Here is a 288358-nt window from a genome sequence, read left to right on the forward strand (position 1 = left end):
TGTCATACATATTTTTCTGAACACTTAAAACAAAGCTGTAGACGTCACAGCCTTTAATCCTGAAAGATTAAATATGTCTACTTCCTAAGAATACACATTATCACAGAACCATTGCCAGAATCAGAGTTTTACCATTGGCACAGTACAGTTGTTGTTTGTGAATCTCATCCTAATCGCACCAATTGTATTGGAAATGTGCTCGACAGCAGTTTTAGCTTTTTTTTTTTTAGCATGGAGTCCAGTGCAGGGTCATTAAATGCATTTGGTTTCCTTCAGAACGCAATAGTTCCTCTGCTTTTGTCTTTCCCAGTATTGGCATCTTTTGAAGAACACAGTCGTTTTGTATGAAAAGGCAGGATGAATAAGAAGGATGAAATCACTGGTAGAAGGGGTTGGTGGAAGAGAAAGAAAGGCAAACAGTACCAAAGGCGTTGAAGAAAAGCCTTTGAATGAGAGATTGATTTGCAAATGAGCATGTGATAATATGCATATCTAAATAATTGTTTACATCAAAATAGTAGTCCTGGAAGGTCTGCATCTATGATACACGTGCTCAAAGCCTGATTATATTGAACTCTTACTGCAGGATGTGTGCTGGGCCCTTTACACATGCAAAATAGAAGTCAGCTAAAATACCTTCACTTTGAGATGCAAATAAATTAGCTGGAACTCTATAACACTTGCCGCAGGGAAGGGGTGGCGCGGCTTCCCCAACCACCTCTAGCTACACCTCGGCAGCACCGTGATCACCCCACCGTGACCCCCTTGGTGAGAAGGTGCGTTAGCACTACAGGGAGTTCACTGGTGGCCTCGAGGTTAGGATTTTCTGCCCTTCCCTGGCTTTCCCTAGTGGCTCGAAGTAAAGAATCTGCCTGTCAGTGCAGGAGATGCGGGTTCGTTCCCCGGTTGGGAAAATCCCCTAAAGGAGAAAATGGCAAACCACTCTCTAGGTTTTCTTGCTTGGGAAATCCCGTGCACAGAGGAGCTGGCAGGCTGCAGTTGAGACACCTGAGCACGAAGCATGTGCTCACCCTCTAGGGCTCAGGTTTGACCTTTGGTTGGGGAGCTGGGATTCTGCAAGCCATGCAGTGTGGTCCAAAAAAAAAGCACCATTCCAGTAAATTGGGGGTTGGAACACGTTCTGTCGGCAATGGACTGGGTTTTTATTTCCCTCTATTCCATATTAACTGCAACGAACATCACTTTGGATAAACTGTAAAATATATCATGTGCGTGCTTGCTAAGTTGTTCAGTCCTGTCTGACTCTTTGTGACCTTGTGAACTGTACCCCTCCAGGCTCCTCCGTCCATGGGATTCTCCAGATAAGAATACTGGAGTGAGTTGCTCTGTCCTCCTCCAGGGCATCTTCCCGACCCAGGGATGGAATCTGTGTCTCTTACGTCTCCCGTATTGTCTAACCTGTTTTTATCACTACCTCCACCTGGGAAGCATACATGCCCGGAAGTGAAATCCCTCCTGAAAAGGAGTGAACCTTTCTGAAAGCTTTGGACATATATACTGCCAAACTGATTTCCAAAATATTGTAGCAAAACACACCCCAGCAAGCAGAGATTTCCTTTTCGGCAGCTTCCTTACTGGTACCAGAGATAAATTTTTCTAACCTGGTAAGTGAAAAAATAACATCTCAATGTTTTGCTTTGTGCTGAACTGCTTTTGATGAAAGATAAATATGGATGGATAGGTAGGTAGATAACTAAAATTTAAACTAAAAAGATGAACAATCTCTACAATTGAGATCAATTAAAAAAAGAATATGCCACAGAGTCAACATATAAATAAAAATAAAGCCCCAAAGGAGAGTTTCAACAGTGCTGTGAGCAGTAACAGCATTACTGGAATGCTATTCAAGAACGATTTAAGATAAACAGCTTCTCGTGTCCACATCTTAAGGAAAAATAGAAAACGTGTTTTCTCTGGATTAGTGTGAGTTGTAAATAATACATGCAATACAGCTGGCACCTAACAGGAGATCAGCATGGGATTATGTACTTTTAAAAAGTCACATTATTTTAAAGAGACACACTTCAAGGGTATCCGATGTATTAGCAAACATGGAGAGTACAATAAAGGAATTCAGGAAGCAAGAGTCTTGAAAACTACTCATAACCCTTTGACACCCACAAGGCTGAGCAGGCTTGCTCCTCCTATGTGGAATCACAGAATCTATTTATGCTGCAACAAGATTTCCCGTGAGATGTTTGCAAAAGTAACCACAGTCTTCAACCCAGTTGATGCAGTTGACTGCCCACATATCACATCTAAATCCATCTAGCAAAAATCTAGAAAATCATACAACAGTCCACTAGGATCATACCAACTGTCTGAGGCGACATTTGGCAGAACAGACCACAGGGAAAGAAAAGGCAAGATAGATTTACAAGGAGACACACTTAGCGAAAATGCTTCCCAGGGGGCTCAGAGATAGAGAACCCACCTGCCAGCACAGGAGACGGGGGTTCGATCCCTGGATTGGGAAGACCCCCTGGAGAAGGAAATGGCAATCCCCTCCAGTATTCTTGCCTGGAGAATCCCTTGGACAGAGGAGCCTGGTGGGCTGCAGTCCATGAGGCCCACAGAAGAACCCAACACGGCTTAGTGACTAAATAGCAACAGCAACACTGACTGAAGCAAATCAGTATGTATGTAAAATTTTAGTTCTATAAATGTGTCTATCCTGAGGCAATTTTAAATTTAAAAAAGTGTTTTACACCCAATTGCAGTTTTGACTTTTCATTTTGAAATAATGATAGGATCACAAGAAGTGGCAAGAGAAAAAAAAATGCAGGGAAAGTCAGCTGTACCCTGTGCCCAGCCTTCTCTGGTGGTAAACGCTATGGTACAGCATCCGGTCTCCCCAACAGTCCAGTGATTCAGACTCTGAGCTTCCTCTGTGGGTGACGTGGATTTGATCCTGGTGGGAAACTAAGATTGCCCATGGCTCACAGAGCAGCTTAGCAAAAAAAAAAAAAGGAAGAAGAAGGAGGAGGAATGTTGTAGGATAGTATCAAAGCCAGGAAACTGTTGCTGAGAGGATCCAGGGAGCTTATTCAGATTTCACTAATTTTGCGAGCACTCATGTGTCTGGGTTAGTGTTGCAGAACCCGCCTGCCAATGCAGGAGATGTAAGGGACGCAGGTTTGATCCCTGGGTCAGGAAGATCCCTGGAGAAGGAAATGGCAACCTACTCCAGTTTTCTTGCCTGGAGAATCCCTATGGACAGAGGAGCCTGGCGGGCTACAGTCCATGGGGTCGCAAATAGTGGGGCATGACGGAAGCGACTGAGCGTGCAGACACACGTGTATGTCGTGTACGTGTTTGTGTATGTGTGCGAGCCGTCCCATGCAATTTTATCACGTGTGCCGTCACGTAACCAGCAGCATAATTAAGATACTGAGCTGTTCCATCACCCCAGGCGGCCTTGTGTTGCCTTTTCCTGTCTCCCCAACTCCCACCCTCGGCCCTGGCAACCACTAATCGGTTTTCCCTGCCTGTAAGGTTGTTATTTCAGGAATGTTACATAACTGAAACTGTACGATATAGAACCTTTGTGGTTGGCTTTTTCCTGCTCGAGGTCCATTCAGGTTGTGGTGAGTCAGGAGTCCATTCGCTGTCATTGCTGAATAGTGTTCCATGACACGGATGTACTACAGGTTGTTTAACCAGTCACCTATTGAACATCTGAGTTGTTTCCAGTTTGAGGTTATCGTGAATAAAGCTGCTGTGAACGTTTGTGTACAGGTTTTGCATGAATATAAGGTTTTGTTTCTCGGAGTAAATGCCGAAGAGTGCAGTTGCTGAGTCATACGGTAAACACTTGTTTCGTTTTTTAGGAAACTGAAAAACTGTTTTCTAGACAGGCTGCACCATTTTATATTCCCACTAGCAATGTATGAGAGACCCAATAATTCCATATCCTTGCCAGCATTTTGTGTTATCACGAATTTTTTACTCATTCTGATAGGTGTGTTCTGGTATCTCGTGATGGCTTTCATGTGCATTTCCATCATGGCTAATGATGCTGAACACTTCTTTGCGTGCTTTGTCATTTGTATATGCTTTGCAATGAAATGTCTGTTAATCTTTCTTTTTCTAAATTGAAGTATAGTTGATTTACAGTATCAGTTTCAGGTAGGCAACAGTGATTCAGTATTTTCACAGCGTGTATTCCCTTTAAAGTTGTTATAAAATATTGGCAATATCCCCTGCTCTGTACACTATATCCTCGTACCTTATTTTATAGAGAGCAATTTATACCTCTCTGTCTCTCTTTTTAAATCTGCAGCCTAGCCAGTTGCTTGGTTTGATTTTATATACACTTATGTATTTGGCCATGCGGCATGCAGAAGTCGTAGTTCCTCACCGGGAACTAAGACGCCCTTCTGCGGGAGCAGGGACTGCTAGCCCTGGACTGCCGGGGGAACCCCGGAGTGAGCCTGCTGATCTCCTGCACCTGCTCTGCCCCTCTTCTCTCCCTCTGCCCACTAGATTGTTCTTTATACCTGTGAGTCTCTTTCTGTTTTGTTTTTTTGTTGGCTCTGTTTTTCAGTTCTGCTTACATCATAACTTACAGTATTTATCTTTCTCTGTCTGACATTTCTCCAAGCATAATATCCTGAAGGTCCATTGATGTTGTTACCAATGGCAAACTTTCATTCTTTTTATGGCTGTAATATTCCATTGGCTATATATACCACATCTTCCTTATCTATTTATTTGCTGATGGACACCTACGTTGATTACATATAGTGGCTATTATTAGTAATGGATTAAAAAACCAACAACAAGCCTGCTGTGAACATGGCGGGGCGTGCATGTTTTGAACTAGTGTCTTTGGTTTCTTTGGCTACACGCCCGAGGGTGGGACTGCTGGATGCTATGGTCGTTCTAGTTTTATTTTTTTGAGGACCCTCCATTTCGTATTCCACAGTGGCTGCACCAACTTACATTCCCACCAACAGGGTGCTAGGGTCCCCTTTTCCCAACATCCTCTCCAACATTTGTTATTTCTAGACTTTTTAATGGCAGCCGTTCTGACAGGTGTGAGGCGATATCTCATTGCGGTTTTGGTTTGCGTCTCTCTGATTGGCACCGTTGGCCGTCTTTGCAGGTGCTCTTAGCCGTCTGCATACCTCCTTCAGAAAAGTGTCGAATTCAGGCCTCCTGCCCATTTGTTTTAGTCAAGGTGTTTGGCTTTATTAAAACCGAGTTGTATAAGCTGCTTGTGTAGTTTGGATATCGACCCTTTATCAGTCGTATAATTTGCAAGTATTTTCTCCCGTTCAACAGGCTTCCCTTTTGTTTTGTCAAAGAAGATCCTGAGCTTATTTCATGCAAAATGGAATTTTTGTGGCATCTCAGTGACTATAGGTGGCTTCCTAGATCATAGTGTTTGACCAGGATTCAGAGGTTAGCTCTGGGCTCAGAACGGAGTGCTGTTTGCCCCCACTCAGGAGGGGGACCGGTGACATTAGACAAGCAACCGCCTGTCCCTCAGCTGGGGTGATCCTCTCATTACACTGACGAGGAACTGGGGGCCCCTGGAGCGCGACAGAGTGAGCGGCTGGGTTTGGTGGGGGGCGGTGCACACTGCTGGCTTGTAGGATCTCGGGTCCCCAACCAGGGATTGAACCCAGGCCCCAGGCAATAAAAGTGCCGAGTCCTAAGCAGTGGACGGCCAGGGAGTTGCCTGAATTTTTTAAATGATCGTCAACATGAAACATTTTATGCCTTCACTATTTTCATGATTGAGTTCACTGAAGTAAAAGAAATGGAATAATACGCTGTCAGTCGCCCTAAGAAGTGTCCCAGCCTTTGAACTTGTGATTTTTTCTCAGGGAGACCTTTTTTCCCTAGATTTGGGCCAGACCTCCAATACTGTGGTTCCCTCTTCTTCCTTGTGGATTCAGGGAGGAGAGAAAGGTTTATCTGCTTCCTTTCCTACCCCACACCCACAGAGATGCTCCTTGGCCTCAGATCATAGAACACAAGTCAACCTTTTTCTTTATTACTTACCCTGGTAGAAGAAGCTGCCCACACCACTCACCCTGGGCCAAACAGGGACGGAGCCTCCACCCCAACCCAATGCAGCCAGAGGCCCCTGAAGAAATCTGAAGCAACTGCTAAAGTAGTGCGACTGTGTTTAAAATGCCCAAGGAACATGCACTCTAAATAGTGCATAGAGTCATATATAACTTTTTTTTTAATTTCTTCATTTGTTTGGTAACTTTTGGTTTTTCATCTGCTGGGTTTCTCTGAAGAACACAACAGTGTTTAGGCACAAGCCACTTTCATGGTTATCTTGGTGTCTACATCACTCTTCATGTTTCCACCATGGCTCGGGAACCCCCCTGAAACACTGGATCGGGGAGATACACTGGAATTATGCAAGGGCAGCAGAAAGAACCGATCTTGCCAATAGTTGAGCCAAGTAAAGAATATGAGTCGAGGGTAGGTGACAGGAAGATTATTATTTTTGACTGAAATGTTGTCAAGAACAAAAATGAAGATGTCAGACTCCAGGGGATGGATGGTCCTCTCTGGTTTACACACACACACACAAACACACTCACACAGCTGGGCTCAGTGACACCATATAACAGTAGTAGACTTGGGCTCAGTGACACCATATAACAGTAATAGACTTGAGCACAAACACAGTTGCACTAGCTGCCATGGCTGGTGGGCCTTCCCAGGAACAACAGTCAACCCCCACTCACCTGAGTGTGGGGAGGGTCCTGTGTCCACCTGTGGGCAACCTAGGGGTTGACGGACAAAATGTGATTCCTAACAATTCCATTTGCACACCCCTTGAGGGTGAAGGGTTGAACTAAGTGGAATTATGGGAGCAATTGTCTCCATTTAATCGTCTTCAGTGATCGTCTCCTGTGGTCATTCACCAATTCATTCACCTACTCAGTAGCTGTATCCCGTGCACACGTCTTTGTACCATTGCTGTTGTGAGCACTGACTTTATAAGGATGAATGGGACAAACTGGGCCCCAGGCCACCGAAAGCTTACAGTCTAGAGAGTGGCTGACCCATGGAAATACCATGAAATCCACATGCAAGGCAAATATGTAATTTTGAATTTTCTAGTAAGCACAGTTTTAAAAAGCAAAAAGAAACATGAAAAATGGATAATAAGATTAAGACATTAATGAGGAGATACTTTCTTTTCCTTCTCTTACACTGTGTCTTAGGTGTCTGCAGCATATATTCCAGCTATGGCATGTCTCAGTTTGGACCTGGCAGGTTTCTAGTTTTCAGTAGCTACACACAGCTCATGGCTACTATCTGAGATGGTACGGCTCTAGGAAACACAGTTCTAGGTGCAACAGTTTACACAGTATTCAGAGACTCATTTATTTTTTAAAAGATATTTTATATACATATCTGCAGGAGAATGGATAAACAAATTGTAGTATATATGTCATATATATTACATATATATGTACAATATATACAATATTCATATATTATATGGTGGTTTAGTTGCTAAGTCGTGTCCAACTCTTAGTGACCCCATGGACTATATCCTGTCAATCTTCTCTGTTCATGGGATTTTCCAGGCAAGAATACTGGAGTGGGTTGCCTTTTCCTTCTCAAGGCAGTGAAAATGAATGAAACAGAGCTACACATATCAAGCCAATGGTTGACTCAATGTTGAATAGGAAGTTGCAGTAGAATGCAGGTAGTATTATTCTATTTATAAAATGCTTCAAATGTACAATATTAAGTAACATATTGTATTAATACATATTATATATGTATTAAAATATAATATAAAGAAATGCCTGGGAATGGTTAGTTCCAAATTAAGGATAAGCCAAATTCAAAAAGAAAGAAAGGAATACATAGAAGGCTCCTATAGCGATTCAGTCACTCAGTCGAGTCCAGCTCTTTGAGACCCCAGAGACTGCAGCACACCAGGCCTCCCTGTCCATCGCCAACTCCCAGAGTTTATTCAAACTCATGTCCATTGAGTTGGTGATGCCATCCAGCCATCTCATCCTCTGTCATAGTCTACATCAAAAAACCTTAAAAAAAAAAAAAAAAAAAGCCAGACTTGAGCCTGCAGCTCTTTCTACCCATCAGCTAAGAAAGGAATGACACTTTCAAGAATCCTTCACTTAAGAGAGCTGGAGTAGACAGTGTTGGAAATGGATAGCTGGCATTTTCTCTAACCCTGGCCACAGGCAGCAAAGAGAGGGAGGCCACATGGTGTTCTGAGATACAAGACAGGTCATCAAACCACCTTGTGAAGAGCCAGGTCTGATTACTTGGCCTCCGTTGTTCCCTTTCCTGCCACATGGAACATAAACTCCAACCTGATGAGGTCTTGGGCATGACACTGACCTTCACCTTAGCCCTGATGCGAACATTGAGGGATCCCTTATGGAAAAGTCTACTATAATTGCAAGGCTTACCTGCTTTAGAAGATGGTCAAACGTCACAGACTTAGACCATTCATTCTGAGATGAGAATTTAGTACCTGTGGCCATCAGCTGTGAAACATACTGGCCGAGTCTATCCTCAGATAGAGACGAAAGGATAGGATCGCCATGGTCCACCCTGATGGTCAAGGTCACTGACATGAGTTGGGTATGGGTATGTGGATCTGCATTTTCTTCTATCAATTCACATGAGAGGAAATGAAGGCAAAAGCATTTGTCACTTAAGAAATTTTTTTATTTCTTTGGATGAATTACAGTTATTTATTTCATTTTTCCAAAACATTCGCCATTACTTTCAAGCTGAACTATGAAGTGAGTCAAGTTTGACTTTTGTTTCCTCATTCTTGGTTCCCTCCCCTTGCTTTTTTACCTTCTTGTGATGGTGAAATTAGTTAGGACACAAGGCCATCTGTCATAAAAGACAGGATCCAAAATAATATTGCCCTAGGTAAGATACTCTTAGGTAAGAGGTTTATTTCTCTGACACAGAAAAGTCTAAGCTAGTAGAGCCTCAAATGCTTACCTAGTTACTTTGCAGTCTTCAACATGTGTTTTTTTTTTATTTGGCTACACCCCCTAGACTGAACCCACACATCCTACACTGGAAGGCAGAGTCTTAACCACTGGACCACCAGGGAAATCCCCAACTTGCAGTTTTTTTAATCTCATGATCCAACCTAGATACTCCTGGTCCTGCTAACTCACTCAGTCAAAAGCGTGACTTGAACATTACACACATCACTTCTGCTCAAGCTCCATTGGCCAGAATTTAGTCCTGTGCACACACTAAGAGGCAAAGGGTAAGGGGAGGGTTAGTTTAAAGCCTAGGACAGTCATTTGGGTTCAAAATGGAGACCCAAGTGACTTAGAAAAGGTTACGTTTGTTCACTGTGTGATAAGTTGGTGATTAATTTGAGACTGTGCTATGGAGGAGAGCTGGGAGACCTGAGCGCGCTAAGAAGACACTGACAGACTCAGTGGTGGCAGGAGCGACCCTCTGTCTGGGAAGGAGAAGACATAAGTAAAGGGGGGAAATTGGGGAGCTTACAAAAAGGGGGCTTGTGGCATACCCTTTCTCCTTTCAACTCAGACCTTCCTGACCACTGGTAAGATTACTATGTGCAGGGGGATCCTGGGAGTCTCTGCGAAATTGACATCAGGAGCGAGTCAATTATGTTGTTTAGTCAAAATGTGATACTCCTCAGCTCAAATTCTACACTCTAAGCAAAGTCGAAAGTTCTTACCTTGGCCGCAAAGCCCGTTGTTCATCTGGCCCCCACCCAGATCCTCCCACTCCATCTCCCATGACCTCATCCCATCTTGACTGTGGCTCTCTTGGGTGTTTCTGCAGGACGTAGAGCATGTTTCTGCCTCAGGGACTTTGCACTTGCTGTTCTTCAGTCTAGATGGCTCTTCCCCCAATTATGTTCTAGGCTGGTTCTCCCCGACTCCTTTCAAGTCTCTGCTCAAATGTCACCTCAAATCTCTGACCACTCTCTTTAAAATGATGCTACTCAAAGTTGGGCAACACTGTGGAGCTGCTTTTTTGTTTTGTTTTGTTTTTACTCGTTATGAGTTGAGCACAGAAGTTTTGGGGGTCTTCCTCCAGAATGCTGACACTCTTACAACATCCAAGACTCTGATCAGAGGATTTGTCTCACTATTCAGGGTTTAGAGGAGGAGCTCAGGTGTGGCTGAATTCAGGTGCTGAGTCACTTATGGTTGTACCAAATGCTAGTAGAACTTCATGATATTGTGAGGTTAGCTTGTCAAGTGTAGGACTTCCCTGGTGGCTCAGATGGTAAAGAATCCACCTGCATGAGGGAGACCTGGGTTTGATCTCTAGGTCAGGAAGATCCCCTGGAGGAGGAAATGGAAACCCACTACAGTATTCTTGCTTGGAGAATCCCATGGATGGAGGAGCCTGGTGGGCTACAGTCCATGGGGTTGCACAGAGTCGGACGCCACGAGTGACTAACAATTTCATTTTCACTGTCAACTGTAACTCAAAATATTTAAAAAAATTGTAGAAAATGTAAGCATGCACTTATCTTTTATATTACATAATCACTTTAAATTCTTCATCAAGCCTCTTTTAGAGTTTAATATTATTGGTTATACTAGGGAAGAAAGCTTTGTATTAATTAGTTTTCTCATGCTTGGACATTTTCACTTCCTTCTAAAAATAATCTCAGTGATTTGTTACTAAATGACAAATTAAAAGGAACCTTGACAGGATACTCTGTAAATAGTTCTCTTCTAATTGGAGGTGTGATTAATTCTTGTTCTAAATAGATGAAAAATCAAGTTTGGTATATTTTTACATTTTTATGAATAGCATTCTAAAAATTATTAAAACATCTTGATGTGCTACATTCTATTTTTTAAAATTAATTATTTTTTAATTGACCTTGGCATGTGACATGTGGGATCCCACTTCCCCAGGGACTGACCCCAACCCCCCTAATGTGAGCATGGAGTGAGTGTAAACCACTGGATCACCAGGGAAGTTTTGATGTACTGCAGAAAAGAAAGTTGTCATAAGCCATAGACAAATCTGGTAAAGATCATTTTGAGTTAGATTTGCAAATCTTGCATCTTTTCCCGCCTTGGGAACATGTTACGTATCAACATCAACATGTGATAAAGAGGCATTTGGAAGAAAACCTCTCATTGTTGGAGGTCTCTGGTACCCTAAATTCAGTCATTCTAATTGCTTCAACTCTAGGTCAGAAGTGAGGGGAAATTTTGTTGATGTGTGTTGATGGTTGTATGTAGAAATGATAATGTGGAGACTGGCTAGCAATCATAGTTGTCCTGTAGTAGAGAGAATCATCGTCTCCCAAAGATGTCCACGTGTCCTAACCCTAGAACCTGTGAAATGGACTTTGCAAATATGATGAAGTCAAGGATATTGGTGTGGGAGTTACTCCAGTCTATTTCCATATTGGTAGATCTCAACCTTGGCTGCAAGTTAGAATTACCTAGTGAGTGGTTGCAACTCCTGATTCATGGCCACACCCAACAATTAAATCAGTATTTTTAAAGTTCCTCAGGTGATTCCAATGTGCAGTCAGGCTTGCACGACACTGGTCTGGAGCATGGCTTCTCAAACATTAACTTTCACACCATTACCTGGGGGTCTTATTAGATGCAAATTCCAATTCAGTAGGTCTGGGGCAAGCCTGAGGTTCTCTAGTTCTAACAAGCTCCCGGGTAAAGCTGATGCTGCTGGCCCAGGGACCACACTTTGAGTAGCAAGGTTCAAGATAATAAGTGTAAAGGTGCAACTCAGTTCAGTTCAGTCACTCAGTCGTGTCCCACTCTTCGTGACCCCATGAATTGCAGCATGCCAGGCCTCCCTGTCCATCTAGTGAACAATTATAAGGAAAATAGGCAAGACTTTAGAGAAAGCTCTTCAGACACATTGTTATTACATTGTGATAAAATATATAGAAATTAAAATGTATCATTTTAACCATAGTTAATGTTCAGTGCAGGGCTTTCCTGGTGGCTGAATGGTAAAGAATCCACCTATCAATGCAGGAGATGTGGGTTCAATCCCTGGGTTGGGAAGCTCCCTTGGAGAAGGAAATGGCAACCCACTCCAGTGTTCTTGGCTGGGAAATTCCAAAGACAGAGGAACCTGATGGGCTTCAGTCCCTGGGTTTGCAAAAGAGTCGATAAAACTGAGCAACTAAGCAACTAAGCAACAAAACAACCAGTGCCAGCAAGCACATTGTTTTTGCAACTATCACTACCATCCATCTTCACATCATTTCATCTTCCCCAGCTGAAACTCTGTACCCATTCAACGCTAGTTTTCCATTCCTTCCCTTCCCTCAGCCCCTGGCAACCACCATGATGCTTTCTCTCCCCCTGGATTTGACTCTGGGAATCTCTGTAAGTGGAATCTTTCAATATTTGTCTCCTTGCCACTGGCTTATCTTACTTGATACATTGTCCTCAAGGCTAATCCATGTTGTGGGATGTGTCAGAATTTCTGTCCTGAAATTCCATTGTCTGTATCAGTTTCAGTTCAGTCACTCAGTCATGTCTGACTCTTTGCGACCCCATGCATCGCAGCACGCCAGGCCTCCCTGTCCATCACCAACTCCCAGAGTTCACTCAAACTCATGTCCATCGAGTCGGTGATGCCATCCAAGCATCTCATCCTCTGTCATCCCCTTCTCCTGCCTTCAATCTTTCCCAGCATCAGGATCTTTCCTAAGGAGTCAGTTCGCATCAGGTGGCCAAAGTATTGGAGTTTCAGCTTCAGCAGACATAATTTTTTTTTAGTAAATCTATTTCTGTAGGAATGAATGGGATCACTAGTTCTGACTACAGAAGAGCACACCCAGAGTGCTTCAGTAAAAAGGAATCCATTAGGTCAGGCAAAGGTCACCGTCCTAAATGGGCTTCCCTTTAAATATGAAAACCACCCATTGCCGGGGACCCTGACTGACCATTCTTTTCCCAGTTAATATTAACTGGGAAATTCCTAGTTTGAGAAGGAATTATTAATGACCTAGCTATGGTAGTGGGCTTGCATGGTGGCTCAGTGGTAAAGAATCTGCCTACCAGTGCAGTTCAATCCCTGATCTGGGAAGATCCCCTGGAGAAGGAAATGGCAAACCATTCCAGTATTCCTGCTTGGGAAATACTTGGAGGAGGCTGGTGGGCTACAGTCCATGGGATCTCAAAGAGTCGGACACGACTTAGTGACTAAACTAAAACAACAACAAGCATGGCAGAAAGAAGGCAACCATCCGCCCATGATGACGAGACTTCCGGATCAGGAGTGGCTTCTGGACCAGATCCAGAAGGCTGATGTCACCCCCGAGCATCGGCTCCCAGGCTGAGGCTGTCTCAGTCTCAAAGTGACAGAGACGCTTTAGGGGGAACGCCCAGTGACAACTGCACAGCAGCAGCTGACCTCTACGGCTCTGGTAACCATTTTTCCTGGTAGAAGCACTGCCTTTCTAAAAAAAGGATTAAAAAAAAAAAAAGAAAAACCCAAAGGAAATAAACAGTGACTACTTCTCTGGACTGAAATGGAAAGGTTGACACCCAAGAAGAAAACAATGTAAAAAATATTCCAAAGGAAACACTCTGTCTCCATTTAGAAATGTGAGATTTTACTTCAAGAAAACCAATAAGAACGAAACTGACCAAGTGGGGAGGTTCGTTTCATGAGTCTCAAATATCAGGAAGCTCTCCGTGAAGGCCTGATCCTCACATAAATCTGACTGTGATCTCTGTTATCTTTGTTTCATGCCTTCCTTGGAGCATAAACTTTTGACCTGTTGTTCATTTTCTGTTTAATTCTCATTTGTAAACATGGGCTTCTCTACTGACTGGGGTGGAAGGGATTTGTGCTTTTGATTCCAGAAACAGCCTGGTATTAGTGGAAAGATCTTAGTGGCCTTAGAATTCAAGAATCCTCCCCTGCCACTTACAAGTTTGGGGCAAGTTATTTATTTATACTGTCTCAGCTTCACTGATCTCGTTGGTAAAATGAAGCTATGGCTACCTGCCACATCAGATTGTTATGAGGATTACATGAGATGGTGTTTGTAAAAGTGTCTGATTATAGGAGGTACTCAGTGAATATTGGTACCCACATCCTCTCTGTATTTATACTCCAGCCACAGTTAAATAGGAGGAGCCAGGACTTCCCTGGGGGTCCAGTGGTTAAGAATCCACCTGCCAAAGCAGGGGACATAGGTTTGATCCCTGGTCCAGGAAGATCCCACATGCTGCAAGGCAGCTAAGCTCCTGGACCACGCTCCTGAGCTTGCGTGCCTAGAGCCTGTGCTCCACAGTAAGAGAAGTCACTGCAATGAAAAGCCACACACCCCAACCAGGGAGTAGTCCCTGCTCTCCGCAGCTAGAGAAATCCCACCCAGCAGCGAAGAGCCAGTGCAGCCAGTATTAAACAAGCAATAAATTAAAAAAAAAAGGATTCAGTGGTGGCAAAACTAGATAACCACCTCCCCTTAAAGAGCGTACAGTCTAGAGGGGCGGCAGGTCTTAATCAAACAGCCGCAAATGTCCAGTTGATTCTGGGTCAAGCCCTGTAACAAGGAAAGGTACAGAATGCTATGAGGGTCATGAGAGGTGTGGATGGGACTCTCAGGAAGGACTTCTCTTGGAAGGGACGACTGGCCTGGGATCTGAAGAACAAACAGTCTTTGGCCAGAGGAAGAGATGGAACAAGGTTCCAGGCAGAGGCTTCCGGATGGGGGAGAAGGGTGGATTGCAGTGAGGGAGAGGGCTTGAGAGAACCCTAGGACAGCCAGCAGCCAGGGACACCCTGGGCAGGCGTGGGGGAGGCGCCGGACCAGGGGGAGGGCTGTGGGCCACACCCATGGGTTTGTCTTTATTCTGAGGCTAAAGGAAGTCGTGAGTGTGGGCAGGTCACTGCTGAAGGCTACCATTTCATTTTTAGAAAGCTCCCTCCCTGGTCCAGGAGGCAGATGACGGCAGACTGGGGTGGTGGTGGTGGAGACACAAACATGGAGATGAAATGGAGAGTGGGGGGGGGGGGCGTGTAAAACCCCAGGCATCACATTTGCCATGTGTTTATAGAATAAATCAATGACTCGGAGGCCTTTTTAATGTGCACGACTGATGGCTAGCCCAGATGACAATCTGAAACACACGCAAAGTGATAGGTGTGTATAACTTGGCGGTAAAAAAGAACAGAGCTCACGCTCTAACACTGACGTACTTTGAAAACATTACGCTAAGTGCACGAGCCAGTCACAAAGACCACGCAGTATATGATCCCGCTCTCATGAAACGTTAAGAATAGGCAGAAGCCGTAGAGACAGAGTGAATTAGTCACTGCGGGGGCTGAAGGAAATGGGAAAATTAGGGGGTGCAGCTAACAGGTGTGGGGCTTACTGATTTTTAATACTTATTTGTCTGGCTGTGTCAGGTCTTAGCTGCGGCAGGCACGTGGGATCTTGAGCTGTGGCGTTTGGACTCCTGGTTTCGGCATGTGGGATCTAGTTCCCTGGCCAGAGACTGACGGGGAGCCCCTGCATCGGGGGGCTTCCCTGGTGGCTCAGCTGGTAAAGAATCCGCCTGCAGTGCGGGAGACCTGGGTTTGATCTCTGGGTTGGGAAGATCCCCTGGAGAAGGGAAAGGCTACCCATTCCAGTGTTCTGGCCTGGAGACTTCCATGGACAGTGTAGTCCGTGGGGTCGCAAAGAGTCAGACAGGACTGAACGAGTTTCACTCACTTCACCTGCATTGGGAGCACGGAGTCTTAGCCACTGGACTGCCAGGAAGCCCCAGGGGCTTATATTTGAAGTGATGAAAATGCTCCAGAACCAAATGTGGAGATGATTGAACAGCTCTATGAATGTGCTCAGAGGTTAAAGCGTCTGCCTGGAAAGCGGGAGACCCTGGTTCGATCCCTGGGTCGGGAAGATCCCCTGGAGAAGGAAATGGCAACCCACTCCAGTACTCTTGCCTGGAGAATCCCATGAAGGGAGAGGCCTGGTAGGCTGCAGTCCATGGGGTCGCAAAGAGTTGGACACGACTGAGTGACTTTACTCACTTACTCACATGAATGTGCTAAAAACCATTAAGCTGCTCACTCTTTTATTGTTCATTTCTGTGGCTGCGGTGGGTCTTAGCTGGGGCCTGTGGGATCTCTGTTGAGGCACGCGGACTCTCTAGCTGTGTCTCGAGGGTTCAGTGGTGGTGGCACACAGGCTTAGACGCTGCATGCCATGCGGGGGCCTCGGTTTCCTGACCAGGGCTGGAGCCCGTTGTTCCCGCACTGCAAGGTGGATTGTTAAGCACTGGAGCACCAGAGGAGTCCCAAGTTGTACACTTCAAACGAGTGAATTATATAAAATTATATTCAATGATCTTTAAATTATATCTCAATAAATCTGTTACGAAAAATACTCATATATACATGTGTATTTTAAATTTTTATTTCTGTGTGTATTTTGGCTGTGCTGGGTCTTTGTTGCTGCCCCCGTTTTCCTCTGCTGCAGCGAGTGGGGCCCACTCCAGCTGCGGTGCGGTGCGTCTCTCACTGCCGTGGCTCCTCCCGTTGCAAAGCACACACTCGAGGGCACTCCGGCTTCAGCAGATGCAGCGTGAGGGCCCAGGAGTTGGGGTTCCCGGGCTCCAGAGCACGGGCCCAGGAGCTGTGGGATTAGTTGCTCTGCGGCACATGGGATCTTCCCGGATCAGGGATCAAGCCTACGTCTCCTTCACTGGCAGGTGGATTCTTCACCCCTGAGTCCCCAGGGGAAGCCCCAAACACACTTATGTTTATTTTATATATTTTATATCTAGGGCTTCCCCAGTGACACAGTGGTGAAGACCCCGCTTGCGATGCAGGAGACCCAGTTTCGATCCCTGGGTCGGGAAGATCCTCTGCAGAAGGAAATGACAGCTCACTCCAGGATGCTTGCTTGAAAAATCCCATGGACAGAGGAAACTGCTGGGCTACAATCTATGGGGTCACCAACAGTCAGACATGACTGAGCGCATGTGCACGCATGCACACACACACGTTCTTATATTTACAGGGGTGAGAAGCGCACAGTTGTAAACACGGCCACCCATGGCCAGAAGAATCCAATGGGCCTGACCTCCCAGGGGTCCACACTGGCATTTTTGGACCCAGCATCCTTGGCCCCGCTCTTGACCCTGACTTCTGACTCCTTTCAGAGCAAATGAGATAGTACTGTCTGCAGACTTCAAGGGAAGAAAGAGAGAGGGCGTTTGTTTTTTTAGCTACGTCATTGCTATATATTTCACTCTGTGGATCTGGAGTGAAGAACCATCACATGACATCAGCTGCCACTGAACAGCGAGTGACTCAGGGAGGACAGAAACTTCTACTCATCCTCCAGGTCTCTATTTAGATGTCACCTCCTCTAAGAAGCCTTCTGTGATTTCTCTGTGAGTCAGAGGCCCCTCCAGCCTTCCTACCTGCCTTTTTTTTCTTACAGGCACTAACACTCCTGGGCCAGGGTTGCTTGTTTCCTTACCTAAGTCCCCACTTTGTCACATCCTTCAGGGCAAGCGTGGGGCTGGGTCACTAGTTGTTCTCCCCAGTTCTGCAGGCTTCTGCATATGACGAGTCTCTACTGAGTGAAGGAAGCAAACACTGCCCTGGATCTGTTCACAAGGGAGACAAAATCCCTCCTTTCCAAAAACGGCTCATGAAATCTTAGATCAGAAAAGATTTTGCAGCTGCCATGGCCAAAACAGAGATTGGTCTCAGGGAGGTGCTGGGGAGCCAGACCCTTCACAGAGCAGAGAGAACAGGAATCAGCACGTGCAGATGACATCATGCTTCCCCAAAGCAACAATCGCTTTTGAATTGCTCATGCTTTGGGAATCTCCCTTCCCAAACAACTCCAGGTGGTAACAGCCGTGACACTTGACCTATCTGCTTCTCCCTGTGGGGGAAAAGCAATAATCCACCAATGCTGATACCAAGCTGTTTCCCTTTTTTTTTCTTTCATACTTTTCCTACCTATACCTCCGGATTTCTGGGACTTTGGGTTTAAATTCTCCTCGTGTGTGTGCGCGCGCGTGAGTGTGTGCGCACTCATTGGCTCAGTTGTGTCTGACTCTTGGCAATCCCATGGACTGTAGCCCGCCAGGCTCCTCTGTCTATGAAATTTTCCTGGCAAGAATACTGGAGTGGGTTGCCATTTCCTTCTCCAGGGGAGCTTCCTGACCCAGGGATTGAACACACATCACCTGCATTGCAGTCAGATTCTTTACCAATGAGCCACCAGGGAAGCTGTCTTGAGTGGGTCCCCATAAATCCTTACCTAGGAAAATGAACACATGCGAACCTATTTTGGTTTCTTTAAAGCTGCAAGAGTTCCAGGCTCCCACCATGTGCAACACAGTGTCATTCGACATTATTTTTGTTTTGTTTTCTCCCTGCTTACAAGAACACATTTTATTTTAATTGAAGCATAATTGATGTCATCATTTGGCATTATTAATAGCTAAAAATGTATTTGCAAGTCACTGAAGCACCTTTTACTCACCTCCTCTTTAAAAGGGCAAAGTGACTGCGCTGGGGCCTTTGGAACGGTTGTCTGGTTGGCTGGCTTGGCTCTGTTACACCCTCCCCTGGGGCTACTCTTTCCCTCTGTGTACAATTGGGGGGGTGTTGTTTGAGTGTTTTGAGGTGGCTTCTGTTTCTCCAAGGCTGCATTCTATTTTTGCTTGCTGACTCCTTTCTTAAAAAGGTGAAAATCTTAGTTGTAGTGTTTAGTCTCCCTTTCCAGGGTGAGGACAGAATTGTACCTGAAGTGTCCACCACCCTAGTGTTTAACCCAAACAGCTGTTAGTGTGAGTGGCTTTCTAGGTGAGATAGAGCTCTTCTTGTGCCCAGGTTGACAAGCCCTTCAGTCCAGGCTGGTCTCTCGCTTCTGGAACAAAGGGCAGCGGCACCAGGTGACGTGAGGGCCTCTGAGGAATGCTTGTTCCTAGAAGTTCTCCTCGGCTTGACTGTAGCTGCTCCCTGAAATTTCCATTCCATTGAGACAAACATGGACTTCTATTCAGAATGAAGGTACCATCGAAAGGGCTACCACATGGGACTACAACGGTCATTTCTCTCTCCCTGCTGACATCTAGGGGGAGAGGGTGCAGGGAATCGTGGGGCAGAGAGACCTATCTCGTCACTGTCACTGAGGTCCTTTCTTAAAGCTTGCAGGTCTTCAGAACAGGACCTGAGGTTTCCCAGCATCTCAGGGAGGAAGAACAAGCCTGGGAGTGGGAGTTACTGGGAGGGAGTAAAGAAGTAGCCCCCGTGGATTTTGGATCAAAGATTTTGAGGTGTTTTTTTTTTTAAGTTGCTTTTGCTTTTTGTTGTTCTTATTGTTTGCTTTTTTTTGGCTACAGTGTGTGACCTGTAGGATCTTAGTTCCCTGACCAGGGTTTGGGCCCACGCCCCCTGCAGTGGAGACATGGAGCCCTTACCACTGGACCTCCAGGGAAGTCCCAAGACTGAGTTTTGAAAGGGACCTCAGGGATCATCTTGTCACACATACCCAGCTGACAGATGAGGAAACCGTTGAGGCAGTCTGAGCGTGGGTTGGAAGAGAATTTCCAGACACAGCCTTTCAGAAGGGAGTGAGTTTATTAAGAGCAAAGAGCAGAGATAATGTGGGCCCTGCAAGCGCAGCGGGCTGGCCTCCTTACAGACCAGGGCAAGCTGATGCTCTTTGTGAGTTAGTAGCCAATTTTGGGGAGAAGGAAATGGCAACCCACTCCAGTATTCTTGCCTGGAGAACTCCGTGGACAGAGGAGCCTGGTGGGCTGCCGTCTATGGGGTCTCACACGACTGACGTGGCTTAGCAGCAGCAGCAGCAGCAGCCAATTTTTATAGCCTCAAGACAAAATTCCTGCTGGAAGGCTGGCATTAGGTGATTGGTTAGGGTGCTATAGGGTGACTACTGGGGTGGAGATTTTTGCCTAATTTGGGTCAGGAAGCCTGCTGGCGATGATCAGAGGGGCTTTTGGCAATGGTTACAAAGGGGCTCATTCAACTTTGGAGGTGACCTTGTTTCTGGGCTCCGCTTGTGTGGTCTCAGTGCAAGGCCTCACACCTGCGGCCTTGGGGGCACGACTCAACAGAAACCAAGTCCAAAAGAGGGCCCATGACCTGATGGAGGCTAGCAGCAGGCACAGGCCTCTTCAGCCCCTGTCTCCTGATTCCTAGTCTGAGGGTGGTTCCACCTTACATACTGTTCACCTTGTTCCACAGTGGATTAGGATTTGCTGGAGAAGGACTGAAGGGAAGAGGGGAAGGGGTGAGGCTCTGAGGGTCTCTACCAGGGGTAGAACCAGGTTTTATGGAGCCTGAGGTTTAAATTAAAAATACAAAATCAGGCAGAAGGCCTTGGAAGGACCCTGAAGTTTCACTACCATTAGCTTCTTGGTGAACCTGCTACTGGGGGTCCCACCATGGATTCAAACAGGTCAGTTCCTCCCACCTCTGTTTTACACGACACGGTGTGACAGTTAACAGCAGCAACAAAAACACCCGTGTGAAAAAGTTTGACAGTCACTGTGCTGTTTCTCAGCATTGCTCAGGATGAGCCACGGTAGCAGGAACAGTCACCTGCCAGCATTTCATTGTCAACATTTTTGAGAAATTAAATTGAGTGAGTCGTGGGCATATGTTTGTATTGGATATGCCTGCTGGGACTCAGGGAAGCACACGACCTTTGACTCACAAGATGGAATTTGAGTAACTCTTGATCAGGGGCCCCATAATCAGAGGGCTTGCTTGTTTAGATTTTAAAACTTGTGGATTTAAAAATTACTTTCAAATGAAGTGTACCTTCAAAAACCAGTTGTTGTTGGTTTTTTTTTTTTTTTTTTGGTGTGTTTTATGTATTTATTTGGCTGCATTGGCAGGAAGCATGATCTTCATCATGCCATGTGAGATCTTTTGTTACAGCACACAGACTCTCTAGTTGTGGCACACGGGTAGTTGTGGCACTCAGGCTGAGTTGCTCAGCGGCATGTGGGATCTTGGTTCCCTGACCAGGGACCGAACCCAAGTCCTCTGAATTGCAAGACGGATTCCTAACCATTGGACCACCAGGGACATCCCATGGTGGGTGTTTCAAATACTGGCATTTATTTCCACTAGTGGGTGAGTGAAGGTGTGTCAGCTAGAATTCTCGGTGCATTCTCCGCCAAGGTGAGGAGCATCTTGGGACTGTCCTCATCCTAACGAAAAAGAGGGAGATTAGAGCAACGAGCTTTATGCACCTTCACATCCTTGGTAATCTAGAGGAAAGAGCTGTCCCAAGAACAGTGTGGATCTTCTGGGTTAGTTCCATCCCTAGTCTGCAGACTGCTCTTGGATTCTAAAAGTGCTGTAAGATATCAGGGTCCACCCTGGACCCTACTGAGAGCTTACTGGACGCTAAGAAGGCGACAAGAAAAAGGCGGAAAAGGCATTGCCTCTGTGATGAGGGTTCTCCCCTCTCTCCTGCAGACCCAGGGACAGGTCTTCTTTGCTTGGAAGCTCCCGGGGACTGCAGACAGCAGTGGCTGTTGGAAGACTCTGAGTTTCGGAGAAAGTGAAAGAGAAGTGAAAGTGTTAGACGTTCAGTCATGTCCGACTCTGGGACCCCATGGACTGTAGCCCGCCAGGCTCCTCTGTCCATGGGATTCTCCAGGGAAGAATATGGCAGTGGGTTGCCATTCCCTTCTCCAGCGGATCTTCCCAACCCATGGATCAAACCCAGGTCTCCTGCACTGCAGGCAGATTCTTTACTGTCTGAGCCTCCAGGGAAGCCTTTATAGAGGCAGGAGCCACAGGAAGAGGGACTTGTTCCCAGGGCATAACCAGCTGTGTCAGTGTGTTCTTACAAGCTGATCTCCAGGGACTGCATAACTCATTTGAGGAATTTATGGAACTCTGTACCGGCAGGTGAGGGTCAGCCCTGGAAACATAAGAGAGGGGATTTTTCTGTCATTTCAGATTTAAATTCTACAGTCCTGGTCAAATTTTGTTCCAAAGGGAAATAGGTAACATAGCAAAGCAAACAAACAAACACATAAAACCAAGAAAACAAAGGGACAAAACTCCCAAAACACACTCTCCACGATTTGTCTTATTCTAATCGCACTTCCTGGGTGGCTCGGGTGTAAAGAGTCTGCCTGCAGTGTAGGAGATGCAGGTTCGATCCCTGGCTCAGGAAGATCCCCTGGAGGAAGAAATGGCAACCCACTCCAGAATTCTTGCCTGGAAAATCCCATGGACAGAGGAGCCTGGCTGACTAAAATCCATGAAGTTGCAAAAGAGTCAGACACGACTTAGTAACTGAAAAACAAGACAAATCCACCTTCTTGGGTGCAATAAAGCCAATCTACTGACACCCGATTACGGTGAAGGCAAGTGCAGCATTTACCGCAGGGCTCCAAGTAAGGAGTTCAGGGCAGCTGGTCCCGAAAACACCTCAACTCCATGATGAATTTCAGGAAAACATTTTTAAAGGCCCGGTGAAAAGGGTTGCAGCGTGTGTGACCAGCTCATGCACAATTCTCTGATTGGCTGATTGTGGGGTAACAGGGTGGAGTCACGGGGTTTATTTATTTATTTATTTATTTATTTTTGAGTCACAGGGTTTAACATCATCAGTCCTTAGGCTTCGGTAGGCCTGGGGGCTACCAATTCATGGTCATTAAGTAGTTAACAGCCTTCCCTCTGGTGGAGGTTTTAGCCTCTATATAACATCTCAGGAAATGTACATCCAATAGGGTTGTCTAGATGCTTCAGGGAGACGCTAAAACAGAGAGTGTGGCAGAGGACTCTGTCCTGGCAAGAACCATAGGGTCCTACTTGCTTCCAGGACGAATTGGAAGTATCATGGAACAAACACATGTTGAACGTACAGCAGACACCCTGCCAACTCTCTGTACAGTAGGAAAAAGAAGATGTGTTGTGTATTACTCCCATTTGTGGTGTCTTTGAATAAAGGTATGTAATATGTTTCAATGCTTTGTATACCCACCTTTTAAGAAGAAGGGAAGGATGGATTAACGAACTTTATTGTGGTAAACATTTCACAATATATATGTGCATCAAATCATAAAATTGTACACCCAAAGCTTACACAATGTTATGTGTGTAATGAGCTTATTTTTTTGTTTTTGTTTCCACATATAAGAGAAATCATTTGGGGAATTCTCTGGTGGTCCAGGAGTTGGGACTGGACACATTCACTGCTGAAGCCTGGGTTTGGTCAGAGGACTAAGACTACGCAAGCTGTGTGGCGTGGCCAAAAAAAAAAAGAGAGCAATTTTGTATTTGTCTTTTTCTGTCTAGCTTATTTCACATAGCACAATGGTCCCCCCGTGTAGTCTTGCAAATAGCAAGATTTCGTTTTTTATGGTGGAAATATACATTGCTATGTATATAAATATATACCTCAGAATCTCTTTATCCACTCATCCATCAATGGGCCCAGATTGTTTCCACGTCTCAGCTATTGTAAATAATGCTGCAATGAACACAGAGGTGCACATATCCTTTCAAATTAGTGTTTCTGCTTTCTTTGGATAAATACTCAGAAGCTGGATCATAGGATAGTTCTACTTTCAATTTTTGAGGAACCTCCATAGTGTTTTCCATAGTGGTTGCACCAATATACGTTCCCACCAAAAATGTGCAAGTTTTCCCAGTTCTCCGCATTCTACCCAGAATTTGTTATTTCCTATCTTTTTGATCACAATCATTCTGACGGATGTGAAGTGATATCTCATTGTGGTTTTGACTGGAATTTTCCTGATGATTAATAATATTGAACATCTTTTTCTATACCTGTTGACCACCTGTATGTCTTCTTTAGAAAAATGTCTATTCAGATCTTCTGGCAATTTAAAAAAATCAGATAGTTTTGCTACTGAATTGTGTAAGTTCTTTATGTATTTTGGATATTGGCCCCTTATCAGATATATGATTTGCAATTATCTTCTATCCAGGGGGTTAGCTTTTCATTTTGTTGATGTTTTCCTTTGCTGTGAAGATTCTTCTTAGTTTGACGTTGTCCCCCCTACTTATTTTTGCTTTTGTTTCTTTCGTTTTTGCTGTCAGATTTAAAAAGTCATCACCAAGGCCTATGTTAAGCAGTTTACTGCCTCTGTTTTTGTCTAGAAGTTTTATGGTTTCAGGTCTTACATTTGAGTCTTTAATCCATTTTGAGTTAATTTTTGTGTATGGTGTAAGATAGTGTTCCAGTTTCATTCTCTTGCATGTGGTTGTCCAATTTTTCCAGCACCATTTACGGAAGAGACTGTCCTTTCTCTCATTGTATACTCTTGGCTCCTTTGTGGTAAGTTAATTGACCAAATATGCGTGGGCTTATTTCTGGGCTCTCTATTCTGTTTTGTTGTCCTATGTGTCTGTTTTTATGCCAGTATTACATTGTTTTAATTACTATAGCTTTGGTAATACAGTTTGAAATCAAGGAACACACATAGATGTTATTTATAGGGACATACTCTTTCTTACTTTGCCTTTTCATGTAACTACACCTTGGAGATGTTCCTAACAGCCCAGCAAGATCTCCTTGATTATTACACATTGTATGGATGTAACCTCTGTTAATGGAGATTGAGGTCACCTCCTGTCTTTTGCAGTGAAAAGCCTGCTGCAGTGAATATCTATGCATATTTACCTTTGTGTAAATGCTGAAATAAAACTCTAAGATAAATTCCTAGATATGAGTTCTTATGGCACAAGGTATGTTTAAAATGTTGATATGTATTTCTGAAGTCCCTTCCAAAGAAATTGTATAATCTGCACCCCACCAACTATGTATGAAAGCCCATCTCCTTATAAAACTGCCAATGCAGTGCAATACCAGACTATTTTTTTAATCTTTGCCAGTGTGATAAGTGAACATTTTTTTCTCACTATTTGAGGGTTTTTTTTTACATTTAATCTGCTTTTCTTTCATTTGGAGGAATAATAATCACTCATGTTGGCTGCCAGTTTAGGAAAATAAAAGGGCACCACTCCTACAAAGCATAGATGGCTATGACTTAATGGAAAACTTGAATACCATTCTTCTTATTGTTCTAATAACAGCATCAAAGACTTACTCATGTTCTATTACTAACAGAACAAACCTTCTCTTGTACAGGAGGCACACTGTTTCTAGAATGAAGTAAAGGACAAATCACAACCCAATGAATAATAGGAGCCAGAGAAACATAAGATGTTTAGAAGTCCTTAAAATAGTTGGTGTGTTGTGACTGATCAGATACTTCTGCAAGTTGATCTGATAAGTGCATAAATATTCGAAGACAGCAAATGCTTAGATGAGAAGCCGCAGAAGAAAATACTATACAACTGTTTGAGAATAGAACTCTGCAGACCATTCATTCATTCTACAAGAAGGAATAGACACTTGGGATACCAGTGGAATATTATGGATCAAGAGACACCAAAAGAATAAGATCCAGTATGGGGGTCTTGATGGGCTCACAGTGCAGTAGGGGATGAGGAAGACAACCAAATAAAATATAATGGGTGGAGCTTTCTCTAGACTGTAGGTGTAAAGTGCTTTGGCTGCTCTGGGGGAGACTAGGGCATGGCTTTCCCAGAGGAAGTCGCTTTGGAATTGGAGATCCAGCAGATGAGGGCATTTCAAGCAGAGGAAACATGTGCTATTCAGAATTCAGTGAATCAGAAGCAGCTTGCAACAGGTGGAGCTTAGGTCTCTGAGGACGGGGCACGAAGGTAGAAAGGGAACTGTGTTTTCACGTCACAATGGTCAATGATGAAAAATACATTCAAACTTCTTACAATTACATAAAAACATGGATGGCTATGTATGCTAACAATGACGCTAAGGTAGCTTCAAAAATTATCAATTAAATGTCTACATTAACTATAGTAAGTTTAATTAGTGTTCTATCATTAATATACCATATTAACTATTGATATATCATATAATGACTATATTTCCACAGAGATAATAGGTTAGTGGTGAGCCTGGATCAGAACCCAGGCCTGCTGACTTCATAGCCCAAGCTTTTCTGGCCATTATAAAGGAGTAAATCTGCATCTGGGTTTATAGATCAGTCCCTTGAGAATGTATTAAACATGGATTGCTGTTTGGGTACATTGACCAAATCAAGTTTCTGGTCCCACAACACTCAGGACCTGATATTGAGCTGAGAAAGCTCTTCAAAGTTCCTTGACCCTATGAGGTCTCACCAGGGCTGCTGGCTGGCCACTGATCTCTACTCCTTTTTTTCTTTTTTTTCTTTAAGGTAAAAAGTCATTTATTTTATTACTTACTTGACACACAGTTGATTTACAATATACTATTAGTTTCAGGTGTGTGGCATATAGATTCAGTATTTTTGCAGATTATATTCCATTATAACCTATTATAAAATAATGGGTACAATTCCTTGTGCTATACAGTAAATCCTTGTTGCTTATCTATTTTACATATAGTATTTTTTAATCTGTTAATACTGTACCCTTAATTTTCCCCTGACATCCCTATTTCTGAACTTTAACTTCAACATTTGCAACCTGATAACATCACAAAATAATCTGTCAGAGGGAACAGCTAATATATTTCCATTTTTTCCCTGGAGGCTCAGTGGAAAGAATCTGCCTGCTAGTGCAGGAGATGCAGGTCAGTCCCTGGGTTGGAAAGATCTCTGGGAGAAGGCAGCTCACTCCATTATTCTTGCTGAGAAAAATCTCATAGACAGAGGAGTCTGGCGGGCTACAGACCCTGTGGTTGCAAAGTCTGATACTAAACAACAGCAATAAAAGATTACTAAAATCTCCTCCCTGAAGAAAGCATGTAGCCTAGTCGCATACATTTACAAACTCATGAATATGAAAAAAAGAAGACCAGTGAATTTTTATAATAGACCCAGGAATAATACCTGCCCTACAACCTCTTGCATGTTAAGCACAAGTAGTAACAAATTAACTGAGATATATTGTTAACTGACACTTAACATTGCTTTTGCAAACCCAATAAAAAATATTGGTCAGAAAAAAAAAGTCACTTAGTAGTAAAAGAAGTGGAACGCATACAAGTCCCAAGGCATCTGGAAAATTAGTTGTGCAGGAACAGCAGAATATATCATCTGTAGCTGTTGTTTAAAGCAGACTATTTGAAGCTTCTAATTTCACTTATTGCAAAGACAGGCTCCCCATAAAAGGTACCTTCTTTTCATGTTTAAAATTCTGGAGCCAGTCTAGACTGACTGTGAACAATTCTCCTTCCAAGGAATTCATCTTAACTGCCAAGCACGGGTTACAATAGCACCTAGTGTGGCCTGAAATGCCACCTTTCCATTGGCATTAAATGCTTTAGCTTAAATGACCAGAGCTTAGCAAAGAACTGAATGCAGGCAGTATCACCTCTCTTTAAGCATATCTTTTATCCTTTAGCTCTTATAGAAAAGAATTCTAGGAAATGAACTTTTAGTAAAATTGAGTATGTTCTTTTGGCAACCTCCCCAGCCTTGTTACCTACATCGTGGAAATGCACAGGAATGTTGCCAAGAAAAGGAAAAAAGAAAGAGAGTGAGAGAAACAAGAAGGAATTGTGAACTACAAAAGATGAAAAGCGTTGTCATCCTCTTTTAGAAATGATTGTTTAATAACTTCCCCCAGCAGCTCACAGGTAAAGGTGTTGATTACTGATTGGAAGCTGCTTCTAAACAAAACTGGAACACCTATTCAGTCCCATCTTGGGATGCCGAGCAAGTGTGGGCTGAAGCCAGTGGGATCAGGGCCCCCATCCTGGACAAAGAAGCCATCACTCAAAGGACTCACGGAAGGCACATTTCAACATCAACTTCTGCTGGATCCATGAGACACTTTTGATCATTGCCCTGACAAGGCACCCTGAAATTTGGCACAGTTCTTTCAGAGAGGTCAAGAGAAGGAGCTTACAGGTGAATGACTGCCTTTATCAGGAACATCAACAGACACCCGCTGAGTCTCATTCCTCGCAACCAGGAAGATGCAGAAGACTTATATGGGGGAAGTGCAATAGGACAAGGTCTGGCCGTGTCCTTTCTGGTGGGTTCCAGGTGAGATGAGAATTTTCCAAGAATTTCTCTCAATTAGGATGAAACTCCTTTACCTCCCGGCAAGCCAAATGTAGGTTTTCATGAAGTCTACCCCAACCACATTATTTAAAATTGCATCTCATTCTCCTACTTCTAATTCTTAACCTTGTTCTTTTTCTCCCCTAGGTGATGCTCTTTTTTTTTTTTTTTTAATTGAAGTATAGTTGATTTACAGTACTATATTAGTTTCAGGTGTACAACATAGTGATTCAAAATTTTTATAGATTAAACTTCACTTAAAGTTATTACATAATGGTTGACTACATCCCTTGTGCTGTGCAATATATCCTTGTAGTTTATCTGATACGGACTAGTTTGTACCTCTTAATCACCTTCTCTTAGCTTGCCCATCCCTCTTCCTTCTCCACTAGTTTGTTTTTTATATCTGTGAATCTGTTTTGTAAGTGATAATGTACGTTATTTGTCTTTGTCTGACATTTCCTTTTAGCATAAGACCCTCTAGGTCTATCCATGTTGTTGCAAATAGTAGGATTTCATGCTTTTTCAATTGCTGAGTTGTATTCCATTGTGTATATATATATGTATATACATATATGCTTTTCCTTTATCTAGTAATCTGTTGATGGACACTTAGGGTGCTTCCATGTCTTGGCTATTATAAATAATGCTGCTTTGAACATTGGGGTGCATGTATTTTTCTTAAATTAGTGTTGTTTTTCAGATAAATACACAGGACTGTAATTGCTGGACCATATGGTGACTCAGATGATAAGGACTCTACCTGCGAGGCAGGAGATCCAGGTTCAATCTCTGGTTTGGGAAAATCCCTGGAGAAGGGAATGGCAACCCACTCCAGTACTCTTGCCTGGAGAATCCATGGACAGAGGAGCCTGGTGGGCTGCAGTCCACGGGGTCGCAAAGAGTCGGACACGACTGAGCAGTACTAACATGGCAATTCTATTTGTAGTTTTTTTTTTTTTTTTCAGGAATCTCCATACTGTTTTCCATAGGAGCTGTCCCAATTTATATTTGCACCAGTATATACAGGGGTTCCCTTTTCTTCACATCCTTGCCAACATTTCTTACCTGTGGTCTTTTGTTGACAGCCATTCCGACAGGTGTGAGGTGACACTTCACTGTGGTTTTAATTTGCACCTCCCTGATGATTAGTGATGGTGAAGATCTTTTCATGTGCCTGTTGGCCATCTGTATGTCTTCTTTGGAAAAATGTCTCTTCAGGTATTCGTCCATTTTTAATCAGGTTGTTTGTTTTATTGATATTGAGTTATACGAGCGCTTTATATATTAACCCCTTTCGGTCACATCATATGCAAACATTTGCTCCCATTCAGTACACTGTCTTCATCTTGTCAATGGCTTCCTTTGCTGTGCAAAAGCTTTTACATTTAATTAGGTTACATTTGTTTAATTTTGCTTTTGTTTCCTGCCTTAGACCAAATCAAGATCCTCACAAATATATTGGAGTGGGTAACCTTTCCCTTCTCCAGGGGATCTTCCCAACCCAGGGATCGAACCTGTGTCTCCTGCATTGCAGACAGATTCTTTACCAGCTGAGCCACAAGGAAGCCATTCCCTGATGGCTCAGAGGTTAAAGTGTCTGCCTGGAATGAGGGAGACCCGGGTTCGAATCCTGGGTCAGGAAGATCTCCTGGAGAAGGAAATGCCAACCCACTCCAGTACTCTTGCCTGGAGAATCCCATGGAGGGAGAAGCCTGGTAGGCTGCTAGTCCATGGGGTCACAAAGAGTCAGACACGACTGAGCGACTTCACTCACTTAGACCAAATAATATGTTGCCACAATTTATGTCAAAGAGTATTCTGTTAATGTTTTTCCCAAGGAGTTTTAAGTGTCTGATTTTTGTTTTTTTTATTATTTAATTTTTTAGTATACAAATCTTAAGTGCTCAGGTCAATAAACTTATCTCTCTCTCTCTCTCTCTCTATATATATATATATATATATACACATACACACACACCGTTAATAGTATAACTACCACCTGATCAAGAACTTTCACAGCACCCTAGAAGGCGTCCTCAGTGGCCCCCCTCCCAGCCACTCCTGCTCTATTTTTTCAAAGCATTTGTCACCTTTTATGGTACAATTTGCCTGATTGGTTCATTGATGTACCCAAGCCACTAGAACCATGCCTAGCACATAGTAGGCACTCAGTAAACATTTGTTAAGTGAATAAATCTTTGAAACAACACCCATCATGTTGCATTGTCCACACTTTCCCATCCCTACCTCCTACCCCCTCCCTGGGGCCTATAAAAGAAGCAACCTAGCTTGAAATCTTCAGGGTCTACTTGTTGTTTAGACACTGTTATGTTCAACTCTCAGAGAAGGCAATGGCACCCCACTCCAGCACTCTTGCCTGGAAAATCTCATGGATGGAGGAGCCTGGTGGGCTACCGTCCATGGGGTCGCTAGGAGTCGGACACGACTTCACTTTCACTTTCACTTTCCACTTTCATGCATTGGAGAAGGAAATGGCAACCCACTCCAGTGTTCTTGCCTGGAAAATGCCATGGATGGCGGAGCCTGGTGGGCTGCCGTCTATGGGGTCACACAGAGTCGGACACAACTGAAGCAACTTAGCAGCAGCAGCGTTCAACTCTTTTTTCGACCCTGTGGACCCCTCAGGGAACTGGGCAGAGATACTGTGAGGACACGTGCCGTCCACAGGTCACCTGCCGTGTGTGTGCACGCATGCTCAGTCGTGTCCGACTCTTTGTGACCCAAGGGAGGGGAACCCACCAGGCTCCTCTGTCCATGGGATTCTCCAGGCAAGAATACTGGTGTGGGTTGCCATTCCTTCTCCAGGGGATCTTTCTGACCCAGGGATCAAACTTGCATCATCTGCACTGCAGGTGGATTCTTTACTGCTGAAGCACCTGGGAAGCCTCGACACAGGGAAGTTAAATGCAACTATGGGAAGGGTGTTTATCAGATCTGGGTGTGGGACTGGAGCGATGTGTCTTAGTATAGTTCCTCTCTTATACAATGTTTTCCTGGGCAAATTGAGCTCTTGCTGGGATGTCTGCAAGGAGGAAGGGATCCCTCTGTTTGTCTGGAGTCATCTCTTGATTCCTACGATTACTGGTGTTTGCCTTTCTCAGCAGCCTCTCTCTCCTCCAACTCTCTTGTTCTTACTAATACCATCACCCAGTCTGGAGAACTTGGCTCATCTTTCGTGCTGCAGGTTCCAGCCCCTCTGCACCCTGGCTGTTTCTCCTCCCTCCTGTCCTGGGAGGCTCCTCCTCCTTTTCACCTCCACTGGCAGCTCCTTCAGGCCCGCTTTATGATACGAGGTACCAAGTCACACCCTAATTCTCAGTCTTATTTTTCCAAACTATCCCTGTTACTTCCCATAAAACACACCCTGATCGTGTCACTGCGGTGGCCATAAACTTTCAATCACTTGTAGGTGCTGCCAAAAGCAAGCCCCCAACTCTTTGTTGCCATTCAGCCCCTAAGTTGTGTCCAACTCTTTGTGACTCCATGAACTAGGCTTCCCTGTCCTTCACCATCTCCCAGAGTTTGCTCAAACTCATGTCCATTGAGTCAATGAGGCCAGCCAACCATTCCATCCTCTGCAGTCCCCTTCTCCTGCCTTCAATCTTTCCCGGAATCAGGGTCTTTTCCAATCAGTCAGTTCTTCGCATTAGGTGGCCAAACTATTGGAGCTTCAGCTTCAGCATCAGTCCTTCCAATGAATATTCAGGGTTGATTTCCTTTAGGATGGACTGGTTTGATCTCCTTGCTGTTTCCAAGGAACTCTCAAGAGTCTTCTCCAGCACCATAGTTCAAAGGCATCAATTCTTCGGTGTTCAGCCTTTTTTTATGGCTCAACTCTCACATCTGTACATGAATACTGGGAAAACCATAGCTTTGACTATATGGACATTTGTCAGAAAAGTGATGTTTCTGCTTTTTAATATGCTATCTAGGATTGTCATAGCTTCTCTTCCAAGGAGCAGGCATCTTTTAATTTCATGGCTGCAGTCACCATCCGCACTGATTTTGGAGCCCAAGAAAATAAAGTTTGTCACTGTTTCCATTGTTTCCCCATCTAATTGCCATGAAGTGATGGGACCGGATGCCATGATCTTAGTTTTTTGAACGTTGAGTTTTAAGCCAGATTTTTTTCCCCATTGTCCTCTTTTACCTTCATCAAGAAGCTCTTTAGTTTCTCTTTGCTTTCTGCCATTAGAGTGGTATTATCTGCATAACTGAGGTTATGGATATTTTTCCTGGCAATCTTGATTCCAGCTTGTGATTCACCCAGCCCAGTATTTCGTACGATGTACTCAGTTCTTTAGCTTGCATTCAATCGTGGCCTGCGTCCAGGCTCCAACCCCCTCCCTAGTTTTGTTTTACCACTGCACTGCCAGTCTGGTCTACCCCATTGTCACTAACAGTCACTGTTTTCTGGCTTCTGGACCTTAGTTCTATTGCTGAGGTCAGAAAATCAGCACTGAAAAAGAGATCATTTGAGATCATCTGTTGCAGACTCATTCTAGGGATGAGAGATTAGATGACTGACCAGCACCACTGAGTCAAACATCAACTGTAGTTAATGAAAAAGAAGCAAAAGGCAGTCTAGTGTTTAACAAGATCAGTAGAGTCTTTCATCTGCTGAAGATCAAGTTGGTGGCCCACTTTTGGAACACCCTCCCCATGCAGCCCTGATTCCTGAATGTGTGGATCTTTGAGTCCCCACTCAAGCCTGCCACTTCAGTGACATAGTCCTTAAGCTCCCGGTTGGGAGTCTGAACTCTTGGCCTCTCTGATCTGCAGATAGCTAGTTACCGGTGTCTGAGTCCTATTTCCTCTATTATACTTTCAGCAGACTCTTTGATTCAGCTTCGGATTTCCTCCCTGCTTATCCCAGAGACTTGCCATAGCAGGTGAGCGGTAACATCCTGCCGAACCGAGTTTCTGATGTAAGGGAGGGGTGATTCAAGCGCCCACACACCAGCCAGCAATCATGCACGTGAGTCTAAAAGTTCCAGTTGACACCAAACCATTTGTATGCTGCACTCCGGTCGTTTTGACTCCAAACCAGTCAAGTTTTTTGGCGCCGTCTCTTCCCCCACCCTCCGCGCGGCGAGCCGCGACGCGCATTCGGTCACCAGTCCTGCAACGTGACTTGGCATCGAGAGGGTACAGCTCCCCTTACCGAGGGAGCTCAGGTCCAGGTCGAGCTGCGGCCTCGCCAGCTTTCCGGGATGGCGCGGTCACCGACCCCAGGCGGCGGCCGAGCTAGCCGAGGGCAGCGGGAAAGTGACGCGGGGCGGACGGGGCGGGGTGGCAAGCGCGTCCCCAGGGAGGCGGGGGTTGTCCGGGGAGGCGAGAGCGGCCCGGGCGAGGCGGGGGACGCGCTCGGACCGCGGCCAGGGTGCCCACCTGCCGCCGGAGCGCACAGGGCTGAGGACTGGACGCGGGCCGCGTCGGCCCGTCTCGGGGCTCGGCGTCCGGCTCCTCTCCGCCCCCGGGAGGGACCGAGGGAGGGCCGACGGCCGGGCCCGCCCCCGACCCAGCTGAGGCTGCTAAAGGGAGACCAGAGGCACCACCCCGGAGCGGAGAAACCAGTTTGGCCGGTCCGGCCGAGCGGAGGAAAAAGGGCGGCCGCGGAGGAAGGGGGCGCGGACGCGGGGCGGGGGAAGGCGGGGAGCCATTGGAGAGCGGCGAGAGCCCGAGGAGCCGCCGCCAACTGGACACGCTTCCCGGGGCCCCGGCCAGCCCCGTGCGCCATGAAGCGCTAGCGCGGCGGCCAGCGCTGGGGCCGGCGGGCGGCGGCGGGCAGGTGCGCACCGAGCGCGCGGGGAGGCGCGCACCCGGCGGATGCCCCAGCCGGGGCCCAGCGAGCGCCAGGTGAGGAGGGGCGCGGCGGCCGGACCCCCGATGTGCCCCGCAGGTCCCCTGCCGTCCCGCGGGGCGACGAGCCCCGGGGAACCGGGAGGCGGGGGCAGCAGCTGTCGGCGCCCGCGGGCTCCGGAGCCCACACGGGTGGGATCTGGGTAGAGGTGCCGGGAGCCTTCACGGGCCTCAGGGATGGGAAGACACAGCTGGCGGGGCAGGCGGCTCCGCGGGGGCGGCCCTGAGCTCTTCAGCGGTGCGCCAGGCGTTCGGGTTCTGCGCTCGTTTGCTGCGCTCTGGTCCCGGCTTAAGCGCCGAAGATCCTACCTGGCCGGGCTTGTGGCTCCTTGAGGGGCGCCGCTGGCTTCCCTGCGACGTCTGTCGTCCCTCGGGTAGCCCCCGTTGACAGGGTTCTGCTGGGGGCCCCGTTGGGAGCCGATGCCCACGCGTCCGGAAAAGACATCCAGGGCTGAACGTACCGGTCGCGCCTTCGAGGAGGGATGGGGAGTGAGCTCGCCGCCACCGCGCCTACTGCGGGACCGGCGCCCTGCAGACGGCTTCCGAGAGCCTTAATGTTGTTTGGGAGGTGATGGGGAGGAGGGATCCTGTTTTCTGCCGGGGACTCTAGGGGCCTATCCGCCAGCTCCCATGGCACCGCCAACAGCCCAGCTCCTTCCCTCTCCAGCTTGGTGCCCGGCGCTGTCACCTCGCTGTCTGACTGCGGAATGGCACTTGCGGGGAAGGGGTGTTGCAGAGAAGGGCGAGAGTTTTACCCGCGCCTCTTGCCCACCCCGCCCCACGTTGGGGAAGCGTTGTCACTGTCCCCTCAGCTTCTCCAAGGGAGTGCGCGCACCTGGGCCCCGCCGGAGAGGGGTGGGGAGGCTTGGGACGCTGATCGGTGACAGCTTTGGGGGAGCACGAGGTGCCTGGGGGATGCAGAACGCAGGAGGCGGGTTGACAGGTTCGGGGAAAGGGAACCTGAGCTCCTTTTCCGCTGAGCGAGCCCGGCTCAACCCCACCCTGCTCCCTCGGCCTGCCGCCGCGGCCCCCGGCGCTCTCCAAGTCCTTCTTGGGTAGCTCCGGACGCTGCCAGTTTCCCCTCCCGGAAACTGCCCGCCCTGTGGGCCTAATAACAGATTTCCCCCATCTTCCTGGTCGCGTTGCCTGCAAGCCTCTTGCTTCCATTCCTCGAGAATGAAATGAGACAACGCAGGCGACGCACTGAAAGACCACCCGGCACCGCAGGTTACAGAGGACGGTTAACCGCTGTTAGAAACGAGCTTAAAAGGGTGTGTGATCGAGTCTCCAGTGATGGTAAACACGAGGCAGATAAAAAGAGAAAACAGCGCAAAGTATGAAGGAGAAGTTCTAATTTTCATGTCTGGGGAGTACTTTTATGTTAGACCTTAAAATGCCATTCATTAATTCCGGGCCTGTTGTTGAAGGTTTTATTAAAACCTGTTATAAATGCATGTACGGTGCAAAAGCTGATGAATGGTTATTAGCTGATACTGATTACTTTCTGGGGGAGACGTCTGCCTGCCTGCAATTACTCCTCTAAATCCTCTTAATAATATTCATTAGGTAGTGGAGGCTTCCTTGTTCTAATTTTAGTTAAGAAATCTTAACCTTTGTTCACCTGCCATTTTCTAGTGACCGTGCTTGGATAATTTTTAGGGATTCTTTGGTCTGGCATAGGGCACCAGACAAGACTCGGACGGCTTAATACTAGTGAACAGGAACACCCTGTGTGAAAGCAGCTTTGGCCACTTTAGTTTTCCTTCTTTTTTTTTTTTAAGGAAAATGCATATCAGTGTGCACTTCCTGTGGCTCAGTAGTGAAGAATCCCCCTACAATGAGGGAGATTTGATTCCTGGTGGGTGGGAACGTCCCCTGGAAAAGGAAATGGCAACCCATTCCAGTATTCTTGCCTGGGAAATCCCAGGGATGGAGGAGCTCGGTGGGCTGCAGCCCATGGGGTCACAAAAGAGTCAGACAGGACATGAGCCATTAAACAACAACGCTCTTGTTAGTGATACTCGTTAGTGATAGAGCTCAGAGGGGTTCTTTTTATTTTTGTGATTAATTGAGGCTTTAAAACAGTTTGGTAAAAAGTTGCAGGTGTAAGTAGTGTGCAGGTGTAAAGCAAGTTCAGGACTGGTTCTATTTTGCCGGGTGTCTCTCCGGTCTTGGCACTAACAGCTCTGACCACATCCAGCTGTGGAAAGTTTCTTTCCCCATCTGCAGGCTCGTCCCTCACTGCTTCCTTCCTCTTTTCCCTTCTGACCTCCCTCCTCTTCCCCTTTTTCCTGGAGCAAGGAGTTGTGGACAACATATGGATTTAGATTCCCACAGATTTCAATTCCTTTACTTTAAATTGTATTTAATGTTTACAGTTTATTCTTATCTTTATTTTTGAAATTGTGTCACTTTATGTGAATTCCTGAATTTTCTGGAAAAAAAATGCTTTCCAACCTCCTTGGGTTGCGGAAGATTAAATAAGAAAACAAATAAACCTTGCTTATGCATAGTAGGTGTCTGTTGTTTTCTTAGTTTTCTTTATTAAATGGATTTAAAACAATAGTCTGATGCCCAGGTATTTAGTGTGTTTTTTGTATTTTATTGCCTTACTGAAGCTTGAATCCATTGTTGGACTCCAGGTGATTCTTACAGCTCACCTGAGATTGCAATCTCCTAGTTACCTTTGCTCTTTAGTTTCAATCATTGTGTAAAAAAAAAAAAAAAAAAAAAGAGCCTGTTCGCTTATGAATGCAGAGGAACTTGCTTTTTAGATACCAGAACAAGTTTTATGGGGTCTGTTCATGTTTTGTCTCTAAAGAGGTACCTTTAAAGTTTCTCAGGCAGTTAATTTTAGACTTTACTTCTATACCTCCCTCTAGGTCAGTCTCCTGGGGAGTTTTTTTGTGTGTATAGGTGGTGTCTTTAGGTGTCTTGTGAGTTTTCAGGCCTGTTTGTTGGCGTTGTTCAATTAGATTAATTGTATTCATGCCTGTAGGTGTTGTTTTGTTACCTACTAAGATAAGTAAAAATTAATTTGCTACCAGAGGAGTTTTAAGAGTTTTAAGCCCCTGGTGGCTCAGTAATAAAGAATCTACCTGCCAAGGTTCGATCCCTGGGTCAGGAAGATCCCCTGGAGAAGATGTCCCACTCCAGCCTGGTGTGCTGCAGCCCATGGGGTCGCAAAGAATCGAACACAGCTGAGCGACTGAACAACAGTTCTTGCCTGGGAAATCCTGTGGACAGAGGAGCCTGGCGGGCTACAGTCCACGGGGTCACAAAAGAGTCGGACACCACTTAGTGACTGAACAGCAACAGTGAAAATTAATTTGCTACCAGAAGAGTTTTTATAACGTGAAAAGAAGATAGGTCCTCCCAAATCCCCATCCTTGTGCCCAGGTAAAAATCATATCCACTATGAGATCTTCAGAGATCCCATGTTGCTGAAGAGCTGGCATTACAGAAGAAGTCTAGAAAGCACACATACACACACACATAATTAATGGTTTATATATAAAATAGTTTTGTATCTCATCTTTATTAGAAAATGAATTTTTTCTTGTCTGATCATTAAGGAACACATTAATACTTTTCCTAATTGTTAAAAATTTGTTTAGGCATGTGTGACTCTTTGGCAACCCCATGGATAATTGCACTTTAAATTGTCACCAAAACCAGGCACAGTGGGAACCATGTCTGTTAAATGGTCCCATGGACGTTGAGCCCATAGGCAGCAGTGAGGGGCTGGTGCAAGTGCGCTGGGATACTGTGATCTGGCTTGGAATCCTGGCCTCGTGGCTCCCTACTTGTATAACCCGCGGCCAGTTGTTACCTTGATTGCGCTAGCTTCAGTGTACTCATCTGTAAGATGGAAGGGGAATAGTACCTCCTCAGAGTGTCACGTGATGAGTTCCAGCTGAGAGAATTTAAAAGGGCTTAGCACAGACCTTAGTCAAACATAGTCAGTGTTACTACCGTGGTGCTGCTGATAGCTGCTTAGTCACTCAGTCACGTCTGACTCTTTGCGACCCCATGGCCTGTAGCCTCACCAGGCTCCTCTGTCCATGGGATTCTCCAGCCGAGAAGACTGGAGTGGGTTGCCATGCCCTCCTCCAGGGGATCTTCCCGACCCAGGGATCCCTCATTGCAGGCGGATTCTTTACCGTCTGAGCCACCAGGGAAGCCTGCATGCTGTTGATACCGGTCAGATCGGTAAATACTCAGGGCTCAGCCACCTTTGCCTTTCTCCTAGACAGTTCGGGAAATGGGCATCACTCCACACTCACTTAGCAAACGTAGGTGTGTATTTGCACCAGGCAGTGGCAAGAGAAAGTCCTCTAGAGCAAGGGCGAGGTTCTGAACTTCTAGACCCAGGGCTTGGGTTCTGGAGTCCAGGTGTCTAAGGACCAGGGGGCACGGTGACCTAGGGGTATTCATACCCAGTCACAGTCTGGAGGGGTGGCCGCCCCCACCTGGGTGTGCTCTCCTCCTGCAGAGTTGGGGGCGGCCCTTGGGACACAGCTGGTCTCCTTCGCCCCCACTTCCTGACTGCTTTCATCTCCCTCACCTCTGTACTCTTGTTCTTATTTAAATTTTTTGGTCGCACCCCATGACCTGTGGGACTTTAGTTCCCTATCTGGGGATCGAACCTGCACCCCCTGCATTGGAAGGTCGAGTCCTAAGTGCTGAATTATGGAGAAAGCCCTGTATTCTTGCTTAAACAAAAAAACCGAAACTTCTCTGTTCCAAACTTGGGTTCTTTTGAAAGGATCAGTGCTTTCTGTTGGTTTCTGAGTTGTGGCCCCTGGTGAGCATCACTAGTGGCAGAGACCACTGATACAATCCCATTTACCTATCTATCCACCACCCACCTGTCCATCCCATCCATTCATTTAAAAAATGGCTTGAGCATGCTCTCCCAGCACTGGACTGGCGATGTGGAAGCTGTGAGGTTCCTGGAGGGCCTGATTTGTGTTTTTGTCTTTTCCTCTTTGGTAAGGCAATGGCAACCCACTCCAGTACTCTTGCCTGGAAAATCCCATGGTCGCTAAGAGTCGGACTGAGTGACTTCCCTTTCAGTTTTCAGTTTCATGCATTGGAGAAGGAAATGGCAACCCACTCCAGTGTCCTTGCCTGGAGAATCCCAGGGGCGGGGGAGCCTGGTGGGCTGCCATCTATGGGGTCGCACAGAATCAGACACAACTGAAGCGACTTAGCGGCAGCAGCAGCAGCAAGACAGTAGAGCGGATGTTTTCTCTCTTCCTGCTCTGGACTTTGCCCCTGTGCATGGGGAGGTGGTTGCCTTAGACCATGGAGGGTGGCCTGGGCCTCTCCCAGCTCTGAAGCTCTATGTTCATTATCAGTCTTCAAGTCCAGTGAATTTACACTTTATAAGGGAGAGCTGGGCCTGGAGGCTCTGGCGGATCAGCAGTAGGAAGCTGGCTGTCAGTCTGGGGAGAGGACTCCTGGGGCTGGGGGCCCCGGGTATCAGAGGTCACCCTTGCTCCAGGGCCGCCCTTCGGTAGTGACGACCACCTTCCCTTGTGTGCCTGAGAAGCCTGGTGCTTCTATCGAGTACCTGTGCAGCCTGACCTTTGGCCAGCAGCTACAGTCCTTATTTACAGGGCTGTCACTTATGGCTCTGTCTCTCTGCTGAGTGGCTTTTGTTCACCAGAGTTGAAGTTTGTTTGATTTAGAGCAAGGAAGCATTGGAAACCAGTTTTCTAACCTTTACTCAGATGGGGCCCAGTTGGAATATCCTCATCGGAACGACTCGGGCGCTGAGCATGATTGGCTCACGGCCCCTGACCGCCTATTTCTGCCGTTTGGGGAGGCTCCCGTGGTGGGTGCATTACTTATCTTATGGTGTGATGTGAAACTGTCAGTTGCTCAGTCGTGTCCGACTCTTTGCGACCCTGTGGACTGTAGCCCACCAGGCTCCTCTGTCCGTGGAATTCTCCAGGCCAGAATACTGGAGTGGGTTGCCATGCCCTCCCCTAGGGGATCTTCCTGATCCAGGGATCAAACCCCGGTCTCCTGCATTGCAGGCGGACTCTTTACCATCTGAGGCACCAGGGAAGCCCATGGTGTGCTGTGATTCGTGTACAAACCTTTACCATATCATCTTGTGATGCAATGAACTACTCAGACCACTCTCTGAGATTGGTATATGATCTGTGGATCCAGAAGAAACATTTACTATTCTCTAAGAAAACAGATAACCATTGAACGTGGGTGGTTGAAACAGGCACTCATGGGGGAGGTGGGTCGGGTGTGTATATTTCACCCTGGAACAGAGCAGCCTAGCCACCAAGGTGGAAATCACACGTGTGGGCCCCTAAGCCAGGCACCGGCAGGTGCTCTTTAAGCCTTCAGAACTCTTGATAAAACAGTGAAATTAAGTGTGTGTGGGGTCATCAGCTGCTGAGACGGTGAGAATGAAGTGAAAATCTACCCTCCGTTTTGGGTACCAGAACAACACTGGGAGGAGAGGAGGTTCCTCATGATGTCATCCTAGTGCAATAGTTTATTTCATGGGAGTTTTGTTTTAATCACTGTGAAATATTTATAACATTTTTCATTTTAGCCATTTGAAAGTGTGAATTCCGTGGCATTAAGCGTATTCACAATATCTTGCGGCTCTCACCACTGTCCACATCCAGAAGTTTTTCACCGTCCCATTTGGAAACTCTGTACCTATTAAACAGTCACTCCCGTCTCGCCCTCACTGTATCTTCTAATAACCTCTGTCCTGCACGGTCCCCGTGATGTTGGCCGTTCTGAGGTCCCTCGGCCACGTCACACAGCACGAGACCCTTTATGACGCTGACTCCGCTCAGCACGATGTTCTCAGGGTTCGTCCACGTCACAGCATGAGTCAGAGCTGCCTTTCACTTCCTTTTCAAGGCTGAGTGATATTCCCCGGTGTGTGTATACCACATTTGGTTTATCCACTTGTCTGATGTGGGGCCTTTGGGTTGTGTCCACCGTTGGCTGTTGTGAACATGGGCATATCTGTTTCCTCCTGGGAGCTGTTGAGATGTGATTCAGTTTTGTGAGATTTGTCATTCATAGAACATAGAACCTGGCTAAGATGACCAGAGACGTGGAGAATTTCGTGTCACATTTTCCTCCAAAGCATCTTGGAGATGAGGCTGTGGGAACTGCGAGGAGGCGGGTGGCGTGGAAGACTCGTGGCGGCAGCCACATTTCTCCTTTGACCTGCGGCTGCTCTCACACAGCTGGTGGCCCTTTAGAATTTCATCACCCTCTGACCTGCGGTGTGGGTGACACCATGCTGTATACCAGGGTGGGCTTAAAAGCTCAGAAGGCCTGGTTCCACCATCTGAAGATTTCTGCAGGCCACAGCTGCCCTCCAGGGAGACTATTTCCTAGTAGAGGTAAAAATCCTTAACTTTCCTCCAGAACTGACTTGACTTAAAGAAAAAAAAATTTTTTTTTGGTGGATGGAGGGAGGTTAGAATGACAGAAAAACTTATATGTAATGTTTGAAAATGGCATGCTTAAAAATCAGATTGTTTTCTACCTTAGGGTAGAACCCATGGATTTCAAAATAGGTTTCAAGGCAAGAGATCACTCACAGGGTGGCAGAATTGTCAGTTGTTGCATCTGTGTACTAATGTGCTTATTCATGGAGCAGGATCAATACCAGAACGCTTTCGATCATGATTAGATGTCTGTTAGGCTAAAAACATCTTAATTGCAACAATAGACTCTTACATGACCTTTTGCTCATTGGGTGTCTTGAAAATTAGCCGAGATAAGGATTTGCATATTTTAAAAGCAAGACTTTTTTTTTAAAGTAAAACTTACACACATTTCACACTGACTCCAATGTCACTATCCCTGGATATCATTCCATCTTCCTATCCTGTGCCAGTCCCAACCACAGAAAGGATATTAATCTGTTGGAGCTTTGCTACTTTATCTAGTTCAACTCAGTTGAGATTTAGAATATTTTTTAAAAATCATTCTTAGCCTTCCCCTCTTGCATAGAGAAATACGGTGAAAATTCTCAAAGGTCACATAAATAGCATCCAGTGTGACCTGGATCCTTGGGATCATTCAGAGCAACACTTGGAAAAAAAAAAAATAGCTGAAGAAAGTTTGCTCAGGCCCTGTATTCTTAGTTGCTACTGGTCTCATTTCTTGAGTTCTAGCAGGTGGCTCAGTGGTAAAGAACCCGCCTGCCAGTGCAGGAGACAGGGGTTTGGATCCCTGGGTTGGAAAGATCCCTTAGGAAAGGAAATGGCAACCCACTCCAGTATGCTTGCCTGAGAAATCCCATGGACAGAGGAGCCTGGCGGGCTACAGTCCATGGGCTTGCCAGAGGCAGACATAACTGAGCAAGCTTCTTGAATGGCTTCTCTTAGGGAATTTCCTGTCTCCTCAGTCATTCCACAGCATGGACACTCCTCCTTAGCCTTACAAAGTCTAAGAGAGCTGGCCAACAGCTACCTACAAACCACATCGTTTGTGCCAGGCAATCAGCGTCGGTCAATTAATCAAGGAGGTGAAGAACCTACCCTTGAGGAGCTCACATTCTATCGAGATGACCACAGTGGATAATAAAGATAGTGAACAGGTAAATTACAGGCTTCCCTGGTGGCTCAGATGGTAAAGAATCTGCCTGCAATGCAGGAGACCTGGGTTCCATCCCTGGCTTGGGAAGATCCCCTGGAGGAGGAAATGGCAACCCATTCCGATATTCTTGCCCGGAGAATCCCATGGACAGAGGAGCCTGGCAGGCTACAGTCCAAGGGGTTGCAAAGAGTCGGACACGACTGAGCGACTAGCGACAGCACACAGGTAGATTACGAGGTGTGTGTGAAGATCAGTTCTGCTGCTGCTGCTGCTAAGTCGCTTCAGTTGTGTCCGACTCTGTGCAACCCCATAGACGGCAGCCCACCAGGCTCACCCGTCCCTGGGATTCTCCAGGCAAGAATACTGGAGTGGGTTGCCATACCCTCCTCCCGGGGGATCTTCCTGACCCAGGAATTGAGCAGAGTTTTTACCCCTAGCTCCACCTGGAAAGGAAGATGGTCTTTATCCCACGGTGGGGCGCAGGGCATGGAGACCTCTCCTGCAAGAGAAAACAGGTGAAACTGCTGGTAAGGCCCTGATCCCTGCTCTCACCGCTCCCAAACTTACCACGCATTGTCTAATGGGGAAGGCAAGCTTCTTCTCACCCACACACACAGGCTGGCCACCCCTATCTCCACACACGTGGGTTATCTTTTTTCAAACAGTTTTATTGAGATATAATTCCTGTACTGTCCAATTTACCCTTTTACAGTGTACAATTCTATGGGTTTTAGTCTATTTACAGAGTTGTACCACCATCACTACAGTCTTTTTTTTTTTTTTTTTTAATATCTGAATACTTTTTTGGCCTCACTGGTCTTAGGTGTGGCATTCAGAGTCTTTGATCATCATCGCAGCTTGCAGACTCTTAGTCATGGTGTTTGGGCTCTAGTTCCTTGAACAGGGATCAAACCTGGGCCCCCTGCATTGGGAGCACAGAATGTTAGCCACTAGACCACCAAGGAGGTCCCATCACAGTCTATTCTGGAAGCTTTTTATAACCTCAAATAATGGAGTCTGGTCGCCTTTAGCTGTTACTCTTATTCCTGCTCCCCTTAGCTCTTGGCAACCTCTGCTTTCTGAATCTATGTATTTGCCAATCTGGACCTTTTCTCTAAATGGAAGCATACAACATATGTTCTTTTGTGAGCTGACTTATTTCACTTACCATAATGTTTCTGTGGTGTCTTGTTGAGCGTAATCATCCACGTTGTAGCATTTAGCCGTGTTTAAGTCCTTAATTGCTGAGTACACAAGTTACTTTTGCATGTGACATGTTCTTGAAAGGGTCACAGGGAATGGAAATGTGTGTTAGTCACAAATAGATCGATTAACATTGTTAGAAAAGGAATTGTTTGTGCCCAGAGAGCTAAATATTTCTCTGTGAAGGTGTGTGTGTGTGCGTGCGCATTAATTTATTCTTTCATAGCTAACTACAAAGTACATGGAATTTGTGACTGACTCTAAAAACTGGTGGCTTTTGGGTGGCCTTATCATTTTCTTTCATTTAAAAAAGTCAACATTTACTTATTAAACGCCCACTACACTCCAGACCACATGGCAGGTGCTGGTGGCTGATGCCAGGACGAACAAAACAGGGACCTTCCCCTGCGGTGCTCACAGGGTTGCTGGAGGAGGGGTGGTGGGAGTCAATACTGAACCGAAGAGATATGAGATGCACTGACATTAGGATCTGTGATAAGCACTTACAGGAAAATAAGACAAGAATAATGAGGGCTGACTTCAAGATGGTCCCAGAGGAACCCAAATGGTCCTGGAAGGATGGATGGATAAATACACAGTGGTACATCCATATGATGGAATGCTATTCAGTCTTAAAACGGAAGGAAATTCTGACGCACACCACAACATGAATGAACCTTGAAGAATTATGCTGAATGAAATAAGTCAGACACAAAAGGACACCTACTGTATGATTCCCCTTCTGTGAGGTACACAGAAGAGTCAAATCCATAGAGGCAGAAAGGAGAACAGTGGTTCCCAGAGGTGGAGGGAGGGGAATGGGAATTACTGTTCAAGAGGACAGAGTCTTGGTTGGGGGGGATGAGAAAGTTCCCAAGGTGGGTGGCGGTGATGGTTGTACCATGGGAAAGTACTGAACGTCACCAAAGCGTACTCTTGCAAATGGCTAAAATGGTCGATTTTAGCTTGTATATATTTTACCACAACAAAAGATTTAGCCCAGGAAGATGTCTTGAAGGAGATTATTCTTAAGTTGAGACCTGAAGGATGAGAAGGCATCAGATAAAGGTTTCCTGGTCCAGCTCATGGCAAGAGCATGTGCAAAGACCCTGCGGTGAGAGCTTCCTGCCGTGTCCTGGGACCTGTGAGAAGGCCAGGATAGCTGGTGGGGGGGGTTGGATGGTTGGGACCGGGAAGCATGGGGTGAGGTGGGCAGGGACCAAGCTGGTTGGAAGACATCGATGTGTTTGTAAGCTGTGGAGTGACATGATTTGATTTTGAGTTTCAGCTGAAAACTCAGACTATGCTGGGGAGAATGGGCGGGAGGAGCCAAGAGCAGAAGCAAGGAGACCGGTTGGGAGGCTGCTGCCAGGGGCTGAGAGAGAGAGATGAGAGGTGGGGGGCTTGGGCCCAGATGACGGTGGAGAGGTGAAGCAGGGGGCGGAAGCTGCCGTTTGACTGTGGAGTCTCTGCCTGGGTGACGGATCAGATTCCAGGATCTCCTGGACGGGAAGGAGCAGTTGATTCTCAGGTTTCTGACATAATGGATGGAAGATGAGGATGTCAGAGACAGAGGAGCAGGACGGAAGATTACGAATTTAGTGTTGGTCGTGTTCACTTCCACCCAGGAGTGGCCAGAGGTCAAGCTCTGATAAATTCAGGGATTTTGCCTGGACACATGCAGCCATGGGAATCTGCATTGTGGAGACTGGTTTAACGGACTCCATAGGGACATTGGAAACCTTACGAAGCTGAGCACGTCCCTGATGGATCAGTGGTAAAGAATCCACCTGCGGTGCCGGAGACATAGGAGATGCAGGGTTGATTCCTGCTCTGGGATGTTGATTCCTGGAAGATCCCCTTGGGGGAGGAAGTGGCATCCCACGCCAATATTCTTGCCTGGAAAAATCCCACGGACAGAGCAGCCTGGTAGGCTGCAGCCCCAAGGGTCACAGAGTCAGACACGGCTGAGCACAAGCATGGATGGGGAGGGATGCTGGAAACCTTACGAAACCAATGCTTTACAACCTTAGGGCCATCCTTTTAATTTTTATTGTTTTTTTGTGAAATAGTACATTCAACTATTTTTTAAGCAATAAAGCATTTAAATTTGAGCAGAGGAAGCACTTGTGGAAATGCTCTAGTGTTGCCTTATGGACGAGAATGACAGTGGAACGGTGGTACAGTGTTGTCTAGTTGGCAGGACCACCATACACAGGTCAAATGTTTGTATCAGACATGGGAAAGGGGCAGTTGGTATATTTAACGGGAACTCGCTAAAGTTTGGGAATTTCTCATGGACAGTGTGGCATTTATTTTTTTAATTACGGAAATTTATTGCAGTTTAGTTGATGTACGATATTGTGTTCATTTCAACAGTAGGGTATTTAAATTGGCTTATGTGGCCTTGTCTAAAAACCAAATTGTGCTTTTAAATATGTGTATGGGGTGTGTGGGGCTTCCCTGGTAGCTTAGCTGGTAATGAATCCACCTGCAGGAGACCCTGGTTCAATTCCTGGGTCAGGAAGATCCCCTGGAGAAGGGATAAGCTACCCACTCCAGTATTCTTGGGCTTCCCTGGTGGCCCAGACAGTAAAGAATCAGCTTGTAGTGCGGAGACCTGGGTTCAGTCCCCCGGGTTGGGAAGAACCCCTGCAGGAGGGAACAGCAACCCACTCCAGTATTCTTGCCTGGAGAATCCCCACGGACAGAGGAGCCTGGTGGGCTACAGTCCATGAGATCACAAAAAGTTGGACACAACTGAGGGACTAAGCACAGCCTAGCACATAGAGTGTATGACAAAGTGGTGCTGCCTTTGTTGACAGAGTTCTCTGCTTGCACAAGTAGCATTTACCCACTCAGTCCTGTGCTGTCTCTGTTTCTTGTTGTTTAGTTGCTAAGTCGTGTCCTACTCTTGTGACCCCATGGACTGTAGCCCACCAGGCTCCTCTGTCCCTGGGATTTCCCAGTGCGAGAATACTTGAGTGGATTGCCATTTCCTTCTCCAGGGGAGGTTCCCAATCCAGGGATCAAATCTGCATCTCCTGCCTTGGCTGGCAGATTTTCTACCGCTGGGCCACCTGGGAAGCCCTGACTGTATTTACTGGCCTCTCTTTTTCCAAGTGAAGGAATTGTAGGTGGCTTGAAGTCTCAGAACTAGTAACTGACAAAAGCAGAAATTGAGCTGATTGAGGATTTCAAGACACCCAAGGTGAGGGTTCCCTTCAGGACCTTGCAGTTAATGGTTGGAAAAGCAGTACAAAGAATTTTGAAATACAGAAGCAAATAAAAATACACAGGGTACCCAATTAACTTTGAATCTTAACTAGACAACAAATACATTTTTTAACATAAGTATGTCCCTCCCATGCAATATTTGAGACATACTTAGACTAAAAAATGATTTATCTAAAATTCAAATTTGACTGTGCATCCTGTTGTGTTTTATTTGGCAACACTACTCAGAATAAAAATTTAGGAACACAGAGATGTTTGGAATTTAAGGACTATGTATATATTCAAGCTCCCTTTGACAACTCCTGGAGCTTCTGTGCATTTTTAAAAAATCTGGAGTTGGGCATGAGAAGAGACTTGATTTTTTTTCCCCTTAGTCTCTTGAAATGTCTGTGTTGTGTTACTTTCCTAAATTTTAGTGAATATTCCTTATTTGTAATTAGCAGCAGCCTGGTATTGGGGAACAAGCTCTGAGTTCAGGAGCTGGCAGATCTGAGTCCCTGACCAGTTAGTTCTTTGACCTTGACTGGAAATAACAGTGTTTTAGATCACTTCATAGTTTTAAAACCTTCTCAGTTGGGAGTTACTAGGACAGGTATTCCTTCCATAGCACAGAAGAGAAACTCAAGGGAAAGTAAGGTTTGGATGGGTGGCCAAAACTGGGCTAAGACACTCTTCTCAGCTTTTAGTTCAGTGATCAGCCCATTGTTTTTTTAAGATCCCATTTCTTTGTGATTCAAATCACGGCTCTGATGTTTTATAGGCTTCCCAGTGGCGCTAGTGGTAAAGAAACCCCTGCCAATGCAGGAGACTTAAGAGATGTGGGTTCAATCCCTGGGTTGGCAAAATCCCCTGGAGGAGGGCATGGTAACCCACACCATTATTCTTGCCTTCAGAATCCCATGGACAGGGGAGTCTGACAGGATGTGGTCCATAGGGTCACAAAGAGTCGGACAAGGATGTCTTCTTGATCTGATTCCATGATTCTGAGTGATCTCATCTGTCATAAGATTCCAGTTTTGAAAGTTTACGTGGTGGAAACAATGTCAAGCATGGTAGGTTAAGAACACGATGAAACACACGCTTCATTGGCAGCCATGGAATCTGGCAACCAGATTTCCAGGAATTATGATATTGTGGGTGGAATTGGGGAAGAATTAGGGTCCAATATTCTGAAAGGGCAAGCTCACTTTCTTCCAGGATGAAGCATTGTCTTAATAACGAGACTCATTCAGATTTTTGAAATCCTTGAACTTAAAGTGTAGCAGTCTCAGTGGATATCACTAATACCTAGATCTGGATGGAGCATATTCTATTTTGAAGGGAGTTTGTCCTTTGTTTTTCTTGGAATTTTCTGTGTGCAGTCTGTGCTAACCACAGTTCCTTCCACATGGAAGGAGCTCAGCAAATGTGTGGTGACTGAATGAATAGAACACCCCATCCTTGATGACCAGCTTGGATGGCCGTTAATTTCACTCTCCATACTGACTTCAGGGAACCATGACTGTGTTAGCAATAGTCCTTGCCCTTCAGATATTTAATATTTAATAGAGGAATCAGACAAAACCACATCTAACTAAAGTACAAGGCAGTATGGTCTTCACACAAAGAAGAAAAGAAACGTGCTTTTCTTTTCATCTCTTTTTAAGAAACATGTTTTTCTGGTGGCAGAGATGCCTGGTGGGTTCTGTTTTGTTCATTACATATTAGCTTTTATCAGCTATTTTTTTTTTGTCTACACAGTGAATACTACATGTCCCTTTAGAAAGTTTATAAAATTCCAGATGAGGTTTTTTTTATCTTAAATGGTTTTTCCTTCTATTTTGAGACATTTTAAATCTTCAGAAAGATTAAATAATACCCACATTTGTATACTTCACCACGGAGGCTAGACCATTTTTAAATGAAGAGATACCTTTTTAAAAGTTGAAAATCAGTAAAGTTGTGAAATCAACAAGTCACTAAAAACCAGTTTGGGAGAAGAAGCTCATGGCAAAGACTGAGCTGGAATAAGAAGACAACGTGCCGCCCAGTCTCAGTTTTAGCTGGGACTTCATGCCCCCTCTTATCCGATGAAGTTACGTCTTCTTACATATGGGCTCCTTTGCGTGTGTCTTAAGGAAATAAGTGAGCATAATGTGGCTTTTATTGCACTTGGCACAAAACTCGGGGAATGTAAAGGCTGGCGACCATTGCAAGAGCTACAGTACGTTTTATTTGCTAGTAAAATTTAGTTTGCCACGTTGTCGTAGGCATTGTGCAAGGATTTCCAGTCCAGAGCACTCCTAGAATTTAATGTTAATGTGTTAATTTATTGTTTTCAAACTTGTATCCTTGAATACTTCAGATCTTTTAAATATTCTAACATCCTGTTGGGCAGTCCTTGTATACTTTAGAATTTGTCTGACAAGCTCTGAGTTGTTGGAGAACATTTTTCTGCCTGAGCATTTTCAAAAGTCAATGTTCCCTATCTGGCTTTATTTTAACCCCGCTTACTAGACAAAGATGATAGTATCTTTTCTTTGCATTCAAGCAAATCTTGATTTTTAAAAAAGTTTAACATTTTTGGGGAGTTCCTAGTTTTCTTGAACTTTAGACACATTTCTGAAATGTAGGAGCTTAGATTAGAAGATATCCAGGGCTTCGCTGGGGGTCCAGTGGTTAAGAATCTGCCTGCCAGTGCAGGGGTCATGGGTTCGATCCCTGGTCCCAGAAGATCCCACACGCCTCCGGGCAGCTGTGTGCCCTAGAGCCCTGCTCTGCCATGTGAGGAGCCCCTCCCATGAGCAGCCCACACATCGCAGCTAGAGAGTAACCCTTGCTCACCGCAACCAGAGAGAGCCCGTGTGCAGCAACAGAGACCCAGCACAGCCAAAAGTAAATAGATAAATACTACGAATAAAAGTATCCCGCAGAATTACTAGCTCTAACATTCCTATATTAAATTTGCTAGATCCTTCCCTCTGCCTCTGCCCAAGCGCTGCTTAAAAGGTGCTCCTGAGATGCTTCTGTCTTCGTTTCCTGGCCCGTTGCAGGTGCCATCTTTAGACTAACTCGGGGCATGCTGTATTTGCACATGTCCTTAGTGATGTTAAAATGGCAGGGTTATTCGTATTTAATAATCCTGGTATTGTGATACACTTTTTTAAAAGCATGGCCTGTTATTTAAGGAGGAAAGCATTTGTTGCAAAAGGAAAAAGGATGATAGTGAAATATTTGATCGTTAAAACACTTCCCATATAAAGGGAACGTTTTCATTCCTAGTGTTGCTCGTGTAGTTGCTTCTCCTGACCACCTGATAACAAACAGCGCCCCCGTTTTACCTGCAATTCGGTAGGTGCAGCGCCCTCCCTGTGTCTCGGGGTCTTGCCATACTGCGTCCTTCACCTGTGACGTTCTTCCCCGCCCCGCCTCCTCCTGCTGACCAGGGGTTACCTCCTCCTGGATGACTTCCTGCTTCTCCATGCTCCCTGGTCAGAGTGAGCGGCCCCTCCTTTGCGCTGGTTCCTCTCTGTATATTCTGGTGCCAGCTGGGATCACGCCATTTCAGAGAGAGGCCAACTGTTTATTTCACACGCCAGCGCGGCTTGATGTGCAGTAGTTGTCTGGATACTGGTTTTCAGAGTATGGTCCCGGAGGCAGCAGCATCAACACAAGTGAGGGCCCCATCCAGTTTACTGAGTCAGAAGCTCAGGAACGAGACCCAGCATTCTGTGGCTGAACAAAACTTCCAGATGGTTCTGGTACCTTCCACAGTTACTTCTTCAGTGTATTAAGTTGGATATTTTTGCAGTGATCCAGGAGGTAGTGGACAACAGGGAAGCCTGGCGTGCTGCAGTCCATGGGGTCACAAAGTATCTGAACCACGACAACAACTGGGGTGGAAAGACCCCACTGTGGACTGATAGAACGAACTGCATGGCTTTCATTCTTTCAGAAAGATGCCAGATGAGACGATCCAAGTTCTTAGGCCCTATTACTTAGCAAAACAGTCACAAACAAAAAGAGATATTTTAAGATTTTGGTACCAGCTTTTGTTACATATTGCCATCCTTTGCAAATGCTGCATAATACTAGGGATTATTTTTAATTAACTCCTGTTCGGGAAAAATGGACGTTTGTGATATCTTGGTCTGGGTTAGAGATCTTTTTTACTAATGGTACTTGGAAACTTCTAGATCATTCTGTAACTCTGAGCTAGAAGATATTTGCATCCAAGGGAAGACAACTAATGCCTATATTCACTCACCATTCTGGTTTGGGTTTATATTATTGTCAAAAGATGATAATGAGTTTCCAGGATCTTGAAAGTATCTTGGGGTTAGTATAACGACATTTGTTTCCTGGTAGGTGGAGCAAAGTGAAAGAAAGTGAAAGTGAAGTCCCTCAGTCGTGTCCGACTCTTTGCGACCCCGTGGACTGTAGCCCACCAGGCTCCTCCGTCCATGGGGTTCTCCAGGCAAGAATACTGGAGCGGGTTGCCATTTCCTTCTCCAGGGGATCTTACCAACCCAGGAATCGAACCCATGTCTCCCGCATTGCAGGCAGACGCTTTAACCTCTGAGCCACCGGGGAACTTGGCCTGGTTGTATTCAATTTTATGTGCTTGTCCACAAAGTCAGAACGTGAGGAAGTTGATGTCATTTGTAGAGCCCTTATTCTGAGTTGGCTGTGAACTTGTTGAGACAGAAATGAGCACCAGGTTTCTTAAAACATTTTGCAGAAATTTCCCCAACCTAATCAGCCACCTGTGATTTGGGTCACAGGAGGACATTTCTGGTTGTCACAACTTAGGGGTTGCTACTGACATTTAGTGATTGAGGCTGGAAGTGTTGCTTATCCTCTGACAGCCCCCACCATGAAGACCTCTCCCACCCAAAACGTCAGTAATACTAAGGCTGAGAAATCCTCCTCTGAACGGTGCACAGGAGCAGTCATAAAACCCTGGGGTTCCTCAGGAGTCAGTCCCAGCCTCGTTTCCCTCCGTGGGGTGATTGCCTCTGGTTCTGTGGCTTTGTTCGTTAGTGTTAGTCACTCAGTCGTGTCTGAATACTTGTGACCCTGTGTAGCCCACCAGGCTCCTCTGTCCATGGAATTCACCAGGCAAAAATACTGGAATGGGTTGCCATTCCCTTCTCCAATAACTAACTAAATACTATTAATTTAATGTGCCGATTTCTGCTGACCTTCCATTACAGCCACCTTTTTCTCTCTGCCAGCCTGCTCTCTCTACTTGAGCATCTTCAGAGCCCACCCCCCTCACTCCTCACACACAGCACCTCCAGCTCTGAACCCCAATCAGTTTAGACGACGCTTCTCTACCTCAACTTGGACTTGATCTGTGACGCTTTCTCTCCCACACTCCACCATCTTGACCTCCACTTCCTGTCCATCTCCAGATCTGTTACTTCTACTGCCAGAAGGCCTTGAATCTGCCCACTTCTGTCCTTTGCCATCCTCTCAGTTCCACCCCCCACTCTCCTTTTTCCTGGACCACCTCAGGGGTCTCCTGACGGGTGTCTCCATCTCCACTCTGCCCCTTCTGACCCAGGGCAGCCATTTATCCCGAAGCATGTCCACACCTGGCTGCAAAACCTGTCTGCAGCTCAGCATTGCAGTTTCAAGAACATTTCCCTTCTTAAAGGGCTCACCAGGCCCGGCTCCCCGCACCACCAGGTCTATTCTTGTCCTCTTTCAGTTCCTGGAGCACACCGAAGCCCTTCTGTCTCCACACCTACACATTTGTTGCTTTCTCACCGGGAAAGCTCCTGCAAATGACTCCTCTCTATGTTACTGAAAGTGAGGTCTGGCTGCCTGCCACTCAGAGCCATTAACGAGGCCAGGTTGGTGGAAAGGGAAGTTTGCTTTATTTTGAATGCTGGCAACTAGGGTTGGGGGTGGGGGTCTTCCCTGGTGAAATCTGCCTGCAATACAAGAGACCCAGATTCGATCCTTGGATCAGGAAGATCCCTTGGAGAGGGAAATGGCAACCCACTCTAGTATTCTTGCCTGGAGAATTCCATGGACAGAGGAGCCGGGTGGGCTACAGTCCGTGGGGTCGCAAAGAGCTGGACATGACTGAGCAACTAACACACACACAACCAGCAAGGGAGGGTGGTTGTCCATCCAAAGGCCTACTCTACCCCATTCCCCCCTGCCCGAAAATCAGTGGGCAAGAGCTTTTATGGACAGAGGGAGGGGTCTACATGCAGAAACAGTGCAGTCAGTTCTGACCGTCGTCTTGAGATTGGTCATCGCTCGTCTGACCAGCATCATCTTGATTGCTCTGGGTACAGTTAACCTTACGTTCCAGCATCAGCTTGTTTCCATTTTTTTGAGGCCAATTCTTGGAACGATGGTAGTTTATGTACAGCTACAGTCTAGTCATCATAGTTAACTTCTCCACCTGGCATTTCAGTATCTACAAGACAGCTCACAGGATATGGCTCGGAATATTATCTGTAGCCCTTGAGGAGGAACTAAAGGTCCCTGACTGTGTTTAATGGGCACATGATTATTATTTGGCCTGCTTTGACCATTTTCCTTTGTTTATGCATTTTTTCACGTCTCTGATGAAGCTTGTTCTTGGGCTAGCATTTTTCCACACACAAAAAGGCAAGCTGAAAACATGGGGGGTGGGCAACGGCCGTGGGGTCCTGCTCCGTTTCACTTATCTCTTGCTTTTTGGCTGAGTGTCGTTTCTTCAGAGTGTCCTCTGACCATCCGGATGAAATAGGCTCTCCTGAGGGATGCCCTCTGCTCTTTCTCTTGAGAGGGAGACCCTTTGCGTGTGTGGTGATTGGTATGCTGCCCTGTGAGCCTGGAATCTTCTGTCCCACTCGCTACAGCTCAGCAGCAGGCAGAATGGCTGAAGCTTATGGTTTGATGACTCTTGGTGGAAGGTTAGTGGGAGCAGGTGTTGCCTGAGTGGGGAATGAATGGAGACCAGTCTGCAGGGGTGAGGGGAGGGGTCTGAAACTCAAGGCTGTGGGGGCACAGAGGAGGGAGTTATCAAACAGTAACTCAGTTTAGAAGGGTTCAGGAAGGTTCCCAAGAAGAGGTTGCATTGGAGGGCGTCTTGAAGAATGATTAGGGTTCCTCAGAAGAATGACTTGGGAAATATTAATAATGAAATTCTGATTGGGGTGGGGGGGTGATGCTGGGAATTAAATGGACTTTAAAGACAATCTGCTGCCTGATGGTGCCCACCCATGGCTGAGAAGGACCTTCCAGAAGGTGGCTGCTTCTACAATGTAGACCAATGGCTTCTCAAACATAGATGTGCTTGTGAATCTCCAGGGGGTTCCTGTCCATAAGTGGCTTTGGGGTTTGATCGGTGGCAAAGTTCCATAATTCTCATGAGCCCCTTGATCTTGAGGATGGGGGGGGACCAGACATATTGATGAAAGAATAACAGCTCTGGCATCAGAGCCCTTTGATAAACGGTAGAAAAGATGACTTTTGTGTTTTCTCTAATACTTAATTTTCTGTTAGGTTTTCCTGTGAATTGTGTCAAGAAGTATTTTAAGATTCATTTTCAGCAGCATCTACCAGGTGTATTTGATATTTTTAAAGTTCTTATTTTACATGGGCCTGCCTATACGATGAAAAGAAGTGGAAACAAAGTTGTTTTGAGACAGATGCGGCCATCCTGTTTTATGACTGTCATCCTTTTCAAAGGACCCCAATAAATACAGTAGTAATTCTGTTAGATAGGACTTCACTTTGATATTGTTGTCTCCATGATTGCATTCCTCCAGAAGCATTTTCCCCCCCACTCTCCACTCGAATCTGACCATTATCTATTTTATGACTTCTCTGTAGAGCATTCTTAGCCCGGACAGTCTGTTCTCTGCCACTAGTCATACTTCTGGGCAATTCCCCCCTCCTCCCCTATCAACCTGTGTATCTTCAGAAAAGACAAACTAGTATTAATCTAAGCCAGTCATCCTTCAAGGGGTAAACTGCTTTCCTTAAAGAACCACGTTGTAGTCCAGACGCAAATGGATTTCATGTTCTCTGTAGCTTTCATTACGATGTATAAACCAGAGGTGACTGTGGAGTGTCTGTGGGAGGGAGGGTACAGCCCATTCTTGGTTTTGCAATGCCTGAGACTGTCAAACCTGGCTACAAACTAGAATCACTTGAGGAGCATAAAATATATTGATGCTGGAGATTCTGATCACCCAACTGAGGTTTCCCTGGGGTCATTCTAATGCAAAGTCAAGGCAGAGAACTGTTAAGAAGGTGGATGCTATAAGAGTCTGCTGTTTACACGATGTCTTTTAGCATATCAAAAATTTACTCAGGCTTACAGAAATGTCTAGATATAAACACAGAGGGAAGTGATTGAAATAAACAAGGGGAGTAACTCAAGGACGTCAGACTGGATTCTGTAAGGCATCTGCTGTGAATGGCCTTGATTGAATCCCTTAACCTCATAGCTCACATCTGTGTAGTGATTTGCTGATTACCAAGCCCCTTCACGTGCTGGACACTAGACTCACAGTAATTCTAAAGGGAGGGCAGAGCCCCTTTGCCCCCTTTGCCCCCTTTGCCCTTTCTTTGAGGGAGCACGATGCTTTATTGTTTCCAGGGTCAGTGTTCTTCTGGCCTGGAGCCCCTCCCAGGTAGGTACTGGGCTGCGTCAGGTACCAGGCTGCATCAGGTACGACTTCTTCAAGATTGCAGTCCACCCTCTGGGGCATGCCACCTTCTCCTGCACTTTGCATTTTGAACTATGATAATCTCTGTGATAGTTTCTCTCCTCTTGAGGAGATGGTCATCATATCTTATTCATCCACGTAGATGAATGTCCATAGCCCAGTAGACATACAGTAACTACTGGAAATTTAGTTCATCCATTAATCGCTACTTTACTGATGGGGACACTGGAGTTGAGCGAGACTCAATACAGGTCTGGCACTGTCCCTTCCCCTAACCTTTCTGAGCTCCAGATTCTTCTTGTAAAAATGAAGAGTTTGGACATTTTCTTTAACCATCCTCGTGACTCTAAAACAGGTGTTTCTATTTTAAGATCTTAACTGCTTGATAGTGGTGTAAAAACTCAACAAAGCTCTCCAGATGCATATGAAAGTCTGAAGGATGAAGAGTGAAGAATATGATCAAGGTACCTCATCTGCTGGCAAGAACGGAAATTGGTATTAACATTTCAGCCTAGGCCAGGAATGCAGTCCTAATCCTTGTTCATCGACACAATCTGCTTTCTCTGGAGGCTAAGAAAGTCGACTCTCCCAGGTCTTGGCCCTTTTCTTTTTCTGAAGTTCCCCACATGATTTTGGAATCGGTTGAAATCAAGGCCTGCCTCTTGGTGTGTGGGAGATTGCTCACATCTGGCCAGCAGTGGTTATGTGAATAGTCTGTAAGTCTGTCTTCTGAATTTTAGCCACCTGGCTGGCCCCAGAGCAGCCTGTTTGCACAGCCAGCGTTGGCCAGGCCGTACAAATCACACTCTCAATCCTGAGACAAGGAAGTTGTCTGTCCAAACCATGATGGAATCAGGGACGCGCCTGCAGAAACTGGACTCTTGGCCACTGAGAGATCATCATCTCCTAATCAGTTAGGGTGAAGGAGGAGGGCGGGTGTGCTGGAACAGGAAAGGTGAAACCACATCTTTCTCTTAGGATAAAAGCGTTCACAGGAAAAACAAGTTGTTCACATCTTGCGTGTAATATCACTGCTGTCAAGCAACCCCTTTGGCTAAAACCAGTGAACAGATGAGGGTTACAAAATGTGAAGCCTGGGCAAGCATTTCTGAAAGTTTAAATGAAATAATTTCTCACGCCAATGTAGAGGTAAATGGCCAATGTAACTGTTGACGCCTGCTCCCACCCATACACAGCTTCTGAGAAGTTTTGCTTCACCCAGTGCTGCCCTGAATTGGAAGCCAGCCTATCATATTTTTGCAGGATGATAAGATCTGACTCTCTTAATTGTTATATTCCCGAAGCTGTTAATATATGTCAACATACAACAGGATGTTCGTTGCAGCTGCACATGATGACCTGGGAGCTGAGCCAGAGGGAGCCATTTACAGAGTGAATCTTGTAAAACCCTCAGCTTTGTTTTGAGTTAAGGCAAATTTAGACATTTTCATTTTAAAAGGACTTTTGAAAGAAACTGACAAGTTGAATATTTAGTAACCTTTCAAGGATTTACTCAAGTGAGTAAGAGAAAAAAAAATCTTGTTTGTTTTTTGTTTTAACCTGTTTTACATAGACTGATAAACTTGTGATTTTGAGATTCATTGCAATCAAGCATGGCGATCAGAAATGTGGACTTCAAGATCACTTGATTTTTTTCAGCTTTTGAACTCTAGCCTTTAAGTTCCACAGTGACTTACAATGGGCTTCCCAGAAAGATAATGTTTGGTATTATTTCTAAGAATTTTCTTCTCTTTCATCGCACAACGTAAGTTAAGAATTGGTAGTTAATCATCCCCAAAAGAATAAGATATAAACATCTTGTCTGGTGCTGTGAACATAAATTGAACATTGGACCATAGTTGATATCAACTTTGATGTTAAAAATTAATTGTAAGTTTTATTTTTGTCTCTTCTGGGATAACCCCCAGCTCCATCCACTAGTGCGTCTATGTCTCATCTCCCAAAGCTGGTCTGAGTGAAGTTGTGTCTCTCTGGTCTGATCTCATTTTAATTAGAGACCTCACACTTATTCCATGAGAGCTGTCTTGACCAAGTTTTGACTAAATTTGGGACCCGGCTAACACATCTCAGGATTCTCGTTAAGTGTAATTTGTGGCTTACGTTTCTGGGCATCCTCTCGCCTCATGTGTGGGCTGGACCTGGTGATATGCTTCTAATGCATAGAATGTGGTAAAAGGGGTGGGATGTCATGTCCAAGGTCAGGGTGCAAAAAGGCCCCCCTTGGATTTGCCCTGAGCAAAGCCAGCTGCCAGGTTGTGAGCAGCCCTCGGGAGAGACACACGGCAGAGAACTTCAGGTAGCCTCCGTTCAGTAGCCCCCGAGGAACCAAATCCCACCAACAGCCCTTTGAGTGAGCTTAGAGCCCTCCTGGGTGAGCCCAGAGGACCACATCCTGGCTGACACCTGGACAGTAGCCTGTGAGAGGCCATGAGCCATTACGGAGTTCCTGGGCTACGGACACTGAGCTAATACTTGTGCTTTTAACTGCTTGATCTAGGGGACTGTTATGGCGACTGAACTGAACTGAATGTAGCAATTGATTATTAATACAAGGAAAAAGATTTCAGGTGCAATTTAAGCGTCCCCTGCCTGCAGGGAGTTCACCATTTATCTAGTAAGCTCTTCAGTTGCCAAACTGCAGGTAAACCAAGATGCCAAGTCGTCATCTTTGTTGTTTTCTGATGAAGGGCTCCAATGAGAATGGTTTCCAGGCTTCAGTTTTTGTCCCACGAATTTGTTTGCTTTCCAATTTTATTAACCTTCAAAAGGTATGAGAGAATGTGAAGTGTAAAAATAATTATCCTGCCCCCGTCCACCCCAGTCCCCCGTTCCCCTCCTCCAAGGTAACAGCCGTTATGAATTGATTGGCGTACCTTCTAGAGCTGGTCTTGGTCTTTGCATTTACGGATGTGAACATCCATATTTCTTTTTTCCCCCAACACAAATGGCAGTGGGATTTGACTTTCAACTTCTTGAGATGGGAGTATGGTCGGTACACAGCAGATTGAAAACTTATGTAATTTCTGCCAATGGTTTCTGCTCTTAATAGATAAGAAGTTAACTTGAGGAAACAGTTGAGGACCTTTGAGAGAAAGGAAGATAACATATTGCAGAATGATGGCAGAGAGTGATAGGGGGGCCTAGAGAAGCCATCTGGTTGGTCTTCTTGCCTGTGGGTAGCATGCTTAGTCGCTCAGTCATATCCGACTCTTTGTGACCCACCCTGGACGGTAGCTTGCCAGGCTCCTCTGTCCAGGGGATTTTCCAGGCAAGAATACTGGAGTGGGTTACCATTTCCTCCTCCAGGGCATCTTCCCGACCCAGGGATCGAACCCACATCTCTTGTGTCTCCTGCATTGCAGGCGGATGGATTCTTTTGCTGCTGAGCTACCCTGTGGTTAGCATAGTAAATATTTAACACAGCCAGGTAAGCTGCTTTTGAGTGACTTCCACAGGGAGGCATCTTGTTGATCTGTGGGAAAAGGAGCAGTGAAAATAACTCTCCATATCAGAAAATAAATAAAAAATAAATACAAACAAAAAATAAATATCAGGAAAAAATCAGTTGTTCCAGCCTTTTCTCCCCTTATCTTCTAGCTATTTTCTTCCCAAGAGCCCTTTATGTTATGAAAAGTTAGATAGTGTAAGTGTGTGTATGTGATTTGCTTCTGGTCATCTTTAGTGAACTAAGATGACCCTGGGTTAGATGCAAAGTGAGTCTTTTTATTTGTTTATTTTAATTGGAGACTAATTACTTTACAATACTGTGGTGGTTTTTGCCATACATTGACATGAATCAGCCATGGGTGTACATGTGTTCCCCATCATGAACCCCCCTCCCTCCTCCCTCCCCATCCCATCCCTCAGGGCCATCCCAGTGCACCAGCCCTGAGCACCCTGTCTCATGCATCAAACCTGGACTGGTGATCTGTTTCACATATGATAATATACATGTAATGAGGCTTCTGAAGAGTTAATGAAGAAGGTGGCGGGGTTGCTCCTGCTGTTTTATGCCTCCTTCTTGCTGTCACCCCGTGGTGGTGGTCGTGGTGGCTGGTGGAGGAGGAGGAGGAGCCTTGGTAACTGTGTTGGTGGTGCTCCATGCTGCCAGGACAGAGGTAACGCCTTCCTGGCTGGCCCTGAGCCAGTGACCACACACCTTAACCTGATCACATCTCCATTTCCGTTCTGCAAGGTGAAGGTGATTATACTGTAACTTTCAAGAATGGCAGAAGCCTAATTAACTTGGTATTGGAAGACTAACCAACGCCTTAGAAGAAAGGCGCCTTAAGAATTGGAGGTAGTGTTGTCATTCCAGTCTTTCCCTTTAAAATTCTAGACGGCCTGCCAAACAAGTTGCGATGGAGGCAAAAGAACAGTTGAGCAGGAGTTCGGTTGAATACAGATGTGTTCCCCTAATGTGTAGCACTGACTGAATGGAATTGAATCAAGTGTGCTCACCTGGTTTGTTATGCTGATTCATAAGATTGGCCAATTCTTTGCATTAATTGTTCAGAGCACCATAGAAGAATGTGGCCTTAAAGAATTTGGTGATGCATGATTCCTTTGATTGGGATCCAACGTGTTGTCTATTTTTGTCTTGACATTGTTACTAGATACTCATTTTCAATGAATGCTTAATTATCTCACTGCTCCCTGACAGAAGCTGTTTTTCTAGGTAGAAGAACCAGTTAAGGTTTGTTCTAGGCCCCTCACCTGGACCCTGATGATAGATATGGAGTGAGAATTCCTCCCTCCCTCCTTCTCTCCATCCATCTCCACCTCTTTTTTCTCCCTTCCTTCCTTCTCTTCCCCTCTCTTTCTTTCTTTTTCTCTTCCCTTTTTTCATTCCATCTCACCAAATGCTATGTACAAGCCACTAGCTAGAAGTTCTGGATACCACAGGCAGAACAAGAGATATACTCCCTAGCTACATGGAGCTTCCTTTCTTGTGTGGAGAGACAAAGAATAAGGATCTTAAGAAGTGGAATGTCAGCTATCAGTGACAAATGCAAAGGAAAAAATAAATTGGCATGAGAGCAATAAAGAGTTAGGATGGAAGAGGCGAGGGCTTCCTGTTCACCAGGTGACCTTGCATCCACTCAGCAAATATCCAAACCGCTCTGACCGGCAAGGCCTTCACAGCCTTACCTGGGTCACCCTCTCCAGCCCCTTGCAACCATCTTCTTCCTACACCTGCCTTCACTTCCATAACTAAACTAATCCTGAGTCCTCTGGGCTGTAGAATCTTCTTGCCCACGGTTTCCTCTCCTGAAACTTCTCGCTTCTCCTAGCCCGATCACAGACCAACTTGACCTTCAGCTTGACTTTCAAGGTCCAGCTCAGTCCTCTTCTCTCCTCTCTGTCCTCCCCAGAAGCCCCTGCTCTCCAGGTGGAACTGTAACTGACCGCTCTTTCCCATGGATTCCCCTCCTCGCATCTGTCACAGTGAATTACCTTCTGGTAAAGTGTGTTTTCGCCCCTCTTACTGCATGGGCTGTAAGCTTGTGAGGGCAAGGCCTGTATTTTATGTCTCTGTATACTCTTCATACTTAGATATGCTTCACACGCTATATGTACGTTACATCTTTATATGGCTCTATCTTTATATACTTTGTATATAACTAATAACTTATTTATTGCATTAATTTGGGGGCTAATAAAGGAAATGATCATCCCATAGACACAGGAACTTGGCAGGCTAACGTCCATGGGGTTGCAAAGAGTCAGACACCACTGAGCACACATTCACACACACACACAGGAAATGGTGTAGTTTTGTATTTCAGGAGGCGTGTTGCTTATGGTTAATCTTTACTCTCTTTGTAAAGCACTGACATAAGGAACAGAATTTTAAGTGTGACATCAGAGAGCCCACGAAGGTTCTTTCTGATCTTGGGGCTCTAGGATCTGGCTTATTTATCTCAAAGCCAGAGGTCTCCCTTCCCAGCTATTTATCATGAATTTCTGGGCCCCAGGCTGTGTTCCCTTTCGAATGTGGTTTTTCTGGTTGTTCCAAGCGAAATACTCCGTGTGCCTCTTAACATTACTGGAAAACTAATTTATCTTGTTTGATGACACTCATGTCTTGGGAAACTGGGTATGTTCTGATCAGCTCATTGGTTTCCATCATCAGAGACTGCAGTAAAATTTAGTTTTGAGGCCAGTACTCCAGGGCACACTGCTCTGTGTGTGGCCCAAGTGACTCACGAGGCCCTGACAGCTCACCACTTATTAAGAAGGAAACTGCACAATGGACTTTTAAAGTGCGCATGCCTGAAAAGGACTTCTCAGCCTGATCTTGGAAGTTTAAGTAATGGAAAGCTGGTTATCTCAGATCTCTTGGGAACTGTAAAGAGGCAAACTGGAGAGTCAGAATATGCTACAGAAGGAATTATCTCACGATATGAGATGATCAAATTCCACTGCCTAGAGTGAGCTGTGTCATGCTCGGCGAAACCACCTTCTGAGTGGGTGAAGGATGACTGACTTATCCTTTAAAGGAGGGAATTGACTCCAATAGTAATAGTTCTGTTTTGATTCGATGAGGTAGTTGTGAAAAAAAGATTTACCATCTTAATACTCCCATCCGTTGTATCAGCACTGAATCCACATTTCCTGCTGGTAAAAATGAAAATTCATCTTCTTAGTGGAGGGGAGACACTGACCCGCATCTGCGGTCCCTTCTCTCTCTCTCACGTGTCCAGATGTTGTCGCCTGTAGGTACGCTGCAGGGAGCGGGACCCCTTCCAGGGCCTGAGAGTGGGCTCTTGCCGAACACTCAGGGGTGAACTGTCCCAGGAGACACGCATGCTGACCAAGCAAGAGGCTCTATTGGGAAGGGGTGCGCGGGCGGAGAGCAGCAGGGTAAGGGAGCCTGGGCAGACTGCTGTGCCACGCGGCTCACAGTCCCGGGCTTTGTGCTGCGGGGTTAGTTTCCGGGTTGTCTCTGGCCAATCACTGTGACTCAGGGGCCATCCTGATGGTGCGTGCACCACTCAGCCAAGATGGATTCTGGCGAGAAGGATTCTGGGAGGTTGGCAGGACATGTGGACTGAAGTCTCCTTTTGACCTTTCCCCAGTTTTTCTGGCTGGTGGTAGCTTGTTAGTTCTGCGTTCCTTACCGGGACCTCCTGTTTTAAGAGAATTTGTGCGAGTGGTTACTCTGGAGCCTGGCCAGGGCGGGGGGTTTCAGTCAGCGGTTCCTCCAGTAGGTATATTGCCATGCACTTGCAGTGTGCTATGGGAGGCAGACTGTCCCTCACACCTGGCGTCCCCGCTGGTGGTGGTTTAGTTGCTGAGTCGTGTCCAACTCTTGTAACCATAGAGGAGCCCAGCAGGCTCCTCTGTCCATGGGATTCTCCAGGCAAGGATACTGGAGTGGGGTGGCATTTCCTTCTCCAGGCCATCTTCCTGTCCCCAGGGATTGAACCTGCATCTCTGGTGTCTCCTGCATTGCAGGCAGCTTCTTTACCACCGAGTCGTCGGGGAACCCCATCCTGTCTTATTTCCAGACAACAATTTTATAATGTAATTCCTGTAGGCAGTGTGGGTGAATAGTGTACTGGGGAGGACCACTGGGCTAAAGTGCTTCTGCCTGAGAACAAAGACAGCAAGTTCCAGACGTGCTGCTTTCCAGCATTCTGGAACCAGTCTGACTCGATGCCTATCTAGGTTCTACCACATAAGGGCTGTGAGATCCTGGCTGAGTTCTTGACCTCAGTGTCTTCATCTATAAAATTGGAATGACAGGACCAACCTCATTGGGTCTTTGTGAGCTCTGTATGCATTTATACATGTGAGTGTTTGGACCAGTGGCACCAAGAGTTAGTTCAATAAATGCTGGCTAGTGTTATCATTAATACATTACTAAATCAGAATTACAAATAATCTATTCTGGGAGAGTTCTTGCCACTTGTTGTGCATCTGGAATGCTGTAGACGTCAGACTATGAGTCAGTTTCCTTCTTTTACTCCCACCTTGACCGTCTCTTCCAAGATCCTGTCTGACTTTTCCCACTTGAGATAATCCATGTAATAACTGCCTCTTGCTTTACCCCCGCACCTCCAAGGAGCCTTACACCATTTCTTGCTGGTTGTTTCTGGTTTTAACTAAGCCAGGAATTGGTAAATGAATGGCCTTCCACTCATGTGGCTTGTTGTAGGAAGTCTCATGGGCATCTCTGGAAAGGCTTTAGAGCTGGGGTCCCCAACCTCCTGGCTCTCATGACTGATGATCTGAGGTGGAGCTCAGGTAATAATGAGAGAGGTAAAGTGCACAGTAAATGTAATGTGCTTAAATTATCCTGAAATCATCCCCCTCTCCTCGTCCAGTCCATGGAAAAACCATCTTCCAAGAAACTGGACCCTGGTGCCCACACGGTTGGGGACCTCTGCCCTAGATAACTGGTCTTAACGTGAGGAAGGATTCTAGTCACAGAGTGTGAAGGAGAAGACTGATTCGATCTCAGTCTCCGTATCCCAGCAGGACAGATCCCAACAAGCTCAGCGCTGAGGAGGAGGGAGTTGCCTGTTGCTGTTTAGTTGCTCAGTTGTGTCCGACTCTTGCAACCCTATGGACTGTAGCCCGCCAGGCTCCTCTGTCTGCGGGATTTCCCAGATAAGACTGGAGTGGGTTGCCATTTCCTCCTCCAGGGGATCTTTCGAACCCGCGTCTCCTGCATCGGCAGGCGGATTCTTTACTGCTCAGCCTCCAGGGAAGCCTGGAATTGCACAGAGGCTGGAGAAAGCAGGGCTGGGGATGTGGGTTTGGCCGCCATCTCCTGGGCTGGTCAGTGCTTTTGAGCAATAAATTAATTGATACCAGCTCCTGTTGCTTTGTGACATGCCTGGGCCTGGAGAATGGGGAGCAAAGAGGCTACATGTGGGCTGCCTGGTATGCTTTCCAAAGCCCCCCTCCCTTGGCGTCAGGACCAGAACGCTTGGTGACCTGGGAGGACCCAGTTCTTCACTGGGAATTCACCCACCAGATTCTCCAGCAGGTTTACAGGGTGGGCTCCTGGCCATTGCCTCTCTACTCAGGCTGGTCAGTTACATCCTGGTCAGTTTCCCAGCTAAGAAAATAACAACCTCTCTGCATTTTTGTTTGCAGAAATTATCACCAACCTCTGGCTTCTTGGGCTTTTTAAGTGGCAAACAGTGATGACTGTTATGATTAATGCAAGGGTTAAAACTTTCTGCTGGGCGTGTGTTTCATTTTATAACCTAACTCATTCTCTCCATGCATCAATTTCCAGTTCTGTCCTTGGCTTGGGGTTTGTTACCAACTTGGCAGGCAATGCCTCTTGCCTTTTATTTTTAGAACTTAGAGTAAGGATTAGCAATGTAATATTAAGAATCTGGTGAATTGAATTAGGTAAAATATGCAACAGAGAAAAAGCTGTAAAAGCTTGACTTTTTTGACACATAAGTAGTAAAAACGGCCTTGTAGAATTTTAATCTAGGGTGTGTTATCGGCCCTAATTCCCTTGGCCAGTGACTCGGAGGATTTCAAAATGGCTTTGGGCAATACGTGTGATTCTAGGATCCTTCTTAGTGACTTGGGAAAAAAGTTTCCTTGTCTCTTCTTATGGAAATGATATGGGTATTTATAGCTTGAATATATATTACTAAGAACAGCCGATTGTCTAAGTTTTTACTCTGTGATTAAAAAAAAATCAATTTAGAGCTGTATGTGTGTGTGTTTTCATGAATGAAGGCGCAAACCAGTTGTGTGCTGGTTTCCTACAATAAATCCAAGTTTCTGGCAAGCTCTGGATCCCGTCCTGCCTAATCTCTCAGACTAGTGTGTCTCATCAAGCTTCCTGTGATGATGAAAATGTCCTTTATCTCGTCACTAGACACACATAGCTATTGGGCACTTGAAATGTGGCCCGTGCAGCTGACTGAGGAACTGGCTTTTAAATAATTCGGTTTGAGTTAATAGCGCGTAAATACCCTCACATGTCTGTGTGGGACCTCGCCCTGGGCTTGGACAGTTCCTATCAGAAATGGCCTGTAACTCAGGCAGCAGCTGGCTTTCTGAGGAGCTTCCTTAGGGGCGGGATGAACCAAAAATCAGAGGGGACAGGTGCCACTGTCCCCTCCGCAACCCCTCGAGCAGAGTGTCTTTGCTGGAAGTAAGCCTCCATGGAAAGTGCTTTTCTACCCTTAGTCCTCTGAGCTTTAATACTGAAATCCCTCCTAAGGCTCCACACTGCTCTGACGATAAGCTCTAGGCTTCTAATGACTTTTATTTGCTCGCCTCTCACTTTCTTGCCCATCACTTTCCCCATCATCCAGTGATTTCTCATCACATGGATAGACTTCCGTTCCAACCCCGGGCTGTGTGCATTCTTACCTCGAGAGCTTTGCAGACACTGTGCCCTCTGCCTGGAATGCCCTTTCCCTCTCCTTCACCTGGCTCACTCCCCCCTATCCTGTGGGTTTCAGATTGGATGTCAGTTCCCATAGCATCTCCTCTGGGAAAAGCATTCCAGAGCCCGCCTCGGACAGGTTGGTGTCCCTCCTGGTATGCATCCTAAGTGGACCCCCGTCATACCACCTACCGCACTTGACTGAAGTCACTTATTTTCCTGTAAGTCTCTCTCTTTAGACTGTGTGTGCATGCTAAATCACTTCAGTCATGTCCAACTCTTTGCGACCCCATGGACTGTAGCCCACCAGACTCCTCTGTCCCTGGGGATTCTCCAGGAAACCGTACTGGAGTGGGTTGCCACGCCCTCCTCCAGGGGATCTTCCTGACCCAGGGATCGAACACAAGTCTCTTGCGTTCCCTGCATTGGCAGGTGGGTTCTTTACCACAGCCACCTCCCGGGAAGCCCTCGCTTACACTAAAGCTTTGCGAAGTGTGGTCCCTGGGCCAACCATATGAGCATCACCCACACATTGGCTAGAAGTGCAGGTTCTCAGCTCCCAGCCTAGATCTCCTAAATTAAAAATTCCAAAGACTGGGCCTAGTAAGCCCTCCAGGGGAGCCTGATGCCACTTCAAGTTACCAAGCCACTGAGCTAAACCATAAGCTTCCTGAAGGTTGGAATCTATGACTTCCTATTCGACACTGTGTCCCTTAGCACACTACATGGCTTGAAGGAGTGGATGTTCAAGAAACACCTTCAAACATGGTACTTTGGTTATGCTTTAGGCTGCTTATCCTGTAAGGAAGTTTTTACCTGAAACTAATTTAAATCTCTTCTCCTTTTGCCAGAGGAGATGAAGAACTGAGTACTTTTTCTGGAAAAAAAAAAAAAGTACATTCTATATATACATTCTAATATATTCAATGTATATTGAATATACATTCTAATATATTCAATGTATATGTATATTATTTTTCATATTCTTTTCCATTATGACTTCTCATAGGATATTGAATATAGTTCCCTGTGCTATATGGTGGGAGCCTGTTTCCATTCTATATATAGTAGTTTACATCTGCTGACCCCAAACTTTCGATCCATCTCTCCCTCATACCTATACTTGTTATTTTTTGTTTTCGATACTTGAGTACTTGAAAGAGAAAGTTAACTAGGATAGCGTCAGAGAAAGAGCCTTTAAATTCTTTAAATGTATTTCTTTGATCAACTAAAACTTATACATTGAGTACCTATTGTATAATAAATTGCTAAATTGAAAGAAATAAAATCAATAGAGTTTATTCCAGTTGGTCCTTGAAAATGTTTGAATTTGATTTAAAAAAGAAAAAAGGCATGTGTGTCTGTGCTCACTCAGTCGTGTCTGACTGTTTGCAACCCTATGGACTACAGCCCACCAGGTTCCTCTCTCCATGGGATTTTTCAGCAAGAATACTGGAGTGGGTTGCCATTTTCCTTCTCCAGGGAATCTTCCTGACCCAAGGATTGAACCTGTATCTCTGCGTCTCCTGCATTGGCAGGTGGATTCTTTACCATTGTGCCACCTGGAAAGCCCCCATACCACACTTGATCTTAGCCAAAAGGTTGAGAAATGAAAAAAGTATATGAAAATTTAAATGCTGACATGTTACTACCAGTTCCTGATACAGCCGGTGGCAACAGAGCTCCATCTTTAGAGATTTTCTGGACAACTATTCCAACCTTAGAATTTATCCTAAGGATATAACTGGATAAGTGTGCTGTGACTTTGTAGAGGATGTAAGAGAATATAGAAAGATTCTCTGCTTTTAAGGCCTGAAAATGATTAGGGTATTTATGATGATGACCACTTCTGCCCACTGTTCAAAAAGTTAAAAGTTAGACAGTCACTCTGGGAGCTTGCCTGTGTAAACAGGTGAGTCCATGCGGCTGACCAGGGAGGGAGCCCAGCCTGGGATCCATAGTGAAGAAATCAATCATTAAACAGGCAAATCATCAAGGATTAACTTGATGAAGCAGTTGACGTGAAATTGCCAAAACCATAGGAAATTTTACCAAGGATTTTTATCTTGGTAGGAAAAACAAAAATGAGAGGAGTCAGCCTGTGTTCTAATCTTTCCCTTCCCCAAAGAAGGTATGATTATATAATGCATGAGTTTTACTACTGAAGTAGGATGGTATCAGAGGAACAGTCTAATAAAGCAGTTCTGCTGGGAGTGTAGTAAGTGAATAAAAGAATACATTCAGCTTGGGGAATCTCCAACGTACAATTACACATTGTTGATAAACAACCCGAGACTATTTTGGGCTGGCGGGTATAGCCTGTCTCTGGCTGGCAAGATACACACCGTATATGGTGGCAGAGGTGGCAGATGTCAAGACAGCTTCTGTTTCTGAAAATAACACTTTCTCATTCTGAAAAATCCCCCTTTTATCCATGATGCAGAGATCCAGGCCGGAGGAAGTATTGCCGAGATTATTTTGAGTTCCAGAGTCTGGTTTCTGTGACATCTTTTTCCTTTCCTTGGGAGAGCTGAAAAAGCAGGTAATGGATACGCCCTAGGCTGCTTTGTTGTGAAAGGCTGGGAGAGTAAAATATTTAATGTCTCCCTCACTACTAGGGTGACATTTTCCTGCGGCCCGAGCTCGGCAGGTTACGAGCTAGGCATTCCCCTCCCCATTAATGATTCAACAAATGAAGGTGAATTTGAGCCTCAGCCTGGGCTGTAGTAACTGCTCAGCTGTTCCTGAACTGACACTTTCGTCACACGTTTCTTCTAGTGTTTACTCCTCTTGCATAAAAATTAGGACAGCTAGTGTTTATTGCACCCTCCCTGTGGGTCTATTCCTGGAATTCGTACTAAATATTTGCTCATTTCAGCCTCACGGCAACTCCCAGAGGCAGACACTATTATATGGCCCATTTGACAGATGAGGAAACAGAACTGCAGTATTACTTGAAGAGCTCTTCTGAGGTCTGGCGGCTGCAGGAGGTGTGTCTCCGGAGCCCATGCCCTTTGCCACGCATGTGGTGGGGATGCTGGGTCATGGCACCGGGACGTGACCTTAGCAACTGAAGAAATGGGACTTGGTTCCATTGTCAGCCCTGTGGCAACCAGCTGTGGACCTTCAGTGCTCCCTGTCACCTTTCTCAGCCTCTTTGTGTGTCCTGGAAGTGGGGGTGGTGCTGATATTCTACTCAGTTATGGGGGAGAAAAAAATTTATAAAGGATGGGACAGTGGTCAAGAGTCTGCCTGCCGGTACAGGAGACCCAAGAGATGTGGGTTCCATCCTTGGGTGGGGAAGATCCCCTGCAGAAGGAAACAGCAACCCGCTCCAGTACTCTTGCCTGGAAAATTCCATGAACAGAGGAGCCTGGTGGGCTACAGTCCACGGGGTCTCAGGGAGTCAGACATGACTGAGCAACTGAGTACACAGTATTTGAGCTAAAAGTGATTCTTAAAAAAAGTTGTGCGGGAGGGAGGGAAGGGGTATACTGGGGGACTGTGACCGATAAATACTCGCTACTAAATATAAAACAGATAAGTAATAAGGATCTATTGTATCACACAGGGAACTCTCTTCATTATTCTGTAATGACCTATATGGAAAAAAAAAAATCCAAAAAAGAGTGGATATATGTACATGTATAACTGATACACTTTGCTATAGAGCAGAAACTAACACAACATTGTAAATCAACCATACTCTAATAAAAAATTTTTTAAAGTTATAATGCACTGCTGCTGCTGCTGCTGCTAAGTCGCTTCAGTCGTGTCCGACTGTGTGACCCCATAGACGGCAGCCCACCAGGCTCCCCCGTCCCTGGGATTCTCTAGGCAAGAACACTGGAGTGGGTTGCCATTTCCTTCTCCAATGCATGAAAGTGAAAAGTGAAAGGGAAGTTGCTCAGTCGTATCCGACTGTTTGTGACCCCGTGGACTGCAGCCTACCAGGCTCCTCTGCCCATGGGATTTTCCAGGCAAGAGCACTGGAGTGGGGTGCCATCACCTTCTCCGTGTAATGCACTAAAGCAAAGTAAATGCTAAATGTTCTTAGTGATCCAAAGAGCACATGTGCCAACCTAGAAAGAGTTCTCCATGACATTTCACTTTATGCAATATTTAGTGAAATTCACTTTTCACTTTAGGAAATGTGAAATATTCAGGTTGGCTTAAAAATACCCTCCTTTTGGCCATGAAAAGGCTTATTTCATGAGTTACTTAATATCTGAGTTCTCATGACTGCACTAAGGATGTGGTCCCTTCGGAGCCTATGTAATGAGTTAGGACACGGTGCGCTGCATATGATGGTGACTTAATGGTAATACATTAATTTTAAGGCTTTTTGTTTTGTTTTGTTTCTTTACTTTTAATTGAAGATTGTAAACATGTAGAAAAATAGTCTTATAATCAACCCTCTTCTGGTCTGTGGTCTTTCATCTATACCTCTGTTTCCTCCCTCCCCCATATTATTTCAGAATAAACTAGTCAGTGTATCTTTCCATCAAATCTGTTTTGAAATTTGTTTGTTTCACTTTTTCCTATCATGGTTGTTTGCTGCTCAGACTTTGAGAAAAGCAAACATCTGCATTAAACGTAAGTAGTTAGATTACTAGCTACAACTCTTCCCTAGATGATGCCAGAGTGATAGTTTTGTTTGTTTCAATGCAGTCCACTTTTAGGGGGTCTTGGAGTTATTATCCTCTAGAAAATACATAATGCCTTAAATGATCATAGTTTTCTGAAAGCTTACCCCAGTGTCCAGGGACAAGGTGATGAGGGAAAGGATACAGGATTTGAATTCACATAAGACCTGGTTCTGGTCCCCTGCTTGCTACGAGCTCTGAGAGTGTGGATATAACTGAATTGTAAGCTTGATTCTTTATGTATAAAGTTCATTCATTTGGTAGTTCTTCTAGTCAAAGGTCCACTGTGTGTCAGACCCTGTTCTGGATCATGGCAATATCACAGAGAATAAAACAAAAATAATTTACTTTTCAGTGACGTTGTATAGTTCAAGGGCATTAATGGTACGTGAAAATTTGTTGCACACTCGCAAGTAAAATATGGTTATTATTACCTTTATTTTCTTGCACTGCTTTTCACTTGAAAACTTCAGTTCACAAGTATTCTAGGTTTATAGTAGTTTTTAATAAACTTACGTTTTGTTGAGGAGAAAAATATAATTCATTCTCTCATAGCTGGAATGTTTTGCTTAGTTTGTTACGAATGGTTACTTGAGTCTGAGCTACTGTGTACTCCGCTAAGGAGCTTCACAGGGATGTGTGAGGTAGGCCTTGCCTTGACTGTACAAATGAGGAGACTTGGTGAGGCCATTTTCCCCAAGGTCCCAGGAGCATAAGAGGTGGAACCGGGATATTAGCTGTGTCGGTCTCTTCGTCTTCAGACTGAAGCCCTTAACCATCCCTTGATCCTGCCTCACTTGGGAGATAAGAGAAAGAGGGCTTGGTCCTGAGCCTTTGGAATTTACTTCTCCATGTGAGACAAAAGCAACCACAGCACAGGGCGGAATGCAAAGGAAGGGTTGGGCAGACAGCAAGTTGTTCCTAAATAAAAAAGCCACTGCCTCAGGATTTGAGGATCTGCAAAAGCGATGGAAGTGCTCTGTTGCTTTGGTGAGTGTGTGTGCCTGTGTGCTGGGAGGAGGAAGCCGCGGTGGTGTTGGGGTGGGTGGGCCTGATGGGTGAGGCCAGAGCAGAGAGCCACACAGCCTTTCTCATTTCTAGTCCGATGTGAAACTGATCATTTCCGGAACGGAGCGCGACAAAAACCTTCGGTCCACAGCTTTTGAAGACAGCCCGAACGATGGCCCAGATTCCCCCATTGGACGTAGGATAGCTGTTTCTTGAGAGTCACTGGTGCAGATTTCAGAACGTATTGGATGGTCATTGCATTTTTGTATTTGATCTCAATGGCAACATTTTAAACTCTAGAAATGATTCCTCTTACTGATAGCCTAAGTGTTTAAACTGTGGCAAGCATTCATAAAGGTAGATCCTCATGTGGTATGTGCAGACATACGCAGAATTAGCCGTATCAGGGCCGGGCAACATTGTTTTCTGTGTGTGGTGTGTAGACTTTGGAAATCTAACACGCAGTCACCATCGCCAGATATCTGAGGTTGGAAAAAGCAGAGGAGGAGAGGGCGTGGCCTCTGAGTCTGATTGTAGCCGGCCCAGAACCCATGACCGGACCTGCTAGGCAGGTCCGGCTGAGGAGTGTTTGGAGGTGGCCTGTTTTGTGGCCAACAACCAACTCTGGGTCTTGAGCGTAGCTTGGTTTTTTGATGACAGAAGATGTGTGTCACAGCTCAAATATTAAGGACTGGCTGATTGTAAACCCAGAGCACAGGCTTTTAGAGTGCTTTAAAAACATGCTTTGAAAAGATCTTAATTTGTTCCAGATAGCTAAAGTTCAACTCTACATAGTATTGCAGGGCTTTTGTGTAGTTTTCTCTTGGATTGTGGACCACATGCACATACTCATTCCTGACTTGGCTATGGAGGTGGATGGATTATTTAAGCCTCTCATTTACTGATTGATTGATTGGTGCTCGTCTCTTCATTCTGACACTGTTTTTTTCCTTTTCTTTTAAAGAGCTCTGGGCAGGCAGGAGGATCATTGGGTTGAAATGTTAAGTTCAGGACAGTGAGATTTGCTACTTGCTGGGTGTTTATCCCCGGCATTGGTTGATGATGGACAGATGAGGATCTACTCTGGAGAGTGGAGGTGGGGGTGGGAGGTGATGGGGAGAGTGCTCTGGACATCTCGGTCAGAGCCGGCTTGCTCCCTAGACCTAGAGGGGACGCTGGCCGTGAGCCTTGTTTCCTAATAGAGGAACGATCCTCCCGCCTCAACTCAGAGCTCCAGAGCAGGCCTGCACCTAGACCAGGGGAAGTCACACATTAACTATTACAAACCTTTATAGCGTTTGTAGCAGTTATGATAAAAGTTGTGAATAGCATATCGATAACAATAGGCTGAGGAAGTCAAGTTTCTGTTCATTAGGGCAAGTCCTGGCAGGAGGTGGGGGCTGAACTCTAGGCCCTCAGAGCAGGGGGCATGGGAAAGAGCAAAAAATCCTCAAATGTATTTACTTTTTATTTCACTTCAGCGTTTTAAAAAGGAAATGTTCTCTCTGTATTACAATGCCTTTCTGTCGGGGGGTGAGGCTGGAGTGGGGTCAGTCAGTCTCTCAGTAGTGTCAACTCTTTGTGACCTCTTGAACCGCAGCACGCCAGGCCTCCCTGCCCATCACCAACTCCCGGAGTTCACTCAGACTCACGTCCATCTAGTTGGTGGTGCCATCCAGCCATCTCATCCTCTGTCACCCCTTCTCCTCCCGCCTTCAGTCTTTCCCAGCATCAAGGTCTTTTCCAGTGAGTCGGTTCTCCGCATCAGGTGGCCAAAGCGTAAAAAGGCAGAAAGGGAGGGGCAGGTATTGCTAAATCCAGTGCCAGCCTGGCGACTGTGTGCTCACGCTCCCAGAAGGCACACAGAGACTTTAAAGAGAAATAAGTATTGATCGAGAGGGGAAAGGAAAGCTCCAGAATGAATTGGCATTTTTGCTGGGGCCATGTTTTTTAGGAGATGGAGTGGAGAGCTTATTTAATTGGTACTTTTTAAAACCTTGGAGCATTTTGAGGCTGTTTTAATAAATGTTGGATGTCTCTATGGGTTGGTGTTTTCTCTTATGCAAATCAGAATAGCTGTTTGTGCAAGGCCTGCGTTAGTCATTTCTGTTTGAGGCGGCTGCCCTTGTTTACATTAAATACCAGTCGTGGCGCATGCACTCAGTTGCTCTGCGGCTGAAGAATCTTCCCAGATCAGGGATGGAAGCCATGTCCCCTGCACTGGCATGCAGATTCTTTACCACTGAGCCACGAGGGAAGCTCCCAGAATCCCACATTTACTGAAGAAAAACTATTTTTTTAAAAGTTTACTTCTATATTATTGGGGGCTTCCCTGGTAGCTCAGAGGTTGAAGCGTCTGCCTACAACGCGGGAGACCCGGGTTCGATCCCTGGGTCGGGAAGATCCCCTGGAGAAGGAAATGGCAATCCACTCCAGTATTCTTGCCTGGAGAATCCCGTGGACGGAGAAGGCCATGGGGTCGCAAAGGCAGACACGACTGAGCGACCTCACCTCACCTTACCTTACCTTACCCTGGTAGCTCAGCTGGCAAAGAATACTCCTGTAATTCAGGAGACCCAGGTTCAATTCCTGGGTCAGGAAGATCTGCTGGAGAAGAGAACAGCTTCTTTACCACCAAGCCACCAGGGAGGCCCCCAGAATCCCACATTTATTGTAGAAAAAGTATTGTTAAGTTTACTTCTATATTATTAAAATTGAGCAGGAACTACAATAGAAAGATCTTTGAGGAGTATTTCATCACTGACATCCATTCATGGCAATAATAAAGTAATAAAAATTATGACTTTTTAGTTGGTTTTGCTACTGTTTTTGATCTTCTACAGGGAATATACTTCCTTATTACCTGAAAGCTGGGCCAACTAACCCATCCCCTTTGCAGGTCTCTGTGGTTTCAGCCTGCCCCTGACTAGCTGTGGGAACTTGGATGAGTCATATTAAACGATTCTACACCCAATTCTAATATGTGTGTGCTTTCCCACACCACCAAGCAATTCTCTGACCCCAGCTGGCTGTCCTGAAGTTTGGCATAATTCTGACACTATCTGCCTGGAGAGAGCCTCAGATCCCGTGGGTTACAGGCTCAGCCCTGCAAGGTGGCTCTCCCTCCAATTCAGACACCAGAGGCAACTTCAGGTTGCCACCTGTGTTTCTGACCTTCCAGCTGTAGATGGGAGGTTCCAACGACCTCCTTGTGGGGTTCAGTTAATTTGCTAACACAGCTCACAGGACTGGAATGATTTACTTATTCTAGATGACTGGTTTATTACAAAGGCTGTAACTCAGGAACAGCCAGATGGAAGAGAGGCGCAGGGCAAGGCAGGAGGCGCGCCATCCTCCCCGCGTGTCCACCTGCCCCCAACCCAGAAGCTCTTCAGACCGCCTCCTTTAGAACTTTTACGGGACTTCATCTTACGGCGTGATGGGCTGAATCGCCGCTGCACCAGGAGGCCTGGCACGCTGTGATTCACGGGGTCGCAAAGAGTCGGACACGACTGAGCAACTTCCCTTTCCCTTTTCACTTTCATGCACTGGAGAAGGAACTGGCAACCCACTCCAGTGTTCTTGCCTGGAGCATCCCAGGAATGGCAGAGCCTGGTGGGCTGCCGTCTGTGGGGTCGCACAGAGTCGGACACGACTGAAGCGACTTAGCAGCAGCAGCAGCATACCAGGAATAGACAAGGACCAAAGAGCTACTACTTCTTGTTTAAGTCACGACATCACACAGGATGCTGCCAGTGGGCACTCTGGGGAAACCAGTGTAGGAGCCTGGGCAGGCGGCGGGAACCAGGCAGCTCCAAGACCTGCTTCCCTCCAGGTGAACGGGGGCGGGGGGGGCAAAAGGCAGTTCACGTAAAGGCGGAGACCTGGGTTCTAGGTGACCCTGAGGAATTCCCTGCCAAGGGTGGACCCTGCTTGCTCGAAATGACCTCTGTTTTATGCGCCTCCCGGTGCTCAGCGTCCACAGCAGTCGAACCCTGAGTGGAGATATCGGAGGATGGCGAGGGCATGCTGACTGGACACGCTCCCATCCTAGCTCCAGCACAAAGTTAACTGTGTGTCTCGTAGTTATGTGTCGCCTCAGCTGTAAATTGGATTAATTATCTCTTCTCCAGCTTAACCCCATGGTAATGTTATTAGGTACAATTAAGGCATTGAGTGTTGTGACTAAGAGCATAGGCTTTCAACAAGGATTCTGATCCCACGTACTGCCTGTATGCCCTTGGGCAGGGAACTTAAGATCTCTGTCAGTTTTCTCATCTGTAAAATGGGGCTAACAATTGGACCCTGAGCAAATGAAATAAAATAGTACTTGCCAAGCATTCAGCTCATTGCCTGATACATAGTTTGGTTTCGGTCACTCAGTCGTGTCTGACTCTTTTGCGACCCCGTGGACTGAAGCCCACCAGGCTTCTCTGTCCGTGGGATTTTCCAGGCAAGATTACTGGAGTGGGTTGTCATTTCCTCCTCCAAGGGATCTTCCTAACCCAGGCATCGGACCCACATTTCCTGCATTGCAGGTGGATTTTTTTTTTTTTTAACCACTGAGCCACTGGGGAGGCCCTTATAGAATGTGTAGTGAGCTCTTTTTAGACACTCAACACCATCATCTCAGGAAAACAGATGCTCTATATTATAAGACCCTGATGCTGGGAAAGATTGAGGGCAGGAGGAGAAGGGGGCAACAGAGGATGAGATGATTGGATACCATCACCGACTCAATGGACATGAGTTTGAGGAAATTCTGGGAGACTGTGAAAGACAGGGAAGCCTGTCCATGATGCAGTTAATGGGGTCACAAAGAGTCGGACATGATTTAGTGACTGAACAACAACAATATTATAAATATTCTCATAAATCCTTAAACCTATTGAATATGTAGAAATTTAGATACTTCTGTTAGTTGACCTGTCCAAAAATCTGAAAGCCAGAACAGATAGTATAGCTGACTGTCTGCAGGAAACTCTGGAGATTGTTTAGACCAAATGAGTGTCTGGGGGACATATGAAATATTAACCACATGTTTGCAGGACAATCCTCATCCCAAGCTTTGGGTGTGAATTCAGCTGTTTGGGTAGAGTTTGTAATCTAAGATGAGTCTTCTAAGCTGACTTTAAATATAGTAGAGGAGACACTGATTCAATATCAGGTGTGGCCTTCATCCCTTAGATTTCTGGGACCCAGAATTTATGAAGACGTTAACATTCAAATGGACCAAGAAGTAAGACTCTATGACCAAGTGCAGACATTCATGAAACCATGACAATGTCTAGAAAAGATAGCAAATATGTGCACTGATCATCCTTGCTGTGTCAGTCATACATACCGTGTACTTAAACCTTGAAACATCTTTACATATGAATATTTGGAAAATTTATAACATCTTTATATTAGAAAAAAGTACCAGGAGGGAGTTTGTATTTTCAGTTGAAGCTTCTTGGAAGAAAAGCTATGACAAACCTAAACAGTATATTAAGCAGAGACATCACTTTGCCAACAAAAGTCTGTATAATCAAAGCTATGGTTTTTCCAGTAGTCATGTATGGATGTGAGAGTTGGAACATAAAGAAGGCTGAGCACTGAAGAATTGATGCTTTTGAATTGTGGTGTTGGAGAAGGCTCTTGAGAGTCCCTTGGACTGCAAGGAGATCCAACCAGTCCATCCTAAAGGAGATCAGTCCTGGGTGTTCATTAGAAGGACCGATGCTGAAGCTCCACTACTTTGGCCACCTGATGCAAAGAGCCGACTCACTGGAAAAGACCCTGATACTAGGAAAGATTGAGGGCAGGAGGAGAAGGGGACCACAGAGGCTGAGATGGTTGGATGGCATCCCCGACTCAATGGACATGTGTTTGGGCAAACTCTGGGAGACAGTGAAGGCCAGGGAAGCCTGGCAGGCTGCAGTCCATGGGGTCGCAAAGAGTCCGACACTACTGAGCGAGTGAACAACAACAGACTTTTCAGATGCAGATTATAGTGGGATGAGGAACAACTAACATTTGAAACCATCTTGTCACTGGACTTCTGCCCAGGGCTCTTGAGGTCTATTCTGTTTGTTGCAGGTAGCCTGGAAGTTAAGTGAGGGCTGGTGGTTTGGAGTCTCCATCTGCACAGAGTACAGGTCAGCCAGGGCTCTAAGGAAAAGAAGGACCTAGACTAGATGTCACGGCATCCCGTAATCCTTCAGTCCATGGGGTCGCAAAGAGTCAGACAGGACTGAGTGACTAACACATGCACCCACACGGTCCTTAGGAGGGAATTGGGATTTCACGTTGACTAATGCACTGGGAAGGTGATTACGATTATGATATGAAAGATAAAAAGGTAGGTTTCATCTCTCCTGCCCTGACATGCCAAGCATCCCTTTTTTGGTCTCAGACTGCCTCTGGATGAAAGCAGTCTCCTTTCACACTGCCACTTTTGGCTTTGCAATCATTTGCAAAGAAGTAGGATTGATAGTAAGAAAAAAAGGTATGGGTGGGTGCTCTGACACATCTTTTCTCTGCCTTTGACCAGCTCTGAGACAGATCTTGAGAGATTTGAGGGCAAAACATCTGATTGAAATCTCATTTATGACCCTGGAGCAGTTACCTAACCTCTATAAAAGCCTGCAAAATGAGGATAACACCTGCTTTTTAGTTATGTCGTGAGGCTTTCAGGAATTGAGCCCAGCACCTAAGTGACTGCTGAATGGTCTTCAGTTGTAAGGGTGGGGGGTGGTATCAATTGTTGAGTTATTGTTCACTTGGCTGTGCTGGGTCTTTACTGCTGCTCGGGTTTTTCTCCCGCTGTGGCGAGCGGGGGGCCACTCTGTCTGCGGGCGCGTGGGCTTCTCACCGCGGCGGCCTGTCTGTGGGCGCGTGGGCTGCTCACCGTGGCGGCCTCTCTTGCTGCGGAGCGTGGGCTCCAGGCCGCATGCGCTTCAGCAGGCGTGACTCCTGGGCTCTAGACGCAGGCTCAGCAGTTGTGGCACACGGGTTTAGTTGTCCCACGGCATGTAGGATCTTCCCGGACCAGGGATGGAACCTGTGTATCCTGCACTGGCAGGCAGATTCTAAACCGCTGAGCCACCAGGGAAGTCCTTGATTGTTGATTATTCTAGAAAAATAAACACACACATTGGGTTTCTTTTTCCAGAGCAAAAATTCTTTTCCAAAATATACGTGTATGTATTATTTATAGAGATTCTGTAATAGGACACAATTCTGATTTCTGTCTTTCCTCCAATTTAGTATTGTATTTAAGGCATTTCCTGTGTTTCTAGGGCTGTCATTTTTATTGCAACTCTAAATTCATAACTTATAAAACTGTTATACTGGTGGACATTCAGGTGGTTTCTATTCGGCTTTATATAGCTGACAACAACAATCTAAAATTTTTCTGTGAATAGTTATTTTACTTGTTGAATTGTTTTTGTTGGAAATTTCTATGAATGAGCTTATTGGGTAATATAAGTATATTTCGTGTATTGGTACAGGAAAGTGAAAGCGTTATTCGCTCAGTAGTGTCCGACTCTGCGACCCCATGGACTGCAGCATGCCAGGCCTCCCTGTCTATTGCCGACTGCCAGAGTTTACTCAAACTCTTGTCTATTGAGTTGGTGATGCCATCCAGCCATCTCATCCTCTGTCATCCCCTTCTCCTCCTGTTTTCCATTGGAATGTATCAGTTTCATTGCCAGCAGCAGTGGTTGTGCGTGTGTGCGTATGTCTACAGGTGTGTGAGAGAGAGAGCTTTACAACTGTCCAGCATTAGAATATTATTAACTTAATAGGCATAAAAAAATGGTGTCTTACCATTTCATCAGTATGCCCTTTGATTACTTGCAAGAGTAATCTTTTCCTGTGTGCTTGTTCCCATTTACTTATCACATCTGACCTTTTCCTACCCTTTTATTCAAACAAGCAGTTCCTCTTGAATCTGAATGGGGAATACAGATCATCTCTTTTCAAATTTTTTACGATTTATGTTCAGTTTTGCAAAATGATGTGGATTCTTATATCCTTCTGTAGTGGAATCTTTTTGTTAATTGCATCCATCCATCAATAGGCTAGTGATTTTTCAAATATTAAAATGAATTCAACTCAACAGATTAACTTTTTACTTTACCTTGGAGGTTTGGCTTCCAGGCAACTGTCAGTTGTAAAGCCCCAGTGATTTTATATCATTCAAACATGAACATAATTGAAAAACCTAATATAGAAGCAATAGTAATGAAGTAAAAAGGGACCATTGTCTCTAATAAGTAAGGACGAAGCTTGAATGTAAAAATAACCATGCTTTTCTCCTGGTAACTTTCAGTATGTGTTATAAAAACACGTTGTGGATTGAAGCTGAATCTCCAAAGTAAACATATGGGGAATTCTGGCATTGTTTTCCTATGAGAATCCATTCTAGTTTTTATTTTACTTTTTTCTTCTTAGTTTTCCAGACAAAAGAATGGCAGCCCCACCCGATCTTAATTTGAAACACATTTTTCTAGTTGCCACCACCCTAAGTTAGGCATGTGTTCCTTCTTGCTGCAGCTACATCCAGTCACCGAGTGTTACTGCTAAATGTGTCTGCAGAGGTCATCGGACCGAACTGCTTGGGTTTACAGGTGACAGAACTGTGCCTGGGAGATGCTCAGTGTCCGGTGTGACCTCAGGATGGTCTCCGTGCTCAGCTGTCACCTTTCCAGCCACCCACACCCTCTCTGCTATCAGATTCATCCTCTTGAAGCACTGGGCAGATCGGCTATCTCTCCTTGTAGATACACTCAGTGCTTGCTTCCAGTCGCTGGAATGAAGTCCGAGTCAGGCCCTCTTAGGCCGGGGGTGGGGGTGGACTCCAATCAGCCGTTCACAAGCCCGGCGCCCTAAATCTTTCAGCCGGGTGAGTATCTTATACTTCCCTGTGACTGGGTCTTCACTCCAGCTGTTCTTTCTTTCTGAAAATCTCTCTTCCATCCTGAGTACCTGATCCGCTCTGTGAATCCCACACACGCTGCCCAGCTCAAGACAGCTAGGAAATGATTATTGATTCCAGTATACTTAAACATGATGTAAAGGGAGAAGCTTTTAAATTTTTGCAACTCTTTGGTGTAGGAGAAACCTGTCTGTAGGCGCCAAAGTTGGCTTTGTTTTCTCAAGTTCTCCGTATCCTTTGCTTACACTTTTCCTGTGACTTAGGAGGCGCTAAGTTGGTTTGTAGACAAGGAGAGCAGTTGCCGCTTGCAGCTGGGAAGTGGGCTCTGATGCTTCCTGGTGTGCGTGCGTGCTCAGTCATGTCTGATTCTTTGCAACCCCATGGACCATAGCCCGCCAGGCTCCTTGGTCCACGGGATTCTCCAGGCAAGAATACTGCAGTGGGTTGCTGTGCCCTCCTCCAAGGGATCTCCTCAACCCAGGGATTGAACCCCGAGTCTCCTGAATTGCAGGTGGGTTCTTTACCACTAAGCCAACGGGGAAGCCCGATACTTCCTGGATGGATCTTCGAGTCCAGCCTGAAGCCTCCATGCGTGTTCTGCACCACGCCCAGCACAACGCTGGGGATGCGCTGAGAGGGTGAATCAGGTCGGAGCTAAATAACCTCGGGAAGATTCCTTAAGCACCTTAGTTTTCTCTTTGGTAAAACGGCAATGGTAGCGCCCGACCACCCGTCTCAAAATAATTCCATGTCGACTGTGTGCGATGATGTGTACGCAAAAACTTGGGAGTGAAGGGCAAGGGGCAGCCTCACATTAACAGGAAGTAGCCGCCATTACTAGGATGTCTTAGGGAGCCCGTGACAGAGCTGGGGTGGCGGTGTCACCAAGAAATCCTTTTAAGTTTTACCAGGGAACTGACAAAACTGCCCTTCTCTGAGAGGGCAAAATTTTGAGATTTCCTCTGCACCCTTTCTAATGTAGTCATCCCCGGTGCATGATATGAAGTGGGAGTCAGTCTTCCTTTGAGACAAAGGGCTCTGCGGTGGTCTTTCCGAGGAACAGAGGGTGAGGCTGTGGACCCGGCGAAGCCTTTTGTATCATGAGTAAAGACCTGACTGAGCTGTCCCCACAACGGCGATATGAATGGGCCCTTAGTTGTTGGCGCTTTTCAGGCGGCGCTAGCGGTAAAGAACCCGCCTGCCAGTGCAGGAGGCACAACACCCGCGGGTTCAGTCCCTGAGTTGGGAAGATGCCCTGGAGGAGACGGCAGCCCTCCCCAGTATTCTTGCCTGGAAAATTCCATAGGCAGAGGAGCCTGGCGGGCTATGGCATGGTCCTCAAAGGATGTGCGGACTGAGCACAATTTTATGTTAGTTGTCCCAGGTGTCTAGGTTTTCTAGGCTTCAGTTTGGAAGAAAATAAAAAAAATATAACCTTGTTTATCCTAGGAACGATAATCGTGTTATTTCTAGAACGGTGTAAAGTTTGAATTTAATCTAGATCTTAGATAGGTTTTATTACTCTTGGTTGGTGAGATTATTCTTGTCTAATTACAACGGTCATCAAGCTTGTCAGATTTTGCTCTCAAGAGAATTGAACAGATTCCAGATAAGGCGTGTGGCCTGTGTCTGGACTGACTCAGGTGATAAAGATTGCTGCTGCCTCTTTAATGGGGCTCCTCTTGGAATACATGGAAACAATAGAAGCCACATTAGGTATCTTACCATAGGGTTCTGATTATTTGTGATTTAACGGTACGTGTATTAGTTTTCTATTACTATGTAACATGACTCCAAGACAGCAGCTGAAACTTACCTCATGATTTTTGTGGATCAGGAATGTGAGCGCTGCTGAACTGTGCCCTCTGTTTCAGCGTCTCTCTGCTGTTTAGTCACTAAGTCGTGTCTGATCTTTGCATCCTTGTGGACTGTGGCCTGACAGGCTCCTCTGTCCGTGGATTTTCCAAGAACACTGGAGTAGGTCCCCTGAAGAAGGGGACCTTCCTGCAGGGGACCTTCCTGACCCAGGAATCGAACCCTCAGCTCCCGCATTGTAGGTGGATTCTTTACCGCTGAACCACCGGGGAGTCCCCATATCATGGTACTATCTCATGTTAAATATTTTGTAATATTTTCTGTAATAAAAAATATCTGTATCTAATAATAATCTGCTTTATCTGTAAGAATAATAATAATAATAAATAGGCAAATGAAATAAAAAATCCATGTCAGAAGTACCCTTTCTTGCTGAGGACTTTCAGTTCAGTTCAGTCGCTCAGTTGTGTCTGACTCTTTGTGACCCCATGAATCACAGCACGCCGGGCCTCCGTGTCCATCACCAACTCCTGGAGTTCACTCAGACTCACGTCCATCAAGTCCTTGATGCCATCCAGCCATCTCATCCTCTGTTGTCCCCTTCTCCTGCCCCCAATCCCTCCCAGCATCAGAGTCTTTTCCAATGAGTCAACTCTTCACATGAGGTGGCCAAAGTACTGGAGTTTCAGCTTTAGCATAATTCCTTCCAAAGAAATCCCAGGGCTGATCTCCTTCAGAATGGACTGGTTGGATCTCCTTGCAGGCCAAGGGACTCTCAAGAGTCTTCTCCAACACCACAGTTCAAAAGCATCAATTCTTCTGCGTTCAGCCTTCTTCACAGTCCAACTCTCACATCCATACATGACCACTGGAAAAACCATACCCTTGACTAGACGGACCTTAGTCGGCAAAGTAATGTCTCTCCTTTTGAATATGCTATCTAGGTTGGTCATAAATTTTCTTCCAAGGAGTAAGCGTCTTTTAATTTCATGGCTGCAGTCACCATCTGCAGTGATTTTGGAGCCCCCCAAAATAAGTCTGATACTGTTTCTACTGTTTCCCCATCTATTTCCCATGAAGTGATGGGACCAGATGCCATGATCTTCGTTTTCTGATTGTTGAGCTTTAAGCCAACTTTTTCACTCTCCTCTTTCACTTTCTTCAAGACGCTGAGGACTTTACGGAGCCATAAAAAAGATGAAGAACAAACATGAGTGCTGTGAGTCTCCCTTCCTGGTTTAAGCTGGGTCACTGCAGACACGAATCCGTTTATACCACAAAGATATCATTGACCAGGGACTATCGGCCTCCCCAGCCTCTGAGTGTGTCTGTACAGGTCAGACCCTGGCCGTGTCAGGACACTCCTTGTTCCTCCTTTCCCTTCATTTGAATCTAGGAACCTTATGATCACAGCAAAAGTTTGTGCTTTCATTACTTCTGACCTCAGAGTTTTATTGCAAGGGCAGAAAGGTATTTCTTTGCACCTGAGTCCCCTTTTTCTCTCTCCTTTAGCACCCCGTCCACTACAGAAGGAGCAGAGAATTTCAGGCATGCAGTCACTTGACAAGTATTTCATAGCCAAGTATTCCAAGATGACAAATGATAGATGTTAGGGATCCAAGTCTGGAAATCCTGCCATTTACTCCTATCTTCTGGGGTTTATGACCAAGAGGACTGAGCACTGCAGAGGGCAGGACGGAGAATGAAACATCTTCTCCCCTTTCTGGAGAATAAACCATCTTCCCTTCCTTTCCAAAAGGTTAATCCACCCAAGTGGTAAACTGGTGAACAGCAGAGCCACGACTTGAATCCAGACCTATGTTCTTCTCAACGAAATTGTGCTGCTTCTCAGCCTGAGCAGGAACTAAAGATCCTGTTTTCCTAAGATCATGTGACCAGAAAAATCCGTGAATGCTGTATTACGTTGACAAGTTTTCAAAAATCCTGATAAAATTTTTGCTGCCTTGCTCCAACATTTATTCACCTTTCCATCTGATGCCATGATTATAAGCACATGGATTAATGATGAAATGCGGCATTGGACTGGGTATGAGAAGGCACAGAACCACTCACAGCTTCCTCACAGGAAGCCAGAGATGACGGTGTGTTGTTCCCTCAGTATTTGGAATTGTGTGTCCTTTCCAGTTACACACCGTGCTGCAGTTGAAAGGGTACCGTTAACAATCAATAGGGCAACTGTATGGTTTAGGAATGTTCTCCCACCACTGCCCCTGGTTGTTTATTTCACACCTTCAAAAAACATGCATGAGGTGTCCAGGTCAGTTATAATTGTATCTGGCTGTGGGCATTTGTTGTTGACCACTTGTTTTGTTGTTCTCCTATTATCTTGTGTTTTAGTTCAGGGGTCAGCAGACTTTGTGTGTGTAAAGGGCCAGATAGTAAATATTTTTACCATTCATGTCTATCACAGCTATTCAACTCTGTTATTGTGTAAAACTGGCCATAAACAGTACATGAAGGAATGAGCAAGGATGTGTTCTAATAAAACTTTATTTACAAAAACAGACGATTGGCCAAGTCTGGCCCTCAGGCTGTCACATGCTGACTCCTATCTAGACTGTAAGCTCTCAACGGCAGAGACAGAAGTGCCTCCTGTGCGGTTTTTGGAGAGGATGCTCTCCTTGACCGCCATCTTGCAGTGTCCCCACGGGGCCTTTCCTCTGTGCATACACAGGAAGACAGAGCTCTTAGGTGGTTTTTCCTCTTCTGTCTGATTGGAGCCCCACCCATATAATGTTATTTAACCTCAGTCACTTCTTTAAAGGGCTTCCCAGGTAGCTCAGTGGGTTAAGAATCCACCTGCAATTCAGGAGTTAAAGAAGACTTGGGTTTGATCCCTGGGCAGGAAGATCCCCTGGAGGAGGGCATGGCAACCCACTCCAGTATTCTTGCCTGGAGAATCCCATTGACAGAGGAGCCTGGCAGGCTACAGTCCACGGGGTTGCAAAGAGTGGGAAATGACTGAAGCGCCTAAGCAGAGCACCTCTTTAAAGGCCCTGTCTTCAAGTGCAGTTACATTAAGAGTTAGGGCTAATCTTTCAGTTTGGCAGAGGCAGTTCAGTCCATAATCCATGAGAAGGGTCTAAGCAGGAGAAAGGCATGACTGATGGATATGTGGAAGCTGATGGTGGCAAGTCCTGTTAGATTCCACCTGCGACATTTAAGGAGCAAGATTGTGGTGTCCTGCATTATGGTGGTGGCTGCGGGGATGAAGAGGAGGGAGTGGGTTGGAGGTGTGTGTTTGGGGAGAAATGTCTCAGGGCTGTCACACATAATTTACTTATCTGTATCCCTTGGTAGGAGACATAAGAGACATGGGTTTTCAAACCCTGGGTCAGGAAGATCCCCTGGAGGAGGGCATGGCAACCCACTCCAGTGTTCTTGCCTGGAGAATCCCATGGACAAGAGCCTGGTGGGCTACAGTCCTTAGGGTTGCAAAGGTCAAACATGACTGAGTGCCTAACACTTTCACTTTTATCCCTCAGTAACCTGGGTGGCGGTTCAGTTCCCAGCGCCTAAGGTCGCAGTGTGTGCCTAGCAGATGCTCAGTGAAGGCTGAATAAATTCAGAGGTGTCTGTGATGGGCTGGAGTGGTGGGGAGAGACATAAAGTTTCCAAATCTGTATTTTACGTAGTGCCTGCCTGACAAGGATTATGATTTAGACCTGGAAAGCTGCTTGATGTCACCAACAGCTTCAAGGAAATGATTTCTAACTTATTTTTCTTCAGTAGTCTAAGACAACAGAGCTTAACTGTTCTTTGAGTGTCTGCATATCACACACACACACACACACACACACACACTCTCACAGCAGAGAGCTTCCTGCTCAGCTTAGAGCTCGCCGCCCAGCCTTCCAAGGCAGCCACACAGATCTGGCCTGGAGTGAATGTTGGGTGGTGAGTGGGTGGGTTGTGCAATGGCTTATTTTCTTTGGATCACATGGCTTGCGGTTATCAAGTCTATTCCTTTTTGTCTGTCTCCTTCAAACTCAAAGGACTGGACCCAATCTTAACATGGGAGATAAACACACAGGCACTTGGCAGTAATGATGACAAAATGGTCACTTACGAAGTGATTCTATAGAAGGCGCTTATGCCACTAACCTGGATACTTAAACATGCTTAGAATGGCAAATGCATGTTGTGTGTGTTTACTATTAATAATATGGGCTTCCCATATTACTGGTTCAGTGGTTCAGACGGTAAAGAATCCACCTGCATTGCAGGAGACCTGGGTTCGATCCCCGGGTCGGGAAGATCCCCTGGAGAAGGGAATAGCTACCCACTCCAATATTCTTGCCTGGAGAATTCCATGGACAGAGGAGTCTGGTGGGCTACAGTCCATGAGTCACAAAGAGTCAGACACCACTGAACGACTAGCACACTTTCACGCTCTTACTATTAATACAATAAGGAGGCTTTCTCTGTGGTGCTTTCCGACCTTTGCATAGTGTGTGCCCTTGCAGTGGAGAGATGAGACCCTGATTCTGCCACTTACCAGCTGAGCCCCAGCCTCCTTATCCGAAAGATGGGTAGATAATATCTACCTCACGGCATTGTCCTGCTTGATATAAACTAGGCATCCAGTACATGGTCACCACTTTTCTATTTTTGTTCTGAAAGATTTCCGATGAAAGTCTGCCCTTAAGAGTCTGAGAATTTTTTAAGGTGTGTGTGTGTGTTAGGCACGCAGTTGTGTCCAACTCTTTGTGACCCCATGACCTGTAGCCCACCAGGCTCCTCTGTCCATGGAATTCTCCAGGCAAGAATACTGGAGTGGGTAGCTATTCCCTTCTCAAAAGAGATTCCCGACCCAGGGATCAAACCCAGGTCTCCTGCATTGTAGGCAGATTCTTTACCGTCTGAGCCACTAGGGAAGCCCTAAGGAGTGTATTAAATTTAAATACTAGCTAAACCATAAACCTGCAAGTAAGGCCAATTATGCAAGTGTAAAATCCCAAGAAACAGCCATTTACTAACCCATAGAAAATTAGGAAAGAGGGAAAATATTTTACTTGGCAGTTAAAGGTTTTAACTCTGAATCTGCCTGCCCTTAAGTCTATTCATGTTTTGCAGTTGTCTAGTAATTTACTCGGTGTCCCTGGTGGCTCAGTGGTAAAGAACCTGCCGGAAAATGAAGGAGTTGTGGGTTCAATCCCTACATCGGGAAGATCCCTGGAGAAGGGAGTGGTAACCCACTCCAGTATTCTTGCCTGGAGAATACTGGAGGAGCCAGATGGGCTATAGTCTGTGGGATCGAAGAAGAGTCAGACACAACTTAACAACAGCAATAATCGTTGGATATCCATGTTGCTTCTGGGTTTTATTTTAAACAATGTTGGACAAAATCCTCACTTAAATATTTGAACATTTCTTAGTTGTACACTTATTATAAAAATCTAGATATTTAAGATGCTAGATTTGGTAAAAAGCCTGCAGCCAGCTAAATAGTTCCACTCAAGGCAACTAACCGTGATAAAAATATCTAACAAACTATAACATGAAAGTAGAATACAAAAGATGTCTCCTTGGAAAGCAATTGTTCTTGCTTCCAAATTTCAGTAAATATTTTACAAGTTGTCCAGTGTTGTAAAGGTTTGGTTTTCTCCTCTGTAGACTACAAATAACAATAATACCTTCACTGTGCTGATGTGGAAAGTTTCAAGGAGCCAGTGTTTAGAAAGCATTTCATTCAGAGTCCCTCATGCAGTTAACACTAAATAAATGTGAGCTGCCACTATTAATGATGTCGAGTACATGTAGGTATGATGCTTATGTATCAGTAAATAATGCCAGAAAGTCTTAGTGTAAATATATTCCTAATATAAATAGAACTGAGGTCGCACTTGGCACTTGTGTGGTGTCACTTTATGTGGTGGTGTATACACAAACACAAATTCTAAATATAAGGAGTGGGTGGTGACAGTTAGGAAAATAGGCTAGAATGTGTTTTCAAGAAGCCATTAGGAAAATTTGAGGACTAAGCTGGTATTTAAAATACATCACGCAGTAAAAGCTCAGAATATTAATGTTAATGGCAACCAGATATTGCAGGACAGTGGTCTTCAAACTTTGAAAGCAGGGCACACTTCCCAAGAGAAATTCAATTCCATTAAGACCCACAATGCAAATAAACATATGTATGTGTCAGCTTTGTAAAAGTGTTTAACCAAACAGTACTCTTTCTATGCCTGCTGTACTCTGATATTTTAAAATCTGTTTCATTTTATTTTAATGTTGGTTGTGAACCGATTAATCTTGCTGGGTAGAGACACACAATTTAAAATCTTAAAGCTTGTATACCCTTATAAAAAGTTGGCAGCTACATTATTGTTGTTGTAAATTCTTACCCAAGCATTTAATCAATAATGAATGGTTTTGTTCTTATTTGCATGATAAGTTGAACTTTGGGGGTCCTTCATCAGTCATATTTTCATGTGGGTAAATAACGTTCTGTCAAAAGTGTCATAAGCAAATGCAGGAAGAATTCAACCAAAAACTAGGCACGGGTCCTATTTCACTCTGGTTTCCCTTTCTTTTAAACCAGGTAGTTCCAATTTGCCAGCAGAATGAGTACAGAAAGAGACTCAGAAACGACGTTTGACGAGGATTCTCAGCCTAATGATGAAGTGGTCCCCTACAGTGATGATGAAACGGAAGATGAGCTTGACGACCAGGAACCGGTGGTGGAACCACAGCAGAATCGGGTTAACAAAGAAGCGGAGGAAACCCGGGAGCCGTTCAAAAAAGGTAACATGCTGGAATCAGGAGACCAGGCACCTGTCTTCATGTGGGCAGTAGCAACAGGTGCAAAGGACAGATGCTCCGGGAGGCATCTTCTTTCTCTTAGCTTCGGATGAAACTTGATGGGCTGGGACAGGTACACACTGTCCTCGGTGTGGTAGGGCTGGTGGACCATAGCTGTCAAGTTCTGCAGAGCAAACAGAAGGTTCTTGCTACATGTCTCTATTTTTAGAAAGGAGCTGAGTGGGGAGGAATTTGCTGGTTGCCACACCCAGGAACCTTGGAGTCACCATAACGTTTGTTCAGTCCTTTGTGAATATAAAATGGTTTTGACTTTTTAGTAACAGGGGGAGAATGTGTAGGTCTCTGTCACGAGGGCCTGTGATGCAGCAGAGAGTGCTCCCTGCCCCGAATCAGGGCCGCTTCAAGGCCGGCTCTGGACCACGGATTGGCAGACATTTTCCGCCAAGGGACAGGTAGTAGCTATTTCAGGCTTTGTGACTCATAGGGTCTCTGTCGCAACTTACTCAGCACCGCTGATGTTTCTTGAAAATGGCCATAGACAGCTTGTCGTTTGGGGTTATAGAACATAGCTGACTTTTATGGTTGTGCTTTTTTTCTCCCGTGACTTTTCTATTTCATTTCCTACAAATACATGCAGTCTTTTCTTCTAGCTCTTCCACTACAGGAGGAAGCTGATCCTTTGGTCTTTATAGCCCAGGTTTGCTTCATAGTCCAAGCTGAAAATGTTTTTCTTCCCCGGTCCTTTCAATTCCAGCGACATAACTGGTTTCCCATTCACAGAAATTGCCAGGAAGTTGTTCTGTTTCTGCCTCTCCCGCTGCACCTCGTTCCAGCCTCAGTCAGAATAACCTCTGGTTTTGTCTGGTCATTGCCGACCCCGCTTCCAGGCCTGCCAGAAGCCTGCTTCCCTCATCTGTCCCTGCCCCCAGTCTCTCCCTCCAGGATTCTGCTGCCTGTTAAGCTGATTTGTCTGTTTGTTTTCCAAAGAGATTTCACCTGTAGAAAAACAGATAAAGCACGAAATCCCCCTGATGTAATGATTCCTCCTGCTCTGCTCAGACGGTGCCCGTCTTCTGCTCTTCCGTGTGGGGAGGTCCTGATGGGGAGGTGATGTCTGCGTGTGCCCACGAGGGCCACCTTCCACCACAGGCTCTGAGACCTAGGGAGGCCGTCAGCTGAACTACGTCGTTTCCCCGTCCTCAGCTTTCTGTATCAAACCCTGAGCAGGGTCAGGTCTTCCTGTGGATATCTGGCTGTAATTTTAAGCTATTGAGTATCAGCGCCTCCTGAGAAGGCACTGAAATCACTGTAATTGGGCTTCGTTGAAATGGAATCACTGCCAGTCTGATGAGGAATGTGGCTTCTGCCATAACAGGTCCAGACTGGATACTGTTCGAATGGGGATAAGGCTGGAGTCGCCGGAGGAGTTAGCAAGGGGAGTTCTAGTTGACTGCCCCAATAGTAAATAACGTGTTTCTTCCTCATTCCTTCTTCCGCTGTACTTTTCAAGTTTTAGATAGCCATCATGGATTCGACCCTATGTGGGTATCTGATGAGCTGGTTGAGAATGTGCTTGGTGCGTGTAGGGGTGAACTTTGCTGTTGGGCTTGCTGCCACGTTATCAGCTGTGTGGTCCAGGACAAGGAAACGGACAGGGTTGGGTGCCTGTGGAATTGTCCGAGGGGCACGTAGTGGGTGGAAACACTCACCTCTGTTTTTTTCCAGCTCTGCCTTCACATTCTACTGCCCAGGGTTCTTTGCTGGTCATGCGGCTCCCAGGTCATATTTCTCATAGATTGCTGCCTTCAGAACACAGGCATTGCAGGGAGCTCAGACTTGATCTTGGCTCTTCAGAGTCTTTTCCAAGGATAGGGAAACTTGGTGATTCTTAAAATCCCTTTCAAATGACTTTCAAAATATCATTATTGTTATTATGACCTAGTGACCGAGAGACCACTAGTTCTCGACCAGGGATGGGACCCAGGCCCCAGTGATGCCAAGTCCTAACCACTGGATGGCCAGTGGAATTCTCCCCAAGTATTACTATTCTGACCCCTCTGTATGCCCTTCCCAGACACACAGAGGACACTCAGCAAGCGCTTGACCCCTATCCTTTCATTCCTGCTTCTACCCTGCACCCCAGCAACCAGTCTGCATCCTCTCCTGCATCCCCCTTCTCTCCCTTCTTCCTCTGCGTCCTTCTTTCCCCTCTTAATTTCCCCCCCATATCCCTACTTGGGCATTTTCCCAGTCATTCTGACTTCCTTTTTAACTGTCATCTGTCTGTCTTGACATTTTTACATGAAGGGCAGTTTTCTTTAACGAGCTCACTTCTTAAGAACACAGAGCGTGAGTCACCCTGTGAAGTACCCTCCAGCTGAGTGCCACCAGGGACCCCGGCCTCTTCCAGCAGAGCAGTGTCTAAGAGTGCCAGAACCACGTACATTTTTCTTAACCACATTTTAGTGCAGAAAGCTGGTTCTCTTTTTTTTAAAGATGCTTAGCCCCACTTTGGTAAGCAAGTGTATTGAGAGACCCATTGCAAGTACTATTCAGTGGAAGGACATTTCTTATCTGCTGCTAGAATCAAGATCAGATGTAAGCCTGCTGTCAGAATATGCCTTGAGAGAAGAAAAACCTGCAGATTTGACTAATGTTCGTGTACCCTTGGCTTCCTTTGTGCAGCTGTTGACAAAACTAAGGAGGAATGTTTCCATGTGATGGGATGGACATTCTTTTGTGAACACACAAGAATGGTATGTCCCAAGTATGTTCTGGGAAGCACTGTTTCTACCAGATATTTCTGGACACAGAGAGTCTTTGGTCCCTGAGACTGGAAACCCAGAATTCTTTATTCTCTTAAAGTTTAAGGTTATCCATTAGCATATAAAAATCCCGGAAAGCTTTGACTCTAAAGAAACCAGTTTAATTTTATTCAGTCACAGGTTCCTGAAATTCCTTGACTCCAGGCGGTTTGTTGGTTTGTTTGTGAATGTAGCTTACCCCTCCACCCTCTTGGTAGCCCCAGGTCAACTCCTTGGGTAGTTCTGTGTCAGTCAGGAACCAGCGTAGAGGTGGAAGTCCTTGGGAATGAACACGTGCTCTGCCTTAGCACACTGCCTTGCTCTTCGGAGCCTGGGGATGGGACGAGAAAGCCGTCTCCTGCCTCCTCGGCGGCGTTGCTTGGTGAGTTAACCCTCCCCTCTTCTCGCACTGGCTGGCTTACAAACGCACGTAACCGTGTCCCTTTCCTGCAGCAAACTCTTACCTGGATCCTGCTTTCTGCCTCGGGCAGCTGTCCTGTCTCCTGATCTCCTGACGGAGCTTCTGGAAACCCATTTCTCTACCATCCCAGCCGTCTGTTCCCCCAGTCCTTCCCCTCTGGGGGCCGCCCCAGCTCCCTAAGGATGACGCTTTCAGCAAGATCACCAAGAACCCCAGTGCCCGGTCCAGTGGGCTTTTTGTCGCCCATCCTCTTCCCATATCCGTTTGCCCTGAAGCACTTGACCTTCTTGACAGCCTCTCCTTCGGGAAACGGGCCTCCCTGGCGGTCGGCGCTTTTTGATCCTGACACTCCTGTTCCCCCTCTCTTCTGGCTACTCCACATCCCACCTTCAAGGTGCTCCCCACCCCAGGCACGCTTTCTTCTCTGTCTACAGGCCTGCCTGTGGCAAGCTCGTTCGCTTCCCTTACTGCATCTCTGCTCGTGACTCGGGGAGGCGGTGAGCGTGCTGGTACAGGAGGCTGCTGGGTGCGGGCTGTGAGGAGTTCAGCCTTGGCTTCATCACTTTCTAGCTCTGTGACCTTGAGGGAAGGACTTCTTTGTCTGTGCCTCAATGTCTCCATCCGTAAAATGGACTTAACATGAGTACCAGCCTCATCAGGTGGTTGGTTGTGAGGATTAAATCAGAAACTAAGCGTGAAGGAATGAGGACGTTGTCAGCCAGGCCGTAAATGCTTCGTCCGCACTGGCGGTTATCACCCACCCGTCATCTCTCATCTTTCCACCATTAGATCACCTTCTTGACCCTTCTGCTTCCCTTTGGGGTATTCAGATTCTCCTAGACCACCCCCAGGCTGAAGCCGCTGGGCCATTCTTTTTAACAGATCCTTCCATCTCCAAATCGAAGCACACTGAATGGATGGAGAGATGTTTGGGCCAAAGAACAGTTAATTTTTCAGCAATGAGTTTGCCCACATATGTAAAGAAAATTTTGGTGATTTAGTGTGTTCCCTACCTCTGCCATCTTAGAAACCCCTCCTGCTGGTACAACCTTCTCCAGCCTTCTCTGTTTTTGCAGACCTGTGGCCATTCTGCTGACCCCACCCCCAGGCTTTCCTGTGAACCTCACTGGCTTCTCAGATAACACTTTAGACTGAGTCTTGGGTAGTTCAGCTCACCTGCAGGAGGGCAAGACACAGTGTCTTCAAACAGAGAAGACGGAGAGCTGTATTGATGGAAAAGTCCCTCCGTCCACAACTAAAATGACAGGGAGAAAGCTAAATGTTGCAAAAAGAGTCTCGATCATGTAGTGACTTCGTCTTTTAGTGGATCAACGTGTGGTTCCTCTCCAGGAGCTGTGACGACGAAAGAGCCTGCTTTGGACGGGAGTCAGGGAGCGCTTCCTAGTGGAAAGGCATGCCTAAGCTGCCAAGAGAAAGATGAGGAGGAGTTAACTAGGGGTGGGGAGAGGAAGGAGGCTGCCCAGTGGGGGCCACGTCCAGACACCGTGGCAGGAGGTAGCGGGGCACGCCTGTGGCACGTGGAGGAGCTGGAATTCAGCCTGGGGGAGCAAGGGCCTTATGGGGAGAGGACTGGTGCACCTCACGCCCCCTCCTTTTCAGCATGCATCACAGTGTGACTTGGAGACCACTGGTTTTTATTTTACACGGCTTGTACAGTGCCCTCCTTCCAGCGAATCTGCAAGTGCTCCAAGGACCCAGGTCCAACCTGTCTGGTTTGTTCTGAGCTGGTGTTGGGGCAGCAGGCTTGGGGGGCATTTGTGACTGACAGCAGGAGAGGCTTCAGAGAGGTATGAATAGGGAACCAGGGGAGGCCTCCCCTGGTTAAGGAAGGCTTCCTGGAGGTGAGGACACCTGTGCTGTGTCCTGAGTAAAGGCGGGCGGCAAGTTGACCCCCACGGTCTCAGGGGAAGGGCGTGCCAGGTAGAGGCAGTGGGAAGGAGGGCTCCCAGGGGCTGAGAGTTCAGGAAGCCTCCAGCCATTTTGGAGCTTGATGATGGGTGGGGTGGTGGCTGTGCTGAAGAGTTTGGATGCTTTGCTGAGGGCGTCGGGAGCCTCGCCAGCAATTTAGGCTGAAAACGGCGGGCTCTTTCTGCTACTGCCGCTCTGCTGCTGTTTCCTCCTCTCAGTCCCGTCTCCATCCCTGCGGAAGACTGCCCTGCCCTGGGATCCGATTCCACCTGCTTCCCCTGGTGGCTCAGGCCCATGTGACGGGGCCCTATCTTCTCTCCAACCGAGAAGGCTACGTGCAGCTTGCAGCCTTAGTCACATGTTTGATTTGGAATGGAATGCAACATGTATTTGTGCGTGTATGTGGACTTATTCAAAGATACTTTTAAGATTTACTCATTGTTGAATGTAGGTGTGTTTCTTCCCCATGACTGCATAGATTTCCATCTTTTCCTGTCTTCTCCTCTCTTGATTTATTCCCATTCACCATCCCATTGCCTTTAGGGATAATATTTTTTTTATTGAGTTTTTTTTTTTTTTGCAGCACCGCATGGCTTGCAGGATCTAATTTCCCCAACCAGGGATTGAACCTGGGTGGCAAAAACTTTGAGTCCTAACCACTGAACTGCCAGGGAATGCCCTTGAATAATATTTTCAAAAAATTAAACATAATGGCATCCTGACCATAAGAAAATCGAGCAACTTACATATATTGATTTAAATCTATTTATTATTAACCTATTATAAACATATTTATTGTCATCCTATAAAGGGAAAGAATTGAATTACAAATGATTTTTCCCCAAAGAGAATAGGCTTGATGAAAGGGTTGCACTGTTGCACATAGGATTGATAAAAAGGGTACAGAAGAGAATGAACTCCCCACCCTGCCTGTTCTGTCTCTGCTTTTGCCCATTTCTCCTGTGTCCTCTGGAGACATACAGACACCACTTTCTGCAAGGAATACTTACAAACGTGAGACCTTACATACCCATAGATACATATACACATAGGCACCCATGTGCAAGTGTGTGTGCATGCCTGCATCCCTACTGTGCACTCATTCTGTGTGTCACATGCCTGCACGGTCAGGGTAATTGGACGACCTCCCCTGTCATGATGTACATAAAAAGCTACCTCATTCTTGTTTGTGGGCGACACAGACTTTCATTGTGTGGATATTTAACCAGCTGCTCATAGTGGCATTTAGGCTGTTCCTAATCTCCCTGATAAACAGGGCTGCATTGAATAGCCCTGAGATATGTTATTTCTTCATCCAAGACTGTACACATACTCAGTGAGCATGTCTGTGTTGAAGTTTGATAGATGTGGCCAACTTGTTCTCTGCAGAGACCACCTAAGAGGGCCTGTTTATTTTGCCTTTGTGGGATAAAAATGGGTACCTCACTGAAGAATTGTCCTTGTTTTTTGATGAACTTGGGTATCTTTTCATATTTTTAAGAGCCATTGAATTTCTCTTTGTATGAATGATCTATTTGTCCTTCACCCATTTCCCTCTTGGGTTGCTTTTTGTTTGTTATCTGATGCTAAACTTTTGATCATTTAACTCTGCTGGTTTGCTGTAGTCTGTACCAACCAATTCAGCTTTTTGGTTGCAGAGTTGTCCATAATCAAGAGTTCAGAATGAGGGGTCAGGTAAAACTGACTTTCTCTGCCAGATGGTGATGGTCAAAGGACTTGGTGACCATAACACCCAACACCTGTAGCCATACTTACCTGTGTTAAATACATGTTTTCCAGGTAATCTTGAGCTGGTGGCTGGTGGTAAATGCATTGATGGTTTTATTAGGCACAGCCCTTGCGAATTAATTTCCTTCTTGCTTTTAACTAAAGGGTCATCAGGTGAAGGTGAATTTTTTTTGTTGGTTAGTATATTACTTCTCTTTTCTTGGTCAATATTTCCATTCTAGAAAATGGTACAAGATTTCTACTTTTTCTATAAATTAGCCTTGGGGGTCCAAGTGTCCAGTAAGGTTCTCTGTTTTAACTGGGTACTTAGTAAATGTTTGATCCCAAACATAAATATTTCCAAGTGCTATTTTGCCACCTTTCTTAAAGGCATGTGCTTAACACAACACTTCTCAAACCATATTAATAGATGTTCTGTGATATTTTTTAAAAATGTGCCCCTGGTCACATTAATTTTGAAAAGATTGAATTAAATAAAATTAAGTTCTTTACTATAGGACTTCTCAGAGACTTTAACACAGCAATGCGTCCATTGAATGTCCAAGAGGAGGCAGTTGGATACTGTGTTTCACAAATATATTTGACCATAGAAACCGTTTTCACTTTCTTCATGGTCTCTCACTGAACTGCTCCTCAAGCAATTAGCATGAAACTCAGGAAAGTATCAGGAGAAGGAATCGGGTTACTTTGCTGACTGAAATTAGGCCAAGTTTGTCTGAATTGGGCCAAATGAGGAACCCTGTTAGAAATAGTTTGATTACTTGACAGCAATCCGATTTCTGAAATTAACTACAGATGCTGCTGTAGTTAAGCTCAGGGTGCAGCAGACGAAGACACCAGTACTTTCTCCAAGCTCTCCAAGGTCTCACTCACAGAGTAAAATGAAGAGACCAAGGTCATTTCTGATAGACCTCCACTGCCCTACTTGAGGTCCGGGCTGGAGGTGAGGGTGTCGTGTGGAGACAGAGGAACTGTTGGCTAGAGGACTTAATTATGAAGCAAATTTAAGGAGCCACAAGGAGAGCGAAGAATCCAGCGCATGAACAGGGCGGCTTATTCTTTCCTCTTGAGCATTTCTGACTTTGGTTTTTATCCCTTCTCATTGGTCATTTCTCCCTTTTTAAGGAATCTTAATTATTTTTCTTTTCAACCTTCCTGAATTCTCAAACAGCAGTTCTCAGAGGTGTTCTAGAACACTGATGACCAGGGCTATGTCACGAGTCATCTGAGAGCCAAATGAAACCCTTAACAATTTGCAGATTACAGTAAAATAAAACGAGGAGGGCATGGCACCCGACTCCAGTCTTCTTGCCTGGAGAATCCCATGGACAGAGGAGCCTGGTGGGCTACAGTCCATGGGGTCGCAAAGAGTCGGACATGACTGAAGCGACGGCACACACACACACTTTTTATAAACCAAGTAAATGAATTTGAAGAAATAATTTAACTTAATTTAGCTGTGACCTTGTGGGGCTCTGGGGTTTTTGTTCAGGCCATGTTTAAATGAGGATTTCTCTTTTAGAATCAAGTGTTCTGTGAATAGTGGTCAATTTATAATAGTGGTCATTGGCTTGCTGAGGCTGCCCTAACAAATTAGTACGAACTGGGCGACTTGAATGCAGAAGTGTGTTATGTCACAGTCCTGGAGGCTAGAAGTCTGAGATCGGTCTGTGGTGGTGCGTTGATTCCTCCTGAGGGCTGTGGGGGAAGGGTCTGTTCCAGGCCTTGCTCATTGGCTTGACTGTCTCCCCTCCGTGGCATCTCTGAGTCCTGGCTTCCTTCTGTTCTAAGGACAGCGGTCATGTTGGACTAGGGTCCTCTCCAATGACCCCACTTTAACTTGCATCTGAGTGAATCTTGTTTCCAAATAAGGTCATACTCTGAGGTACGGGATGGGGTTAGAGCTTTAATGTGTGAGTCTAGGAAAGACATAATTCAGCCCACAGCAACAGGCTAATTTTCTCTTTCTTTTTTGAAGACTGTACATGGCAAGTCAAAGCCAATGACCGACGCTTCCATGAACAACCTCAGTTTATGAACACAGTATTCTTTTGCATTAAGGAGAGCAAATATGCGGTAAGTTGATTTTAATTAGTTAGCTTTATTAAAAGCCAGTTTTTTTTTCCCCAATAGCCATGATGCTTACTTGCTTTGTGTGACACCTGCCTTCCAGGTAACCCCTGGCCTGGGGCCACTGACAGTCATTGTTAGTTCTCTAGAATGTCATTTTTTAAATTGAAGTACAGTTGATTTACAATGTTGTATCAATGTCTGCTGTACAGCAGAGTGATTCAGTTTATATATATATGTATGTATATTTCTTTAAAAAATTCTTTTCCATTCTGGTTTATCCCAGGACATTGAATAAGACTTCACTGTTGATACATCCTGTATATAGTAGCTTTCATCTGCTACCTCCACACTCCCAGTCCACTCCCCCTGGCAGTCACAGATCTGTTCTCTATGTCTGTGAGTCTGTTTCTGTTTCCCAGATAAGTCCACTTGTGTCTTATTTTAGATTTCCTAGAGTGTCCTTTTTTCTCATTGCATTAAGATGAACTCCCTTAAGGGGTATGGGGCAGTGTGAAACAAAACAAAGTTGATTGAAATTTTTCCTCTGAATATACAAAGCTCTTTTTAAAAAATTTTATCAAAGAGCATACAGTAATATCACAGATGCCTCGCTTTTTGACAGTAATAAGAATTTGAAAGGAATCTTGGTAACTTATCTCTCCATCTTTGGCCTATGATGGATTCAGAGACTTTGAAGATATTTTCGCCCCCAAAATGCTTATTACCATTGAAATATAAAGAACATGAGCTAAGTCTGGGCTGAAATGTTGTCTGTTAGATTCCTGGCACTGCTCCACAGAATACCACCAACTGGGTGGTGTAAGACAACAGAAATTTATTCTCTTACAATTTGAAAAGGCCCGAAGTCTAAAATCAAGGTGTCAGTGGGCTGATTCCTTCTGGGGGATCCGCGGGAGAGGCTGCTGCAGACTTCTCCTTGGTCTCTGGCTAACCGATCTTGGTGATCCTTAGCAACACCCCACTCCAGTGTCTGTCTCCCTGTATGTTTCTCTGTCTGTGCCCAATTTTCCTCTACAAAGGCCAACAGGCCTAATCATTGCATTAGGCCTTAATCCACCTTAATCCATCGTGACCTCACTGTAACTTGATCACCTTGGCAAAAACCATATTTCTGATATTTGGTTGGCCAAAAAGTTCATTTGGATTTTTCTGTCCCATCTGATGGGAAAACCCAAACGACCTTTTTGGCCAACCCAGTAAGATGACCATCTCAGGTCACAGGGTCAGAACTTGAGTGTCTCTTTGGGGGGCACACAATTCAACCCACACCGGTGTCTTTGACTCTTATACACCCTCCATTGTTCTTAAAGAATGTTCCTTTTCCACCCATGTTGACACATCTCATTTTCTCATCTTTGCCCTATTTTCTAAGAGGCTCTAAGGATCAAGAGACCCACCAGCAGAATCTGTTTGGTCGCAGTGAGAGTTGCCAAAGAGACCTTTGAGGTGAAATCTCTGTGTCTTGTGACTCTCTGACATAAGCCTCCAAGGGTTTCGAGGCCCAGTTAGAAGTAAAAACTTAGAGAAAATCTCAGTATCTTTCAAACAAATTATAGCCTTCTGTGCCTGTAGGCACAGGGCTGATTTTTGTGTCTGGGCTTCCCTGGTAGGTCAGCTGGTAAAGAATCTGCCTGCAATGCAGGAGACCCCGGTTCAATTCCTGGGTCAGGGAAGATCCCCTGGAGAAGGGATAGACTACCCACTCCAGTATTCATGGGCTTCCCTGGGGGCTCAGCTGGTAAGGAATCTGCCTGCAATGTGGGAGACCTGGGTTTGATCCCTGGGTTGGGAAGATCCCCTGGAGGAGAGTGTGGCAACCCACTCCAATATTCTGGCCTGGAGAATTCCACGGACTGTATAGTCCATGGGGTCACAAAGAGTCAGATACAACTGAGCGACTTTCACTTTCACTTCATATATTGTGTATTATGGTAAGCGTGGGACCGTTTAGAATGATTTTTTCATTTTTCCCAACAGAATAATGCAATTAAAACATACAAATACAATGCGTTGACCTTTCTACCACTGAATTTGTTTGAGCAGTTTAAGAGAGCGGCCAATTTCTATTTCCTGGTCCTTCTCATCTTACAGGTAATAATACCCTTTCGTATCTTAAATCTGTTTTGAGTTATGATGACTCAGTAACATTCAGGTTGTTAGTGTTTAAATTGTACATAAAATACAAACAATCTTGAAAGTTTTCTATATGGTCATCTGAGTTCTGGATGTAAGAGAGTGTGACTAATACCCAGAATCAGTTCACGAACAGTGTTACATGAACACTGAACCTGAGCAGATGCAGATGTTATTTTAATTCTATATTTTAAAAAGTTCAGTTTCATACTTATGTCAGTGAAAACATACTGATGTCATTGTTAAAATGATTTTCCTGAAGTGAGTCAAATTCAAATGTTCAGTTTGTGAAACAGTTGTACCTTAAAATTCTATGCTTGGCTTTTATTTTTTATTTAGTTGCCAAAAGGTTATTGATTTTTATTAGGATTTTGGTCACAATTCTCATAATTATTTTTCTGACCTGGTTTTACACTGGAAAGGCCTATTTTTTTTTTTTTTCCTACTTGGGTCAAGAAGTCCACTTAATCTGGAGAGCATTACTTCTATCTATCTAGGAACTGCTTTACGATCAAAGAAACTATATACCCTCTAGTTGCCAGAGTTTCCACCTTTAGCACTTGATGTGCCAGTTACAAAGGATGGCATCTCCACTTGGTTTCATCAGATTCTTTATGTCAAGCATTTGATTTGGAGAATAGTCTCACCTGCTGGGATTCGCCCAGTGTAGTTTTGTGAAACTGTAACCTGTGTGTCTGAGTGGAGATGGCGGACGCACGGTTGGAGGGAAGACTCAGGAGGGAGAGCTAGACCCTGAACAGGTTTAGTGGAATCTGAGACCTGCTGACTTGATCATAAGGCGTGGTCTTATTGAGCGGGGCCTTAGAGACAGGCTCGTGTAGAGAGAAACATGCCAAGTTTACAGTGCTGCTGCATGACGAGTGGGCCGCTTTCCCTTCCTTCCTTCCAAAAGGAAAAGGGGCGTTCTGCCTTGCTATAGTCACAGTAATGTGGGAAATGAACCGCCTCCCCCATCTCCCCACACCTTGAGTATCTTTCCTGAAGGCACAGCGGTGCGGGTGCTGGTAACAGCCTTAGCCCTTTCCTTGCACCGTTCCTTCACGTAATTCTTGTAGTCTGCAAGATTAGTATTGGGTTGGCCGAAAAGATCGTGTGGGTTTTTCTGTAATGTGTTTCTGTCTCTAGGCTCTGTTCCAGGAAGCCAGAAGCTAGAGAGAGAGGCAGGAGAAGGGTTAGCTGGGTGCTTCGGCACCTTTCCATGCCTGCTGTACAGGATGCCAGCTGGATGATGGTGGGGATTAGGTTTAACATTAGCAGTTGCCTGCCTGTAGCTCTGCTGTGTCTTCCCAAGCACATATGTCTGCCATTTTTCAATCTCTTTCAGGCAATCCCTCAAATCTCGACCCTGGCGTGGTACACCACACTGGTGCCCTTGCTTGTGGTGCTGGGTGTCACGGCCATCAAAGACCTTGTGGATGATGTGGTAAGGATTTCTCATGCAACCTCCTCCTCACCACTGCAAGCGTATTTTCTAGTGGCATTCATACTGGCCGTTTTGAGATGATGAAAATAACCTTTTCTCATCCCTCCTCTCAAGGCGCGCCATAAAATGGACAAGGAAATCAACAATAGGACGTGTGAAGTCATTAAGGATGGCAGGTACCGTGCCTTTCTGAACGTGTTTTTTCATCCAAGGATGTAATATACAAATACGTCCAGAAGCAACCTTAGAGATAACTAGAAACTTGGAAGTCTAATGGCGCATGAACCTCTTCCTTGGAAAGGCCTCTCTCCACTTCCTGAGATGAGGCTGTCCCCAGCTTGGAGTCCAGGCAGTTAGTTGCCTGCTGGAGGTCTGAGTCCTCAGTCCTCCTGGGTTTCCTTCAGCCTGGAGTGTGCGACTCCACCTCTGCTCTCCCCCAGCAATTTGCCTGAACGTCCTGAAACCCTTCAGGAATCCCCAGCTATAGCTGGGCTTTCAGAGCATTTTGTTTTCATCTTTCTTGTTATGAGCTGAGTTTTATTAGAATTAGTTGTGTTGAAATCTCATCATCTGCAGTATCTCTGAGGTCTACCATACTATATTTTAAATTTTTTTAAATGTTCATTTGTTAGACAGTCAAATGGGTATTTCCGGGAGAATTTAATACCAAACGAAGCAATCTTTTTATTTTATCAATATTCTTATGAGGTTTATTAGAAAAGTGATACACTCGTTAAAAAGATAAGTTTAAACACTAGAGAGGAGACAAGTTAAGAACTAGCGTTGGGGACTTCCCTGGTGGTCCCGTGGCTGACTCTGGGCTCCTAATGCAGGGGACCCAGGTTCGATCCCTGGTTGGGGAAACAGATCCCAGATGCTGCAACTAAGAGTCTGCATGCGCCAACTAAAGATCCTGCATGCTGTAACTAAGAATCAAAGATCCCGAGTGCTGCAGCTAAGACCCCATGCAGCCAAATGTGTATAAAAACCAAAGTATCGTGAGCATTCCAGATGGCTATGTGGGGTCCATAATGCTTCCCTCTCCTGGGATCAGCAGGCGATGGGTAACTGAGAGGCTGGGAACACAGGACATGAGCAAAAACAGAGGTGGCACGTGTCTCCTTCCTGCACATTTAAGGCGCCCCCACTGAGCCCCGATCACGCAACGCAGGATGGAAAGGAATGCATCAAAGTTAGCGCTGCCTTTGTTTCTTCCTCCAGAGGAGAAGACGATCCTCATGACCCCTTAATCATCAGCTGGCTGACCTTCTGGCTGACCTTCCCCTGGGATATACCTTCCCCAGAATTTTTGGCTCCCAGACAACATAATCCAAATCCCCTGCCAGTAACTTGAAGAGTGCCACTGAACTATCATTCTTTTCTACATTCAGGTTCAAAGTTGCCAAGTGGAAAGACATTCAAGTCGGAGATGTCATTCGCCTGAAAAAAAATGACTTCATCCCAGTAAGTGGGCTCAAGCTCTGCTCTCTCATTCCTTACCCTTCCATCTGACCTGGCATTCGATTCAGCCTCGGGCATGGGGGTCTCTGTGTTACTGGTGTGTTTTGTTTCAAACAGGCTGACATCCTGCTGCTGTCGAGCTCCGAACCTAACAGCCTCTGCTACGTGGAAACGGCCGAACTGGATGGGTGAGTGGGTCTTAGGCAGGCAGGTTGGGAAGCTCATCTTTGGAAGGCTGACCATTGTTACGTGAAACTTGTGCACTTGGACAGGAAGCCCTGAGGTCCAGCCTTACCTCTACCCGCTGGATGCCCAGCAATCTCTCCTTGTAGGAGACCAGCCTCTTGTTGTCTTTGTCTTTTTCCCTAATGAGTACTCGTAGGACAAGCAAGAAGACGGCAGTGGTCTGACTCCCTAGTAGACCAACTTCTCTTTACCTTATTCTGTATTTGCGAGCCTATCTTCAGGGAAAGTAAAGTTCTGATTACAGAATGTGTGCCTGAGCCCTTTACCAGCTGCTGAGCAGTGTCAGACTGACAAACGGTTGCTAGTAACTATTTTGGGGGAAAAAAAATAGATTTTTAAAGTCTTTGCCGGTAGACAGTTTTCTCCCTTTGTTGGTTTTTGTTACTATGCCACCACTTAAAAGGATTTTTTGGACCATTTTGACCAGTTTTCAGTATATTTATGGAATACCTACTGGGTTGCATTAGTTTTGGTAGGTCATTTAATCTTTTTTTTTCTTTTAATTAAAAAAATCAGTATTCTTTCTTATTATTGAGCTGCACTGGGTCCTAGCTGCAGCATGTAAGATCCAATTCCCCAACCAGGGACTGAACCCAGCCCCCTGCATTAAAGATGTGGAGTCCCAGCCCCTGGACCACCAGGGAAGTTCCTCATTTAATCTTTTCAGCAACCCTATGAGATGTGTGTTATCACCTTGACGTACCCCAGTGAGGAAACTGAGGCCCTGGAGGTGAGGTAGCCCACCCAAGATCACACAGCGGGTGGCAGAGTTGGGGCGTTGCCCCCTCTGCTCACTCCCCAGGCTGCTGCCTGTGTTCCTCTCTTGGCATTAGCCCCTTTCTCACACCCACGATGAGCATAAGCTTCTATGGAGACTGAGATCATCCGAGTCAAAGCGAGGTCTGTAAGTCAGTCGGTTGATCGTTCAACCTAAACTGTAAAACAGCTCTTATTCCCACAAGTGAGAGATCCTGAAGTTTTGCAAAGATAGAAACTCCTAGCATGCCCTGTTGGAGCAAACAGAATGGAAAGTTGAGAACTGCTGGTCCACTTCGTAGTTGATGGGAATCCCCAGTCCGTCTTTGTGGGGCTTGAAATAAATGACTCACCGCAGGAAGCTTGGCTTGCTCCCCAGAGTATATGTGCCCAGCCTGGCCCTGGGGGTCCTCTTGCCTGTGTTTTGCCTTCCACTGTGTGTGTGTGTGTGGGTGGGTGGGTGAACATGCTCAGTACTGGGGGTAAGGTGATCACCTCCTTCCTTAGATAGAATTCATCTTTCTTTCTTTCTTTTTTTTTTTTTTTTAAGAATTCATCTTTCAAAGGATCTGGTTATTCACTCTGGGCAATATTAAGCTGATAGAGTCTTGACCCTTTCTGTAATAAATATGTATCCTAGAGTTATCTTAGTGTGATTAAATGTTAGAAAGAAAGTTTAAAATAGCAGTTTGGTAGTCTTGGCTGGTAAGAATTAAATTAGTAAGGAGAGAGACAGGAAGCTTCTGGGTGCCTTGGGCCTACCCAGGTTGCCTCATAGTAACAAACAGTAAAAGGGGGCCAACGTTTCCTGGGTCAGGAGTTTTTCTCTAGTTCAGGGGATAACTTCATCCAAAGCTGAAGTTCTAAGGAGAACAGAGAGTTTGAAAACAGAAAAGGCTGATTATTTAGCTTTCACTTCCTGGTATACCTAATGTTACTTCGTACAGTGTTCTTTATACTCCTTTTCCAACTCTGAAATTTGTTCATGTAATTCTTTTTTCCTTTCCCTTTAGAGAAACCAACTTAAAGTTCAAAATGGCACTTGAAATCACACACCAATATCTCCAAGAAGAAAGCTCACTGGCAGCATTTGATGGTTTGTGCAAACATGTCTTTTTGTTGTTGTTTAGTCGCTAAGCTGTGTCTGACCCTTTGCAACCCCGTGGACTGTAGCCTACCAGGCTCCCCTGTCCATGCGATTCTCCAGGCAACAATACGGGCGTGGGTTGCCGTTTCCTTCTCCAGGGGATTTTCCCGACCCAGGATCAAGCGTGTGTCTCCTACATTGGCAGGGGGGTTCTTTACCACTAAGCTCCCAGGAAAGCCCTAACATGTCTTACTTTGTATTAAATTTTCGTTGCTTGGTTCAGTCTATATTAATTAAAACCAGAAAATCTTTCATATGTGAGTACTTATGTCAATCATCTCTCTTTTAAAAGGTTTTATTGAATGTGAGGAACCGAATAACCGACTAGATAAGTTTACAGGAACACTATTTTGGAAAAACACAAGTTTTCCTTTGGATGCTGATAAAATTTTATTACGTGGTTGTGTCATCAGGAACACCGATTTCTGCCATGGATTGGTCATTTTTGCAGGTACTTTTGAAGTCTCTTGGGAAATTGATCTGTAGGCTCATTAAAGATGTAAATGAGGAAACTGATTGTCCTTTCTCTATTGAAACCCAAGAGAGTTATTTTACTGAAATGCTAGTGAATTGATTTTCCCAATTGTTGATCAGATTGAATTTTCCATTTCTAGGTGCTGACTCTAAAATAATGAAGAATAGTGGGAAAACCAGATTTAAAAGAACTAAAATTGATTACTTGATGAACTACATGGTTTATACGGTATTTATTTTCTGTTTTGGTAGATTGCTATCTTTTGCTCTAGTTTTCTTGTATGTTTCTCTAATGCAAAGAAATTTTACCTCTGTGGGCCAAGTAGAAAAATTCACAAGGTTGGGGAGAAGAGATTCCCTCATCTTTTCTCAGAAATGCCACATTTCTAATAGGAGACTCTCTCTGGGAATGTGAATTCCAGTTGTAGGGTACCCTGAGTTGATACCTGAGTTGATCACCCTATAGAGTCATCAGTTGGGAAACTAGGGAGTCTTAGATAAATTCATAGCACTATGCCCCTGAAGTCAATGTAGGATTGATTTTACTGCTGTTAATTTCCCACAGGGATAGCTCTCTTAAAAGCAAACCTTTATCCCCCAAAATATACTGTGTAAGTCCAAATATAAGGCAAGTTTATGTGTAAGGTGAGTCAAAGATCTATCTCCAAGACCACTCCCAGTATTGATGATTCATGAGGAAGACTTGAATTCAGTCTATAATTGTTCTCATAGTTAGGACTTACTATGATAAGTATTGCTTATTACAAAGCAAGATAGCAAAGGAAGAAGGTTCATGGGGCAAAGTGCAGAGAAAACCAAGGATGAGCTTCCAAGAGTCCTCTCCCAGTGGGTTCACTCACAACAGACTCACAGAATCCTCCCAGCGACAATCTGTGTCAGCCCATGTGAAATGTTGGCTCTCCAGGAAAGTTCATGAGAGACGCATTGCCTGGGTTTTATTGGGGTCTGGCCATGTAGGCACTGTCTGCCTGGTGTGTACCAAAATTCCAGACTCCCTAAAGGAATCTGGGTAGTCAGTATAAACCATATTGTTTTACACAAACAGCTGGGCACAATGAGTCATTCTTATCAGAGAATAAGAAATAAGGAACCAGGAAGCCCTTCCAAAATCTGTTTCCTGTTGCCAGCCAACAGCCCACTGTGTAAACAGGCCTCTAAGGATGGCAGTCTTAAACCTGCTGTGTCTACTCTTCTGCACATAGAGTGGCCCTAAACGTTAGACAGTCCTCCAACTTGCCAGTAAGGGTTTGTTTTCAAGTATTTAGTTTTGGTGTGTTCACGAGAGAGGTGACGTCCCTACTCCAGCATCTTATCTGGTCCCGTTTAATTTGAACAACAAAACATTTTAGGGACTTATAATACTTCCAATACTTTATATGGTCAAAAGCATATAATAGTAATGTGTTAATTTAAGAAAAAATTCTTTTCTCCCTGCTCTCACATTTCATGAACTCTTCATTTGAACTTTTCTGGCTCATCCTCCATGTCACTGTCTTGCTTATGGCTGGAGCCCTCCCAAGGACTTTGTCATCTCTCCTCTGTGCCAAGTTCTTTTGAAATACAGCACTTTTGGAACCCGTGTCCAGAAATTTAAATTTGCCTTGGAAGTTTTCTTCCTCCTCACAGATACCCAGTGTTTGCCGTTACCTTAAATACCCAGTTGACTGTTGACTTTTTTATTCATTCCTTAGGTATATACTCAGTTTTCACAATAGAATACTTACTGTATTGCTTCTTAAAGGATCTTAAATGTTAAGTGATCATTAAACCTTCAGGAATAATTACCCAAACTTGCATAAAATTTCCTTGCCTTTTTTTAAAAAATCATTTCCATTGAACATTTTCTATAAGAATCCCAATTTTGCCTTCTTTGAAATTGTTCATGCTAAAGTAAGGTTATCTTCCCCAAACATTATGTTATTGCTCAAAGGAAAAGTTGTTGAGATAATGTTCCATATTATGAGAATGTTTAAGGATTTGAATATAAAACACCACCTTCTCTTCTGAAAGATAATTTTAGGAATAAAACCTTACCTTGTATATGGTAGGTAGGATAAATTAATCAACCACAGAAATGAATAGGCTTTCAAAGCATTCTGTCTGTTTATTTATTTACCTTTTGGCCTTGCCACCTGGGGCATATGGGAGCTTAGTTCCCTGAGCAGGGGTCGAACTTGTGCCCCCTGCAGTGGAAGCACAGAATCTTAACCACTGGACCACCAGAAAAGTCCCCCAAGGTATCGTTATGGCATTGTCTCTATTTTAAGTGAGTTTGTTGTTGCTGTTCAAGTCACTAAGTTGTGTCCAACTCTTGGCAACCCCATGGACTCTGTTCTCCCCTGTCTGCTCATATTCATGTCCGTTGAGTCAGTGATACTATCTAACCATTTCATCCTCTGCCATCCCCTTCTCTTGCTTTCAATCTTTGCAGCATCAGCATCTTTTGTGTTGCTTTTACAGCGTACTGAATTATCATACACATGTAAAGTATTGAGTAAGGTAAATTAGAGTCTACACAGTGCATGGGATTGGGAATGTGTCCTTAGCGTTAAACCTAACTACTGTGTGTCTTGCAGATCTTTGTGGTTCTCATCTTGCTTTCTGCGGGTCTTGCCATCGGCCATGCTTACTGGGAAGCTCAAGTTGGCAATTTTTCCTGGTACCTCTATGATGGAGAAGACTCTACACCCTCCTACCGTGGATTTCTAAATTTCTGGGGCTACATCATTGTTCTCAACACCCTGGTGCCCATCTCTCTCTATGTCAGGTAAGGCTGACTTCTCTTTGGCCTTCTGCTTTAAGAGAAGAACTTGGTACACCTTGCCAATTCAGCACCTTCAATTTTAGCAATACTTGTTTTAAAGGTCATAAGGAACAAATAAGAAAAGAGCTTTCACTTCAGAATTGAGGGTGATCTGGGCAGAGGAAATTCACACTGCATGTCTGTTCCGTACTAGGCACAGCATCCTGTATCTTGACCTCTTGACAGATAAAGCTACTGGAGTTCAGAGGTCAAACTCCACTCCTGCAGTCACTTTCTTGGCAGGATTCCTTCTGACTGGGTTCCAAAGCTCAAGCTCAAGCATCAGCAAGAGCTGGAAGATTTAGATGTTATGGAATAACTTAGTTGTTTTCCATTTCAGGAGCCATCCTAACCTCTTTTCTGTAACTTCTGTATCACTACCTGGTATATCTCCAGCTTGTAAAACTCAATGGGCTTCCTGAACGCTGCCTCCCACATTTCGCCTCTCAAAATGTTCTCTTTCTCGTCTCAACCCCAACTGTGATAAAAGAGTAATAAGAGAGGGTCATATGTCTGATAGATGGTCATCACCTTGTTTTCTGATACTTTTTCCTTTTTTGCTTTTTTAATATCAAGTTTCACTGTCTCTGCTTAGTTGAACTTTAAACCACTGGGAGAAAAATTGTGCCTTGAAAGATACCCAGCAGCCAGCGTCTGCTCTTGGTTCCAATAAGTAATAGCCCAGAGGCATATAAGACTACATGCACACCTGTAATTAGAAGTGTTTGTTTTATTTTAATTTTATTACACGTACATTTGTTTTAGTTTTAATTTTATTAGCTGTAGTTACTATCGCTCTTTTCATGTGAAGTAAAGCCCTGGGGAGCCATGTGTTTGCAGTTACTTTGAAAAAAACAGATGATTTTACCTTTGTTAGGGAGACTACTATACAGACTGTTTTGTCTGTATTTGTACATACGTATTAGGGCCTTTCTGGTGGCTCAGATGGTGAAGAATCTGCCTGCAGCGCAGGCGACCTGGTTTCGATCCCTGGGTCGAGAAGATCCCCTGGAGAAGGGAAAGGCAACCCACTCCAGTGTTCTTAAATGTAAAAGTGTTAGTTGCTCAGTCCTGTCTGACTCTGTGACCCCATGGACTGTACCCCACCAGGCTCCTCTGTCCATGGAATTCTCTAGACAAGAATACTGGAGTGAGTTGCCATTCCCTTCTCCAGGGGATCTTCCCGACCCAGGGATCAAACCTGGGTCTCCCGCATTGCAGGCATATTCTTTACCATCTAAGCCACCAGGGAAGCCCCCAATATTGTTACCTGGAGAATTCCATGATCAGAGGAGCCTGGCAGGCCATGGGGCCACGAAAAGTTGGACATGACTGAGCGACTGACACTTTCACACATGTATATTACACGTAAACTGTATATGGAGTTTTAGGTTTTAAAAAGTCATGTCATGTGATTAATATGATTTTTTTGTTGGTTTGTTTCTCTTGGAAGCGAAGGTCTTTTTGAAGCATACGTCAGTCAGGTCATTTCAGATAGTATCTCTGTTCTGCTTTTAGCCCCACAGTAGCTTTCTGTCTCATTCAGAATAGACTGACCACAGTCACACTGCGCCCACAGGCCCACGGGACCCACTGCGCTGCCCTGCATATCCAGTCATGACCTCCCGCACCTCCACCCACTCCCCAGGCTGCCTCACCTCGAGCCTCCGTGAACGTCTCAGTGGTATCAGCACCTGCCCCAGGGCCTTTGCACTTGCTCTGACCTCTCCCTGGAATATCCTTTCCCTTCCATATCTACATGGTTGCTCTTTCATTTCCTTGAGAGCTCTGCTCAAAGCTCACCTTATACCCCTGGCTATTCCTGACCCTCTCTGTCTTCAACATCACTTCCTCTGCCTGTCGGTCTCTGCCTCTCTTTACGGTGCTTTGATTTTCTACAGACGATTCTCACCATCTAATATAGTATATGTTTACTTGAGGGCAGGGATTTTTGTCTCTTTTGTTTATTGACATATCCCCCGTACCTAGGATGATGTCTGGTAATACTAGGCACTCATGAAGCATATAAGGGAGCAGAAAAGAAGGGAGTTATTTTTCCATCTGTTTAGTTCCATCCTTTACAGACATCCTTTGCCCACTGAACAGTGGCTGGATATGTAAGCACCTTCCTTAAAACTGAGATAGATTTAATCAGTTATAGTTTTCAAGTAGGAATGATCCTTTTAGAGTACTGTATTTTGGACATTCTATAATCTTATAAGAATTTAGGAATATATAAAAAATGAGCTTCTTTGGTGGCTCAGATGCTAAAGAATCTGCCTGCAATTCAGGAGACCGAGGTGTGATCCCTGGGTTGGGAATATCCCCTGAAGACGGACATGGCAACCCACTCCGGTATTCTTGCCTGGAGAATTAGAGGAGCCTGGTGGGCTTCAGTCAGTGGGGTCCCAAAGAGTCGGACACAGCTGAGTGACTAACAGTTTCACTCACAAAGTGGGTAAACAACAAGGACTTACTGTTTAGCACAGGAAACTATATGCCATATCTTGTAATAACCTCTAATGGAAAAGAATCTGAAAAAGAATATATATATGTGCATGTTCCTCAAAAAATGTATATTGCTGAATCACTTTGCTATATACCAGAAACGAACACAGCACTGCAAATTAACTGTACTTCAGTTTAAAAAATGTTAAAAAAATAATTTTTAACAGTGTGCAGTTGCAACTTGTGGGTTTTCTGCCAAAAGTCCTTTGTGCTACTCGAGAGCACACAGGGGTGTATAACCTAGTGGGCTCTCACTCCTTTTGCCTCCAATTGAGGGCAGAGTTGAACATACGTTTCCATCGTCCCTGGGTGCGATGGGGACTGAGAGAAGAGAGTAGATATTGTCCCATGGGGGGGTACCCCCTGCAGTGTTAGTTACCACATCACCCACATGGGCTGTGTGTTCTGAACAGAGGCTTCCGTGGCTGGATGTGCTCAGGAGTTTGTAGGAAATCACCTCGAGAGGACACTTTGACCTTGAAGCTGGAGAAAGGTGTGTTTGGTCAGGAGAACCCAGAGGCTGGGCACAGGGGTCACTGCAGGGCTGGTCTCCCTGTAGATGAGTAGCTTGCTCCTATCGCAAAGCAAGGACAAAATCCACTGCCTGCCGCTCATATCTGAGAGCTCGATTGAAAGTAATCTTTTATCTTGCTAGTGTGGAGGTGATTCGTCTTGGCCAGAGTTACTTCATCAACTGGGACCTGCAGATGTACTATCCTGAGAAGGACACGCCCGCAAAGGCGAGAACCACCACGCTGAATGAGCAGCTCGGGCAGATCCATTACATCTTCTCAGACAAGACGGGGACCCTCACGCAGAACATCATGACCTTTAAGAAGTGTTGCATCAACGGGCAAATTTACGGTGAGCAGAAGCTGTTACTCTGTCTCTGGACGTGTGTGACCAGAGGCTGCCTCCCTGGAGTGGTCCCCTCCCAGTGCAAAGCTCTGGTGGTTATTCTGGTGATGTTTCTCAAGCAGCATCACTGGAGTATTGAGACCACACATGTGGGCAGGTGAGGAGTCAGAATTAGGTATATATTCCTCAAAAAGTTAGCTTGCCATGTGATCCAGCAAGTTTGCTCCTGGTTACACACCTGAAAGAACCAAAAGCAGGGACTTGAACAGGTATTTGTACATTCATGTCCGTAGTAGCATTATTCATAATAGGGAAGGTGTAGTAGTAACTTAAAATGTCTATCAGTGGATGAATGGATAGGAAAATGTGATGTATACACACAGTGGAATATTATACAGTCTTGAAAAGGAAGGAGAATGTGACACATTACAACACGGATGAACTCTGAGATTATTATGCTACGTGAAATAAGCCAGACACAAAAGGAAACATACTGTATGACTCCATTTCTTTCTTTCTTTCTTTGGAGAAGTCAAATTCAGAGAGCTAGAGAGTAGAATGGTGATTGCCAGGGTTTAAGGGAAGAAGGGAATGAGGAATTAGTGTTTAATGAAAACGGCATTTCCTTTCGATGAAGGAGCCATCAAGATGGCTGGTGGTGAAGGCTGCACAGCAGTGTGATTGTACTTACTGCCACTGAACTGTTCATTTAAAAATAGTTGAGATGAAATTCCCTGGTGGTCCAGTGCTTAGGACTCCGTACTTCCACTGCTGGGGGCCTGGATTCGACCCCTTATCAGGGAACTAAGATCCCACAAGCCTCGAGACACGGCCAGAAAACAAACAACGAAATAGTTGAGATGGTAAACTTTGTTTTTCATCACAATTATATTTTAAAAAATTGATTTCCATTCTATTCTGAAATGTGCTATATACTTATAAAAATAACAAGGCTAGTGCTACATTCAAAGTGGATGCCCGTAACATTTAAATATTTAAAAACAATATAATTATTTTAAAAGCTATGAGAACATCATAAATTTCCTCTTGGAGGAAACGTTTTGCTATGAGCTGCAGATTCACAGAATGTCAGTGAGGCAGGCGGGATGCTGAGGGCTTAAGGAAGGGGCTCTGCTGACGGGCTCCCAGACAGGCTATGAGACCTGTTGATTCAGTTTGTTTTGTCCTGTTTGTTCCCAGGAGACCATCGAGATGCTTCTCAGAATAGTCATAGCAAAATAGAGGTGAGTCCTTTCACAGACGAAGTCGTTTGGGGTGTGTATGACTTTCCTGGGCTGTAACAAGCTCCCATAGAATAGATGTCTTACAGCAATAGGAGTGTATTCCTGCACAGCTCTGGAGGCCAGAAGTTTGAATGGAGGAGTCAGCAGGCGTACACTCCCTCTGGAATCTCTGGGGCAGAATCCGTCATTGCCTCTTCCTAGGCTCTGGCGGTTGCCTGCAGTCCTGGGCCCCTGGCTGGCAGACACATTACTCAGAAGTCTGCCTCTGCCGTCACATGGCCTGCCTTCTCCCTGTGGGTCTGTGTCCAGATTTCCTTCCATTCATAGAGACACCAGTCATTGGGGTGTGTGCGTGTGTGCTGTGTGTGTGCTCAGTCGTGTCTGACTCTTTGCAACCCTATGGACTGTAGCTCACCAGTCTCATCTATCCATGGGATTCTGCAAGCAAGAAGACTGTAGTGGGTCGCCGTGCCCTCCTCCAGGGGATCTTCCTGACCCAGAGATCAAGCCCACATTTCTTGCATCTCCTGCACTGCAGGTGGACTCGTTACCACTGAGCCACCAGACCAGTCCCTAGCTTAGGGTCTCTCTAATCCGTTTAACCTCATCTTTGTTTTTCGTGTTTTACATTGGGGTATAGTTGATTAATAATGTGTTAGTTTCAGGTGTACAGCAAAGTCATTCAGTTATTTAATATATACATGTATCTATTCTTTTTCAAAATCTTTTCTCATTTAGGTTATTACAGAGTATTGAGTATAGTTCCTTGTGCTCAGTATAAACTTCCTCTTGATTACATCTACCAAGACCTTACTGCAACATATCTTTTTTTGGGGGGGACACAATTTGACTCACACCAGGCTATGTTAAAACAGATATGAGCCTCTGGACACTTCAGAACATACTAAAATCCTAAGGGGATGTTTGCATGAAGACACAGCTTCCGAGAAAAGTTCCTATCATTTGTGAAGCCCGAGTCGTCTGTTTTACACTACCATTTTTCCTTCTCCGTTTCTTTCAGCCAGTGGACTTTAGCTGGAATGCGTTCGCCGATGGGAAGCTCGCATTTTACGACCATTATCTCATTGAGCAGATCCAGTCGGGGAAGGAGCCAGAGGTGCAGCAGTTCTTCTTCCTGCTGGCAGTATGTCACACCGTCATGGTGGACAGGCTCGATGGTGAGTGTGGCTGTCACATCTTGGACACTGGAGACCAGTTTTTTTTTGTTTTTAGTTGACAGTGAACTCGTGCTTGGGACTCGAATGCATATGAAGAGTTGTGTGAACTAGTAGAGGTGTTGCAGTTAGGTATCAGTTACTGACACGTCTTCATGTTATACCCCAGAGAAGTACATGGCTTAGGTGGCATCCTCCAGGGAGACTTGCCCTCTAGATCCTGGGTTCTATTTCCTATGGGCAGGTCTTTGCCATAGATATCCTGCAGAAGGCTTTTCGGATATAAGGCTTCTTCCTAGCAAATGTCATTGGTCTGTTTACCCAGAAGCCAGCAGATGAAACAACTAGACCAGATCACTGACTCCTTTTCCCTGCACCTGGAGAAAAGGATGAATGGATAGCAGTCCAGCTGTCATCAAGTCCTTCCCAGAACCCAGATACCTCCAAATTAAATGACTTCGGAAAATTAAGTGAATTCTGAAAAGCAGAATTCTTTTTTGTGTTTGTAAATTTTTAAAGAAAATTATAATTGGTTTATACTGTTCCATTAATTTCTGCTGTATAGCAAAGTGATTCAGTTACACAGGTATATACATTTTTATGTTTCATAGTGTTTTCCATTATGGTTTATCATAGGATATTGAATATAGTTCCTGGTGCTATGCAATCAGACCTTGTTGTGTATCCATCCTGTAGAATAGTTTGTACCTGCTGACCCCAAACCCCAATCCATCCTCCCCCACACTCCCTCTCCCTCGGCAACCGCAGGTCTGTTCTCTCTCTGAGTCTGCTCCTGCTTCCTGGATAAGTCCCTGTTGTACTTTCGATCCCGCATGTGAGTGATACCACATGGTATTTGTCTTTCTCTTTCCGACTTACTTCACTTAGTATGATAACCTCCGGGTTCACCCGTGTTGCTGCAGATGGCATTGTTTTGTTCTTTTTTGTGGCTGAGCAGTATTCCAGTGCCTGTGTACACACATACCACGTCTTCTTTATCCATTCATCTGTAAGCAGACATGTATGTTGTTGCCATGTCTGGAGAATTCTTAAATGCAGCTTGTGCCAGCTTTGTTACCGCAAGATGGTCCAGTATCAATGAAAGCTAGGTATCTTATCACCTATTCACACAATGATACATTACATAAATACATATGTGCATTCTGGAAAGAGCCAAAAGTGCCCCTTTGTTATGTGCATTCTCCACTTTGGGGTTTCTCTGGTGGCTCAGGTGGTAAAAAAGCTGCCTGCAATGCAGGAGATCAGGATTTGACCCTTGAGTTAGGAAGATTTCCTGGTGGAGAGAATGGCAACCACTCTAGTATTCTTCCCTGGAGAATTCCACAGACAGAGGAGCCTGGTAGGCTACAGTCTGCTGCTGCTGCTCCTAAGTCGCTTCAGTCGTGTCTGACTCTGTGTGACCACATAGATGGCAGCCCACCAGGCTCCGCCATCCCTGGGATTCTTCAGGCAAGAACACTGGAGTGGGTTGCCATTTCCTTCTCCAATGCAGGAAAGTGAAAAGTGAAAGTGAAGTCACTCAGTTGTGTCCGACTCTTTGCGACCCCATGGACTGCAGCCTACCAAGCTCCTCCGTCCATGGGGTTCTCCAGGCAAGAGTACTGGAGTGGGGTGCCATTGCCTTCTCCAAGGCTACAGTCTATATGGGGTCACAAAGAGTCAAATCCAACTGAGTGACTATCACTTACTTATTCTCCACTTTAATCAACCCAGCATAGGAACGGATGTCCTTTCTTGTTTTCTGATTCTGAGGTTTCATATGTAGATGATGAAATCTTCAGACGAGACATAAAAAACTAAATGTATAGAAGCTATGTGTATCTTGCAGCAAGTTTCAAAGACACTCATTCTCTAAGGATGAATCTAATTGTGCAATAAAGCTGAGATAACAGCAGAATTCAGGTTGGGTAGATACATGGAAGGGGCTATTAACAGGCCAAACCAGGGAGATAGATAAAGGTAAGATCAGGTCATGAATAACTGAAGCAGAGGTCAAAATCTGTTTGACTAGCTAAGCACATTTTACTCGTATGATAAGAATCAAGTATGATATTTTTAAGCAACTGGGTTCTCTTAGTTTTTGGCTCATTTGTAAGTTTATTCTACTTTTTTTTTTTTTTTTTTTTTTGAGTGTGTGGTGGTATTATTTTGAAAGTTAACCTGACAGCTTAAGCAAGTGTGTATACATCTGCGGTCTCCATTTCCTTCTTTCTCCGCTGGGATTTCACGGGAAGAGTCCTGGGCTCTGTGCTGGAGGTGGGCGGTCCCCGTCTGGGTTCTTGCCGTAACACACAATGCTACCCAGCATTTTATGCTGGGCAGTGGTTTCCTGCATGTCACAGGAACGAGGGCTGGAGTTCAAAGTCCTTTCCAGCCTGATAATGTGCAGCTCTTTGTCCCACTGTCCACCGAGGCAGAATTGTACACCCTGAGGGATCTTGCCCCATGCAGCACATCACAGGCAAATTGCTCTGGATGCTGAAAGTGGAGGCGCGTTGGATTTCTAAGCACAGGAAGTAAAGGAGAGTCTGATTTTGTCTTCGACCAACAAAAGCACCTTGGAAGGGTCCATGGGAAGGGACCTTGGGGATAACAACTCCCAATGTTACAGCTGAGAAATTCAGCCCCAGAAAGCACCCAATACCTCCTTGAGCTTGGACGACAGGTTAAAACTCATTTTAGCCGAGTGCTCTCGCTCTGCCGTGCTGGTGTGCCTTTGCTCTTTCACTCTCATTTTCCCGCTTTTACATTAGTGGAGATTGGCTCTTCGGTCATTATGCATAATATGAGCAACGAGGGGACAGAATTCTTTCAGGCACGCTCAGCAGACAGGGGGTGTGGCCCACGTGTTGAGTATGTGTAGGAGGGCACACGGCGGCTGAGTGCAGAGCAGCTGTGTTGGCTTTCTGTGGCTCTGCACTAGATGCCCACAGCGCAGTGGCTTGGATCATCCATTCCTTCGCCCACAGCTCTTTAGATGAGATGTCTGCGCAGGGCATGATGGGGTTCTCTGCCAAGGACCTCCCTAAAATCCAGGTCCAGCCACTCAGCATCCTCTTCCAAGCTGAGAGCAGGATCCAGTGCTCTGGGGTTGCAAGACTGAGGTCTCCATTTCCTCGCTGGCTGTCAGCTGGGGCTGCTGTCTGCTCCCACAGGCCTCTCTCTCTTTCCTTGCCTCGTGGTTTCCCCCCGTCTTCAAAACCAGCAACCGAGAATCTCCCTCCCATCCACACCTGTCATGCTTCAGTCTCTTTCCCTGGGAAGAAGCCAGTCCCTTTGGAGGAGCAGGGCTTCCCTGGTGGCTCAGCTGATAAAGAATCCACTGGCAATGTGGGAGACCCCTGGGTTGGGAAGATGCCTTGGAGAAGGGAAAGGCTACCCACTCCAGTATTCTGGCCTGGAGAATGGGGTCTCTGTGGACTATAGTCCATGGGGTCTCAAAGAGTTGGACATGACTGAGCGACTTGCACTTCACTTTGAAATTAAGACACTTGCTCCTTGGAAGAAAAGCTATGACGAACCTAGACAGCATATTAAAAACCAGAGCCATTACTTTGCCAACAAAGGTCCCTCTAGTCAAAGCTATGATTTTTCCAGTAATCAGGTATGGATGTGAGAGTTGGACTGTGAAGAAAGCTGAGCACTGATAAATTGATGCTTTTGAACTGTGGTGTTGGAGAAGACTCTTGAGAGTCTCTTGGACTGCAAGGAGATCCAACCAGTCCATCCTAAAGGAGATCAGTCCTGGGTGTTCATTGGAAGGACTGATGCTGAAGCTGAAACTCCAATACTTTGGCCACCTGATGTGAAGAGTTGACTCACTGGAAAAGACCCTGATGCTGGGAAAGATTGAAGGCGGGAAGAGAAGGGGATGACAGAGGATGAGATGCCTGGATGGCATCACCGACTCAATGGACATGAGTTTGAGCAAGCTCTGGGAGTTGGTGATGGACAGGGAGGCCTAGCGTGCTGCAGTCCATGGGGTCACAAAGAGTCGGACTGAGCACTGAAAGGAACTGAACTGACTGGACTTGAGACTAATCCAATTAGTTTAGGAACACTCAGATAATCTCCTTATCTTACAGTCAACAGATTTGGACCTTAATTATATCTGTAAAATCCCTTCCCAGCAGTACTGTGATTAGAGTTTGCTTGAATAACTGGGAGAAAGTGTGTGTACACAGGGGCGGGGTGGGGGCCATCATAGACTCCTGCCCTTGCAGAGGCTGAGAACAGAGTTTGAAAAGAAAGAAGAAAGAAAATAATGTCGCTCAGTCGTGTCTGACTCTTTGCAACCCCATCGACTGTAGCCTGCCAGGCTCCTCTGTCCATGGGATTTTCCAGGCAAGAATACTGGAGTGGGTTGCCATCTCCAGAGTTTGAAAGGCTTAGAGATATTGTCTTCACCTGAAGGCCTGAAGTATGGATGCACCATGAGATTGTGATTAGAGAGATGAGTTTTAGAAGTTTGGAGCCAGGACACATCAGATCAGTAAGGAAACTTGGGACCTGGATCAGTGAGAGTCTTTAGGAAGGACAAGCAAGTTACAAATGAGGAGGATATTCAGTCTGAGAAGTAACTTGTTTTAAGACTTGTGACTAGAATTATCAGCCACAGAAAGCTATGGAATCAGGATAATAAGAGGTGAGGTTTGTTGTTTGAGCATCTTTTTAATTTGAATCAGTTCCGTGATCCACAAATTAGCTTGTACAAGAAAAGAAAGTCTCTTTGGTTGTGCCTCGGTGTGGGGTAAATAAAGAATTTTCTTACAGGAAAGGTTTCAGGGGGTTAATTTTTAGTCCGGATTTCCTCCTGCAAACATCAAGTTGGAGTTTGGACCAGATCTCTGACGTTTCTCCCATCTCTGTTCGTTGGCAATCCTGTGATTCCATTACTAGAACAAAATGGAAGGGTTTTCTTTTAATGATAAAAATATCAGTGTTTGCTCCAGATCGAATTGTCTTCACTCATGGGAAATTTACCACCTTTTATCATTTTGTTCCTTTTTTGCTGTTGGAATAAGTTTGCCTTCAGTATGATGTAATATATCCCCGCCAGTGAAACCTGCTGATGAGAGTGGACTGATCTCACTGCTGCTTGTTTAGCTCTGGTTAAATATTTTACCGTCTGGCATGTGTGTGTGTTTGTAGAATGACTGGATTTAGCAAGTACATTTGTAACTTCTGGTGTGTGTCTTTCTGGGTGAACAAACAGATACCAGCCTCATCTTTAATTAGTATTTGGGAGTGATGAATATTGGCTTAGAGTGAACCATCTGAGTATGTCTGTCAAGGGAGGAGAGTGTGAGGATGGGGCATTTAGCTCTACCAGTAGCCTGCTTCCCTGGTGGCTCAGACAGTAAAGAATCCGCCTGCAATGAAGGAGACCTCGGTTCAGTCCCTGGGTTGGGAAGATCCTCTGGAGAAGGAAATGGCAGCCCACTCCAGTGGAGAATGCCTGGAGAATCCCCATGGACAGAGGAGCCTGGTGGGCTACAGTCCACAGGGTTGCCAAGAGTCAGACACGACTGAGCGATTAGGCACACAGCCTTTCACCCTGGAGCATCCGCCCTCCCCTATGGACAAACGGTGTAAAGAGATGCCCGTCTGTGGGCTGCAGCCTGGTCAAACCATGGTGGAAAATGAAATGCCTTTTCCAGTGGAAATTTGTCTGACCATAGACATACTTTTCATTCTACTCGGAGGTGGAATAATGAAGAGTTGAGAAACACAACTCTTGGATAGGGAGAGCTTTTTTTAAAAAATGGTTTTTTTTTACTGACATACAAAGATAAGCATATAGCTCGGTGAATTTTCACCAGCCGAATACTCCCTTGTCACGCATGCCCAGATTTTTACAAACACAACATCAGACATCCCTTAGACGCCCTTCCCTGTTCCCTCTCTGTCATTGCCCCTCCAGAGGTGACTACTGTCCTGACTTTGAATAGTGCGGGTTAGCTTTGTCTGCGGGGGGGTTCATGTAGATGGAGTTACGTGGTTACGTGCTTGTGCTGTCTGGCTTCTTCACTCAGCATTGAGAGGTTTGCTTCTGTTGTGAAGCAAGTTTGCAAGTTGTGAAATAAATGTGGTTTCCCATTATTTAACTTTCAAAATCAAGATATTGAACAGATTGTTACATTTTGAGATTTTTTTTTTTAAATTAGGAGACTTATAGCTAAGGTGAAGAGAGTTCTAGAGAGAAGATAATCAGGTATAATCCTTTTAGAGAGCAAGTGAGAAATGCATGTGACAGCGGGCTTAAAAATTATCAGTGTTGTTTACCTCAGTGTTTTCATTCCTAGGAAGCTATCCTTAGAAAACAGGAAAACCTTTACACACGTATAGAATCCTTATTACAGTGTTATTTTGGGGAGTAAAAATATTATGGAAAGGCGGTCACACATTACATTCCCAGATTACATTTCTTTAAAATAATGCATAGAAAGAATTTTTAAAGCTGTGATAACATGCTCAAAATACAGTGTTAAAATCATCAGGAGGTAAATGTATACGTAGCATGCCAGAAACTATTAGAGAAACAGGCATTTCCGGAAGGACAGAAAGAAATTATAAAAAGCTATCAATAGCATTGTTCTTCCTCTGGATGGTGGGGTTATGAGATTTTCTTTTTTCCCCTATTCTTGGCCAGATTTTTTTTTTCACTTCTAGTTTATATTACTGTTTATAATCAGAAATAAAAGTTTAAAAACTGTGAGCATTGGCACACTCCTTAAGAATCAGTGATGTGTTTTCTTGGGGATGTTTTGGGCTTTGCAACAGAGTTGGCCCTCTGTGTCCATGATGCAGGGTGCCAACTGTCTCTACTGTAGTCTGCCACTTTCTAGAAGGGACCAGAGCATCCATGGCATTTGTTATCTGTGGACACTCCTGGAACCAATCCCCCATAGGTCTCAAGGGATCACTGGACATCCTCAGCCCCCGTGTGAACCGCACTGGTGAACACTCACTGGCCAACTCAGCTTTTCTGGTTTTCTCTCTTGCCTCTTCTGTTAGGTCAGCTCAACTACCAGGCAGCCTCTCCTGACGAAGGTGCTCTCGTAAGCGCTGCCAGGAACTTCGGCTTTGTCTTCCTCGCCAGAACCCAGAACACGATCACCATCAGTGAGCTGGGCACGGAGAGGACCTACCATGTTCTTGCCCTTTTAGACTTCAACAGTGACCGGAAGCGGATGTCTATAATTGGTAGGTCTCCCTCGGAGTATGTCTGTCAATCATTCACTGAGATGCTGCCTCTTGCACATTTTACTTAGCAACACCAGGATAAAACAGGCAATGAATGAGCCCCTTGGCTCCTGGAGGACTTCTGCAGACTTATTGAAACTAGTGTTTGCTCGCTTCATTCTACACGATGTCCATCACTCAAAGGGACAAACCGCAGTAGATCTGAACCTTGCGTCACGTCTTCAGCGACGTGGGTTGTCAGCTGTGAAACCTGGATGGCAGCTCTGTGGCTGGGAGACCCCCAGCACAGGCTTTTCGATCGTGAGTGGCTCCACGCATTTCTCCTGGGGCCTTGCAGGGTCAGGGACAGGAAAATTGTAGCAGGAGAACAGCGAGGCTGTGCTTACGAATGAAGATTCTCCCTTCAGCTCAGGCACAACGTAACAGGAACCCAGGAAGAAGCAATGATCACTTCCTGATACTGAAATGTTTTCAGTTCATAGTGTGAAATCATTGCAAACTTACAGAAAACTTGCAAGAACGCTTTAAAGAATCCTGCAGTTTCTTCCGTGTCCAGTCGTCAGCATTGGTCACAAGTTCTTTGTCATTGTTATTTATAGGTTCTTGTTTTCTGAACCATTTGAGAGTCGATTAGGGGCATTGAGGTCTAATGTCCCTTTCCCCCAAATACTTAAGTAGATATTTCTTAAGATCAAGAAACTTCACTTATTGTTATGTCCAATATGGTGGTCAGAGTCAGAAACTCCGCATTGCAGTGTTATTATCTAATCCACAGAGTGCTTTCAAATTTCACCAGGGGTTTTCTTTCTGATTCAGGACTTCACCCAAGATGCCACACTGCATTCAGTGGTCATTACTCTGGTCTCCTTTATTCTATGAGAGTTCTACAACCTGATTTTGATCTTCTGCACATTGACATTTTTGAAAAGCACAGGGCTGTTACCTTGAGGAAAGTCCCTCAGTTTGGGCTTGTCTCATGTTCCTTCATGACTAGATGTAGATGGTGCCCTGTCGGCAGGAAGGGTACCTAGATTGGTGCCGTGTCCTTCCCAGCACAGCATATCAGAAGGCACGTGGTTGCAGGTCACATCAGCTTGGATCACTTGGTTAAGTGACGTCTGTAAGATTTTCCACGAGACTGACTTTTTAAATTGTATTTTTTAATTGGAGTATAAGTGGTTTACCATGTTGTGCTAGTTTCTGCTGTACAACAGTGTGACTCAGCCGTAAGCATACACATTTCCCTCCTCTGGGCCTGCTGTCCCGCCTGTCGAGGGCTGCGCAGAGCTGCGCCCCCTGTGCTGTGCAGCAGGTTCCCGTGAGCTGCTTATTGCACACGCGGCCATGCGTGTGCGCCCATGGTGCCCCTGCTTCCTCCCACCCTCCCCTCCTTTCCCCTCCCCTCCCTTCCCCTCCTCCACCATGCCCACAAGCCCCTTCTGTTTTCAGGGCAGGAATAGAGAATGACTTTTTAACCAATATAAAGGTTTAGCTGCTTCCTGATTTAGTCTCATCTTACTGATACTATTACTGAGTAAACTGATTAGTCTCATTTTTACTGAGTGCTTCCTGTGGGCCTAACACTAATCTGGGCTGATGATCATGCCTGGCCTACCTGAAGAGAACTTAAAATCTAGTTAGTGGTGAGACATGTAATGCAATTAACATACTTCAGAGATCAAAAAAGCCAAGAAAATGGTCATAAGGAGTCATGTTAATGGTCTGAGAATTAAAGGCAGTGAGTGTTGTGGATTTATAGATAAGAAAGATTTCTACTGGCTGGCATGGACAAAGAAGTCTATATGGAAAAAACCAACACACAGTAGGGAGCCAATAAATATTTGCTGAAAGAATAAGCAAGCATATGGAAAACTGAGCTGACTAAAGGAATCTTTTCATATTTATTTCACTATTACATTCTATGTAGGCTTACCAATTGTTGAGAGCAACATTTTTCTAGGTCCATTGCTTATTTTAAACTAATTAGGAATGATTAGCACTGTAACCGTTCAGAAGATTAACTGTATAGTTTTCTTTTAAGAAATAAACATTAACTTGATTATTGGCTTTTCCTTCTCTCGCTGCTAGTAAGAACCCCAGAAGGCAATATCAGGCTTTACTGTAAGGGTGCCGACACTGTGATTTATGAACGGTTACATCAAACGAATCCTACGAAACAAGAAACACAGGATGCCCTGGATGTAAGTCTCACTTCCACTCTTTATGCCATGGATTCCAAACTTCCTTTCTGGTACTATCTCTGAAGCTGGAGTGAAAGCTTTGTGCTACCTGTTGACGCTTCTGTTGTTTTGGTGTAGTTGAGTGGAAAGAGCACCCAAGTAGGAATATGGCAGGCTGGTTCTGATTCTGCCACAGCGGCCGACTTCCTAGGAAAGAGCTCAGTGCATCTAGGTCAGCAGGACCTGCAGGACTGACCCAGGAGAAAGGCTGGTCTTCCAGGGACCTTAAGCGAGTTACATAACCATCCTGTGCTCTCGTCTCAGTATCTGTGTGGCCTCCAAGAATTCCAGTGTCCTATGTACAGTGAAGTCAAGAGAACATTCCTATAGGATGGGACATGAGAAAGCAGTCCACTGGATAATCGATGTCTTTGTTAGAGAATCAGTTTGGTTTTCGTTACTTCAAACTCGCTATTTTAGGGGATGATGTGGTCGCAAGAAAGTCAGACACGGGTGAGCAAATAAGCATGCACATATGCTTGGCTCAGGGATACCGCCGTTTTTCAGAATGCTTCTGGAAATCTGAGAATTGTATACCCACCCTCATATTGTTTTGCTTTTATATAATGATGGCAGTGAAGCCTGGAGGGTGAATCATTAATTGCCTGTATGAACTATCCCCGGTCCCATCACTTCATGGCAAATAGATGGGGAAACAGTGGCTGACTTTATTTTTCTGGGCCCCCAAATCACTGCAGATGGTGATTGCAGCCATGAAATTAAAAGACACTTACTCCTTGGGTGGAAAGTTATGACCAAACTAGACAGCATATTAAAAAGCAGAGACATTACTTTGTCAGCAAAGGTCCATCTAGTCAAGGCTTTGGTTTTTCCGGTGGTCATGTATGGATGTGAGAGTTGGACTATAAAGAAAGCTGAGCGCTGAAGAATTGGTGCTTTTGAACTGTGGTGTTGGAGAAGACTCTTGAGAGTCCCTTGGACTGCAAGGAGATCCAACCAGTCCATCCTAAAGGAGATCAGTCCTGGGTGTTCATTGGTGAAGGACTGATGCTGAAGCTGAAACTCCAATACTTTGGCCACCTGATGCAGAGAGCTGACTCATTTGAAAAGACCCTGATGCTGAGAAAGATTGAGGGCAGGAGGAGAAGGGGATGACAGAGGATGAGATGGCTGGATGGCATCACAGACACAATGGACATGGGTTTGGGGGGACTCTGGGAGTTGGTGATGGACAGGTAGGCCTGGCTTGCAGTTCATGGGGTCACAAAGAGTTGGACACGAATGAGTGACTGAACTGAACTGAACTATCCCTGCATGGGGATAGTTCATACATGGAGGGTTGGTGCAAGGGAAAGCAACTTGCAGCCCCCAGCACTTAGTCAGTGCTCAATAAAGGGGTCTTTTTTTCCCTCCACTTGAAGGGTCTGAGTTTGGGGGCCAAAGATCCTTCAGAAAAAGTCCGATGAATATGTTGTTTACTAGGTGGGGTCACATTTTAAGGTTATATGTGTGTTGCTGAAGCAGTTACAGTGGGTAATTCCACATGAGAATTTGAACGAGGGCGGTCTAATCAAATACATGCAGAACTTGCCAAAGAGTCTTTGAAAGCAAGCTCTCACTTGGGTGAACCCGTTCTGCTATTTTGACTAGACAAGATGTGATTGTGAAGTAATGGAACATTTTTACTGGTTCACATTTAAGCTATTTTAAAATGGCTTAAATCTGTTTGCCATGATTAAACTTTACAGACTTTTTCATGAAAATGTTTTACCTCAGCTTTAACCATGGCTCGTGTCTTTCAGAATTGGTTTGAGGGACTAATGCTTGGTTGAGAGTTCATAGTCTCTGAACTTGTAACTGTTTGTGGGAACAAATTGTAAAGTTGTCAGGTCTGGTTTATAAAACCTTTATACCACAAGGCACCATCCTTGGTCTCTTATTTTCTTAGTTTTTAAGGGTTTTTTGTTCATTCTCATGACTTGATTTACAAGAGTTATACTATTCCCTTTAATTAGGGAACTACAAATAAACAGTCCTAAGATTTTGAGAATTCTTAGGAAAACAAAGTATTAATATTTGTTTACTCTCCTCTATGGAATGTATGTGTACAGAATCATTTCACAGTCTCTTTTTAAATTATCTTATTGTATTACTGCAAAATGAGATTTCAAATTTACATAAAAATAACTGTTCTTTGGGTGGTTGGATTATCTTTTAAATTAGATCTTTGCCAGTGAGACTCTTAGAACACTGTGCCTTTGCTATAAGGAAATTGAAGAAAAAGAATTTGAAGAATGGAATAAAAAGTTTATGGCTGCCAGTATAGCCTCAACCAACCGGGATGAAGCTCTGGATAAAGTATATGAGGAGATTGAAAAAGATTTAATTGTGAGTTTTAACCTTTGTAACTTTCCCCTTGATATTCTGAACAGAACTGGAGATCTTATTAAGTTTTATTACATTTTTAATCTTACTCTTAAAATACAATTCAAACTGCAGTATTTGAAACTGGTACAGTGGAACTCAGTCATTTGAATTTTTTTCAGCAAGCAAAATAACAGTTGCCATTATGAGAAAACAAAAACAAAAGACAGAAAACACTATGAGATTCTGATTCTATTATTTTTATATAACTTATTAAAATTCATTTTATATAATAATAAGCCAGCATATTCTTATTACACTATGAGAATTACTGAGATGATTTATGTTGTGCAATATCTTGAAATAAGAAAAATACACCATTTGTAGAGACTTTCCAAAGTTTAATACTTATTGCTTGTAGAGTTTGATGAAAAGGAAATGTTCAACAGATAGTAAGCATTGACTTTTAGCAAAAGAAATTGGTTTGTATCCATGTAAAGTAGTATACACACGACAAAATTATATATTTTTAATGTCCTTGATTGGTACTTACATTTCTGTCTTGGTGAATTACTGTAAGGAAAAAGACTTTGGCTGCTTGGTTTTTGGTGAATGTGGAACACAGCCTTGCCAGTTAATGCTGGCCGCTGGCCCCTGTAGCGCAGCAGCTGGGGTGTATTTAGCTCATCTGCTTTTTACAGGTTGGCCGACTGCAAATACAGAACATTTTTGGCTTATTTGCTAATTCCTTTCTGTGAATGTACATTCCAGCTATTAGGAGCGACAGCTATTGAAGACAAGCTACAAGATGGAGTCCCAGAAACCATTTCAAAACTTGCAAAAGCTGACATTAAGATCTGGGTGCTCACTGGAGACAAAAAGGGTAAGTCAGTTTGCAGGGAAGCCTGTTAATTCACAGATAGCCATAGCTCCTATCTCCTCTGCTCAAGGTCCTCCTCAGACTTCGCATCCTGCCCAAGCACCGTCTGTTTCTCTGGGGCAGAGAGGCTTTCCCTAAGAAATCCTTCTGTGTTGCCCCAGCCCGCCCTGGCCGCCTCCTTCCCGAAACTCCCTCGGCGGCAGAGTCTCTTCCTCGTAACCAAGCTCCTGCTCGTGTCCTGCTGGCTGTCTTCAGCCTTCCCTCTCTGCTTGACACGGGCTCCTGTCCTCAAAGGGCCAGCCCTCCAGGCCCTGCTGCCCTCCCAGCACCGTGCCGTCTGTTGGGCAGAGAGCAGAAGAGCATAACATGCTGAACAGCAGCTTTGGTTTTCTTCCCTTTTATTGCTTGAAAACTGTAATTTTATCCCCATGGGAAGATTCTAATTTTTAAATTCAGAGCTCAACAAGGAGTTGATTGTTGTGTTATCGTTTCTGTTGATTTTTTTTACTCGAGAAGCCTTCCATGGGAAACTAGATCATTTGTCTTACCCTGACATTGTTGATGGATTACACACTCTGATAAGCTAAGGAATTAAGTCCCGACCTCAAACAAGTGGTGGGGGTAGAAAAGGGGAGAAAATGTCCAGTAGGAGCCACATGTGAGGGTTTGTGGAAATGGTTACCCTTCCCACCTTGTGTGTGTTAGTCACTCGGTCCTGTCCGACTCTGCGACCCCCTGGACTGTAGCCCACCAGACTCCTCTCTCCATGGAATTCTCCAGGTGAGAATACTGGAGTGGGTTGCCATTCCTTTCTCCAGGGGATCTTTCAGACCCAGATTAAACCACATGAACTAGATGTGTTCAGTATTTCAATGAACATTGATTTGATTAAATAACCAGCTTACACATTTGATATTATAGCATATTTCATTATTAAAAACATCTTGACCAGACTTTGGCTTATTAGACTTATTATAGAGAAAAGGATTTTTTTCCTTTAGTGATGTCTAGACATTGCTACCAAAAAAAAAAAAAAAAATCAAAAAGTGTATTTGATTGAATCTGGTTGTTTTATTAATTGAAAAAATTGTTACTAGATGAAGCCCATTATTAAATTCATCAGTAGCAATGACATTTGGCTTCATTTTTTTCTGTTGTAGAAACTGCTGAAAATATAGGATTTGCCTGTGAACTTCTTACTGAAGATACCACTATCTGCTACGGGGAAGATATCAGGTGAGTAAAGGGGCTGCAGTGAGAATATGTAACATCTCATTTTTATAAAAACAAGACTGGGCAGTAGACACAAATTCAGAGAGATGGAGCTAGAACGTGTCACTTGTGACAGTTTCCTCAAGTTTAAGTTAAACAGGAGACAACAGGCAGCTCCAAGTCACCACTCTTCAACCTTCTGTTGTAGTGAAGTTTGAGGCCTTCTTTGCCCCTTCAGGGGCTGTTTTTCTGTATTCCTTGCAAGCCCTCAGCACTCGCCTGCTGAAAAAGGAAGTGGGCTTGAGATATCACTAATTGTGAATTAGATTTCATATTTTTTATCTTCTAGCCTTTAGTGATTGATCACTCCTTCTTTCCAGCTTGAAAGTGAGAAGTTAATGTGGAAAAAGAACAATAGCTACCGCATTTCCTAGTGCAGTGGTTCTCAAGCGGGGTGGGGGAGGTGAGGACTCTGCCCTCTGGGGCACATCTGGCGATGTCTGAAGACATCTTTGGTTGCGCAGTGGGGAAGGAGGGGTGCTCCTGGCTTCTAGTGGGGTGGTGGCCACGGGTGCTGCGAAACATCCTACAGTACCTATAACAGCCACATACAACAAAGAATCAGTAGTGCCAAGGCTGAGAAACCCGTTCTTGAAGGTGAAGACTGAAGGCTCTATGTGTGTAAGACGGAAAATCCTGGCTGAGACTTAGGAGACCTGAGTCCTTATTGCATTCTTCCAATCAACTTGTTGCAGGCAAATCACAATATCTCTCAGACTTAATTTCCTTGTTTGTTAACATGAAGAGATTGGTACAGTCCCTTTTACTCCAGGATTCCATGCCTCACTTTCATATCACATGAGTGAGCTGTAGGTGGTCTTCTCAATAACTTATTGATAGAAAGCATGGAGAATAACTCAAAGGCAGACGTAACTTGATGTGGAAATAAGGTTTTTTTCCTGCCCAACAGTGGTCACTGTTGATAGCACACTAGGGTTCAGCCCAGTAGATTATACTCCTGATCAAGGTTGCCTTCCTTCTGTTGCTTGTGAACACATTTTCAACTGTATCTTCTTTTAGACCCCTTTGGCAAATAATTAAGTACCCAGAACATGGTGCCTCCGTGGTAGAGGAATCAAGACTTAGTAACATTATATGTCACTTGATTTAAAAAATGGGCAAAAGACTTGAATAACTATTTCTCCAAAGAGACATATAAATGGCCAATAAGCATATGAAATAATGCTCAACATCACTAATCACTAAAGAAATGCAAATTAAAACCACAGTTTCACCTAACATTGATTTAGGATGACTACTATTTTAAAAATACAGAAAATAGTGTTTGTATAACTATATGGAAAATTGGAAACTTTGTGCATTGCTGGTGAATATAAAATGGTGCAGTCACTGTGGAAAACAGCATTTTAAAATAGAATTATCATGACCCAGCAGTCCCACTTCTATATACATATCCCAGCGAATTAAGAGCAGGGACTTGAAGAGAGATCTGCACACCCGTGTTCACAGTGGCATTGATCGCAATAGCCAAGAGATGGGAGCAACTCAAGGGTTCGCTGTTGGATGAATGGACAAACAAAATGTGGTATATGCATACTGGGGAATAGTGGGGCTTCCCTAGTGGTTCAGACGGTATAGGGTCTGCCTGCAATGCAGGATATCATTCAGCTTTAAAAAGGAAGAACATTTTGACATATGCTACAACATGAATGAACCCTGAGAACAGTGAAATGAGCCACTATTGACTGAAATAAACCAGTTACAAAACAGCATGTACTGTATGATTCCATTATGTGAGTTGTCTGGGGTGGTCGTATTCACAGGAACGGAAAGTCAAGTGGTGGTTACCAGGAGCTGGGGGAAGGGGAAGTAGGGAGTTGTTATTTAATGAGTATGGAGTTTCATTTTGAAAGATGAAAAAGTTCTGGAGGTTAGCAATGTGAATATACATAATACTCTGAACTGTATACTTGTATAATTAAAGATGATAACTTTTATGCTAATGTGGTTTTTATTGTTAATTTTAAAAGTTTATATGTCAAAATTATCTCCCAATCAAGGGTGTGTTCATGGTCTTATACACACTTAAATTTTCCCCCAGTGCTCTTCTTCATACAAGGATGGAAAACCAGAGGAACAGAGGGGGAGTCTACGCAAAATTCGTACCCCAAGTGTATGAACCTTTTTTTCCATCTGGTGGAAACCGTGCCTTAATAATCACTGGTTCTTGGTTGGTATGTATCATTAGCATCTCTTCCTTTGGCTCAAACTAAAGCAGGTCATCCTGAACCAATTTTAGACGGTTTTGTAGTAATTACCAATGTTAAAATCTGTTAGCCTATAAATGAAAGGGCAATTTCCTAAGCCTGAGAGTTAATATTATATGACACATAAAATAAGTGATACATGCAATATATATGATATATATATTATGATCTGTATATGCTACATATATGATCATGCTATTATATGTAATATTATTATTACATGATATAAACTGGTAGCAGTGGTTACTCCTAGTTTGTCAACTAACAGAAAATTTTAATTTTCTCCATTGTACATTTTAAATTTTTCTATAATTTTATAGTAAATATTTTATAATCAGAACAATATCATCAATGACATAGGCCCAGAAATATCCCTCAGATGATTAAAATGTTGGGAATGGCACTCTTGATCTAAAACCCCAGACAGACTGTAATCCTTTCCCCTCCTTAATTTCACAGAATGAAATCCTTCTCGAGAAAAAGTCCAAGAGAAGTAAGATTCTGAAGCTGAAGTTCCCCAGGACGGAAGAAGAGCGGCGGCTGCGCACGCAGAGCATGCGGAAGCTCGAGGTGAGGAAGGAGCAGCAGCAGCAGAGCTTCGTGGACCTGGCCTGCGAGTGCAGCGCGGTCATCTGCTGCCGCGTCACCCCCAAGCAGAAGGCCATGGTGGTGGACCTGGTGAAGCGGTACAAGAAGGCCATCACGCTGGCCATCGGCGACGGCGCCAACGACGTCAACATGATCAAAAGTGAGTCTCGCCCACGGGCCAGGGCCACCCGAACCGCCAGAAAGGAAATGGCAGGGCCCGTCGTTTGGGCCTTCACAAAGCAGACCTTTGACAAAGGCACTCACCTGTGGCGACGGCACCTGTGAGCCTGCCCGCAGGAAACTTGGTCCATCTAGGAGGAGACGCAGCAGGCGTGACTGTGCGATACACAGCGCCACGTTTCAGGTTGGCCCGACGGGCCAAAAAGCTTGATCAGATTTTTCCGTAACGTCTAATGGAAAAACCCGCACAAACTGTTTAGCTAATCCAGTAGGAGATGAGTTTCATGTGGGTGACCTTATCCTTGTTTCTTTCTATTGCATATGTTTGGATTTGGTTTTTTGTTTTCTCTTGCTGCTTCCCCTCCTGTATTTCTTTAGGGTTTATTGAAAACCCTACTATATAATAAGTTTTGCAAAAATCTCTGCTGAGCTTGGCATAAATTGTTGAATTCTGTTGTTTGGGGAATATTACTCTCCCACACCTAAGCATTGTTTTCTGGGGCTTTCCTCTTGCTGTTAGGAAGTTGTTGAACTTCACCATTGGGTGACCTCGTGTGAGCTCAGAGTAACATACTTGGCATTGAAGCAGAGTTCCATTGTGGCCACAACATTCTCCTGGCCTCCCAAGGTCTTCTACCTGTTGGAGGACCCTAGGTATCCACAAATGAAAGGACTGACTCCCATCTTGTGGAAACAGTTTTGCTGGTATTAAAGCATTCGGAACCAAATCCACTTCAGTATGTCTGAATCCTGGTCCTTTTGTTTCCCTGTAGAACTTGTAAGGGGTATCTTGTAATGAAAATGCCTGAATGAGATCTGAATACTTGCCTTCATCCTAACACCAACATGCTGTGTCACCCTGGGTTCACTCTGAGGCATCAGCTTTCTCATTTGAGAACAAGAAAATTGTCTCTGATGTCACCTCTAGGTTTGTGGTATTATTAAGGTGAACAATCCTTGGCAGGTATGCACACGCCCTGCAGTGCGGGGTGGCTTGAATGGATTATGTATATGACTAGACTTCGAATTCAGCCTGTTTTGTAACTCATGCCTCTCCTTCTTTCCTTAGAGTCTCTTCCTCCTCCTCCTTGATATATACTAAGAATATTCCAACTTTATCTTCCTCAACAGAAGTCGGCTCTGTGATGTACGTCTTCTTGCTTCCCTACCTTGTGCGTGTCTGTGGCCTCGACCAGTTTAATTTCTCTGCACTGTTTTGCACATGCTTATCCTGCCATGCGAATGGCATTTCTCGCTCTGAATCAGATGTTTCTTTCCTTTGCAGCTAGTTCTAGTTTTTTTCCATTATGTACCTTAACATAAATGCCTCTGCCAAAAAAAAGTAACTCAGTTACTTACTTCAGTTCTTCAGTTATAACGAAGACTTATAGATACTGGGGAAAGGGGACCCTCTTACAGACTTACCATCTGATTATGTGAGAGACTTGAAAACTCTTTTGTTCCTCTGGGTTCACTAGTTGATAACAAAAGGGATCACAGAGAATCAGCATAGATGAATCTCCTAGAGACTGTTTTTTCTTAAGTGGTTTTAAGCATTTTATTAAGCTGTGTTATATGGTAGATGCTTTTATATATAATGTAGGAGGCATCCTTTGGGGATGAAAGTCAGAAAATCTCAGGCCTCCTTGGAAGTCCGTAGCTTAATCCAAGTTATTGTTAAGTACCTCTTTGAACTTTGCGAAAACTCTTATCTCTTTTACCTGCATCAGGAACAAGGTACAGAAAGAAATCATTGTTTATAAAGAAGTGCAGTGGAATTTAAGTGTCTAAAAAAATCTGACCATTTCCTAATATGTTTCATGGTTAGTGGTGTAGTCCAGTAGAAGTGGAGGGAATTGCAGTCTACCAGTGCTAAAGCTGAAACTCCAGTAGTTTGGCCACCTCATGCAAAGAGTTGACTCACTGGAAAAGACTCTGATGCTGGGAGGGATTGGGGGCAGGAGGAGAAGGGATGACAGAGGATGAGATGGCTGGATGGCATCACTGACTCGATGGATGTGAGTTTGAGTGAACTCCGGAAGTTGGTGATGGACAGGGAGGCCTGGTGTGCTGTGATTCATGGGGTCGCAAAGAGTCGGACACGACTGAGCAACTGAACTGAACTGAGCAAGGACCCAGGGACCCTCAGAGGCTGCCCGCTCCCTCCTTTGTGCCTGAAGATGGCTGGTAGGTGGTGTTTTACTTGGCCAAAACCCTGAGAATGAATAAGAGGCATTAAAGAGGCAGGAAGAAACTATCAGTTTGTTAGGGAATTCTGAAGCATTCTACTCGGAAGACATTTAAAACCACATCTGAAACTTCCGGAAAATCTAGGTGTCTATATTTAGTTTTCAGGAAAACACAAGCAGTGTGGCCTTATAAAGTCTATCTGCTTAGGTGCCTTGAGTCACCCTGTGAACTGTGGCAATGTTCACTTCACATACTGTCCTTGGCCTGCCCCGCAGAGGCTGGCCGGGATGTCTCGGCCTAGCACAGGGGCTCCTTGTCCTTGGCTCTGAAAGAATCGCAACGTTTCCCTGTTACTTGTTCCGGAAAGTAAGGCCATGGTTTGGTAGGAAAGAGCAGTCTGGCAACCATGACTGGTCATTAAGAACTATTTATGTGTTTAGAAAGAGGTCATAAATATTGATTGAAATGCAGTTTTTTCTTTTTTTTTTTAGAATTGCAGACTGTTATTAAAAAACGGAGGTTTTGGATAAGTCACTGTGTTAATGTCTCGAATTTGTCAGACCTTGTATTCTGCAACTGGGGCCGGGGTTTTGGAGCTTCTTTTAGTTGGAAACTGCTGAACTGGCAGACACTTCTCAGGGTCTGAGCAACAGTAGACTGTGTTCTCCAACACATGTTTTCAAAATGATCTCACTATTTGTCTTCCATGACTTTTAAGATCTAGATCAAACTCATAATTCTCTAAGTGGAACATATAATTTAATGACTATTGGAAAGATGGATAAAACTGGGACTATTATTTTTATCCATTCTGGAAACCTTCCTCCCCTTAAAACGACTGTCCATCCTAAGGTCTCAGTGGGCCATGAATAAGCCTTTGAAAGTTTAATAGTATCTAAGTTAAAACATTTTTGATTGCAAGTCTTGGAGAACAATTAAAGTTAGCATAAGAGAAAAAGAAACCTAATTTAAAAGCTACAAATATGTGCTGCTCAAGGAGCCAGGCCTCTGGATAATGCTAGAACCAAAAAGCAGTACCAAGACCCCAGAGTCTGTCTCTCTCATCCTTTCTCTCAGTTCAGTTCAGTTGCTCAGTCGCGTCTGACTCTTTGCGACCCCATGAACCACAGCACACCAGGCCTCCCTGTCCATCACCAACTCCTGGAGTCCATCCAAATCCATGTCCATCGAGTTGATGATGCCATCCAGCCATCTCATCCTCTGTTGTCCCCTTCTTCTCCTGCCCTCAATCTTTCCCAGCAGCACCATCCTTTTTCTACATTACTTTATTTCTCAGTGCCTCAGAAAGTATATCCATCCCACAACTCAAGAATTTACATGCTAACATTCCAGACAAACACACCCAAATCCTAATTCCAAAACACCAAGAGAGACTGAGGGAAACAAATCCCTATAGGTACTCAAAGTAGGAAGTGATTAATACAGGGCACGGGTGCTCATAGAAATTCTGGATGGACTGAGGAAGGTTGGTTCCAGGTGGTGTCTCCAAGTCTGGGTCACTTGCCAGAGGAGTTTTTAAGAGTTGAGGCTCCACCGAAGAGCTGTCCAGTTGAGAAGCCCTTGCAGTTGTTTTATCAGCATCCAGGAAGCTGGGGAATGGCTATATGGACTCTGCTGCAGGAATGCCAAACAGGGAAGGGATACTGGGCTCCCATCTACTTCTGCTTCCAAGTCACAAGTGGGGCCAAACAAGTGGAACCTAATTCACCGAAGAGGACCTAGCTGCAAGGGAGTCTGAGCAATGTAGGGGTTTTATTTGCTTTCCCACCTCTCTGATTAAAGTAAAATTTTAGAATGAAGAATGAGAGCCAAATCATAGTAACTACCACAGATTACATATCTGCCCAAGGCAGACTCAGCTGTGGCCAGGGAGGCAGGGAGACACAGTGTATACATGGGTGCCTGGGGCTCACCCTGTGGTTGGGAAGGATGGCTTATGAGCTAGGCAGATAATCCAAATGGAATTCCTCACCCATTGAGATCCTTACACAAATATTTATGGAGGCCCAACCATGTGCTCTGTGTAGCAACCTGTACCTGTGACTTTGAGTTCAGAAGCTGGGTGTAGAGGATTGTGAGCAATAGCTTTCACATTTATTATTTCATAAATGTCAGGGTTTTTTTGTGTGTGTATTGCCATAGAAACAGTTTTATTATCTCAATGTTTTGCTTTAAAATAAGCTTAGGATTCACAGTATCTGCTTCCTCACTCCATAGCTGCCCACATCGGTGTTGGAATAAGTGGACAAGAAGGCATGCAAGCGGTCATGTCCAGTGACTATTCCTTTGCACAGTTCAGATACCTGCAGAGGCTGCTCTTGGTGCATGGCCGGTGGTCTTACATCAGGATGTGCAAGTTCCTACGATACTTCTTCTATAAAAACTTTGCATTTACTTTGGTTCATTTCTGGTACTCCTTCTTCAATGGGTACTCTGCACAGGTAATATACCACCATCATCATCACTATTAAATGAGTAATGCTTTTCTCTTACATGAATAAAACTACTTCTGAAAAAATTTTTTATATTTTTTCCTTCCATGTTCACAGTTTTGATGCTGTCTCTCTTAATAATTGAGATATAAATCAATTAAGTTTATGAATTTTCTAAAATGTTTCTGGTGCTTTGAACTTACTTTGCCTTAAAAAAGGCAGGATTTGTTCCTGGCCTGTTGACTTTTGTGTCTTTGCCTTCATCTTAGGTTTTTTTTCTAAGTCATCTTACCTTTAAGAATAGTGGTAACAAACTCTTCAGATTTAAGTATAAAATTATATTGTAACTAAAGGGATTATATAAATTTCAGGTGATCATAGACCCATTATGTCTCCATTGCTGTTGGTTTTAAAATTTTTATCTTTTGCTGAAATAGGAGTGGGAACATATCTAACATGTTAAATTGGTGATATGGCAGAAAAATACCATTAGTAAAATATGAACCTAAGCCAGTGCCTGTGGTTGTCCAAACTTCTTTGATGCTATGCCACAGACAACTGGCATAAGAGGAGGGCCGATGTAGAAACTGGGCCAGAAGGTCTTGAGCAAGACTGGGCCTTCTTCCTGCTTCTGTGCAGGACTGTGCATCAATGTTGGTGCTGAGCCAGCCTGTTTCCTCTACCCATCCTCATCCTCCCCCCACACCCCGAGGGCTGGTGTGTGCACAGTCTTGCTTATCCCTTTCAGAAGCCTCTTCCTTGTATTCAAAATGTTTTAGATAATGTTTAACTGGAAATGTTGAACCAGCAAGATAAAAGCAAATTTCAATGGTACATATGTACTTCTGAACCAGTTGGATGTAATCTAGTTCATTAATAAAAGAGGATGAACACGGATTTATTTTCCAGCATTTTTCAAATAGACCAGATTCTTTTCCCCACTTATTTGAGGAGGGAGATGATTGTGAGAAGCCCTTTGATTCTGCCCACTCCATCCAAACAATCTCATGCCTACTGCGGGCCTAGCTGGCTGGGGTGGAGGGGCAGGCGTCCTCTCCTTGGGGATGTCCCTGCTTTGAGAGGGACAGGTGCATGTGTGCTGACTAGCCTGGCAACGTTTCTTGGTTGGTGACACACAGACCCTGTCATCCCCTCACAGACCGCGTACGAAGACTGGTTCATCACCCTCTACAACGTGCTCTACTCCAGCCTGCCCGTGCTCCTCATGGGGCTGCTCGACCAGGTAGGATCCCGGTGCAGACAGGTATGCTCTGCACAGACTGAGCGCCTGTATCAAAGCACACATTCAATGTCTTCTCTTGGTTTTCACTTCTTTCTGAGTGAGCCCTATTATGTTCTGCTGTCAGGCAACAACCATTGTGCTTCTGGTTTATAGTAAGAAAAGATTTCTGTGCATGGATTGAATCCATTAACAAGTTTGTTATCTTCATTTTGGATGCTGAGGTTTTCTTGTTAGATACCTAACAATATAGTATGTCTCTATGATAATGACTTACACATTATTCAGGATTTATCTTCAGTTTCTGCCTTCCTAAAACTTAACAAGTCGCAATTCTTGGTGAGATAGAAGTTGTAACGAACGTATCTGAGTTCTTCAATCCTGACAGGCAGCACACTCAACTCCGTGTTTTCCCCTTAAGGACGTGAGTGACAAACTGAGCCTCCGCTTCCCCAGCTTATACGTGGTGGGACAGAGAGACTTGCTATTCAACTACAGGAGATTCTTCGTCAGCTTGCTGCACGGGGCTTTAACCTCGCTTGTCCTCTTCTTCATACCGTATGGAGCCTATACACAGACCATGGGGCAGGATGGAGAGGCGCCCTCGGACTACCAGTCTTTCGCCGTCACGATTGCCTCTGCTCTCATAATAACAGTCAACTTCCAGGTATGTGGCTTTAGCTGACCATGTCCCGGACCTACTGGTACTGCATCCACTTCTCTGTGTAGACCAGCAGGCACATCCGCCTGGCTCCCACTCTCCCTCCAACTGAGCCTCTGCCGCTCTGCCAAGTATGAATGGATGCTATTTTCATCCCTTATAACAAACGTATTTCCTATTTCTTGCCTGAACCAAGAGCAGCTTCTGATTGTTCAGAAGCCAAATCATGCCTGAATTGCTGAATTCTATTTTCAGAATCCTTAGATCCTTTATTTCTTGCTAACTCCCCAAAATGAATGCTCTGTTTTCTCTGGTTTCCCAACAGATTGGCTTGGATACTTCTTATTGGACTTTTGTGAATGCTTTTTCAATTTTTGGAAGCATCGCACTTTATTTTGGCATCATGTTTGACTTTCATAGTGCTGGGATACATGTTCTCTTTCCATCTGCATTTCAATTTACAGGTTGGTATTTTCTAAATTCCAAAAATAAATAAATAAAAAATGTCATTAATTTAGATTCTGACATGACTTCAGGGTAAGGAAAAACACGAAGTGTGAATTACTGCGAATAAAAATTAATGTCCTGAGTAGAGACTGAATGGTGGTTAGTGGGTTGGAAGCAGGGTAACATGATGGGAGGAAAGCAAATTAAAATAACTTTAAGCTATAACTGTGCTTTTTATTTCTTCCATAAAATCTAATATTGGAAGGTTACTAGGAAACTAGGGATACGTTTCCCAATATAATACATGCTGATAGTATGATAGTTTAATTTTTCTAAAACACTACCTAGAAATACATAATAAATTTTGGGGTACATTTTGATTTAGTATTTCCACATGAGGAATATACCCTAAGATGAAACACACCAAAGTTTGGAAAGGTAATCTATACAAAGATTGTATCACTACAACACTTCATGTCTTTTAAAAACTGGAAATAACCCAAAGACCTAAAAATATCAAATTAGCAAAAGAAAATTATGATGGAATTCTAGAACTTAAAAGTGGATTGTATCATCAGAAATATGCACAGAGAGCAGTAAGTAAACTTATGAAAAACAATAGTTTACAGCTGTAGAAAATAAGACAAATGGACAAATGTTAGAATGAACTAATATCATAAAATTTATAAATAGCATAAATTAGAATTTATGAACTTACTATGGATAGTGTAGCTTGGATTCAAAATGGAAAAAAAAGTGCCCATAAACTTGTTTCCCTGTAAAAGAATTTTTTTTAAATGACCAGTTGTTTGGTTATAAAATGCAGTAGCTGTGGTAAGAATCTACCCGCCATGCCGGAGATGCAGGAAATGTGGGTTCAATCCTTGGGTCCGCAAGTTCCCCTGGAGGAGGGCATGGCAATTCACTCTAGTGTTTTTGCCTGGAATATTCCAGGGGCAGAACAGTCTGCTACAGTACATGGGGTCACAAAAAGTTGGACACGACTGAGTACATACGTGGTAACAACCCTTTTCTTATTGGAATTGAGCTCATTTTTTTTTACTGTGTTCTTACTGTGACTGTATTTTAAAATTTTAGTACCCAGTTACTTAGGGTATTCCTATAGGGAGTGTTTTTTAAACCCATACACATTTATCAGTGTTAAAACCACATTTAAAAAATAAACACTATTATTTTTATAAACACAATATTAAGTACAGGAAACATTGTAACAAATTTGGCTCAGTTTTAAAATTAAGTTTTACACACACACACACGCACACGCACAAACACGCACACACACACACACACCCCTACCTGCTTGTATTAACAGAATTTAATTGTTACTTCCTCTGACATAAAAAAACTAGAAGCCAAATTCAGTGGAAAAAGCCAAGCTCTAGCTGGATGGATATGGATTTTAGTTCAGGAGTTGCATAGCTAATTCTGTTACTTTGGACCAATTTTTTAATTAATACTTCTCCCCTATTTGGTTTCTTCATGTAGTGAAGACAGCAATACTCACCTCTCAGAAATGAGTAAATGGCATGATCTGTATAAAACACCTAGCATAAGGCTTGCCCACAAAGAGTAGCGCCCACTGTTAATATGTGGAGATTCAAATCAAAGGTATAAATTGGAAAGTGCTTTTTAAAAAAATTTATTTTTAATTGAAGGATAATTGCTTTACAGTATTGTGTTGGTTTCTGCCATACATCAACGTGAATCAGCCACAGGTATATACAGGAAAGTGCTTTTTTAGGTTCTTGAAAAAAAAAAAAATCCAAAGGTATAAATTGCCTACTTTTGCATTTCTAATTAACTCAGTGCCAACAAATGTACCTTTTTTCCTTATTTATTCACTTATATACATCTGCCTTGTTCCAAAGAATTTATGATCCTATTTCTGCTTTGCTTAGTCTGGTTTTAAAATGTTCATTCCTTGAGTGGTGATGGGATGTTCTGGGGAGGGCAATCTGGTTGTAAAAGTTTACCAGAGAGAATCCATTACTGTGGAATATTAGCCATGCCCTCCCCTCCCTGGGATGAAAGGACCATTGTGAGTCATTCTCTGTGCTTTTTCCAGGCACAGCTTCAAATGCTCTGAGACAGCCATATATTTGGTTGACCATCATCCTGACCGTTGCTGTGTGCCTGCTGCCCGTTGTTGCCATTCGCTTCTTGTCAATGACCATCTGGCCATCAGAAAGCGATAAGGTAGAGAAAAAAAAGACTTCTCCTAACTCGGGAGTGCCTCTCACAGAAATCAGAGCCTTTCTCCAAAGCAACTTTCCTGCAAAATTCTCAGCTCTTAGGAAGTTTGGTCTGTTTTTAGGACTACTTCTCTTTAACTCCATCGTGCAAACAAGTCCCTTGGGATTGGTATTTTTATTTGCTTATTTTTATTATTAAAAAGGAAGAATAGTATATACATCTACCCTCTCAATTTAGCAATTATACTATTAGTATTTTGCCCTGCATACAGGTTGGGATTTTTTTTTTTTCCATTTAAAGACAAATGTCACCTCTTATAGCAGGATCCTTTGAGCTGCAAGTATCAGGAAGACAGGGCTCAAAAGGACTCCGTGATAACATACCACCTCCACTCACAGAACAGGCTTCAGACTCAGGTGATGAGCAGCGGGCTGGGCTTCTTTCTCCCTCTCTCCTCTGCTGTCTCCACTGTTTGCTTCATCTTTCTGAAAGATGGCCACAGCAGTTCCTGGCACTGCATCCTGCCATGTCAGTATCCAAGGAAAGATTAGAGACCGATTCTCCTGGAGCTTTCCCTTAGGATCCTGGCGACTTTGGGAAGGGCTCACCATATTCCCTGCATGTCTCCGGAGCCAAAATTAGGGCACATGCCCATTCGTGGACTAGTCGAGAACAAGGGAAATCAATCGGTCCTACCCTGTGGGCGGAGTCCACATCCCAGGAGGAATGTAGCTGTGAGGACTAGGAGGAGGGCACCTTGATAAGCTCCATCTCATCAGAAAGGAGGGGAGAGAAGCTGCCAGGCAGGCAAGGAACCTTCATGTCCTCTATCTCCCTCCCCCACTGACCAGAGTTCATTAAACACCCAGAGACACTAAGGGTCTTTTCTAAAACTGGGCCAGTCTGCCCAATGAACTGGAAAGAGCACCAGCTGAGGAGTGGGAGTCCTGGCTGCCCTGTTTCTAGCTCTGACAGCTTGCAGGCCTCATGGAACCTCTGCCTCCGCTTCCTCCTCTCTAAAGCCAAGCTGGAGATGCCCACCCCTCAGGGAGGCGGGTGTGGGGAAGCCTGGTCCAGGCTCCCAGTCAGTCTGAGGGGCTCTCTCTGCGGGCACAGACCCGTGTTTCCATTCGGCCTCCCGGCTCTCCCTCACCTGGTCCTGCCTCTCCCGCTTCTGCAGATTCAGAAGCACCGGAAGCAGCTAAAAGCCGAAGAGCAGTGGCAGCGGCGCCAGCACGTGTTCCGCCGGGACGTGTCCACGCGGCGCTCGGCCTACGCCTTCTCGCACCAGCGCGGCTACGCCGACCTCATCTCCTCCGGCCGCAGCATCCGCAAGAAGCGCTCGCCCCTGGACGGGGTCATCGCCGACGGGTCGGCGGAGTACAGGCGCACCGTGGAGAGCTGAGGCACCGGCTCCCGGGTGACCTGTAGGAAAGCAATCACACGAAGGAAACGTCGTTGTCTTTTTTTTTTTTAATGAGAGACTGGGAACTTTTTGTAAAAAAGGGAACTTGTCACGAGGATGCTGAAGACAAGAACTTATTCAGCAAACGACTTGGTTTTGCTGTGGCAATCGTCCAACCCAAGAAGACCTTTTGAAAAGTCAGATTATTCAGATGCTGATGTTTTGTTGTGATTCAAAGTGAACATTTTTAACTCCGTCTCAATCTAGGACAAGAGAATTTGAAAACGTCTTCTATTTCAGTTCAAATGGTATCGTTTTATAAAATTAGTAAGCTCTTCCTGTCTGGGATCTTTGGCAGGAATTTCCCAGAGGCTCCCTTTTTCCCCAGAGTCTACCTTACTATAACAAAGACCTTATGATAGTAATGACGGAAGACTCATGAATGTTCATCTCCTAAAAGCTAAGTGGTCTTTTTCAGAGTTGATAATGGGACTGCATGATTTCATGTTCTCATGTGGATTTAATTCAGCTCAATCAACAAAAATGACTTCACATTTCATAAACACAAGGTCTGAGTCTGTTTTGGTTTACTACCAGGTTAAAAAAGTACCTTACGCACGTTTACTCTTACTATTGTATATTATTTCAGCTACTTCCTGTAGAACAAGTGAGTTTACTGTCTGTTGTCGATTTTTAAAAAGATGCATTTAAATATTTATGGTTTTTTTTTTAAAAAAAGCTTTTAAAAACTGAGGGTATCAGTGATAAACTGCAGAATATTCTGCAAAGCTTTCTTTTGAAAAGCAAACTTTTGTGCCTGCCTTTGCGTAAAGCGTTTTATAAGGGACATAAAACAGAGACCTCATTCTTTTCTACTTAAGAGAAACGGCTGTTGGTAGCCATATTCCTAAGGCTAATAGTGTATCCTTCTAAAATTGAAGATAACTTTGGCAATTATGGAAACTGGCCTCAAAGAGGTAAGAGTTATTTATCCAGGGGTTTTTCCCATCCTTTGTGCTTCACACTTTCATTCCCGTGTCCCAGTGAAGACACAGAAGTGTCTTCAATAATTCTGTTCCTTACCATTAGGTTGCGAATGCTCACAATATTCATTCGCGTTCCTTGTGAGGAAATCGCAGTGTGTAAATAGTTCACTGTCCAGGTATAAGCAAAGAATGTTTAGCTCTTTATTCTAAGGAAGTGAATTTCTGGAAGTTTACAACTTTTATCTTGTAAATAAAAAATTGTAAGATTATTTTTTTTTGTAAAGAAAAGTTAGCTTGTGTAATTCTGTCAGTTTCAGATTTCTCTCCCGTTTTGCGAATTGTGGGAAAGGTCGACAATGCAAATGTGTCAAAGACTTCCATGGCTGGGTGCAATATTAATTTTAAAATGCAAATTGTTTTGGATAAATTATTTCTATATTCTGTAAATCTGAGATTAATGTATATTTTTGTTTAAAAAATAAACACTTTGGTAAAATTGGGGGGAAGTACAATCTGTTAAAGTATTTATTTTAGAGTGGGGCAGATGATAGAGAATCTAGGCCTGCCTGGTTTCTACAGGAACACAGGGGTCCTTTGTGGTGAGAAGTAAGCTGCAGACGGGGTACTAAGTGTAGGGGCGAAGTGGCTGAGACAAGAGGCTCTGACTACAGAGTCAGAGTATGGATTAACAGTTGGTAAGAACAACTGCATCCAGGGAGAGTGCGTCTTAGGATATGAGAAGGGGGACAATTCATCCAAGTGACCTCAGCTCTCTGGAGGTAAAATAAAAGCAACAGTAACCCCTGACCAAAAGCAGGGGCTGGGAAGTGGGGAGACAAAGTTCAGAAATACAGGGTGAAGGGCTGGCAGAAAAATAAGCAAAGGGAAACTATCAGGATGCTGAAGGGCAGGAAAGCAGGTAGGGACTGGGAGGGCCAAGTCTGACACATGGCTGCAGAACAGGTGGTCAGCTCCTGGGCAGGAAGGCAGGCTGGGACCCCGTTAGGGAAATGGCCCGTCTCTCTTGCACAGGAGGAGGTTCTTTGGAGGACTTTGGCGGCGGGGTTGGGGGGGGTATCAGCAGTAGTAGCAGGTGATGAGAGAGTTCTAGTTCTTGGGGTGTTCTGTAAGGTAGGACATCAGGACTCCGCTCTCTGCTCTTCTATACCAGGTAGCCTGCTTCCGGAGCAGAATTTCCTGTCTGCATCAGGGCAACCCACTGGAAGTGGGGCGGCAGGGAGGAGACAGATTATTAGCCTCTGTAATAGAAATGGTATGAGAAAACCTGAGCAGACCTGGGGGATGGTCCCTTTAAAAAAAAAAAAGGCCACTTTTCCTTAGGATATGCTACTGTATTTAAACTGGTGAAGAACAAATGTTTCTAACAAGAGAGCACCACCTAAAGGTTCCTGCTGACACTCAGGACCAGAAACTGTTGAGTAAAGACAACTGGTGGAGAGAAAATGGTTCTTAAGAGACTCCGGCGTGATAGCAAAATGTACCCTGATGGAATCTAAATGTTTTAACAGTTGCTGCCCTCATATGATGTGAACGAAGCTTAAGAAAATTTTAAGACAGCTTCTAGAAGTCTTGTCAGAATCTGCTAGTAAGAGCTGCAGTAAAACTTGTGGTGCCTTTATAAATACACAAAGGCCTGACAAAACAGAGGAAAACGAAGCATTGCAGGAAGAAGCAGAGATTGGGTGGGGCCCTTAAAATAAACACTGTAAAAATAATTTTCTTGACCGGAATAGTCATTTTCCCAAAGATTATAAATGTCTTATAAGCATATGAAAACATCCTCAATATCATTAGTCGATAGAGAAGTACACATCGAAATCATAATGAGATTCCACTTCACACCCACTAGAATGACTATTAAAATAACATGTGTTGACAAAAATATGGAGAAATTGTAAACACCCCCCCCCCATCTATTGCAGATGGAAATGTAAGACACTGACCCCACTCTGGAACACAGTTCGGCAGTTCCTCCCAAGTTAAACAGAATTACCATATGACCCAGCAATTCTCCTAGGTGTGTGCAGTGTGTATACACATATATCCCAAAACACTGAAAACAGGTACTCAAATACTTAAACATCTGAATGTCCACAGGAGCACTATTTACAACAGCCAAAAAGGTAGAAACAGGGTCTTCCCTGGTGGTCCAGTGGTTAAGAAGCTGCCTGCTAATGCAGGAGACACAGGTTCAAACCCTGGTCCGGGATGATTCCACATGCCATGGGGCAGCGAAGACCGTGTGTCACGGCTGAGCCCACATGCCCTAGAGTCCATGCTCTGCAACAAGACGAGCCACCGCAACGAGAAGCTCGATCACCCCGACTGGAGAAAGCCAGCACACGGCAGCGAAGACCCAGCGCGACCAAAAGTAAGTAATATCTTTACTTTTTTTTAAAGGTAGAAACAATCTGGGGCTTCCCTGGTGGCTCAGTGGTAAAGAACCCACCTGCCAACGCAGGAGGCACTGGTTCCATCCCTGGGTCGGAAAGATCCCCTGGAGGAGGAAATGGCAATCCACTCCCGGATTCTTGTCTGGGAAATCCCACGGACAGAGGAACCTGGTGGACTACAGTCTGTGGGGTTGCAAAAGCATGTGACATGACTTAGTGACTAACCAACAGCAAGAACAACCTAAATATCCACCAACAGGTAAACAAATGGGGTACAGCCATATAATGGAATACTACTTTGCCATAAAATGAGGCCAGTTTAAGACAGTGACATAGGAAGGCCCTGAATTCACTTCCGTCTGCAAACACACCAAATCTGTAGTTACATATGGAACAATTTCCTCTGAAAACGAGTCAAAAACAACAACGTTGTTAAGGGACTCAAGGAAAAACACAACAGGTGGGAAAAGCTGAGACACAATTTTACTGAAAAAGCCCACCCCTGGTACCCTAAACTCAGAGCTGCTCCACGAGGAACACAGGGTATAACTCACGTCAGGCATCCCAACATTTAAGACCTGCACCTGAGACAAGGCGCGGACACATCCAGCTTTGAAAGCCAACGGGACTCACATCTATAAGACCCAAAGGTCACGGCAAAGAGAAATCGCTATTAAAGAGCTCATCCCTTCACTCACCCGCACCAGGGCCCAGCAGAGACGGAGCCGACCGAGATGCACTGGACTTTATGTAAGAGGCTTGCTGCTTATGTTGAAGCGTTGGCCCGAGGGGCAGGCATCTGGTTCAAAGCCCGCCTAGGGGCCTGCTGGGGCACCCTCCCAGGGCAGAGGCTGGCAGACACCATCTTTGTTGGCTCCCTTTGTCTCACTCCTGCTGGCAGGACACCATCCGTTTTATTCTTTTTACTCTAGGTTTCCTTTTCTCCCCACAGTTGGCACCATCTTTATGCCCTCCCTATGCTGCAATCTAGAGCACCAGTGTGTCCCAGGAGGGAGCTTTCACATGTATCTGGTATCGTGCTTTACATCAGGTACCCTGGTTTTTGTGACTACAGCTTAGGGGACACCCTTGATTATCTGGCTATGGTGCCAAGTGGGGCTTATGCTCAGTAGGTCCCACAGGACTGTAACCAACAGAGAAAGCTTTTCACCGGCTCCCACCTCCAGGGAACAGCAAGAGGCAACAGTCTGTAAAGTCGTACTATGAGAGTCCCACTACCCTATCTCACTCTCTCTTAGTAGTTGACTTCAATACCGCAGTTTGATGAATGGATAGATCACCCCAGACAGGACACCAATAAGGAGACATTTGTTTTAAACAATATGTTAAAGGAAATGGATCTAACAGATACACACAGACCATTTCATCCAAAAGTAACAGAATAGATGTTTTCCCTAAGTGCACATGAAACTTTCTAAAGGGTAGATCATATGTTAAGCCACAAAACAAGTCTTCTTAATTTAAGATGACAAATCATACCAAGCATCTTTCTATCCACGGTGGTATGAAACTAGAAATCAATCATAAGAAGAAAACTGGAAAAAAATCACAAATATATGAACTTTAAATAAAATACTACTGAACAACCAATGAGTCGATGCCAATGATGTGATATACACCCAGAAAACTTCAAAGACTCCACCCACAAAACTGTAAAAACTAATAAACAAAAAAGAGTAAAGTTGCAGGATACAGGATCAATACAGCCGACTCTTGAACAGCAAAGGTTTGCACTGAATGAATCCACTTATATGTGACTTTTTTTTCAATAAATACACTATAGTACCATACGGTCTTGACAGATGAATCTGTAGATGTGGAGGGCCAGCTGTAAAGTTATAGAGATTTTTGACGGTGTGTGTGTGTGTGTGTCGGAGCGGGGGCGGTAATGGGGGTGTCGGTGCCCAGCCCCCATGGTATTCAAGCGTCCGCTGCTCCTGCTCGGCCACGCCTGACTCTTTCTGACCCCACGCACTGCAGCCTGCCAGTGTTCACTTTCTCCACATCCTTGCCAACATCTGGTATTTGTTGTCTTTTCGACAATGGCCATTGCAGCAAGTTGGAGGTGGTATCTCATTGCGGCTGTGATTTACATTTTCGTGACAGTTGGTGATGTGAAGTATATTTTCATGTACCTGTTGGCTATGTGTGTCTCTTTTGGAAAAATGTCTATTTTTTAATTGTTTTGGGGTTTTTTTCTCCTGTTGAATTGTAGGCATTCTTTATATATCTTGTATATTAACCCCATATAGAAAGTGACTGGCAAATATTTTCTCCCATTCAGCGCTGTCTTGCTGTTCAGGAGCTTTTTAATTTGACATGGTCCCACTTGTTTGCTTTTGCTTTTATTGCCTTTGTTTTTGATGTCAAATCCCAAGAAAAAAAAATGATCACCAAGACTGATATCAAAGAACTTACCACTTACATGTTCTTCTAGGCGTTTTATGGTTTCAGGTCTTATATTCAAATAGTTTGGTCCACTTTGAGTTAATTTCTCTGTATGATGTCAGATCACTATCGGCCGCAGCAGCCTACCCTAACTGACGTAAAATTAACCATCACGCTGGAAATGAGCAGTGAGCTAGCCCATCAGCAGTGTCCATCAGAGGCATCATCACTTCTTCATATTTATATGCAGAGAAGACATTTAAGCTGATCCCCAAATGAGCACGTATAACCCTGAAATCTATGGTAGTTTTACCATTGTTTGTTTCTTTGTATAAAAAGAAAATCCGTTTTTCTGGTATTTTTTCAGTTGATGTGAAATTCATGTCACTTAAAAGTAACCATTTTAAAGTGTGCCACTCAGGCATTTAGGACATTAGCTCACAGTGCTGTGTAACCACGACATAAATCAAGTTCCACAACATTTTCATTACAACAGACGAAAACCTCATACCCATTGTGCTGGTTAATTTTATGCGTCAACTTGGGTTGACAGATGGCAGAGGGAAGATTAGATTACTGACATGGCTGAACTGCTGACTGACTACCGACCTCCAGACTACTTCAGTATGAGAACAATAAATCCTTCCTTGTTTAAGCTGTGTTAGGGTTTCTGTTACTTATGGCTGAAAGCAATTCTAAATAACACAATGCAAAAAATGACAGCAAATACACAAAAAGGAAGAAGATTAAAGGAGGGAAAATGGTCTGAATACAATTAGATTAAAAAAATAAATTAGATGCATAATAATTGTGGGAAAGGATAAATCTACAATTGTTGAAGGTGATAATGGTTGTATTTTTGGAAAACACAAGAAGGTCAACTAAAGAAACTATGACAGTAAGAATTCAACAAGATAGTGGGAACAAAACAAACATAAGGATAACTTTCATTCATCAGCAACAACAAACAGAAGATATAATGGGGAAAAGATAGTACTGCTGACCTTTGAACAAGGCAGGGGTTGGAGAGGCTGGCCCCTGCACAGCTGAAAATCCTCATAAAACTTGACAGTTGGGTCTCCGTATCTGTAGTTCCACATCCATGGATTTAACCAACCATGGACCATGCAGTACTGACTGCAATATTAACTGAGAAAACAATCTTATCTAAAAAGCGGGCCTCCACGGCTCTAGTCTGTGCTGTCCAAGGCTGGTGTTTGCTGCTACCGTTGTTCAGTCGCTCGGTCATGTCCAGCTCTTTGCAACCCCATGACTGTGGCCTACCAGGCTTCTCCGTCCACAGGACTTCCGAGGCAAGAATACGAGAGTGGGTGGCCATTGCCTTCTCCACAACTATGTTTACAACTTCAAAAAAAAAGGATAAAATACTGAGGAATAAAGTTGACAATTAAGACCTATATGAACAAAGCTTTAAAACAGTAGTGAATTCAGAAGAACAGTTAAGCAACTGAAAGCCATACTGTTCTTAGATAAGTTATAACACCATAAAGAGTGGAGTCTTCCTAGTATATAAAAGGCATATGATCTCTATAAAAATGTTAGTAATGTTCTTTAATAGACAGACTCAAGTTCACATGAAAATTATTACAATAAAAGCCAGGAAACTAAAAGAGAAAGCAATGTGGAGAGACTATCCCTACCATATATTAAATCATATTAAAATTTAAAAAGTAATTTAAACAATGTGATTCTGATGCATGATTATACATTCTATGGAACAGTTTAGAAGGTCCAGAAAAAGCTCCAAACATACATGGAAATTTTCTACACATAAAGGTGAGATCAAAGGTAGGAAAACAGACTTTTTAATTAACAGTACTGGCACAACAGGAAAACAAACTGAATACCTTACACTATAATAGAATAAATTTCAAGTAAATAAAAGATTTAAATGTAAAAATAGTCATAAAACCACTAGAAGAAAAACATGAGAAAATTCAAATGTAGACTGAGTAGAGAAAGGCTTTCTAATTAAGACTAGGGAATTCCCCGGTGGTGCAGTGGGTAGGACTTTGCACATTCACTGAGGACCCAGTTTCAATCCCAGGTCAGGGAACTAAGATCCCACAAGCCCCGAGGCACATCCAGAACAAAAAGGACTAAAAGTCCAAAGCCTCAAAAGAAAGACTCAGACAACTAAGTTCAAATATAAAAACGTAAAAGCCTTCCGTATTTAAAAAAAGTACAAGAAGATAAATGGTAAAGTGGATAAAAATATATTTGCAACTCACGTCAAAAAGCTAAACAAAGACTTCCTTGGATCTGAAAGACTCCAACAATCCAATAGGAAAAAAAGAAAATATGGGCAAAGCACACAAAGAAATCACAGCAAAAGAAATACAAATGGCTCTTACATACACAAAAAAAGATGTTTAATCTTGTCTGTAATAAGAAAAATCCAAATCAAAATGATTTTAGTAGACCACCTTCACCTATCAACTTGGCAAAAAAGAAAAAGGTTGGCAATGCAATATTGATACTATGGCAAACAAAGCCCCTATTTTATTACTGATAGGAATATAAACTGATAAAACTCTTAGCAACTTAATCATATCTATTAAAATTTCAAATGTATATACATTATGACCTAGCAACCACATTTCTCAAATTTATCCTGCAGCTAAATTTTTCCCACAGGGGAAATGACACGTACAATTACTGTACTGCAGCACTGTTTGTAAAAAACACTGGCAGTGAACTAGAAATCCAGCACAGGGGACTGGATAAATGAAGCAAAGTCCGTGCTGACGGTAGCACGCCATGAAACTACAGCAGAGACTACCCGACAAAAAGATCTCCACGATTCACTGTTTTGTGAGAAGAGCAGGTACAGAACTGTGTGTGGTAGCTACCTTTTATATACAAAACAACAGAGGAGAAGGAAATGAAATTGATCTACAGATTCACACACTCCCAATCAAAATTTCATAGGTTTCTTTATGGTAAGAACTGACAAACCGATTCTAAAATTCAAGTGGAAATGCCAAGGACCTAAGATAGCCAAAACGAGAAAGAAAAATAAAGTCAGAGAAGCTAGTATCACTTGATTTCAAGAATTATTATAAAGCTATATTCATGCAAAGATGGGCACAGTAAAGGACATAAATGGCAAGGACCTAATAGAAGCAGAAGAGACAAGAATACACAGAAACACTAAACAAGTCTCTGCCCCAGATGACCGCAAGGTGTGCTCACCCACCGAGGGCCAGACACCCAGCAGTGTGAGGTGGGCCTCAGGCAGCATCACAACGAACAAAGCCGGTGTGTGCAGAAAATCCTAAAAGAGATGATGCTGTTAAATGCTGCACTCATAGTCAAAGTCTTAGTTCTTAGGCGTATCTGACTCCTTGTGACCCCATGGACCGTAGCCCACCAGGCTTCTCTGTCCACAGGGTTCTCCAGGCCAGAATACTGCAGCGGGTTGCATTTCCTTCTACAGGGGATCTTCCCAACAGAGGGATCAGAACCAGGTTTCCTGCACTGCAGGCGGATTCTTTACCATCTGAGCTCCAGCAAATCTGTAAACCTCAGCAGTGACCACAGGACTTTGCTGACAAAGGTCTGTCTAGTCAAGCTATGGCTTTTCCAGTAGTCATGTATGGATGTGAGAGTTGGACTATAAAGAAGGCTCAGTACCAAAGAATTGATGCTTTCAAATTGAGATGCTGAAGAAGACTCTTGAGAGTCTCTTGAACAGCATAGAGATCAAGCCAGTCCATCTTAAAGGAAATCAACCCTGATTATTCATTGGAAGGACTGATGCTGAAGCTCCAATACTTTGGCCACCTGACTCGAAGAGCCAACTCATTGGAAAAGACCCTGATGCTGGGAAAGATTGAGGGCAGGAGGAGATGGGGGTGACAGAGAACTAGATGGTTGGGTGCCATCATCAACTCTATGAACAGAGTTTGAGCAAGCTCCAGGAGATGGTGAAGGGCAGGGAAGCCTAGTGTGCTGCAGTCCATGGGGCTGCAAAGAATCAGACATGACTGAGTTAAGTGAACAACAACTCCAAAAATTAAATAACAATGACAACAAAAGAAATTATGTTTAAACCAAAAAAGGATAGTTTGAGTTGGTATTTTTTCTTACTTAAGTCACAAATCCTCTCAAAAGATTTCCCTAGCCCACATATTCCTCCCTAGACCAGCAGCCCTCCAAGGTTTACTGTGCCCCCCTTGGGTGCCTGGGAATCCCAAGCCATGGTGGTGTCCCGTTCATGGTTACTGACTGAGAGCCATGTTCTATCAGGCCATTTACATGCACGTGTTTTCTTTGACCTCAGAAGAGTCTAACATCTTAAGAAAAAGGAAAGTGAAAGTGAAATTGCTCACTTGCGTCTGACTCTCTGTGACCCCATGGACCGTAGCCCACCAGGCTCCTCCATCCATAGAATTTTCCAGGCAAGAGTACTGGAGTGGGTTGCCCTTTCCTTCTCCAGGGGATCTTCCCGACCCAGGGATCGAACCCAGGTCTCCTGCACTGAAGGCAGACGCTTTACCCTCTGAGCCCCCAAGGTCATGTCAAATAAATGGTAGCATCAATAAAAGTTGAGAGGATGTTCCGTATTCAAAGACCAGTACAGATTTACCATCCAATCAATTATCGGGTAAGATAAGCTCATTAGTAGGATGCATAGGAAGAAATAACTCTCAAAGTTCTTAAATTATCAGAAATTTGGCTTTGGGAATTCCCTGGCAGTCCAGTGGTTAGGACTCTTTGCTCTCTCTGCTGAAGGCCTGGGTTCAATCCCTGGTTGGGGAATTAACTTTCTATAAGCTGAATAGTGGGTCATAAAAAAGAGAAAGAAAGAAAGAAAAAAAATGGTCTCAAAACTTTTTTGGGAGCCATATGGCTTGCGGGATCTTAACTCTCCAACCAGAGATCAAACTTACGTCCCTTGAAATCGAAGTAAGGAGTTCTAATCACTGGACTGCCGGGGAATTCCCCAGCTTCAAAAGTTGAATCAAATTATAATGAAAGTGTTTACAATAAATATAAGAGGAAGGGAAATTCTAACATAGAAATATAAACTTCCCAACCAAGTATGGTGGTGAAAAGGCCAGGGTGCTCTTGCCAAATTCAGGATCTATGTCACTCACTCCAGAATAACCTATGATCTCAATGTTCTGCATTCTCAAGGTGTTGTCACAAGCCCTGGAATGCTTCTGTTTCTTCCCACTGGGGATTAAAGATACAAGATCTGGACTGTAAAGCCAAGGAGGGAGGGCCCCACTAGCAGTTGGATCAGGAACCAATTCTTCCAAGTGATAAGAATCAAACTTTAGGCTAGAGGTCAATTTGCCAAATGGGACTCTTCTTGCAGGTTCATTACAAAACCGGTGTGGAGCCAAGCTGCTTACGGAGTAAGCTAGTCTATGGAAATCCTATAGGAGGCTTCTAGTAATCATTCACTTTCAAATTCTCACCTACCCTCCGCTTATTTTGCGAAACCAACATAAAGTGTAGGCTTCTTGAAGTTTAATAGAGGTAACACTAAAGACTATTTCTAAAAATAGAGCTATGGTTCAAGTTTTTTGAATACTTGCATCAGGATTTCATCATTGTGTTAGGACCAAACTGAAGCCAGGACAGACACTAAGGGGCAGGCTAGGCCTGAGAAAAGCTGAGGCTCTGGGAACTCCCACAGGCAGTGTAGCTCGACCAATCCGAAAAATCCCCGTAGCCCCCACCCACGCCAGACCCGAGCCAATCCAGATAGGGATGCGAGGTTTAAAAGTCCCGCGTGCGCGCGTATGGTTTAACCAATCAGCTATGCTGTTACAGAAACAACCGTCTGTATAAAAGTATATGTGATTCAGAGCTCAGGGCCTTTGTCGGATTCCACTGTGCTGGATGAAACCTAGGCCCTGGCTCAAGCTAGTAATAAACCCCTTTATGCTTTTGCATTGCTGTGGACGTCTTATTCTCTCAGTTTTGGGGACTCGGACTCTGGGCATAACATTTGTAAACATCTTGAGTAAATATTGGGGGCTTCCTCCAAGGTTCAGCAGGTAAAGAATCAGCCTGTAACACAGGAGACTCGGGTTCAATCCCTGGAGGAGGGCATGGCAACTTCCTCCAGCACTCTTGTCAGGAAAATCCCATGGATGGAGGAGCCTGATGGGCTAGAGTCCATGGGGGCGCAAAGAGCTGGACACGACTGAATGACTGAGGTAAATATGGACCCAGAAGAGCTCTTTTCAATTTACTGGGTTTGTCCATGACTGGGATATTTAAGATTTTCTGACTTGGGGTGAAAATACCTTCACCTGGATCTGCTCCAACAGCAAACAATCCTCATCAACCAAGAAATTACCAGCTGGGCCTTTGGGACTCCTAGAGGAACCCCGCCCCCCAGCCCCCCGCCACCCAAGAGCCTCAGCTCCTGCTAAACTGGCACCATGACTGCTCTTCAAAATCACCTGGAGGAGGTCCACCTCACTGCTCTCAGAGACATGATTCACTGCCTTGAAAGCTTCTCTGGCTCTTCTTCCATCTGATTCTGTCTTCACCTTTCTTCAAGGCTAACCCAAATCCCATGTTATACACAGGACACAACTCAAACAAACGAGGGTTGAGGGGTCACAGCACTAATCCTCACTTGGCAGAAAATCCAAATATAACTTTATAATCAACCATATGCAAATTCAACCACCCCCAGAGTGTAGTACTGTAGTATGCTATTGCTATTACTGGTTAGTCCATAAGTCATGTCTGAGTCTTTTGCAATCCTATGAACTGCAGCCCATCAGGCTCCCCTGTCTATGGGATTTCCCAAGCAAGAATACTGGCATGGGTTGCCATTTCCTTCTCCAGGGGATCATCCTGACACAGGGATCGAACCCGGGTCTCCTACATTGGCAGACGGGTTCTTTACCACTGAGCCACCAGGGAAGCCGGCATTTTTTTGGGAGGACGACTCATATTGTTTCAGACTCATGTTGTTCAAGAGTCAAGCGTTGTACTTCTTACACTGAACTATAACGTAAGGAAAGGTGGACGACTCATATTGGTTCAAACTCATGTTGTTCAAGAGTCAACTGTTGTACTTCTTACATTGAACTGTAAGGTAAGGAAAGGTGTTGAAGCTGAAAAGTTGGAGTTTTGAGACTCAGAAAGCTCCTATTTAATGGCCTGAAGCAAGAGAGAGGGCATTTCCTGAGAGTTGGGGCAGTGGAAAGGATCTGCAAAGTCTGAGATAACTTGGAATACTGGCCAGAATTCACTGGGAGTGAAGGAGGGGGGGACAGGGGATTGGGAGGGCCCACCAGCAGCCCTCAGCAGTTTGAAGGCTTGAAGGTTTGGTTTTGCAGGATCGTGAAACAAAAGAACAATGATTAACTATCAATACCATTTATGTTCTAATTCAGAAGGCTCTCCAGATGCCGAGCACACATTAGGCATTTCTGTGTAACTTGACCTCATATTAACCTCACAAAGGGAACCTTTCCAGGGGGTTATTAGCATTTTACAGACGAAAACCCTGAGGCTCGGAGAGGTTAAGGAATGCAACCAGGGTCACCGAGGCACAGAGAAAGAGCCCCGCTTCTGGGGCTATCTGGCTTTAGAGGCCCGTTATTCACCCTCCTGAAGGACAGCAGGACTTCGAAATAATTTCATTCACTTTAAGGGAGACATGGTAAGATAAAGGTAGCAGCTGACAACCATGAAGGAGTTCTGGGAATCACAGAAATAAATTAACGAATGAAGTGCTTAAATTTAACTTTACAAGGAAAAGGAAAGTTGTTTTCAGTTCCTTAAATCAATAGCTTCACCGTAATCATAACCCTACATTTTTGTCTGCAAATTTCAAACCAGTTTTAAATATTAAGCTTTTTTTTTTTTTTTTGGACTGCTTGACCGATTCATTAATTAGCAAACCATTAACCTCCCCTCCCCGCTTCCCCCGACCCTGTTCCCGGCCCAGGGACGGGGAAACGTGCCCGAGAGATGCTCACAGGGATTTTCTCCTCTTCCCTCTCCGAAACTGTTTCGAGGAGCAAATAAACCGAGCGCAAGAGGCAGCTCTAATGAACCCTGTGAGTAGGTTCAGAAACAGCGCACCGAGAGCGTCGCCGCGAGGACACCATGAGGCCCCGCCTTCCCGCCGCACCTGGGCGGTGCGCGCGCACCCCGGAAAGCGCGCCCAGGGGTGGGAACGCGGATGTGCCCGGAGATAGCATGGCGGCTCCGGCGTCAGGAGCCCGAAACGCAAGCCGGCGGCCGGCTACGGGGGCCCGCGGGGGCCCTTTTAGTGTTAGAACGCTGACCCCACCACCACCCCCGCTTCCGCTCCTAGTGGAGCGAAGGGGATTTCCACCCAAGGAAGGATCATAAGAAGAACCCTGAGTGGGCGCGGGGATGGAACAGCCAGGACCACCAGAAGAGGGCACCCCCAGCTGGCCAGAGTCGGAGGAAGCGAGAAGAGCAAGGCCGTTCATTGAATTCCTTCATTCCCTCGTGAGCACCGACAAACTTCGGTTTGTTCTTGTGACTCCTTTCCGCGATGCTTTAGGGAAGTTCTGTTTCCGGAGAGATGGGCTGGACTAGACCAGTCTGTCCAACAGCTAGTTATCAAGGGCTTACGGAGTGTAAGTCTCTGTGCTAAGTGCCCCCAGAACGTATGAGCCCCTTGTCACTCTTCATTGAGTGTGTTCCCTGGTTAGAGAAGATGCTATGTACTGTGGAGATGGACAGGGCATCCTAAATCCACAGATCCTGGCCCTGTAGGCAGGGAGGGTACATCCTGTCTGGACGGTGACTCACTCTATAGTTGATGGGCATGTTGCTTCCTCCTTCGGGGGTTAAAGGGCTTCCCTGGTGGCTCAGATGGTAGTGTCTGCCTGCAGTACTGGAGACCTGGGTTTGATCCCTGGGTCTGGAAGATCCTCTGGAGATGGAAATGGCACCCCACTCCAGTATTCTTGCCTAGAAAATTCTATGGACAGAGGAGCCTGGTAGGCTATAGTCCATGCGGTCACAACGAGTCGGACTCGACTGAGCGACTTCACTCACCCCGGGGGTTAAATGCAATTCACCAGCCACCAGTGGGACACAGGGTCACCTCAAAGGTTAGTGTCCCATCAAGTCCGCAAATGATGCTTTTGAACTGTGGTGTTGGAGAAGACTCTTGAGAGTCCCTTGGACTGCAAGATCAAACCAGTCAATCGCAAAGAAAACCAGTCCTGAATATTCATTGGAAGGACTGATGCTAAAGCTGAACCTCCAATACTTTGGCCACCTGATGTGAAGAACTGACTCATTTGAAAAAACCCTGATGCTGGGAAAGATTGAAGATGGGAGGAGAAGGGGCTGACAGAGGATGAGATGGTTGGATGGCATCACTGACTCAACGGACATGAGTTTGAGTAAGCTCCAGGAGTTGGTGATGAACAGGGAAGCCTTGCGTGCTGCAGTCCATGGGGTCCCAAGTCGTACACAACTGAGTGACTGAAGTCTTCAAAGTCAGTTTCCATTGTTGTCAGCTGGGTCCTCTGTAGTGGTGATCAGCCAGCCAGTTCAGCCTTGATAAAAGCCCATGTAGTTGAACCCATTCATAGCCTCCAGCCTGTTACTGTAGCCACTTTGTGTATGGTTTCTTTGAACAAGCACTGGGGGACTTGGAGGGTGGGGAAGGGAAAGCCAACATCTACAGTTTACAAAGACCTCCTCTCCACCAAATGCCTTCTCAGGGGTGTTTACATGGAGCAAGATATCTTCACATTATGTGCCCATTCAGAAAAATTCATCCACATACCTCCCCACGGGACCACCATACTTAACCTCTAATCTTGTTCCTTCTAAGCCCTATTAACTGGTCAACCCTTTAGCCAGTGTCCATCAGTCCCTCATGCTACCTCTATGCACCTAAGTTGTAAGCCAGTCATCCACTGAGAGTTCTAGCATCTGAGACGACTCCCCTTTGAAACTTTTTAAAAACTATATTTTTAATTTTATCTACTTATTGGCTGCACTGCACAGCATGTGGCATGTCCCTGACCAGGAATCAAATCTGTCCCCCGTGCGTTGGAAGCACAGAGTCTTAACCACTGGACGGCCAGGGACATCCCACCTCTGTCTTTTCAGAGCCGCACCCGAGCAAGGCTGTAATACTGGCTTGTGCCAGCCTATTAGGCAGGTGTCAGAGACTGGATGTGGGGAAATCCCGAGTCTGTGGGTGTGGCTTGGGGAAGAGGCAACAGTGCCATCAAAGCAGGTGCTCTGGGAATCTTCAGGCCCAGTCTTATAGACACACTTTCTTTCCTCTTTACAGTGGGATATCTCTGTGTGCACCAATTTTATGGATCAGATGATACTCAATTCATGAAGGACAGTTCAGATGACAGTCTGTGGCCTTCAGGTGAAGGTGCAGCCAGCCTGCCATGAGGGAGCTGGAGCAGGAAGTACCTGAGCTCACCCCATCCCTGCCAGTGCTCCCCACTGGCTACATCCGCCCAAAAGACAAGAAAGCCCATTGATGTGTCTACATGAGCCAGCCTCTGGGGTCTCCGTGCAGGATGAAGAGGACAAATTCACTGGTTGGGCTGTGATGGCCCCCGCTTACTTCCGCCCCCTGGAACTCACCCCGTGTAGTCTTCTCCCATATTGTAGTAGGGCTGGTCTGTGCGACCAGTTAAAATACAGCAGAAATGATGAAATGTCATTTGTTGGCTGGGTTATGAAAAGGCACTACAGTCTGGGTTTTAGTTGCTGTGGCATGTAGCTTCCTAAGATGGCCCTGGGATCCCTGCCACCTCCTGGGATTCATGCCCTGGTGTACAACTCCTTTCCTGGAGTGTAGGCTGGATCAAGTGACTCGAATCTAAGGAACAGGATATGCAGAAGGGATGGGAAACCAAGGACTGTGGCTTCCATCTGGCCTGCACACTCTCTTGCCTTCTTGCTCACTTGCTCTGATGAAGGACACTGCCCACCGGAAAAGCCCTCGTGGCAAGGAGCTGAGGGAGACCTCCAGCCAAGAGCCTGCGAAGAACTGAGGCCCTGAATCCAACAGCCTGAGGAACTGAGTCCTCCTGACAGCGATGGGCGTGTGGGAAGAGCATCACCCAGGCGAGACTTAAGAATCTCAGACTCCGCTCACTTCGGCAGCGCGTCTCCTAAAACTGGAATCGTGGCAGAGATTAGCATGGCCCCCGTACAAAGATGGCACACAAATCTGTGAAGTGTTCTGTATTTTTGTGTTATCTCACAACAACTTTCATCACAAACTGCTAAAAAACAATCTTAAATGAGCTCCAGATGACACCTTGATGGCAGCCTTTTTAGAGACCCAGTGCCTGAGGCCCCAGCTAAGCCTTGCCCAGATTCCCGGTCCACAGGCAGTGTGAGAAAACGACTGCCGCTTGCAGTTTGGGGGTAATTTATTCTACAATATAGAATATAGGCAACCAATACAGTCTCGCTGCCTCTTTCCCTCCCTCCACTTACTTCCAGGGAAAGTCAGCTGTCCTGTCATTGAGGAGCGCACCTGATATGAAACCACAGCCACTTGCCAAGAGCCAGATCCTCACCTACCCAAGCCACCAGGTGACTGCAGCCCCTGCCCCACAGCTTGATTCAGAAGAGACCTTGGATCTGAATACCACCCACCCCCCATCCACTCCCCAATGCTTCAGCCTCAGAAGCTACCTGAGATAATACATTTACCTTTCAGCTGTAGGCAACTAATGCATGGGCAAAGCATTCAACAAAGAGGGAAAGGGGAAAGTCCATGAAACTGGGTGAAATATTCTTAAAGTCATCTGGTTTATAGTTTTGATAGACCCTGAGTCTACCTATGGATTTATTTTCATAACCAAAGTATGTTTTCCTTTGACTCAGAGACAAACTCTGGTATACCAGTAAGTTGAGAATGATGACCCTAGCCACCCTTTATTTACTACCTGTGACTGCTGGGCCCTGAACTTATTCATCCTTCACAAACAGGGAGATTGAAGTTTAGGTTAGCACATTCAGCTCTAGTCACATAGCAACAGGCAGAACCAGAATTCCAGATCTGAAGGTCCAGTTCTTCTTCATGTAGGGCAGAAACCAACACAACGTGTAAAGCAATTACCCTCCAATTTAAGATAATTAAATACATACTATAATCCAAGTGACACTGAATTACATTCCTAAATTCATTGAAGCTAGAAAGTTAAAAGGTCATGTTCAAGGTAGGCAATGAATGGGAGACAGGACTACCTCTAGCTCTGCCCCTCACCCCTATCTCCGCCCCAGCTCGCGGCTGATGACGACATGGATCGTCATTAATTTGATGACATAAATTCCACTCCAGGATCTGAGGATCTGGGATGAACCCCTGGGTCTGGTTTCCAGGAGAGCCTGACCGCGCCCACAGCAGGGGTAGGGGTGGCGGAACTAGCATACTCATCAGGGAAGTTGGGGAGATGGAGGCCGGAGGGACTGTGACTACAGAGCTGCGCGAGGTGTCTCGAGGCCAAGGAGACCCCGGGCGAGACTGGGGCCCCTCGAGTCCCCAGCGCAGCCGGAAGGGAGGGGGTAGTCTGGAGGCGGCGCCGGAACCGGAAGTTGCCGCTGCCTGAACCGAAGATGGCGGCTGCGGCGCCGCGCGCCCTAGCTCCGTAACCTCCCGTAACCAATGGAGCCGCGACGCCAGGGTGACTTACGGCGACGGCCTCTGCGCGACGTTCGATGATGCAACCTCCGAGTTGGGGAGCTGCCGGCGCACTCCGCGGGGAGACCAGGTGGCTGCGCGTTGGCGGCGATGTCCTTGGAGGTGGTCAGGGCGGCCGCAGGGATGGTGCTCGGTGAGTGAGGCCGGCGGTCCGGGGGTGTGTGAGTGGCGCCCCTGCCGCGGGCCGCCCCCGCGTTCCGGCCGAGTATAGCTCTCAGCGCCGCGCGCGCGGATGGAGGCAGGCGGGGAGGGCGGGCCGGGCCGGGCTTCTGCCGGCGCCGCAGGCTCCCCGCGCGACCCCGCTGAAGGAAAGCCTGTGATTCCGCCGAGAGAGGCCCGGCCAGACCTCAGGGCCGCCCCCGAGTGTGTGCGTCTTCCGAGTGACCCTCAGGAGACGACTCGAGAATGCCTCTCTCGCTCACCCTCGTTTATGGGGGGAGGGCCTGGGAGGCCATCTGGTGCAGTAGGCAAAGGAGAGGATGTAGGATCCGAAGTGACGTCTCTGCCCGCTCACAGTTGCGAGGCCTTTGTGCAATTCGTTTACCTGCGGAGCTTTTGGTTTCCTTTAAAGGCCAGAGGAAACTGATGTTTATTTTGATTTTCTGTGCTCTGGCACCAGGATATCCGATTTATATATTTCATCCTTAGTACTTCAAGATATGGATATCGTTTCTCTCATTTTACTGGCTCAGAAAAAAACCCAGAAAGGTTAAGTGAACTCTCCAGGGTCCCTGGCTGTTAAAGTGCAACATCCCAGTTGGACAGTCTGGCCAATTACAAAGCCCTTGCTCTGTTGTTGGGATTCAGGTAGATATTAATGGAAGCAGTATCACAAAGGAAAATGATCAAAGTTCATTTTGAAAAGCCAAATTTGACCAGTCTCTTCTTACGGAATGGATGTCTTTGGAGAAGGGAGTGGGAAAATAAACTGATACAATTTCTTTTGGACTTTGATACATTTTTTTACTTAAAGAAAATCTAAGTGTCTTTTGGCTGCGCGCATGGCCTGTGGGATCTCAGGGATCCCGGAATGGAACCCGCACCCCCTGCACTGGCAGCGTGCAGTCCTAAGCACTGGACCAGCAGGGAAGTCCCTGGAATTTGATAATTTTCAGTGATGAGATACATGTTCTGTTTACAAAGATAAAGAATGGATAAAGTAGCTGCAGTATGAGGTGACTGATAATTATTGACCAAACGAGTAACTTACTCTCTTTTTGTAAAACAGCAGAACTGTATGTCTCCGACCGAGAGGGAAATGATGCTACTGGTGATGGAACCAAGGAAAAACCCTTTAAAACAGGCCTTAAGGTAGTGCCTCTTCCTCATTAGGAAACGACTTTGTATTTATTAATGACTTCTGCCAGTTATTATTTGACTTGTCAGGAGTTTTATCTCAAGTACTAGATTTAAGAGAACTTTCCGAAAAGGGCAAGTAAGGGGTGTATATAGGTATGTAGCTTTAAGGGTATTAGATGCTGTATGCCTAAAGTTATTTGAACTTCCTTTTTCAGAGCGGTGGAGGGACATACGCCTTGAGGCTTGTGGGATCTTTAGTTCTCAGGCCCTTGGCAGTGAAAGCACCAAGTCCCTAACCACTGGATTATCAGGGAATTCCCCTTGAACATTTTTAATAGGTGTCTTCTTTTCTTCCTTACCATCAGCATTGCATCTTGGAATTTTTCTCTCCAGTGAGTCAAATGATCAGTTTTTTAATTCTTATAGAAATAAAAATTATCTTCCCATATTCATACTGACTTAATTCCAAACATTTCTTCCAAACTGACTCCTCAGAGTTCTCTTGGTGAATTTACCACTTGAATCCAGGTGTGACCTTGAACCTTGAGATTCAGAAACCTGATTTATATCAGTACTAGGAAAGGGACCCATTCCTCAGAACAGGCTCTCAGGATTTCATGACTCTGGGGCCTAAAGCCAGGATGCTAATTTAACAGTAAATTATTGTTTCTCAGCATGTTCTCTAAGCCAGCTTACATGAAAGGCCGAATACGGTGCAGATGAGTTCTTCAAGAGCTTGGACTTAGGACGTAGGTATCTGATTGTATTAGGTTACGGTGTAGGGCCAGGAAGCCATCCCTCTGGAGGTATCTGTGGCCTTGCCTGTTGACTGGAATGGCTGCAGCTGCCACAGAAGGAAGCTGGATAGTGCCCTGTCCCAGGGCTGCACCAGGGAGAGCATTGCCCTGACTCCTGTGTATCTGTGGCTGGCCAGGCCCCCTTGTTGTGAGCTGTGTTACAGTATTTGTTTAGGTCATTATCAAGTGTTGCTGTCCTAGGACCATTGGCTCCTCTTTTAGCTCATACTCTGATTATGTTCTGGTGTGTCAAACACGGATCTTTTCTTAAACCTTAGCGGAAAGGCTCTCATTTCAAATTGTTGGGGTGCTTCCCCAAAACTGACAGTAGTGTTTAGATGAATGTATGCTGTTAGCAAAAAGTGTGCCAGTCTGATTTGGAGAATTACTCTTGGGTTCTTTCAGTGTGTGATAGCAAAGAAAGAATCTGTATAGACTGTCAGGTAGTAAATCAGTCCTTAGTGATTTACAAACATCTTACAAAGTCTGATTGTTAAAAGGAAAAGCTGAACTCTGTTGGATGTTTCCAAAAGATCCAGGTTCCCTCCTCCTCGCTAGCAGTAATTGAGTTGAGACTGGTGTTCAATCAAGAAGAAAAGTATTTTTCAGGTTTGGAAACTAGATCTTTAGAAAAGGTCGGTTTTCATAAGCTTCAGATGTTACACTAGAGACAACAACTCATTACGTTTCTTGATTGATGATAATTTAGGAGCAGATTTGAAGGAATATTTGAAGCAATTAATAAAATACTTTTTTTTTACATACTTCCAACCATCAATTTTTTAAGAAAAGAATATAAACTATAAGATATCAAATGATACAGTGATATCAGATATGTTCCAGTATATCTGGAAAGGTTGAAAAGGGGTATGTATGTATTCTACACATAGGGATTTTTCCAGTTAAATAAAACCTAGCCTTCTGCGTCCCTGACCATCGTGTTGAGAGTTTCTGAAATGACTCGCCTGGATCCTTCGTGAGGATTAACCATCTGGAGCTGCTCTGCAGCTGGCCTCTGCTGTCAGCTGTCACTTCAGTTGTCAGCATACTTCCTGCTGGTCCCTGTGGCCTCTTAAAATCTGTTGCTTCTTGTTCACTAGTATGGGGAGCTATATACTGTGTAAAATAACATTGCTAGAATCGTTCAGGAAAGGATGTCTACTTTAAGCACAGTCTTAGTACGTTCAGCTGTGCCTTCTATCAGCATTAACCTTTGGCTGGTGGGGTCTTCATGTTTTCTTCTGGGTTCTTGATAATGTTCTAGGTGATGGAAGTTACCTCGTGAGTCAGGTGTTATCTTAATTTTAAACACTGCATGATGTTAAAGGAATGTCCTTTTTCTCTCTTCCCCAAGGCTTTGATGACAGTTGGAAAAGAACCCTTTCCTACCATTTATGTAGATTCACAAAAAGAAAATGAGGTAAGGTAAACCGAAAACTTTATAGAATTTGATTTTGTGAAGAAATTTTCATTAGAATACAGAGGTCTGGAGAACACTAAGTGTCTATTTACCTCTCCAGAGGTGGGATGTTATTTCTAAGTCCCAGATGAAGAACATTCGGAAGCTGTGGCACAGGGAGCAGATGAAGAGCGAGTCCCGGGAGAAGAAAGAGGTGAGCAGTGAGTGCTCTGTGGACGTTTTCCAGTTTAGGACACCAGATGCCATGTTAACAGATTGCCCATTTACTAAAACTAGGCAGAAGACAATTTGCGAAGAGAGAAGAACCTGGAAGAAGCAAAGAAGATTACCATTAAAAATGACCCAAGTCTTCCAGAGCCGAAATGTGTGAGTGTGATGCAGGTTGTTTCACGTATGGTGGGCCCACGGGTCACGCTGTCACTTTCTGTGTCTGAGGAGCGTGCTGCCTGCTCTGGTCTTTGCACTGCTGTCTTTTCTTTCAGGAGGGAGAGAGAGCGGTAGCGCTGGAGAGTTGTGAGTCTGGTCCTTGTGGGGCTCACTTTTTTGAGTAATTGCCGTGTTGAACACATTCTGTCCCCACTGAAAGCTGGCAGCCCTGGCATCTGGGCCTGGTGGGCTGTGGGTCTCAGTCACGTGATTTTACCCTCCCTGGGGGCAGTTCCCTCACCGTAAAAGGAAGAGGTTGAAATCCATGATTCTCATGACTTCTTAAGAGGAAAAGGTTTTTGTGATTTTTTAAAAAATTGGATTATATCTATGTTCTTTCTAGAAGAGAATAGTTATTACTGCTGCTGAATTGTCATGTTTTTCTTGCCTCCTTAGTGAGGGAGCTGTGTGCTTGGCCACACCCACCAGACCGTTCCTCCCCGCCCCTCTCTCCTCTGTCCCTGGATGAAAAGCCAGCCTTGGTAGCATCCACCTCCCAGGGTGGCAGGAGGGTCCGGGAGGTCAGGGGAGGGGCTCTGCATGGACTAGGGTTGTTGCTGCCATGAATTCTGTTGACCCGTTGACTTTATATAGCAATACCTGAGCTTCTGGGTGTTTGGCACAGCCAGTTTTGCACTAAGAGAAAGAAGACTTGGATTTTTGTTTTTAACCCTCTGGTATGGTGAGATTTTCTGGCTCTGACCTGCGGTAGAGTGGTTATCTGCAGTTTTACTTCAGTTGTGGTTTTTTAACACCTTACTGCCATCCATCCGATATTCGTGACAAAGTTGGTATGTGATGAATGACATGCTGGGTCAAACGTTATTTACTTTAACTTGACAGGTGAAGATTCGGGAACTAGAAGGATATAGAGGCCAAAGGGTAAAGGTGTTTGGCTGGGTCCACAGGCTGCGTAGGCAAGGTAACTGGCAGAGTTGTACTTTTCCTCTCTCTCTTTAATTTTCAATATCCCTAGTGCAATATTGTCAAGTAATTAGCTTCCAATTAAAATAAATCAATTTATATTTTTTAAAAAGGCACAAAAATAGTTTAAGAAAAGATTCATTCTTTTCAATATAAATATTTAGACAAATCAAGAAATAAAATGGCATGTACTATAAAAAATTTTTTTTTCAATATCCCTAGTCTTAAATGAAGAACATAAGAAAAAGCATTTACTTAGCTTTTAAAAGGAAACAACGATTTATATCCTAAGGACATTCTTTTAGTACAACTATTGAAATGTTGCTTAACTGTATTGGATACAATCAGTTGTATCCTTTCATCCTGGATACAGTGATCAGGAGGTATCCAGGAAATGTTTGCTGAACTGCACTGAATTATGTAATGGAAAGCAGGGGGTGCGCTCCCGAAAGTGCAGAGCCAAACTTCACTGGTGTCTGCTGCTGAGCTTAGGATTAGCATATTTGTACTTGGTCCTGATGTTTCGCTTTCTCTTTTTATTATTATTATTTTGTTTTTGCATGTCGTTTACTGTAAGTGGTTATCAAGTCCTTCATAAAAGAAGAAACGGGGCATAAAAAGCCACGAGCGAGTCTGTGTGGCAGTGTGTATCACCCTCCAGGAACACACTGTGCCAGGCACTGCAGGGGACTCGGGGGTGAAGGAGACGCAGTCCCTCGACTCACAAGTTTACGGCCTTGCTTTCCCGTGATGCTGTGGGTCAGGAGGCTCGCGTAGGGTTTGAAAATACAGAAAAGAATGTGAAATACTTTCCAGATTCTGAGTAATGACACTACTTCAAAGGAACAGGGCCCCATAGGAGGTTTGAATTTTCCACATTTAAACTTGGCAGTTCCTTCATATATGATTAAATTATGAGAAAGTGCTTTCAGGTGCCTCAAGAACAATCCGGCTAAACGTCCTCTTTCTCATTTTTAGGAAAGAATTTAATGTTTCTGGTGTTGCGAGACGGTACGGGTTTTCTCCAGTGTGTCTTGTCAGATGATTTGGTAAACATTTTCTCATATTTACAATGGCTGAACATTTGATTTTTTTCAATAGGTTCCTTTATTGTTAGTTTAGGGAATTTGGGCATCTGGAACTGTTATTGTGGGGAATTTCAAACATCTCAAAAATGGAATAGCGGGAGGAAACCTCCCAGGCTTCTCTCTCAGCCCAGTAATGTCTCAGTTGGGCTGCTGTGACTGAGTGCCGTAAACTGGGGGGCGTGGTGACAACAGAAGATTATTTCTCACGGTTCTCGAGGTTGGAAGTCCAGATCAAGGTGCTGGCATGGTCAGGTTCTGGTGAGGGCCCTCTTCCGGGTTGCAGACTGCCCACTTCCTGTTTTATCTACATCCTCAACTTGCAGAGAAGGGAAAGCATTAATCCCACTCATGAGGGCCCCACCCTCATGCCCTGATGTAATCCTAACTACCTCTCAAAGGCCCCACTTCCTAACAGCATCACCTGGCAGGAAAGGGTTTCAACATAGGGATTTGGGAGGGATACACATTAAATCTTTAATTTAAATCTTTTCACTAATATATTACCAATTCTGGTGTACTCTTCCCCCCCACCCTTTTATCTCCCAGACATCATATTTCATGTAAACATACTTGCATATGCTTCCCCAGGAAGAAATATTTTTAATATAATCACACTACCATTATCACACCCCGTCCCCCCCAAAAATACCCAGTTAGATTCATAATGTCTTTTTACAGTTGGTTACTTTGAATGAGGATCAGAAGAAGAGCTACATGTTGCCTTTAGTTGATAATGTCTCTGAAATCTCTCTCAATCTGTAGCCGTTCTCCTTTCATTCTCTTCTCTCCACTGCATTCCCCCATCCAGTTACTGGAAAAAATTGGGTCATTTGTCCTGTAGGACTTGTCACATTCTGGATTTGGTCGATTGCATCATAAGGTGTAAATGTTCCTCTGTCCTTTGTGTTTCTTACGAGCTGGAGGTTAGGTCTGATCATATTCAGGTCTTCTTGATATAACTACTTCACGGACATAGCTGTCTTCTTTCAATTATATCACATCACGAATCTAGTCGTCCTTAAGATTAGTGGATTCAGGTGCTGATGGCCTGATCCCTCCCTTATAAAGTTCTTCACTTTTTTAAAGAGATGTGGCCTAGTGTATGTGTGCACACACATGTATACACATACACGTAGGATGTGTGCACGTGTATGTGTGTGTCTGTATATAGATAAACGTTTGGTTGAATGGCCGTCTTTTATTTTACTAGTTTTGGGCTAGATAACCTGTTTATAAATAACCCCTTTGCTTTCTGTATGCAGAATATTTTACTGTGAATGTGAGCAGCTAAATTGGAACTTGATCTTTTCGTAGTGTCAATGTTACAATGGCGTTGTCTTGTCCACTGAGAGCAGTGTTGCAGCGTATGGAATGCTGAATCTCACCCCGAAGGGCAAGCAGGTGAGTGTGTGGAGTTTCTGAGAGAAGAGTGGTCATCTTGTTGCTTTCCAGTGTCTTTTTTTTTTTTGGAATTTAGCATTATAAATATACAGATGTGATGCACTTGCTAACTTTGGAGTGCCTTTTCCTTCTCCAGTGAAATATGTGTGCTATACAGCTTGTGTGATGTCACAATCCCAGCCTAAAGAATTACTGAATAATCTTGAAGGGCGAGAATAACTTGCTGTTTATATGTGAATAATTTTTCAGCTAGGTGAAAGTAAAAATTTCATCTACGGGAAGTGTTTCAGGAAAGAACAGTAATCTAAGTTTGAAACTTTTAAAATAGAATTTGAAAGACTCTTAAAAAAAAAAAAAACGAATATAACTGACAGTCAGAGAGTTGTTTGTTCCCCAGCCAACACACATGTCACCTAGTACCAGTTAAGAGCTGCTGCTGCTGCTAAGTCGCTTCAGTCGTGTCCGACTCTGTGTGACCCCATAGACGGTAGCCCACCAGGCTCCCCTGTCCCTGGGATTCACTAGGCAAGAACACTAGAGTGGGTTGCCATTTCCTTCTCCAATGCATGAAAGGGAGAAGTGAAAGTGAAGTCGCTCAGTCGTGTCTGACTCTTAGCAACCCCATGGACTGCAGCCCACGAGGTTCCTCTGTCCATGGGATTTTCCAGGCAAGAGTACTGGAGTGGGGTGCCATTGCCTTCTCCGAGTTAAGAGCTACTTGTTGGTAATTATTGTTCATGTAACAACTGTGGTTGGATTTGTCCTTGGGAAAGAAAACAAAGATGACGTATTAAGCAGCAGAGGGAGCCCATGGGGTCCTCCCGCGAGACTAGAAACACTGATGAGAGAGACTCCCAGAGTCCATGCAGAGAGCCTGTGTTAGGAGTGAGTGTCTGGCTCAGGTTCACTGGATTTTCCTTGTAAGTAGCGTGATTGCACAGTGGAGTGGCTGTCTTGGTGTTTCTTGCTGCCAGTGTTGGGCACCAAGATGGTTGTATATTTCACACTGTGTGGCTTCTACATACAAAGCTTTCGATGGGATTATTAGGGAGGATTGGAATTTTTACTATCTGTATGTTCCAGAGAGAAACATCTCTTAGTAAAACCTTGGTATTTAAGGAATTTTTCAATGTGGGTGTTATGTTACTTTTGAATTATTGGGCAAAGGCTGGAAAGATATACTAAAATGTTGACAGTAGTTAGTGGTTACTCCAGGTCATGGGATTATAGTTTATTTTCTAGTTTGTGCTTTTCTGTTTTGTAAAAAAAAGTGTGTGTGTGTAAGTGATTTATTCTGAAAAAATATTAAATCTGTCAATATGAAATTTAATTATTGGGTCTTCGGGTTTAGAAGGGTAGGCTGGTAAAGATAGGTTCTTAGAAATACGAGCTTACTGAAGATGTTGCCACGAGTGAGACTCCCTCGCCCTGTACACTTTCTGTCTCCTTCTCCCTCCCGCTCTTCCTCCCCGCCCCGTTTAAAACTGTAGGCTCCGGGGGGCCACGAGCTGAGCTGCGACTTCTGGGAGCTGATCGGGCTGGCCCCTGCGGGAGGCGCTGACAACTTGATCAACGAGGAGTCCGACGTGGACGTCCAGCTCAACAACAGGCACATGATGATCCGGGGCGAGAACATGTCCAAAATCCTGAAGGCGCGCTGCGTGGTCACCAGGTGCTTCAGAGACCACTTCTTCGACAGGGGGTACCACGAAGTAAGTGCGCGCGGGTCGTGCCCTGCAGACAACGCCCTTTCGCGTGTTTGACCTTGAGCCCCGGAGCTCACAAAAGGCCTCTGTTTACCCCTTTCCTGTTGGCACAGATCACTCCTCCAACATTAGTGCAGACACAGGTGGAAGGCGGTGCTACGCTCTTCAAGCTTGACTATTTTGGGGAAGAGGCGTATCTGACGCAGTCCTCTCAGCTCTACCTGGAGACCTGCATCCCAGCTCTGGGGGATGTCTTCTGCATCGCACAGTCATACAGAGCAGAACAGTCCAGAACACGAAGGCACCTGGCTGAGTATGTGGTTGTCTTTTTGCTTTTGTTTAAAATTTTGTTTTCTGAGAAAACCTGTTCAGAGAAGCAGTCTTCGTGGAGGTAAATGACAGTCTGTGTAAAAACCTCTGAAGTATTAGGAGATTTTATAAAGGGTACTTGAAGGGAAAGGGCGTGATGATTTGGGAGAATGGCATTGAAACATGTATAGTATCATATATGAAACAAATCGCCAGTCCAGGTTTGATGCATGATACTGGATGCTTGGGCCTGGTGCACTGGGACAACCCAGAGGGATGGTATGGGGAGGGAGGGGTGTTCGGGATGGGGAACACATGTATACCTGTGGTGGATTCATGTTGATGTATGGCAAAAACAATACAATATTGTAAAGTAATTAACCTCCAAAAAAAGAAGAAAGGGTACTTGAATGAGTTAATGGAAACTGTCCAAGAAGTTCTACCTCTTAGCTCACAAAGGTCTGTAGATTTGCTCTCTCTTGATCCTTTGTTTGTTGGGGAATAAATAAGAAATCACTAAGAAGGAGGAAAGGAAGTTGGGTGGGCTAAAACTAGTTTGCAGAGTTGGGAGTTGATTAGCAAGGTGGGAGTTTTACTTTTCTGGACAGTTTCCCAGCGTTAAGATCCTTGCTTGAAAGAAACTTAGTGGAAAGAAGGAGCGGCTCTGAGCTAGTGTTGTGTTCCTCAGATACACTCACGTGGAAGCCGAGTGTCCTTTCCTGACCTTCGAGGAACTCCTGAACCGCCTGGAGGACTTGGTGTGTGACGTGGTCGATAGAGTCCTGAAATCACCCGCAGGAAGCATAGTGCTCGACCTCAACCCGGTAGGTCTGCTGTTTGGAGACATGAAATGAGGGCTCTGCTTCAGCACGGTCCACATTCTCGGTTTGTTTAGATTTATAGCTAGGTGAGCTTTGAAATAAATGACTGGTTTTTGAATTATAATTGATATATCACATTACTTTTAGGTGACACCGTAATGCCTTGATATATATATACATATATATGTATTACTTTTAGGTCACACCACAATGCCATGATATTTATATGTATATATTAGAAAATGGGGTTTCCCTGGAGGTGCAGTGGTTGAGGGCCCACCTGCCAGTGCCAGGGACACGGATTCGGTCCCCGGCCTGGGAGGGCTCCATACACCTCGGGGCTACTGGGCCTGCGCAGCACAACTGCTGAAGCCCACGCGCGCTAGGCCTGTGCCCCCCAACGAGAGAGGCCACCACGGTGAGAGGCCTGCACACCGCAGCGCAGACCCAGCGCAGCCACAGATGAACAAGGTTTTAAAAAATAGAAGATGACCCGCATGCCACACCTAGTTACAGCTTTTTTCTTGTGATGCAGCCTTTTAAGAGCCTTTCCTGTCAACTTCCGAATTTATAATACAGTGTTATTGATTATAGTCACCATGTCATACATTACATCCTATTGGGACTTAACTTCTTTTATACCTGGAAGTTTGTACTTTTTGATTCTCTTCACCCATTTCAAGACTGATATTTTGAAGACTAAAATTGGATACTAGTCATCGCCAATAATTTCATAGTATTTTAACTTACATAGAAAGTTAGTATGTGTTTTCCATTTTTAGGGATGTCCAGTTTTTGGAGGGGTGGTTGACTGCACTGCATGGCTTGTGGGATCTTGGCAGTGGAAATGCAGAGTCCTAACCACTGTATTGCCAGAGAATTCCCTGAGTTGCTTTTAAGTCTGAAAGAATTTTTTTTAATGTTTAAAAATAGCTTTTATTAAAAGTTAACATGGCATAATAGGAAACCAAAAAAACTCAGGATGCAGAAAACAAAGTCATTCACCATCACAAGCAGTTTATGTTTGACAAGCCCTTCTAGCTCTTACGTGTGCGTCTTCACAACTAAGCATCCATTTTTGTATAATTAAGATCATACTGTTCGTGTCATACTGTTTCACACATCACGAATACACCATTTCAAAGTCCCAGAGCAATGAGTATTTCGATAAACAAGAATGCGCTACACCAGCTCGATCTGGAAGGAAAAAGAATGGAACCCAGCCTTTCTTGGCGACGAGAATTTCAGAAAAGACAAAAATGGCAATCAGTTCAGTCGCTCAGTCGTGTCCAACTCTTTGCGACCCCATGAATCGCAGCACGCCAGGCCTCCCTGTCCATCACCAACTCCCGGAGTTCACTCAGACTCACATCCATCGAGTCCGTGATGCCATCCAGCCATCTCATCCTCTGTCATCCCCTTCTCCTCCTGCCCCCAATCCCTCCCAGCATCAGAGTCTTTTCCAATGAGTCAACTCTTCGCGTGAGGTGGCCAAAGCACTGGAGTTTCAGCTTTAGCATCATTCCTTCCAAAGAAATCCCAGGGTTGATCTTCAGAATGGACTGGTTGGATCTCCTTGCAGTCCAAGGGACTCTCAAGAGTCTTTTCCAACGCCACAGTTCAAACGCATCAATTCTTTGGCGCTCAGCCTTCTTCACAGTCCAACTCTCACATCCATACATGACCACAGGAAAAACCATAGCCTTGACTAGACGGACCTTAGTCGGCAAAGTAATGTCTCTGCTTTTGAATATACTATCTAGGTTGGTCATAACTTTTCTTCCAAGGAGTAAACGTCTTTTAATTTCATGGTTGCAGTCACCATCTGCAGTGATTTTGGAGCCCCCCAAAAAATAGGCCTCTAGATAAAGATATCAGCAGAGTTAGGATTAAAATTCCCTTAATTTTCAATTAAAAATGAGACCTAAATCAACAGAGTACACAAAGTATAACGCTTCTAAGAGGATTCATTATCTGATCTAAACTATTAAAAGTATTAGCAAGGAGGTATGTTTCCATTGAATTAATGACTAAATTAATGGTTTCTTGATTCCTGTAGTACCAAGAAATACACACACATCAGTGGTTATCCTCAAAATATAAACATGAACACATCCACATACACCCCTCCCTTTATGCTTCTGCTCCTCTGCTGCCAGCATCAGTGAACAAGTCCTGATGTTCATGAAGTAATATGTTAGTAACAGTAAATAGCATCTCTTGAAATGGGCGTGTGAATGGTTTCTTTATATACACCATGTTTTTCCTTTCTATTGTAGAATTTTAAGCCCCCTAAGCGGCCTTTCAAACGGATGAACTATTCAGATGCTATTGTGTGGCTGAAAGAACACGACGTAAAGAAAGAAGACGGAACATTCTATGAATTTGGAGAGGTATGGATTCCTCTGTAGTCACTGTGTCAAAGGGAGCTTTATACTTAAGTAGATTGCTATTCTGGTCACCAGCAGTGTCGGAGGCATCTGCTTGTTGTTAAATACGTGACAACCGCAGACCCTCCTGGGGCTTGTCTGAGGACCCACGGCTCAGTGGGCATAGAGTGGTCCTTGGGGCAGTGCCTTTTCTGTGGTCGTCAGTGCATATTAGCCAGTTTGTAGCCTTCACAGCCCATCCTTTGTCTCATTCCTATTCCGCAAGTCCTTGTTCTTACTAGCTCTAGCTGTGATTCTCTCGTCTGGCAGGACACTTCAGAGCGTTGTGAACTTTGAAGTCACATGCAGAGTGGTGGCATGTGTGTATGCTCATTTGGGTTTTCTGGAGAAAGTAACTGACTGTTTCAAAAAGGATAAAAAGTGAAAGAGTTAGTCAGTCAGTCATGTCTGACTCTGTGTTTCCCCATGGACTGTAGCCCGCCAGGCTCCTCTGTCCATGGGATCGCCCAGGCAAGAATAATACTTCCTTCCTCCAAAACAGTGAGTTAAAACTCCTTCTTATGGAGGAGGTCCAAAGAAGAAAATAGCCACTGGTTAAAGTGTAAAACCAGGAGAGAAGGCTTTGATGGGGAAGGTGGCCCAGCGCCCCAGATACAGTGAGCGTGTCTGTCTTGCCCGGGAGCACCCTCCCAGCGCTGTTCATGGGAATAGGTTATTAACACTATTTCAAACCCGCTTCCTTGCATTTAACCACTCCTTACATAGTATTTGCAAATCTGTTTTACAAATGAAACGTGTGATTTTTGTTTCATTTTTGGAAAGAAGTTAGGACAATGTACTAGGCTTATATAAATTACTGTAATTGTTTCATGGATTCGGTTGACCTTGTGTAAAACCAGATTCTGTGCTGAAAACCCGAGCGCTGTCACCACCTAGTACAGGAAGCTGGTGGGATTGAGTGGAAAGAACACGAGCCCCCCCAGGTGGACTTCAGTCCCACCTTTGTCCTCGCTGCTGAGTAACGGAGGCCAGCGACCCCGCTGTCTGATTCCCCGTCTCTGCCTTAGAGGCAGCGTCCGCTTGTATAGTCAGGACTTACTGAGCTCAGTGCCCGGCAGGCAGTCCTCCGAGCCTGTCAGCATTTCCTCTCCCTGTCAGCGTCATCTCACACACAGGAAGGGGCTAGGATAGAGCAGAGGTCTCCAGATCCTGGGACAAGCAGTGAGACCCTTTTCCTGCAGTTAGGCACTCACGACTCTAGTGTGTGAAGAGCTCTCCCACCTACCTCTCGTTTCCTCTCTGGACTGTAGAGGGCGCAGGGCTCCAGGACGAGAGCTTGCAAACCACTGTGCCCGGCGAGGGGGAGCTGCCTCAGTTCTTAACCTTAAATCAGTCAGTCTTGCCCCATTCTTTCCAATCAGTTTTTACCAGGATGAGTTTTTTCAGTTTGAACCTGAATTTATGTGTGGTCTACTGAGGGATGTGTGAGCGGAAAGCAGATTAACGTGATTCGTCACCATCTAACCTCTCTTGCTAACTGCTGCAGGTGTGGTTACACTTATAAATTCACACTGGTTATTTGTCTTACAGTCGTGTCTTAGGACTGTTGGAGACATGCAGATTGATTGTAACAGGAAAGGAGTGGAGATAACAGGGGAGTTTAAAGATTGGTGTTGTTAATAACTTTGTGTGTGTGTAGATCAGTGACGTTGTGAAGTATTTGCTGATTATCTTACACCTTATGGAACTGGGTGGACTGCGTTTGCTTCAGACCCAGATAAAACTGGCCACTGGAAAGGGGTAATGGAGCAGTATATCACCCCTGTGTGTGTGTGTGTGTGTTTTTGTTCCTCGTGTGATGTGGTGCAGATGTAACGTAGGAAGAGGCAGCTCTGCTTCCAGAGATGGTCCCGTACACCGGCGTGGTCATGGGTTATGGGTGTGTGTGTGTTCTGGGCTCTGTTGGGTGAGTGAGATGATGGACTGCCGCTGGATCAGAGAGCTGCTTCTGCCAGGGCGCCTTTCGAGGTCTAGGTGTTCATGAAGCCCCTGTCTAACCTCAGGACATCCCGGAAGCTCCAGAGAGACTGATGACGGACACCATCAACGAGCCCATCTTGCTGTGTCGCTTTCCTGTGGAGATCAAGTCTTTCTACATGCAGCGCTGTCCCGAGGACCCCCGCCTCACCGAATCTGTCAGTCTAGGATTCAGATAGTGATTTTGCTTTTGAAGGGTTGGGGGGTGGGGGCTTTGGAATAAGACACAGCTCATAGCAAATATTTTATTATAAATCTTCAGCGTTTCAAGAAGTGTTTTCTGCCCTCTGATGGTGTTTAACCTGCCTTGTTGAATTATGGCATTTGAGTCATATTTGCATTTGGCACGATCATCAGACACTTTTAGTGATTTCCATTTAAACTCTAGAGCAGTGCCGTGACTGAAAGCCTGGTCGTAACTGTGTTTTATTTACTCATTCTGAAAGGTCGATGTGTTGATGCCCAATGTTGGTGAGATCGTGGGTGGCTCCATGCGTATCTGGGATAATGAAGAGATCCTGGCAGGTTACAAAAGAGAAGGGATTGACCCCACTCCCTATTACTGGTACACGGATCAGGTAAAAAATCTACTAAGTAAACCCTTTAACGTTTTTTCAATATAATAGTTCTGTTTAAATTGAAATCGTCAAAAGGGAAGACTTCAGGGTGGAACCTTAGCATGGGAAGGAGCTGTGTTCGGTCTTGTGGTTCTAATAATGTGGCATGTGAGTATTACGGGTTTTGTCTTTGGCCACTAATATGTTAACTTAATTTGAAAACCTGTTAACTGCTGGCCTCGCTCATTGCTACTGAGGTTTTAAAAATGTGTCATCAGATCTTACTAATATCTAGTTGTTCCTTTTTTTCTGATAAACAGACATTAGCTTAATTTGAAGTGTGAAATCTTTTCTTTCTAGGGTGTTAATGCCTGGTTTATTTTTCATATCCAAGTATTTTTTCCCATGTGGTCCATGAAGGAGTGTGGCTTAAGGGTTGAATTCCTTGTTTATTTTGGCTGCGCTGGCCATTGTTGCGGGCCACAGGCTTCTTACTACAGGGAGCACGGGCTCTAGGGTGTGCGTGCCTCAGTAGCTGCAGTGCCCGGGCTTAGCTGCTTCTGAGCACGTGGGAATCTTACCAGACCAGGGATCGAACCCGTGTCCCCAGCATTGGCAGGCAGATTCTCAACCACTGGATCCCCAGGGAAGTCCAAGGGTTGATCCCTTAACCACAATAAACGGACTCATTTTATAGCAGAAAACTTTCAGTATTTTAGACAAAATTGTAAACTAAGCCTTTATTCCTCTGTCTCTCTCTCTAACAGAGAAAATATGGCACGTGTCCACATGGCGGCTATGGCCTGGGCTTAGAACGATTCTTAACCTGGATTCTGGACAGATACCACATCCGAGACGTGTGCTTGTACCCTCGGTTTGTGCAGCGCTGCAAGCCATGACCGGTCCCCCCAATCCCCAGAGCTTCAAGGAAAGAACACGGTTCATGGAAGGAACAGACTGCCTCTTAAAAAAGGAGCCAAAATCTTCCCCCCGCTTTTTTTTTTTAATTCTACTGGAGAATGTCCATTTCTGTTTTCTCTTTTTTATTCCTGCTACCACAGAAAGCAGTTCAAAACATTTTTAATATCAAGTAACATTGATGTTTTCATTTTAAGGAAAAAATACCCATTGAAAAGTTTGGGAGAAACTGTGGCATGTAGCTCTGCAGTTAGGAGTATGTCTCAGCGCTTTATCCACCTTTAGGTTACAATCTTTATGTTGCATATACCACATATATCATTAAATAATTTTAAATTATGATCTGAGACATTCCAGTGATTTAATCTGTCTGTCCTTTTAAGTGTAACTGGAATTATTTTAATTTATATCACTTTATCATATTAATGAGTTCAATACCTTGGGGAAAAATTGACAATATGCTGTAAAACTCTGCTAGTATTAGAGCATAAATCAGCAGATAAAGGAATGATATGACTAGTCTTTTGCATCTGTTGTGAATCTTTCCTAAATCTCATAGCTGCTTATAACTCTAAAGCATACAAATTGGTGTGGAGGAATTTGTAAAAATGGAATTGCCTTAAACAGTTCGAAGTGACAGCAAGTTTTTTGGCACATCAGTGAACAGCTTGCTTTCTCGGATTAGTTTAAACTAAAGAGGCAGGGTGATCTCTCTCTCCTGGTAGTTCCACAGTAATTCAGAACAGAGAAGTTCCCAAAGCGTTTGCAGCTGGCATCTTAAGGACAGCCCTCCGTGGTTGTTGGCATCACCTCACATACTGTGTCTTTAGATCTAATCTCTCCTACCTTATTAACTCTCAGGCTTACTGAATGGCTTCCTTTCAGGTTTGGTTAATTTCTCCCCTCAAATGCATGTCAGTGTATTCTCAATAAGCTCTATTCCCAGCAATCAATAAATGGACACACGTAAAAACTCTTCGCCGACTTAATTCTTTAAAGCTGAATGTCTCTGTTTCACATTAATTCGTGCCTTTTGTATTTTTAAAATACTTTCTATGATTTGTATATGTGAAATTAGATATTACTGAATTTAGTAGGTATTACTAAATACATGGTAAGGAAAAGGAAGGTGTTTTTAAAATTAGATGTGGGTGCTAGTTACCTCACTTTTATAATCTTTTTTTGTTTTTCTGGACACATTAAAGTGTATCTTATTTTGCAGTTAAGTGAAATGACAGATGTAAATGGGGGCATTTGTAGTATATTTGGCCTCTATCTTTAAATAAGAAATACTGGTTAGAATGTGAATGAGCTTTAATTGGATTCAACTAGGCAATTCACTTGATCAGAATTTAGGTGAGGAGATTAGACTCATACATTTTAATTGTATAAATTGGTCAAGCATCTTCAATACTGACAGAAAACAATGGGACTAGGTGGGGATTAGGGAGTCAAGGTAACATCAAACCAGGAATCCAAGCAGCAAGCCTCAGGCACCTGGGCTTGCGTCCCCTTCGTTCTGCTTGTCACTGAGGCCCGAGCATCTACCCCCAGCACGTCCCCGCCAAGCGTCCACCTCTCAGACCCCTGGGCTCTGAGTTCTGCTCCAGCAGGACTCGTCTCGTGGCTGTTTCCTGCCCATAACCTCTTCCTGTTGTGTGATTCTCACACCAGCAACCCCTGCACCATGGGTACTTGTGTAGCTGACCTGTTGAAAGTTTTGGAGACGGGTGGGAGGTTAATCTTAACAGCAATTCAAATGACTTCAGTATTGGGTTGGCCAGAAAGTTTGTTCAGGTTTTTCTGCACCATCTCGTGGAAAAACCTGAACAAACTTTTCGGCCAACCCCGTACTCACAGCTCTCCATTTTGGTCAATGTCCTGCAGCCGTTTCTGGCCACCTGACTCCTCCCATCCGGCTGCCTCTAGCATTTTCTAAAAGTTTCCTATTTTATTTACGTGGCTGTGGCAGGTGTTAGTGGCATGTGGAATCGTCGACCTTTGTTGTGGCACGCGAACTCTCCGTTGTGGCATGTGGGATCTGGTTCCCTGACCAGGGGTCAGGCCTGGGCCCCCTACATTGGGAGCAGGGAGTCAGCCACTGGACCACCAGGGAAGTCCCCAACATTTCTCGTTTAGTGTAGGGTAACATGACTGTCAGAAGCAACCTTCCTACACATGGAGGTCACTTGGGACTGTAACCGTACTGGTGCTCAGGCCTCGTCCCAGACCAGTAGTATCTGAATTTCAGGGATGGACCCGGGATTTTTTTTTTCTTTTTAATATTTATTTTTATTTATTTATTTGGCTGTGCTGAGTCTTAGCTGTGGCATATGGGATGTAGTTCCCCAACCAGGAATTGAACTCAGGCCCCCTGCCTTAGGAGCATGGAGTCTTAGCCACTGGACTATCAGGAAAGTCCCAGCCTATTTTTTAAAAGCCCGCACATGCGAGGCTGTGGCAGAGTTAGGTTGACTCACCAAGTAGCTACCGCCCGCTTCTAAAGCCAACCTTAAGCTTCTCATCATCACTGTAGGTCCTCATTATTTCACATTGATCTCTTTTGAGAGTGTTCCCAGCCTCAGGGTTGAAATGGGAACACTGGGGTAAGGCTGAGACTCTTTGATATTGACCAATAGCCACAAAAACACTATACCTGTGTACTCGTTAGCTTTCAAGTCATACTGGGAAATTCGCAAAATAATGGAGTACTGCTTTGTGTCGGCCATGTACTAACACGTGCCATGATCCCCACAATAGCCTGTGATAATTTATATAAATTATTAGTTAATACAATATATAAATTTTATATTTATAGTCCTCTAATAAGCAATAGCACTTATTATTCCTGAGAGAATGGCTGAGAAAGCTTAAAAATCATTCCTGAAGATGCATCGTTAAAAGTGACAGAATGAAGTTTAAACTCCAAAGCTTGAATGATTTTAAACTTAGGATCATATTATTTCATTCAGTCCTTCTAAGGAAAAAAGATGTTACTAGGTACAAGTGCTGTGATTCATAGTATTTGGTATGCTCTGCTCCAAGTGCTCAGTCTTGCGCAATTCTTTGCGACCCCATGAACTGTAGCCTGCCAGGCTCTCCTGCGCATGGGCTTCTCCAGGGCAGAATGCTGGAGTGGGTTACTATTTAATTCTCCAGTAGTATTTGGTAATTGCCGGTCAATTAAATGATTCAGTTTCTTACACTGAAAAGTTTCCTTCTACCTCCTGGATTGTTACTAATGATAGGTGAAGAGTGTTATCTTTGAAAAAATACTGGTATACTCTGCAGTTCAGAGATTCTGGTTTCTGGCATCAAAATTGAGTTTGTATTTAATCCAGTTTAGTACTCTGGCTCACAGAAATGGAGATGTTCAAAAGTTTTAGCTTCTTCAGGCATTTACCTCCATGTTACTAAAAGAACAGGTCTCTATTTTTCAGTTTTAGACATTCTCTCTTGCTCCTCCATGAAGATTTTGCTTCTTCCTTTCCCTGTCCCACCGTTCATGTTTCCACTTCTCATCTCTCTGTCCTTCCAGCTTAGTGAAATCATTACTTTGGTTGACCATGTTGTATATTACTAATGCTTTCCTGGCCAACTTTTCCCCCGTAATGAACAGATGGGCTTTCCTGGTGGCTCAGATGGCAGAGTCTGCCTGCAATGTGCAAGACCCGAGTTCGATCCCTGGGTTGGGAATTTCCCCCGGAGAAGGAAATGGCAACCCACTCCAGCATTCTTACCTGAAAAATCCCATGGATGGAGGAGCCTGGCGGGCTATACAGTCCATGGGGTCACAAAGAGTCAGACATGATTTGAGTGACTAACATATAATGAACGGTCATCTTACTTTTCATCATGAATTCAGTCCCCAAAGGTACCCAAGACACATCAGGTGCTCATTAGAAGCTTCTCTTAGAGCTCGTCTGCTGTAGTCTGAACCAGCCACCCTGGAATCTTCAAACGTATTTTTCATCCTGGGGTCTTCTTTCTCTGCCCCCCAGAGAACCCCCATCATCTTTCCTCCATTGGACATCCTGTTTCCTGTGTTTCCCTGTTTCTTGGTTTTCTTCCTTATTTTGATGGAGCACATCCTCCCGTAATTTCCTGAGAAAGGGTGCATGAAAGGTCATTCACTGAGAACTTGTCTATCTAAAAAAAAGTTTTTAACTTAGCTTCACACCTAAACCATGCATGCATGCTATGGGCTTCCCAAGGTGGTAAAGAATCTGCCTGCCAACGCAGGAGACAGAGACTCCATGAGTCTGGAATAGCCTCCGTATAAAGTCGTGGATCAGAAAGCATTTTTCGCTCAGGATTTTGCAGCCCTGGCTTTCAGTTTTACATTCTAGTTTCCAGTGTTGCTGTGTAGAATTCCCAGTCATTCCCACCCTTGGTCTTCTACATAAGATCTGTCTGTTCTAGACGTTTGTCCCCATGTTCTGAAATATGATGATATTTCTTGGGACTGTTCTCCCATTCTGTTGATAGGCTTTTTAAATTCGGAAAGTCATGGCTTTCCTTTGTGAAAAAGTTTCAATTGTTTTTTAGAAAGTGTTCTCTCTCTTTTTTTTTTTTTTCCATAACTGCTATTATTCAGGTAGTAGACCTCCTTTTAAATCCTTTTATCTTCTTTTTTTTTTTCTTTTTGCTTGCTATTTTCTGAACATTTTCTTTAACTTTTTCTCAAACCTTCTATTGAGTTTTTCATCTCTGTTAGCATAGTAAAATATTAAAAAAAAAATTTTTTTTACACTGATCTCAGCAAGTTCCATCTTTATGGTCTTTTATCCAAGTTTTCTTCTTCCTGTATCATGTCCGTTTCCTCCATGTTTTCTTCTGTGTGTTTGGGTCTCTGTCTCTCCTCTTAGAGCAGGGGTCCCCAACCCCTGAGCCGTGGACTGGTGCCGGTCCGTGGCCTGATAGGAACTGGGCCACACAGCAGGAGGTGAGTGGCAGGGGATTGAGTGACGCTTCATCTGTATTTACAGCCGCTCCCCATCGCTGCTCTTGAATCATCCCCAAACCATCCCCCACGCCCCACCCCAGGTCCGTGGAAAAACTGTTTTCCTCAAAACCATTTCCTGCTGCCAAAAATGTTGTTTTCCTGGAGACTTTTCTCAGATGTCAAATGATACTTGTTTTTCTACTGCAAATTCCAAATAGGAGGTAAAATGCTTTTAAAGTGTGTTGGAAAAGATGTGAGCCCACCCGTAGGGTGAGCTGCCTCAGCTCTTGGGTGTGAGTCCTTGATGTCAACATTCTCGGATCTCTCCTCTCGGGCTTTTGGATTGCAGACTCTTCCCATCTCCTGTGGAGGGAAAGGGGTGGAGGGTGAAGAGTCTAGTTCCCTGAATCTATCTCAGTCTAGCATCTCTCTCTTTCATTCCCATGTCCAGGGGTACCTGCTGCTGCCAACCTGGAACCTCCTAGGGATTCTGTCAGGTAAATCTGGATGGCTCTTGTTGAAGGTTGGCCATCTTTAGATTCAGTTTTTTTGAGTTTGCTAAATCATTAACCATTTATCCATCAGCCTTCCAGCTCCCCAAATGTATTGCTGTGGTTCCTTTTTCTTTCCTCCCCAGCCTTTTAGGTTTATGCTTGGAAGCAAACAAAACACACCATCACTACCACCACCAACAGCAAAACCTCTCAACATCTTAGTGGGGTTTTAGGGAAGGAGTGAAATTACATCCCTGTGTTCCAGCCCCCATCTTTATATCCAGAGGGTTTCACTCTGAAGTTGAAGACAAATCAAAAGGGCAGAGGCAAAAGTGAAGAAACTCAATTATTAGCTATTAGGATATCAGCAAGGAGAGTGATGAATTCACTGTAAATTGTTCGGTAAGAAAAATGAATGAATAGTCAGTTTCAATCCTTTCTTCTATGTGGATGCCCACTGCAACTTTCTGTTGGATGGCTGTACCTGTTTGTCCCTGCAATGTGAAACATACTTGGGCACAAACAGACAATATGAAAACAACAATAAGAAAGTGTGCTCATCTTTGCCTCAAACCAGCTCTCCTGCTGACCGAAGTGTTTCTCTTTTTCGGCCTCATTGCTGCTGATGCCCTTGAACTACCTGACTCTGCCCTCCCTCTGGTCTCCAGTGCACCATCGGTAACTGTCCTTCACTGCCCCCGGCCATGCCACTCAGCACGGCTCTTGGAAACCATAGCTGCTGGCTCCTGTTGGCTCTCCTTGCCTCTCCTCTGTTCTCGCCTGGACCCTGCTTGCTCAATCCTCTTCCTCACAGCACCGCACTGAACAGGCTCCTCTTCCCTGTGACTGTCCTGTCCACCCATGAGCCGTTCGCCTACCAACAGAGATCCAAGTCCTCAGCATGTTCAGACTCTGTGCTCAGCCTTCTCTCCCCACCCTTATCTGAGTCCTTCCCAGACCCTGTGCAGTGGCCAAGTGAATGCCTTGCCCTAGTTATCATGGCCCTTCTGCCTCCAGGGTGTCTCCCCACATTCAGTATATAACCAGCATAGTCTTCTTGTAAGCTCTATATCACCTTGATGAAAAAGCACTCTTGTATCCTCATCACTCACTATTTTTCCCTAAATAATTATGTATTTATTTTTGGCTGTCCTGCGTCTTTGTTGCTGTGCGTGGGCTTTAGTTGCGGAGAATGTGGGCTGCTCTCTATAGAGCAGGGCGAGGGCTTCTCTTGTTGCGGAGCACGGGCTCGAGGGTGTGCGGGCTTCAGTGGTTGCAGCTCACGCGCTCAGTAGTTGTGGCGCGTGGGTTTAGTTGTCCCAGGGCATACAGGATCTTCCTGGACCAGGGATCAAACCGGTATCCCCTGCATTGCAAGATGGATTCTTAACCACTGGACTACCAGGGAAACCCTCATTATTCACGTTCATCAGGGAAACTTCTACTCGCTTCTTCCTCCCGCACTGTAAACAGGTAACTTTACTGGATAAATATGTTAATTCCACACACACTCTCCTCTTAGCTGAGTGAAAGGAACACCTCTAGGCATCGAACTGGGGAGGAAGAAATCGAGAGGGTCTCTAAGCCAGAGCTGTTGGGTTAGGTATGGGAGTTAGAGGGAGAATTGAACCCAAATAAAGGCACTTGGGGTCTTTTTTAAAGTTGTATTAAAATATACCAAAAAAGGGCTTTCCTGGTAGCTCAGCAGGTAAAGAATCCGTCTGCAATGCAGGAGACCCCGGTTCAACTCCTGGATTAGGAAGATCCGTTGGAGAAGGGAGAGGCTACCCACTCCAGTGTTCTTGGGCTTCCCTTGTGGCTCACCTGGTAAAGAACCCATCTGCAGTGCGGGAGACCTGGGTTCGATCCCTGGGTTGGGAAGATCCCCTGGAGAAGGGAAAGGCTCCCCACTCCAGTATTCTGGCCTGGAGAATTCCATGGACTGTATAGTCCTTGAGGTTGCAAAGAGTCAGACACAATTGAGCGACTTTCACGTCACTAAAATATACAAAAAAAGAGCACACATATAAGTGTACAATACTATGAATTTTCACAAAGTGAACACATCATATACGCATCTTCTGGAATGCCCAGGCCACACCTAGAGGAGGAAGGGCTAGACCCACCCCTGCATGAAGGGGGCCCTTGGAAGGCTGGCCTTTCTGTGAAATCTAGAAAACTGGCCCCGTAGAGCACAGAAAGACAAGGAAGACCGCCCAGGGCTCTGACAGGGAATGAGAGCTTGCTGGAAAAAGTCAACTTCCTTGGTTTGAATGTACCTACAAGGAGCAGGACTGCCAAGCCAAGAAATAAACACAAACCGCATCTAAGACCGGTGGGACCCTGAGATCGTGGCAGAGGCAGGCCAGAAGGGGTGGAGGGACCCTCCCACCACCTCAGGGGCAATGATCTCTCTGGAGAAAAACACTCTTGCCCAATATGATCTCAAATAAATAAATAAACAAAAATTAGAACCCCACGGAGGAAATGAATTTATTTAGTCATCTGATATATGCCTTAAAACTGACATAAGAGCCCTATGTCTCTCTCTGCACTGCAGGCAAAGTGAATGTTTTGGACTCAAAGCATGGATCACTCTGTTAGAGGGAGATCTGTTCAAAAGACGAAGTCTTTCATCTCCTCAGTTCAGTTCAGTCGCTCAGTCGTGTCCAGCTCTTTGCAGCCCGTGGAATTGCAGCACGCCAGGCCTCCCTGTCTATCACCAACTCCCGGAGTCCACCCACCCATGTCCATTGAGTCGGTGATGCCATGCAGCGATCTCATCCTCTGCTGTCCCCTTCTCCTCCCACCTTCTATCTTTCCCAGCATCAGGGTCTTTTCAAATGAGTCAGCTCTTCACATCAGGTGGCCAAAGTATTGGAGTTTCAGTTTCAACATCAGTCTAATCAGCCAAAATTCCTTGCCCTCCACCCCACAAACTCTGCTCAAGACATGCAGTTTCCTTTACTGTCCCTCAAGGCCTTCTTATGGGGTGAGCTGTGTCCCCCGCCTCCCAAAAATTACCCCCTTCCCCTGTATATTAAAATCCTCCCCTCTGGTACTTGGAAATGTGACCTTACTTAAGAAGAGGTTCTTTGCAAGTGTAGCCAAATTCAGATGAGGTCAATCGGGTGGGCTCTTTATTCAATATGGTGGTTTAGTCACTCAGTTGTGACTTTTTGCAACCCTGTGGACTGTAGCCCTCCAAGTTCCTCTGTGCATGGGATTTTCCAGCAAGAATGCTGGACTGGGTTGTACGAGTGGTGTCCTTCTAGAGGGAAGATGGTTATGGGAAAAGAGACACACTGAGAAAAGACCTTGTGAGATCAGAGTGAGGCAGCCCCAAGGCCAGGAGCGTCAAGGGCTACCAGAAGCTAGGAAGAGACAGGAAGGGGTTCTCCCCTACAGACTACAGAGGAAGCATGGCCCTGTTGACCTGGACCTGAACTTCTAGCCCCAGACTAGAATGCAGTACATATCTGTGGTCTTGAGCCCCCTGCTCTGTGGTATTCTGTTCCAGCAGCCCCATGGAACTAACACTAGCCTCAACGTATCCCAGCACTTTCTGATTCTCTGCTCGCAAAGCCCTTCCACAGACAGCATCCCTCACTTCCCATAGGCCCCCCTCAACCGCCACCTTTGCAGAGAAACCATGTCCCGCAGCAGCCCCGGAAATAACATTTCCTGCCACCCTCTGTTCCTTTACCCTCTTTATCATTTTTCCTCACGGTTCCTAGTCATAGCTGACATTGTGGCATGTATCTTTTCTTTATTGTCTGCCTTGCCTTCTAGAATGGAAGTTGCGTGAAAGCAGAGATCGTCCAGTTCATTGCTGTGCCCACTGTGTGCCTGACATGGGCAGTGGGCCCTCTATACAAATTTCTTTCATAAATGAATAAGCTACTTGGGAGTACAGTTTACTTTTTTTAATTTATTTTTTAAATTGGAGTATAATTGCTTTACAATGGTGTGTTACCTTCTGTTATACAACGTGAATCAGCTATATGTAATATACGTATCTGGGTTTCCCAGGAGGTGCTAGTGATAAAGAACCCCCATCTGCCAGTTCAGGAGACATAAAAGACCTGGGCTCCATCCCTGGGTCGGGAAGATCCCCTGGAGGAGGGCATGGCAACCCACTCCAGTGTTCTTGCCTGAAGACTCCCATGAAGAGAGGAGCCTGGTGGGCTACAGTCCTTGGGGTCGCAGAGAGCTGGACACAACAGAGCGACTTAGTGCTCCCACACACTTGTATATGCACATGCATCCTCTCGCTTGAGCCTCCCTCGCACCCTGCCCCCAGTTACAGCCCTCCAGGTCATCACAGAGCACCGAGCTGAGCGCCCTGTGCTACACAGCAGCCCCCCACCAGCTGTCCACCCCACCCATGCTAGTGTCTGTGTCAACGCTGAGGGTACAGTTTACTTTCTGTCCTTCACAGCATCTGATACAATGCTTGGCTCATAGTAGACGCTTCATCAAAATGTGCAGATGAACTAATAAACCCATCATCACTAGTGGGCTTAATACTGAGGCTCTGTGTGGTTAAGGGGGCAGTCAGAATGCACATTCCATTGGCCTAGACTTTGGTGGCCTCTTTGCTGGAAAAAAGTCGTGGGGACCATTGATCAGATTTCCCTGAGTAATTATTAGAGCTCACCGTTTGTCTGCCTCACAAAGCCACTCTTTCTCCCTACACTCAACAGCATCCCTCCCTCACCCTGTTGTTTTTCTGATTAAGGAGACAGAATTGAGTAGTCTAAATTTAGTCTGTGCAGCCTGGAGGTGCCAATCATGGCAAATAATGAATTAGGGGATCTCCTCCCGCCTCCTTCTGCGTTGAAGCATTGAGCTGAAACCAACAAATTCATTTTATTTAGGACCACAGGCTGAACTCTGAGTGTTGGCTGTGACAAGAGAATGCTTTCTTCACTAATTAAGTTACCCGAGCTCAGACAAGCCCTCTCTCCTTGTGATGGGGGTGCTGCTTATCTGAGCTGGCCCAGAGACTGCACCTTCTGTTTGTTAAGGAAAGTGGTTATTATTTTGCTACAGATATTTAAGCCAGAAAAATCCATTTATATATACATACATACATGTATATATACATAGAAATATATACATAATATATAAAAATCTCATATAGTTTTATAAGTTCATTTAGCCTTTCACAGGTTTTCTGGATTTCTTAGTAAACCCATATTTAGAATTCACAGTTTCTGATGTAAAGGTTGTATTTTCCAATCAGTTTAGAAAAGGACACATAAAAAGCATATTTATCTGCTTTCATTTCAAAAGAACATAAAAATTTACTCACTGAAAAGCTGTTATATTTGATGTTTGTAAGAAATAAGCCATAGATTAGAAATAACAAATGTTATGAAGCTCTCTTTGGGGAAAAATAATAAAGTTCTGTTTCCATTTGTAACCTATGAGTATTAATATGTGTATCGGGGGGTTTTAGACATGAACATAATTTTGAATGAGTTTTTTAAAGTCAGTAAAAATGAAAATACAAGATGTAAGAAAAATGTATGAAATAGTGCTAATTCATTTTTTAAAAATGTTATTATGTTGATACACTTAATAAAGCGTGTTTTGCTAGCTCCTTTCTTGTTTCTTGGAGAAGGAAATGGCAACCCACTCCAGTACCCTTGCCTGGAAAATCCGATGGACAGAGAAGCCTGGTAGGCTACAGTCCATGGGGTCGCAAAGAGTTGGACATGACGGAGAGACTTCACTTCATTTCACTTCTTGTTTCTGGCCAGATACAAATTGAACTCATCCCAGTGTTGATTATGTGAGATTTGGCACCTTTATGCCTTGTCACTAATCATGGGCATTTCCCTGGGAGGGGCCACAAGACCCTCCTTATCTTCACTGAGCAGGTGGGGCCCAGCACCAGAGATGGAGAGGTGACTTATCCAGAGCCTCCCAGAAGTAGCCGAGAAGAGCCCACATCGCTCAGCTGTTAAAAACCCTTGAACTTTTCTAGCTCTCTGGCCTTGTCCACACTTTCTCCAGCACAGCATTTCAAAATGTAGAGACTTTTTGTGTAGTTGATTTAAAAGCAATAGGTTTAGACTTTAGGTAGAAGAGTATATTATCTACAAAAACCACCTTTCAATGTTTAAAAATATCTTTAAAAATATTTACTTATTTATTAATACTTGGCTGTGCTGGGTCTTAGTTGTAGAATGCAATCAGTCTTCATTGGAGCATGCGGGATCTTTAGTTGAAGCAAGTGGGATCTAATTCCTTGACCAGGGGTCAAACTCAGGCCCCCTGCATTGGGAAAGTGGAGTCTTAGCCACGGGACCATCAAGGAAGTCCAAGATCACCTCTTTAAAGGGCAAACTAAAGTGTGTTAGTCATTCAGTAATGTCTGACTCTTTGCGATCCCACGGACTGTAGCCCTCCAGACTCTTCTGTCCATGAAATTCTCTGAGTTGTCATTTCCTTCACCAAAAGGGCAAACTAAACTCATGTAATTTTTGTCCTAAGAATGGAAAGTAAGCCAAGCATATAGGAAAGCAGTGTCCACTTCTCAGTGAATATTTCCTGCTTGATTCAAAGATTATATACATAGTATGAAAGGCAATCCACTTAATTTGACATTTTACATTGAGCTTGAAACCATAAAGAGGGCGATCTTTAATTCAGTTCAGTTCAGTCGCTCAGTCGTGTCCAACTCTTTGCGACCCCATGAATCGCAGCACGCCAGGCCTCCCTGTCCATCACCAACTCCTGGAGTTCACTCAGACTCACATCCATCGAGTCCGTGATGCCATCCAGCCACCTCATCCTCTGTCGTCCCCTTCTCCTCCTGCCCCCAATCCCTCCCAGCATCAGAGTCCTTTCCAATGAGTCAACTCTTCGCATGAGGTGGCCAAAGTATTGGAGTTTCAGCTTTAGCATCATTCCTTCCAAAGAAATCCCAGGGTTGATCTCCTTCAGAATGGACTGGTTGGATCTCCTTGCAGTCCAAGGGACTCTCAAGAGTCTTCTCCAACACCACAGTTCAAAGCATCAACTCTTCGGCGCTCAGCCTTCTTCACAGTCCAACTCTCACATCCATACATGACCACAGGAAAAACCATAGCCTTGACTAGGTGGCCCTTAGTTGGCAAAGTAATGTCTCTGCTTTTGAATATACTATCTAGGTTGGTCATAACTTTTCTTCCAAGGAGTAAGCATCTTTTAATTTCATCGCTGCAGTCACCATCTGCAGTGATTTTGGAGCCCCCCAAAATAAAGTCTGACACTGTTTCCACTGTTTCTCCATCTATTTCCCATGAAGTGATGGGACCGGATGCCATGATCTTCATTTTCTGAATGTTGAGCTTTAAGCTAACTTTTTATCTTTCCTCTTTCACTTTCATCAAGAGGCTTTTTAGTTCCTCTTCAATTTCTGCCATAAGGGTGGTGTCATCTGCATATCTGAGGCTATTGATATTTCTCCCGGCAATCTTGATTCCAGCTGTGTTTCTTCCAGTCCAGCGTTTCTCATGATATACTCTGCATATAAGTTAAATAAGCAGGGTGACAATATACAGCCTTGATGTACTCCTTTTCCTATTTGGAACCAGTCTGTTGTTCCATGTTCAGTTCTGACTATTGCTTCCTGACCTGCATACAGATTTCTCAAGAGGCAGGTTAGGTGGTCTGGTATTCCCGACTCTTTCAGAATTTTCCACAGTTTATTGTGATCCACACAGTCAAAGGCTTTGGCATAGTCAATAAAGCAGAAATAGATGTTTTTCTGGAACACTCTTGCTTTTTCGATGATCCAGCAGATGTTGGCAATTTGATCTCTGGTTCCTCTGCCTTTTCTAAAACCAGCTTGAACATCAGGAAGTTCACAGTTCACATATTGCTAAAGCCTGGCTTGGAGAATTTTGAGCATTACTTTACTAGCATGTGAGATGAGTGCAATTGTGTGGTAGTTTGAGCATTCTTTGGCATTGCCTTTCTTTGGAATTAGAATGAAAACGGACCTTTTCCAGTCCTGTGGCCACTGCTGAGTTTTCCAAATTTGCTGGCATATTGAGTGCAGCACTTTCATTGCATCATCTTTCAGGATTTGAAACAGCTCAACTGGAATTCTATGACCTCCACTAGCTTTGTTCTTAGTGATGCTTTCTAAGGCCCACTTGACTTCACATTCCAGGATGTCTGGCTCTAGATTAGTGATCACATCATCATGATTATCTGGGTCGTGAAGATATTTTTTGTACAGTTCTTCCGTGTATTCTTGCCAGCTCTTCTTAATATCTTCTGCTTCTGTTAGGTCCAGATCATTTCTGTCCTTTATTGAGCCCATTTTTGCATGAAATGTTCCCTTGGTATCTCTAATTTTCTTGAAGAGATATCTAGTCTTTCCCATTCTGTTGTTTTCCTCTATTTCTTTGCATTGATCGCTGAAGAAGGCTTTATCTCTTCTTGCTATTCTTTGGAACTCTGCATTCAGATGCTTATATCTTTCCTCTTCTTTGCTTTTCACTTCTCTTCTTTTCACAGCTATTTGTAAGGCCTTCCCAGACAGCCATTTTGCTTTTTTGCATTTATTTTCCATGGGGATGGTCTTGATCCCTGTCTCCTGTACAATGTCACGAACCTCATTCCATAGTTCAGCAGGCACTCTATCTATCAGATCTAGGCCCTTAAATCTATTTCTCACTTCCACTGTATAATCATAAGGGATTTGATTTAGGTCATACCTGAATGGTCTAGCGGTTTTCCCTACTTTCTTCAATTTGAGTCTGAATTTGGTAATAAGGAGTTCATGATCTGAGCCACAGTCAGCTCCTGGTCTTGTTTTTGTTGACTGTATAGAGCTTCTCCATCTTTGGCTGCAAAGAATATAATCAATCTGATTTCAGTGTTGACCATCTGAGGATGTCCATGTGTAGAGTCTTCTCTTGTGTTGTTGGAAGAGGGTGTTTGCTATGACCAGTGCATTTTCTTGGCAAAACTCTATTAGTCTTTGCCCTGCTTCATTCCGCAGTCCATGGCCAAAGTGGCCTGTTACTCAAGGTGTTTCTTGACTTCCTCCTTTCGCATTCCAGTCCTCTATAATGAAAAGGACATCTTTTTTGGGTGTTAGTTCTAAAAGGTCTTGTAGGTCTTCATAAAACCGTTCAACTTCAGCTTTAATAATAAACTAATTCAATCAAAAGCATACATTTTAGCTACAGAAAACAGGTTTTCCACTCAATCTAGGCTCCATCTTCCTGGAATGTTCCACATGGCTTGCCCCCTTACTTCTTCAGGTCTCTGCCTAAGTGTCAGTGAGGACTTCTCTGACCTGTCTGTTTCAATCACACTAGACCCCCCTCCCTCATCTCCCTTCATTCTTTCTAACCCTCATCATTACCCCAAATACTACATATTGTGATTGTTTTCTGTCTCTTCCCAAATCCCCATGTAAGACCCTTGTTTGTTCTCTTCACTGCTGTTTCCCCGTTTCACACAGTAGGTGCTCAATACTTGTTCAGTGAATGAAAAATGGTATATGACACCTTTCTGTTCCAAAGGTTGATCTTGTACTTGGAGATGTACTGAAGGTAAGAACTGGAAGGGTGGGCAGAGGTGTGAGAATGAGGAAGGGCTAGAAATGAGGGGGGCACCTGTTTCGTGGGCAGGTTTGGGGCCTGGCAGTCACCTTGCAAAGGTGAGCAGACATGATACTGACGAACCTCGCTGTCCCAGCCCTCCAAAAAAATGCAGTTGCCGGACTGAACTTCACTTTTCCTAATGTTCTTACGTTAGCAGCGTAAGGTTTAACGCTTTCTGGTTCCCAGCTGTCAAACTCTGCTGCAAAGAGATACTGCAGAGGAACTTAATAATTGTCATGAGTGTCTGACATAAAATAATTTCTTTTCTCAAAGCAAAATAAAATAGAATCTGCACAGTTGTGCTGCAACTAGGCAACAAAACTGGAGCATTGAGGCAAAAGCATTGTCCTATGTGACTAATGGAAATGTCAAGAAAGTTCTTTCCTGCAGTGCCTGCCTTGGTTAGATGGGTGCTTGCAACCAGGGCCATTCTTTCAGGGTGACCGGAACAGCATTTTGGTGGTTGGGGTGGAAGATGTCAGTAGCACAGTCCTGGGCCCTTTCTTGGGGCTTCCCAGGTGGCACCAGTGGTTAACACACACACACACACACACACACACACACACACCCCAAAAAAAACCCGTTCGCAGTGCAGGGGAGGTAAGAGAAATGGGTTCGATCCCTGGGTCAGGAAGATCCCCTGGAGGAGGACATAGCAACCCACTCCAGTATTCTTGCCTGGAGAATCCCATGGACAGAGGAGCCTGGTAGGCTACGGTCCATGGGGTCAGAAAAGGTCGGACACCACTAAAGCTCAGAACGCACCACTTAGAATTCAGCAGGCAGGGGCCTTTGCTTTGGGAACCGCCGGACAGAGGGGCGTATCTCCGCCCGAGCCCGCCCTCCGGCCACGCCCACCGTCCAGCCAATGAGAGGGCGCGCAGCCGGGAGCGGGGCGTTGCCGCACGGTGGGATGGCGTGGCTGGTTGGTGCTGGGCTGCGCGGCTAGGCGGTTGGCGGGGCGGGTTCTTGGTTGTGCTGCTGCCGGAGGAACCCAGGTCCCCGGCCGAGCCCGCCCCGGGAGCGCTTTCAGGCGGCGCAAACATGGCTGCGGCCCTGCGATCTGCGGGCGTCCTGCTCCGCGATCGGCGTAAGTGGGGCCGTGGCAGCCCCCGCCGCCGAGGCGGGGACAGCGGGCAGCGGACGCCGAGGCCCCGGAGCCTGGGGAACGTCCCGGACCGGCGGCGGGGGGCGCAGAGGGGCGGAGAAGGGATTCGGAAAGGGGGCCTCCCCTGGGAGGAGCGAGAGGGGGGCTACGTGGGTCACCCGGGGACCCTGAGCGGCCGCGAGGAGGGGTTCCGGAGCCCAATGGGTCAGGTGGGTGGCCGTGAGCAGGGGCTGAAATTTCTCAGCCTTGGATCTCATCTGTAAAATACGACTAATGAGAGCCGCAGGATGGTTGTGATCACGGGAGGCAGAGTGCGTTAAGGGCCCGCCGCAGAGACAGTAACGTTGGCATCCTTGTCAGGAGCATCAGCAGAGGTCTCCTCCCTGGGCTTCCCTCCCTGGTGGCGGAGATTACACTTTGCCCATTGCTGCCCTGCCCTGGCCGCTGGCAGCACCCCGGTGCTCCCTCGTCCTTAGCAGCAGGACCCACTCCAGGGCTAGAAAATACTAGCCCAGGATTAGATATTTGGAGAATAGTTTTCTAGCCCAAATTAGATATTTGGAGAATAAATAATCCAGGGCAGCCTGGGCTAGTATTTCCTAGAGATATTTGGAAAATAAATAAGACCCACTGAGAACACCACAGGTTTCTGATACAGAGGTGAACATAGGATGAGTCCAAAAGATGAGCGGATTGGACCCTGGTTCAGACACACCTAGCTGGGACACTAGCTAGGCTCTGCAGCATTCCCGCGATTTCTACCCAGCCCCTCACCCCACCTGCCGCCTCCCCCCTTCCTCCATTCCGGAGTGAGGCATTCACCCCAGCGTGAAATTTGCCAGACACAGAGAAGGTAATACCTCATAGGCTTGCCATGAAGATTAGCTGGTTACAGGTAAAAGCTGCAGCCCAGGGCCTGGCACACAGTAGATACATAGATACCCTCAAAATATTACTGTTACATAAAAGGCTGCCCGCCTGCTAAGATGCTTGATTAGTGCATTTGAATGGTGATTGGACCCAGACCTGATTTATTAATTTTTTTAAAAGAAGTTCCCTAATTTGTCAATCTGGCACCTACTGAGGAGTGGAGAGAGTCCATTCTGAGCTCCAAATGTTATTACAGGTGCCTTTGTTAGGACCCAGTGTCCAATGACAGTCAGGTCAGTAAGGGCAGTGGGAGATGAAAGACATTATCTTTTAAGAAAAGGGCGCCAGTGCCGGTAACAGGGCTGAAAGAAGTGTCAAATTAGTCTTTTCTTTAAATTGACCTTTTCCAGTGGCAAAGAAAGTCTGACAGGCTCTAGAGTTGAGGTCATAGAACAATTTGAGGATCTTTAAATGCTTTGTTGTCCAGGTTATAAGTAACTAACTGGAAGGATTCAGAAGCCACAGCAGAAATAGATTTGAAGTTCAGTTGAATTACAGACTGATTTTCCCTGGTGGCTCAGATGGTAAAGAATCTGCTGCAATACAGGAGACCTGGGTTCAATCCCTGGGTCAGGAAGATGCCAGCCCACTCCAGTACTCTTGCCTGGAGAGTCCCATGGACAGAGGAGCCTGGTGGGTTATATAGTCCATGGGGTCTCAAAGGAGTCTACTGAGTAACATTTTCACTTTCACTTTCATACTACTGTATCTTGTTTTATATGAAAGGATTAACATATGGGATAGGAAAAATTGAATAGTATTTCTCAAAATGAATTCTCAAAGTAGAAAAGCAAAATATTATATTCTGTTTTTAGCATATTACAGAATTAATTAGAAGCTCCCTGGTATATATGTATATTTTAGAAAGTTGATAGAATAATTATTGTTTCTCTGTGCCTTTTCCTTTCCAGATTTTCTATGTTAGGCATATATGTCTTTTGTAATTAGAAAAAAAACAAATCTAGAATAATAAGAAAATATATACATATCAATGTTTAAATTAATACATTAGAACATTTTGGCTCCATATCAGATAGATAAGAATTCTTTTCTTAAAGCCTCCTCTCCCCAAGTGCTTAGTAATAGTTATAACATAGAACCTTATTTCTGTTAATTTTTAAAATGGTACACATATTTATAAGGACCTTTTAAAATAATCCTCATCTCCTCTGTGGTAGAAAAGAGCAGTGTTAGGTCCTTATGTACCTTGCTTTCTACTCTCCCGTATACCAGCCCCAGGCAGCCAAAATATTAAATAATTTGGTTTGGGGGGACCAGTTAATACTCATGAACATCTTAAGTCACAGGTATACTTTTGAACGATTCATGTATTTGGTGTGTCCAGGAATTGATGAAGTTTTGTTTTCTTACACCATTTTCGCTTCTGCGTGTCCCTTGGTTTTATAGCTTTCATTGTCTGTAGGCCTTCCAAAGGTAGACCAGTTGTCCATGCCAAGAGTAGGGTTAGACTTACCTGGTCTTAGTTAATGGGTGGGCCAATCTTTACTATTGAGTGTTCTTCTTTCTTGCTTAATTACCAGCATTGTGCCAGGCACTGTTCTTGGGGCTGGATATAGATTTCTAAAAGCTTTCCTAATCATTACAAGAGCCCTGAAAGTTTGGCCTCATCACTGTTTTACAGATGAGGAAAAGTGAGGCTTGGAGTAGCTCAGCGAGTTGCCCAAGTACTGCCACATAACTTCATTTGGTCCTGTCTGGAATTTCCACTTGGATCTCGCTAGCTCAGAACACTCTCCACACTGGACGATGCTGCCTGTGCCTCTGAGTTTCTCTCAAGCAGTTAGCTGAAAAAGTCCCATCGTGTTCTTTGAATAATTAGACTCCTTTAGATGGATTAATACTAATCATTAGGCAGGAGACACACTTGGAGAAGGCGATGGCACCCCACTCCAGTACTCTTGCCTGGAAAGTCCCAGGGACGGCGGATCCTGGTGGGCTGCCGTCTATGGGGTCGCACAGAGTCGGACACGACTGAAGTGACCTAGCAGCAGTAGCAGCAGCATCAGGAGACACACTGCTTCTGTAGAGTCTTCAGATCACTGGAGATAGGAGTGTTGTATTTATTTGTTTTTAAATTATTAATGGTTGATACTTGGCTCTGCTGCATGCTCACTGCTGTGTGTAGGCTTTCTCTAGTTGTGAGTGGGGGCTACTCTCTAGCCGTGGTGCACAGGCTTAGTTGCCCCGAGGCGTGTGGGATCTTCCGGAACAGGGATGGAACCTGTGTCCCCTGGGTTGCCAGGGGAATTCTTTACCACTGGACCACTAGGGAGGAGTGTTTTAGAGAAGTCCTTGAGAAGTGGGTGTGTGTTAACCCTATATCCTAAGCAGAAAGGATCCGTGTTTTTTTTTTTTTTTTTTTAGCAGCATCACCCTTCTTTGAGAATGTGTTTCACCTCAGAGAAGAGAATTTTGTAAGTTAAGGGCATGGCAATAGGGTAGCAGCTCAAAAAGCTCCCAGCTCCCAAATTGTTCTAAGAAATACTAATGTACTGGTTGGAGACTCTCACCCCTTTTTGCCCACCCCTACCCCATCCCCTTTTAAAGTTTGCAGGAGGAAATCTTATTATAGTACCAAAAGTCAAATTGTGTAATGCCAAATTTCCATTCTGATACCCCATAGAATCTGATATAACCCCATTCGTATAAGGAACTGGGGACATGGTGGCTTGATTGAGAGCCTGCTTAGGTCTCATCATGCAGATCAGAATTGGGCTTGTCTAAAACAAGGAGATGGGACTTGGTTTGAGACTTCATTTGAGTGGGGTTGCATTTCTGTCTTTGCACTTCTGCTTTGAGTTAAAGATTGTTTGGCTCAAGCTCATGTTATTAGCTCTGCTGAGCGTGTGCACAGTCTGGATAGTTGGAAATCTAACTGGCCAGGAAATACCATTCTCCTATGTTTTATAGACATGGCAGGTGATTAAAATTAAAAAAAAAATGGAGCAGGTGTAGCCCCGATGCTCTAGACACAAAAGAAAATGATATGGGCACTAATTATATGTATGCATGCTCAGTCGTGTCTGACTCTTTTGACCCCCTGGACTGTAGCCCACTAGGCTCCTCTGCCCGTGGGGTTTTTCAGGCAAGAATCCTGGGGTGGGGTGACATTCCCTTCTCCTGGGGATCTTCCCAACCCAGGGATCGAACCCAGGTGTCTTTAAGGCTCCTGCATTGGCAGGCAGAGTCTTTGCCGCTAGCGCCACCTGCAGGCGTTGTGCAAAATACTCCACTGGTCTTACCTGCTGTAATGTTTACCAGGAGGCTTTGGATAGCAGGGTGTCATTTTTCGGTGGGAAAGTAAGGGTCAGAAAGGTTACAAGCCAGTCCCAGTTCTGTTACTAGTCAGTGGCAGAACTGTCGAGAGTTCCACCTGGTGGTCCACAGCCCGAGTCCCTCACCAGAACACCTTTGGCTCGTAAGTGGGAGGAGGGTAGAAGATTGCTCTCATGTTGGTTTGAGACCTGCTGGTTTGAGAATGGGGTGGGGAAGTCATGTGTATGCCGTGGGGCACAGTAGTAACCACTGTCCCGCACTGCCAGCTTCAGTACCTACTGTGTGGCTTCCGTTTCACTTCACTCCGTGTTGTTTAAGGATGAATTCTCTCCATGCTGTAAACGGGGTATGGCCTGTGCCCTCCTCCACTCCTCCATTCTCCAGGCCCACGACTAAGTCTTAAGGTGCCTGGGACAAGACCTGTATATAGCCAGCTAGCAGACTGTTTTATGTTCTGTTCTGCTATGCTGACAATAGACCTTGCTAATGGCTGGAAGGGTGAACTCTTGAACTCTTCACAGTTGCCGTGTAAATGCCAGGGCCTTGAGCAAGTTGCCTCTGGTGGGCAGACCTGCCTGCTTCTCTCTTCATGCCCGGCCTGCCGGCATGATGAAGAATCTTGTGCCTACTCCAGTGTTCATGTTCAAGTTCCACTCTTGACCCCATGAGCAGCCACCCACTGGCTACCCTTCAGGTCAAGAATGACTAATGCTGCTGGTACAGCCCACCCTCAGGAGGATGGATGCCGCAAAGAGGCTTGCAGACCCTGGAAGTAAGGCTTTGGAGTCAGGGAATTTGGGGTCCTGGGCACTGGGAGCCTGGTCAGAAATGGTGGGTGGGCTCTGGAAGTCCACGAGTCCTTGGCGGTACAGATGGCATACCCCGTGGAGTGGAGTGGAGAAGGAGGAGGGCCAGCATTGGCCCTTGGAAACAGGGATTCTCCCAGCTTGTCAGAGTCCAGGCTCAATCCTGGGGTTCTCAGGCCCAGTGCCGTATTGGAGAAGGCTCGTGGGTAGATATGAGATCTATGCCAGTGTGGAAAACTGGCCCAGCTTCCCAGGTGGTGCTAATGGCAAAGAACCCGCCTGCTAGTGCAGGAGACATAAGAGACGCAAGTTCGACCCCTGGGTTGGGAAGATCTCCCAGAGGAGGGCACAGCAACCCACTCTGGTGTTCTTGCCTGGAGATTCCCATGGACAGAGGAGCCTGGCAGGCTACAGTCCATGGGGTTGCAAAGAACTGGACGTGACTGAAGTGACTTAGCACGCATGCATGCCACTCCTTTAATCAGTGGTCTGAACCTTTTCTACCGGCTCCTCACCTTCATGAGTAGCATGCTGCCATCATAACATGCAGTGATTTTCTTGGAGGGTCATATGAAAACTGGCAGCCAAAGCAGGGAGAGGAGGCTTCCAAGAAGGTTCCATGCAGGTGGCTGTGAGACGACATCCCAGGGGACACCACCCCATCCCCTCAGATGAGGCTTGAGGGCCTGCACCCACCTGCAGAGAAATGCTGGGGAAATCGCCTCTGCTGTAGCATCCCTTTAAATTTTAAATCCAGGAATTATGCTCTGAGGGCCTCTTCAAAAGAAATTACTTTCCAGCTAGATTTCATGCTGCCCCTTTAATTTTGTCACAGTGCTGTGTGGCGGCTCAAGGGCCTGTCAGCCATGGAGGTGCCAGTCGGGTGCGGCCACAGCAGCAGCCACCACGGAAACCGCCCAGCGCGCCAGAAGCCCCAAGCCTCAGGCTCAGCCAGGGAACAGGTATGAGTCCGACTTTACATACTAATAAGGATTTCCTTTTTTGCTGACATAAACACCAGTGGATACCAGCTACCTAGGAGGAGAGGTGTTGGGAAAAGCCAGTATGTAAGAAGCAGTATGTTATTTTCTTGGCCTCCTTTCAAAAGCTGTTAAACTATAGATTTCACCTCCAATTAAGGCTGTAAACGTTGTTTTGAATTTTGATAGATTTTTCCATTTTTTTTTATTAAAATTTTTTTGCCTAGCTTCATTGAGATCTGCTTGACAAATAAAAATCCCACAGGGCTTTTGTTAAACGACACAGAGTTGTGTGCAGTCGGCAAATCAGGTGGGAACTTAGTTCTGGAACATGTCATGTAACAGAAATTATGTTGGAAATGTGTTTATGAACCTAACTTAATTATACTTATGAAATACATGTCCTGTGCAGGAAAAAGAATAATCTACCATGAATTTCTGTAGTAAACTGTTAAACCCATTGAACATAATTATAGACAACATAATAGGACTTACCGTTTATCAAAGAACAAAGCACGTTCCCTCACCTCTGCTGTCTGCAGGTTGGACGTCAGCAGGCCTGGCATTGCTGCCGAGTGTCCTTTTCAATATCAGAAGCCTCAGCTGTTTTCAAGTCTCCCTCTGGTACAGAGGCATTAGAAGACTAACGGGCACTTTTTAGACGAGTACACAGATGGGAGGGGCACACTTGAACACTGGGCAAGAGAGAAAGAAAGTAGCTGTGAGCCATTAACTCCCTGACCTTTCTGCTAGACCAGTTGTTCTGCCAGAGTCCTACAGCTTTGAAAATAAAATGGTCTTATTTTGTGTTTGTTACTTTTTGTCATGTGTGACCCTAGGCGTGATGATTGAGCATCTGCAGGGAACTGAGGTTTGTTGGGGATTGGGCACCAGGGTGGAGCCCCAGGTCAACTCCTTTTGACTCCTGGGCCTCCTAAAAGAGCACTTGTGGGGAGGAAGACCCGAAGCACAGACGCTGTCTGTGTCCTGCGGGCGGGCCCAGCAGGAAGCCATTCCTCTGCCCGCCCTGCCCCTCTTTGCTCACCCCAGCCATAGTACAGAGTGCTTTAAATATTTAGGGTTTGGTGTAACCTGAAGAACTGATTGGATGTGGAACCCTGGGAGAAAATTTTTTTACTATGTTATCCTAGTGGCCAAAGTCAACAACATAAATAGGCTTAAGATTAAATGATTAAAATTGAATTAAAAAAATCTAAAAAAACTCCCAACTCTAGTAACTTTATATCATATTTCTAGAAAAGAAATCAGTTCATTTTAGAAAGTACAGACAGGAGAAAAAAAAAATCTGATAATCTCACCACCCAGTATTTTGTCTCTATACTTGTATCTATTAATATTTACTCATATACCTATTAATATTTACTGGAGAAGGAAATGGCAACCCACTCCAGTGTTCTTGCCTGGAGAATCCCAGGGATGGGGGAGCCTGGCGGGCTGCCATCTATGGGGTCACACAGAGTCGGACACGACTGAAGTGACTTAGCAGCAGCAGCAGCAGTATATATTTATCAAAATGTGATAATGCTGCATAAATTATTTTTATAGCTTCCTGTTTTTGTTTAGTAGTATGACAGTCACGTAACTATAAAAAGTTTACATTATTTTAATAGCCTAAGAGTATTTCCTGGTGGCTCAGCTGGTAAAGAAACTGCCTGCAATGCAGGACACCTTGGTTTGGTTCCTAGGTTGGGACAATCCTCTGGAGAAGGGAACGGCTACCCACTCCAGCATTCTTGGGCTTCTCTGGTGGCTCAGCTGGTAAAGAATCCGCCTGCAATGTGGGAGACCTGGGTTCAATCCCTGGGTCGGGAAGATCCCTTGGAAAAGGGAATGGCTACCCACTCCAGTATTCTGGCCTGGAGAATTCCATGGACAGTGGAGCCTGGCAGGCTACAATCCATGGGGTTGCCAAGAGTCGGACATGACTGAGCGACTTTCACTCACTCAATAGTATTTTCTTAAATCATGATTTGTTTATTCATGTTATAGAGCACATTGGTTATCTCTGGTATTTGAATACAAGAGATGATGGAACTCCCCTGGTGCTCCAGTAGTTAAGAATCCACCTGATAATGCAGGGGACACAGGTTCAGTCCCTGGTCCGGGAAGATTTCACATGCTGAGGAGCAACTAAGCCCGTGTGCCACAGCTGCGGAGCCCATGCACCGCAGCTAATGAGACCCAAGCGCCTCGAGCCTGTGCTCTGCAACAAGAGAAGTAACCGCAGTGAGAAGCCTGCGCAGCCCAGCTGGAGAGTAGCCCCCACCCTCAGCAACTAGAGAAAGACTGTGCTCAGCAACAAAGACCTAGTACAGCCAAAAATAAATTAATTTTTTAAAGTCACCATTTAAAAAAAAGAGAAATAATGAAGTGAGTGCTGCCATGAAATTAAGAGACACTTGCTCCTTAGAAGGAAAGCTGTGACCAACCTAGATGGCATATTAAGAAGCAGAGACATCACTTGGCTGACAAAGGTCCATATAGTCAAAGCTATGGATTTTCAAGTAGTCCTGTATGGATGTGAGAGTTGGACCATAAAGAAGGCTGAGTACTGAAGAACTGATGCTTTCTAATTGTGTTGGAGAAGACTCGTGAAAGTCCCTTGGACTTCAAGGAGATCAAACCAGTCAATCTTAAAGGAAATCAACCCTGAATATTCGTTGGAAGAATTGATGCTGAAGCTGAAGCTCCAATACTTTGGCCACTTGATGTGAAGAGACGACTCACTGGAAAAGACCCTGATGCTGGGAAAGATTGAAGGCAGGAGGAGAAGGGGGTGGCAAAGGATGAGATGGTTGGATGGCATCACTGATTCAACAAACATGAATCTGAGCAAACTCCAGGAGCTAGTGAAGGACAGGGAAGTCTGGAGTGCTGTCCATGGCGTCTCAAAGAGTCAGCCATGACTTAGCAACTGAACAATGACAATGAATTGGTGTCTTTGTGAGTCATTCGGATGCCAGATATGATGAAGGCCTTGTGTTGCTTAGTGCTCAGACTGCACTGGACGATACTACAGTATAAATCTGTCTGCAAAGCCCTGAGCGATTTTTCAGGCTTCATGGGCCATTTGGTCTTGTTTACTGCTATTCACCTTTCCCATCACAATGCGAGAGCAGCCACTGGTGATATGTAAACAAATGAATGAAACTCTATTCCAATAAAACTTTATTTACAAAAGCAGTCAGGGAGCATGAGGTCAAATTTGGCTGATGGACTGGAGTTTGCCAAACCCTGTTCTAGAGGCCACATAGATCTTCTGGTCAATTACATCTAGGGGATTTAATGAAGAGCTGGGATTTGTATTTTTTTTTTTTTATCTTGATGCTGATTATATACAGCAGAGTAGAATTATTTTGTTCCTTTATTAATTAATGAGCTTCAATTTTGGTTTTGTCCAATTAACAGTTCAAAGGAAAGACCTTCTATTTTGAGAAGTCAAGAATATAAATGGCAGAATGTGGCAAACTTTTCAAATGAGAAACTTTGAATATGTTTGCCATGAACACTTTTATCATTCAAACAAAGGGAACTTGGCCAATCAGACCTTGGTCTCAGATGTGCTGTCTCTGGAGGGGAGAGGGGATGTTGACCCTTGACTAAAGCTTTGCTCTTCACGTTCGGGAATAAAGGGTGTCAGACTAGGGCTTCCTAATGCTCCATTCATCATGCACAGCACAGTTTTGAATTAACTGCACGTGTATTTAGGTATTTTCACATCGTGTTTCTTTCATGTATAAGATCAACATGGTTTGCAAAAACATGGGTTTGCAGGACAGAGTAACATCCCATTTAAAACCTCTCTTGTTCTGAGCTCAGGTGTTATAGTTGAAAAACAGTTCTAAATCCCGTTTGCACATTGATACCCTCTGTGGCTTAGGTAAGTCTCTTAACCAGTAATCTGTTAACTGGCAGCAATCCATGGAAAAATGCACTTAATTTATTGTGAGTCACAGCTTTTTGAGGGTGAAAGACAGAATCCCAGGAGAACACCAGTGGCTTAAGTGGGAAGATTAAGGGAATATTACACTTTCACAATATAATGAATCTGGAATTTTCAGGTATCAAGAAAAGAAAACTAAACACAGGTTTGTTAATTCATTGATATGACTTCTGGTCAGAGGGTATGGAAAAGTTATGGAACAGTAACTTCAAAGTAGTTGTTTGGTTTGGTAAAAGGAGATTAAACCCATTTCTCTAACATACTGGTTCTGAACAGAGGGTGGGGAGTGGATATTTTTGTCCCGTGGGACATATTTGGCAATAGCTGGAGACGTTTTTGGTTATCACAGCTGGGGTGTGGCGTGTGCTATTACCATCTAGTAACTGGAGGCCAAAGTAGCCACTCAGCCTCCTACAATACACAAGTCAGCCCCATAACAAAGGGTTACCCAGCTACCAGCATTAGCAGGGCCAAGGTCAAGAAACCTTGGCCTAAGAAAATGGTGGGAAAAGTGACCCTGGTTAATCTATACAGTGGGGTCTAAATGAGAAAATCCTTGACTTTGTTGTAATGCAGCTCTTCCCTTTCCCCAGGGATTGATTCTTATTTTGAAAATTTAGGCCGAGAATTGAGATATCTACTTCATTCATCTAACCTGTGTTCGATCAAGAAAACAGTTTCCACTTGTATAAATTTGACCCACTCTATTGCCTAAAATGATTGCCAAACATGATTGACACTTTTTTAAAAACTGCAATTAAACCGTCATCATGTCATTAGCTTTAGAACCCTTTACGAGCAATCTTCCAAACGAGAGCCATCTCAGCAGGATTGCTCCAGTCCCTGCTTTAACTGGAGGTGGTTTTGGCCTAGGAGACAGAGAAAGTAGACCCCTCAGCATTTGTAATAATGGCATTTTAAACAAATGTGAGGCTGCTTATTTCTCATTTTATCAAGAGTGAGTGGAGAGGATATCCATATGATGGAATATTATTATTCGGCCACAAAAAGGAAAGAAGTACTGATTCACGCTACAACGTGAATGAACCTTGCAAATTTTATGCTGAGTGGAAAACCAGACACAGAAAACCACGTATGATATTATTTAGGCCAATAGGCCAGAAATGATTCTGTTTCTATGAATAGGCAAATCTGTAAGTAGATTAGAGGTTGCCAGGGGTGAGGGCCGGGGGGTTGGGGAATAGTTGTGACGGGTATGAGAGTTTTTTGAGGGCGACGAAAATGTTTAGGAATTACAACACTGTAACGGTTGCCTAATGTTGCGCATATACTGCATTTTTGCACAGTCCTTTTTTAAAAAAGGTCCCAGAAGCTGCTTGACTTTCTTTTTTGTTTCTCTTTGTTCATTTAGTAATGGTTGATTCTTTAGCTCGGAACCAACTTGAGTAACTTAGACCGGTGTTTCGTAGGAGTTGCTCAGGTAGTTGGGTTTTAGGTGAAGGGTGGAGAGGTGAGGGGAAAGTGAAAAATGTAGTTCATCACAGCAGGAGACCCTGAAAGGGCATTCAGGCAGGCTCTGGAGGGGGAAGTGGAGTAGCAGGCGATAACTTAAGTCAGTAATAATATAATCATTAACCAAAGAGAAGGGAATAAATAAGGATGCATTTATTTAGAGAGAGAGCTGGCTAGTAGTTCACTGGAGGTTTAAAGTTATAGGGCCGCCCACGGCTCCGCTGTGTAGAATGGAACCTGCCGAACGTGCTGGCTCGTGCTAAATGACAAGCACATTATCCACTTAATCCTTCAAGTAACCTCCTGAGGTAATTGGTGAACCCTCTGTTTTACAGACAAGGAGACTTAAGCCTGGAGAGATCAGGTAACCTGTGTAGTCATGAGGCAATCTTGTGAACAGGAGTTTCCGCCTCAGGACAATTTCACGTTTATACTTTGACACTCAGTCCCCAAAGAACAGGGTCTTTGTTCAGAGCTGGCAATTTAATAGAGAAACACTGGGCGCCCAGGGCCGTCCAGCGGCCGGGGTGGAGCTAGGAGGTGGGGGTCAGCGTCTGAGCCGGGCCTGGCCCCTTGCGTTCACTGCGACAGCCGTGTCGAGACCTGCCAGCCGCTGTTTCTGGCTTTGCATTGGACAGACGAGGTGAGACTCTGCCGGCTGAACCAAGAGTCTACCTTAGAGCAAAACGAGAAGTACTTCAAACCCTCTGTTACCTTTTGTTTTACGCAGGAAGCCGAAGACTGGAATATTGATGCTGAACATGGGAGGCCCCGAAACCGTCGAAGAAGTTCAGGACTTCCTTCAGAGGCTCTTCTTGGATCAAGACCTCATGACACTCCCGGTCCAAAAGTAAGATATGTGTGGACGCCTGTCCTTTATCCACTACCTGTGCGCTACATTTTGCCCTCCCTGGATCTCATTTCTGTAGTTTCCAAAAGAAAAAAAAAAAATGGTTTTAGTGCATATTGGTTAGGGCTGGAGCAGCATTATTTTTCTGTTGGCTATGACAAAGCTATGATATCAGAAGAATTGCAGGGGAGAGAGAAAGCCAGTCAGTAAGGATTCCCCCTGAGCCCTTTCCTCCCCAGAGCTCTGGAAATCGCGGTGGTCTGGGCACACTGCAGAAGGACCTTTAAAGGTCTTTGGAGATACATTTGTGCCTGGTACTTGACGACTGGCTGACACTCAGAGAAGCAATGAGTATGATTCGTTTGCGATGTGAAGGTGCATTCTTGGTGTCCTTCTTCCCTTTCTTTCATCCTTTCTTCCCTTCTTCCTTCTCTCCTTTTTCTTTATCTTTTAAGAATAATTTTGTTTTTGGCTGTTCTGGGTCTCTGTTGCTGCACAGGCCTTTCTGTAGTTGCAGCGAGCGTTTCCAGTTGTGGCAGGCAAGCTTCTCACTGCGGTGGCTTCTCGTTGCAGAACACAGGCTCCAGGGTCCTTGGGCTTCAGGAGGTGCGGAATGTGGGCTCAGGAGTTGCGGCTCCCGGGCTCTAGGGCACAGGCTCAATAGTTGTGGCGCACAGGCTTAGTTGCTCTGTGGCATGTGGGATCTTCCTGGCCTGGGGATTAAACCCATGTCTCCTGCACTGGCAATGGGATTTACCACTAAACCACGAGGGCAGCCCTTTGCTTTTTCTTTAAAATAGGGTTTTTAAATAAAAAAATTATGCATGCCTATAACAAAAATGCAAACAATTAAAAAAGTATTTACAGTAAAAAGTGGGTGGGTCTTTCCCCTTGGACTCTAGCCTTCCACTAGCCCACCCCAGAGGTAAGTGCTATTAGGTCCAGAAATAGTCCATGGATATCCAAGTATATACACACACCTACACAATCCCCGCCTTTTACATAAATATGAATGGGTTCATGTATGTTATTTGCTACTTTTTTTTTGAAACTTAATAATGTTTCTTGGAGATTATTCTGTAACAGATGGTATAGATCTGGCTCATTCTGTTTTCATGACTGTGTAGAACTGCATGGTATTGTCATACCTTCATTTATTTAACCAGTGCCTCACTGATGGACACTTGGATTGTGTTCAGTGTTCAATGAACATGCTTGCCCGTACATCTTTGCTCAGGTGGGCAAGTATATTATGGGATTAATATGCATTTTCTTGAATTAAGAGGGCTGTGCACTGCCAAATGTCTTGTTTGTCCCTGTTCTTGTAGGTGCAGGATCAAGAGGGGTTAAGTTAGTGGCTGGCACACAGCCGCAGGCTCTGCACGGGTGGTGGGGCTCCTGCTGCCGGAGCCGCTTGTGGGGCAGAGGAGGGTGCTCCTCGGGGACCGTCAGGTTCTCTCTCTAATCTGGGTTGAAAGAGCTGGCTGGTGTCAGTGACCTTGAGCTTCTGTTTCTAAAGGCTTGATTTTATTAGGCTCTTCTTAAATTTTGCCTTTTTTTTTGTTTGTTTTAAATCGAGTAGAAAATGTTTCTGAGGTTGCTTAAGCTGGAATAAAATGATTTCGATGTTCAATGATTTAGTAAGCTGGGACCATTCATCGCCAAACGCCGAACCCCCAAAATTCAGGAGCAGTACCGCAGGATCGGAGGCGGATCGCCCATCAAGATGTGGACCTCCAAGCAGGGGGAAGGCATGGTGAAGCTACTGGACGAGCTGTCCCCGCACACAGGTAGGGCATTTCTCAACTCATGTCCCACTAGTGTTGTTCTTTCAAGGGGTAGTTATGAAATTCACAACATTATTGGATGCCAAATGCAGTTCTGGGTACCAGCAGCTCTCGATTTGCGGGGGTTCCTACATGATGGCCTAGCCACCGACCTCAGTTCTCTGGCGTTATCATTATCCTCTGTCCTCAGCTGTATAACCTTTTCTACTACTTCCTTATGTTACAAATGGAAAACTAAGGTTTTGGAACATTAGCCTCCAAAGGAAGTTGGAGGTGTGTGCTGAGCTGGATTATAAGGAAGAGGCTACCAACCGTGAAAAAAAAAGAAGCACAGATCATTGTCCTGGGAAGAAGGAAATCTTTGGGAAATCAGTTGAGGCTGCTGCTTCCCAGATGGCGCTAGTGGTAAAGAACCTGCCTGCCAATGCAAGAGATGTAAGAGATGGCGGTTCGATCCCTGGGTTGGGAACATTCCCTGGAGGAGGGCATGGCAATCCACTCCAATATTCTTGCCTGGAGAATCCCATGGACAGAGGAGCCTGGTGGGCTACAGTCCCAGAGGGTCACAAAGAGTCATACACAACTGAGTGACTTAGTGAATTAGTTCTGTGTGGATGGCTAATTAGATCAGCCTTTAGAGCAGAATCAGCAGCTGTCACTACAGCCATGAGTCTCTACGCAACTTTCAGCAACCGCTTTCAGCTCTTGGCAACACCCTTGTTGTGAGTCATTTAAGGCCTCGTCGGGCATGGCACTAAAGAGAGTTGCATCCATCTGGTGGCTGTTCTCTGAGAACCTCTAACACAAATTATAATGTACACAATGAAACATTAACTGCACGAAGGAACTCGAAGTGCTGTATTTAACTGCGTTCAAGACACCATTGATTGCAGGACGCACCATTGTTTTTGCATAACGTGCATGCGTGCTGAGTCGCTTCAGTCATGTCCAGCTCTTTTCGACCCTATGGACTGTAGCCCGCCAGGCTCCTCTGTCCATGGAATTCACGGAGACTAGACCTCTGCCAGTTAATTTTAAGACAGTGTCTGCTGTAGACCAATGCAAGGTGTTAAAAAATGTGCATCTTAGGACACATGAAATGTGTTCATTGCTGGCAGTTTAGGGTTCAGGATCAGGACAGGAGTGAGACATAGTGGTGACCGTCAAGGAGAGAGTCCTGCTAGGCAGAACCAAAAGCATCTCATCGAGTTGCTCTTGGAACCCGTGGGTTTGCATCACACGTGGGACAGTGGGCTCTGGCCCTCGGCGGGGCTTCTCACTTGGAAAATTGTTCAGTTGCACCTTTGACTATCTGCTTTGCTCTCTCCCTTCGCTTGTGGCTGCAGGGCACTGCTGACACGGTTCAGCCACAAGTGACACAGTGTGTCTTTTAAATTGTCCAGTGAGGGAAACGTGACTGACCTCGCCTCCCACCTACCTGATAGAGAACACTCTCTAGTCATTAACAGTTTATCACAATAAAAGGCCCAGCGTGAACCAGCTCTGCAGTTGCTGTGCTGCCCTCAGTGGACAAAGGTGCTGGGAAGACACCATTTTTCCTTTGCCCGTCACCACAGAGGCCCTAGTGGAGTTGCCGGCCTTGGAAAAGGAGTGCACACGCATCCCTCCTTGTCCCCTCTCTGTGGTGAGGCTGCTGGCTTGTCCAGGCCAGGCAGGCCAGCGGTGGCCTCCACCTCCCCGGGCGGCCTGGAAAGAGCCCCATTGAATGACCCGAATTTACCCCAGCATCCCATTCCCTGATCATCAGTGTCCTAGACCCTGATGCGGGGAAAGATTGAAGGCAAAGAGAGAAGGTGGCAGAGGATGAGATGGTTAGATCGCATCACTGACGCAATGGACATGATTTGAGCAAACTCTGGGAGACGGTGGAGGACAGAGGAGCCTGGCGAGCTGCCGTCCATGGGTTCGCAAGGAGTCAGACACAGCTTAGCAACTGAACAGCAATAGTCCGCTCACTGTCAGACACCTGGTGTTGACCCTAGGGCATGTCACCAGCCTCTGCGGCCCATACATGGGACTCTCTGAGGCAGATGAGTTCAATTCTGCCTTTTTCCTGCGTGGTAGATGACCATTTCGTCATCAAGCTGGCCTGCTCTGGGGGCGGTGGGGGTGTTTAAGGAGGCCCATGACCACCCACACATGCATTCACCAGTGGCCCAGCCAGTGCCCTTCCCTGGTTGATGCTGCTACTCAAAGTCGAAACACATGGCTTCTACTCACCAGAATTCTAGTCTTGTGGGGCCTTGCTGCTACAGGCCAGTCTGCTCCAGGGGCCGAGAGGAAAATCTGTTGAAGGCTTGCTGGAGTGATTCTCTACAAAACCAGTATGGCGGCTGATGAGGATATTGCAAAAAGCCTCAAGGTTTGGCAGCTTCTTTGGGGGAACTTTGCATGAAAGACTAATAAGGTGATTACCAGGCGTGGCTCTGTGGCGCCCTCAGGGGCTTGCCCAGGTTACCTGGAAGTTTTTCGTCCTGCTGGTTACACTTCGCCGGGGGAGGGGGGGTGGACCTGAGGCTCACAGCGGGCCCCCAGCTGCCTCGGGGACTAGCATGGGTTCCCTCCTGGCTGCTTTTCCTTCCCACTTCCTGCTTCCCTGTCTCGGCATCTCTTTCTCATTCCTCCTCCCGTCTTATAGTTTTTAGCCTGTAAAATTATAAAGTTTATTTCTGAACTGTGTCTATTTGTTTATGTATATTTAGAAAAGTTCTCTTTAGGCAAACAAGCAAACAAAAAATGTGATGATTACAACCAGATAAGAATGTTCCATATTCCCATTTGGGGAGCAAACAGTTGTTGCCTGGTAGCCAGGATAGACAGTTTGAGGCTTGCACAGGCTCTGCACAGAACTGAGTATTGACTAAATACAGTGCGCTCCACGAGGGACTATAACTTGGGATCAGTTTCACAGAGTTAGACTGCACCACAGTCATTTAAGGAAGACAGAAGGAATACAGATGAGAGGTCTAGTCCTTACAGTTCATGAAAAGCCTAAATCTAAGATACATTTTTAGAGCTTCCCTGGTGGTCTAGTGGTTAGAGATCCGCCTGCCAGTGCAGAGGACATGGGTTCTATTCCTGGTCCGGGAAGGTTCCACCTGCCTCAGAGCAGCCCAAGCCCGGGGCCCACAGCTTCTGAAGCCTGTGCACCTAGAGCCTGGGCTCCGCAACAAGAGAAGCCACCGCAGTGAGAAGCTCGTGCAGGGCAGCTGGAGAGCAGCTCCCACCCGCCGCAGGCAGAGGAAGCCCATGTGCCACAGCAAAGACCCAGCGCGGCCAAAAATGAATGATCATACATGACCCTTTTTTTAAAAAAGGAATATACAGTAAAATATATTTTACAAACGATATCTAGTTACATGCGCTGTGTCCGCTTTCAGTGAAGCTCTTGAGTAAGTGCTACTCAGTAAAAGACTTTTGTTCTTTATTGGATGCAAAATGGGGTCATTTCAGGTGCAGCTGGCTTCCCCATTCCTGGCTGTGTGAGATCAGGCAGATGACTCAACTCACTGAGCCCCATCTGGAAAATGGGGATGATAACACACTCCCACTCTTAGGATCACTGTGAACATTGAAATCAGATAATCCTGAGAGGCATTAGCATGGTTACATGATAGAAATTCAGAAACTTGAGCTTTTCTTATTCACCATGATCGGCTACAAATTAAAAAGCATCATAATAACTTCACGTGCTTCTCCCAAAGAGTCATGTACGAATCAGACGTTTGAACTATCGCCCATGATAGTTGAACTATCGCCCATCGCTAAATGAATGGAGAGGAGGTTAATGAAGTTTTACTGAAAAATGGATTTTCTGTTTGTTCCTTTTTTTTTTTTTTTTTTTTTACTTCTCTGTAGTTCTCACCAAAGGGTGCTCACTGGGTGTCTGCTCTGAGGCTGGACAAGGCAGGGTCCGCAAGTTGTGAGTTGTGGGCTCACTCTGGCTGGATGTGGTGCCCCAGACGGGGGTCTGCTGTTTGATACCCTGGAGCCCCCTTCCTCTCCCCGCGGGAGCTGGGAACCTCCGTGAAGCCTTGTTAGTTCCTCAGGAGAGGCCCAGTGCCTTGTTGCTTTTGCTGAAACATGCTTTTGCAGGCCGTCTTGAACTGGACTGTTTAGAAAGCATTATCTGTTCTTTCCAGAGTATTTTTCTCTGTCTCACCTCCAGATATGGTCACTGCCCCACCTTTATCTGTGAGGGAGGCCTCTAACATCTGAGAAACTCCCAGGCCCCGGGCGTTTAGGCTGCTGCTTTCAACTCCTGGCAGCGGAAAGGAAAACGTCAGAAGCCGGTTGACCTACAGCATTTGGGGGATCTTGCTCTGTCAGTCTGATCGTTGTATTGTCTCGAAATAGATCAGAAAGCAAATTCCACTTCAGCCCCAGCTCAGAGCACCAAGAGCTCCTGAAAAATGGGCCTGATGATACTGTGATCGTGGACAGCTTTAGCGTGAACCATGTAATCTTTGCACAATCCGTCCAGCAGTTTGCTTACCGGGTTCTGTCCTCTGGGGGGTTTTAACAGCAGACCACCATGCTTTATGCAAGAGACCAGAAAATCGGAGGCCTCGAAGGGACAGGCAGCCGAGAAAGGTTTCATTTGCACCCCCTCCTTCCTCTTTTTGTAGTCGCCATTGGAGATCATTGAATTAAACCATCCTTCCCATGCACAGACGTGGCTCTCCCCGCTGTCGACACTCTGCCTCTGTTCTTGACAGCACGGTCCACTGATTCAGTCCCCTGGACAAGTTACTGAGGGATGCTTTATATATCTATATCCACCACACACATATACACAATACACACATATAATATACATATGCACATGTATAATACACATTTATACGTATACGTAGGACCCTGGTGGCTCAGATGTTAAAGCGTCTGCCTGCAATGTGGGAGACCCAGGTTCGATCCCTGGATTGGGAAGATCCCCTGGAGAGGGAAATGGCAACCCACTCCAGTATTCTTGCCTGGAGAATCCCATGGACGGAGGAGCCTGGTAGGCTACAGTCCATGGGGTCGCAAAGAGTCAGACACGACTTCACTTTCACTTTCATACATATACATAATACACACACATACATATATAATACACATATAACACACATTTATGCATATATATAAAATACACATTATAGTATATACACAGAGACACACACACAATTAATGTATTATCTTTTTCTTCTCTTTAACTTAAATGTTTCTTGTGGCAATTTAGCATCATATTCTTAGCTGCAGTCCTGGCTGGGGCCTGGACAGTAAGATGACCTTGGTTTTACTAGACTTAATGTTTATGTCGTGTATTTTCAATTTCATCCCTGAGTATAAACTGGGTATAATCCTGTGAAAAGACAAGTAAACAAGATGAGTGGGTGCTCAGTTGTGTCTGGCTCTTTGCAACCCCATGGACTGCAGTCCACTAGGCTCCTCTGTCCATGAGATTTCCCAGGCAAGAGTACTGGAGGGAGTACTTCAGGGGATCTTCCCGATTCAGGAATAGAACTGGAGTCTTCTGCTTGGTGGGTGGATTCTTTACCACTGAGCCACCTGGGAAGCCCTGGGTAACTTTAGAAAGCTTCCAGTTTTATGATTTTATAAATGCCTAAAAAAATTGGTTGAGGAGCTTTTAAAATAATAAAGGAGGAGATAGAATTGGTGAAGTGATGGAAGAGGGAACACAAAGACAGCCCCTGACGTGGGACATTTAGGAGCCAGAAGAGTGATTTTATTATTAAGTTTTGTCCACTTCACTCAGCATGTGAGGTCTTAGTTCCCTGACCAGGGATCGAACCCACGCTCCCCACATTGGAAGCAGAGTCTTAATCACTGGATTGCCACAGCAGTCCCAGAAGAATGATTTTAAATCCCACTTAGTGCCTCCAACTTAAGCATTGTTGTTCGGTTTGGTCTTGTTTTTCATGTAAGTGAGAAGAATCATTTCAGTCATTTGTTATCAATGAACTTTTATTGAGTATCCCAGAGCCTTCATGTAGACTAGGTGGCCTGGGGTCTCGGGCGATGAGAAGGCTGGGGTGAAGTGGTGGGCGTGGACGGAGTGTAGGCTCTGGGGTGAAGAGACCACAGTGAATCTCATCTGGACCGTCTGCTAGGTGTGCCTTTGGGTGGGTTCATTAACCTTTGAGAGTCTGTTTCCTTATCTGAAAAGTGGGGTTTAGATAAGAAGAAAAAGCACAGTGTCTGCCATGGTGCATGGCCCATAGAGGAGGTTATATTTGAGAATAAATGCTAGTTCTTGACTCCTTGCTCTTGAGTCTCTCTTCTCTTGGCCAAGAGCAGAGAACAAGACACAGAAGCTTGAGTTTTAAAAATCATGCACTCCATGAAAGTATGTGTATGTTGGGGGAGGTTGATCACAGAAAAGAGTGGTGAAAAATGCACCTACCAGTGAAAGGCTGGAGAAGATCCAAGGAATATTCTAACCTTGCCCACATTATCAGCCTCATAGGAAATCAGGTTAACTCTCCTTTGTTCTGGGCACTGCATTATGTTCAGAATCTATATCAAGATGAATACTTTCTCCTTCCACACATGCTGCCTAACAGCCCCGCACAAATACTATATTGGATTCCGGTACGTCCACCCGTTAACAGAGGAAGCAATTGAAGAGATGGAGAGGGACGGCCTGGAGAGGGCGGTTGCTTTCACGCAGTACCCCCAGTACAGCTGTTCCACCACAGGTAAGCCTGCCCACTGCCGGCGGAGGGTGGCTCCGGCCCGGTGAGAAGACCCAGGAGGCCAGAGGGCAGGAGAGGATGGATCTCTTTCTGTTTGAATGGCAAATCCAGCCTGTCTGTGTTAAACGCGAGAGTTCAGGTCAATCTATTTGAAATCTCATGGTTCATCTGTCCCTTGAGTTATTAGCCAGTGGACTGAGAATTACAAATGATGGGTGAAAGGCAGTGGCTTCGTGTCCAGTGCTTTAATGCATGTAGAATGGATCCGTAATGCACCTTAAGCCACTTTCTGTGTCTGTGTAATAAGCCTTTATTTTTATGGCTACGCCAGTATTCTTATTAATGCAGCAAAGGTGATAGATGTTTCCATTGTGCAAGCAGAGGTGTCCGTAGAACATTGGAAATATGGATATGTATTTTGGTTACGGGTTGGTTCCTGGTCCAACCAAAGCCCAATTTAGGGTTTCCTTTGCTAACTTCTCTCAGTGTTCTAGATTTTGGGAAGTATTACTAGGTGTTGTTTCCTAGATATTTATTTGGAGCTGGAGGGTAATGTTTTGCCAATCTCTGTATCATTTAGGTATGGGTAAATCGTCTAATGTCACTCACAATTACGTTTGTTTGCATTCTTTTTCAAGGCTCTGGGGTCAGCACATTTTTGCTTCTAAATTGCTTTTGGACATTAGGGCATATTATTTCTATAACAGGAAGGAGAAAACAAAAGGCTACTGAAAGAAATCTTGGAAGCCTGCTGTGTGCCTTAAATATTTATTCAGAGCCCCTGTGAAAGTGCCCAAGTTCTGAGACACCCTCAAGAGTTTGAATTGTGATTTCTTTTGGATATATGTCTTTAAAATGTTTGGTAACATGTCTAACATGTTATTGGAGAAAAATTTTATGACCTTTCTAAGCTATACTTTTTGCCTGGCTTTAAAAAATATACCTTACCATGTAAATGTCTGCTCTCAAAATTAAGCAAGAAGATGGTTATTTATGTGACAAAGAATTACTACCGGTTGTATCTCACAGCTGGCTCTGCCTGTGTGTTTAAAACGTCAAGGTCTGTGCAGGTTTTCCCTGCGATATAAGGGAAGGCGCAGCTTCACTTCAGAGATGTGAAGGCATGTTCATTCTTGGAGGCCACTAGAGTGCCATTTGTCTATTGCTTTATTTAGACACATGTTGTGGCAGTGCCAGTATATTCAATGTATCAATCACTTTTTTTAATCAGGCAATATATATTTTTTTCAGTTATGCTCTCCCCTTAATTACTACTTTAGGCAGTTCATCGAATGTTTCTGAGTGACCCAGAAGACCTCCGGTGGCTTCCGGAAGGCCTTTTGTATTGGCTTGACCACAGAGTTCCTTCAGGCACGCTGTTACAGAGAAATCCGAACGAACTTTCTGGCCAACCCAATCCATCTGACAGTGAAGATTCCCCTGTGAAATGTGGCTTGCAACATGCAGATGGCGGTGACTGCTTCATGATTTCTGGAGAGACGGGTTTTGAACCTGGGAAGGACTCCATTTGAATTTATCTGACTCATTGTATTCTGCTCAGAAAAACGGAACTCGGTGTATTTATTTTTTTTTAATCGAGTCTTAGCCTGAGAGTACATGTGATACTAAATAAAGTCAGTAGAGCTTTGTGCTGGCAAGCGTTTTTTATCTGGAGACCTGACTGATGAATAGTTCTAGGAGAGAAACTACTGGTGTCAGGAAGCATGGCCGTGTTTTGGAGCATTTGCCCCACGTGAAGACTGACGAGGAGGCCCCATGTTAGGGCTGGTTTCATAGGATTAGGGGTTGGCCCCAGTGCCAAATCCTCTAGGCCAGGAAGAAAATTGCCCTGGGTTGGCACCATCTGCTTTCCTTTCTGTAGTCTTTGAATTTTCATGTTCACCATCTCTTGCTTAGAAATACCAGTTTTGATAGATTACCTACAAGGATTTGGTACCCATTTAACTTATTCTAGGGAGTGAGGATAATTTAATAAAGTAGATAAAAATAGAGAATGAGCTTAGAAGCCTTAATAAGCTGTTTTTCTTGTCAATGGGCCGTTAAAAAGGATGGTTATAAAGCTTTTATTATAATGTGGAAAATATTCATCTCACGATGCTAAGTAAAAATGCCCTAAATATTCAGGATACAAAAGTGCCCATATACTGAAATTAATTTGTGAAACATCACAGCTATAAAGAAAAATCACTGGAAAGCTCCAGTTAGAATGAAACAATGATTGTGGTAGCGTGCTGGGGTCATGCCTCATTTCTTTTTCCTTTCTTTCCCACCTGCTGTGTTTCCTGTAAATGGGGTTGATTCCCTTCATAACGGGGGGAAAAAATGTAACATGCTTTCCATTGTAAGACTTGGTCCTTGCAAATAACGACCACTAATATTTCATAAATCCACCGCCCCTGTGCTTCTCTAGAGAAGTGGCCTCTCTAATCTTTGAAAGGTCATTGAAATTGATTGCTTTTTAGTGATCTTCATTTGCAGGGTAGTTAGATCTATATGCATTTTAGAGTATTGAAATGATTGTAATTAGACTGACTCAGTGCAGAAATTACCTGCTTTGAACTTATAATTACTGCCTTTACTAGTCTGTTTTTTTATTTTCACCATAATCCACACACATGTACTAAGTGGCCCCTGTATATTTCAGGCAGCAGCTTAAATGCCATTTACAGATACTATAATGAAGTGGGCAAGAAGCCCACAATGAAGTGGAGCACGATTGACAGGTGGCCGACGCACCCCCTCCTCATTCAGGTAAGCCGACCACTACCAGCTGCCCTGCGCCCCAGCTTCTGGTGTGGGCCAGGCTCTTGTCCAAGCCTGGCTTGTGGGTGTCCTTCCGAGCCTACTGTTCTCTTCCTTAAAGTATTTGTCTTGATTTATTATGCCAGGGGAAAAGAAATGTAAAGGTTAAAGGTTTAACTCTTCCCTTTCTTCAGATTAATAGTATTAGTTACAAACCATAGCAGAATTATGTTTTGAATTTTGTATTTCACAGTGACCAAAAGAACGTGAAGGAATATGCAAGGGAAAAGAATTATGCAGGGTGTTTATCTAATCTCCATTCATAGATTGAATAACCAACTAATAGTTTCTCTATTTTCTAAATCTGTTAAAATATCAAGACCTAAAGATTTTAAAGGGAATATATCTACGTGCTCTGAGACATAGAATAAATTTAATACTTCAGTTGAGAAAGTGTCTATATTAGACGTTTCCTATTTCCCCTACGCAGTTTATATGTCATGTTTATAGTAACAGCTGCTTGGTTTTAGGAGAACCCGTTAAAACTGCAGTTCCAAAGCGCTGAGACGGCGTTGTTTTCTTCACCCTTTGACTATGGGAGTGCCATGGGTGTAGCCCTTCGTCATACCCACACTGCTTGGTCCCGCTGGTGGGAGTTTTCTACCTTTGAGTCAGTTTAGGTAGAAGAAATACCAAGTGACGCGGAGCTCATCTAGTTTATGTTTCATTCCTCGGACATTCTCGGGCAAAATACCTGCTTAACCCCTTTTTCTGAAGCCTGGCGTCACTTACATCTGTCCCCGCTAGATGGTGGTAGACCTCGCGGAACTGGCCGGCTCGCCCCTGAGCAGTCCGTGTCTTCCTCGGGCACGTAGGCGCCGTCAAGGGTTAACGCAGAGGCTGAAATGCAGTTTTAAGCGAGAAGTGGGAAGAAGGCGCCTTCTCTCAGGGGCGGGTGTCGTTTTGGTCCGGGTGTGGTGTCCCCACTGAGTCCGCTCTTCCCGGGGAGGCGGTTCCCATCCAGGCTGCCTGCAGCCCCAGCCTGGCCTGCCTGTTCCGCCCCGGAGGCCCGGGGTTGGAAACGAGGGGTGCCTCGGGTCAGCACTGCCATGCGGCAGCGGAGAAGCGGAGATCTGTGCAGCATCTGCCTGCCCTGATCAGGCAGTAATTAGATTTGCATTAAAATTCAGTCCTTTGAAAAGGGGGGAAGCAGAAAGATGGAAAGGTCTCTTAACTGAGGAAGTCTCCCTTCATAAAATGAAAGGGAATTTTAGAGGCATTTATCCGCCCTCCTCGACGGTGTGATTGAAGGCTCTGAGAGCCGCCTGCCGCTTTCATTCTGCAGAGGGGCTGCGCTTGGAAAATACCGCAGATGGGTTTTAGATGATTTCAGCTTGCCCACGGCTCCTCAGTGCTGACAACGGCTTAGAGTCTGCAGTAAGCTGTAACAAATTGTGTCTCTACTTGCATGCAAGATGATAAAAGGAGAAATCCTACTAAAATCTCGAGGAAACAAAAATTTAGTTTATTAGTATTATGTGGATTACACAAGAAGGAGATTTGATATCTAATGGAAATGGGGAAAATAAACCAAACTAAACGAAAAACCAAAGCTGGAACTAAAAATCTTGTGTTTAATCTATATTTCTACTTATGATAAGTAGTAATTACTGAAAATAGTCATTTTGCTTCTGTTATCTAACTGCTGGAATATTTAGAGTAAATGTATGTTGCAGCCTCTCTTTAAACTTGGCACTGGGCCTCCTTGTCTGGGCTTGTACAAATATAATCTTTTCTGAGAATCCTTAGGCTACTAACACTGCAAAGACCACCAGAAAATATTGTTTATTGTTGGTGTTTAATCCTATCACATTGACTCTGTAGGTAAATTATAAATTTTGAAAAGGGAGCAAACTCTCTAGGCACCATTTTGTGCCTTTGAGCATTAATTTATCAAAATTTGAGGGTTCTGAGAACACTAATAATATTCCAATATTTGTTATGGAGTAATTGCTCATCCTGTCATATTAACCACTGAAGTATCAAAAATGCCAACAAGTGCAAATTTACATGGTTTTGGTAAACTGTCCTTTATAATTTTTTAATATTATGTTTAAAAACATTTCTATTTAGAAATAATTTCAAGCATACATAAAAGTTACCAGAATAGTATATAAGGAACCCTCATCTCTTTATTTAGATTCCTGTGTTAACATTTATCCCACTTTATCATTTGCATACCCTTTATGTGTGTGTGCATATGTGTGTCTATGTATACATAATTTTTTCCTGAACCTTTTGAGAATAAGAGGTATATACATACACACACACACACAGATGTATAAAACCACTCTACACCTAAACAGTATATTCTTTTCCATAGCAATGATACAGTATTCAACTTCAGCAAGCTTCATATTGACACTGAAATCTATCCAACCTACATTCATACTCCAGTTTTGTCGGTTGACCCATTCATGTCCTTTGTAGCCATTTGCTTTATACATTGAATGACAGCGTGATTAAAGAGTGAGATGAAAGGCGGCCTCCTCAGACCTGGTATTTCAGCACCTACTGATGTGACTCTGGACGTGCTGGCCACGGAAGGGGCTTGGCTGGTCTGGTGGACAGAGATGCAGAGGAGCGGGAGCTGCCTTCTGGTCCAGGTTCTGCAGATGGGACCCGACGGGCCCCCCCCCCGTCTCCCCTCTCTGTGAATTGAACGAGAGTTGTGCAGCCTTCTCGTCTGCTGTTAGGAAGGTCGTTATGAAGACTGACTCAGGGAGGCCAGGGTTGTAAAAAAGGAACCATATTTCTTATCCCTCGGTTATTTCTGTCTAATGTATTTTAATGTGATATGCCTGAAAGCCAAACTAAGGGAGATTCAGAAAGACCCTGTAAGCGGTTTTCCTGCTAACAGAGCTAGTGAGAGGTCTTAAAACAACTCCTCCTTTCCATCTGCGTTTCCTTTCCATCTGGAAGTGTGCCCTGTGCCTCCCACGGGGAAGCAGGTCCAGAGCGTTCATTTTCAGTGAGCCATTAGCAAGCTTTAGAAGTTTCCCATCAAATTCCCCAGGCCCCTGGAACCGTTATGAGCCATTCTGATGATGAACCAAAGCTAGAGAGACGGTACAGTTTGCAGGGTTTTTTTTTCTTAACAGAGGCAGTTCCCGAGTTTGAGGTTTTCGCTGAGATTTGTGGTGTTGCCCTTATTTACAGAATGTTCTCTTCTCCCATGTCTTTCTTCCTGCCCCCTCCGTATCTCCCCCCTTTCTTGGTGTTCCCGCAGTGCTTTGCTGACCATATTCTGAAAGAGCTGGATCACTTTCCTCCTGAGAAGAGACGCGAGGTGGTCATTCTTTTTTCTGCTCACTCCCTGCCAATGTCTGTAAGTAAGAACATTTTGTTGGATGACTCAGTGGTAGAGGGTTCAAAAGGTATAACGTGGGTCCAGTTTCCATTCAGCCTAAGCCCAGGGCAAGGAGGGACTCTAAAATCTCAAACTGAGTTTGGTGCTAATTTCAGTTCAGTTCAGTCGCTCAGTCATGTCCGACTCTTTGCGACCCCATGAATTGCAGCACGCCAGGCCTCCCCATCCATCACCAACTCCTGGAGTTCACCCAAACCCACAACCATCGAGTCAGTGATGCCATCCAGCCATCTCATCCTCTGTCGACCCCTTCTCCTCCTGCCCCCAATCCCTCCGAGCATCAGTCTTTTCCAATGAGTCAACCTTCTAGACTCATTTCTTGATACCTGAAAGTGAAAGTCACTCAGTTGTGTCCAGCTCTTTGCCACCCCATGGACATGTAGTCCATGGAATTCTCCAGCCCCGAAGACTGGAGTAGGTAACTCTTTCCTTCTCTAGGGGATCTTGCCAACCCAGAGATCGAACCCAGGTCTCCTGCATCGCAGGTGGATTCTTTACCAGCTGAGCCACCAGGGAAGCTCTTGAAACCTAATAACAATTAATTCAGACTATGATATTGTGAGTAGATATTATCTTCCTAAGTTCCTGTAAAATGATAAGTTGAAGATCCATTCCTATGTGAGAATTTTCGCCTGCCCTGTTCAAGGAACTTGGATGGTTCCTTGAATATGGGCTTCCATATTCAGACTGAGTGCTCTCAACTCCATTCTTTTTGTCCTCAATACTTGGCAGAAGTTGTTTGAATTCCAGGAAGTGATTCGTTTTTCATTAGCCAAGGGAGCACATTTTGGCCAGTCCATGTAAAGTGTATCCAGTTATGATCTGGTTGCTCCTTAGTTTCTCATATTACACCGGGTGTTTGTTACAATAGCACTTCTGTGCCATTACTGTCGCGTTTTTGGAGACAAGAGGGATGGAGCTGGTATACGTATGATGTACAGAAACGCTTGGGGTGAGCAGCCCATTTCATCAGCTCGCAGCTAGCATTGTGTCCTGAAAACATCGCTGTTAAAGCTGGAGGGGCAGAGAATTACTGCCGTAGGCATCATTAAGGTTTTAGCTGCAGGGTTAATGAGTTAACCCAGAGTCCTCTCCGGGGCCCCCCTTCTGACTGGCCTGTGGCGCCACCTGGCAGTCGCCAGGAGTGAGCCCTTCGCAGCCTGAGTCTTCCTCTCGCCCCGGGGCACGATCCGGCAGTAGGCAGCTCCAGAGAGAAGCTGCTCTTCCGGAAGCCTGCCTGTCCTTTCTGGTACTGCGCGCAGCCTCTTCACACGTCTGTCCTCCTGCTCGGCCCTCATCCTTTTTTTTATACCTGCCCGTGTGTAATGAGGCAGCGGCGGAAGGGCCAGAGGGAAGCGGGAGAGGGGGAAACACGTGTTCATGCGTGAACGGTTCCAGGTGCTGTCTTCTCTCCGCTTTTCTCTCCCTCACTTCTCTTTCTCCCCCTCAGGGACTGAGCACGCAGCTTCCAGGGTTTTTTGTGTTTTTTTTTTTTTTTTCCTGCCCAGGGTCTTGAGTAGAACTGAAGCACACCATGAAGTCAGGAGGGTCAGGATGGGGTGGGGAAGGCAGAGGGATTGTTGAGCAAGAGAACTGTTCTTGCAAGCCCTGTTCCTCTGCGTTTGCTCCTAATGACTTCTTCCCTTGCGTGCTAAGTGCTTCGGTTGTGTTCAACCCTGCGACCCCATGGACTGTAGCCCACCAGGCTCCTCCGTCCATGGGATTCTGCAGGTAACAGTACTGGAGTGGATTGCAATTTCCTCCTCCAGGGGATCTTCCCAACCCAGGCATTGAACCCCTGTCTCTTATGTCTCCTTCACTGACAGGTGGGTTCTTTACCACTAGCGCCACCTGGGAAGCCCCTTTCCCCCTTAAGAACTTAAAAAAAAAGTGTGTGTGTATATATATATATATATATATATAATGTATGTTGAAGTCATTTTAGACTTACAGAAAAGTTACAGAATAGTACAGAGTTCCTTAGCTTCTCCTAATGTTGACATCTCACATAACCGGAAGTCCAGCAATGGAAACAGAACTGAGCCGAGGTGCAGAGCTGTTACCTGAGGACTTCACTCACTCTTCACCAGCTCTACCTCAGGCGTTGCTTTCCCCTCCCAGAATTTCCTCCTCCAATCTGGGACAGTTCCTCCTACTGTCTTTGTCTTGGCTGAACTTGATGTTTTTGAAGCATGATTTTGTAGCAACCCTGGTGGCCCAGATGGTGAAGGATCTGCCTGCAATGTGGGAGACCCAGGTTCGATCCCTGGGTCGGGAAGATCCCCTGGAGAAGGACATGGCAACCCACTCTGGTATTCTTGCCTGGAGAATCCCATGGACAAAGGAGCCTGGCGGGCGACAGTCCATGGGGTCGAAAAGAGTTGGACACGAGTGAGCAACTAGCGTGCACACACACACACACACACACACAATTATTCTGCAGCATGCTCCTCCCTTTGGATGTGTTGGGTGTTTTCTCATGCGTAGACTGAGGTTGCTTATTATCAGGAAGAATAACCCCTTCTCCCCCCACCGGTGGCCTGTGCTTCTGAGTGCATCATGTTGGGAGTGCACGCTGCCAATTAATCTCACTACTCCTGACGCGATCGTGGTCATTTGCCTAAGGTGGGGTCTTCTGGATTTGCCCATTATAAAGTCACTATTGTCTCTTTGTGATAAAAAATATCTTAAGTGAGCTACTTGGAGATTGTGCAAATATCTTACTGTTTTTCAGACTTTTGCTCACTGATTTTTAGCTTCAAGTGGATATTTCTGTGTTGGTCTAACGGTGACTTTGTATTTCTCTCATTCATTCTGCCTTCATGTTTCAAATGGCAAACTCACTTTTAGCCATATCATAGAATAGCTCATCATTTCATCTCGACAGTGTTTATTGAACACCTATGCTATTCCAGGCACTGTTCTATCCTCTATCGCAAAATAGGGGAATGAACAAAACAGACCCCAAAAATCTTTGCATTCAGGGAATGAAGGGGAGGAGGAAGATAATAAGCATAATAGATAAGAAAGTAGTATGAAACATTAGAAGGTAATAAGTGTTGTGGGAAGAAATAAAGCAGGATCGGGGGGGTTTAGAAAGTTGGTACACAACTAAATGGGCTTCCCAGGTAGCTGAATGGTAAAGAATCCACCTGCTAATGCAGGAGACATGGGTTCGATCCCTGGGTCTGGAAGATCCCCTGGAGGAGGAAATGGCAATCCACTCAAGTGTTCTTGCCTGGGAAATCTCACGGACAGAGGAGCCTGGTGGGCTATGTTCCATGGAGTCTCAAAAGAACTGGACACGACTTAGCAACTAAAGAGCAACGATACAGCTAAATGTTAAAGCAGTAAAAAGAAAATGTCTGTTGCACACTTTCAACGGTGTTCACTTTCAACGGTGAGGAGCGCTTGCAGACTCTGTGCTCAAAGTGTGGCCGTGGTCCGCTGCTGTGGGAGGAGTGGGGAGAAGGAACTGGAAGGAGCCCGAAGGCACAGGCCGTGTTCTCAAGGAGCCTGGAATCCGAACCACTGCTGCTTCTTTCTCTTGCTCCACTAGTGTTCACCCCTTTTGTTCACCCCTTTTGTCCCCATGAACTCAGTAGTTCTATACACTGTCCGTACAGCACTTTCAGTTCCATTTCTAAAATCAGGGAGTTCCCTGGGCATTCCAGTGGTTAAGATCCTGGGCTTTCACTGCCATGGCCCAGGTTCAGTCCCTGTTCGGGGAACTGAGTCCCTGCCAGCTGCAGAGCACAGTCAAAAATTAAAATAAAATCAGCCCTTCAGGTAACTACCGAAAGTGAAGGCCCATCCCTTGGCAGAGTCTCTGTGTCGTTGTTCCTGTTCCAGCTGAGGGATTGGAGAAATCCATCCTCCAGAGGTGTGTGTTGTCAATCTCCTCTGGGTGACGTGGATGTAGAATCTGATGCATTCCTAGGAACCCGAGAGCTGATTTGGTACCCTGTGCGCCTTTGGCCGATGAAATCCATCCAAGTGAGTTGGGCCCTGAGCTCAGCTGGCGTTGGCATTAGTGCAGAGGACGAGGGGCCGCCTCCAGCCCAGGGCCCGGGCTGCCTCCCCGCCCAGCCCTAGGCTCTCAGAACCCTGCACGGTGTTGGAGACTGAACTCCTGTGTCTCTGCTGCAGGTGGTCAACAGAGGGGACCCCTATCCTCAGGAGGTGGGCGCCACTGTCCAGAGAGTTATGGACAAGCTGGGTTACTCCAACCCCTACCGGCTGGTTTGGCAGTCCAAGGTAGGTGGCTTCCATGTGTTTACAGGTGGTCAGCTCTTTGGAGGATGTCTATTTTAGGACTTAGTTATAAAACGATCAGATTTGGCCTTTTCATGCAGACAGAATGTTCTGCAATAACCTGACTGCAAGCAAATATGATGGAGAGGAAAACAGGTGATGAGCAGAATTCCATTGACTCCATTCAAACAATAGACTATTTTCAGTTGAAATCACAGAAACTCTTTATATTTTGCCAGCTTCTAGAAGGATTCAAGCCTAATAAAGAAATACCAAAACCCATTAGCAAGGTGTAAAGCGTGGCCCTCACTCTTACAGGGAGGCTGCGTGTGCACAGGTGTGTGCCTGTGAGTGTGTCCGGGGCAGTGGCTGTGGTGAGACATGGTCCCTGTGTGCACTCCTGCTTTCTCATAGGTTGGCCCAATGCCCTGGCTGGGTCCTCAGACAGACGAGGCCATCAAAGGGCTTTGTAAGAGGGGAAGGAAGAACATCCTTTTGGTTCCAATAGCGTTTACCAGTGATCACATCGAAACGCTCTATGAGCTGGACATCGAGTACTCTCAAGTTCTAGCCAATGAGGTAAGTGTGGTTTATTAATCCCATTTCGATTTTATTTTTTTGAAATGTGATTCGTTTTAAAAGGTAACTTGCTCTGCAGTAATCTAATTGTATCAATCAGAAATATTGCTTGGTATATGTGTGTGCATGTCCTGTGGCCTCATTGTTCCAGATAATACTTCATCCGAGTTCTGATCTGAGCAAATCGACTTCATTTCCACATTTGCAGGGGGAAAGCACTTTCGTGCCTTTGCAAAACGGGTGACCCGGGCATCACTGCAGGCAACATCATTGTGTTTAGTTTGAGTTACTGTACCCATTGAAAGTAGTAAAAACCATATTTCCTTGAGAAAAAAATAAGTGTACTTCTCACCAGTTTGGAAGAAAATTTTATTGTTCTCTATATAATTCCTTTCTTCACCTAATAGTGCCCTTTGCTCAGGCTGTGATGCTGCTTCTGGTGGGTTTCGAGGCACTAGAATCCTCATTTAAGAAAGACATGAGATGAACTCTGGAGCAGTTATGTGTTGTAATTTCCCTGACCTCTTTTATGCACTCACTTAATTAGCTGTTTGCTACTATGCTGTGATCAATCTGATTATTGAAATAACAAATACCAACCATCCTGAGTGTCTTGTAATGGAAGATGGATGTGATTGTCATCCACATGGAGGAAAACTACTGTTGACCCATCTCAGGGCTTCTGAGGGCTGGCCTGAACCTGCGCCCCCTTTCCTAGCATTGTTTCTGTGGGAACCGTGGAACCCTGGGGACCCAAAAAGACCTCCCCGCTCATCCTGCATCCCAGCTCCCGGCCCTGGTCATCCCACGTGTGCTGGGTGGGGGCCTGGCTGCGAAGAATACGTCTCCCTCTCTGGGACCTGGTGGCAGGTGCAGGGCAGGGTGGAGAGTGGGTTGGGGGGAGCTTCAGCAGCAACTCCCTCCGCCCCCCCTCCCCCGCCCCGTTTTTGTGTGTGTGTGCTGGTCGTGAAGGTAGAAGCGCCTAAAGTGCTTGTCAGCAGTTCTGATAAGGAATTTATGGGAAAGTTGTAATTGGCTAAAATGAGATTGTAGGGTTGTCTATGGACTTCATTTAGTGAAGCTTTCTAGGGACTTCCCTTGTGGTCCAGTGATTAAAACTGCATGCTTCCACTGCATGGGATGAGGGTTCCATCCCTGGTCAGGGAACTAAACCTGCTTGCTGTGTGGTGTGGCCAAAACAAAAACAATGGTTGAGGACAGTGACCAACAGCAGGATAACCAGCTTACCTCTATATGAAGTTTTAGAATATGATCAATCTGTTGAGAACTGTGTTTGCTGAATCTCACCCTTTTCCTGTTTCCAGTCTTCTAACTTAAAAGATAAAGCAACCAAAAAGCCATCAGCATTTCAGAAAGGGAAAGAGAAGATCCTAGTTACCTGAGTAAATAATAGTTAGATATTTCTCAATTATTTGTGGGATAATTAGCTGGAGTTAACAGGATATTTTTGGAGAAGGGAGTAAGGATGGTTGTGAAATAATCTTTAGTTTTTTAACTTAAATTTTTCTAGGTAAGAATATATTTAAATTCCCAACTGTGCATATTAGATCCAATCTAGTTTCAATACACATTAATTTACCTCTTTTGGCACTTGGAATCAAAGCATGCATAAAAATTTAAGCAACATTCTGCTTAGGTAGAGTCTATAAGTAGGCATTAGAAAGGTGGACTAAAAAAGAACGGTAAGCAGACTTAAATTATTTGAATATTCTAGCCTATAGAACCTCAAAAATGGTTTGGAAACAAAGCACCCATTGGAAGGTCATGGGCTTGGGGGTGGGAATAGAAATTGATGAGCAATTTGATAATAGAGAGGTGAAAATCAATGTCTGTGCCTGGTCTCAAGACTGTTTTTCATTTCTGGGTGGTCTGCGAATACTTGGGTACCAAGACTTTGAGTTGTGTGTGTATCTGTATGTGTACTTATTTTTTTGTAGCAGTTTCTTTAAAAAAAAAAAGGAAAATAAAATGTGTATGTGTTTTTCCTCCCTTTTCTCATTTGATTCAGTGTGGACTTGAAAACATCAGAAGAGCGGAGTCTCTTAATGGAAACCCCCTGTTCTCAAAGGTATCTCTAATGTTACAACCATTTTAGCAGAACATGTCGGAGAGCGGTCCTCTGAGAAACTCTTACAGAATATTGGTTTTCTCACATATTAGAACATTTTGAGTTCCAATTAATTAGAAAAATAAAATCGAATCCCTTATACTCCGGCTCTCTCCTCCTTCAGAGTCCCTGTTTTCTTATTTCTACCCACCCATCACGACGTCTAATTTAAAATCTGCCTTCCAGAGACAAGGTACGGCAGGTGGGGGTGTGGGGATTTCGTTTTCTAAAACCTGAATTTTCGCCTTTTCTCTAAGCTGAGAATTCTTAGGAAAGGAAGACGTTAGAATTGTGTTCAAAGGATGCAAATCAATAATTCAGGTGAAGAGAAGCCCCACGCCCTAGCGCTCCTCTGGGCAGACGGGGGCGCGGAGGCGGCGTGGGGAGCAGCGGTGTCTGCGCTTCTGACTGTCTGTCCTTCCCGTCTGTCCTGCAGGCCCTGGCCGACCTGGTCCACTCACACCTCCAGTCCAAGGAGCGCTGCTCCACGCAGCTGACCCTGAGCTGTCCGCTCTGCGTGAACCCCACCTGCAGGGAGACCAAATCCTTCTTCACCAGCCAGCAGCTGTGACCCCGGCGGCTCGCCGCTGGGAGGTGCGGGTGCCCGGCCTCCCGACACCTCCGAGGCGGAGGAGGGCGCATCCGGCCGTTAGGGAGGAAGTTACATCCGTGCGGGCATGGCCTCTGGCCACAAACTGTGTGCTTTCTCCAGGAAGGGACTCTGAAGTCCTTCTTGAGGGCTTTCTATTTTTATAGTCCAACACAGTAAGCATTTATGGTCCCTCCTCCCTGGGTTAAGTTACTAGTTTGGAATGTCCACTAGACCATTTTTTTAAATGAGTTTTAAAAATTTATCTTCTGAGATGCACACATATAAGAAAAAACCCAACCCTGCAAGGGTGTGAAGAGTTTGCTTCCTGGGCTGTCAGTGTGCATGGTGGGGGTGGTGGTTTAGTCGCTCAGTCATGTCGGACTCTGCGACCCATGGACTGTAGCCCCCAGGCTCCTCCATCCATGGGATTCTCCAGGCAAGGATGCTGGAGTGGGCTGCCATTTCCTTCTCCTGGCAGTGTGCGTGAGGTCTGTTTAAAGTCTTGCACTTGTGTTTTGAAGTGAACATAGTTGAGTAAAGGAGATATAATTTTAGAAAAGAAAGGCGCCTGCTCTTTCCCTCAGCGCCTGGGGTTACGGAATGCCTGTCTGATGGTGTGGTTCCCACAGTGACTGCTCCTGGGACGTCACTGTTAATCGGTCATTTTGGTCTTCGTGTGTGATCCTCACGATTCTTACCATCAAACCTAATCAAGTGTAGGTTCCACAAGTGCCTTGAGACCCCCAGGCACACAGGGCTGATAAGCGTGTAGCAGTTGCGATTTGTCCTCCCCACCTTGGTGGGAATCCTGGTGGCGGGAGACGGGGATCCTGATTGCTGTCTCCAGGGGCAATGCAGCTGGAAATGAAGGGCTGCCTGCCCACAGCTCCTCCCAGACCTCTCCACCCAGCATCTTCTTCATCTTGGTTGAATGTCCCCTTTCCTGCCTTATTTGTTTGAAGATTTTTGAAAAGCCAACTATGTTTTATAACCTCAAATTCTTTCTTAACTTACAATTTTTATTATAAAAATTATATAACCATGCTATAGGAAATTTGGAGAAAAGGAAAAGAACCACTCTAATGTGACAAATATTATTATATTTCATGTTAAGTCATTTTCAGTGGATATTTAAGATGCCATTGTATAAACTTTGTTCTTCAAAAAAGCATTTATTTGATTTTTTTTAAAAGCCAGTGAAAGTATTCATGGAGCCATAGATCTTCTATATATAGGGTTTACTATATTAATAAATATGATATTATTAAGATTTTAACCAGTATGACTCATTGTCTCTGTTAAATCAAAAGTAATTCAGGGACTTTTGGGAGTCCAGTGGCTAAGACTCCGTGCTCCCAGCACAGGGGGTCGGGGTTTGATCCCCAATCAGGAACCAGACCCCATGTGCCACAACTAAAAATCCTGCATGCCACATTAAGACCCCAGCACACCAAATACATAAAAATATATTGTTTTAAAAGCAGTCCAAATTTGTTACTAATCAAAATTATTAAGAGGGATTTACTTTGTAATGCAAGAAACATGCCATTCACTTTCGTTAATAATTTCCCCCACTGATAACAGCTCTGATATTTGAGTAGCATCTGCATTTTTTATTTTTTTCCAAACTGGCTTTCCTATCAGTGGATTGTGTTTCCAGAAGAGGGTACATGACATAGACAGCTGTTTAGAGTTGTCCCCATCTGTTTCTGCCCGCTTTGGGGGAACTGGGTTCAAGGTGGACTTTGAAGGACTGTCCCACAGTGAAGTGAGCTCTGTGGGTTGGCGCTGGAAGGCTGGTCCTGCCTACAACCCTTCTCCCTCCTCCAGGAAATTTGCTGAGGGCCTGCTCACCTCCACTGCCGTAGAGCTGAATGTATGTTATTTTAGAGATGCTGTGGGGAAACTCCAACCAACAGCTCTGGCTATGGTGTCTGAAGACCCTTATTGCTAAGGAAACTTCCAAAGCAACAGTGCCTCGGCTGTCAGGAAAAGCATCCTTGACTCTAAGGTGGGTCAGCCTGGCCTTTGTAGTGAGAGGCAAAGTAAAAGTGTTAGTGGCTCAGTTGTGTCTGACTCTGCGGCACCATGGGCTATATCATATAGCCCGCCAGACTCCTCTGCGCATGGAATTCTCCAGGAAAGGATCCTGGAGTGGGTAGCCATTCCCTTCTCTGGGGGATCTTCCTGACCCAGGGATCGAACCTGGGTCTCCTGCATTGCAGGCAGATTCTTTACCATCTGGGCCACCAGGGAAGCCCAGTGAGAGGCAAAGGGGGATTTAATTATGAGGATCACTGCCCAGGCATTTGTTGATCTAAGAAGAGTTGCCTTCAACTGTTACTAACTAAAGATGGGTAGGGGCCCATGCCTGAAGGCGGAGCATTTGGTGGGATGGAATCAACAGTCGCTCTTTTTAGAACTAATGGTCTCTGGGAATTATTATCCTATTTGTCAACTTTGAAATACAAATGTTTGCCCTGGTAATTAGCAGTTTACTGCTGGCACTTTCTTTAAGCTGAACTTGTGTCCAGACCTGGCTTTAAGTGATGAATCACCTTATACGGCAAACTTGCAGGAGCTGTGATGATGAGGCAGTTTAACTTGCCAAGGTTATTATAAGGCTCAGAACCCTGTCTATTTAGCACAGGAGGAAGGAACTCTTCTATAGAATATGCATTCTGGAACAACTGACCTTTTTAAGGTTAAAGGAAATTGTTGCACCCAAAGAAAATTTGTTTTGTATCAGGAAAAATGGAACTCATTATTAAAAGCCCTTTAAGTGTACATCCATGGCTAGTTGATGCTGACTGGTAAAAACCCATGACTTTCCCTGGTAGTATCTCAGAGTACACATCCCTGCTCAAGTAATCCCTGAAGCAGAATGTGACATTTCTCCAGGGTTCTGTCACATTTTTCTTTATGGCTGAAATTATTTAGACAATGATGATTATGTAGCTATATGAAGAGTCAGTGGATTTTCTGTTCCAAATTGTCCAGACCGGCCTGTCTGAAGGTACATTATATTAACAATACTAAATTTATGTTAGGACATTTACATAATAATAGATATTTCATTTTCTTCATTTCTTTTGGGGGAAGATACACTGAGTTGGTGGGATGAGTCTCCTAGTAGAGTCACTGCATTTTTTTTTTTTCCCCTTGGCTAATCTGTTCTCATAAATTGGGTATTTAATTCAAGGAACCTTAAGGTATGCAAGAAGAGAGGTCATTTGCTCAATCTCACACCACTGTGTTTATCCAAAATACGTCTTGCTCCGAGGGTGGGTCCATGCCACCGAGCAGGCACAGCAGTGGGACGTGCCCCGCCCCAGAATGTACCTTGGGGCTGGGATCCTAGGGCTTGGCTGTGCTCTTCCCTCCACCCTCGGGTTGGGGCCTGTGGGAGGGGTGGGAGGAGGGGGGATGGGCAAGGAGCCCACTTCTCTGTTAACCAGAGGGCAGAGCTTAAAGCTGGCAGCTGCAAGCAGGAACTCACACCTGTGTGCCTCTAGGCGTGTGCCGGTGTGTAAGCCTAGAGCCCTTGCCTGCATCCTCCGTATTGCATCTCTAAGCTCTTAAATCAGCCTGTGAAACCCCTGCTGTCAGGATCCTGAAGATGACCCACGAACATGCTTCCCCACATTGGGTGGAAATGGGAAATTCACTGAGATGTTACGAGCTCGAAAAAGAAAATTCTGAGTTGACCCTAAAACAAGTGTCCTAAGTTAGAATCCTGCAGTTTCTGTCTTAATATGGGAATCCTCAGAGGAAGACAAAAGCTAACCATTTCTTCCATTATTTCTAAAAACTATACAATTAAAATCCCTTCATCAAGGTTGTGCCCTGGACTTTGTAAATATCATTCTTAGGAATTTTGTTCTAATCGCCTAACGATTGAGATTCCATTGTAAGAAGCCCCGTTAGTAACTTCTCCCAGTTCAGGTGGCTTTCTGCCACACTCAAATTTCTTTTTATATTAGTAGAAGTTGGCATCATAAGGTTTCAGGAAACATACATCAAATGAATTAAATCTGAACATCGGATGGCTCAAGAAACCTGAATTCTGCTTCAATCATTGCCAGCTGAAATATTTAATTATGTCACAATGGACATGAGTTTGACATGTTTGAGAGACAGTGAAGGACAGGGAAGCCTGGTCTGCTGCAGTCCCTGGGGTCGCAGCGTTGGACACAACTTAATGACAGAACAACAACAGTGATATTGAAGTGTGCGCTTAGTTTCTCACATTCCTGGTTCATTCAAACAGCGGCACCTGAAAACGATTTTTTTTTTTTGCTAAATTTGTCCTGGTTGGACAGTTGTGTGTTATAACTAATATCAGATCTTTGCCTCGAAAGCATGCGTCTTTTTACAGTGTCTTCAGGAAAGTGTAAAGTGTGCCAAGCTGTGAGGCACTGAGCTGAATGGTGGGCACTGGTGGGCACTCCAAGAGGAGGAAGCTGATGCTGTCAATGTTCGCTGAAAGGCAGTCATGACAAGCAACAGCAGTGGGCACTCTTTAGCGGAACCGCGGCTCCCAGCATGAGAGGAGCCTTAGGAGGGCTCTGGGGAGTTGCTGCCTCCAGAGACCACATTCAGTCTCGGCTCTCAGGAGGGGAGGAAGCGGGTTTGCATTTGCTGAAGGAATCTTATTAAGCCTTTCTACAGGCAAATGGAAAACAAAGGCACCCGTGATAATGTTTCTTACAATATACTCTGTTGGTACCGGCTTAGTTACTTTTTGCTGAAATCATTAGCTTCCATTCTTAGCATAACTCCTGGCTAAATTAGTCTACAGTAAGCCATTAGGAGGGATATTGGAATTAAAAACAGTTTTGGAAAAAAGCCTGGCTTGAGCCTTGGTGATAAGCTCTCCGGCAGGAGTGGCCCCTCCCATTTCGGGTGGTTTGACAGCTGTCGTTCTGATGTTCCGGGAGCCCCCTCAGCAGCCTGTTCCCGAAAGGAAAGCACCAGGCTGGCGTTGCTCCTTCCACGCAGCCCGATGGGCTGAAGCTTTGTCTTCCTGGTATTTTAAGAAATAATCATTTTACCCTGAGAATACAGGCGGTATTCTATATTTTTTACCTTTTTCCTTGTTAAAAAGTTATATATATACAGGCTTTCCAGGGGGCGCTAATGGTAAAGAACCTACGCACCAATGCAGGAGAGAAGATATGGGTTCACTCCCTGTGTTGGAAAGATCCCCTGGAGAAGGCTCGGCAACCCAGCCAGTATCCTTGCCTGAAGAATCCCATGGACAGAGGAGCCTGGCGGCTACAGTCCCTGGGGTCACAAGAGAGTCAGACACGGCTGAAGTGATTTAGCACCGCACAGCAAGTATATATATATAACTTAAGGGATGGGATTAACTGCACAAGGATACAAGCAGGGGTGTGCTGGCCAGTTGATTAAGATTCCAGGTTGTTACAGAGCAATCAGGAAAAATGTTACATCTTGGGCCTCCCTGGTGGCTCAGTGGTGAAGGATCCGGCTGCCAATATAAGAGAGACAGGTTGGATCTCTGATCCGGGAAGATCCCAAGGGCTGAGGAGCAACTAAGCCCACGCAGCACAAGTACTGAGCCTCTGCCCTGGAGCCCAGAACCCCACTACTGAGCCCGCGCCCAGAGCCTGTCCTCCCCAGCAAGAGAAGCCTCTGGAAGGAGAAGCCTGCTCACCACAGCTAGGGAGTAGCCCCCGCTCTCCACAACTAGAGAGAAGCCGGCTCAGTAGTGAAGACCCGGCACAGCAAAAAGTAGTACAAATGTATTTAAAAACATGTTAATATCTTACAGTAAAATTATATTAAAAAAAATAACAAACACTCAATAATCATTTCCCAATGACCTTACTATATTTTATCATCGTTTTTCTAGAGGTTCTTTGTGTTTATGACGCCTATGTGCCGAAACTACTGTAGAATGAAGAGCTACTGTACCATTCTTTCCAGCTTTGTTCAGTGACGCCTTGTGGGTAGCTTGAAACTGACTACAAGAGGGCTGTTTACACTGGAAATCAGCACCTACAACAACTCAGGGCTTGTCTTGTTGCTCTAGACTTAGAGTGATGGAAAAATGTTCGTGTGTTTTAAAAGGTGTCACGTCTGTAGCCATTACAGTCATTGTGAATAGCACAAAACTTTGTGGAAAATATCCTATTATGTGGAAAGTAGTATCTGATGTCTCCAAGTGAAGTTATGTCACACTTGTATTACTCATTAATGTAAATAATATCATCAGCATTCATGTCAGAACTGTCTAGGTTGGCTACAGATAAACATGTTGTTGCTATTTAGTTTCGAAGTTACATCCGACTCTTTTGGGACCCCATGGACTGTAGTCCACCAGGCTCCTTTGTCCGTGGGATTTCCCAGGCAAGGATACTGGAGTGGGGTGCCGTTCCCTTCTTCAGGGGACCTTCCCGACCCAGAGACGGAGCCTGTGTCTCTTGCTTTGGATGGTGGATTCTTTACCACTGACCCACCAGGGAAGCATGTATGCAAGAGCTTGATAAAAATCAACAAAAGCATTCTTGGAGAATTTGACTACATGGAATTTATAGGAAAGAGTATTATGTATTTTGTTATTGGCTGTAAATTGCACATCCTATGGCTTTTATACTGGTGAAAGTTATTAATATAATAAATATCCACACATATACATAGATCGTTTTTTTCAGATACCTGGTGGGTGACCATTTACCAAAACACTATTGCGTGAAAGGGAACTTTTCAGGATGATGGAGATGGTCTATGTGGGTCTCAAGGTTGCAGTGTTCCCAGAATCATTATATAGATCACTGTCTCTTTACAGTGGGAGCTACCCCGTGGTGACTAGAGATTTTAATGTTTTTAGTAAAACCCCAATTATGTCCAACAAATTCTCACGGACATGTTGGTACTAAGAGAGGCCCTGAAGAGTGAAGGTTTCTCTCTCCCGATCAGCTGCGGCTGGAGGGGTGGATGGAGGCCTGATTTCCAGCACAGAGGCCTGGAAAGCAGGGCTTCTTCAGCTTTCCAGGTCAGTCGCTGCGAGGACCGCAGGCTGCAGTGGGCGAGCGGGCGTCTGTTCAGGGAGCATGTGCCGCACTTCCCAAGGCCACCTGTGGCTCCAGGAGCTTTTCTGTGGTCCGCTCCGCTGATGGGCCAGACCTCGTGAGGCCCGTGACCGCGGAGCGGATGAGACGAGCGCCGGGTCCAGGCCGCCCGATGGCTGCCCTGAGTCTTCCCATCCTGTCGCAGCCCTTTCATCACACCATGGCGTCTCTGGTTTCACGTCTCCTATTTTTCCGGAAGCAAAGCCATCTCTTCTGAGGGTTGGGCTCTGAAGATGAGGAGTGTCCTTCCTTTGTGTCTTATTTTATGTCGAGTCTGTGACACAAGAAAAAAAACACACAAACAAGCCTGGGTCAAATGGTGGATTCCAGCCTCTTCTATGCCTCTGAACTTGACCAAAATGGAGACTGCCACTCCGGGCAGCCCCTTCACCCTTCCGCGCATCTGAGATGCTTTCAGCACCCCCGTTATCCTTTGCCGCAATCCCTTGATCCCTGGGAGCTGAGGATGTCTTCAGGGCTTTATGCCTGATCCGCTCCACATCCCCCGAAGGCCAAGTACCCAGCTGAGCTGTCACAGTGCTGCCGGGCAGAAAAGGTCGGTCTGGTCCCACCTTCACCCGGAGAGCGGACAGTCCCTTCTGGCGCATGCGCAGATATGTGCGGGCAGCTAGGTAACCCAAGGTAACCTTCGAGGGTAGGGGCATCCTTGTACAGACACTCCTCAAAGAAATGTAAATGGATTCCCCCAGACTAGCAATGTGCCTTGCCGAATGCTTCTGCCCGTTATCTCTGTCTGCATCAGTACCATCTGGACCAAATTATTTCCTGATCAAGTTTCACTCCCCACTGAGACGCCCGCAAGTGCAGAAAAGAGCTGGGCTGGTTCAGGAAGCACCCCTGGAGTTGGCCCCAGGACTGGGAGCCAGAGCAGGGACCAGAGAGCCCCTTCACCACCCCCCAACGAGGACACTTGGAGGAGAGGGACCTCGGGTCAAGGCGGTGGAGTTGTCCTGGACGGACCACCTAAGTGGCTCTTCTTGTTTCAAACGTCACTTGGTCCATCAAGTTTGGAGATTTAAAAAAATGCTTTAGATGGCCTTTCTTTGACTGTTTACTCTTGCTTGGATCCTCTTCAAATTAAGTGGCCACAAGGAGGGTGGAGAGGAGGCAAATTGGCAGGTTTGTAAATATGGAAGCAGTTTTCTGAACTGTGACATCATTTCAAAACAACACTCATATCCTGCATTAGTCTCTGCAGGCATAATCATGTTTACAGCAAGAGTCTGGATAGTCGAACTTCATTTCCGTTATATGGATTTCTAGTTCTAAGACCACTCAGCCCTGTGCTGGACACTTAACAGCTGGCTTTCTGGGAGGGAATAGGCCCTGCGATGTTCAGGGTTTGCCGGTTTCCATGGTGTAAATATGTCCACCACGGCCAATTCCTGAGCTACCTTTGTGATGTCACTGATGGTAGAGTTGAGAAGAGATGCTAATAATTGGCTTTGGTGAGCATAGGCCAGCTCCATCACACTGCCGACTCCATTCCTTTTGGGAGACTTTGCTGACCACGTATCCTGGAATGGTCCCTGACCACACACTCCCTTCCTGTCCAGAGCAGAGCAGAATTCTGGAAAACCCAAGCACCCATGGGGGGAAAAGTCCAAACAAGAATGAGACAGGTTACTCTGAAAGCCGAGGATGCAGCAGCTGGAGCTGCGGCCCCCTCCGTGGACAGGAGGGCTTGGAGCACCAGGCCGGTAGACCACAGCCTGGGCAGCCCCCCTCCAGAGAGGCCCGGGTACTGCTGGCTGAGGGGCAGCAGGACGCCCTGGGCTGTTTGTATCTTTCTCTTTAATTTCTTTATATGTTTGGAAATCTCGAGTTTGAAAACAACTGCCCTGTCTACCCAGAAAGACTGCTCTGAAGGTCCACTGAGACAATGTGTGCAAAACCACGCTGTAGACCAGAAGGGCTTTGCATGTGAACTGGGCTAAGTTAACTAACATCTATGAACAATTGGACATAGTGTGTGCTTAGTTGCTCAGTCCTGTCTGAATTTGCAACCCCATGGACTGTAGCCCGCTAGGCTCCTCTGTCCATGGGGATTCTCCAGGCAAGAATAGTGGAGTGGGTTGCCATGCCCTCCCTCCAAGGGACTGGACATGGTACTTGAGTCATTTTTTAAATTTTATTTAACATTGTTATTTTTTGGTCATGCTGCGTGGCTTATGGAATCTTAGTTCCCTGACCAGGGATTGAACCCAGGCCCTTGGCCGTGAACATGACTAACCACTGGACTGCCAGGGAATTAATTCCCTTGAGTCATCATTTTTAAAAGATATTTCCTACCATAAAACTTTAAGAAATTAGAAGGAGAAATAAAATGAAGGGAAAGAAACGCTCATATTCCTATGGCACTTGGTGTATCTCATCCCATGTATTTTATGCATATTTATGTTGCGTACTTTAAACTTCTAAAAATACTCATCATGTTCCTACTCTTCTAATACTCATTACTCATTGAATACTATCTCATGGACAAATTTTATCTGTCATCACCTATTCTTTTACAGTATAGTTTTAAGTGGCTATACAATATTATGCCGTATGAATTTGTACTGTAATTTGTTTGCCACCTGTTTATTAGAAATTATTATTTTCATTTTTTGCTTATATTTGATAAATAGCCTTATAGACAAAAAAAAAAAATTGGGGCATATCCTCAATCATTTACATAGGAAAAGTCCCTAGAAGAGTGTTTTCTGGATCAAAGGATCTTTTTGCAGATTTTTAAAAGAGGATTAAAGGAAGTCACATGATTAACGTGTTTAGTAAGGTGCAGTGCCTGGCGGATGTGTTACAGACTCAGTGTATGGTCGATACTACTGACTTGGGTTACTCATTTGGTGGGCAGATGACTGCTGCTGTCTTGTACTCAGTGTGACCGTATTCTAGGAGGTGGGATTTCGCCGTGTTGTTTTTTCATGAAGATGTGATGTCAGAATGAATGTTATCCTTGAAGTTCAGAGCCCTCGCAGAACCTTTTCTAGGAATCAGGGGGTCAGTTCTCAGTCCTGCCTTTCACGTTCCTTGTTGCTTCTACTTTTGGTCACTTGCCCTGAGAATGTCATGGGTAGAGGGAGAAGAGACAGACAACAAAGTTATTAGTCCTTCTTCATCAATAACTTTGCAAAGAGTTTGAAAGTTGGAAGAAAACAGTTTCGGGTTGAAACAACTCGGGGGATTACGTGTGCATTTCACTTCCCTTTATGGTTCTGCAGGTACCTGAGTGGTGCTGCGTGTGCCCTGCATGCCCGCCTGTCCCCGCGTGGCTCTGAGCCAGCTCTCAGAGGGTAGCGCTGTCCATCAGAGCCGGGTTGGGCCTCCAACTCAGGTAACCACCGCACTTACACAATTGTCCCTTTAAGAAAGGTCAGCAGGGAGTGTGTTCCTTCCTGTTTCTGTGTTTCAGAAGGTTTTCATGTCCACGCTAACCCACTGCGGACCTGGGCCAAGGCCAAGTCGCCCATCAACATTGTAGAGTAACCGTGTTATAAAATGTACGGAAGATGCACAAAGGACAGTTCCCTGAAGTGACCAGCCCGCTGAGAGGGGATATTGGCTAAAAGGAGATTTCCCGCTTGGAAACAGTGTGATGTCAAGTGCCCAGCTGGGGAGCCCTTGTATCTGCATGGGCTCAGAGCTTGGCGGGGGAAGGGAATCTGACCTGGCTTCAGATCCCACCTACAACTGTTAATTTATTTGGTTATCTATTAGCAGTCTCCTGGCAGCTTACTTTTATGTTTAAAATTAAGTGCTTGATTGATTATTTTCTAAAACAGTGATGGGCTGTTGTTTTATACTTAAGCCAACCCATTAGTGGGCTCTCTCATTACTGATCTCTTTCCTTCCTTTCTTGGTTCATCGAGTGTGTGTGTGTGTGTGTGTGTATACCTGAAGGTTGGGAGAGTTAGAGGAAAGGTGTCTTTGTTCTGAAACTGGAGGAAACTTGGACGTGTATATATTCCCCAAACTATACATCTACAAGGATTTTCCAACCTCCAAGGATTAATTCTTGGCTTGATTCACAGGGAGAGTCCCACAGAATTTGCTATTGTGCTGATTTCATTTTATCAAAAATTTTAACATAAGCTATTATTAAAAAAAAAAAAACACCTCTCTCTCCTTTTATCTCTGCTTTGGAGGCATCCTCAAATATTTGTCTTTCCAAGGTTTGTGTCTGATGACTGGGACTATTCTTTTTTCAATTGAGTTTATTAAATATTAAATAGGTACTAAAAATAATCGTAAGGCAGAACTTCCTGACTCTTGTGCTCAGGCAGGTTTCTCAGTGGTCTGGCTTCCGACTGGCCCTGCAGCCCTTGGGATGGACAGAGGTGACCTACACTGGCCTGACCTCCCAGGACATTCATCTCTGGCCATCAGAACAGTGCTGTTCCAGGATTCTTTAAACTGCCTACATTTGGGGCAGATGGTCCTTCTGATTTATAGATGAGAAGAGTAGAAACAGGGAAGGATGATTCAATCCATCAGCCCTACCTGCTGGTTTGCCGGTCCCAGATCCGTGTTAGAAGGACATCCAGTTCCTTTCATCTCATAACCCCAGGGTTCCTTGTGAATAAACCCACAATCTGTGCCATGGATCATAATTTATATAAAAATGTGTTCCTAAATATCTCTATGGAGGTGGGGTTTGTAAATCTAATTCATTTAACATGTATTTGGAAGGTAAAAGAATCTAAAGGAAACCATCAACAAAGTAAAGAATCTCTAACATACTCGAGCCTTGGCTAATTTGTAAATCTAGATTTTGGACTCAGGCTAGAACATGTCTGGGATCTGTTGCCAAGTTTTACTGGGAAAGAAACTGGCCTCCATTAGGCAAAAATGGATGGAATAATAGTACAAAAAAACCAACATTAGAAGCTTTGTAACGGTAAAGGGCTTGAGGAGGGCGGGTTGGAGTCTGGACTGGGAGGTGGTGTGAATTTACCAGATGGCCTTTCAGCTCCCAGCCCTCCCACGAGAATGGAGATTTCAGTTTGACAGGACCGGGTTCGTTGGTCTTAGAAGCCTACGTAACTAATCTGGCTTCATGAGGACTAGGATGGTGCAGACAGATGGGATCTGGATCCACACCCCCTAAAAAGGCACACAGCTCTTCTGAGAGGAAATCTTTATTCTGTCTCGTTCCCCAGGGCTACTGTAGCAATGAACCTCGAACTCTGTGGCATGAAAAGCCCAGAAATTTATTCTGTCCCAGTTTGGAAAGCAAGTCCAAAATGAAGGTGTTGGCAGAGCTGTTTTCCCTCCGAAGGCTCTAGGGAAAGCCCTTCCTTGCCTTTTCCAGCTTCCGGGAGCACCAGGCATTCCTCACTTGGGGAGGCCTCACTTCCATCTCTGCCTCCACTTTCCCACGGCTCCTCCTCTGCGTCTGCAACTTCTCTTCCATCTCTGAGAAGGAGGTGTGTCACTGGATTGAGAGCCCACCAGGATAATCTGGGGTAGTCTCAATTTAAGATCCTTAATTATATCTGCAGAGACCCTTTTTCCAAAGTAGATCACATCCCAGGTCCGGCGGGTTAAGCCATAGACATGGTTTAGGAGGATACCCCCCGCTTCCCTGGTGGCTCAGCTGGTAAAGAATCCGCCTGCAATGCGGAAGACCCAGGTTTGATCCCTGGCTTGGGAAGATCCCCTGGATAAGGGAAAGGCTACTGACTCTAGTACTCTGGGACTCTAGAGAATCCCATGGACAGAGGAGCCTGGCGGGCTACAGTCCATGGGGTCACAGAGGCAGACACGACTCGGTGACTTTGACTTTACTTTCACTTTCAACCCCCTGCACCTGCTCTTCTTGCCTTTCCCAGAAACCACTCCCACTCGCGCCTGAGGATCTGAGTTGCTGCCATCTGCTTATAAGGCAGCGTGGTAGGGTCAGAGCATAGAAACGGGGTCTCAGGACTGGGGTGGGTGGTTACGAGCATGACCTGGAACCCAGCCCTGGCTCCCCATGTGTCAGATATGAGACCTGAGTAATCAAGCGCTGCCTCCTCACCTCTCAGATGAGAGAAATACCTATCAGCTGCCTGTTGCAGAGATGAACCGAGATGACATGTAAAACACAAATGCTCTGGACCAGAGTGACCACTCACTATGGTAACCATTATTATGGCCTGGGGTTGGAGAAACCTGAGCTTCCATCCTGCCTGGTCCCAACTAGCCACGCAACCTCTGGTGGTCCTGCCCTGAGTGTCTACGAAGCAGATAAAGATGGGGTGCTCTGACCAAATGATGCCCAGCCTTTTCCAGTCACAGCAGCCTTGAACCTTCAACCCGGCAGAAACTACCCCACCAGAGCACTCCGGGGCTTTGGCAACTCTCAATTTTGACCAGCTTTAGTAGAGTTATATAATCTTAAACTAGACTTCCAAAAAAGCATGGAAAATTTGGCGGCCCATTTAAAAAAAATAATGTTTGATGCTCAGTTATCCTTTGAAAATGGTTTCAGTGGGCTGTACTTCACTTTTCCTGAGAAGGAAACAGCTCATGGGATTCCTGAATTAAAGAATAGGATTAGAGGACTTCCCAGGTCATCCAGTGGTTGAGAGTTCGCCTGCCAATGCAGGGGATACAGTTCAGTCCCTGGTCTGGAAGATCCCACATGTGTGGGGCGACTAAGCCCTGAAAACTGAGCACCTAGAGCCGGTGCTCCGCAGAAAGGGAAGCCACCACAGTGAGAAGCCTGCGTGCCACCGAGAGGAGCCCCCGCTCTCCGCAACCAGACAGAGCGTGTGCGCAGCAACGAAGACCCAGCACAGCCAAAGATAAAGAAATTTACTTTTAAAAAAGAGCAGGGTTAGAGAGCCAACTCTTTAGTCCATCCTCCTATGTTGGGGTAAGATTGTCCAGAAACAGAGGAATTACGACAGTTTAGAGGTTGTCCTGGCCCCTGGGCAGAACCTGTGCTCAGCAGGCCCTTGGGAGGCACAAATGCGATTGTGAATTTACAGAGGAGGAAATCCAAGTTCAGAGAGATGAGATAACCTGGGCAAGGTCACACAGCGCTGGTCTTCCAACTCTCAGACCAGGACTCTTTCTTTCTAGGGTTCTTATTCCATCTGAAATTGCTTTCGGGGACTGCTCTGGTGGTCCAGACGGCTTCCCAGGTGGCACAGCGGTAAAGAACCCACTTGGCAATGCAGGAGACGCAAGAGACACGAGTTCAACCCCTGGGTGGGGAAGATCCCCTGGAATAGGGGATGGCAGCCCACTCCAGGATTCTTGCCTGAAAAACCCTGTGGACAGAGGAACCTGGTGGGCTACAGTCCATGGTGTCGCAGAGAGTCAGACACAACTGAGCACACACACACTGCTGGTCCGGTGCCTAAGACGCGTCTATCCCAATGCAGGGGCCCAGGTTCAATCCCTGGTCGGGGAACTAGATCCCACACGCTGCGACTAAGACCTGGCACAGCCAAATAAACAATTAAGAAAAAAAAAAGAAATTGCTTTTGGGTCCAATTGTTCAGAATACATTTTTATTCAATACAGTTGTGCTCCTGTTCACATATAATTAAAAACATAGTCACGCCTCCCAGGGCATTGACTGTTGGATGTGAAGCTGAAAGAGAAGGAGGAGGCTGGATGAGATACAGTGGAGAGGAAATTTCTTCCAAATGGAGGGTATGCGATGAGGACCTAGATGATCTATATAATGTTTCTGTGTCATTACAGAGGAGAACATGTGTTCTATTTGCAAACTGAATCTTCATTTAAAAGGATAAGGCACATCTATTGCCCCCACCCCACGGTCTGGTCTCCCAACAGAACTTTTTTTGGGCAACGTTCTCAAGATCTGTTTTGCAGTATGCTAGATACACATACTTAGATGTTTATTTTTTAAAGAAATTAAGCGTGTTTGGTAATGAATGATGGGAGCACCCTCTGTTCAGCTCCTAAACTATTCGAATCATATTTCTCATCGGTTCAGAAATTAGTCTGACCTTTGCCTGGGGGCGTGTGTACCAGGTATTAAGGGCTGATGAGGGACAGTCTGTGTGGTACGGGAGGTGACATCTGTTCAGCAGAGCACGACCTACTTTGCAGGGCCAGCCTCTCACCTATCTGACAAGTCCTCATCGTCTTGTAGGCTGTCTGCCCCACCGCCTCTCATCCCGTTTCTGAGAATGGTTCTGGTGGCCGAGGAGAAAACCCTTGGCTTCTGATAGACCTCACACATCTGTCCACAGTGGGCTTTGCCACTGGGCAAAACTTCAGGAAGGGAAATGCTTGATTTTCAAGTGCTGGACAAATACTGACCAGCGTGTGTGTGTGTGTGTGTGTGTGTGTGTGCGCGCGCACACACACACATGCGTGCATATGCACGTGCATCTGATGGGGGCAGGAGGAGGGGAAGTAACCAATTTCTAAATGACATCTTGCAAACCCATGCCTTCTGGGCCAGTCGTAAACTCCTTTCTTTGCTCTTCTCAAGCTTGGATTATGTGTTCAGATCAGGGGATTTGTGTCCCTTCTTGTGATTCTAAGTTTGGATTTAGCAAGATGCCCCCGTGAAAATGTCCGGTGATTTGCACGCTCTGGGCTGATTGAGTTGCATTCTTCAGATGACCGTTTTTAGATGGATTGTCTCTGTGGGCCTGTGTCCTTTTGTTTTCTGGGGTTCAGAGGTTACATCAAAAACCTCCCTGCCTGCTGCCTGATATGACCTTTGAACTGCAAAGGGCACAAGATCACGAGGCCATAAAATCAGGCACAAACACCAGAGGTGCCATTCCAACTGCCCTGAGAACGTGGGGTTTCGGGCCGGACCCCCGATTCCGGGTGGAGGAGGTACTGAGACCACAAAAGGCAGGGAGCACTGCACATCTGAATCCCAGTCCAAAGCCAGGAAGGATGAGAGCGCCCTGGGGGATGGACATTACGCAAATTGCTGGAAATGTCAGCTGCATCTTTCTCAGCCATTTCTGGAAGGACAGCCCCAAGAGCATGCACCGGGCTCTGTCTGCAGCCTGCTGGGTGTGAGATGTTATTTTTTTAACTGTGTCACCTTAGTCAGGGTTCACTTTTCTGTGTGACTGCCCTGGGCAGCAGGAAGGGGACAGGAAGCTATCAGGAGAGGGTCTCTGTGCTGGCACTCAGCATTCACAGTCTTAGGAAGGACAGCGAAGTGAGGCTGAAATCTGAGAACCGCAGCCTGCCCGGAGTGGAAGGAAGAAGTCTATATTAGCTGTTGGTTTTTGTTGTTGTTGTTGTTGTTGTTTAAAGGGGAAGAAGCATTGGCTCAGTGTCCAAGCTTCTGAGGAGTCTGTCATTATGAAGGGGAAAAATCTATTTGGAATAATGATAAAGGTCTCCACGTGGCTGGCTAGCATTTCAGGGCAAACCAAAACAAACATACAAGGGAAACGCAGTGGAGCCCTTCCGGGGCCCAGGTGGAGAGGGAGGGCTCAGGCTCCCTGACATCAAATAAATTATCCAGATATTCTAAAACTGTAAATGGGCTGCTGCTGCTGATTTCTGCCGAGGTTTCCAAGGTCTTTCAAGAATGCACGTGAGGAGCGCTTCCACTCTGGAGTGGTGTAAGGAAATGGAGCAGAGCAGAAGGAAGGATCTGAGTGTAGCCTGGCTTGAAGCCAACAGCTGCAGATAAGCTGCTGCAGCAGGGAAGCCGGTAAACAGGGTCAGGAGGTGGGGCTGTCTTTAGAGAGAGGTCACAGTCCACTCTGGGTTGTACAGAGGGGAACACTGAGCCCCATGACCAGGGGGACCCTGAGACATCAGTTCCCAGAGGTTGCTCTCACCCAAACCCAGTGGAAGAAAAGGATTGTGTTTTTTTAAACTTTTAATTTTGTATTGGGGTATAGCCGAGTAACAATGTTGTGATAGTTTTAGGTGGACAGCAAGGGGACTCAGCTGTACACGTACGTGCATCCATTCTCCCCCAGACCCCTGGCCCATCCAGGCTGCCACGTAACACTGAGCAGAGTTCCACGTGCTACACAGTAGGTGCCCGTTGGTTACCCATGTTAAACACAGCCGTGTGTGCCTGTCCATCCCCAACTCTCTAACTATCTCAAGAAAAGGACATTTTTAAAGGCGCAGAATGGACATGAGTTTGAGCAAACTCTGGGGGATGGTGAAGGACAGGGAAGCCTGGCGTGCTGCAGTCCATGGGGTCGCAAAGAGTCAGACACAACTGAGCAGCTGAGGAGCAGCAACAGAGGAGCAGAAATAAGTGGAAACCTGAGGTCCCCCCACCTCAGGGGCTCAGAAAGGGACTCTCCTGGCCCGAAACTCTGCATGGGGACTGCGGGTTTGAAGGCCGCAGAGGGCCAGGCAGACATTTGAGAATTTTAGGCTGAGTACTTGCGAGTCAGCTGCAGCTGAGGGAGGAGGGGTCCAGGAAGGGAGACGAGGAGGAGGATCGGGGGGCTAGGGGCACCCAGGGGGCACCAGAGGGCTCAGAGGGGAGATGGCTGAAGCTAGGGCAGCAGGGTTCTTCTCAAGCTGGGCAGGGACTTGCTGTAGACACAGAACGCAAGAAGGACGTTTTCTCTGGAACGACAAGGTGTTACACTTACTGCAGGGCCTGGGCGTTTAGGGATTAGCTCCTGGGCAGAGCCCAGCCCCTGGACCAAAAACTCTCGTCTGTCTCTGTCCCTTAGAGCAGCCGTCCTGAGTTGACTGCGTTTGGGGTATTCGATGCCCCAAGGCTTTCCCGGTGACTCAGTGGTAAAGAATTCACCTGCCAATGCGGGAGAAGCAGGTTCGATCTCCGGGTTGGGAAGATTTCCCTGGAGAAGGAAATGGCAACCCCATCCAGTATTCTTGCCTGGTGGGCTCCTCTGACAGCCCAAGGGGTCGCAAAAGAGTCGGACATAACTTAGGGACTAGACAACCACCACCAGCAATGCCTAGATGTCTCTGAAGGGTGGTGTCTGCCCAGGGGTGAGACCAGATCTGACATCGGGTCTGTGGGAGGTTCCCTGTGCTTTCTTGGATTTAGACCAGGGGCAGTTTAAGTGCCTGAGTGTCCCTGGTTTGCCCGAGACAGAAAGAAGTCACCCTGGTGGGGAGGGGGTTCGACCCCGAGGCTGTCGGAGGGGAATGTAGGGAGGACGATTTCCTCCAAGGAGAGCGTCGGGAGGCGGGTGGGGAGACTCAGGGAACCGCGTGGTGGGGAAGGTGCTCCAAGTTCCCGCGCAGCTGGTCACCGTGGTCTGGGAGCTTTGCCGTGCGTGGCCTGCCTTCTCCACTGTTTGAAGCCCACCTTTCCTCAAAAGACCCGGTTGAACCGCCCCACCTCCTGGAAGTCCTCCTGGACCAGCCAGCCCACGGTGATCTTTCTTTTCTGGTCACGTGGGGCACCGCTCATTCAACGTGTATCATGCTTGGCCTCCTACCATCAGTTAAACAGACCGCAGGCGGGCACAGGTGTATCTGTGTGTGTTTGTCTACACTGACATTTAAACTCCTTCTGCGACCTAATTAAAGGCTCTGCCAGAGCAGGACATTCATCTTTCCTCTCATTCACCCCGCTCTCTAGAAATACTTCTTGGTTAATTGACGTGTTGACATCTTAGGTGCACCACACATCTTCCTTGGATGGACACTCGTTTTATTAGAAGCTCACCAAGAGAGCAGCGACTAGAAGCCCTCTCCAGCTTCCCCACGGCAGTGCTCCACGAGCCAGTGGATGTGAGGAGCAGCCACTTGAATGACAACGGTACAATCCCATGACGTTCCCACACAGTGGAGCTCTCGGAGGGCCCGTAGGAGCGTTTTGATGGGGGTGCAGGGGTGAATCGGGCTGTAAACGGGGGCTCTGACACCTGGCCCCACTCTCAGGGATTCTGAGGTAAGTGATCTGAGTTGGGACTGACCTTGTTATATTTCTTCCAAGTTCCCCAAATGATTCTAATGTGTAGTTGGGGTTGTGTATTGTCGGTTTGTATGGGGAAGGAAGACTGTCTCCTCACTCCTGTGTTTGTTTACCTGTTATAATTTGTACCCACACAGGTCTGCCATCTCTGAGTCTCACTTTCGAGTTAGTGGGAAAGGACATTTGACTGGCCCAGCTTGGCGACTGGGGTCCACTTTGGTCCAATTAGCCTTGGTGAAGGTGGTAATGTCATGAATCACCCTCCAGGCTACTGCTGCTCCTTTAAATTCAGTCTGTTTCCCAAGAGTTTGAGTTGTGAGCTGGGCAGAGATGACTGGTACACCTTGTGCCATCGTGGAATTGAGCTCCCCCGCAGTTGTTTTGAGGTCTGAGAGCTCTTCAAGGGTAGAGCCTATCATTTTGGGAAGTCCAGTGTACTGATCATCCTTTTTCTTTTCTATATAGTAAGATGCTTTGACATCTTGGAACCTTGCAGATTGGGAAAAACTGCCCCTCCTAGTGTTAATTCCTAAAGCTAGCAAACAATGGTCTGCAAGCCTGCCTTGGATATGCAAACCCACCAATCCCAAATCCATACACCCCACCCACTTGCTTTCATCAGGCTCTGCTGGAAGTCTGGGACATTATCCTCCTGTCCTAAATCACCCCAAGGCTGGGAACCAGAGAACAGGGGACCTCCTTTGTAGCCCAAAGCCTGGGGAAGTTCTTCAGACTGTCCAATGCCATGCTTCCTCAACCTCACCCGTCCCTCCCCGGGAAAACCTTCAATAAGGCGTTGGTCCTTGCTTTCCTCTCACTCCTGCCTCCTGACTGACCTCAGTGCTTCTCCGTGAGGCCTGTATACTGTGGCACGATGCATCCTCCCCCTGGGAACTGTAAGCATCAAGCTATCTTTTCGTTTTCATGTTTGCACTCAGCCGTATAACACCTGTGCAGAGGGTCGTATGGAGCATGTTTAGTGTCCAGAAAGTTCCTGTGTCCTCTGTGTACCTTCAAAGTCTCCACCCGCCCACCCACCCCTATTCTGACTTCTGTAAGTTTTAGATGTTCTTGAACCTCATATAAACAGACCTCTTTTTGCATCTGGCATTTTAAAAACTTTTATTTAATTGTAGGATAATTGCAATACTGTGTTGGTTTCTGCCATACATCTTGAATGAGCCGTAGGCATACACATGTCCCCTCCCTCTTGAGCCTACCCCTCCCACCTCCCGCCCCATCCCACCCCTCTTTGTTGTCGTGGAGCCCCCGTTTGAGTTCCCTGAGTCATACAGCAAACTCCCTTCTGCTATTTTACATGTTAGTGTACATATTTCCACGCGACTCTCTCCGTTTATCTCGCCTTCTCCTTCCTATTCACCACCCCGACGTGTCCATAAAGTCTGTTCTCTAAGTCTCCATCCCCCATTGCTGCTCTGCAAATACGTTCATCAGTATGATCTTTCCAGGTTCCACATACATGCGTTAACATATGCTATTTGTTTTTGCATCTGGCTTCTTGTACTCATCATTCTTCTCCGAGGTTCATCCGTGTCATTGCATGGGTTTTTAGCTCTTGGCCTTTTTGCGAGGGAATCTGGCTGATGAGGGTCGGGAACTGTCTTTGCAGCAGCAGCCATCTCCTGATCTGCTGGTTCACTGAACCTGAATTAAAACCAAAATCCTTGGTACATTTTCAGACACCGCTGGCATCTGGCAGAGCGCCTGTCACACAGAAAGTGACTGATAAATATTTGTTGAATTGAATAGTTTGACTTGGATGGATGGTATGGATGGGCGAGGAGACCCTTGAGAATTTAGCAGGGGCGCAGTGTTCGGTGCCCTGTCCAGGCCTGGGTGAGGATGCCTGCTCCCCTTCTCTTGTGTTCCGTCCACTGTCATAAGAGCTGGAGGTGATTAAAGAGGAAGAACAGAGTGGAGGCACCAAGGGACTGCCTAAAGAACAGCAATCAGACGGAAGACTCGGAGTAGAAGGAAAGGTTCAAGTTTGGCATCCGTGATCTGGTGGCAGATCTTCTTGGTGTTTGCAAGTAGAATGATGAATCAACATGTTCAGACATCTATATCACCATGCTGGGCCTCTGTGCCCTTCTCCTTACATTCCTTCTGCAGGATAAAAGATGCTTGGCACCAGAGAACTGGTTTCCCTTCCGGTCAAAGCTGGGGGAAACTGACAAACTCAAGCCTGCTTCATTAAAGCCCTTGGTGAGTTATGGAAAGTGGAGGCCAGTTGTGAGTGGAGGACAGTTAATGAACCCTAGGCCTCTAGTGATGGACAGATGGATGGAAATGAACATTAATCTACTCTCACTTGCTCCGATGATGTCATTTTGAACAATTGTGAACATTACCCAGAAGCCAGAAGAGTAATAATGGGAGGCAGGGTTGCGGAGGAGAATGGTTAACCAGGTTTCAGGATCCTGACAGTCAGTCCTGCTACAAGTTCATTTAAATGCTCCGATTAGCTCTTGAATTAAAAAACAAGACAGGGCTAAAACTTTAATCAATCCAATTCAGCTGCCACACTCAGGCACGAGCAGAGAAGAAGATGAAGGTCACAGAAGTCCGGGAGAAAGAATTTGACAGTCTGTGCAGATGAATGGGGTGATGCCACGTGGCCTTTGAGATGAAAAGAAGGCTCACGTGGGCAGTTCATTTACAGCAGCAGTGCCAATCTGTCAATAGCTGGGGCCTGATTCCTGATCCTTGTTTTTCTAGAGTTTGTGGTGTCTCACCTGCCCAAGTAGAAAAATCAGTAAGAAGCTGCTGGAAAAAAAAAAAAAAAAACAACTCCTCTTTCATCACATTCACCTAATCAAGAGGCTTATTTATGTCAGTTAGCAACCAATTTCCAGGGAACGTTGATTCATATTTTGATGTTCCTGGTACTTCTTCACATAATCTGACTTCTTTAGTCTATACTCCTGAACTCAGGGCTTCCCAGGTGGCTCAGTGGTGAAGAATCTGCCTGCCGATGCAGGAGACTCGGGTTTGATCCCCAAGTTGGGAAGATCCCCTGGAGGAGGAAAGAGCAACCCATTCCAATACTCTTGCCTGGAAAATCCCACGGACAGAGGAGCCTGGTGGGCTACAATCCATGGGGTTGCAGAGTCGGACAATAGACTGAGCGACTGAGCACATACACCTATATATATGTATATTTATCTATATTTGTTTAGTGTCTCTATCCCCTTGTTAGGATGTCAGCTCCATGAGAGCACGGCTCTGTCTATTTGCATCCACAGGGCTCAAAGCAGCGCCTTCCTGAATGGATGGGTGAATCCCTCCCCACGCTGCTCCTGCCGCTGCTTGGGCACATGTGGGGAACTGGCCTTCTAGCTGCCCCTCAGGGCTTCTGTCAGAGACCTCCGCCCTTCGGGACCCACCAGTTAAACCCTCTCTTCCTTCTACACTTCTCAGCTCCCTCAGCCCGGAGAAACTATCTAGCCTGGGGCAGAGCTGTCTGACTCTGACTGATCACCTATTCTTCCAAATCTATTATTTATGCCTCCACCGTATGCCCTGAGTCCTTCAGGCCTGAGGCTTCTCAGGCTCAAAAGCCAGGCTTTGAAACCCAGAAAGCTTTCTTCCTCCCACCCTTAAAACTCTAGTCTCTGCTGTGAGTTTCCAAAAGCCTCTTTTGTAAAACAGAAGTGAAAGCTTGATTCCTGTTACTGCATTTTGCGATGTCATCTCTTTTCTAACATGGGACTTTGTGAATGTCCCTGTGGCTGCATGCATCAGAGGGCAGGCCAAAGGGTAGGGATGTGCTAGGGCTGGAAGAACCAAATTTTATCTGCCATGTACTCTAGGGTAGAGGAACTCCCTCAAAGTGTTAAAACTGTAAAGGACTTCAGTAACATCTCTGTAAAGGCACTTTCTCATGGGTGCGAAGGAATTAACAAACATAACTGAAAACATTAAAATCCAGTGCTGCTGAGGCTATGGGAAACACGAAACGTTGCTGATGCTGCACTCTTTTGCACCAGGATTTCTAGAGAGCTGTTTGATAATAGTATAACAAACAAGAGCTATGAAATAATTAAAACCCTGTTGATGAGTTGGTAGGGCCCCTGGTCATCCCAACTGGGGAAATATACTTAATGAGTATAAGCCAGAAGGAACAAATAAAACAGCATACTTTGTTCAAAGATAATCATGGCATTATAGCAACAATAAAAACACCCAAGACAGGAGCGGGGTTAATCAGACTATGATCTGCTAAGATGATGGGATAGGACTCCACACTTCCACTGGAGGGTCATGGGTTCGATTCCTGGTTGGGGAACTAAGATCCCACATGCCCATGGATTGTGGCCAAATTTTTTTTTTTTTTTTTAATATCGAAAGATGATGGAATAGTTAGCTATGTCTTCGGGGTCAGGGTAGGATAACTGCTCTAACACAGAGAATTTTATTTCTTGCCCACATCACAATCCAACAGGGGTTGGCTGGGGGAGGTTCTCAACTCCACTCGGTCATTCAGGGACCCAGGTTCCTGCCATTTTGTGACTCCACTGTTTCCTCTCTGCATCACACAGGTGGATTCGGGAACAAGGGTGACAGAGGATGGCAGGGGGTAGTTCATGAACCAGAACCGGAGGTCTGGAGGCAACCTTACTTCGATCCACATTCGAGTGGCCAGAAGTCAATCCGCTATGTTTAACTGCATGGAAGCCTGGGGAACATATCACTAGCCTGGGCGACGAGGTTCAGCGAACACAGCAGTGACTGCCACATCTTAAAATGATGTACATATTGACTAAACTGATGTGGGGATTTAAATATTAAATAATGTTAAACAGGAAAAACAGAACCCAGAAGCACCAATGAGGACTAATGCCTAGTTATATAATTACAACTTAGCAGAGCCACCAACCTTTAAGCGATTCTATTTTTTTATCTGAAAATTTTGGCCACACCTCACAACTTGTGGGATCTCAGTTCTCTTACCAGGGATCGAGCCCCGGCCGTCGGCAGCGAAAAGTGCGCAGAGTCCTAACTCCTGGGCCACCAGGAAATTCCCAGAAGTGATTTTAGGGTATTGTGAGCTTTTTAGCTGTTAAGAGTCCTTTTTCTCTTCTGTGAAATGAAAAAGTGTGATAAGGTAGAAAGAATAGGGGATGTGGAAATATGTGACTGGAAGGTGAGTTCCGTTATGTGTGTATGCTAATAAAGTTACTTTAGTCGTGTCCGACTCTTTGGGAACCCATGGACTGTAGCCCGCCAGGCTTCTTCTCTGTCCATGGGATTTTCAAGGCAAGAATATTGAAATGGGTTCCCATTCCCTTCTTCAGGGAATCTTCCCGACCCAGGTATTGAACCTGAGTCTCCTGCATTGCAGGCTGATTCTCTACCATTGAGCCACCAGGGAAGTCCTGAGTCCTTCTTTAAAGAGGAATTACCACATCAGAGAACATGATTATTTTCAAGGTTCTTAATACACATGGCCAAGCTGCCTTTCAGAAAGGTCATATAATTTTTATTTCTCTCAATTCACCTCTGTAGCAGCTGGTACTATCTTTCCATATTTTACTAATATGATAAGCAAGAAGCTGCATTTGGTGATTCTATTTATTTTTTTGATTACTTTTTCTGGCTGAATAGCTTTTCTTCTGTGTATTAGGTGGACTTGTGTATTTTCTTTTTTGTAAATTGTCTGTAACTTTTACCCATTTTTTCATTTCTTTTCCTTATCAATTTGTGTATTTCTTATATAGTAAGAGTAGTAGTCTTTGCCTGTCATGTACGTGGCTAATATTTTTCCAATTTATTGTTTGCTTTTAATTTTTTAAAACTAGACATCCAGATCTTTGTGTGGTATAATCTGTTAGTCTGTTCCTTTGTGGTTTCCCACACTGTTTGATGTTTGGAGTTCTTCCAATCAGGGATCAAATATTTACCCTTTTTTTTTTTATAGCTTTTTACAATTGTGGAACTAATATAATTTTTAACACATCTTCAATTGATTTCATGAAAGGAATATTTAGATGTTTCCTACCATTAAGAAAGCCAACTTTTCTAAAAATCACATTTGAATAATTTATTCCTTTCTCACTGATTTGTAACACTTCCTTTATTAGCCACAAGGCTCTTATGAAATTGCAGATTTCAGAATCTGTAAAGTGGAAATAATCCATTACTCAGCACCCAGAGTTGTCAGGAAAATAGAATGAGATAAATCTATGTGACATGGTTTCTCAAATTCTGAAACATTCTGCAAATGCTTCAGTGGCTAATAAAACTTAAAGAGAAAGGAAAGAGAACATAGATACTAAAGTGTTTACCATTTTCCTAAAGAAAACACATGTGATGACATCCAGTCAACTGTTGATTACTTTGGGTTTGAACCACCATGAGTGTTACAGGCCTTTTATACCTTTCTTTTTCATAATTATGTCTCTCATTGCTTGTAATCCCATTTTGCAAAGTTAGGAGAGAAGAAAAGATGGACTGTTTTCCAGCCAAGTCTACAAAGATGGGAAGGACATTTTGGGGAGTGGGAGGTTACAAAAAAAATTAACAGAAATGACATTTAGGCATTGTTTAGAGATGTCCGTTTATTGTTATCCTTATTCCCCAGGCCTCCAGATGAGCCCTGGCTGGATTCAACAGTTCAGTCAACTGAACAAGGGTTTGTTGAGTTCTGCCATGAGCACTGCCCTGGGTCTTGGTGAGAAATACAATGAAAAGGAACGGACTATTGTGTGCTCAAGCAGAGAGGATTGTAACCCATGAAAAAGCCAATCAACTAAAGTCATACATGGTCAAGGGCCAAACGAGATCACAGAAGAGCCAGTGACTCGTGAGCGCTCTTTGGTGACGGGAACAGAAAAAAACAAACAAACAAACAAACAAACCCAAAAAAACGAACAACCACCAATAAATACAAATATGTGCGTCTTGGTGTGTGTGAACAGTTCCGAAAAGGTGGAGAAATGACAGCAGTAGGCCAGTTCGGAATACGAACAAAGACGACTTGAAAGTAAGCTTAGGTCTGATCCCTTGTGAAGTTGACCTCAGTGAAATTCTTCCTCTGATGGAGAAGAGGTGCCAGGGGGAGACTGGTGTTGGTGTGAAGGGTGTGATGGTCGGATAGGCTTGTCCTTCCCTAGGAAGCTATTTCCCGTAGCAGAAACTTAGGAATGGCAGACTTCCCTGTGGTCCAGGGGTTAAGACTCTGGGCTCCCAACGCAGGGGGCCGGGGCTGGCGGCTTACATGCCACAGCTAAGACTGGGAGCAGCCAAATAAATAAATATTAAAAATAAAGAAACTTAAGGATGGGAATGGGTTTGAGAGGAGAAGGTTGAGGGAAGAAAAAAGAGTAACAGAGAAATAGTTGAATGTTTTAGTGGCATTTTATTTCATTGTACAGACTATTAGATGAAAGTGGTTTTCTGAAGATTTCCTCCTCCAAGTATTGAATCAGCTGGGGGCTGGTATACACCTGATAAACCTGATCTGTGATTTTTGCTGGAACTGTGTCTCTCCGGGTTTTGACAGCGCCTGACGAAAGAAAGATTTGCACTCTTACTGTTCTGTGGATCTGACCGTGTCCATCCCCGTCATGCAGATCCTAGGGTTCTGGTGCTCACAGCCTTCCCGCATTCCCGACTTTTCTCCTCCTATTTTCAAAACAAGAAGTCATGTTGTTCCAAATGCAGAAATCTGCATGTCTCAACAGGGGACTATTAAGTGTTTTTTTTTTTCCATGGAGGACAATGGTGTAAGATCTGATGTCCATTCCACATGGCCTTGGGTAATTTTTTTCTGTCATCTTTAAGGATGATGCACTATGTGTGAATATGGCCCACAACTGAAGCCTAATTATGATTCTCCAGCGAGCGTGCTGCATTTTCAAGGAAGTCTTAAACGAGCACTTAAGCAGTAATGCCTCTGAGTACACCACTGTGGATTTGGAGGGGAGCTTCGATTCCTGCACCAGGAGCAGACGGCTCCCACGCTGCTCCCACAAGCGCTTTTATCACCAAGTTATTAGACCATTATGGTCTACGATGGTCTTTTACCGCCTTTGCTTTTTTTTTTTATCCTCTTGTCAGACACGAGGAGAGTGATGTGTAATATGATCCAAAATGCTCCTGTTTGTTTTAATCCGCTGTTTTAATATGTTATGGGCTTCCTGCCATTACCCTCCTCCGGCCAGGCCCTGGGGCCCCTTGGAGACAGCGGGAGCCTGCAGTGTGCCAGGCACTTTGGGGCAAAGTGTGGGCATGCGCGCTGCTGCTGGGTGGGGACTCAGGTCACCAGGAAGGGGGACGGCCTGGAAACTGGGCAAGGGGAGATGTCCCCCCGCCGAGAGATCTCTTACAAGCTGCGAGTTCCGGCAGGTGCTGGTACAGATTTGGGGTCCAAAGCCTTCCTGGGCTTGAAGTTCAGGTCACTGTCCCAAAACTCAGCTTGGCAATGTTAAAGAAGCCTGTCTCCAGGAAGTGCTTCACAATGAGGCTTTGTGTTGGGGGAAGTCGCACGTGAGCGGCACACACGTGCCTGAGCACCTCTAGAGTCTTGCTCTGACACTAACTGGGGAAGCCCCTTTCCCACTCAGGCTCACTTGGGCCCTCATCTCTAAACGGAGGGTGTGAGACTAAGTGACCACAGGCCCTTTCACGGTTCCCAGCCTCCTGTAGGCCCCCGTCATCTCCCTAGCCCTCCCAGGGGGTAAATGAGTATCTGCTACATAGGTTGTGGTTCCTCCCTCGCAGGAGAAACTGCTGGCTTGGGAAGGTCAGTGGCCAGTGACCCAGGGGAGGTCATGACCAGAGCTAGCTTCCGTTGCCTTTGGGGTGATACCTGGGGTCATTCTGGAAAGTCCTCTGGGAGAGAGGGCAGAGCCTGGTCCAGTCTGCCTGCCCTGCTGAATACTGGCAGGGAGGCTGATCAGCTCTGTTGGCCTTTAGCTGCAGAGCAGCAGGCCCTTAAAATGAGACACGTGCCTTAAACCCTTCATTGGATCAGCCAACAAAATTTGAGTGACTATGTATCGATACGTTAGCTCTTCTCATCCTTATATGGCCCCATGAGAAATGCAGGAAGAGTGTTTATGTCCTCTTTACAGCTGAGGCTGAGAAGTGTCAGGAAATCATCCTCAGAACTGAGAGTGGCTATGTCGAGACTAGAGTCCATGTCGCCTCACCATTAGGCCAGTGTTTTCCCCGAGACTGTAGATGACAAAGCACAGGCAAGCTCATTTGTTAGGGAGAAACAGAGGGGAAAGGGGTGAGAGCGTCTCTGTACATCCTTAAAAACGCTTCAACTTAGGATCTTGGAGAGGAAAGTTGGACTCTGTTTAAACTTCCATGGAGACAGATCACTAGTTAACAACATAAAAATAAAAGACTATGCCTTGGCCAATAAAGTTCTATCATGAAAATCATGTTTCAAAGTCAAATACTTGTTTATTATTTTATGGGAAACAATGGCTTTAGGAGAGGAGAAATACTTTCTTGAAGATAAGTGGTCTTTTGGTTCAAGATGGCAGCTGAACACAAAATCCCAGTGAAGTGTGAAAGTGACGGTCATGTCCGACTCTTTGCAACCCCATGGACTATACAGTCCATGGAATTCTCCAGGTCCGAATAATGGAGGGGGTAGCCTTTCCCTTCTCCAGGGGGTCTTCCCAACCCAGGGATCGAACCCAGGTCTTCTGCATTGCAGGCAGACTCTCTACCAGCTGAGCCACAAGGGAAGCCCAGTGAAGTGACAGTGAAGAATAAATCTATCAGAGCAGGAGAGGAAGTGGGGAGGGGCTCCACAGCCCAGAGGTTCTAAACACTGTAAGAGATTCAGTTAATGAGAGCTATCTACAGGGAGGAAGTCAGCTGTCTGGAGAAGGCTGGGTTCCGCCTGTGAGTGCTGGTAAAACGCTTTTACACTTTTGGCAGTTAGGGAAGGGGTCTAAGGAGGTGCCAGCTCTCAAGAACTGAGATCCCCATCAGCCACCACTACTGCCCTGATTCAGGCAGGAGGTCAGATGATGTGTAGGAACGCACATCTTCCTAGAGAAAGCCCATAGTGGCTGCTTATGCTAGTCAACTGAGGATTTCATGCATAAACATGAATGGGCAGTCCAAGATCAGCAGACAACAAACAAGCATTACACAGGGGAAGACTAACATAAAACCCAAAGGAAAAAGGCCCTGAATGGAGAGAATTTTTAAAAATCTGATTAGAATCCTCAGAGAGATCCAAGGTCTTATATCCACAAAGCAGAAACAGGTGGCTATGAAAAAGAACTCCAGAAAACCAAAAAGAATCATTGAAAGTTACAAATATGACTGCTGGCATTAAAAATGTAATAAAATGAAAAAAAGAAAAAATAGGATTTAACATTAAAAATGTAATAAGTTGAAAAAAAATAAAGAATAAATGGCTGAAGATGAATTTGATGAAATCTCTTAGAGCAAAATGATGATGAAAAATATGAGAGAAGAATTAAGAGGCAAAGTCATCAGTCCCAAAGATCAGGCATTCAAGCAATGAGAGAAAATATAAGGGAGAGAAATGACAACACAAATTGTAGTTGTATTTGTCTACTGAATAAAGGAAAACACAAATTTTAAAATACGAAGGGCACACCAATTTCTGAGCAGGAAAGAGAAAAAAAAAAGGACTCATGTCTTGAGGTGAAGTAATATACCACAAAAATAAGGAGACAGTCACACCCCTGCACTGTCTAGAGCCAGCTGTCACATGGCTGTTGAGATCGTGAAATGTAGCTGGCCCAGACTGAGATGTGCTTCAAGTGTAAAATAGATAGATTTCAAAGATTTAGCATGAGAAAAATAATGGGAAGGATCTAAACAATACCATGTAAAATACTGACTACATGTTGAAATTCTATTTTGGATATATTGGATTAAGTGAAAATATACCATAAAATTATTTTCACCTGTTTTTTACTTTTAAGTGTCTGCTAGAAAAATTTTACATTACACGTATGACTCATGTTATATTTCTCTTGAGAAATGGAGAGGGAAAGAGAGAAAGAGGGAGGGATTACTAATAAAAGAATAAGCATATCGTAGGCACAAGTCTTCTTTTCAAAACACTGGAGGACATAAATGATGGTCTTTAGATTTCTGAGGGGGGAAAAAATCTTAAGTTTAATATTATATAGATCAATTAAATATGAAGGTAAAAGAAACACTTTTCCAGCCATGCGGGATTCAGAATGAAATCAGAATCTTTATCTCCTAAGCAACCTTTGTTTTTTTCCAATGCTGAGTCACACATGGGGTCTTTTTTCCCCAACCAGGGATCAAATCCATGCCCCCTGCGTTAGCAGGACAGAGTCTTAATCACTGGAGCACCAGGAAAGTCCCAATTAACCTTTCTTTTAAAAATTTTTATTTGAGGGTGTCCTCTATCAAGAGTTGAGGAGGGAAATGGCAACCCACTCCAATATTCTTGCCTGAGATATCCCATGGATAGAGGAGCCTGGCTGGCTACAGTCCATGGGATTGCAAAGAGTCGGACACGACTGAGCAACTAAACGTGCGTGCATGCTGTCGAGAGAAGCAGCTCCCTGTCCAGGAAACAGAGGAGGAAACTAGGTGTGAAACAGGAGGGATGATACCTCTACAGCAGCAGAAAAGGCCCAGCTCAAAACACCAGGTCAAAAGACCCTAAAAGGAATTCCTCTTAGAAAGAGGATTAAGTAACGGGCAGGACAACTAACAAGCTCAGAGCTCTTAACCCAGTGGGGAAGAAGACAAGTTTTTTCCCTCTCAACAAGAAAACAGTCTGAGAAAGAAGAAATGCCAAGAAAACAATTGAAAAATTAGAGAAGAAAGTTTTGATTTAAATACAAAATAAGCAAAACTGTGTGTGGCCTGATCACTGGATGGAATATAGGAAGAGTTCATTTGGCTTTAACTTTGGGGACTCCCTCCTTTGAGAGAGCCAGTGACAAATCATTGTATTTTCAGGGCATCTAATCACACTACTTCTGTACTAATAGTTAAATGATCATATGGCTCAGAGGTTAAAGCGTCTGCCTCCAATGTGGGAGACCTGGGTTCAATCCCTGGGTTGGGAAGATACCCTGGAGAAGGAAATGGCAACCCCCTCCAGTACTCTTGCCTGGAGAATCCCATGGACGGAGGAGCCTGGTGGGCTACAGTCCACGGGGTTGCAAAGAGTTGGACACAACTGAGCGACTTCACTTTCACATAATTATAGTTAGATGGTTGCTAGTTTCAGTTTTTATGATCAAAACATAAGACCTAATTTTAGTTGTAGGATGGAGTGTGTATGTAATAAAAGTCATGGTAAAGGTAACGCTCCAGCTGGCAGAGGCCAAGAGCAGGAGGCGTGAAGGCTTGAGTGTAGGGGTGCAACTCACCTCATTTTACTTTGGGATGAGATGAGAGATAGTATATAAAGAAAACAGAACCAAAAAAACCAAAGCAAGATTCTGCACATGACTTCAACGTATAAAGGAACTAATAGAAAAACCACACACGTGAATATAACTAGTAACACGCAGAGAGATGTGAGCTGAATTCTTTCTCCATCAGATAATGGAAATGACTCTATTTCTACTGCTAGTAAATTAAGAAACTGAGATCTAAGCATGTTATTTAGAATTCCTGGTGTAATGTGGAGAATTGAGAATGAAAGCTTAAAAGGGGTTTCCTCTGATGTATTGGGTAGGGGAGGTGATATGTAGTTTTCATTCAATAACAGCACAGTAAATAGCCTGTTTGAATTCTGAAACTGTGCATATATTTTAAAATGTTTTTGAAAATATACTTATAAAAATGGGTGTTAATAGGCATATAGAAAGCCCTAATTACAGGGTCATTCTTCCCTGCTGGTGACATTTGCTAGCTTCGGTCTTTAGCTAATGATGCATCTCCTTGTCCTTTGGGGGGTTGCTACTCTGCGGCTGAGTTCCTGTTCTGTGTGTTGACATACTCCATCATTCTAAATCAACGTATGCACTTAATGTGCTATTTAAGCCTTAATAAATATTGTATCAACATTGGCAGGAGATGGTATGAAGAGAGATGGGAGCTCGTCAGACAGGGATTTTTCTTATCAGGGCCACTGCGTATTTGTCAGAGATACACACAAATAGGAAACACATTTGCACTGAGACTTCGAAAGCTGGATAGGGAAATTTAGTGAACTTATACATTTCCTTGGGAATAGGAGAAAAGTCAAGGGCTTTCTGGACTGCTCAGGGCTTACAGGGCTCATCTCCTGACCCCAGGTAAATCTGCCTTAATCTGTTTCTTTCATTTGGTTGCAGCCCCAGTACATTCTCAGACTAGTGGTCACCCAGAGAACACAGTGTTCTTAGTGCTTCTTAGAGCCTTTCCACAAAGTAAAGCCCCCGCCCTCCCCTCCAGCTGACTCCAGGACTTGCCCTCGCCTGGGAATGTTTCCTCCAACAGAAGCCAGCTTTTCTTGGTTCCAATCTGGGGCTCAGGGCCCCTCTTTCCAACAGAGCTCTGCTCACCCCGGCTCTCTGGTGTCAATTCTCTGCTGAGGCACGGGTAGCACGTGGCTAGCTCCTGACCTCACTTCTCTTGCCTTGTCGGTTGGCTCCTGGCTCCTCTCCCCTTGGGTCTGACCCTCCCCATTTTCATTGTATCCTACTTTATGAAGACAAGAGGCCTGTACTGCAAAAATGAGTAAGACTCAGCCCTGCTTCTAAGTAACTCACTGGGTAGTGGGGAAAACAGAGAATCGAAGGTGGGTGGGTCTCGGGCTGGTAGAAGCACAGGGCTACAGGGACCTCTGATCCAGACACAAGCCTTTAAAGGTAAATAGGAGCCCATCAGCCAAAAAAAAAGATGTTCCAGAAAGAGGGAAGAGAGAGCAACGGGGGAAAAAAGTAGACAGAGCTTTTAGGTATTAGTACTATGTGACTAGCACTTTAGGATCAGGCTTTAAAGTGGGAGGCTGGATGGTAATGCTACCGGACCAGGGTCTTTTGGCCTGATGCACAACAAGCCCAAATGCTGAGGTTTGCAGCAAAGAGAAGGCTTAACATGCAAGGTAGCTGAGCAAAGAGATGGAAAAACAAGCCTTAAGTCTGTCTCCCCAGCGCAAGGGGCTGGGGGTATTTATAAGAAAATGAATAAAGCAACAGACGAGTCTGAGGCATGGGGAACGTGGGGAAGGTGGAGAAAGGTGATTGGGAAAAGGGGTGATAATGATTGTTCTGCACAGATGTAACTAAGCTACAGACCTCTGCACCTTCAAAAGGTCACCAAGGGGACACTCGTGCATGTTCAGTTGAAGGATCAGTCGTCCTAACCGATCTCCGCCAGCCTAGCTCCAACTAGACACAGCTGACTCCAAGTGCCAGAAAATATCTCTTATTGTTAAGGCTATATGTGTCTTGGAGGATACGCAAGTCTTAAAATGACCTTGATTAGTGAAGGCAGGTGACATTGATACCCACATTTTCAGTAACAATTAACAGGTGAGGCTGGAGATGTGGGCCAGTTTCACATGGAGAAAAGCCATGAGAATCATGCTCAAGATTTTGGATTTTATCCTAGAACGCTGGAGAAGACCACTGAGATTGTTTAAGGAGGGACAAAATCAGATTCAGGATTTAGAAACAGTGAGCTGGCTGCGGTGTAGATGATGAGCTGGCGGGAAGACAGTCTTGGAGGCAGATTAGTCAAGAGCATTTTTAAAGATCCAATAATGAAATGAGGGATGGGAGGCATTCAATCAGGGCAGTGAAGTCAATAACTGCAGCCGTGATATATAACTAGATGTATTTTTACGAAGCCCAGGAAAAAGTTGGGGCTGTAAATAAAGTTTTCATCAGCATATGGGTGAGATCAGTCACGAAGACGCTTTAGAGAAGATAGAACACCAGGGGCTTTTCATGGTTGCTCTGAGGAAGAGGAGCTCTGGGAAAGAGACTGAGCCGGAGTGGTCAGAGGTGCAGGAGGACGGTGTTTGGGGAACCAAAGAAGAGTGTTTCCAAAAGAAAGGAGTGGTTGGTGGTGCAAGGTGTTGCATAAAGGAACTGTCAGATGCAAATTGAAAGGGTCCACTGTGTTCATAAAGCAGGAAGCCTCTAGATTTCTTGACGAAGCGTTTCTTCAGGAGGGTGGTCCAGATGGACATCAGATCACAAAGGGTTAAGGACTGAATGCGTCTTGAGGCAATGGTGATGGTGAGAGTCAAGTACTGTTTCAAGTGTCTTGCTGTGTAGAGAAGGAGAGGAAGAGGGTGATCATTAGAAGGAGATACAGGGTAGCCAGTTGGGTTTAAAATTTTTCATTTATTTGGTAGGAAAGGAGATTGAAGGTGGACATGTAGAGGACAAAGCAAAAAGACAGGGGCCAATTGATAGAAGCAGGACCCAGACAAGGAAGGAGTGATGTCCAGACCTCAAGGGGGTGGTTTAGGCTTAGACAGGATGCGTAGTTCTTTCCTGAGATGAATTAGTAGACTGTGAGAAGGGAGGCTGGCAATTGGTTGAGAGAGTTCTTAGAGCGTATGGGTAAAATTGAGAGTGAGGATAGGTGGGGAAGTACAGCAAGCTTGAGAGGAGTGTAAACCATTTGTAAAACCTGGGCCACAGTGCCGGACGTGGAGCTGACCCAAAGATACAGGAGGAGAGGGCTACTGATTTTGGAAACCCTGCCTGTGTGGTGGTACCAGAGTCACTGGGATTTTCTCCTTGGGCCTAAGTGTGGAGTCGAGGCAGCAGAGTAGGGTAACTTTCAGGCTGGGCTGTTTCATGGTATGTGGAATGCAAGCCAGCAGAGGTGAAGGAATTGAAGGGCTTGGCAACAGCATCGCTAGAGCCTGTTCAGCGCTCTAGACTGGATAAGAAAGGAAATCAAGATGGCAAGACCCTGATTAACGGACAGAACAGAGCAGGTTAGGAAAATCTCCGTTGAGAATAGATATAATAGATATTATTTGTGATAATGGTTTCAAGTCATTCCTAGTTAAATCTGCTGAAGGTGTGTGATCAAATAGGAAGCTGTAAGACTAAAATCAACCATAAACACCAAGCTCGCATGTGAAACTAGAGAAGCTGGGTTTTCTTTTGTGATCATTAAACTGGCATTGGAATGAGCCCTACAGAAGCTCCAAACATATGTGAACCACGGGGGGTGGGGGGTTGGTATGGGAGGTTTGTCCCTCAGGTTGCATATGCACATGTGCTATTGTGATTTAGAGTAAGAAATATATTTGTCTTCATCCCGTTTTTAGCAGAGCTCCTAAATCCTTTGAAATATCCTAAGTGATGAGAGCTTGAAGGTGTGTCTTAGGTTAATTAGGTAACTTTTGGAAGGCTCCTGAGGTCAGGGGTTGGTTAGTCAGGAGAACCACGCACCTGAGCTCCTTGAACAGAACAAAGTCCTGAGAACCAACCCTGTGATCAGAGCACTGGAGCTTCCAGCCCCACTGCCAGACCTCCTGGAGACTGAGTTCAGTCGCCAGTGGTCAGTGACATCATCAATCACGTCCATGTGATGAAGCCTCCTCTAACAGCCCAAAGGAAAGTGTTCTGAGAGCTTCCTGGCTGGTGAACACGCAGAGATTCTGGGAGAGGGTGGCTTAGAGATGGCATGGGCGCTCCGCACCCCTTTCCCATCCCTTGCCCTGTACATCTCGTCCATCTGCCTGTTTCTGAATCCAGTAAGGAAAGCGTTTCTCTGAGTTCTGTGAGCCCCTCTGGCAAATTAATCAAACCTAAGGAGGGGGTCTTGGAAACCTGAAATCAATATCTCGTTGATACGCAGAGGCGTCTGAAGTGGGGTGAGGGGCAGTTGTATAGGGCTGAGCCCTTCACCTGTGGAATCTCATCTAGGACTGGTGTTAGTGTCCGCCTTGTGTTCACTGAAGGATGAACAGCTGGTGCCTGACAACTGCTTGCTTCTTGGATACGTGGGGAACACCCTCCCCACATCAGAATTTAGGTGTAGAACCCCATTCGCACATCTAGAGTAGTTGTTTAAACACACTCATGCTACTTTACATTATTATTTAAGCATGTTAGGTATGCATCTCGACCCTCAACAGGATTATGAGCTCCTGAAGGAATGTGGATTATTCTATATTTTTTGTGTGCTTTTGGTTGCTTAACGTAGATGCTGGACCCCAAATAAAGTGCTCCTAATTATTTGCGAAAGGAACTCGAAGGAAACGTACTTGTCTTCAGAATAAATACACAGCAAATGCTGGAGGGTCTGGACTCTTACTGACATAAAAGCCCTGAGAGTGGGCTTCTCTGATACTCAGCTGTTGAGAATCATTGAAATTCAGCCGCAGTGCCAGCGAATTCGAAAGAGGCCTGATCAAAATGCAAAGTTTGTGCTGTCTCCAGTGACTTCAGCCAAGTCAAAATAAGGCTAGAGGGGAAAATAAACTTTTTTTTTCCCCTAAAACTTCACACAAGGAGAAAGCAAAAAGTTTCTCAAGTTTCTGAGAAATGACTAGTATTTCCAAAATGGGGTTTGATTAGGAATGTGAGAAACCAAAGTGGTAGAAAATTAATGAGGCAAGTGGGAAGCACGGTTTACCTTCCTCGGGCTTGGAGGGAGCGATAGAAATGCAAATTTAAAGCCCAGGCTTGGTAGAAACACCTAGAGGCCAAATCAATTTTACTGTTGGAGGATGACCGCCTTTTCTATAGGTTGAAAGCAGAGAAGTAGCTTGCTTTCAACATTCTCAAGAAATGACAAGTAAATGGATTGAAAATCATTGCTTTTGCCAACCCACCCTTTCCTGTTCTGGATACAGTTTTGCAAGCCCAAGTGCTAATGAGTTTATGATGGTATCTGGCCTAGGAAGTAGGAGGCAGAAATCTAGGGCTGGTGGAGAGCAGGCCAGGGTGGGGGGCGTTCAGCATGGGGGCATGGGGAGGGGTGGGGGGTCTGGGGGAGCCTGAAACCACAAGAGGAAGGGCATCAAAGGAAACCCTCATCTGCTCCCAAGCTCTGCTGAAGGCCTGCTCCGCACACGCGCTGTGTGCACGTGTGTGCTATCGATCTGATGACTGCTTTTTTTTTTTTTTTTCCTATCGTGTTGAGGATTAAAGCATATTTAGGGAATGCTGTATGGAATTGCTGAGACTGGAACTTTCCTGGCAATTCTGGGATAGTCATCTCTGTTAACACGTAACTTTTCGCAGAGATAGGGCTGCTCCTTCCGAGTCCAAACGTGGGAAGGCCTGAGGGGAGAAGGGAAGCAGGTTTGCAGCTCTGTGCCACTGCGGGTAGCCTCTAGGCTCTCAGTCTAGAGCTGCGCTGAGCTGGAGATTCTGAAAAGGTGGGGAACTGGAGGCAGGGAGTAGGGAATAGGAAAGGGACCCCACTCCTTACGTGTGGGCTGCATCCAGTGATTGCCTTCCAAAGTGGATGGCATGGAAAGGAGGAAAAAGAGTAATATTTTAGTGGAGAAAACTGACCAACACTACCTCAGCCAGGTGGTCAAGGTCAACCTCCACCATAGTAAGTCATGTTGATACTATAAACCCTTGATCGGATGTGATGAGAACGGCAGTTTACCTCTGTGGTCTTCCTCCCCCAAACCCACAACGTCAGTCTAATCGTTAGAAAAACGTCAGATGAAACCTAATAGAGGAGTCGTCTACAAAATACCCGACCAGTCCTCCTCAAAACGGTCCAGATCAGATCCAGCAATTCTACTTCTGGATATTTATCTGAGAAAAAGACTTTAATTTGAAAAAAACATCTATACTCCCGTGTTCATGGCAGCACTGTTTGTAATAGCCAAGCTATGGAAAAACCTAAGTGTCCACTAATGGATGAATAAATCAAGAAAATGTGTGTGTGTATAAATAATATGTAAAATGGAATATTATTTAGCTATGAAGAAGGGAAACTAGCCATTCACCACATGGATGGTGCTTGATGACATTCTTCTAAGTGAAATAAGTCAAACAGAGAAAGACTAATACCATATGGTCTCACTTATATGAAGAATCTTAAAAGTAAATAAACAAACTGAGCTCATAGGTACAGAGAAGAGACTGGTGGTTACCAGAGGCAGGGGACTGGTAGCATTGGTGGGGGAGGGTGCCAAATGGGTGAAAGGAGTCAAAAAACTTTCACTTATAAAGTGAATAAATCACGGGGATATAATATACAGCAAGGTGACTATACTTAATAACACAGTATTGCGTATCTGAAAGTTGCTGAGAGTAAATCTTAATTCTCATCACAAGAAAAATACTTTTGTAACTTTGTACAGTAATGGACGTTAACTAGACTTAGCGTGGTGGCTATTGTGCAACATACACAAATATCGAGTCATTATATTGTGTACCTGAAACTCATATAACATGTCAATGATGCCTCAATTTTTAAAAAATGGAAAAATGGTCAAGTTCATAAAAAAATAAGGAAACTCTGAGAAATTAAGGGGCCTCAGAAGACATGAGGCCTAAATGTAACATGGAATTCTGAAGCAGGGAAAGGATATTAGGTAAAAACTAAGGAAATCTGAATGAAATATGGACTTTAATAATGTGCCATTATTGGTTCATTAATTGTAAACAATGATTCATACTAATGTAAAATGTTGATAGTGGTGGAAACTGGTTACTGGGTATATGGAAACTTCTCAGTACTATCTTCTGGAGAAGGCAATGGCACCCCACTCCAGTACTTTTGCCTGGAAAATCCCATGGACAGAGGAGCCTGGTAGGCTGTAGTCCATGAGGTCGCTAGAGTCGGACACGACTGAGTGACTTCACTTTCACTCTTCACTTTCATGCATTGGAGAAGGAAATGGCAACCCGCTCCAGTGTTCTTGCCTGGAGAATCCCAGGGACGGGGGAGCCTGGTGGGCTACAGTCTATGGGGTCGCACAGAGTCGGACACGACTGAAGTGACTTAGCAGCAGCAGCAGCAGCACTATCTTCACAATTTTTCTGTAAATCTAAAACTTCTAAAAATTAAAAGTTATTAAAAAAATTAATGTCTACATGAAAAGATGCTCAACATCATTAATCATTTTTTTGTTAGTCGTTAGGCAAATGCAGATCAAAACCAGGATGAGATCTGCCTTCATATTCACTGCTGCTGCTGCTAAGTCGCTTTAGTCGTGTCCAACTCTGTGCGACCCCATGGACGGCAGCCCACCAGGCTCCTCCATCCCTGGGATTCTCCAGGCAAGAACACTGGAGTGGGTTGCCATTTCCTTCTCCAGTGCATGAAAGTGAAAAGTGAAAGTGAATTGCTCAGTCGTGTCCGGCTCTTTTCGACCCCATAGACTGCAGCCTACCAGTCATACTCACTAGGATGGCTAGAATAAAAAATAATTTTTAAAAAAGTGAATGTTGATGAGGATAGAGAGAAATTGGAACCCTTTCATAGTATTGGTAGAAAGTATCAAATGAGGCAGCTGTCAAAAAAATTCACAGGGAAAGAACAGTCTCTTCAACAGACAGTGCTGAGAAAACAGAATACGTGAAGAAGGAAGCTAGTCTACCTTCCACCATATCCAAAACTTAGAGTAGATCAAAGACCCACACAGAAGAGCGAAAACCATGAAACACTTCGCAGAAAACCTAAGTGTCCAATCTTCATGACCTTGAATGAGGGAATGGTTCCCTAGACATGACCGCAAAACACAGCCTGGCAAGAAGAGGATGATGTCAGCCGGGAAAAGCGAAGGTGCACTGGGCCCCCGGGCTGAGCAGGTGTGCACACTGTCTCTCACTGTCTCCAGACCCACCTCCCCCATGCAAGTGGCGCAGGAAGAGCTGCGCCCTCATCCCAGGGCTGCAGTCACCGGCCCAGCAGCTCGGGGACTCCTGTTTGGGGTGCATCTGTCCCGGAGCCCGGGACCTACCCAGGGCCGCACTTAACCCAAAGAACACATCGTGCACGGTGGGGCTTCAGGCACATGTGTGTGGAGCAGCTCACATTTTCCATATTACACACTAGAAAGGCAAGGAAGGGGCCAGTGTGGCTTCATCCTGAGCGCAGCGTGGCTAGGTTGGTTGGGAAGGTGCAGCTGCTTCTCTGGGGGCGGGGGAGACCCGCTGCACCTTTGGTCCCGCGGGCCTTGCGCCAGCCTTCCTCAGCCCAGGAGGATAAGGACCCGGGGCCTCTTGCCTTCGGCCCTGCCCCGCCCTGTGGGTGGAGGCGGGCCATCTACCCAAGCCGGGCCAAAGTCCGAGTGGGACTGCATTCCTCACCTCCTTTTCTCTCTGCTGGACCCATAGAAGCAGAGCAAGTCTTACCAGGTCACAAGAGCTCAGTCTCTTGTTAAAAAACAAAAATCTGGTTTAGAAAACAGCTGGGTCTTGGAGATGCCCACTTTCCTTCCTTCTCCCCCAGGTGAGTGTCTGGCATTTTCGTGGGAAGGGAGAGTAACAGGCCCATAAGTAGGTGTCCTGGTGGGGGGCGGGGGGGCGGGGGGCAGAAGAGAGAGGGTAGGATGGACACACAGACACTGCCAGGTGTCGAGCAGCTAGTGGGGAGCTTCAGGACAGCACGGGGAGCTCAGCTCTGTGGGCGGGGTGACCTTGAGGGGCGGGATGGGGGCTCCAGGGGGGCTGCAGGTGGAGGGGACACAGGTACACACATAGCTGGTTCACACTGTGGTTCGGCAGAGAGTAACCCAACACTGTCAGCAGCTATGCTCCAACAACAGCTAAATAGATACAAATAAGTCATCGTTGTAGCTTCGGTCCCCTGGGAGGCAGACTCAGACACCAAGATCTACATGCAAGTTTATTGGGACGTGCTTTTGGGAGCAACCCCTGTGAGTGCAGAGGAAAGCAGGACTGAACAGAGGGCAACATTGGCTGGCAGGCTGGGGGGTAAGTGCAAGCCAGCAGGATTATATTAGGAAGCCCCTTTGGTCACAATCCAATCCAAGCCAGTTCATGTTCTCCAACTCAGCTCTACCAAAACCACAGATTAAAAATGTTCATGCTTAATTTTTGCGTCTTATTTCTTAATTAGTTCTAAGCTTGAAGGAGAAGACAAGAGAGTTATTTATTAGTCTCCCAACGATGCTGAAGATGAAGGTAATGATGACAATAACAGTGATGCTGATATCAAGGACCACGTAAATCTCAAACGAGGTTACTCAAAAATAATCCTGTTAGGAGATGTATTTGTAGCCGCTGGTTTGTACCAACAACCTGCTACTTTCTTTGTGGTTTCAGCTCTGCAGCTCTTAGTGTCCTTTAAAAATTCATTTTTGGGGGCACTTTGAGTACCCACAGCCGACAGGGAGATCTTACCTGCACTTCCGTAGGCTTCTCTGTGGTCTGGGAAGTCCCAAATCATTTCTTGTCATCTCCATGGAGTTCCACACGAATGTCCTGGATGGAGTTCCCAAGAGCAGAATGGACACTTGGAGCTGTGAGCAACTTCTCAGTCATGACAGAACCAGTGTTTAGCCGCGAACACATCTGGTGGAGACGCTAGAAGGACCTTCGAACTGCTGGTCTTCACTTCCACCCATCTCTGCTGTGTAATGAACAGGACTTCCTATTGAAGGAACCCAGGAGTAGGAGCCCCAAGCTGTGATTACTCAACTCTGCAGTTAACCCAAGGAAACTCTGCAGACATAAGAGCTCAGCCCTGGAGTCAGGCTGCCTTGTGAGTGACCTGTAGCAAGTTTTACCTGATCTCTCAACACCTGTTCCTTCATCCGTAACATGGAGATAATTATAGTACCTGCCTTATAAGGCAGTCGGGAGAACAAGATGAGATAAATGGTGTCAAATATTTTGCACAATGTCTCATACGTAGTAACTAACCATCTGTGTGAGTTGTTATTATTAGGGGAGTATGAAACTGTTTGCCCTTAATTATTCCATGAGAAGAATAATACCTGCACTACCGGTTGCAGGAAAATAAGATGAATAAATAAAGGAATAGAAAAGTAATTTTTGTTTACCTTTTTGGCCGCACTGTACGGCATGTGGGATCTTAGTTCTCTGATCAGGGATTGAACCTGTGTCCCTTGCAGTTAAGAAGCATGGATATTTAACCATTGGACCAAGTCCCCAAAAGTAGTTTTTAAATGCCAGTGTAAAGTATGTATCGTTATTTTTATGGAAATTAACATATACTCTCTAATCTTTTCTGTGAATCAAGGCTGAACTGTTGTCATAATGACCCTGGCTTACCGTAGCAGGCTGAGCACAGAGAATGTGCTGTAGTGCGTGTGTTCAAGCTTCAGTCTGGGCGCAGTAAGTTGCCCTTATCATGGGTGTGCAGGAACATGGTTCCTAAAGGGTCTTAATCCCGGGCAGCCACTGCTCACGTCTGTGCTTCAGCCGTCCATATCTCAGTCCATGCCAGGCTCTGCTAATTAGCACACTGAATGCCAGAAGTGACATCTTAATGGTGAAAATTGTAGCCTATCAACTATTGTGAGAAATGTGACCAATGGACTTTGGTGACTAGTAAGATTAAAGGTATTAAGATAGATAGGTTGGAGAACCCCTCCTGCCCTCCCTTGCCGTCACAGAATGTAAGAATCCATGAAATTTTCTCACCAGGAACCTGGGGGAATGCAAGGGAGGTCTGATTCCTAAAGGAACCTATGTTCCTTTTCTGGTTTAGGAGGCTCATATGGAATCTGATACTCATATGGAATCTGTATAAGGATAAAGTTAGGATGAGTTACCGCTAAAGTTTTTTCTTTTTAATCTCTGTGGGTTAAGAACAAGGTCATCTTTACAGGGGCATCCCTAACCCTTTGTAACTGATGGCAGGGATGACAGATTTGGTGATGATAAAACCTGCTTTGCATCCTTTAAGAGGTAATAAAGTTGCTGTCTTACGAAGCAGAGCAACTTGACCGTTCTTTATGAAACAACAATGGGAGGCAGCAGGGAGAAGGAGACTTAGACCTTTCCACGAAAAGAGAAAGAGGCCAGCTGAGACATGGTCAGTGAATGAAAGCAGTTTATTTGACATTAATTGCATAATTTACAGCACTACCATTTAATGATAGGAATAAAAATAGAATCCAGTGTAAGTAATGTTGCAGACAAAACACCAGGGTGGGAAATGAGCAGAACTGAAAATGCAATTAACATTCAAAGAAATCTTCCAAAGGGCTGGGAGCGTATCAAGGGGCGAGCATTCCCGAGCATGGCGTGCTTCTCCTCCTCACCAGAATTTCAGGGCAGCCAGCAAACATTCACCCTGTTGGCCCTCCCTGGAAAATCTTTCAGCACAGTCTGCCTCCACAGATCCGAGATGGGGCAAAATCTGGATGATAATATGCTTTGTCAGTATAGCTGAGGGTTAAAAGTAAATAATGTGAATTAACTAGTGTATGATTTTTTTTTTCAAAACAGAAGGGAATGCAAATTTTAGGAGTGTGTGTTTTCCTGATTTTAGGTAGGAGAGGTGAGGTCTCCTACCTAAAATAAAAGAGATCACTTTTACTTTGACTGGAAGTAAAAGTTTAAAGTTTTCCTCTATGATTTTCTTGGAGATAATAGCTGTAAAAGCAAGGAAACAGAGCAAGAGGTGTGTATGTGACTCTCTGATCTCTTCTCTTAGAACCTGGGTGGAGACCTAGCAAAGGTACCTGGATTTCTAAAGGGCTGGGTTTCTGGAAAAGCTGACCGAGAAGCCCCATGACTGAGCGTGGGCTCTGATGGTAAAGCCATTTGCCTGTGACTTAATGAGTCTTTTCTTCCCCCTTTAAAACTTTAAATAGAGCTGCGGCAAATTCTTCTCTCTGTCCTTCCCCTTCCTTCTCTCATTTTAGTCACTTTCAAAATCATACAGCAACCAACAGCTTGGAAAGAAGGATTCAAGACCCACAGGCCAGCCTGTGGAATTAAAAGGCATTTTTAATATCCAAATTTAACACCTCTGTGTCATCAGGGCCCAAAGGGAGAAAAGAGCCCTAACTGATTTGATCCCAAGAAGAAAAACTGTTGGAAGATATTGGAACTTGTTCTCACTCACTTCGGTGGAAGGACGGTTTCTCTAGTAAGAGGTCATAGACCAAATAAGAATCTTCAGCACCTGTGCCAGTAAAATATTAATTTGGGTAGAAATATTAGAATTGGAAGGGTGAAAAAAATGGCCAGGCTTTTTCTCTGCAGTCCGGAGAAACACCTTCTTGAAGAAAAGCAAAGGAAAAAGAAGGGACCTAATGGGAATGCTGGTCAGTTCTGAATCATCTTTATGAAGTTCTTTGGCATCTGAGACCAGAGGAGGCTCAATGGCTCTAGGACTGAGCGAGTGAAAATAAGAGTTGGTGATTGGAGGTGTGGGTTGCAAGAGGAACCAACACCAAGATTAATTCTGTATCCCCTCAGTTCCTGCCTGCCAAACGCAGACTTTCTTTATCATTTTGTCAGTGGGAAGGTTATCTTCTTGTTTCCCGAATTCCAATTTGCCAGGTATCTTATAACCTCTTGTGGGTTTCCCAGGTGGCGCTAGTGGTAAAGAACCCACCTGCCAGTGCAGGAGATGTAAGAGACGTGGGTTCGATCCCTGGGTGGGGAAGATGCCCTGGAGGAGGAAATGGCAACTCACTCCAGTATTCTTGCCTGGAGAACCTCATGGACTGAGAAGCCTGGTGGGCTACAGTCCATAGGGTCACAAAGAGTAGGACACGACTGAAGTGAATTAACATGCACATTATAACCATTCATGGTATGAAGTTTGCTGGCCCCATTTAGACTTCTGTAACACAAAAAGACATAGTAAAGAAGGGAAATAATATTCTAGCTTCAAGGAAGTATCTGATAATGGTATGACTACCTGTTCAACAGCTGGATGGTCTTTGAAGAGTTAACTCTGATGTCCAGGTAGCAGGTTTCCTGTCATAATCTGAAAAAATTTTTGCTACATAATAATTGGATTCTTTAGCTAAATGCCAAATTGGATCAAAGGAAGGGAGATGGAGGCTTCCCAGGTGGCACCAGTGGTAAAGAATCTGCCTGCCAAGGCAGGAGACTTAAGAGATGTGGGTTTGATCCCTGGGTTGGGAAGAGCCCCTGGAGGAGGTCATGGCAACCCACTCCAGTATCCTTGCCTGGAGAATCCCATGGACAAGGAAGCCTGGTGGGCTATAGTCCGCAGGGTCGCACAGAGTTGGACACAATTGACGTGATTTAGCATGCATGCATGTAAGGGAGATGGGGGAAGCCCCCACATCGTATAGACTTTTGAAGAGGACTTTCAAACAGAGATTAAAGTAGGCATTGATGGACCATGTTATTGGTTGGCTCCATAGCTGTGGTTCAGCCTGTCCTCTAAGAAAAACCAGTAACACGGGCAATATGCATGGTCCCCCAAGAGAGGGGCCAGGCAGAGAGGTGTCGGCATCTCCTTTCCCCTCATGTGTTTTCCAGATCAAAGAACTGGGGATAGACAAAATATAAACTGGAAACAAAACAACAGGAAAACCCATTCATACCTTTCTTTGTTCTCCAAATAATTGTAAAATCTACAGATGCACTCGTTAAACCAGGGTGCAGAGGAAGGCTGAGTGAGGGGCTCTGACTTAAATGAGCCCCGCTGCAATGTGGGGCCTGGACCCCCTGCAGCACAGTGATAGCACAGGTCAAGGCGACCAGATGGGCCACCAACAACCCTGGCTGGCGGAGCCCCGCCTGAGGACAGGTGAGTGCCCGGTGGGCGACCGAGGATTCAGGATGGCTACTTTGTCTTCCTGGCCTTTCCTGTAAGAACCGGGGTCTGCCTTCATGCCGGCATGTGCTTAAGGCCAAGGGATCTCAGAGAAGTGTTGGGGTCCAGAGAGTGAGGTGAGAAAGTTTGGACCCATCTCTCTGCAAAGCTGATAGTTATGCAGATCTTGAGGAAATGGCAACCCACTCCAGTATGCTGGCCTGGAGAATTCAATGGACAGAGGAGCCTGGCGGGCTGCAGTCCACAGGGTTGCAAAGAGGCGGACACGACTGAGCAGCGGACACGACTGAGCAACCAACACTCACGTTCACGTGCCCTAGAGCCAAACTCTACCTTCCAGCCCATGACCTTCCTTTCCCAGGCCAGGCCCACGTGTTCCCAAGAGAGCAGGAGGGAAACCCAGGCCCAGGTGAGGCACTTCCATAGTTCTGTGTCTCCAAGGAAAAGGACACCCACCGGCACAAAGCATTGAGTAAAAACCCTTTAATAACAAAATAACATTCACGATGTAGCTACTTCAGTTGTCTGGAAAACTCAGCTTACACTTGATTCAACATATCACTTTCCACAAAGTTTTTGTTTTTGTTTTTAAAAAAGGACATAAAATGGCATAACAAAATATACCTCGAGTTTCATAAGACAAGTATTCTTGGCAAATCCTAGTTAATAAGCCAGAACCATGCGTCTCTCATAATAAAAACTGTTGGGCACACTCATGTCTCAGACACTCCTCTGTTTACTTTGGATTGAAAATACATTTGAACTTCGTAGATTCTACAACACCTGCTTTGAGAGGATTCGTGTGTGGGTTGGTGAGGGTGAGGAGAACTTGACTGAAACATCCATTTGATTTTATGGCGGAAGAACATAGAAAGCTTTCTGGAAGATTAAACACGATTACAATCATAAACGGTCTTAACAAAAATTGACTTGAAATTCTTGTATCCATTCCTGTCTTTGGCAGATTAAGGGAAGAAATCAAGACTATCTATTACAAAGCTTTCATTATCATGATCTACTTTATAAGGCCAAATAAAATGTTTCTTGGCATTATTAATGAAAGCACATTTTCAGTATATTCTCATGCACGGTCATATGAATGTGCTACCGTGGGTGATTTCCAACATTTTGCAGAGCGGGCTGCAGCCTTCCCACTGCTGTTTCCTAAGCTGCACTCCTATGCAAAATAAAGTGTGCTTGGCAACTGATTTGGTTTTATGTCAAGCATGTTGATTGGGGGAATAGGTATGAAACTTGAGAATGGGCCTCAGGACCCAAAATAAGAAAGAATGAGTTTGCCCGATCCACTGCATGTGAAAAATACTTTTTGAGATATATAGGGGCCTCAGATAATTAGGGAGTTTAAACAAAGAAGGTTTTACTAAACTAGCTTTCAAAACTTCTTATACCCGCTTTAGGATAGATGCAACATTGTTGGGCAGAAAAGAGTAAGCTAGACTCATCTGTCACTCTAGGGAGGAAAATCCACGATATGGGTGCACAGGTGAAGCTTTGAGGAATGCCATCCATCTTTGCCCCCCCAAAACTGGAACAGCTGGTGGAGTTGTCCAGGAAAAGGGACAGAGAACCCAGAGAACAATGAATGATACTGACGCCATCTGAACTGACCTGACAGAATACTCTAGTATTCTTCCAGGAAGTCAAGCACAAAGTGGCCAGCCCCCAACAAAAGACCCAGGAGAGGCGAGTCCTGGGTCGATCTGCACCTCCATACAGGTGGCCAGTTGTGTCTGAGGTCAGGAACAGAAAGTCAGAAGGACTCTCTTGTGGGAACTTAAGAGGCAGAGCTGTTTTTCAGTGCTTGTTCCCAAGCCCCTTTCTCATGGCGTGAGATAGCTGGGTTATGAGAATCTGACTGGGGAACGCGAGTTGGCGAACTCAAACTTGGAATGACACTTCTCATTGCATGTGAACTCGATTTAGTCTGACTCGGTTCGAAATCCCAACAGAGGTCAAGGTATTTTCGAGGTGAGACAGCTCCCAATAAAACCAATATTACCACTGTCTGAGGCTGAACTGTGTACATTTTCACAGTTTAATGTATACACAACCGTTCCACAACCGCTAACAAACAATTTGGCGCCCATGCATAAATAAAGTCCATTGAACCAAAGGGGAAGGTCTAGTTCAAAACGAAAAACGTTGCTATTTAAGACCACAATGCATCACACTGCTAAATTTTTAGCCTCATGCATAAAATTATAGCACTGATTGGCAGTTGCTAATTATAATACTACACTGTTAACACAGAACAATTAATTGTTCAGACCAAGTAGCACAAATGTAGAAAATAATAAATTTTTTTTTCAACAGAGCAAATGAACACAGATTGTTTCTTCAGCAAAATATGAAACTGTAAACTTTGGGCTCATTCTGCAACTTTCCCCAATCCAGAATAAATAAAATTCAAAGGGGGGGGGAAACATACATTTTTTTTTAAGCTCACCTTTTCTTCTATTACAAAAGCACAACCTAAAACGTATAAAGCTTTTTTTTTCTTTTTTCTTTTTTTAAATCACAGTTACCAAAAGAAACAGTGAATAATTTATTACATACGCTATAATAACATTACTCTAAACACTATTATCTATGAGGTATATCTGAGAAAATTCGGTAAGGAATTGCGCGGTCTGCATTGCCAACATGCCCAGGTTCATATTAAAGCTTTGGAACCGTGAAGAACTAGAAAAGGGAGAAGAACAGGGGAGGCAGAGGAGAGACAGAGAAAGAACCTTTGGTATTAGTACAAATCTCGTTCGTTGTTTGCAGGGTTGCATTGCAAAGCACCACAGTACAATAAGCCCACCAATTTACTGTATGGAGGCCCAGTGGAAGCTGAGGTATTCACAGGAAGGATTAAAAAAAAGCACAGAGAAGTCCAGACTGGCTAAATCGTTGCTTTGGTTCAAGCAAGGCACTCGTCCCGTGGTTACATCACACTTTGCAAGTGAAGCATGAGGCTGAGGGGGGGAATTGCTGAGGAGGGGTCTGCCAACTGGGGCTGTTTTCTGTGTTCAGGCTGCCATCCGTCTCCCTGCACTCCCTCTTCCAGGGGCTTGGTGGTGGGAAGGCTGGGGAAGGCGGTGTTGGCTTACAGAGCACTTCGCTGCTCAACCACCAGATCGTCTTGGTCTGGGAGAACACCTGTCTCCTAGGTATTCGGAGAATGCTACTTCCAATAGGAATTTGGGAAGAAAACCAAAGCAATTTGCTATCTGAAAGTCAGGCCTTACACCTTTGCCTGGTATGGGGGGGGAGGGGCAGATGGCGCTTGGAGCCTGTTTGGACCGGAAAGAAGATTCACATGGGTCAATATGCTGCTTGGAAACTACAGGAAGGGATAACTGAGTGTTCCTTCAAGTCTGTCAGCGTAGCTTCCAATTTCCTCTACTAGCTATACTCACACTGATGCATGGACTGGAGGAGCTGACTTGTCTTTTCCCTCCTTAGCTTCTTTGTGTAAACGGTCATTTAAAAAGCTGAAAGAGAACTACGTTAGTTGAAATGCAAAATACTAGTATCCAATAAACAACCATCCAGACTGGAGGCTGATCTTCACATATGTCTGAAACTCATTTGGTCAACAGTTGAGAAAGATTTCACCTTGCTCATGTACAAATCACTCTGGTGACTGAATCTTAGTGGTGAATTAATCAGTTAATTGACTCAAAAGAAACTTAAGACCAATTCACTTCATGAGTAAGAAGGGAAAAGAGAAGTAACTTTAAGCGTTTGTTTCCTAGACTGGTATATAGACTCCTCTGAAATTGTGTGTTCATCTTTTGTTCCTAATGAGTAATGTTTCAGCATCTGATGATACAAGGCTTAAACTGCTCTCATAAGTACAGAGGTACCCTCGAAACGATGTATTGTGTCAAGAGGAAAAGGGAAAAGCTGAACAGCATAAATGTCACGCGTGTAAATGGTGATCGAATTCCCCTTCTCTGACAAATACTGACCTAAAAATATGCATAACAATTCAACTCAACAGACCAAGAATGAACTTTCTCTTCTCACTGAATCAGAAGCTTATCTCTACAACACTCTGGAACCGGGAGGTCCAACAGTGATCTCAATGGAACAGTGTGTACTTCCAGGGCAAAAACCCCTCTGTGAGCTCTAATAAATCAAGGCTAACCACCTTTACAAGCAACTGATCTCATGTGACTTTATGTTGAGATTCTAGCTAGACAGATACCAAAATACCTGTGCCTATTTCTACCGGGTAAAAATGTTCATGACAAGCTCCAAGCCCTCCTCCTCTTGCCACCGTCCGGCTCATCTCAGGCAGAGGCGCACCACGAATACAGTAGTGGCCCAGAAGGCTTGACTGGGCTTTGCCTCTGGGTCAGTTACGTGCCTTGGGTAACTATTTCAGTCCTCTGGGCCTCCAGGGGCTGGACTAAAACCTTCTTAAGGTCCCTCCCAGCTCTACCGTTCAATGATTAGGCTTCCTATAACTGGAAATCTCAACTGGGACAGCTCCAAAGCAGGGAACAGAGGTCGTGGCTGGGACCAAAGGCCACTTTCAACCAGGCTTCTTCATCAATTCGGAATTTCAGGAATCCAGTGACGGCAACATCTGAACGTGCGTCCTGAACATGTGGAGGGGACAGCGAACACACGAAGAAAAACACAGAAAACATCCCTTTCCTGATCAGCAGCCACTGTCGCATAGATTAACTATTTCTTTGGGGTATCTGAGCTGTGGCCATACGTGCCATACGTCAGAGAGAAGAGTTAAAATTATAAAAGAGCACAAGCGAGATGCAGACCGCACAGAGAAAGAAATCTTTGGTATCTTTGGTGTCATCAACACGATTAAAATTACAAATGGAAAAAGTCAGTGAGGTAGCCTTCTTTGGTTCTCACTAGAAATAGAAAGTTTTTCCTTTTTTCTGCTTTTTTTTTTATCCTTTTTTGTTTGTTGTTTTACACACACACAGAGTTCATTCTTGGAAGCAGCTAGTGTAAGGGTTTCTTTTTGCTGTTCTGATTTTTTAAAAAATTTATTTTTCCAGTTTCTGTACAGAAGCCCCGAAATCCAGGCTGGTGAAGCAGGGTCTCAGCATGCGTTTTCTGAATGCACAGTTTCGGGTTGAATAGTCATTGCTTGTCCACAAACTTTGCTCTGTTGTCCGTCTGACAGCAAACAAACTGCAGTGCTTTCTGTTGTTTTAAATAAAAAATATAAACCATATCGTGCACCTTTTGCAGATGCTGAATAAGTTAAATAAATAAGTTACAATATGAAGGCTCTGAGGGCCCCAATAATTAAAAGGTGAAGTTCGCTGGGTACCAGGTGGGGCTGCGAACTTAAATAATTTAATCACTGTTACTTAAATTATTTTCAAAGTTAACTCAAGAAAGAAAAATACCTCAATTTTTTTTTGTAACCTGTATTTCTTCCCTGTCTGTAACAGAATTTCTCTGCTTTATAAAGCAAACCTTCAAGGGGATTCTAAAAGGGATCGCGCATCTCTGATGCACCATTGGTCTAGGTTCTGATAAATAAGCACAAAGAGTAAAATCAGAGTAAGGAAAGATTAAGAAATTATCAAAATCCTATACATTCAGTGTGCTAAAAACTAATTTAAATAAATTAATTACATTAATGGTACTTAGCTTGTTGGGTTATAACCCAAAGAGATAACAGGGAAAAAAAAAAAGGTTTCTTTCGTCTTCATTTTTCAATGGACAAAACATATAGCCTCTTTCCACAGTCTAAATGAAAATAAAGCAGAAAATTATAACCTCTGCACTTTCTCACGATCAAAAAGACCATTTAAATGTGACAAGCATGAAAAAAAAATCACCATGTCCCTCCCTCTAGCTGACACAGCCCGCCCAAGACCACATCACCATTTTCTCAACCCTGGAAACCAGAGCGCACTTTTTCTTTATTAGTTCATACTTTGCTACTTTTTCCTTCTTTTTCCTTTTTGTTGGGGTGTGTGTTCTTTTTTCAGGTCTTTGGATTTAGCTTTAGTTAATGAAAGATCCAGAATAAAGCTATTCAACCGAAGTCATCAAGCACGTGCGTCATTCTTACACAGATGATTAAATAAAATGCAAGGTTTCTTGAAAGCTGATTTTACCTTGGATGTGACCGAATGAGCGGAATTCCAAGTGTAGGGATGAAGATGCTGGGATGTTTTTTTTCCCCTACACTTTGGTTTTCAATGTTACAATAAATAATAAAAATAGTGTACACTGTAGAAGTACCACATACATGTGAAACGACCATTGAACATGTATTTATTATAACGGAGATAGTATGTACCGACGTATGGAAGTGTCTGTGCAGTCTGGACACTCACAGGTGATGGGTGTTGCTATAAGATGCCTATGAGAATACACGGTGAAAGAGGCGTCTAAATCTGTATACACTCAAGCTGAAGACGGTACAAGGATTAGGCAAATGTATCTACCAAGGTTTATGCAGTGGGAAATACCTCTGCTAAGGCTAGAGCAGAGCGGAAGACTTCCGTGGAATGAACAGATCTGTAGCCATGTGTGTTTTTCCTGCATTAAAAGGGAATGAACTGGTTAATTCCAGGCAACCGAACTCAACACCGGTAAGGAAAGCTTAGGCTCCAGCTTTCACTTGCCTCCGGCTGTCAGAGCCTTTTTGGTATCTGAGAACAAGGAAGACTTCTGGTCCCCGTGGGGTTCACGGAACAGCCCATCAGCCTCAACTGTAAGTTCAGGGCCTACTTAAGGTAGTCTCTATGTCATTTTAATACATTAAAACAATTTTATAACCAATTCTGAGACTTTCTAAAACAAATAAACCAACCCTTCCTCCCCTTGGCCCTTGGAAAGAAAAAAATCATAGGTAGAAAATAGGCATTGGGACAGCCATATTTAAAGCCAACGTCATTAACTAGATAAGATTTATACAATGAACTCTGGTACACTTGCTTCTTTTAGTAAGGATTTTGTGGCCTTATTTGAAAACTAGAATCTGCTGTTGCTTTAGAGGCAACTTGGTCTTCGCTAAATGTGTAAAAGCTCTCCAGTCTTACAAGTAAACATCAGAACGTTATAGGCAAACCAACTGTATCCCTTTTCTGTCTACCATCTTTCACTTGCTCTTCCTGGTTAGGCAGCAGCAACAACAAAAAATCAGCTCTGATTTGTTAGGAATTGTGACAGTTACCGTCACAGTACTTGGGTTTGGGCTTTGGGGTCAACCTTGCTTGACCACATGGATCATCTTTTTCTCTACTTTCTAATATATTCCATTATTCTTCAATAAGACTGGAACCCAGCCTGCTCTTTTTCTATTTTTAAGAAATTCCTATTCCTACTATACAACCTCCTGAAAATCAGAGTTCACCACAAAGGTATACTGTCACAATGCTTCAGGAACAGTAGTCAACGGACACTTCTATAATTCTACCAGCACTTTCAAAAGTGGGAAAGCGTCCCCCTGCACCTAGGTGGTAGTCATATTTTTCACAAAGCTGTTCAACTTCAATATATCAGCATGAATAGGTGGACACCCAGCATAAAGAAAAATGGTTGATAATCTAAAAGGCATTTATGTTTGGCTCTGAAATACATCGTCTGACTTGACAAAAATGTGTGTGTGTATGTATCAGATTTACTCCTAATTTTGATTTTATTTTAGCTAGAAATAAAAATGAGCTTGAATTTCCAGAGCCCACAGGAGCCCTCAGGAAAAGAGACCCTGCAGAGGTGATTTCTCCCAAAAGTCAGGCTACCTGCCTTATTCCCACCTGTACTGTTAAGTATTACAACCTATATGCTATTTTACATTTTGGAAAGGCCTTTAAATATTGTGGATGAGTTTTTATTGTTGTTGCTCTTTTCTTTTTTTTTTAAAAAGAAATATATTGGCTCTTTTTAAAATAAAAGTTTCCTGGAATGAAAGAACTACATCCTCAGGACAAAAATCAAATTGAAAACAAAAACGGAGGCAAGCCTATTTCCCTAAAGAAATAAAGAATTTTCCAGCCAATGGCTTTAGGACTTCCATTGTGTCAAGAATGTGAATTTGGTTTGGAATTGTCCCTTCACTCTGCCCTGCCCTTTTCATTGCTAATGCCTGGAATTTTTCTTGGATTGAGGAAATGGATGCTAAACTACAACTAAGTCCAAAGAGTTTTTTTTTTTTTCTAAAATTGTTAACCTAAAATAAGTTTTCAAATGCTTGAGGAAAGACATAGTGGGTCAAATTCCATTATAATTCAGTTTGCAGGGTTTTTTTTTTCTTTCTTTCACATTTTTAACAAATTGAAATTCTGTAGGACTTAACTTTTCAATACACAAATATATAGATACACACATGTATTTATATATGTACGTAAGTAATTTTTCAGAAGCAAGCACTTCTCTCTGGTATGGCATTATTTGCTATGAGACATTTATCAAAACCCCGGAGGGAAGTTCTTGCCTTTTTTTTACATTATGACATCTCCCTCTGGTCCCCAGGAACACTGAGGGTGTATGTGTCTACAGTTGGTTGGACCAGGGTTGAAATCTCAGGCCACGAAGGCAGCCTCTTTCAGTGTAGACATCTTCAGAGGACACCAGAGACCCAAATGCTGAGCCTGGCATGCCAAAGAATCACTAATCAAATCAAGCAGGCTTTGCTCCTCAGCCCAGTCTCGGGAAGAACAAGCATTTCCATTGGCCATGAGTCACAAAGTTTCATTAAGAAATGCCCAAGCTGAAATTCGCTTTTATCAACCCAATAGGAGCACTCCCCTGCTGAAATATGCTCTTTTCTTGGTCATTTGACAAAGGAGACATGGAGAATGAGCAAGAGACAAAGCGACACAGGGCAAAGTCAAGGAACATCCCCGGGTAGGATGAATTATAAAGCCACGGAAAGTCACTTTCTTTTCGTGGCTCCAGGCTGCTGCCTCTGCAAAGGGAGACCGACGTGGACGGGGCAAGGAGCTGGCACCACAGACAACAGGTCTTCTAAGCAAGAATTGGGGATCCTCCCTACTCCTTGCCTTGTGTTTGTTCTCCAGGTCTGAGACACCCCTACCTCCCAACACCGCTGCCTCACCCCAGTGCCAGCCGTGGCTGCACACGGGCTTGTCTAAACAAATTGGTCATTACCACCCTGAGGAAACCCGATGAACCCGCTGCAGCAGGAGCTGGACTTCTGCAAGAAGTCCCTTTGGTGGATCTACTCATTGAGGGGCATCTCGAACACCCTGACGGGACAGGGCTCCTGGAGAAGACGGGTCTGGGCTGGCCTCATCTCTGTAACTGGTGGGAACAGACCACTGAGCTTCCCCAGCAGTTAGAGAAGACGAATACCTGCCTCCCCGGCCATGGTGGATGGACATCACTCACCACCCTGATCATGGCTGAGACAGAGAACAGAGATGACTCAAAATACAAATAACACTCATTTGTCCCATGGACCCATTTATCAACACGTTAAAATGTTGAAATGCTCGAACTTGACTTTCAACCTTTCCCAGGAATTTTCACAGAAATCAGAATACTCTAAATCATCCACACTCTGGGATGGCATGAGAAATGAGCAAAGCTCTGAACTGAGTACTTAAGTGATGAAGCACTTGACAAAAACAAGACATGAATTTGAACAGCAATAACTTTGGGTTATCACCAACGTCAAGTTGAATCTATATATGTATTCATATATTATATATATCTCTTTCTTTAGAAATGCAACTTTACAGCTGATTTTTTAAAAAGCTAATAGAAAAGTAGAAACTGACAATCATTTTTACATGTCTCCCCCCACCCCCAAATGAAGCCCTGTTAGGATGTAGCAATCACATGAAGATGAGGCTTGTCAATTCCTCTATAAATTCTTTGGTTCTGTGGCTCGGGAAAGGATGCGTCCCCAAGACCCCTACTCCTGACCCTCACTCTCCTTCCCTCCCTTGATGATGAGACTCTGAACACAGAAGGAATCAAGAGTATGGGAGGGTTAAGCAAAGAACATTCAAGGGACAGTATGATTCCCCACGCTCTGCTGAACAGAGAGAACTGCTCAGTACCCCAGCATCTTAAAGTGGAGTTCCATGGAATCTTCTGAGAGATTCCATGTTGGCTGGAAAGCCATAAAACAAAATGATAGGGAAACAATAAAATAAAATAAATGACCCTTTCCTCTCGTTGCTCAGAAACGAAATTGATTACCTTTACACACAGATCAATGGCGCTATTAGTATTTAAGCCAGGCAAGAGGGGATAATGAACTGAAACAAAGGTGTGAGAAATCCTCATCTTTGGTATTGTAGCTGTTGAGGTTTCTGTTGCTCTGTTCCGTGTTCTTTTGAAAAACTGCATAGGCACAAATTAAAGACAATCTTCACCTTTAAGATTACCACGTGAGTCGGCGGATGGAGCAGCGGCCACGGAGGCTCTTCCTTATTTCTCTTCCTGTCTCAAACCCTTTTTAAAAATCTGCTTCCAAAAAATGTCCCAAGAGGTCTGTTCAAACACAGTGTGTCTCGATGTTTTTTCTGTTTGTTTTTTTTTTTTTTCCTTTCTGGCGTGCTTCCATCTTGGTGGTGGTGGATTTTCATGGACGTCCGTTTTTCTTTATTCATTTCAATGGGACAGTTTTGTTTGTTGCAGAAGTAGGTGCAGAAAAAGTTTCTTTGGTTTCGATTAAGTAACTCATAAAAAAAGTCAGTCTCAAGTGTCTGTAAAGCATCATTGCAGCGTTTGGCTTGCTTTGAACACCCCTGTGGTGCCCACCTGGGGCCATTCACTGGTAAATATGCACATGATGACTGTCGCAATCTCCTGGGGTCCTGTGAGCCCTCCTCCACTTGCTGTGGGAAGGTGACAGCCAGGAACCAGAAAGCTCGGTGGCTTGGCTAACACCCTTGGCATAGCCGGTCCCCTCGGCCCAGGGATGAGCCAAATGCGAGCGCTGAAAGCCATTTGGAGTTGCACAGGTTTTCTGACTTCTAAAAGTAATCACAGTATTTTTTTCAGGCTAGAAAATGGCAAGTAATAAATGTCTTTGGTTTGCAGTATTCTGCTTCTTTGGTGTGCTGTGTTTTTCTCCAGATTTATTCAGCTGTTCTGCTAGGATGATTCAATAATGAAAGAGATTCAGGACTAGATGATGGTTATGAGTAACATGTTTGGTGGTTTGAATTCTTTTTTTTCCTTGCTAGGAAACACTGAAAACGTCCCTATGGATGGGATGGACAAGGGAATAACCCAAATCTGAAAGCGTGAGAATGTATTATGTGGTGGTCATAATGCATAATAGGAGGAACCAGGTGATGATGGGTAACCAAGAAGGATACATTTACGATCTAAAAAAATCTAGATCTTTTAAAATGCTGCATTTGCTCCGTATACCGTAAGAGTTAAATTGGCCTCCTGAGTGTGCGTTTTCATTAGGTACAAACAGAACTTGTAGCAAACTGCAAAATGTGCTTGAAGCCATATTCCGAGTGATTCCCTCTTGACTTCCCAATTGGTGTCTTGAAAATCCAGATGCAGTGAATCCAGAACCTCCCTCACTTGTTTATTTATCTTCGTTGTGCTTGATACTTGGCGCTCAAGTGAACTGACTTGGTTTGTTTTATTTTTTGATGGATCCAAGACCACGTGAGATTTCCAGGAGGTAAGGAAAAGAAAACTGTAAACTGGATCAACTTAAAGCTTTCTAAACCATTCAATGAAAATGATGCCTGAGTTGGGAAAAAACAGGTCCTTGGATTTTTTTTTTTTAAACTTCCATATTTAAAACTTGTGCTCAGTAATTGTCATTCGGATGTTTTTTTATGTTATGGCTGTGAACATTGGTGAACTACGGTTTGATGAAGCTAAGCACTTGGAAAGCAAATGAGGTCATTCTCGTTGCTAGATTCTTCTCTTACTGTAGCATCTTGGGAACCCAAACTCAACAGTCCTTATACAAGCTGGAGTCCTACTATTAACTCACGGAACGCTGACTGCAAGAGGCTGACAGGACCCAAACTGGGATGCTGACATTCTAAACAATCCTGATTGGCTGACACTAGGCTGGAATTGACTTGCTCTAGGAAGGCCCCATTTGGGTTCCTGGGGTGCTTAGCACGCTCGCTCAGAGGACAATGTCCAGTTCAAAGAGATTAATTTTCAGCTTGCACGTGGACTCCATAGCCATTAAAAACAAACGAACAAAAAACACCTGGCCTATGATTACAGCTAGAATAGAAAAGTTTCAAGAGAATTGTGCTTTCAAATCACCAGTGAAGGGCCCCAGCTAAGAATCCGGTGTCTCTTTCCTCTGCGTTTTCTTTGGGTATCAGTTGTCCTCGTCGGGAGGCGACTTGTGCCCAGCTGAGAGTCCTTCCATCACGCTTTGGTGCAAGTGCCGGAGGTGGACGAGGCGCCGCCCGCGCTCAGGTCGTCCTGCCACTTCTCCAGGCTGCGGCGCCGGGCGTTCATGAAGAAGTTGCTGACGGTTGTGAGCTCCAGGCCCAGCTGCTGGGAGATGGTGATTTGCATCTCTTTGGACGGGCGCTTGTTCTCCTTGAAGATGGCGAAGAGCGTTCGGCGTTGGAGGTCGGTGAACACGAGGCGGGATTTCTTCTGGGAATTGTTCCTGTCCTTGTTGGGCTCTTGCTCTTTACGTTTGCACGCTGGAAGCGGGAGAGAAGGAGCAGAGAGTCAGGGTGAGGCTGAGACCTGGCCCTCCCCCCGAGCTGATGCACTGAGAGAACAGGGGACTCGCAGAGGGGATGTAGACCATTAAACTTTATTCTGCAAATTGCCTGGCTGTCAGTAACCAGCCTTCCCAGTTCAGCTCTGCGTGATGGAAGACATCTGTTAGTGGGGGGACGGGGGGAGGAGAAAAGAACAGAGCTGTTCTACACACCCGGGGTTTTGAACCAAATGCCTGTTGCTTTCTCTTTCACCCCCAACCGCCCACCCTCACCCCCTTAAAACTCTTCATCTGTGAAATCAGGTATTCTGAAGAAAAGGACCCCTTCCCCTGGGGGAAGCCTGGTTGCCCGGTTCCTCTTTCATAGTCTCCCTCTAGAACTGCTGAGAGCTGAGCCACGACGACTTTCTGGAGTCAAAACTTAAAAGTGGCGTCATTTCTCAAAATCAAACCTTCCACCCATGTGACTCAAAAAGTTGTGAACAGAATGAAAGGAGCGATGGCATCATCCCAACCCCAAATCCCCTTCCTCTAGGCTTTTGAAAAAACTGAAAAAAAAAAAAAAAAATCAAACGGAGGGGAAGTCCATGAAAAAGTTGGTCTAACCAGCTGTAATTTGGTTGGTCTGAGGTGAAGCTAGTACGTGAAGACCAGGGCTGAGGTTGGCAGAAGAACCCATATTTACAGGGGATTAGAGCCCTAGACAGGGGAATAAGTAGATGGACAGGGTCTGATTCAGCAGAGGTCTCCACACCTGGGCTGCCAGCACGCTTTAATATGCGTCACTGCCTCCGCTTACCCTACACCTTCCTGGAAGGCGGGCATCAGGTCTGTGTGACTCTCTCGACTGGCTCTTTTTGGAACCGCGGACATAACTGAATGCTTGGGATACTGAGGACAAGTGGTGTCTTGACTCTTTCAGGAATGTGCACATTTCACAGAGTGGGTCCCAGAAAAGTAACCTCTAAGGGCTAGTACAGTGCAGACAAGTCACAGATTTAAACACAAGAACATGAGCTAAAATCACTGGATGGAAACCTCAGCTCATCCAAGGTTTTTGTGTAGCCTCAAGAGCCGACTCATTGGAAAAGACTGATGCTGGGAAACACTGACGGCAGAAGCTGAAGAGGGTGGCAGAGGATGAGATGGTTAGATTAGATGGCATCACTGGCTCAATGGAGGTGAGTTTGAGCAAACTCTGGGAGGTAGTGAAGAACAGGGAAGCCTGGTGTGCAGTCCATGGGGTCGCCAAGAGTCGGACACAACTTAGCAACTGAACAACAACAGACACAGCTAATCCAGGAAAGGTGAGCAGGGAGCAGAAGTCTAGCTGGGAGCATCCTTCCCTCAATCAACTGCTACTGGACATTTTGGCCCCAGCTGAGCTCTCCTTGTACTCTTCTGATGTTCCCCAAAGGCGACCTGTCTGGAGTACTGTCTGGAAGCCTTTTCAGACTTCTCAAAGCCCTGATTTGTGAGTCTTGCTTCTGAGCTTTGGGTCAGGCCATTTTTCTCTCTGTATTCTGCAAGGAGAATGAGCTGTAGCGGGGCTGCTGCGGGGTGAGTATCAGGGGAACATCCTTTAAACAGCTGGGTCTTAGGATTTAATCTGAGGACCAACACTCACAGGAAAGATATTCTGGAAGCTGAACTCCCCCCGATTCAACTGGCCAGCCTCCCTTTTGGATGCCATCAGCCATAACGGGATCACTCCTGAAACAGGTGGGAAGCTGTGAAAAAGGGCAAGGGCAGGAGAGCCCTCTGTAAAACTGTTGGGCGACGTCAGCTCTGCTAAACCCTCTCCTCCTGACTTTTCCTTCTCTTACTGCCACAAGTAATCGTGTTACCTTTGAAAATTAAACACAACACATATATGAAAGTGAAAGGCACTCAGTTGTGACTCTGTGACTCCATGGATACACAGTCCATGGAATTCTCCAGGCCAAAATCCTGGAGTGGGTAGCCTTTCCCTTCTCCAGAGGATGTTCCCCACCCAGAGATGGAACTCAGGTCTCCTGCGTTGCAGGCGGATTCTTCACTAGCTGAGCCACCGGGGAAGCCCACATATACACACCTATAAGAAACAATCTGTTTCACTCCAAAACCCTCAGTCTCTTGGAAAGCTTGGATTCTCTCAGATAAAGGGCACTTGCCCTGCAATGGGAACTCAGAAAGGGCTGAAACAGCTTACAGTTACTCTTCTCCCATAGGAAATTCCCAGTTAAGATTTCTTCTTTGATTATCCCTGGGAAGTCACACTTTTGCTGGATTTTGGGTATTTACCTTAACCGCATTGGTAAACCTGCTCTCTCTAGTGCAATCCTCCACAATCATGTTTCTAAAGTTCAGAGTAGGGACTTCCCCGGTGGTCCAGTGGTTAAGAACCCACCTGCCAATGCAGGGGACATGGGTTCGATCCTTGGTCCAGAAGCTTCCATATGCTACAAGGCAACTAAACCTGTGTGCCCCAGCTAGAAGCCCACATGCCCCAGAGCCTGTGCTCCACACCAAGAGACGCCACCTCAGTGAGAAGCCTGCACGTCGCAACTAGAGAGCAGCCCCTGTTCGCCACAACTACAGAAAGCCTGCCTGCAGCAATGAAGACCCAGCACAGCCTAAATAAAAGATACTAAAACAACAAAGCTTAATTGCTCAGGGATTATCTGGAAAGCTCCCT

The 288358-nt window shown here is 45.1% G+C and overlaps 4 protein-coding genes and 1 non-coding gene across 6 annotated transcripts in view; 4 read left to right on the forward strand and 1 right to left on the reverse strand.

Annotated features, from left to right (window-relative positions):
* Positions 1-33690: 33690 nt before the first annotated feature.
* Positions 33691-144385, forward strand: ATP8B1 (ATPase phospholipid transporting 8B1). The gene is made up of 28 exons (XM_040264313.1): positions 33691-33980; positions 89050-89252; positions 98152-98249; positions 100245-100358; positions 101746-101844; positions 101959-102020; positions 103236-103308; positions 103423-103493; positions 105321-105403; positions 105747-105905; positions 106069-106157; positions 108526-108716; positions 111916-112124; positions 113319-113362; positions 114384-114540; positions 121576-121764; positions 123853-123965; positions 126189-126353; positions 127101-127212; positions 128370-128445; positions 130544-130676; positions 131169-131457; positions 135906-136129; positions 137280-137363; positions 137782-138027; positions 138347-138485; positions 140555-140685; positions 141863-144385. Exons 2-28 carry the CDS (start codon positions 89072-89074, stop codon positions 142085-142087), a joined length of 3756 nt encoding a protein of 1251 aa, XP_040120247.1. The 5' UTR covers positions 33691-33980; positions 89050-89071; the 3' UTR covers positions 142088-144385.
* A 14630-nt stretch (positions 144386-159015) lies between these two features.
* LOC120881241 lies at positions 159016-159118 on the forward strand. Its single transcript, XR_005725269.1, has one exon. It is a non-coding gene; the product is annotated as a U6 spliceosomal RNA (small nuclear RNA).
* A 1354-nt stretch (positions 159119-160472) lies between these two features.
* Positions 160473-177020, forward strand: NARS1 (asparaginyl-tRNA synthetase 1). Of its 2 annotated transcripts, none has more exons than XM_040264314.1 (15): positions 160473-160711; positions 161807-161889; positions 164029-164094; positions 164195-164287; positions 164371-164460; positions 165364-165442; positions 166423-166493; positions 167847-167933; positions 169424-169645; positions 169753-169952; positions 170637-170772; positions 173049-173162; positions 175223-175354; positions 175643-175774; positions 176521-177020. In XM_040264314.1, the coding sequence occupies exons 1-15, from the start codon at positions 160669-160671 to the stop codon at positions 176650-176652; spliced, it is 1680 nt and encodes a 559-aa protein (XP_040120248.1). In that variant the 5' UTR covers positions 160473-160668; the 3' UTR covers positions 176653-177020. The 2 variants fall into 2 exon arrangements, with proteins under 2 accessions (XP_040120248.1, XP_040120249.1); XM_040264315.1 differs by having other exon boundaries at positions 160480-160711; positions 161810-161889.
* Positions 177021-192624: 15604 nt separating this feature from the next.
* On the forward strand, positions 192625-228663 carry FECH (ferrochelatase). Its single transcript, XM_040264317.1, has 11 exons — positions 192625-192817; positions 198704-198830; positions 205016-205135; positions 206777-206925; positions 213510-213644; positions 216307-216413; positions 219694-219792; positions 223984-224091; positions 224503-224667; positions 226697-226756; positions 227232-228663. Exons 1-11 carry the CDS (start codon positions 192772-192774, stop codon positions 227364-227366), a joined length of 1251 nt encoding a protein of 416 aa, XP_040120251.1. The 5' UTR covers positions 192625-192771; the 3' UTR covers positions 227367-228663.
* Positions 228664-281262: 52599 nt separating this feature from the next.
* ONECUT2 (one cut homeobox 2) overlaps positions 281263-288358 on the reverse strand; it is a 51833-nt gene continuing 44737 nt past the window's right edge. The window contains exon 3 of the mRNA XM_040264215.1: positions 281263-285658. Within this exon, the coding sequence (XP_040120149.1) occupies positions 285372-285658 (287 nt within the window). The 3' untranslated portion in view covers positions 281263-285371. The remainder of the gene's footprint in view (positions 285659-288358) is intronic.

This window comes from Oryx dammah, unplaced genomic scaffold (assembly GCF_014754425.2).
Source record: "Oryx dammah isolate SB20612 unplaced genomic scaffold, SCBI_Odam_1.1 HiC_scaffold_22, whole genome shotgun sequence".
NCBI lineage: Eukaryota > Metazoa > Chordata > Mammalia > Artiodactyla > Bovidae > Oryx > Oryx dammah.

Bases quoted from the DNA above. Each gene is read 5' to 3' on its own strand.
- ATP8B1 (XM_040264313.1), top strand. From the start codon at position 89,072: ATGAGTACAGAAAGAGACTCAGAAACGACGTTTGACGAGGATTCTCAG. The intron at 123,966-126,188 runs GTAAGTCTCACT...CTTTTAAATTAG, and splicing joins AAACACAGGATGCCCTGGAT to ATCTTTGCCAGTGAGACTCT. The intron at 136,130-137,279 runs GTAATATACCAC...ATCCCCTCACAG, and splicing joins TCAATGGGTACTCTGCACAG to ACCGCGTACGAAGACTGGTT.
- NARS1 (XM_040264314.1), top strand. From the start codon at position 160,669: ATGTCCTTGGAGGTGGTCAGGGCGGCCGCAGGGATGGTGCTCG. The intron at 161,890-164,028 runs GTAGTGCCTCTT...CTCTTCCCCAAG, and splicing joins CCTTTAAAACAGGCCTTAAG to GCTTTGATGACAGTTGGAAA. The intron at 169,646-169,752 runs GTAAGTGCGCGC...CTGTTGGCACAG, and splicing joins TCGACAGGGGGTACCACGAA to ATCACTCCTCCAACATTAGT.
- FECH (XM_040264317.1), top strand. From the start codon at position 192,772: ATGGCTGCGGCCCTGCGATCTGCGGGCGTCCTGCTCCGCGATCGGC. The intron at 224,092-224,502 runs GTAGGTGGCTTC...GCTTTCTCATAG, and splicing joins GGCTGGTTTGGCAGTCCAAG to GTTGGCCCAATGCCCTGGCT. The intron at 224,668-226,696 runs GTAAGTGTGGTT...CATTTGATTCAG, and splicing joins CTCAAGTTCTAGCCAATGAG to TGTGGACTTGAAAACATCAG.